The sequence below is a fragment of the Myodes glareolus genome, chromosome 3 (assembly GCF_982192425.1).
Source record: "Myodes glareolus chromosome 3, mMyoGla1.1, whole genome shotgun sequence".
In the NCBI taxonomy this organism is placed as follows: Eukaryota; Metazoa; Chordata; class Mammalia; order Rodentia; family Cricetidae; genus Myodes; species Myodes glareolus.
In genome coordinates this window covers 84118300-84338150 of record NC_142028.1, presented here as the reverse complement: position 1 = coordinate 84338150, position 219851 = coordinate 84118300, and the positions used below count along the sequence as shown (strand labels likewise).

General features: G+C 51.3%; 1 protein-coding gene across 1 annotated transcript; it reads left to right on the top strand.

Moving 5' to 3' along the window:
* The first annotated feature begins 4196 nt into the window (after positions 1–4196).
* On the top strand, positions 4197–192952 carry Glis1 (GLIS family zinc finger 1). Its single transcript, XM_085686366.2, has 10 exons — positions 4197–4473; positions 119748–119916; positions 124363–125251; positions 174206–174367; positions 178529–178639; positions 181789–181918; positions 185842–185998; positions 189939–190117; positions 190490–190657; positions 192480–192952. Exons 1-10 carry the CDS (start codon positions 4218–4220, stop codon positions 192635–192637), a joined length of 2379 nt encoding a protein of 792 aa, XP_085542492.1. The 5' UTR covers positions 4197–4217; the 3' UTR covers positions 192638–192952.
* Positions 192953–219851: the final 26899 nt, after the last annotated feature.

The window sequence follows — 219851 nt, the reverse complement described above, 5'->3', positions numbered from 1 at the left end:
TGCCAGCTGCGAAGCCTGATGGCTTCCACATGGTGGAGAGAGAACTGAATCCCACAGGTTGTCCTCTGACCTCCACATGTTTTAAATACGATTTTTATGGATATGGAGATGACTTAGTGGATACTTGCATGCCAGGCTGACATCTGTCCCGAGTTCAGTCCCACAAGGTGGCAGAGGAGGGACTCCCAAGAGTTGCCTTCTGACCTCTGTACATATGCCATAGAACATGTGCACCTGTGTGCACACAAAGTCACACATGTGCATGTGTGTGCACACACACACAGAGGCATGCACACACTAATTATTTTAAGTCTTGATTTTGGGGTTGAAAAGATACCTCAGTGGTTAAGAGCACTGGCTGTTCTTGAAAAGGATCTGGGTTCAGTTCCCAGTACCCACATGATGGCTCACGACTATTTTTAACTCCAGTTCTAGGAGATTTGAGACCCTTTTTAAACCTGGGGTACCAGGCATGCGTGCGGTACACAGATACATACATGCAGGCAAAGCACTCAGGCACATACAGTGAATAAATCAATTTTTAAAAACCCTTGATTTTATTTTTAAGACCATTGGAAGTTGTTGGTGAAGTTGAAACTGAGAAAGCTCCATGGCCAGATCTGCATCTCGGATGGATGGGGAAACCACTGTGGAGGACGACTTCTCAGGAGGAGGAGAATGGAGCACCGAGAAGAAGAGGAAGAAATATAGCTAGGATGGGGAGGAGGGGAGTTTTCCGGGCATTGATCATACCTGAGGGGCCTGGGATGATGCTCAGATTTGTTTGGGGACTTGACAAGGGTCATTCACCTGGAGGGGGGGCATCATAGTAAACAGCAAGATAAGAGAAGGAAAATGGCATTTGCTTTGGAGGACGAAGCCAGATGGGGGTATGCAGTGGGCAGATTGTGTATGGCCTGGCATTGAAACATGATTAGTGTGAGAAGTTCATGAACCTGCAGTTGTGTAAGTCTTTCTCAGGCGAGGTGGGGTCCCAAGTAGGGAGTTTAGAGAAGCCCTGGTCTAGCTTGCTGCCGGGAGTAGTAGGTTTTGGTTTGCTTTTGTGGGCTCTTTCTGATTCAAATATTAATGAGTGTTAATGCCAAACATCCACCCCATAACCAGTTATACCCCTGGAAAGGTAAAGAGATAGTGTACCTTGTTAGAAAATACTAGTATTTAGAGAAGTCTAAAAATGAAAAGTGCAGGCTTCCTGTGGCTTTCGACCCTTAATCACGGGCAACAGGTCCCTTTAATCCCTTCTAGAAAAGTGTGCAGAAGCCTATCCGACCTGCACATCCACACGTACTGTTTGAGAGGTCCTCAGAACCGAGAGCTCAGTCAGCCCACTGCTTCGCCTGCCTACCTGCTGTGGCAGATCTGTGAGCCCTTACAAGGTTCCTTGCTTCAAATCCAAGAGCGAGTCCAAGGTGGGGGAGCAGAAAAGAGTAAGAAATGAGCAGTTGCTGTGTTGGGAAATTCGGAGAGCTTTCGCCTGCTTGTCCAGTTAGCTAAGTGACTCATCTGGCAAATGTTTTCAGTATGAACTAAATGTACAGTGCTCTCTCTCTCTCTCTCTCTCTCTCTCTCTCTCTCTCTCTCTCTCTGTGTGTGTGTGTGTGTGTGTGTGTGCTGGGAGTATGTGTGTGTAGTGTGTGTGTTGCAGGTATGTGTGTGTAGTGGGGTGGTGTATGTGAGGGAGCAGAGAACTCACCTCCTGGCCTCACGGTGGGGCAGAATAGGCAAAGCCAAAACTTCCAGCTTTCTTGCTCTCTGAGGGATAAAGTAAGTGGCACCATTTGTCTAAAGCCACGTGCCTGTTGGTCAGAGCCATGACCCACGCTTCACAAGTGGGGGGTGGCTCGAGTACTGGGTGTCCAGCTGCTGAGCTATTCTTCCTTTCTACTCTCCTTCCATCCTGTCTTACAAGCGACAAATTCCCAGGAAGAGGCAAGACCTCTGAGGTGCCTGTGCATCCCTGGGCCTGCGCATTACCTGCATAGCCGGCTGACTCCTGCCCTTGGTAATGTAAGTGGTAAAAGACATTGGTGTGGGAGTCGGGAAGCCTGCTCTGCCACACCCTACCCTGTTGCGGTTGGCCATGAGTGTGGGGGTGGGCTTAAGTAAAACATCACATTGCTTCCCATTACCCATGCTGTTTGTAAGTCTTTACATAAAGTATCAGAAATTAAATGTTAACATTTTGTGGCTGGAAAATCTTGTTTTTACCAAGATTCTGGAAATGCTGCTTGGGTTATCTTCCTGTGTAGAATCCCAGTCTGAACCTGGACCGTTGCAGGAGCTTCACACTTTTTCCAGTTTAAGACTAAGGCCAGAGACCATTCTCAAACCGTTTAAGTAAGCCAGGCAAGACCCTCTGGACTGGTGGTTGTCATCAGTACATGGGATGTGTTGACAGTATGTAGAAACATTTTGAGGCTCCCCTGGATCCTCAGTAAGCCCCAGAAGATAGATCAGACCTGAATGAACTCCCCAATTTGCAAGGCTTAGAGATGAGAGCTGAGCTACTGTGTCCAATAACTATGGAGCCTCATAAGGGCTCTTCCTACACATTGAGCAGGGTCCCTTGAGACCCTGATGAGGGAGAGAGGACGAAGCAAGGAACGGGTAAAAGGGAACTTTGAGATCCACCCTCACCGCCCCCCCCCACCCCGCCTCGTTTCTTTCTACAAAACATCACAGAAGTAAAATCTTGAGAACGTGGTTTGAGGCCTGGGTTCGGATCCCAGCTTTCCTATTGACTTGCCGTGAAATCTGTGCGACTTCTTCGAGTGAGCTGGTTAGAGTCTTCAAAAACAAAACAAAATAACTTGTCAAGCACTTTTGCAACAGTTACCTCCGTTTTAGCAGGTACTGTCATTCCCATTTACCGGGGAGAAGCAGTACCCCGCCTAGGAGGGGACGAAGCCAGGTTGCCCTGGCTCTGCCTTCGGGTCCCTGCCCTCTTCCTCCCGGCGCCGCAAGGTCCAGCAGAGTCCCGGCAGCCAGCGTGCCGGGCTCCGACCGCTGTCAAAACCTCAGCCCAGGCGCACGCCGCCCCGCCCAGGCCCCCAGGCGAGCGGCACGCCCTCGCGCCGCCATTGGCCTGGTCCAGCAGCCCCCGAGAGTCGCGGCCCGAGCGGTTGTGGGCAGCGGCGGGCCGCCCCGCCCCCGGGGTGTCGCCCCGTAGGACGCGGCGGCCGTGGCGGTGGCGGCGGTTGCGGGGGCTGCGGCGCCAGAGGAGGCGCGCCGTGCTGTGCGCCCCGCGAGCCGCTGCGCCCGCGGCGAGGTGAGAAGGGGCGCGGTTCGCACCCGGGACCCAGCGGCGTCCAAATTCGCGAGCTCTGGGGTGGCGCGGGGCGCGCCGAGGGGCGAGGCGAGTTTGGGGGCCCCCGAGGCCTCGCTCTCGCGGGAATGATGCTGGAGATGATGCCGTGGCTCCGGCGTGAGACTCGGCGCTGCGGAGTGTGAGCCGGTGAATGGGAGTGTGTGGCATGGCTGGTCCCGGAGTGCGTATAGATCCGGCGCGAGTGTGCGTGGGAGCCGGCGTGCGTGGGCGACGCTGGTTGTGCGTGCTCCCGCGCGCCGGGTTTCAGGGATGTGTGTCTATGGGGTGTGCTTTGTGGGCTCGCGCAGTGGGTGTGAGCGCTCATCTGCAGCTGGCCTCTGGCGAGTGACGGGGCTCGCGGGAGATCTGCGTTTGCAACCCGCGGCCGTGCGTGTGCAGTGCGCCGGCTCTGCTCAGCCTGCCCTGGAGCACCTGGAGGTGCGCGGCTAGGGACTCATCTGAACCCACTCCGGCTCTCCCCGAACCCTGCTCAGTCCCAGCTGCTGCCCTTCTCCCTGTCCCTTTAGGGAACTCCGGACAGGCGCTCCCATCCCACCCCAGGCCTTGGCTTTGCCGTTCGTCCGAAGAGGGCTGACCCTTGGGTGGAAGCAGATTAAGGTGGTAGGGCGCGGGGGCTTCTCCGGGACGTGCGGGGCCAGGGCGATGGCAGGGAGAGGATGACGACCACAGTGCGCGGGGTCAGGTGGCTCAGGGATGGGGTTGATGTGTGACGTTGACAAATTTTAGAGATCAGGACTAAGTAGAACATGACTGCCCAAACTGTGGTCCCGGGACGGAGGACTCAGCTTCCCGCATTCTAAAGCCCGGTGCTTTCTCTCCTCCGCAGGAGCCTGGCGCGACCCCCAGCTGTGCGCCCCGCCCCGGCGCCATGCATTGCGAGGTGGCCGAGGCACTTTCGGACAAGAGGCCAAAGGAGGCCCCTGGTGCGCCCGGCCCGGGCCGCGGGCCCGCCGGCCTGGGAGCGCACATGGCCTTCAGGATTGCCGTGAGTGGCGGCGGCTGCGGGGACGGGAACCCGCGAGACCTACTGCCTCGGCTGCCCGTGCCACCACCACGCGCCCACGACCTTCTCCGACCCCGGAGCCCTCCAGACTATGGCGTGTCTAAGGCCGGCGGCAGCAAGGGTGAGTCCGACAACACCAATGCGCTGACCGCGGGCATGCAGAAGTCCATTCTGGCTGCTGTGCCTGCGCTGCTGCCACTGGCTCTTTAAGGATTGATTGTCTGGAGAACTTCGTGGAACTTTTTCTTAAGAGTTCTCAGTATTTCTGCAGTTGATTGGGACTCGCCTGTCAGTCTGAGCCGATGCCTGGAAGCTTCCAATTTTAACCAAATAGGCGCGTTTTGGGAGGAAATGTGTATATAGGAAGCTTACATTACATAATTTTGCTTTTGTATGTCATGTGAAACGTCAAAATTTTATTGTACGTCAGTGTATCAACTTTTGTGTCTAGTAACTGTTTCCAAACAGCTGAAGGCATGTTTTGAACTGTCCCAATAGCTCTTAAAAAGAAAGGAAGAAAGAAAACAGAGGACTTCAGTAGGATCTCTCCCGTAGGAACCTCAGTTTCCCCATCTGTCAAGTTAGAAATTTATTATGATTTTGTGACTCCTGACAGACGTTTTTCTGAGTCTGTAATCCAGTCTGGGCCAGGTGTTGACTCAGAAATGGCTTTTTTGTGCTTGCTTGATGAAGCCAAGCAAGGCAAGCCCAGAACCCGCTATGGGCAAATTCAGGGACAGGTGCTGGTATTCGCCTGGACATATTCACCCAATCATAGTTAATTATTACTGGCCTGTTATGTATAGGTTTCGTGTTAACAGATAATTAACCAGACATTAGAGAGACTGTTAAGGGATGCACCGTTCTGCTCTTTGATTCCCCATTGGCCGATCCAGCAGCTTTGGGGTTTGATTATGTCAACCCCAGGACCTCTTGATTCTCTTCCCAGGTGGTTTGCAAGGAAGTCAAAGTCAGTGTTTTTAGTCGTAGGACCCTCTTAGCATCAGCTCAGCACCCGGTCCCAGCCTGGCTGGAAGAAGAAATGTGCCGAGGGTTCTCTTTGACTTAGTAGGGGAGAGGCCCTTCTTGTCTTCAGTCTCTTCTCCAAAGAGGAATCATTTTTAAGAGGAGAATGGATACGGGAAAAATGCTTATAGAATATTTTTGCTAGGATGCATATTTGAGGACTCTTAAACAGAAAAAATGTGTGTGTGTGTGTGTGTGTGTGTGTGTGTGTGTGTGTGTGAGTAATGCTTGCTACAGAGAACTTTCTGACTTGCTGGGTTCCATTAAAGGTCCTTTCTTGCACTGGTGCCCGTCATCTGCAAATCAAGTCCCGCACAGCCCCTGCTGATTGCTGTAGCTCACACAACCCGTGTTTCATTGTTGACTGGAAGCATTGCACGTGATGCTCTGCCTATTGCCTCCATCCTTCCCAACCTCCATCGTGTTTTACCCACAACGCCTTGCCCCTGTATAAAAGGTCTTAGTTAAAGTCAGGGCTCCATTTGGAAAGGACAGGGAAGGTAAAAACGATGGGAGAAACAAACCCTTTCTTGGTACCTTAACCTGGTCTTTTTGGTTAAAATATCTCAGTGGCTTCTAAATTGTTTTCCTTCACAGCTGTGGGGCTGTTGGGGTAGAGTAGACGGCACCCATTTGAAAGGTGAGAACACTGAGGCCTACAGGTGGGGTAGCATCTACAGCTCTGGGAACTGGCGCTCTGGCGTAACTCCGGTTAGAGAGAGGAAACTCTGTCTGCAGGTTCTTCAGAGTCAGGCCAGGCAGTCTGAGAGAAGAGCAGCTTCCACCCAAGTCTCCTTAGGATGTCCTCCTAGGAGCATCACTGAGGAACCGACACCTTCTTCCGAGGCCTCCTCCTGCCAAAACATCCCCCGCCCCACTCCAACCCTTTGAATGTGTGGCGCCCAGCCCCATCCACTCAGGCTTATTAGAAACAGACTGGCAGAGATACCAATGGAAGCGTATTTATTGGCTGTGTTAGAAATGCTAAGACACCAGCCGCCATGGGTGGGATGACGGGGAAGTTAGCTCACCGCTCTGAGCCTCCACTTTCCTCCTTGAGACTGACTTAGCACAAGAGCATTTTAGGATGGAGACAGTAATGTGTTGGATGCTCTCGGCCTCTGGATTTTTATTTGCATGGGAGAGTTAATGTCCATCGCAGGGTCAGTAAAACAGGTGGTAAAGATGCTGTAGAAATGGAAAAAGTCGCAGGGCACCATGCTAGGGACAGTGATACTGGAGGTAAAGGCTGCAGATTGAGGAGGGAAAAAGCTTTGAGTTTTTAGTGTTAAATGTGAAGGGCACTAATTCTGGTGCACTGCCCAGGAGAGGCCAAGAGGTGCTGTGTCTTGGGTCTTCCTTGGCCCCTGCTACCCAGTGAAGCGAGAGAAGACTGCAATGCTTGGTGTGGGGTCAGGGTTCAAATGGCATGCGTATTGCCTTGGACAGACCTTAAGCACGTGAAGGGATTGAGCTAATGAATATTTCCAGGTCTGGACCGGGAGGGACTAGGCATGGGGTGACATCATGGACTAACGTTGTCATCGTTTGTGATAAGAATCATTGTCTGTTTATGACCAAGTCCCACTTACCCAGATTCCAAACAGTTGAGAAGGCCAAATTGCCAAACCCTGCATTTTTAAAATTATTATTAAACACTTGACACTTTTTTGTAAGACCTGAAAAGAAGGAAAACAGCTGGACTTGCCCCGGAGGCCATGGCCGGTGATGCCTACTCTGCACGGGCCTTCACAGTGTTCAGAATGTAGCCTTGCACTCTCCTTCGTCTGGCTTTGCCTGCCTCGTGGACTCTTCTGACGGAACAGATCTCTGGAGTGCTTGTATTGGATGGGGCACACACTGACTCTCGGGAGACTGACTCCTTTTTTATAGATTAGTGCATGCAGGTTCCGGGTTCTGCTCAGAGCTACGGACGGTGAATGGCAGCTCCTGAGGCCTCCAACTCCAGGACTTTATAGTTCTGAAATGTGTCCCGTCTCCATGTGCACACTTGAGTTTAGAGCTGGCATTTGTGAGTAGGGCCTTCCAAACAGCCCCAGAGGACTTAACTGCATTTGTTTTTTGTATGTCTCCTGTCTTAAATGTCTGGGACTTGGTAATCGTCACCACGCCATGTCTAGAAGACTTTGTAGTTTACCAGATGATTCCATCTGCCCCAACCGGGTAATGATGGTACTGTTTAATTCATAGCAACTCAGTGGGCCTAGGCCCTTTTTTACCGTGTCCCGTACACAGCAAGCAAAAGGGGAGATTGACGATCACCACAAATGTGAACTCTGCCGTTAATACAAACAGTCCCCATATCGTGGTTGTACATGTCTAAAAGCGGTCAGTCCAGTAGTTTGAAAAGCAAAACAAAAAACCCCAAACAAACAAAACAACAACAACAACAAAGCCATTACAGGCCAAGTTCGGACGTCAGGCTGCTGATGTGCAGTGGGGCGTGATGGTTTCAGTGTGCTATCTGGCTGAGTTTTTTTTTTTTTCCAGCATGTTCCAAGGAGGTCAGGAAAGGCCAGCACATCTGTAATAGGAAGGTGTAAGTTATTTTTAAAGCATTTTCCCCCTCTGGCTCTGGTGGGCAATTTGCTTTGCATTTCATCCATTTTAAAGTGCTGGTCCTGGGATCCGGAAATAATCAGATCCAAATTTTTTCAGTGCTTGAGGTTTCAAATAAGGGGGAAGAAAACCTGCTGGCCAAATGTCAGGCTCACTGAGACAAAGAGAAACAAGTGTGTGTGTGGGTATACAAGAGAGAGGCTAGATAGGAACATGTTGCGTCTACAGTCACAAGAGTTATGCGCCCGACAAATCTTTTATAGACGTGTAGCGGAAATGTAATTCCCGAAGATTCCCTTCAAATTCCGTGCAGCTAGAAGTTCTCTCCCTTTTCTGCCTTCCAGCCTCTCTAGAAGCTGTTAAGACTTGGCTGGCAAAATGAAGAGGGTGCCACCGCCTAAGATCGTGCCTTAGCTGGGGCCTTGCTTCTGCAGGACCCTCGTGGCTGTGTGATCTGATAGGGTGTGTTGCTCTGTCGTTGTGACTTTTTCTATGCTGTGGTTTTTCTCCACACGTTTGAAAAGGAAATCACCCCGACTCAGTGACTCATCTCCCGCATTTCATTTGCGTGAGAAGCGAAGTGGACCAGCACGCTTATTTTTAAAGTGTGTTAAAATCCCATTACGGGCCTAAGTGCATGAACCATTTAAAAGCCATACTCTTATGTTCTTTGCTCTGGAGTTTGCATAATTATCATTTTCTTCAGTTTTATTTCATGGAGTTTGGCCAGCATCCTAGAGGAGAGGAGAAACTTAAGTTTGGAATAGGGGTTTCTGTCCTTTTTTGGATAGGATTAGAAAGAAAAAACAACAAACAAACAAACTTTATTTAGAAGTTGACCATCACTAACTATGCATGGCTTTTGCTTAAAGAAGAGAATTTTCTTGGGAATTTTGATGTTGATACAGGGGTACAAAGCATGCGCATGCACACACATACACAAATCAAAGTTAAAGGATCCACCCGTGGTTTGCTAATATTTTTTCCCCCAGACTAGATTTTAGTGGCAATTAGTTTGGGCCGAAAGAATCATGCTGTGTCTTTGGGTAAGGACTAGTTTATTCTTGTGTGTAAAAAGCACAAAATGTTCGATTCAAGGGAGAAAAGAAATCAAACAAACTGCGGTGGACTTTGAAAAGTTTGACTGAATAATACAAACGCAGCCTGTGATTCTAGGCCAAGAAAAAAACAAAAACAACCCCCCAGATTTGTGAAGTATCTGTTCCGTCATATTCCCGGTGCTCCTGATTCTGGCCATTGAAAATGGATTGCTTGTTTGTCAACTGCCGCTGCCCAAATTAATAGTTTACAATCAAAAAAAAAAAGTCTTCAGCGTTGGAAGCAAAGTCCGGGCCCTGACAGCTGAGTTACTGAGTAAGGAAGGCAGAAGAGGAGGGGGCTGTTTGGTGGCTGCTCGGGTCTCCCAAAGCCTTATTTATAAGAAACCGAAAGAAAACAGGCTTCTGCGCTGGTGGGGGTGGAGAGAGCGCAGCCCTAACCGGGGTCTTACAGTTTCCAGTCACTGGACGCATCTGTTTTCTCCTTTCCTGTCTTCCCCCTTAAACTCTAAAGCGTTGTTCCTTCAGAAGGTTCCGGCAGAGCGGGAGGACTGTGTTAGCATTATGAGCTGTGTTTTGAGTCAGATGCATGGAGAGGAGCCTTCAGCCTGTGAACTGAAGGATGCATTTCCTGTAGGGCCTGAATTTATTTGGTGATTAAGGTTGAGCTGCCTGGAGCCATAGTAGAACTTTGATGCACAGGGACTAGGCCTTTTGCTTTCTGCCTTGGTTTCCCCTCTGTGAAAGGGGAACAGTTCCATTGGATGATCCCTGTCCCATTTGTGCTCTAAATCCCCAGGACCCCACATTACCTCAGCGAGAGATTTGGGAGGATCCTGGGCTTTGAAATAGTCTCTATTTATCTTTAGGCCAGACTAGGGCTTTTGGCTGGGCCTTCTAAGTCCTGAGCGCAGAAGGTGAATGTAGAAGGAAAAGGGATACACACTACACCTTTATGGAGCGCCTACTGTGTGCAGGGCCAGACGTGGCACAGCTGTGAGTGCATTTAATCATGTCTGGCATCCCTATGTGAAAAGCAAAGAGGCGTTCTTTAAATTCTGCAGATGGAGGAACCAGCTAAGGAAAGTGCCTGTCTAATGTAGCAAGCCTTGCATTTGAACCATATTGTCTGAAAGCAAGGCCAGTATTTCCCCCTAAAGCACATACTGTCGGGACAGCTTTTATAAAACTTGGGGTCCCCCTTACTGAGTTCTCAGCTAGCAGGCCAACGTGAGGTTTTAGGGACCTGTGCTTGGTTATGCATTGCTCTCTACCCCTTCCCCCCACTGCGACATTGGGAGGAGATGGGTTCCCAGTGTGATTGTGTCCTCAGGAAGCTGGGGTCTTGTGAGGACTCTCAGGCTGGCCATGGAGGCTCACTTCTCTGAAGCAGGGGCAGGACCCCGCCCTCCCACCCCACCCAGGGGTTATTGCAGGTTATAGCCCCCAGCGGAGGCCATCTCGTGGTGTGGAGGAATTCTCTGCAGAGGCCAGTGGCTCAGGGATCTGGGGAGCAGTCCTTTTGTTTTTAGCACTTGGTAAGATAAAGATGGGCTTCCCAGGGTGGGCACACCGGGGACCTAACTGATCGTGAGAATTTGCTTTAGAAATGGATCCTTTGTGTCAAGTGATGAGCTGGGCAGATGAAGCGCAGAGGTCTCCTTCCAGGCCGAGTGTGGCCTTGTACCATATGTTCAGGAGAGGGTCGCCCCACTTACTCGGGGTTGGAACTGCAAGAGCCTTCCCCGTTCCCTGTTGACACTGGTTCTGAAAGGGAGCGTGCGTGCGAAGCGGCATCAGGGGTGTGGCTCCTGCTTTTCCTATTTGTGTCTTTTTAGCCGCCCACCACCTTACGTTTTTAGACGCAGTTGCTTTTGTTTTTAAATTGCTGGAAAATAGAGCTCTAGAAAGAAACCGAGAAGGACCCTGAGCCCGACTTGAGAAAGACAGATCCCATTTGCTGTCTTAAGCTCTCGGGAGGGCTGGGGATAGGGTTTACTTTGGAACGCTGTTGGACCGTCTGAATTACTTCTCTGAGTGCTGGGTATTTAATACCTAGTAGAAGTTTGTATAAGAGCTGATGATGTATTTTGCCGACTTTCCAACCCTGTAAATAAATTACACGTGCCGGCAGAGGCTGCCAGGATCCACTGTGTCAACTGAAGCTTAATTTTTATCCCAAACCACTTAATACTTTTGTCCAAGCGAGCACAGCAAAGTGGGCGAGCGTCAGCCCGTCCCCAGATGAAGGGCGCCAGCGCTGGGCCGGGCCTCCGTGGAGTTGAGATTTTGCCGTAGCTTTTGTGATTAGGTGGTGCTGTCCCTGCTCTCCTCAGGGCAGATAATGATAATATGATTTTAAGTGTATTATAAAATGAAACTGGACGGCTTCCACTCCCCGGTGAGCCTGGCTCACCTCCCTCCTCTAGAGGAAAAGGCTGAAAATGTGTCTTTTTATCTTAATACCGCTGTGCATTTTATCCCATTTGAGTGCAAAGCCCAGGTAATATCATTGGCATTTCCAGTGCGAAACAAAATAGGGGTTCTAATTTGGACACACTATTAAATATTTCATGCTTCAACCAAACTCAATTCTTTTTTTTTCCTATAATAAGTTTAAATATTAATTCTCTGGAATGTCAGATGCCTAAAGCAAGGCATTTAGTGATCCGCAGTTTCAAGTGTCTCGAGGAAGGGTTATGAAACAGGATATTTCTCTGGGAGGGGTGAGCAGCGTGTTTGAGAGATATCTGAGTTCAAGGCAGCGTCTTCTGATTTACTTTTTAAAGGGAAAAGGTCATAAAAGAAGTCGCTTTATGTGCTGAAGGATTAAGTGGCTTAGGCTGAAACAACAGCAGGGACTTTACTGGTTTCCCCCGTTATATTTTAACAATGCTTTTTGGGGGAGGGGGCGGGTCATTTTCCCGCCTGCTTGTCTCCCTTCTCTCTGGCCCCCCCTCAGCCAGATGGCTTTAATTCCAACCAAATCCCACGCTGAGGCCAAATGATTGATCAAACAGTCATTTGTACTTACGTAGCGCTTTGTGAGACCATGTCCGCAGTGTAGCTTCTCATGGGGCCCGCAGAGGGGATGCTTTCAGGCAGCCTGCAGCACTAGGAGGGGTGGGGGCCCAGGGATGGATGGAGAGCCCACATCCTGGACTGTGACTCCTCGGAACTTCTTGTTTAAGACCTTTCTGATATTGCCGGGCCTAGGCGGCAAGGGTATTCAGGCTTCTTAGACATGAGTGTACCCGTAGTTAGACAGCTAGTGCCCGCCGATGGAGCTGCTGCCTAATGGGGTCTAGGTGTAGCCTAATCTTACATGCTCTTTTAACATCGCCTAGTGTTTTCCGAGCAGAACAACACAGACATCTATCTGGGCAGACAGATTTGTCCTGCAGACTGTCCTCACGGACGCTTTAACAATCTTGACCTTCCAGTCAGTGGGAAGAAAGGGCCCTTGCTGGCTGGCTCCAACATCATCTCTGGCTAGTTCCGTGGCACTGCAGACTTTCTCTTTGCGTATCCCTAAGTGGAGTTTTTCTCTGCCCTTCTTTCCTTCTAAACCACAAAGTTCTTTTATTCGTTGTTGTGTACCCTTAAATTGTCTTGGGGTACAAGGGAGGAATTAGAGAGTGCTCAGATGCTCACTGTTGTATGCGTGTGCCCAGCGCTAGGTCTGACCTGAAGTGCTCGTGGAGTGTCTGAGTTATTGGTTGAGGAGCATGATATGGAACAGGCTACCAGGTTCAGATCGTGACTTGGTGATCTCAACACGCCTGTCCATAAATTGGGGGATAATGACAGTTACAGTTTTAGCAGGCTGTGATGAGGGGTGATGGGTCATCACAAGTATAAGTGTATAAAGCAGACGGACTCCTAATGAATGCTCACTAATAATTACAGCTTCTGTCCCCATGGCTCCTGCTGTAAATGACATGGGGACCTCTGGGAGCGGCTTTGCCTCCTTCCTTTCTACCATGCTGACCCTACTTAATCTTTCCTGCCAGCTTAGGAGCCACCTCATCACGGAAGCCTCTTTCTCCCAGCCCTCTTTCTGCCTAGACCTGTTCACACTCTGTGGCGGTTATGACTTAGGTGAATTTGAGGACAGGGATGGAGTCTCATTGTCCCTGTGTCCCAGATGCTAAACACAGACCCAACTCAGGATGGGTGATCAAGAAACTGGAAAATGGTGACCCAGTTGCTGCTCTCAAGGAGTCTTGAACTGTGAACAAGAGTGCTCAGTGTTCCTGTTTTCTTTCTCTAAGGACGGACATACAAAGGTCCTCTGTGAGAAAGAGTGATTTTATTATTGATTGATGTGTATGTGCATGTCAGTGTAGTACTTGAGGAGGCCAGAAGAGGGTGCCAGATCCCTTGGATCTGGAGTTAGAGGAGGTTCGTGAGCTATTATGTGGGTGCTGGGAACTGAACTCTGGTCTTCTGGAAGAGCAGCCAGTGCTCCTAACCATGGAGTCATCTCTCCAGTCCCCAGCAAATGCTCTCTGCATGTTGGTGATCCAGTGAGGTGCTGAGTGATCCTCTTAGGCAGACAGTCTTATTCTCTTCTAGTGTCGTCTTAAGATCTTCACAGTGAGCTCTGTCTTGATCTGTTGGGTGACCTTGGCGAGTCTTCCTGCTCTTCTGGGCTGCCCCTTTCCCTTACTTTTTGGGACCCACAGACTTCAGGGGTGGTGGACTTTATGGTTGCAAGTCTCTGAAGTGGCCAGGCTACAGGCCAGGTAGAGGACTCCATTCTGTGCCAGGAACTCATTGGTCAGCTAATCTTGTTGAGTCAGTGAGAGACCCTGTCTCAAAAGAAAAAGTGGAGAACAATAGAGGAAGATCCTAACATGACTGTCCGGCCTCTATGTGTGAGCATATGCACCCCCACTCACATAAACATGTATGTGCACATGAGCAGAGAATTGGTGGTTAGTACACATGTGACCCTGATTTCCCTAAGATGAACAATTTCAGATTAGGATTTGAACCGAGACCTGTAATCAATGATAGCGGCTCTCAGACGCTGCCAGCGTGGATGATGATTGATGTCTCCACATGAAACTTAGGTCCAGTGCAGGCAGGAATTAGGTAGCGCCCCTGAGACAGCACTCCTGGGATGGTGATGGCTTTCTGACCCCTCTCTGTGTGCTACTGTGAACTTTATAGCCACATAAGTTTAAGAGGGGTCATGTTACTTGGAGAAAGGTAGCCATGGGACTTTGGAGTCAGAACTACACATTATACAGGTTCATTGGACTCCGTGCCTCCGTCTCCCTCCTCTGTTAAGTGGAGACCATTTCTGTTTAGAGAGTTGACTTGGAGTGAGATGAGAAGACCTACGGAGTGGGACTAGCATGTTGCAGGTGCGTCCGTTGCTGAGCAGGTGTGGATCTGGGTCTCTCTGAGGGGCAGATCTAGGTCTAGTTCCTAGGCTGACCGATTGCTGCTGTCTCCTCCACACTGCGATGGTCTACCTTTACTCTGCCGTCTTTCTTGGTGCAATTAGGAGTCTGGTTAGGGTTGGCTTTCCAACTGTGGAGGACACAGGTTTGGTTGGCTGGTATCTAGGTTTTACATTGGGGTGGAGAATGGTCAGGGATAGCAATCCTTCATTTATGTAGGTGTGGGTGGCATCAGCTCAACTTGACAACAGGTACTGGCCTCGGGTCAGCCCAAGACGCACATGCAGCGGGTAGTGACTGATGTCTCCTAGGAAGGGAGGGGCTTGGTTATGGGGTGGGTTCCAGAGGTGTAGATACCCCCCCGCCCGCCCTGCCCCTGCCTCAGTTTAGTGAGCTGGGAATTGCTGTCTGGCTTCAGCATCCTGCTGAACTTTCTTGATTCTTCCTTTCGTGTTTAAGGTGCTCCCAGGGCTCTCTGTTCCTCACAGGCCTGTGCGGCCTGCCTCTGTGCTATTGACAGGATGGCATTTGTCAATCCCTGCGGGGAGTAAGTCTTCTCTGTAGCCATTCCATTCTCTTCATTTGCCTCTCCTGAGGCTGAGGTGAGTGTCATCCCCCTCGTTTTACAGATAGAAGAATGGGCCAAAGGGGCCAAGTGCCCCAAAGCAGTGGAGTGGGGGCTGCAGGTTGACCTGTCTTTCTTCCCCCTTGACTGCCTCCTGGGGGTGTCTCTTATTTAGTCTCATTCCTCATCCTCAAGAAACTTGCCCCTTTAACTGGGGGGAAACTTGACCTCCCTCCTCTCCTGGCCATGCTTTGGTGTTTCTCCCAGGAAGAGGCAGTCTTGTTGAGCTCCAGGTTTTCTTTCCCAGGGTGCTCCTGAGGGAGAGGGCCTGGGGTGAGTGTGTCTCCGTGTCTCCGCCTCACTGGTGGAGCTGGTTCAGGATGGAATCCTACAGGATGCTGGCAGGGTGATCGTTTCTTCTCCGTGAAGGGGGTGCTTCCTGAGCAGGTTCAAGGCTTTACTCTCCTTGAATACCTGTTGTTCAGGTATCAGGTCTAACCGTGGACACTGGTGGACTAACAGAGCTCATAGCCTGGAGGGCAGGTGCATAGGGAGTGAGTATTGCCGATTCCTCGGCACATAGGGTCCCAGCTCTGTGTGCGCTCTCTTCTCAGTTTCTTTCCTAAGAAGACTTCCGTCCGCTCACTGCTGTCAGACGATGACCTCAGCCTTGGTCTGCTCAGCATGAAATGGACATATTTGCTGGCTCCCCTGACAGAGCGTGGGGGAAGGTCAGTGGGGGTCAGGGTGGGAGGGATCAGTAGGCGAGGGAGGCTTGAGCTCAGAGAGGGCCTTCTGAGGACAAGTGGGAACTTGGGTCTGCAGAACGGTCCTTTGCTGGAGGCTGGAGGTGGAACACACCCAGGACAGCCTGTCCTGGATTGGGGGCTACCTCCACCAGCGCCCCCTCCTTCTAACCCCTACTAGTTCTTGCTATTTAAGCTGCTTTGGGTGCTGTACACCGGGGATATAGAAGAGCTGCTTGCCGATGTTTGATATTGGCCAGGCAGGCACAGACCCTCCTCACCGTACCTGGCGTTTTCAGTATTCTAGTGCTGTCATTTACTGGGCGTTGCCAGCCACTCCAGCGCCCTTTTTAAAAAACGGATCCTCATGCCAGGCGGTGGTGGCTCACGCCTTTAATCCCAGCACTCCGGAGGCAGAGGCAGGCAAATCTCAATGGGTTTGAGGCCAGCCTGATCTACAGTGAGTTCCAGGATAGCAGGACTGTTTCACAGAGAAACCCTGTCTCTGAGAACCAAAATAAATAGATGATAGATAGATAGATAGATAGATAGATAGATAGATAGATAGATAAAATAACAAATAAAAAGGATCTTCTTGATGAATATCATCAGTACCCTGTGATATACATTTATTTCTCCTTAAGAATAGTTACAGCCATTTGAATTGATAACATAGAGTTAACGATGCAGTCTTTAAATTGTTTTAACTACATTCCAGTGCTCAGTAGGCACCAGGCTGGAGGCTGCACGATGGACAGTGCCATTTGGTAATGCTTTCCTGTTTGCAGACAGTTCTGCCGGGCTGGACAGTTCTGCCGGGCCGCACTGGACAGTTCTGCCGGGCCGCGCTGGACAGTTCTGCCTACCACGCTAGACGGTTCTGCCGGACCACTCAGGAAAGTTCTGCTGGACCGTGCTAGACGGCTCTGCTGGGCTGGCTAGACAGTCAGACTACACTAGACAGCTCTGCCGGATGACACTAGGCAGTCCTGCCGGACCTCGCTGGGCGGTTCTGCCGGACCTCGCTGGGCGGTTCTGCCGGGCTGCACTAGGCTTTCGTCTTGAAATTTTCTCTCTTTATTGTCTACTTCCTGATGCTCTCTCATAATTGAAGCTCTGTGTGCTTGGGCTCTGCTTGAGGAACATCTCGCTAAGGTGGGCAGGGGGACATACCAGCTTTGCTCCTGTTGGGGACACAGATGTGAGTCCTAGGTTCTGTGTGCTCTGCTCCCAGAGTTCATGGAACTATAGTGATGAGAGACCGGGCCAGGCTTCCTAGAGAGGCTCTGGTGGGAGGGAAGCGGCCCGAAGGGTGTGGTGGTCTCTGTACCCTGCCCCCAAGATGAGAATGACCGGCACTTACAGTGGTGGGGTCTGGTTTTATCCTCGTTTCCGACTTCTAGTGAATTGCTTGGCCTTATTCCTAATCCTTATTTGGGAGGTGACTGACCTTTTAAAGATAATTTAATTTTTTAATCCTTATTTTTCCGCTCATTTAAGTAATACAGAAAATTTGGAAGCTGTAGAAAGATGTCAAACAATTCTTGGCTTAGCCTCCCACTCCTTACAGTGACTATTGCTTACAGTTTTGTATATTTCTTTTCAGTTTTGTTCATGTCTAATTATTAAATTAGTATATCTATCCTGAATATAGCCTTAAACACTTACTTGTAAAGTTAACATTCTAACATGCTAATTTTCTTGTTATTAAAACTCTTGGTAAACATCCAGAAATGTGTTAAATTTTATTGATTAGCTTATTTTGAATGGGTGACACATTAAAGAATCTCCGAAAGAGTCCTCAGGGAGCCTCTCTCTCTTTGTATTTTCACCTGTGTCTGACACCCCATCCCCAAACTAGCGATATCTTAAGTTTGTGGCCTCTCAGAGCTACCTTCTGTGCATGAAAACAAACATATGTATGTGAATTACATACGCATGGTTGTTACAGTTGCCTGCTAGCATAGAGAGCCAGAGCCGGAGGGCACGTCTTCCTGCAGCAGTCCTTTCTGCAGGGGAGCTACGGGGGCTGCTGGGTAGTAGCTCCTAGGAGAGGGGACCCTTTACAGGCGAGTCAGTTTTCACAGCTGCAGATAATGCGTTCTCAGAGAACATGCCGCCTGCATCCTCACCTGGGCTTCAGAACTCCTTTCCTCATTTGAAGGTGGGAATGACATCTGGTTGTCATTTCATTTGACTTGGGTCTGATTTCGAGTATGGCGGAGCCGGAGCCGACATCGAGTCTGTTTTCACAGCTCCTATCTCTCTTGCTGAATATTTTGCTTTCTAGTAGCTCGGTGGCAGGGTGCTTGCCTTACATATGTGGGGTTCCGGGTTCGAGCCCCAGTACCACCCAAATAATAAATAAATAAATAAATAAATAAGCCTTCTTCCATCGTGAAGAGCAAGCCTGTTCTTGACGTTTTGTCCACATTTTTATGAGTCTGCTGCTTCAGCGAGTTCTTTGTGATGTTTTGAAACACATCAAAAATTCTTTTTATAGCTAAATTGCCCGGACTTTCCTTAGCCGGTGTCTCCGTTGCTTTCTGTTTTGTCACTCACCAGGTCCCATTGTTTGTTGTTATTGCTATTTGCAGTAACTTGTTTTATTAATGTTTTAAAATAAAAAATTTATTTTTAGCAAAGTCATGCCAAACACAGCTTTAGAAGCAAGCCAGCGCGATGACACAGCCCCCCCCCCCTCGGAGAGGCAGCCTTCAGCTGGGGCGGCAGTGAGGGCTACCTCCAGGGGGCACCAGCATATGCGAGCTCGTGTGGCATGGTGGCTCGGCCTTGGATTCATTTAGTTATTTTCTAGCATTTTCCCCCATACATATCAGCTCGGGTCATGAAACTGTTAACAGGGACCCCTCCCATAGTGAGTCAGCGGATCCCACACACCATTCCTCTGCTTCCTCCAGCAGTCCGTGGTGTACCTGTCATTATCTCTAATCTGCAGGTGAAGGAACAGACGAGAGGGAGAGCCGCTCCTCCAGGGTTACAGGGCTGGCGAGTGGGCCAGGGTTAGGTCTCTTTAAAACAGACTTGGCTGCGATGTGGTCCTCACTGCTCAAGTTCCGCCGCAGCTGAGGAAGATTTAGTTCTGAAGATTTAATTCTCTCAAGCCCCAGTCTTCCACCTGCTGGCCCTTGCCTCCTCCCTGGCTTAGGGCTTTGAGTGTATTTAGTTGGGGCTGTGTGTGATGAGAGCTTGTCTCTTTGAGTCTGGTAGATCCCTAGGACAGCAGGCATGATGCTGCTGCTGGCTGCGTTATTCTGAAGTGGGACTCAACTCTGGTTTGAGAGAATTGCCCAGTATGCACTGGGGGAGGAAGGATAGAGATGAAAGAGTCCAAGGAGAGGGTTTTCTATGGAGGGCTGCATGTGGCAGGGATGTGTCTTTCTACTCATGCCAAGTGGCAGAAGGGTTACTTCTTCATGAAGCTTAAGGGACTGGCTGTATGAGGACCACACAGGGAACATGGCATGGCCAGCATGCCAGAGGGACAGAGGGACAGGTGGGTGGATCCATGTGTGGCAGTAGTGAGAGAGACTGTGGTTGGGGCCACTCTAGCAGAGTGAGCAGAGGTCATTGTCAAGCCCACCTTGCTCCAGAGGGCTTCTTGCCGAGCAGAAGAGGCCGGAAGAGGTGGTCGCAGCTGTCTGCTGACCCAGGAACTCACAGAAGTACCCTAGTGGCACAGTGTGTGTCCTCCAATCTGGAGGACAACTCTGCCTGCTGCTCAGTGGACAGTCAGACCTGGAACAGCCCGTTCTCTGCCTGGCTTCAAGATCTTAGCGGAAAGTGGTTTGGAGTTGAGATTATTAATCTGTGCGGGACATCTTAATTACTAAACCGAGGCCATTCTTAGGACGGAAAGTCCTTGGGACTAAAGATGTTCTGAGAGCTGAGAGTGACCCAGAGCATCTAGGGAACTCCCAGACTCTCATAGGTACAGGGGTGGGAAGAGGATGAGGCAAAGGGGGACCGGGAAGGGGTGGGCAGGGCAGTGACAGTGCATCTGAGCCTGTTCTCATTGGGACCTGTCAATCAAGTGATCAGGTCGTGCACCTTGGGAGCCTGTCATTTCTGGTAGGACCTTTCATATTCAAGTTTGTTGGTTTTCCTTCTTGTCTGCGTGGTCTTGCATTTCCCCCTAATTACTCCATCACCCTGTCAGATGTCCTGTCTCTCTCTCTTGTATCCCCATCTGGTCTCAAGGATTTCTCTAAGGGTTTTTTATTCCCCCCCCCCCCCCAGTCTTCCCTGAGCAGGATCTTTGGATATTGGTTCCTTATCTGTCACGTAGCCTGGGTGATAGAAACAGAAAAGAGACTTTTGTATAAGAATTCTGAGTGGGTCTCAGAATTTCCTGCAAAGGTTAAAGAAGCAGGCTTGGCACCTCCAGCGCAATGCAGGCTGTCCAGTGGTGCACACTGCTGTGTGTGAGTATGTGTGTGTGTGAGTGTGTAAGTGTGTGTGTGGAGGGGCGTGCCACAGAGTGTGTGTGAAGATCAGAACACGTTGTGGGGAGCTAGCTTTCTTCTTCCATCATGCCGGTTCCTGGGATCAATCTCAGGCCTTCAGGCTTGGTGGCTGGCACCTTGACTCACTGAACCATATCACCGACTCCTAATCGGAGTGTTCTAATCAGCATTATGTCGGTGCTGTGGAAGGTGGGAAAGCCAAGGTTGTTTGTTGTTTTCTATTTTTTTTTTTTTTTTTTTTTTTTTTAGTTTTAGACACAGTTTCACTGTGTAGTTCAGGCCAGCTTTGAAATGGCAATCCTGTGCCTCCGAATGCTATGATTATAGATATGCCTGTTATCATTTCTGACCAAATATTTTTAATTTTTTTTAACTTAACAAATTTTCCCTGAGCACCTGCTGTGAGGTACACATACTTCTAGTTCCCGGGAACCAGGATGGCCATGGGCATGGCTCCAGGGTTTACAATCTACAGGGGAAAGTGCAGCCATCGAATGACCAGATTAAATAGAAAGTTTCCCAAATGGTGGTCCACAGTAAAGAAAGAGCAGGGCAGGAAAGGGGCTCATGAACTCTTCTGCCGTGTGCTCAGTGTAGGGAAGTGTAGCTACATTGCTAGTGTCTGGGTTTTCTGCTTGTAGAAGTGGACATGTGTGTGCATGCACATGTTGCTTGGTGTGGACTGGGGTGGGGGGTTCACCGTGTAAGGTGATTTCCCCAGTTCCCCAGTAGAAGATATAAGAGACACATAAACACACACACACACACACACACACACACACACACCTATTTACACCGTGTTTTCCATTTCTCTTGGTTTAGCGCCACAGTTTGCTATGGCATGTTTTCCTCATTTGTCTTTGAAAAGGCCTCAGTTTTGACAGTGTTAGTAAGAGCTAACACACTGTTTTGGTGACTTTGTCTGAATTAATTCATTCTCACGACCTGTAGAAGGAGGTAGGTACAGGCAGTTATGATGCCTATTTGACAGATGAAGAAACCGAGACCCAGTAATGTTAAGTAACAGCGTGGCTGTGAAACCAGGGAGGTTTGGCTGAGGAGCCGATCCTGTGAATTTGGAAGATGGTATCCGGCATATTCCAGTGACCCAGCTCTGTGCGGACTCCTGACTCTGTACAGATTCTCTATGCCCTTCCTTCAGCCCTCCAGCCCACCCCGTCTGTTTTTTAGGTTTCTAAGTACTCTGTGTGTTTGGTGTTTTGGAATTTCCCAATGATGTGCTTTGGTGTGGGCTTTTCTTTGACTGGGCTGGGTGCTCAATGGGCCCTTTATTTCCGGATAGTCATGTCTTTCGGGTTTTGTTTGTTTGTTTGTTTTAACTTTCCCAATTCCTTTACTCTTTCATATTCTGGAACTCTCACTAATTGTACATTTTGCTTCTTATATTACTCTTTTAATTGTCCTATCTTTCCCCTAGTACATCTTTGTCTTTTTAATCTGTTTTCTGAAAATTTCCTGAACTCTGTCTCCCATTTTAATTTTTCACTTGAGTTATTTCAATTTGCAAAATCACCCTGTTGGTCTCATGTGGCTCCTTTTTACATTCCATCTGCTGATGTATATAATATATTGGGGTTTTATTAAACCACACTTCCTCTATTCTCTGCCTTCATGTTTCCATTTATACAATTCTTTTTTCCTTCTTTCTTTTCTTTCATTTCTTACCTCCCTCCCTCCCTCCTTCACTCTCTCCCTCCTTTCTTTTTTTTTAAATTATTTATTTATATTTTATGCACATTGGTGTTTTGCCATGAGTGTTGGGTCTCCTGGAACTAGAATTACAGACAGTTGTGAGCTACCATGTGGGTGCTGGGAATTGAACCCGGGTCCTCTGGAAGAACAGTCAGTGCTCTTAACCACTGAGCCATCTCTCCAGCCCCTCTCCCTCCTTTCTTCTTTCTTTATAGTCAGGGTTTTTGTGTGTGTGTGTGTGTGTGTGTGTGTGTGTGTGTGTGTGTGTATGTGTGTGCGTGTAGCCCTGGCTGTCCTGGAACTCACTCTGTAGACCAGGCTGGCCTCAAACACCTCCCAAGTGCTGGGATTAAAGGCATGCACCACCATGTCCGGTTACCATTTGTATAATCCTGGTCTCCTTCTTCCAAGCTGAGGCCTTCCTCACCTGCTCATGCCGCCGTCTGCCTGTATGAAAGTGCCCGCCGTCCTGACCCATCACCTTCCTGGAGTCTGTGTCTCCTCCTTTCTCAGCCTAGTCCCTGTCACTGTAATCCTGCTTCTCAGCCACCGTCAGTCTGAGTACTCTGTCATAGTCATGGCCAGGTCTCTGTGCCACCCTGGTTAGAACCAACTGAGTTTGTCACACAGTGACGGTGACGAGGAAATCACCCCGAATGACCCAGTCTGAATGCGTGAGCTCAGGACTTCAAGTACCATCCAGGCAGAGCCTCCCTGCCGCGGCCACTCCTTTATTCACAGCCCCAGCATCCTGTCCTCAGGGCCATCCCTGTTCCATCATAGGCTCTATGCCTACCACTGAGTTTTCCCTCAGCACGCAGACATGTTAGGAATTGGCCATTCCTGGTTATGCTCTACTTGCCGCCTTTCTCCCTGTTTCCTTCCCCGCCCTGGCCGGTTGTGCTGCTGAACCCGGCTGCTGCCGCCTTTCTCCCTGTTTCCTTCCCTGCCCTGGCCTGTCCGTGCTGCTGAACCTGGCTGCTGCAGCCTTAATCTCCTGTGACCTCATGTCCGTTGTTGCCCCCTCGGGGTCACCTGGCTGTCTCTCAGCTCCACACCAGCAGCTCTGATTTCTGAGTTCAGTTCTGACTCTGGTCACAGGTCTGTGTCTCTACCACCACCTTCTGGCTTGTGCAGCCCCCACACCTCCGTTCTGGTGCTGGCAGGGGCTCCCTGCTGTTGCTTGGGCTTCTGTGTCCTCCATTCTGTGTCTAGCTGCCGGTGTAAGTTGTAAGTTGTTCTTGCGTGGAGATACTGCAGCATCTCCCTGTCTAGATTTCCTGTCTTCTGCTCTGACCAGCAAGGCCGGCCTGAAGCCCATCTCTGTCCTCACTCACTCTGCCTCTTTCACTGCCTGTGTGCTGCGATGGCCCCACAGTTCTGAGTCAGCCAGTGAGCTTGTCCCCTTGGCAGGACCTTTACCCAGCCTCCTCTCTGAGCTCCGCTTGCCCTAGCTGACTCAGGTTTGCTTGCGTGTCACTCACTGGTGAGGCCCGCCTCCTACCCAGGCCTTTCCTCCCCGTCGGCCCCTGTCATTACTCATTATTGGTCATCCTTTACTCTCCACTGTGAGAAGCAGCTAGCCCTAGCAGGGCAACCTAGGGCAGTGTCTGTGGCAGTTGCCTTGATGACCAGGTGGGTGGAGCCCTCTGACAGCTCCCTGTTCCTCTCGGCTGTGGTGGTCCATACTGCATGTCTACCTCTCTAGGGACCCAGGACGACTCCTCCTCCGTCTCTGTGCTGTCGGAGGCCAGGACCTAGCACAGCATGAGGCCTAACCTCTGTTGATAGGAATAGACACACATTCTATTTCTGGTTAATCTTGTGTGGGTCTTAGTCAGCATGGGGTAGGATAAGGTTGGGGGGTGGGACAGAGGGAGCAGAACCGGACCTTCACGGCCGATTTTTCACTGTTTTGCTGTGTAAGTACTCGTGACATTTGTCATGTGTACACTGGACTGCTAATCTGTGTCTGGACTCCTATGAGGCCCGGGTCAGATACTGGAGAGGGGAGGCCTTTTTAAAACACAGCTGTGATAGTGTGTTATGGTAACCATGCTGCCCTTTGTGTACAGTGCCCCTGGTGGAGATCCTGGGTACCACACCCATCTTGCTGCTGAAGAAACTGCCTTGCTGAGGATGAATGACTGGCTGGCCATGCTTGGGCCTGCTCTGCCTCTGTTTTCTTAGACTCAGCTCTGTCTTCTGCCAGTTTCGGACTCCTTTGTCTTCAGAATGACAACAATAAAAATCCCAATTGCTGTTTCCAGTTATGTTTTCTCACTTAGTGGGTTTGTGTGTGTGTGTGTTTCCCCCACTGAGAGTTTCATACAGAGTATTTTGACCGTACTGTCTTCGTTCTCCCAACTTCTACACATCCAACTTTGTGTCCTTTTGAGAAACATCAAGTCTCATATACTCTTGGGCATCTGGTCTTCCACTAGAGGGAAGCTGGTCTGCCGGAAGACACGCCTCCCAGAGCCCATCAGTGGTCAGTAGCTCCTTGGCCTGGGGCGGGCTCCACGCTCGTCTCCCCTCTTCAGGCTGGGGTCGTGTCTGGATTGTACAAGTCCTGTGCATGCTGTCACATGCTGTCACAGCTGCTCTGAGCTCATATGTACAACCGTCCTGCTGTGTCTGGAGGACCCAGCAGTTATCCACCGACTTTGGTTTTCCAGTCTTTCTACCTCCTATCCTGCAATGATCCCCGAGCCTGTGAAGGAGAGGTGTGACATAGACGTCCTGTTAAAGTCTGGGCATTCCACAGTCTCATTTTCTCTGCACCTAAGTGGGTTCTGGGTCTCTGTATTAACCGCCATCTGCGGAAGAGAGACACTTCTCTGATGAGGACTGAAAGAAGCACTAATCTGTGGGTATAATGATAAGTCACTGGGGTCCCTCTGACACTCCGGCATTTGGCATAATAATAATAGTAGCGTCTTCCCTGGGACCTAGGACCTATGTAGCTGCAGGCTTTTGGTCCCAGTAATGTTGCTTGATATGGGTTGCTTCTTGTGTTTGTTCAGAAAGTGGTTACTTCCTCCCGTGGCACCCCTGCCACTTTTGCACCCGTGGGCATGTTTGGCTTGACTGCTCCTCTTTGCCGCTGTTAGATTTCACGGCTGGGTAAGGTTGATGATGACTCTCCGCTAGCAGCCAGTAGGGCTGACATTCCCGGGTGAGTACTGGCTTGATTTTGCCATGTTCTGTGACTCAAGCATGTAGTATCTTCAGGAATCGGGGTTATCACGTAGTGTTTTTACCTTGTCTAGATCTTCTTAAACTGGGGGTCCTGTAGCCGAATGTGGGGGTTATGAGAAATGGCAATAGTAAGAGTTTTCTGAATATACAGTGATCAGAAATTAATTCGGAATCCAATATGTAGGACTCTGAGGTGTTTTGGGTGTGCACACTTTGGTTCTAAATACACAACACGTGTGTTTACACTGCTGTGCCGTCACACCACGCAACACCAGCAAATGCTGCCCAAGACACCTCAGTTCAGATTCAAGACGGTTGTATGTTATAAAAATGCAGAGTTTTAATGTGTGTACAGTTTTTTGCTTTTACAGAAGCAGAGTGGTTTAATTATAGAAAGCAAATGCTTTAATATTTCCCTACTGTCATTTCCTAGCACGTACCAAAGCTATGTGTCTTTGGAGTATACTGTGTTAGAATGATGTTAAAAATTGCTGCGTAAGTTGCTGACTTGTTTCATTTTTTTAAAAAACGAGAGAGCGTTTGCACTCTCTCCTATTAAAAAAATATTAGATGAATTTTGATGGCATTAGGACAAAATTTCCAACCATTTCTGAAATGACCCTTAAACATACTTTTGCCATTTTGTACTATCTGGTTATGCAAAGTGGCAGTTTTAGCGAGGGATGTGATAAAGTCAAAACACGCTGAAGATGTTTATATAGGAACTCCTTATATAAAGATAAACACATCCACCTCACTAGTATGTAAACACACTTTCATCTTTAATAAATGGTAAGTTTATATGTAAACCAAAGAATTGTTTTTAAATGAAGTTTTTTATGATTTATTATTAACATTAAATGTTTGATTTGTTTTTAATTTATTTTTTCCTTTATTTTTATTATATGTGCGCGTATGTATGTCTGTGCACCACGTGTGTGCAGTGCCCGTGGAAGCATCAGCTCCCCTGGGACTGGAGTTATCAATGATTGCAAGCCGCCCCTCTAGCCCGTTTATCAGTCAATGTTTGATTTGCGTCGCTCTTTTGCATCTCTTTGTGCCTGGAATTATGTAATAATTTCTCAGGCAGACGAAGTGGCAAGTAGATAAAGTCTGAGAAGCCCTGGCACAGGCAGTGAATAGGGGAGGTTGGGGAGGTGGAGGGAGGGAGGTCTTAGTTCCTCCTGGTCTTGTACCCTAAGGCTCTGGTGGCTCAGGTGTCAGGCATGTCATGAAGAGGCTGCTGGGTCCCTGACCTCGTGGGAAGCCTTCCTTCTGTTCACTGACTAGGCAAGGGCTTCCTTACCCCTCAAAACCTGGCTCGGGCCAGCCCACTGCTGAGACCCCTGATGTAGGAGGACTCATTAAGACCCTGTATCTTTAGGCTTCATCACTGGCAGTCACCTGCCTCAGTGTTGGTCACAGTGAGCAGGTTCTAAGTCCACGTCCTAACCAAGAGCCAAAGGACAGGGCCCAGCACATAGGGCGTAGGTACAGTGAGCACCCGCAAATGAATAAATCGCTGGGGTGCTTCAGACCTATCCGCAAGACCAGGTAGTCAGATACAGGTCTGCCTTCCCCCTGCCCAGGGCTTAGAACCTTCTGCATTGGGAGCAAGTAGCTTTGTGCCTTGCCGGGAATCCAGCATTGTGACGGAGCTTCAGGAAGCACCGCCCAAGGGAAGGATAGATTCATGGCCTGGGCGTGTGGGCTTCTGTGCTAGACACTGGCAAAAGTTAGGTGTTGCCAGAGCAGAAGTATGACCGAACACGCCTTGGATGAATCTGGGAAGAACGATTGGCCTTAGCGTGTGCTTGGCCTTGAATGTTCCACAGAGGATGACAGAATTAGACCAGGTTCTCGGGCCGTGTCAGTGAAGGTAGGCCCAAATGTCCCATTCAGTGAGGAATCTACTGAAACAAAGAGACCCCAAGGAACTAGCTTAAGGCCACACAGTAAACCAGAGGGGAGCGTGGACTGAGAAACCATGCTACGTGTCAGGTCTGGAGCCATGTGATTCCCTTAGGCCAGCGAAGTGGTTCATTTCCCTATGGCCTCTCTATTAGCTAGCAAACAAAGGCTCTGGGAGGTACAGACCCTTGACTAAGAACCAGGAAGAACAGAACTGGGCCATGCCCTTCGGTGTGACTGGCCACAAGACCTGAACTCAGCTGTGCTCTGCACCTGGCGGATAGGCAGGGCAGGGTGAGCTTGTACCTGGAGGTGGAAGGTGCTCCCAGAGGAGGGAGAGCTGGAGAATGGCATGGTTCGGCTAGGCTTCAGGAAGATTCCACTGGTGCTGTGGTCACTAAGTTCTTACATGAACCTGGACCGGAAGCACTTCATTCTTCCCCTGTCGGGTTCTAGTAGATGGTCTGGAAGGTCCGTGCCGAGTCTGACTTGTATGTGTCATGCTGGATTACAGAGGTGCTGGTGGGTGGTTCAACCCCGAAACCACAAGTGTTTTCCCTTTGGCCTGTCTGTAATCGGGTGTGGGTAGTTTCCATGCTGGGGAGGGTGCAGACAGAGAAACTTGGTGTCAGGAGGCAGAGGGTGGCAGTTGTGTTGGGGCGGGGACTGAGCAGCCTCTCCGGCTTGGCCACCACGGCTGGCTCCACCCCACATGTGATTCTGATTAGGGGCCTGTGTAAAAGTTACCTAAACACCACTCTAATTACTCTGTTTAGGAACATTCACATGTGTGGGAGGGTGCCTGGCACCGGCTTCCCACAAGTGCTGGGGGTCCGCAGGAGGCACCGCGTTTGCACGAGCGTGACAGGCACCGGCGGGGGAGCCTGGGGGACAAGTCAGGGAGTCCTTCCTGGGTTCCAGGGTCCTGGCTGACCCTGGTAGGCTTGGCTGTTCTGGGCATCGCTTCTTGTGGCATTGAAGAACTCGTTGCCCTGCGCAGAAGTGAATGTTCTCGGGATTGAGTCGGGAGACGTCCCTCACCTTTCAGAGCCGTTCCTCATGTGTGCCCGCCAGCCTGTCTTCTGCAGGCTCAGTGAGGGCGAGCGAGCAAGGCGAAGCTCACGAGAGGACGCGAGCGGCTCTCAGGGCTGCACAGCGCGGCACATACTGAACGCAGAGCAGAGGCTATGGGCTGTCACTTGTGATGGCTAAGGCATATGCCTGTCTGTCCCTGCCGGAAGAGAGATGGCATCTGGGAAAGTGACAGCAAAGTGCCCTCTGCCAGCTGAATTGCAGCTTCGGGGTGTGAGCCCTCTGACCCAGTCTATAGTGACCCGTGGACCCGCCTCCTGCTTTTCTTTTGTTCAAGGACTCATCCTCTCTCATTCTGACACGCATGCGCCCCGTGTTCCTTCGTGACCGCCACCAGCCCCTGCACCAGCAAGCCTGTCACCCACCCAACTGCCTACTCGGCTTTTACCCTTCTACCCCACACATCTGTTTTCTCACGCTTGGCACCTCCTTGTATTTTACCCAGCTACCTAGTCATTCATCCACAGACTCTTCCCTCCCCCCCAAGTTTTGTTTTTTTAGATTTGTATATTTTATTGCAAGTTAGATTGTTTTGCTTGCATGAATGTCTGTGTACCATGTCCGTGCCTGGGACTTGAACTGTGCACAGCTGTGAGCCTGCGGGTGCTGGGAATCAAAGCTGGATCCTCTGCAAGAACAAGTGCTCTCAGCCCCTGAGCCATTCCTCTCGCTCCTGAGGCACAGACACATGTCAGCCTGTCGCAGACTCTGCTCCGGTTCTGCCTTAGGGCACACATCAGTGGGCAGGAAGTGCTCCCGTGTTGGGGCTCAGAGGGGAATCTTTCTGCATTTGATGTGAAGGAGGACCGAGAGGTGCCCTGACTTTCTTTAGTGATGAGTTGGGAGCGCAGTTCAAATGACTCATTCATCTGTACACTCAACCAATCTGTTATTCGTGCGCTCAGTTATCTGTGCACCGGCTCTCTAGCCCACCTGCTCATGTAGTTAAGTACCAGTCTTGCCACCTGGCTGCCAGAACTACTTATTTAGCCCCCAGCTCCCCACCAGCTCATCCCCCCCTCACCCCATCAGCGGGATCTGACACGTGGGAGGCTGTATTTTAGGTGTGGGACACGCCTGGGTTCTTGAACTTGATCTCAAAGATCCCTCCATTCTCTTACTATGCAGCAGCAGAAGGCAGGACTCCCGTTCTCATTCAGCAAATCCATTCTGCTCCACGGTCACTGAGTGCCACTGTGGACTGGTGACCCTTTTCAGCGTGGACTTTATATCCTGGTGGAGACAGAATAAACAAGTAAATGATTGTTGATACAGAAAGTGCCCCTGTGTGCTGGGTGTAGGCCAGACTGCCCCAGGAGAGATCCAGCTAGATGTGGGCAGAAGCAGTCTGTCTAGACGCTGCTGGGTTCTAGGCCAGAATGCCCCTCGACAGCAGGGACGCCAGAGGGACAGAAGGGAAGCCAGCACTTGCCTCAGAGATTGGGCCGGGAAGAGTGACAGGCCATAGTACCGGGGTCCTGCTGAAGCATGCATACTGCCTTTGGTCCCTTACTACATTCTGAGGGTTGGGCACTGAGTATCGGCGCAACTTGCAACCTGCTGGACGTTGCCTGTGCTGAGCCCCACCCCCAGCACCACGTCAGAAACGGTTGTGTTACAACGACAGGACTTCTCCTGGACTGTGACTCTGAGGCCCATGAGTTTAATAAAAAGGAGACATACCTATAGGATGCTTTATGGTAGTATTCTAGAATATACCAAGTGATTACTGATTCCTGTGACAATACTGTGTTCAAGGATTGCTCTTCGTCTATCTGAAGACCTCTTATCTGCTGCACCACACTGCCTCCAGTCCTTGCTATCCACCCAAAGACACCTTCCTGCTGCCTCACACACCCCTACCCTTACTCTCCACCCAATGACACCTTCCTGTATGCACCACTCCTCTTCCAGCCTTTACCCTCCACCCAGAGCTGAAGGAATTACTTTCCTAGAGTGGGTGGATTTGAGCACTGAATAGGACCAGCCCAGTTCATACTGGGGTGCATGTGGTCCTGAATGTCAGAGCTGGGTCTTGGATCTTAGGTTCTTGACTCCCTAGACTTCCCCTGCTTTTCCTTGTCTGCACTTCAGTACTTTTGGAGTGCGGCAGAGGGAGGGGATGGGGAGGAAAGCCCAAGGCTGTTACTCCACCATCCTCCCCTGTGTCCTGCATGTGAGGAAATGGTGGAAGGCCCCCCTTCTTCAGAAAGATGCCCACAGAGCACTCTTGACCTTCTGCTCTAGGGCAGCTGGGTACTGGTCGAGTTAGGTGTGCTGCGGCTTGGCAGGTGCTGCAGGTATGGTGCCCTTTGTTGAACGACTCTGCACTGGCACTGTGCAAACAGACCAGTCCCGCCTCCCTATTAATTATGAAGTCTTAGAATGTTCCCAACTATCCCCCGGATTCCTGCTCATGAAACTGCGCAGGTCAGAGGCCACACATGTTTTGCTTTTCCTATTTGAGGTATTATGTGTTCAAGGTAGATTTATGCTACAACCTTTGTTTATTGACTTGTACTTTTCCCTGTGAACCTGATGGAACATGACAGACGATATTTACAAGGCACGTGTTTCCGATTAAATCATGTGAGACATTAAAGCCCGATAAATGAAAGCCGCTTTGAAAGGCCAAGTTCAGAGGAGGAGGCAATCCCTGGCGGGGCCTTGAAGGTGGAATCGTCCCTTCAGCTGGCTGCAGAAAGTGCTGTAGATGGCAGGCAGACCCTTTGCCTGGCTGGGGCCATTTGTCACCGTTTCCCAGCCAGGGACCAAGGCTGCTTAAAACTCTGAAAAAAGGGACCCGAAGAGCCTGTCCTCCCTCTGCTTAGGCAGGAAGGACAGATGCTTCTTGAGTACCTGCTATGTACTGGGCTCTGTTACCTGAGAGAGGGCTTTCCTGCCTCACTTTTATTTTCCTGCAGGATAGCCTAACAACTCTGAGTCTGTTGCCATCTAGGGGATGATCAGACATGCCCACCATTCATAGGATCCTCTGCTTTCACTATCTGTGACCCTGGGCAAGTTTCTTAACCTCACCATCTTGGTTTCTTCACCTGCGAAATGGGAACAGCAACATTGTCTCTTTAGGTATGCTCCCTGGGACACAGGCTCATGCTGTGTTCATTATTAAGAATATGCTTTCTGAGGGCTGGAGGAATAACTCAGTGATTAAGAGCACTGACTGCTCTTCCAGAGGACCTGGGTTCAAATCCTAACACCCACATGGCAGCTCACACCTGTCTGTAACTCCAAGATCTGACACCCTCACCTAGACATACCTGCAGGCAAAATGCCAATGCACATAAAATAAATAATTTTTTTTTAAAAAAAGCTATGCTTTCTATGGCCACTACAGGCAGATAGTTGTAGCCATGATCCAGGCCTTCTGGCCACAAAGCTTTTTCCAGTGCTAGCCAGGTGTTTCTGTTAGGTGATGTAGGGTAGCCAGTGGCCACCAAGTGTGGCCGGCTGCCTGTTGCAGCAGGCTGTGAGGCTTCCCTCGGCTTCCATCAGGCGTCCCTGGAGTGTTGTTGGGACGTCTTGGTAGGCAGGCTTGCCTACTGGAGTCTTTCTGTGGAGGTCAATTATGGGATTTGAGCAAATCTGAAAAGTGGAAACAGCTTGGGGTGGAGGCCGCACTTCCCTCTTCCCTTGCTCCCCTCTGTCTTCCTGTCTGTCTGCTGTCCTCTCAGGAGAAGTCCTAGGGTACCACTGACCCCAGGGCTGTTACAGCCGCAGGCCTCACCTTGGTCTCTCCTGGACAGCTGGTGGCAGGAGCCCTGTGAGCTTATGGGGTAGTTTCATGCTTACAGGTTTCTGTTTAGGATTTTGGACAGCTTGGAGGCTGCTCTGTGCGGGCAGAGAGTCCTCCCTCCTCCGTCTCCCAGAGGAAGAAGACTTTGCTTTCGAAACTCTCTGCGGAAGGGCCTTCATCTTCTCTCAGCAGCCATTTTCTTGGAACTTGGGCATCAGGTTTCTTTGGTGATACAGAGTTATCTGTGAGATACAGACAGTGACTGTAGAGGTCTTCTTCTTTGCCCAGGTAGCACAGTGCCTCCTTCTGGTCCCCATGTGCCGAGTCCTCTTTTGGGCAGATGTGAGTTTGAATTCCAGGTGGTCATTTCCTTTCCATGGTCTCCCTTACTTCATCTGCAAAGCTGGCAAAGAAGCTCTCTTCTGCCTCTCACAGGTTGTCATGGGAGGAAGCCCTGGGAAACTGCAGATGGCAGGTTGCCGTGATGGGCATGCTCGTCATGGGAGGTCTCATCAGGTCACACTCACACTTGACTCCTTAACCTCACTGCCACATTCGTGATGTGACATGGGTCTCTCCCCCTCCCAGGCACTCCCTGCTTGCAGGGAGACGCTTGTCTCTGTTCAGGGTTCAGTGCTTTTGGCTTCCACAGAGCCAGGGCCTCACCCTTGGAGAGACTGTGACTCCTGGAAATCGGATACTCATGAAGGCCCCTCAAGTTCCCTCTGTCCTAAAGTCAGCTCGCTCTCCCCCTCCTCCTTCAGCACCATCCACTGTGCTCTGGAGGTAGCAGGGTGTGGCTGTGTGGGAGAAGATTGAAGATTGGGGAGTCCCCTGAGCAAAGGTAAGAGATAGCTTAGTATTAAATGGTCAAGTACACAGCTTTGAAACTAACTCTCCTGGTCACGTTTCCTCTCTTCTCTGTGCCGTGGTGTCTGCAGCCAGATTGGTAACCCCTGCGCTACTCCTGCTCCCCATTCGCCATAGGAGGCTAAGAGCGGTGTCTCCTAAGAGATGGCAAGAGCCAGTTATAAGTGCTATTGGGCAAGGTTCTGTGGTGAGCATGGTGGGCCTGGGGGATCGCAGTGGCCTGCAGTGAGCGGACAGTTCCCCCAGGAGAGGAGAGGATTCGCGAAGGCCATGTGTGCTGTCTTCAGTGCCCCGTGGGACCGAGGACCGAGCGAGAAAATGTTTCTGTAGAAGGTGGGGCTGATGCTCGGAACAAGCTAAACAAATCCCCCTCATTGAAGAATGTCGCTCAGGGCTGGGCTTGATTAAAATTGGAAAATCTAAGTACCTTAACTGTGCGGTTTTGGTCATGGAGGAGTCTGAGACCACAGAGGGTCCGCGACGGTGATGGGCCATTCAGCACCCCTGTTTGTTAGGAGGGGTAGGGCTGGAAAACCCCTCTTGCTCAGCTCTCTGGTGGCTTTGGGTTGGGAAGTTGTGTTGGGGTTCTGTAAGAGCTTGCTCTGTGGACTCTGTTTTTCTGAGGGTCCCCCAGTGCTGCCCCAGTTTGCTCAGGGGAGGGAGCACAGGGCTTTTGGGCATCTCTGTTGCCTTCCGCTGCTCAGTGCTATCTCCGCTCCTGTCAGATGGGGTGCAGCCTGTGCCCGGGTTAGTATAGAGTGCATAGGATAGAACTGGGTACAGACAGCAGTGTGGCATTCCTGAAGGCTCCACAAGAAGGGATGGCATTGCTGTCTGCATCCAGCTGGCAGGGGTGCAGAGGGGCGGTGCCCGGGGGCACTAGCTCATGCATCCAGGGTCCAGCTGACTTTGAAGCCCAGATCGGCTCTGCACCCACTGGAGTGACAAGTTGTGGTGGCTTCTAGTGCCTTCACCCCCTCATGGCATCAGAGGGAGGGAAACACCACACTGGTCAAGTCTCATTTGGCCATTTATGGCCACTCAGGATATTTGTGGATACCCGGGCTCTGTGATTCAGGGCAGTGGGAAGAGATGACTGGCCCTTGGCTAGGAGGATCAAGTCAACTATGGCTCTCTTCTGGTCCTACCCGTAGGTGAAGACTGCTGTATACTTGCTAGACCCAGCTTTGTTCCTGACCTTGGCTCAAGGGGAGTAGATGGAAGGGGAGGGAAGGGGAGGGGAAGGGAGAGGGAAGAAGAGGGAGGAGAAGGGGAGAAGGGAAAGGAAGGGAAGGGATTGTTCTTATCCCTATTTTTCAGATGAGTACTGAGGCTCAGTGACCCCTGGATAGCTGGCCTGTGAGAGACTAGTGTTTCTTAGAGTACATGTTATAAGTCTGGTCTCAGGTCAACCCTTCTGGATGGACGGGGGTGGTGGGGTGGTGAGGGACTTGAGGGGCAACCACTCACGGGCAGACACAGGGAGACAGAGCGCGCCTGGGCTTCCTGTCTGCTCTCCATAAACACTAAATGTTGACTGTGTGGCTGGCATAGGTGATGGCAAGGCAGACTGTGGAGGAAACTGGTCTCTCGGATGGCAGTGACAGCACACGGGGAACACCCATTTAAAACCAGCTGTGTTTGCTGTAGCATCTCCCTGTCTGATGGCTCACGACAGCGCTCTGGAGCTGGACTGCAGGGTTTGAGCTCTGCTTCTGCCGCTGCCGTCGTAGCCACTTTGATCTGTCTCCGTTTGTGCATCCCTACCCTGAGGGCAATTATAAGACTTAGAACAGACCCACCCCAACACCAGAACTCAGTGAGATTGACAGGTGGGGAGGACTTCGGGTAGAGAGGAACCGAGGGGAGCAGGCTCTGGGAGACTCTGGCCCGAGGGAGAGATGACAGTTCCAGATCAGGAATTCTGATCTCTCCCATGTGAGCTCCCACTTCACACCATCCGCATGGCTGTAATCAATGGAAGGTAAGGATTGCTGATGAGGGTGTGGAGGACCTGGACCACTCTGCCCCTGCACTGTCGGATGTAAAAAGTGCCATTCCTCCAAAGGGCGGCCACCTTTTGAGCCAGCATCTACAGCCCTAGGTCTGTACCCAAGAGGATAGAAGATGTGTGTCTACACAAACTTGGTCACAAGTACCAACGGTTGTAGTGCTTATCACAGCCAGTCGGTGGAAACAGCCGAAATGTCCTGTGGCTGACCATGGGGTGCCATGATGGAATATCACTCTAGCCATAGCGGCCATGAGGTGCTGTGACAGATTCCTGCGGCAGCATGAATATACAGATGAATGAACATCCCGCTGTGGGAAAGAGGCCAGATGAATATGGGCGGCGTATAGCATGTAACTCCATTTACACAAAATGGTCTGAATGGACATATGTACCAGGACTGGGAGGGCGGCCGTGGGGTGACTGCCCAGGGGGAAGGTTTCTTGGGGGCGCTGATGATGTTCTGGAGCAGACGGTGATGACGGGTGTCGCTCTGACTATAGGAAAACCGCCGGAGTGCACCTTCAGAGAGAGTTGTGAGATGCACATCGCAGTGCAATTTCAAACAAGGGTGCTGGGTCTATGGTGCAGGCCTTAAATCTCCATATGCAGGGGCTGAAGCGGGAGGACTGCTAGGTCCGGGTCAGCCTGGGCTGCATAATGTATGCACGCACCTATGCCAAACAGACAGACAACCAAACACCGAAAGGACAGAGCCCTCTCTGAAGCTGTCACTCCGTTCACCCCATAGCACAGCTGGCTGCTCTCTCTAGCTCTGCTCCAGGGTGGGACAAGGCCTATGGCTTGCTTGCTTTTCTTCCCCTCTTTTCCCTTAGGGGTCTTGCTGTGCCCCTGCTGGCCAAGGAACTTGGGGTCCTCCCGCCTCAGCCTCTCAGTGCTGAAAGTAACCCTACCCACTTGTTGGCTTCCTTCTTAGCACGTTGCCTGCACCAAGAAACACCACACAGAGGCAGCAATGGAAGAAAGTGAGAATGGGGGCTGTGATTGGCGGCTGTGAGGGGAGAACGCACAGAGAAATGTGGGGGAATAAGGGAGGCAGGAGGGGGTAGGAGGTGAGGGCTGTTGGGAAGTATAGGTAGGGTTGAGACCTACCTGAACAACAGGGTTCCCCAGGCTGAGTGCCTGTATCCTGTAGTGATCCCGGTGACTGGGATATGGCGGACAGTCATGGGGCTGTGACCCTGGCCGAGTGCGTCTCTGGACTTAGAACTCCGCATTGGGGCACCCCAGCTTGGAGTCCTAGCTTTTGGTGGCGAAGGCTTGGATTTGAGTCTAACTCTCTTTCTGTCTAGAGGCCTTTACTCATCAGGCAGCCTCTGTGTGTGAGTGTCCTCTTTAGGCAGTGCGGGCTGTGGCAGGCGCGCGCTGGACTGCATTGTTAGCTCATGTGTCTCGAAGGCCTAATCCCCAGCATGATGGTATTTGGAGATGGATCTTTTAGGAGGTAATTGGGTTTGATGAGGTCACAAGGGCAGGTTACAGGGATTACTGTCTCTAGAAGGAGAGACACTGGGCAGCCTGCTTCCTGGGTCCCTGCTGCATGAGCTCAGAGCAAGGAGGCAGCATTTGCGGTCTAGGAAAGGGCCTCGTCTGACACCTACCATGCTACACCTTGATCTTCAACTTCTCAACATCCAGAACCTAGAAATAACGGTTTGCTGGCTAAGCCTCTGTCTGTGGTATTTTCTGACTCAGACTGCTCTGAGCAAGCTAAGGACTGAGAGTAGCAGTGGAGGCAGCTGGGGCAGCATGGCACTTAGCATGAGACCGGCATGCCTGCTGTTACCTGGGACTGGTGTGTGTGTGTGTGTGTGTGTGTGTGTGTGTGTGTCTTCATGTGTCTGTGGTATGTCTGTTTACAGTCAGATAGAGGATCCAGGACAGCATGGCACTTAGCATGAGATCGGCTTGTTTGCTGTTACCTGGGACTGGTGTGTGCACGTGTGTCTCTGTGTGTGTCTGTGTGGGTCTATGTATCTTCGTGTCTTCGCGTGTCTGTGGTATGCCTGTTGACAGTCTCAGATAGAGGATCCAGGGCAGCATGGCACTTAGCATGAGGCCAGCATACCTGCTGTTACCTGGGATTGTTTGTGTGTGTGTGTACATGTGTGTATGTATGTAGGTGAGTGTGTGCACGTCTATGTGTCTGTGGCCAGTCGCAGATGAGAGGATCCAGGCTGAGGGGCTTGGAACCCATAAACTGGCATATCTGTGAAGGGGTGAAGCTTTTATGGGGTAGAAATACTGACAGACTTGGCAGAGAGCAGCATGGGCCAAAGTGTGGGAAACTTGGTGAGGGTGCTGGGCAAGCATAGCAGGCCAGGGTGCCCTGGTTGAAATGCTCTCTGTGTGGCCCACTAGGAAGGAGCAGTTTGGGCTGCAGGCCCCTAGTACCTCTGTCTGGATGGCAGCTGCTGAACAGCATTTCCAGTTTAGGTCCTGAGTTCAGATGTGGACAGTGTGGTGACCCGGTAGTGCTGGGAGGGCAGGGCTCCCACCCGTGGCTGGAGCGGTGACTGGCTTTGCCTCTGAAGACCCTGGGTCGCAGAGAAGGCCTCTTTTGCTCCTGCACAGGCCCAGCACCCAGGATTCTCCAGACAGGAGACTCCCGGCCTGGAACACGTGTGTCATCTTCTGGACGGGAGGATGCTGCTGTGGTGTTGTTCAGAGTCTGAGGTGGTGGGCCCCTCAGACACCTCCCCAGTACCAGTGTGTGGGAGAGCGTGTTTGGGGAGGATGCATGAGGTTTGCCCTGTGTCCTGTTTGTTTGCTGTCTGGTCTGGATGTGGGCAGGGCAGTGAGTCCTCGGAATGTTGGCCTGGGCAGCACAGTGGCTTCGCCGGGCCAGAGAAGGGTAGACGTCAGAATGCCTATAAAGCCTAGAGCCAGGAGCCTTCCAGACGTCAGAGGTTTGCTCACTAGAACAGCTCAGTCCTGGCCCCGCCCTATCACCCTGCGCTTGACAGAAGGTGTAGGCCCTGGTGATTAGAGCCACCAGCAGAGCCCAGTTCGGCAATATCTGTCCTCTGCTCTCGTCTGTGAGCTGTAGCGGCAGTATCTGAGGCTGTTGTTGGGATGAAATGAGGTGGAGCATGCACCTGTGGTGGCTGCAGCGCCCAGTTGAGTCGGTGCTCGGTACACCTTTGCTGGACAGCTGTTTGGTGTGGAGGAGAGCCAGGCCTGCCAGGAAGTTGCTGCTTCCTCGATGTTGTACCGTCCAGGGTGGCTCTCCTGGTGTGTCCTCTGCTGGGGGTAGAGTAGATCCTGAACTTGTCTCAGAATTTTCAAACCAGGCTTGGGGCTCAGGAACAGACAGTAGCTTCTCAGAGGAAGGCCTGCTAGGCATTGTGCTGTGAGAGTTGAATTTTGGGGTGACTTAGAGAGGCCCTTGAATGCTGAGCTCAGGAGCTCTCAAATCACCCCCAAGATCTTGGGTTAGTGACCTCTCGCTGGCATTGCTGTCTCCCCTGCACCTTGCATAGCAGGTATCTCATTACATCATCCTCAGGGTTCTGCTCTGACTCTTTGCTGCTTGGGTAACATGCAAAGGCTCATGTCCTGCCTCTTCTGGCTCCCTTGCATGTCTGGAGAGGTGGTAACCGCTAGGTCACCAGTTCACCTGTAAACTCAGCCTGCAAATGGAGAGGTACCTCTTGGAGATGCTGAGCACTGTAAGGTGAAGTGGAGGGGTACAGAGTAGAGCCATGGATGGGACAGGGTGCTCTGGTCCCGGCCTGTGGCTATTTCCAGAGGCTGGTTCCAAAGGACAGGGGAAGAACTTGGGTGCAGGCTATTGGAGGGAGTGGGTCTTGGAACATAGGTCGGATGCCAGGGGTGGGACCAGCATGGGCAAAGGTACTAAGGTGGGAAACAGGCAGCTGATGTGAGGAGCACCTAAGGGTGCCAGGGAGAGAGAAGAACGAGATTGGAGAGCTTGAGTACCCAAGTGTTGGTGGAACAAGGAGGTTTGGGGCAGCACTCTGTAAGATTGGTGTCTGCTCTGGTGCTTCTGAGAAGGAATGGGAGGGGCATTCATCAGCATCCAGGAGTGGGATGGCCGCAGGTCCTGTGTTTGCAGAAGGATAAATTGCTACATGACACCATTCTAGAAATCCTCCAGAGAGTCCCGCCTTTATGCAGGAGGCAATAGTTCTCCCATAGATGTGCTAAAACTTGGGTTTCAAGTGGGAAACAGGGATGTGTAATTCATTTCTCCTGGTGCTTGATCTGCGATCCTGAGGGAGAGAACAGGAAGGAATTAGTGAGCTCTAGATTGCAACTTAATTGCTTGAAGGAAAAATATTATTCTTTATTGTTAGCCATTAGCTGCTTCCAGTTTTGTTAAACTCTACCCTGCAAGGAGCTCAGCTTTAGCCTCATGGAGTTGGCTGGCTCCTGAGGGCCAGGAAACCCTCAGCACTGGCCCACCTCATAAACAGAGCTTGAGAATTTTTATGTCTCAGGCATCTGTACTTGGGTGCAGCGTCCTGGCCATGGATTCTGCCCCAGTGGTCCCAGGAAAGGCTCCTGCCCTGGGGCCAGGCAGCTGGATCCGCTCCTCAGGTGGAGGGTGCTGGTTCATATTTTATAATGTGATGGAGGGGGGCAGGGTACTCACCAGTGATAACTCAATACCCTGGTATTTAACCACACTCTCCTCTAGGCCAATTCCTCTCTTGGTTTCCACGCCAGACTCTAAGTTCTTGTGTTCTGGAGTGATGCTTGTCCTGCCCTGCTCCATCCTGCCTTGCTCCATCCTGTCCTGCCACCTTCCTGCCCTGCCACCTTCCTTGGATAGGCAGGCTCTGGGCCTCTCAGGGTACAGGGCATAGGGTAGGGACTAAATACACCCCTTTTCCTCTGTTGATTGTCCTTCCCTGATGGGTCTGCATCCCCTGTCTCAGGGAAGGCTCAGCCAGGTCTATGAAGAAGGCATGTCTGTCTGTGAATGCAGTGTAGTGGCTGCCATGTGCATCTTGGTCTGCCTGGGATGTTGGAATGGTAATACCTGTCTGTGATGACCCATGCCTCCCAATGTCCAGGTCTGAGCCCAAGGTGTCACAGACAGAAGAGGCAGAGCTGGCCTGTTGGAATCACCTGTCTGGCCTGGGCTTTGTTGCTGAGGGTGTGCGTCTGCCCCTCCCGAGTGCACAGCACAGCACAGTTAGAGACTAGTCCCTCTAGAACTCATGTGGTTAGGCCAGCAGAACTCTACCGATCTGGCTGTGAGAAGCAAGAAGGCAGAGGAGACCAGGCGGAACCAGTGGCTTACAGACAGGAAGTGTGGCGTTCTGAGCCTGAGAGGACCCGGCTCTGGTCACCAACTGTGTGTAGTATCTTTTGTTTTTGTCTTCATTCTTGTTACCTCCTCTGCTCCATCTTGGCAACACTTATTCTGGAGCACCAGGCCTGTCTCCGCACATGCCTATGCCATTCACTGCCTAGAGTGCCCACTATTCTTCACTTGGGTAACTCCTGACGCCCATTTTAAAGCCACCAGAATGCCCTGACCCTCAGTCTGGGCCAGAGCCCCTTTCTGTGATCCCCAGTTCATCTCCACAGTGGTAGTCACCTGAGCAGTGATTTCCTATGTCCCGTCAGGGCAATTGTCTATGGAGTCTGAGATGATATCATTCCTGCATGGGACCCCAGGCTCCAGGCTGGGCTAGGGCACCGATAGCTAATGGTGCCTCCTCGTGTTTGAATCCCACCGTGCTCCTCAAAGCTGCTCCATGCTCATCCCACTGAGCAGCCCAGCTATCTGTAGGCCAGGTAACAATAAGGTGAGGCTCAAGGAGATGCCCACTGCGCTGAAACCTCGTTGCTAGCCTGCAGCCAGGACTGTGTAATCAGTTGCCGTCTTCCTGTGAGACCCAGCTGCCTGGGATTGAAAGGTGTGTCTGAGGTGGGGTGAGAGGCTGCTGTAGTTCTGACTGGGACATGGGTCCAGGAAGGGGTTGGGAGACTGGAGGATCATGCTAGATCTGATCTGGCTTAGCTGTTCTGGCCTCACAGACTGCTGGGAACCATCCCAGTGGTTGACAAGAGCTGGCCATGCACATCTTTGAGTCTTAGAGGCTGTGTGTGCACAGCCTGTGCGTGTGTGTGTATGTGTGTGTGAATGTGTATGAAAGTGTGTGTGTAGTGTAGGAGCAGCCTGTAGGGTTGTGAAATTGGGATACTTATTAGAGTAGCAAGATGCCAGTGGACCAGTTTGGTCATTTGAGACTAGGTTGGCCATGGTGGTAGCTCCCAAGACTGAATGTCCTTGGAAGATGACTCCAGTCCTGCCTGGTGAGACTGGGGCTGTGATAAACCATTACTGCTCTTTGCCTCAGTTTCTTTACCTGTTTCAACGAGTAATAGTAGCCGTGGAGGGGCTTTTTGGGAGGTGAAGTTACCTAGAACATTCTGGGTACCACAGTGTCCCTCCTCCCCACCACAGGGGAACTGGCCTCCATCTTGCTTATCTCCTTGGATAAGGGCCAAGGAAAGCTCCACAGGGCCAAGCAGACAGGCAGTTTGACCAGTCAGGACAGCTGAGCAGTGGGGATGTCATGAAGAGCTGTGACATGTTCTCAGGTGACAGACCCTCTCTGAGGCCCAGGCATTAACATGTTTACCAAATGGTGGCAGCACCCTGGGCAGCTCTGGAGCCCAGAAATGCCCACCTGGAAGGCCCATGCTGGGTGGTTCTGATGCCCCAGCTTCTCTTCTCAGCCCTGTTCCTCAGTGTGACTTTGAACACCAGATCAGCGAGAGCACCACAGGCAGGCTGGCTTTATGTTTAGTGGGTTTACATTACAATGGTGCTGCTTGGTGTCTGAGACTTTTTTTCTCCTGCTTGCTGTGCTGTGTAGATGAATTCTCCAGGCAGTAGGAAGCCAAGAAGATTTTAAGCAGGGCCCAAAACGACAGAACTGGGCTCCAGGTTGACTGGCGTAGCAATGTGTTGGAGCCTCATTCTGTGATGTGGTCATCTCAGAGTTTGTCTCTTGCCGTTAGAATACAGCTTTTTCCAAAACCTTTCTTCTTAGCTGGAGGGATAGAGAGATTAGCTAAGAAGGAAAGCAAAGCTTATGTTAAGTGAGGTCAGGTAGTTGGGGGTGTCAGGTATTTAATGGGAAGAATGGTGGGCTGTACACAGGCCAGGGCTTGTTGCCCTCATCCCAGGTCATGTGTGGTCGCACCCCATCCCCAACCCTGCTACATGACCTTTCTTTGGGAATCTCTGTTTACCTTAGCTAGAGAAGACAAAGACAGGGAATGAGTGGATCCCACCCAAGTCTAGCTTGGTGAACCAGTGCATCCATGGCGTTACCTCTAGGAGCTTTATCACCAAATAGCTCATCCTGGGACGAGCAATGACTTGCGAGAGCTGCATGGCTGGAATCCCCTGCTCAGTATGCAGGCAGCTCCACGGAAGAGTCCGCCTTCCCACAGCACTTCACCTTTACATAGCCTGGTGGAGGGACTTAGAGGGTCTTACAAGTTCCTTACGGGAGAGCTGCTCCCTCCCTCCAGGAGGGGATACCTAGTCTGGAGGTAACAGCTATAGCTACACAGAGCTGCATACGCTACACATAACTGCATATGCTACACACAGCTGCCTAAGGCTAGCCTGGAGAGTGCTGCTGTGGTACCCGGGCAACCCCTGTGCCTCCAGAGATGCAGACCTGTGCAGTGGGGTCGAGGTGGGGATAACAGAGGGTTAGAACTGACTGAGAAGGGAGAACAGGAGCCATTTAGAGAACTCAGAAGTTAGTAAGAGGAGCCTGTGCAGAAACCAAGAGCTGACTTTAGCAGATTTGGGCTTCAGCCAGTATTTGATTTGGTGCTAGCCAACGGGCTCCAGTGGAAAGTTCTGGAAGCTGGAATGGACAGGGAGCAGAGGGCCAAAAGAAGGGGATTGGGATAGAAGGGAACTGAGGAGGAGGGGTGGGACAGACCCCAAGTCTGTGGGTTGTAAGTTGTACATGTTTAGAGATGCTGGCCCTGGCCACCAGACAGTCCTGTGCAGCTGATGTTGGAACAAGGAGGTAGGTTCTGTCCCGCGAGGAGGTATAGGACGACCCAGGACTGGATGGTGCACATTTGTGGCTTGTTTTGTAGCGGGTTGAGTGACAGGAAACCGCATGCAGGGACCCTCCCACTAGATGAGTCAGAGTATAAGTCAGAGTCACAGAAGCGAGAGGGCGAAGTATTACCAGAGCATTCCCGAGAGTAGTGTGGATGGAGACGGTGCTGTGGGGCAGCCGGGGTGGGGAGGCAGCCAAACCTGAACACCCTGAATTGCTGCCACAGTGGGTCCCCAAACCCTTGGAAGCTCCCTGTGAATCTGAGCTGCCTTATCACCTTGATGTTACTCTCTGATACCATGACCTGCCCCTTAGCTGTGAGTTCCTGAGGCCTGAGCTGCCTTTTCTCTGGGTTCTTGGCATGCAGTGCTGGCTGGAAGGGAAGAACAGATTGTCAGTCCCCAGCAGGTTTGGCCAGAAGACACCAGACGAGGAAGCATTGTCAGGACCAGGCATGGAGGACCACCAGCCTGGAGAAGGTGGCACCAGGCTGGAGAAGGGCCGCTGAAGGGTCCTGCTGTGGCATCTAAGACATGGTGGACGGGGGTCTCTTCCAGAACTGGCCCCCAGGTGGTGTCTGTGGTAACAGACCCCAAATCCAGAGAGAAGGATGGTGCTTGAACACAGTAGATATCTCTAGCCTCAACTTCTGGGGATTGAGATGAACAGGATAGGCGTAGTAAAAGATGCTTTGCCAGGGACAGTCAGGTCTGCTGTGACACTAAGACAATAATCCGTCAGAAGTGGTGCATTTGAACTCCTGAGCAAGATGGTGGAAGGGGACCTGCCCTGATGGGACAGACGTTGGGAACAGCATATGTATTGCCCAGAGCCACTAGAAGGAAGACTGAACCAATAACCGCTTCTGTCTCTTGTAGGTGCTATGTCCTTGTGATAGCTTCTTAACACACACACAATTGTTTTCCCCCCGTTCGGGTGGGACAACTGAAACACTGCGATTAGGACTCTTTCCTGAGGCTGCCAAGGAGCAGGGCTGGTACAGACCCAGGCCCCAACGTCCACTCCCTTCCTCACCTTGGGCCTGGTACCTTACAGCCTACTTTCCAGCACCCGTGCAGGCAGGGCCTGGCCTCTGACTGCTGGGCGAGCTAAGCGCATGCCTTTGAGTAGCCACTGCTTGTCCGGAAAGATTCTATGTATCTCTCAAAACCCAGTTCAGACTGTCCTACTTTGAATCTGACGCCTAAAAGAGGGAGAAACGTGAGTCAAATAATCCCAAACTGACTCCGAAAAGAATATTCTAAGATTTTTCTTCATTAAAGGGAAAAATCTCCCAGTCTGTTTGGATGCTCACCTTCCTGGACCTGGAGTGAGGGGGGAGGAACTTGGACTTCCCACAGGGCAGGAGACCCTGACTTCCCTAGGGGACAAAGAGGGAGGAGGAGAGGGAGGGGGGGAGTGGGAGGGCGTTGGGAGGAGGGGCGTAAATGGAAACTTTTTATAATTTAATAAAATTACAAAAAAAAAAAAAAAGGGAAAAATCTCACGGAACAGGAATGGGGTGGGGGCGTCCAACCTCAAGGTGTGGAGTGCGGGAAGAAAAGGCTGAGCTGGGCAGGGTGGCGACTTTTCTGGGTACCCAGAAGTCACGCCCCAACCTAGTCCAGCCTCCCAGAGGCCATTGGCTGAAGGAGGTTCCCATCACCACTTTGCATACTTCCTTGGTTCTCTCCTTCTTTCCCAATATATAATCCAGCCTAGTCTAGAACCCACAGCCCTTGTGCTTACCGAATGCCGGCCTTTGTCTTTTGTTTACTGTTACACCAAGCTTTCTTCCATGTCTTTGATGATGCAGTCTGTTTGTTACCCTGACCGGGGTCAATATACTGTTATTCTGGATTGCTCCCGCCGAAACTGAGCTTCCCAAGGAGAGGCCTGAGCAGTTCACCTCTGCCTCCAGTGCCCAGCTCAACCTTGTGCACAGACCAGCGAGGCCCCTTGGCTGGACTCAGAAGCGTTTTTCCTCTTCCGCTTGCTCTTCCCTTAAGAACAAAGCTGCTAGCCTTCTCCCCGGAAGAGGCTTGGAAGCTGGAGCTGGTGGGAGGTGAGATGAGCTAGGAGAAAAGAAAGGGCATGACTTGAATTGGCAGCACGGGCTTGCATGAGACTCACACTCAAATCTTCACCTGTGTGAACCGAAGTGGTCGGGCCCCACCCACAGGACCTACATGGGATGGTAGGAGCTAAGCAGGGTCAGCTGGGGGCATGCATGATAGTGAGCCGGAGACACGTGAATAGAGCAGATGCAAAGGCCGTCGGAGATGTGGTGTATCTATAGAAGTTGAAGGAGGGGGCTGGAGAAAGGTCTCAGCGGTTAAGAGCACTGACTGCTTTTCCAGAGGACCCGGGTTCAATTCCCAGCCCCCACATGACAGCTCACAACTGTCTGAAAATTCAGTTCCATGGGATCTGACACCTCCACACTAATGTACGTAAAATAAAAGATAAAAAAATCATAAAAATTAAAAAAAAGAAGTTGAGGAGTCATAGCTCTTGGGCCAGCAGTAGCACTGACGACACCTCGCTGTGTGTAGACAATGGATGGGGACAAAACAGGGCTCCCAGCAATGGTAACTTATGGATAGGGTATGACCTGGTCCTTTTGGAGCCTGCATGTGATGGGTGATGAACACATGGAGGTAGAGGTGAAGGCGAGGGAGCTGGCTTGTCAGGCAGGAGGCCATAACAACCCTCTCAGGAAGGACTCCCCGGAAGAGCAGGGAGTGGGCTCTGTGGGCCCTCTCCAGGGGTAATTTTGGCTTGGGTGGGATAGTCACTGATCAGATCGTAAGTCAGGTATGGCATTGCAGAGAGTGCAACAGATCAAAGCTGGGGCGATTGGGCGCTGATTAGACCCTATGAGGAGGCCAGACTCATCACCGAGGAATGCACACAGGCCGGCCCACTGACGGAGATAATAACAGATCATGCTGGCCGCAGACACCGCGGCGCTCAGGACCCAGTCCTCTGTGGCAGGGCAGCCACAAGGAATGGTATGTTTGCAGGCTTCCATGGCAGTGGGGCTCAAAGGTGGGTGGCAGCACAGAGGGTCAGCTGCATGGCCAGTCCCCTTGGTGGTCTCTGCTGGCCCCTTTGCAGCTTGTGAGTGGGAGCTGCTCTGTCAGCTACGCCTTGGCAGGGGTTGGCTGGTAGCCCCTCATCCCTTGTCACTTCTATGTGCTTACCTGCTCAGGGCCTTCCCTTACGGTACTCCTGACATGTTCTCTCCCGGGACTCTGCTCATCTCCTCTAGGAAGATTCCCCTGACCGCCCAGTCCCTATTTCTCCTCCGGGTCCTATGGCCCCATCCTTCCAACTATGACTCCTTTGGAGGCAGTAGGCATCTCCTGCATCCTCAGTGTCTACCCAGGGCACAGGGCAGATATCCAGCTGGGTTCACCCCTTTGGGCAGAGCCAAGTTCCTGGAGCCACTGTGCTGTTGAAGAACAAAGATGAGCCCAGACTGGCTTCCTGCCCTGGGAAAAATCCCGGGACCTCTGTGCAGAGAGGCTGCTCGGGTGCTTAAAGACAGGTGACTCTGCCCTTGCTAGTTGGTGCTTCTGGTTGGCAAGGGAGGAACGGTACTTGTGAACTGTCTGCTCCCTTGTGAGGTGACCTGTACCAACTGTGTCTAGCAATGCAATGTGAGGTGCCCTCACAGTGGTCCCCATCTGGGTCCCAATGACTGCCCATGATTGCCAGCCTTTTCAGCTCGGAAGTTAGGGAGAGCATGATGCCCCCTAGAACCATGACTCTCCATAGGTTGGACTAGCCCGAAATCTAGCCAAACCTTTGGCTCACACATTCTGCAAACTCACAGATCTCCTTTATGTGCTGGCCCTTCGCTGGGCCTTGGACGCTGCTGTTCAGCTCAGCAACTCAGCCTCCTTGGAATAAGGCAAAGTGAGCTAGGCTGTGAGGTCTGGGAGTGACCGCTTGGCCCAGGGATGTTCTGTACACAGGTAGTTGCTTCTGTCATAGGGCCCTCACTTAAGGTCTGCCCCACCCTTCTTCAGATCTGCACTTCCAGCCCTACTTGGCCCCTCATTCCACCTCCTTACCCTCATCACAGTCTTGCCCTGTCAGAGGGGACAATGAGAATAATAAGGCTTACCAAGCCTTTTCTGGTACTCGTTGGCAGCCTCTCCCCTACAAAGTGCCTCTGAGGAGCGCGTATGTAGAGTGGAGAAAATCTTGGGAGACAGAAGAGCACGGAGCAGGGAAAATTTTGGGAGATAGAGGAGCAGGGCATACTTCTGAAGGAGTGGAGAGAGGTGTGGACACACCTCATCCTGGGCAGGACCTCTTGGAGTTGAGAAGGAAGGAACACAACAGCCCTTACCCTCCCACCTGCTGTGTGCATTCTTCCTCTGTCTTGCTCTTTGGTTCTCCTCCAGGCCCAGGAATGACCAGTGTGGGGAAGGAGCTCTACTCCAAGCTCCAGCAGAATAACACGGTTTAGAAAATACTTCTTGATACATTCCATCATGATCCACAGGCTAGCAAGTCAGCACTGGATGGCAGACTTGGATGGGATGTACAAATTCCCATCCTGATCTAGGTCCTGCCTGTGCCCAGTTCCCTCTGTAGCATCCTTGGTAGTTTGTCACTCTCTGTGAGCAGGAGAGGCTTTGGGGACTGATGCTAGCTAGCCTCTTTCCCTGGGCACCAGACCTACCTTCCTGTCCTGTACCAGGTTCCTATTGAGGCTGGAGAAGACAGGAATTGGGGACAATCCTCGGTATACTGGATCTGGCTGACTTACAGGTATAATCCCTTTTCCTGATAAGAGACTCCGCAGTAGGCATCTCCCTCTCCTCCAGAGAGGAAGATGCAGAGGTAGTGCGGCAGAGAAGCGGGGCTGGGGACTACTGGCCTGATGGGAGGGCATCCTTGGGTTCCCAGTGAGTGGAGATGAGTGGCCATGGGTGAGCACCAGGAGGGGTTAGCGGTCTGGATGGGGTATGAAGTAGTCATCCCCCAGCAGGGAGACCTTCGGCTGCACATGGCAGTACTGAGCTTCACTACTGTCCTTCCTGTCTTGCTAGAGTGCTGTTCCCTTCTGCCTCGGTGCCTTAGCACCTCACCTGGAATGTTCTCCCCTCCCCTGACTCCAGCAGCCTTTGCTAGCGTGCGCACGTTCTTCCTGTGCACGCTCTTCACACCTCTCATGGCCTTCAGCGTGCCTGTCGGATTCTCTGGTTACCCTCTGTGATGACTCAGGTCTGAAATGCCCCCACGGCTCATGCATCATGCACTGGTTTCCCGCTTGGTAGCACTATTTTGGGAGGCTGTGGAACCTTTAAGAAGTGGGGCTAGCTGGAAGGAGGCCATTGGGAGTGGCCGGCCCCTCATTCTTCATGTGCCTCCCTAATCCACTGTGATGTGCACCGCTACTGCCACAGGCTCCTGTCACCAAGAACTGCAGTATCTACTTTCCCCTCCTGGCCACGATGGACGGAGACGGTGAGCCAAGAAAACTCTTTGCCATCTTCTGCTGTTTCTGTCGAGCATTGTGGTCACAGCAGTGTAAGAGTAACCATTAATAGTCTGACTCCTCATGGATGCTAAGCTCAAGGGCTGTTGGTCCACCATGGAAGGGGCGCCCCTTTCCCAGCCTCAGTTTCCCCGTCTGTAAAATGGCAGGTTTGTGGGGGGATCCTTTCTTTATCGCTGTGGCATCCTTCAGCCAGCTTTAATTATGGCCTATGAGAGATACTCACTGATGGTGCTTTCCTGTCCCTTCCTCCTCGCCTGGCCTCTGGATCTGCCCTCATTCATCAGGAACCAGGTCAGAGGGCAATGGTATATTCCAGTGAGTGAGTCAGGGTACCCTGTGTCTGTGGGAACCAGCACTTAGGTCACTTCCAGGGCCTTTGCCATCTCCTGCCAGCATTGTCCCCTTTGAGGACTTGTCTGGTAAAGGCAGCCCACAAGTCAATCAAGGGCGTGCAGTTTGTTTGGGTCTTGTATCGGAAAGGAGGGGCCTAGCAGAACCATTCCCCCCAGACTGTGAGCTCCTCCCATGGGGCAGAGGAACAGGCATTGACTTTTTTCCCAACACCATCTGGCCTAGGGGCTATCTCTGCTGGTGCTGCTGACTGGTGGGAGAATGGATAAGAATTGGGGTGATGAAGGGCTGCAGAGAGGACAGGAGCTTCCCACCTTCATAGCAGGAAGTGTTCACACCAGCCTGGGGTGTCCTGCTGTCTACGCCAGTTTATTGCACGTGGCACAGCAGTTTCGAGTGATCTTTATTCTCACAATGCTGATGAATCTGATGAAAGATTAAGTAGCTAAGTCAGTGCGCATAAACTCAACACAAGGTGGGAACAAAGGTTGACGTATATTTGGGTGCTACTGGCTAGGAAGGAGACAAGAAACTGTATCCGTGTGCGACTTTGACCTCCATGGGGGAGGTGAGAGACATCTTAAGTTCCCTTTACTCTTTTTAGTGTGCATGTCTCTGTGTGTGGGGGTAGGTACACATGTGTGCAGGTCTATGCATGTGCTTGCAGAGGCCAGAGAACAGCTTCAGCTGCTGTCTCCCACCACTGCCCCTGCCACCACCCTTGCCACCACCCTTGCCACCTCCTCCCCCTCCTTCTTCTAAGTAGTGTCTTTCAGTGTGCTAGAGCTCACCAGGTAATGCAAGGGTGGCAGAGCCTGGCTATTTCTGAAGTCAGCCCCTCGGGTCACTGAAGGATGTGCCCGCCCTTCCCCAGTGACCTGTGCCGGGTGGGACACAGCTTGTCCAGCTTACGTCCATTTACATGAATTCTCCCAAGCCGCTGCCACAGGTCCAGACCCTCCTCCTGGTTCCTGCTGGTGTATTCCACCAGACTGGCACCATCCTTGCGCAGCCAGCGGTGAGGGTGTTGGAATAGTCCAGACGAGAAGTGACGAGGACTTGGCATGGCTTCTGTGCCCAGGGCGCTGCCCAGTCTTGGCTTGTCATGGCTGCCCTCCTGGTTCTGAGGTTCCAGGGATACCTTGTAATTTCACAATCTTAGCTTTGTGGAGCTGGGACTGGGAGTCAAGTCCTGCACATCACCTCCTGCCCAGGTATCAGTGTGGTTGAGCCCCCGCTTCGGCAAGCACAACATACAGAATCCTGGGTACAGATGATCTGACCAGTGTCTGACACGGGCGGGTGTGGCAGAGGATGTGTGTGCCACTTTTGCTCGCCAAGGGCAAAGCAAAGGAAAAGCTCTTGCCACAGGGAATCCACACCCTCAAATGGTTCTCCTCCAGCTTATTCCAACAGCAAGGGGTGATGGTTCCACCCCGCTGCTCAGCTGCTGGGGGCGTCGGTCTTCAGAGACATTCCAGGACCCGAATATCATGTGCTCATCCATGTCGAGCGTGTGCTAGAGTCGTCTCACACTCAGGCTGTACTGGCCTCGAGGTAGGATTTGCTTGCTCACCTCGTGCGTTTCAGAGCCTTGTACTAACTGGGTAATGTTTCTGCTACTCCATGTGGTTTATAGTTCATGGGATGTTTTTTTCTGTATTATTAAGGTGGGGGAAGTTTTGTTACTGCTCTTGGCATAGGCAGAATTCACTTCTTGCCAAAGAGCCTATATTTTTGGACAGGGAGGTAGGGTTTTTTTTTTGTGTGTGTGTGTGTGTGTGTGTGTTCTTAGCTATGACATTAGTGTAATGGTCTTTGCTTACAAGGACATTTGGGGCAAAGGCTGTTTGATAAGAAAATTGTTCGTATGTTTTTAGAAATTAGCATCAAAGATACTTTAGACAATCTCTGAATGAGGTGGAACCCTCCCTCCCTCCCACCTTCCCTTCCTCCCTGTTTCTCTTTGGCAAGCTTGCCTTATGCCTCACTGGCTGGGCACTGAGAACCTGGAGAAATCAATGTCTTCCTGCTTTTAGCACTTTCATACCTGGGCACTGTAAGTACACGCTGCTGTCCCTCCCCAACCCGGTAGGGCTGCTTGTGGCAGGAGTGAAGGATGAAGGTCCTCAGTGCTGGGGGTCCTCTCTAAAAAAGACCAAAGACTAGCGGCCAGCAGAGCTGTGGAAGGCAGTACCGGCATCCCTCTGCTGAGCAGCATGTCCAGCAGTGGTCAGGCATGTCAGCCGTCCTTCTGTGCCCTGTTCGACAGCGAAGGTATACTCAGGATCACTGGGAGGCAGCTGATCAGTGTACTGTGGCCTGGCCTGTGTCTCTGTGCTTCTGAAACCCAGGCTCTTTCTGAGGTGCCATGCCTTGCCTCGCTTGGTATGAATGGGTTTGTGGCTTCTGGTCCCTACACAGGAGAGTTGGGCCATCTGTGATTCAGGGTGCAGGGGGTCTGGGTCTTGGGGTCTTCATGGGGTGTTCCAAGTGTTCCCCATCCCCAGCTTGTTCCAGATGCTGCAGGTCAGGCATTTAGCCTCACATCTGCTTTCTCTCCGCCTTTCATCTGAAACCCAACCAGACTGTCTCAGTAAACAAACAGTAAATTCAACAATACAATCTTTCTGAAATGCCTTGTAGTTATTTTAAGACTATTTTGGGGATTTATTTTAAAATAAATAATCGTGGGCCTGGCTTCCATAGTCATCCAGCTGCTGGGGGCACCTGTGGCTGCTGCCTCTTGTCCATCCTAGTGAACTCTGTGCCTTCCAACAGTGTCCTGCTGGCCTGCAGAGGAGGCAAGGAGAGACGGATGATCACTTGACCCATGTCCAGGCTCATGCTCCATCTGCGTCTCAAGAGTAGAGACTGCAATGGCCAGAAAACCTGCACCCTGAGGGGAAGGCGGACTGGGAGGTAGAGTGGTTTCTAGTTTTCTTTCTGTTGCTGTGATAAAGCACTGTGACCCAAAACAAAGTTGGGAGAGGAAAGGATTTGTTTGGCTTACACTTGGATGTCACAGTCCGCCATTGAGGGAAGTCAGGGCAGGAAGAAGACACCATGGCGTAACCCTGCTTGCTGGTTCACTTCCAGACTTGAAAGCTTAGTTAGCTTTCTTAGATAACCAGAGGTCATCTGCCCATGGCCTGGTGCCACCCCCAGTGAGTGTGCCCTCCTGTATCAAGTGATAATCAAGATAGCCCCTCCCAGACATGCTCACAGGCCACCCTGGTCTGGGCCACTCCTCTTCTCATTGACTCTACGTTGTGCCAAGTTCATAGTTAAAGCCAATGGGATACTCCTTCTTTTCTCAACTCTATGTGTGAACACATCCCTTTAAACTGTAGCCTTTCTGTTCCTTATCCCCAAGACCTTATGTAATATAATACACACAGGTAAACAAAACTTGAAAAGTTCCAGACTCTTCATCATTTCAACACTTTGGATGTGAGGGTGATTTGGCTTGTGACAGCGGTCACCCTGTTGATCACCAGGGTTAACTTGACTGATCTGATGGGTCCCCCTTCCTTCTTCACAGCTCCATATGTATCCCTCCTAAGGTTGCCCACTCTGTGGAAGGACAGCCTTCCTTGAATAGAAGACTGTCAAGGGTATACAAATAGCTGTGGTTCCTGCAAGAACTTCCAAACAAGCTCTCAAGAATTTCCATACTTTTAGAGCCCTTGGTTGTGGTGGTGTTCACCTTTAATCCCAGCACTCAGGAGGCAGAGGCCAGCAAATCTCTCTGAGCTCACGCTAGCCTCTATAGTGAGTTCCATGCCAGTTTCTTGGTGAGATCCTATCTCGAAAAACAAAACAAAAAAATAACTCCAAACAATCCACTAAGGTATCTTTAAAAATTCAAAGTCTCTTTAACTGTGGATGCCTATGAAATGAAAAATAGGCCATGTACTTACTTATTCTACAAGGGAGGATCTGGGGTGTATGATCAACCAGTCTAAAGAAAATCCAAAATCCAGGAGTGAAAATCTACATTCTGTACCTCGGTGTCTAGCATCTGGGACTCACCATCTTCTGGGCTCTAAAGGGCTTGGGCAATCACACTGTTTTAAACTCTTCTGTCCCTAGCACACACAGTTTGTCTCAGGCACAAGCTGGCTTTACACTTATTTGGCAAGTGTCCCACCGTCCTGGCATCTCCAGTATCCTGGGGTCTCCACTACAGTTGAGGCTGTATCTTCATCAGTGGCGTCTCTTAAGGGATTCTGATCCTTTCACACAGTGCCAAGCCTCAGCTTCTCTTCTTGACCCTGTCAGTCCTGCAGTTTGTATGTTTTATGTGAATGACTCTTACACATTGCCAAGTTCAGCTGCCAGCTTGTAGTGCAGCCTCCCCCACACCCTCCACCGACAGGTGCTGTGTGCTGACTGCTTCTCTGTTGTCCTGATGGAGCACATATTTCACTGCAATGATGGTGATCTCTTATTAACCACACCTAATTCTTTATCCCTAGCTGATCAGCACATATAGCTTCTTAGCCCAAAAATGTCACACAGATGGCCCCTGTCCCAGTTCTGGTAAGAGCCCTTGCTTCCCTCTGAAACCTCCCACACCGGGTTCCCATCATCTGAATTCTCTCAACATCTCCCTCTTCCAAGCTTCCATAAGAGTGACCCATTAAGCTCTGCATGGCTTTCCTGGCCCAAAGTCCTAACTATTTCATAAAAATTTTATGCCCAAGGCATAAGATCCAGATAGGTTCATCATAACCACGCCCCGTTTCACGGTGCTATTTTCTGCTCTAGTTCCTTTCCATTGCTGTGATCAAACCCTGTGACCAAAGGCACCTTCGGAGAGAAATCAAACTTCCAGGTCACAGTTCATCATTGAGAAAAGTCAGGGCAGGAACTCAAGAAGGAACCTTGTGCTTCTGCCTGCTGGAATGACACTATGGTGCTGGCTCCCTGGCAGGCTCATACTTGGCTTTCTTCTATCCTGTCTGGCCAATGGGATAGTACCAGCTACAGGGAGCTGGACCCTTCTGCATTGGTCAATAGTCAAGACAGTCTCCTACAGATGTGCCCACGGGCCCATGCGATTTGGATGATTGGGTTGGGGCTGTCTTCTCAGGTGACTGTAGCCTGTATCCATTTGACAGTTAAAACTAACCAGGACAGATGAGAGCTTCCTGGCTGCAGAGGGTTGGAGAAGAAACAACAGGGCTTGTTTTAGATTTGCTCCCAGGAGCAGGGCCATAGACCCACCCCACTGACAGAAATAATCAGAAAGTGGGTTCCAAAGAGGCCAGATGGAGTCTTCTAACTGGGAGGGGTTTCTGGAGACTGACCCATCCACAGTTTTCTCTTCACACTCCCTCTCCAGCCATCCTAGACCAAGGGGCCTCCTTCTCTCTTTTGCTTCTGATTGACCTGCACCCACTTGGTAAGGTCTCCACTGACCTCAGTGGCCCTGGAACTCCGGGTTTCTAAGCCTCCGGAGAACTGCACCTAGGAAGATCCAGGATTTTGGTCCTGGCCCTTAGGACGAGTGACAGATTCTCTTCACAAGCGTGAACTAGAAACTACCCGAGGGCTGAGACTTGACTTTCTTCCCAAAGCTAGGCAAGCTATTGGAACTTTCTGGGCCCTGGTTTCCTCCTGTGGTGGGATGAACAGCAACGGCCCATTTCCAGGTTTTGCTTCCAGGTTTTGAGAACCAAGAGCTGCTGTCCCTATCTGAAGACCCCTGGTCAAAGACTCTTGACCACTGATAGGACCTTCCAGGACTGTGCTGTGCTGTGGTGGTGCCTGTGGCTCTCCACCTCTGTGCACAGGCAGAACAGGGCTCAGCTGCCCTTAGGCTGTCCATTCCATGTCTTTCCCAAGGCCCTGGGGCCAGGGAACAGTTAAGGAATCCCACATTATGGGGATGCTTTCTCAGCGCCAGGCCCTTCCGAGATGTTTATTCTCCCCACGACTCTGGCAGGAGGACACCGTTGTTCCCATTTCATACATGAGAAGCCTAAGGCTAACTTGGAAGGGATGTGAAAGGCAGCTCCTCCCTTGAGAGGGAAGAAGACTGAGAGCCGCGAGAAGGCTAGTTCTTAGCCGGGAGAATTGCAGGGGGATGCAGGGATGGCGTGAGAGCAAGCGAGAGGCGAGGGTGCTCCTGGCGGGTGCTTAGGCCTGGATCCAAACAGAGTGAGGCCCAGGCCTTGGGAGACGTCTGGTCTGGGTCCTTCTATTTATTTGCACATCACCAGATGTAAACTAATTTGTTTAGCAAGAAAAAACACATTTTTATTGCCTTTAAACTGGGCTGTTTTCCTCTGGCTGTCCATCCTGCCCTGGTAGACTGGCCAGGAAGCAGAACTTTTGGGAACAGGCTGAGGTGAGGCCGAGGCTGGGCTGTTTTGTGCAGGGTGTTTATCCACCGTGGCTCCCTAGCAGCCCTTACTCTGCTGCAGCAGCCCATGCATTTCTAGCAAGCTGTAGGCTGTGCTGTGCCCTCATTTTCTCTTTTGGAGGGTCAGGCTTGAAGTCCCAAGAGGAAGCCTATTTGGTTCCCCCCAGCTCTGCTTGTTTTGACAAGTGATGGTAGCCAGTGTTAACTATCTCCCCCGCCCCCCCCCCCCCAATACCTCACTGACAAACCACAGTCTTAGTCTGAGTGTCCTCCCCCTGTCTGGGCCCCTGTCTGCTGCAGTAGAAAGTGAAAGGCACCCTAAGAATAGGAGGGAAGAGAATTCAGGTCTCATAGGTGCTAACTGCATGCCTCCTGCTGTTAGGTCTTTGCATGGATCATGTCACTTCATCTTCAGGACTCTACAAAATAGGTATTACCATCCCAGCTTTGTAGACAGTGCTCTGAGAGGCCAAGAATCGGTTGCGAAGGCTTGTTTATGTAGCCGCAAGTGCTGAGAATAAGTACCTGCACTTGGAGGGATTCTCAAAGCTCTGGGTGGAGGAGCTGGAGGGAGGAAGATGCCTTGTCTGGGCCCTAGAGGGTGCTAGAGGGTGTACTGTGAGCTTAGGATGGGGCTTGGGGGAGGGAGAGGGTTGCTTCTGGCCCCTGAACCCCCAGGCTGGCAAACTGGAAGGGCAGCTCTGTGACCAGAGAGGGACTAGATTCCTGCTTGATCAACCCAGTTTCCCCTAAGGGACTGTTCTGTGACCAGGATAGTGCTGGGTGATTTCGGCCTGTGCTTCTGCTCTTCTGGACACGGGAACCTCTCTTAGTAAGCATCCTGAGCAGTACAGGGTGTGTGGGTAACTGTGGGATTGACTTGGGGCTTCTGGGGATGCTGTTGAGTCTCTCAGGCATATATTTCCCCACTGAAGTACAGTACTAGGGTGTAGGAAGGGTGGTTGTAGTGGGGGGTAGGCTCAGGAGGGAGCTACGAGGGTAAGAAGGCTGTGAGAGGCGCTCAGCTCACACGGAGGGGACGGAACTGGCTGTCCACTCAGGCCTGGGCTGCGACTTGCAGTGCCAGAGGGTATCCAGGAGTCTGGCCCCACTCAAGGGTCTTTCCCTACCCTTGTCCCTCAAGTGGAACCACAAAGCCTGTTCATGTCAGGCTTGTGGTACGGGGTGTCCCAGATTACTGCTTCCCATAGATTTGATCTAAACCTCAAACCCCAAACCAGAGCAAATGGTGCTAATTTGCTGAATCCCAAACTGAACCCAAGAATTAATTTTTTGTACCTGAACCAAGTCCCATGATTTCTTACTGAAATAATAAAAAAAGAAGGTTCTCTTTAATTTAAAGTCTGAACCGTGCCTTTTCTCCTCCTCTGTTATCCCCCGGAGCTGCTTGGACAAGGTCAGTTTGGCTGCTGACTCTGGGCTTGCAGGTAGAGGGGGAGATGCAGTCCCGTTGAGTGTTATTGGGGGCAGCTTTGGTGGAAAAGATGGTAGAAGTGTCAACCCTGACAGAAGCAGTCGGAGGGCTGGATGGAGGCTGGGTTTTTCTACTCCTGCCTGTGTAAGTTCTGCTGAGATGAGGGAGCTGGCCTGTAGCCTGGAGTCAGGGAAGCAACCCTCTGGAGGTCTGTGTATGAGGTCAGCCACACAGGCTGATCTGAGTGATGCTGTTCACTGGAACAGCTGATCTGAGTGATGCTGTTCACTGGTACAGCTGATCTGAGTGATGCTGTTCACTGGAACAGCTGATCTGAGTGATGCTGTTCACTGGTACAGCTGATCTGAGTGATGCTGTTCACTGGTACAGCTGATCTGAGTGATGCTGTTCACTGGTACAGTTGATGTGAGTGACGTTGCTCACTGGCACAGCTGATATAAGTGACGCCGCTCACTGTTACAGCTGATCTGAGTGATGCTGTCACTGGCACAGCTGATCTGGGTGATGCCACTCACTGGTACAGTTGATTTAAGTGACACCGCTCACTGGTACAGCTGATCTGGGTGACGCCGCTCACTGGTACAGCTGATCTGGGTGATGCTGTCACTGTTACAGCTGATCTGGGTGACGCCGCTCACTGGTACAGCTGATCTGAGTGATGCTGTCACTGTTACAGCTGATCTGGGTGACGCCGCTCACTGGTACAGCTGATCTGGGTGATGCTGTCACTGTTACAGCTGATCTGGGTGACGCCGCTCACTGTTACAGCTGATCTGAGTGATGCTGTCACTGGTACAGCTGATCTGGGTGACGCCGCTCACTGGTACAGCTGATCTGGGTGACGCCGCTCACTGGTACAGCTGATCTGGGTGACGCCGCTCACTGGTACAGCTGATCTGGGTGACGCCGCTCACTGGTACAGCTGATCTGGGTGACGCTGTCACTGGTACAGCTTCAGCTCTTGTTATCATCTTAGGTTTCCCTACAGACCAAAGACAGGTTGGGGTTTCCCATCAGCTGTGGGGCATCTTGGTCCCCTTATTTGAGGATAAACCAGGTCTAAACCCAAGCTTCTGAATCGGGGAAGCAGAGAGGGTATGGGCAGGACACCGACTTCCTGTTTCTCTGTGTACCGCCGGCAGGTCACTAGGCTCCTCGGAGGCTCATCTTAGGGGCTGAAAGGACAGCTGAGTGATTAAGAGTGTTCCGTCTTCTTCCAGAGGACCCAGGTTCGGTTCCCAGCACCCATGTCGAATAATTCCAGGTCTAGGAAATCTGACACTTGGCACTTATGGGCACCTGCACACATGTGGGGCCCATACACTCACGTTGGCACACACATACAAATACACAAACAGAACAAATGAGTCTTTTTTTTTAATAGTGAGATAAGATCCTGAGGTTAATGACCATCTTATCCTAGTTGGGATTAAGGCCAGCATGGAGTGGCATACAGAAGATACTCTGAGACCTCTGAGACTAATGGTTTGATTTTAGGAGTCAAGCCCAGGGAAGAGGCTGTGTGGGGGTATTCGAGGTTGCTGAAGTTGTACAGACCCCACATCTAGTCTCGCAAAACTGAGGGTGCCAGAGAACCTGCTGTTACCAGGGTGACATGCTATGTTCCCCAGCCTGACCTTCAGTCTAGGGAGGCTCCTGGCTGACACTAATGAGCAGTACTGAGTTAGCAGTACTGGGTTATTAGTACCGAGTCAGTCAATAGTACTACATGTTATCCCTGTTGCCATGACCACGGTGAGGGAGGGGTCTTCCAGTCTTTCTGCTTGAACTCTTTCTGACCCCCGGAAGCTTGACTTGCCACATTCTGCAGGGATGACCTGGAACCTCAGTCTTTTCTTCTATAAAATAGAGTTGTCAGGTCCCTTCCGGTGCTGTGGGGTTCTGAGCCTGGTGTCCTGTCGAGGGCACAGCACGAACGCAGTCTTGAGGTGCTGTGCTAGGGTTTGCTCATCAGCCACCACCGGCCACGCACTGGTGATGAGCACTTCCTTGCACATCTCTTAGAGGCCATGGGCCTCTGTCCTGGGCTCAGGCTGGGTCTGTTGTGGTGTCCCCCTCCGTGTTTCACAGGGCGCAGGGTCACAGGGCCAGGTCAGACAGGTACCGGCATTGGCAAGAGCAGTTCTGCGTGCCTTGGAGACACAGTTGCCTGGGTCCTGTCTGCAGAGGTGGAACCCGAGGCACCAGGAACTGCGGTGACCGAGGGCTGCAGTTGATGCCAAGGCTTCTCTCCCGGGGCTGCAGGCTTGCTCACCCAGTCCCTGAGCTTTGTTTCCAGAGAGCCCCTCGGTCGAGCTGGGAGGGCTCAGAGGCCAGTGTGGAACCCCGTGTCCAGCACAGATCCAGGGCTGGATCTGATGGGGGCAGGGAGGGAATGAAGAAAAGACAAACACACACATACACACGGATGGAAAAAATGGGACTGGGTGAACTGTGTGCGTTTTCTGATGGAAAAGCTGCAGCACCCTGACTACTCATCACATTTAATATATACAGTTGAATAGGGATATAATTTAATATATATTAATAAGATACAGTTGAATATATATATATACATATATATATATGTATACACACACACACACACACACATACAGTTGAATAGGGATGTGGGGTTATTGCATGCACCTGAGTGAGATGAGGTTACTACATACATATAAACAAGGAGGCATGGCTTAGCTAACCTCATATGGAAGAATCTGCAGGGGAGCAATCTTTAGGCCTTCAGCATCTAGGGAGAAAGCTATGGTGGACATTTTCGGCACACACTATCAATATCTGCACATGACTGCCCCCCCCCGAAGACTTTCCATCCCTCTGAGCCTCACCCAGGGAGAAGGCTTTGTCACTCCCATAGGGCTGAGACACTAAAGCACATGGGGTGTCTGTACCCATGTGGGAGCACACCGTCACTCAGGATTTCATTCGCTCTCCTTTGCTCCCCACAGTGGGGAATTTGGACAGCACCATGGGGCATGACATTTTTTCCTACCCGATTTAATTTAGCTGGTGTCCTGGGGTGAGCTGAAAATTCCTTCCTTTAGAAAGTGAGGATACAGGTTATAAACTTTCCCTAAGTACCAACTGTTTGTTGAAGTCTGGATCTCAGGAAGTGATGAGGGAGACCCTCCCTGGCTTTGAGTCAGCACCAGCTCTCCTGTTGAGACAGTGTGCACGTCTGAGCTGATACATCAAGAGGTTACAGGGCTTAGGAAGGCGAGCATCGGATCTGGGGTTGTGTTTTACCCTGAGACGGGTGGTCCAGAAGGCCTCTATCTCCTCTACAAGCTGCTATCTCCCTGGGTGCTCTGACCCCTCATGGAAGAGGTAAGTGCAGATTGGGAATCATTAGGTGCCTGTCAGCTGAACTTTAAAAAAAGTTACTTATTATTTTGTATGTAAGTTTGTGTGCATGTGTCTGCATGCGTGTATGTACACCACATGTGTGCAGTGAATCTTTCTTGGTCAGGACCGGTTTATCTTGAATCTGAAGTTCTGGTCCAGAAATGGGATTCCTGCCTGGCTGATTGGCCACTTCTGTCTTAGGTTTGAGTCATTCAGTTAACAAATCAGACCAATAATCTCACATCTTGTCATGGAGCTCATGCAACATCAAGTGTCTGCCACAAATCAGAGCAGATATTGTCAGCCGGCCTCCTGGGCCACAAACCGCCTGGTCAGTGGGTTCTTGGCGGATAAGCAGCTTCCTTCCACAATCCATGTACGCAAAGGCTGCTCTACTCACCTGGCAGAGAGCCCGCTTGGGGCTAGGCTGGGGCTAGACCGGGACTAGTTGCTGGCTGGGATGTGTCCAGCTTGCTTTTCTGATGGCTCAGGACTCACATACTGCCTGGGACAGAGGAGAAACCAGGTGGTGTTTGTGAACTGAGTGACAATGAGAGACCTGGCCCAGCCTGGACATAGGGTTGGCAGAGTCAGGATTTCACCCAGCCTTACCTGGTGGGAAAGACCCTCTGTTCTGCCCACCTGCTCCTTGCTGAGCCCCTGCTGGAGTCCTGATCCCATGCTGTAATCCCATGGGTTCCAAGAGTAGGCTCAGGTGACCACAGGGGGGCCATGGGGCATTGTTTACACTGAGCCTCCTTGGGAGTGCTCTGTCTGTGCAGGATACTTGGGCACACTTCTCCATGGTCATGTCTGTGCTTCTAAGAGACTAGTTGAGGACTCTGGTGAGCATAGCTAGGCCTGGATGAAGGACCTCTGCTGACTGAGGGGGATGGACTAATTTAGCTAAAGACCATCTGAGGGGACATCCAGGCCCAGACCAGGGTCTTTTTAGATTGCTCTGTGACCTTCAGCACCGTGCCTCCCTGGTGGATGCCTCAGTGTCTCTGTTTATAATATGGACATTAGGTAGATCAAAGACTGTCCTTGTGGGAGATTTGGGGGGGGTATACCCTTTTCAAACCCAATAAGAAAATCCTCCACAGGCCAGTTTTGTGGGAGCATTTTCTTGCTTGAAGTTCCTTCTCTTCCAGAGGACTCTAGCTTGTATCGAGTTGACATAAAATTAGCTTCCACACCAACAAATGAGTGAGTGTGTCGGGGTGAGTCACACAGGTCATACTTCCTAGATATGCAACAGACTGAGAAGCCCAGGATTGTCTTGGCTGAAGGTTGGTGTCTAGCTTTCAGGAGCATCTGCTGAGGATAGAGGACAAGGATACAATTAGAAGCGCTGGGAGGAAACAGTCTAATCACTGGCCCTGACGCTCCCTGCATGGCTGAAGATTAACCTACAGACGGGAAGGGTTTGGGATGGTACTGCTGAGGGATTCGGGTATACAGAATTAATACCTGACCCAGGGCTTCCCTGGGCTTAGGCCCTCTTTGATGGATTTTAGAAGGTTTGGAGGAAAGATTCCAGGCTGGATCCAGGATGGCCAGAGTGGTGGGTTGCATAGGAGACAGACTGGACCCCAAAGGGACCTGAGCTCCTCCTGGTACCTATGGTGTCAGCCGGGAGGACCTGGGGTCTATAAATCAGGGTGGGTGTTGTTGAGACAGAAATACAGCCTTCACTTCAAAAGGGATAGTAGATTGTTCTGGAGTCAAAAATAAGTGACCGTGGCCCCCAGACACAGATTCAGGTCTTCCCAAATCTGTGTTCTGATATGGTAACTGAGTGATATGGTTTTGTGGTAAGAGAACAAGGAAAGTCTTAATTCAAGGCACTTTAAAAATACATTGGGGGGGGGGGCTATTAGGCAGGTCAGGCCAAGTGGGGAAATCTCTGCTATAGGCTTCAGATGCTATCAGTTGGCTCCCTTGGTGTAGACCAACGTTTCTGTCTCACCCAGTTCTACAGCCATTCAGTCCCAAGGAAACACACAGAGGCTTATACTAATTATAAATTGCTTGGCCTATTAGCTCAGGCTTATTATTAACTAGCTCTTACAACTTAACCCATAATTCTTGTCTATATTTAGCTATGTGAATTGGTTCCTTTTTTCAGTGAGGCATTCTCATCTTGCTTCCTCAGCATCTGGTTGATGACTCTGTCTCTCTCCTATCCTCTTTCTAGAATTCTCTTAGTCTGGTTGCCCTGCCTATACTTCCTACCTGCCTACTGGCCAATCATCATTTTATTAAACTAATACGAGTAATAAATCTTTACAGTGTACAAGAGCATTACCCCAAAGTATCACAGCACATTGGGTTGTTAATGCATTCTGAAAGGTTTTATGTGTGAGTCACAAGGATGCTAGGTCAGACACAGAAGGAATGACAGTCTAGGGGGCTGAAGATGGCCTGAGATAGATTGTAATTAGGCTGTAGACCTTCAGTATTTCAGTGTCTCCACAATCATTGACATTATAATTAGCCTTGAAAAAGGTTCAGTGTAAAGTGGAATTATTTTTGTTCACACTGACCTGACCCTGTATGAGCAAGTGTCCAGTTCAGTAGACTCAGTACTATTCTGACACTTGTCTGCTCAGGACACACGTGTCTAAGGCTTCAGACACTGAGCCCATGTGAAAGGCATTCGGAGTCTCGTGTGCTGGTTGGGGAAAGAACAGGAGGGCATTAGAGGCTGGGCAGAGCTGCTGCCAGAGTGGTGTGTGAAGCGTTGGTGCCCAGTGAGTACCAGCTGCTTCTGGAGGGATGCTCACCGAGAGCAGAATTGAGACTGGTGGCCCTGAAGCTGACCTGCGAGGCCTCAGAGCTCAGCTTCACACTCTTGCTGTGTAACTCCAGGCATACCGTGCCTGTTTTCCGGGAAACACATAGCTGAAATCGTTATTGAGGGGTGTGGGAAGGGCTGATTGGCAACCCTTTTCTTTCCTTGGGTCTGTTCCACCAGGTTCCCATCCCAAGCATGCCAGCAGAACGACGGCCTCTCACTCTCCTTGTCACAAATTGGGTTTGTGGTCAGGACACACACTGTTGCCCCCTCTGTTCTGACCACCCTTCAGCTCCTTTTCCACAGGTCATGGGCCGCAAGGCTGCAGTGCCTGTCTATGAGGCCTCCCCACCAAGGACCTTGGCTATACACTCATCTTTATTTATCAACTACTTAATCCCATATTTCTCTCTCCTGCTTTGGCTTCTGAACTATGACTTCTGTGCCTTTTAATCCATATCTAGCAGATATCTCAAGCCTATCTCATGCCTAACAAGTCCCCAGCATCCTAGCCTAGTCTCTCTGTTCCTGCTCTTTCCCCATGACCCTGTCTCTTTTCTACCACACCACACGTCTGACCCACCCTTCGATCTTGTTGGCTCTACCTTGACAGAGCAGAGTCTGACTATTTTTTGGTCAAAAAGCAGAGTCTTTTGTGTGTGTGTGTGGGGGGGGGTAGTCATTTTTCTGTCATTGTCCTGGCCAGGCCAGCATCATGCTCGGTTGAATAAATTCCCTGTAATTGCCTCCTTGGTTGTCCTGTCTCCATCTTGGCTCCTCTGGGGCTGTTCTTATCCACACACAAACTCATGCGGTGTAAGCCACAGTCTTTGTAGTGGTGACAGCACCCACGCCTTCTGTTGTACACTCTGACCTCATCTTGTAGCACACACCCTGTCCTCCTGTCACCCAAGCCTTCTTCCTTGTCCTCACATATGGTGCTTAGCTAGGTAATAAAGTGCTCGGTGGGTGTCTCAGTTACTTTTCTATTGCTGTGGCAAGGTATCATGGCCAAGGCAGCTTATAAAAGAAAGCATTATATCTGGGGACTCATGTTTCCAGAGGATTAGAGGCTGTGACCATCATGGCAGGGAGCATGGCAGCAGATGGGCATGGCACCACAGCAAAGCTTAAATATTGAGACATCGACCATGAGGCAAAGAGAGCTAGCTGGGAATGGCTTTTGAAACCTCAAGGCCCACTCCTCTTACAAGCCACGCCTCCTAATCCTTCCCAAACAGTCCCCTAACTGCTGAGCAAGCATTCAAGTATATGAGTCTGTGAGGGCTATTCTTATTCAAGGCACCACAGTGGGTGGTGTGAGCCACTGCATGCCCAGATCAGGACTTCTGCTTGCTGCTTCTCTGCAACCCTGCAGTGCCTCGGCCTCCCAGATGGGTGGTGTTCACTGGGGGTCACTGTCAGCAATTGTTAATGGCCTGCCTGCCTGGGGCTCGGCTGTGGGCTAGGTCTTAGAAACTGAAGAAAGAACAAGATAGGTCAAGTAGACCAGTGAGTAGCCAGTGGCCACCCAAGCTGATTTGGCTCTGTTGTGGCCTAACTTTGCTTGGTGGCAGTGGTCACAGAGGAGAGGGAGAGGCAGAGCCCATGTTTGCACTGAAGATGGAATCTTCTGTCTGTGCTGTTGACCAGCTGTCACTGTGACCTTGACCTAAAGGTTATTTAACTTTTCTGTGCCTTAACATGGCAGGGTTCGCATAGAGCACTGGGGAGAGAGCGAGCTGCTGTAGAGTAAGAGTGATGCATGCATGTAGCACAGCTCAGTAAACTGGGGTTGTTGTCATGGTGACTTACTGGGCAGAGAATGGACCAGAGGAGGTTCTAGGATGATGCCCTGAGTATCTGCAGATGGGCTGGGCCAATTTCAGATGGGCATGGGGGGGGACCAGCTTTCTCTGTTGATTTTGGGGAACCTGTAGTGCATCTGATAGGACTACAGAAGCTCCTTATCCCCCCCCACCACCACTGTGTAGGTGGAGGCTGCTTGTTCATTTCCCAGCCGCCCAGACCCGAAATAATCACACAGAAACTATATTAATTGCAACACTGGTTGACCTATTAGCTTAGGATTCTTATTAAATAACTCTTACATCTTAAATTAATCCATTTTTATTAATCTGTGAATCACTACGAGGCTGTGGCCTACAGGTAAGGTTCTGGCTGGCAGCTGGCATCTTTCTCCTTCAGCAGCTACATGGCATCTCCTTGACTCCACCTACTTAGCTATATTCTGCCCTGCTATAGGCCAAAGCAGCTTCTTTATTAACCAGTGGTAATAAAACATATTCATAGCATACAGAGGGGAATCCCACGTCACTACTGCCTTTCTGGTCAGGAGTCAGGTGGCTCCACACACGATGAGCATGGGGAACCACCAATTGATTTCAGTGCATTTTGTTCCCCTCTCCCTCTGGAGTCAGGAGAGGGATGCAGCGGTGGTCATCAGTGCCGTCATCATTGTGATAATGGCAATGATAAGGACTCCCATTTGTGCCAAGATCTACATCTCACACAGAGCGTCCTCTTGTCCATGACCTCATGGGAACACATGGTTCCAATAGTGGTGGAGGGCACATTTCTCTTGGGCCCTAGGAGGCCGCTCTTCTCGAAGTCTGTTTTAAATAATAACTTGGTCGTGCGCTTTCACAGTGCTTTGTACTTTGCAGAGCATCTTCTCGTCCTTGCTCTTTGTTGGCCCTCACACTCCTTTTGTAACTCATGGTCCAAGAAAAAGCTTTGCAGCCAACAAATGTAAATTGGGGGACCTGAGGATTCTAGCCATTTCCAGACTCAAGAGTCCAGTTGTCATTTTCAGTTCGTCTTTGTGATAGGAAACCTTCTGCTGAGCAGCAAGGCAGCCACTTGGTGACATATCTTCAAGGACAAGGAAGTTCAGTATCTGTGATCCGCAGAGGCTGCCATCCCAACAAAAGACTCCTTCTCTGTCCCCAGGCTGGGCCAAACTCTTTGCTGGGTCCTCAACACTTCCTTCTCAGTGTGCAGCCCTGGCTGGCTGCTCTCATGTGCTGCTGATGCCCCCGTGAGATCCTAGGCTGGCTTCAGCACCTTCCTAGGTGTCATCCAGGCAGTCTTTGTGTCTTCCCATCTCTCCAGACCTCCTTGAGGTGCTTCCTGCCAGGTGGGCTGGTATTGAGTGGTTTGGGGAGATGAGATATTTGGAAGCATTTCACTGTTGGGAGGTTGTTTCTAATGAACACTAGTTGGACATTTAGGAGAATTCTGTTTCAGGGTGAAGCTCAAGTAGCATAGCAGGTGAATGAGCCGTTGAGATAGGCTGCCTTTGCCGCTCTGCACTGCGGCCACCTCAGCCTGCCCCACCGCTTCCAGGAAGCCTTCCCAGCTGTCTTCACTTGGGGAGAGGCTTTTATGGGCTCCCACTGTCCAGGTCCTCCTGGTTCACCACCCACTTATCCACCTTCATCTTAGCAGCCCCACCGTATCCTGAAGAGCGTTAGCAGTCTCACCTTGTCTCTTTTCCAGTCTGTGTGCAGTGAGCCAGCTACACAGCCAAGACTCACATGTGTGTACAAGTGGATGGTACTTTTCTCACTCTTGCAACCCTGTGGGGGACATTGCCCAAGGCCGTGTGGCGGGGGACAAGCTATAGATGAGCTCACTCAGATCCGCCTCCTGCGGATCTTCCATGAGTGCTGACTGTAACCACCATGCCCAATGGCAGAGCCAGCCTAGCTGCAATTGCACTTAGGTTGGCAGTGTACCCCCAGTCTCCTGGGAATCTGTGCTCCCTTAAAGTTTTGGGGGACACATTGCCATCAAACTGAACACCACAGAGGTCCCCAGATCCCTGCTCAGCTAAATGATAGGATCACTGTGGCTTGGGCTCGATTGAGCTCAAGGAAGGTCTGAGGCTGCATGTGGCTACTTCTCCCTGCCCTATTCAACCAACACAGGGCTCTTTGCCTCCCATTGGGTTTGCAGTCAGGCCAGGTGATTGATTGGAGCTCCTCCTTCCTCTGTCCTGACACAGTTTGGAGTCTGACACTACTGTGACCAGTGGCTAGTAATGTCCTGTCTCTGAGGTTGCTTCCTTGGGTACACATGCTGTACGCAATCTACAACCTCGGAATTGCTATGGCAATTAGAAGAGGTCTCATAGGTAGGCAGTAGCTAATGTCTGAAGGGTGGGTTGCAGGAGAAGATGTATTGGGAGGTTGGTGACATGTTCAGAAGGTCCACATAAGTCAGGCAGATGGAAGAGACAATGGGTCCCTAGCCTCCCTGTAGTGAAGTTCTGATATCTTTCAGATACTCCTGCTTGAGGGTTTGGAGAAGTGAGTTCCTCTTTCGAGGCGCTGATGAGATGTCTCTCCAAAGAAGGCTTGGAAAAGCTGAAGTAGATGTCGGGTGTGAGCAGCCAGGACCTGTGTGATCTCTTGGGCAAATTGTCTGCTGTAGAGAGGGGCCAGAAGTGACAGAGGCTTTCTCTCAGTGTCTCTCAGTCACTTAGCCAGAGCAGATCTGGGTCCTTCCATTTTAGGTGCCTCTGAGACACCTGACTACTACGCCTTCATCAAGGGCCGCTGCTGAGTCCTTGTCTTCGGCTCTGCATCCTCACACACACTCCTTGAGGCAGGACCGACGACTTGCATTTTGTAGAGGAGAGAACTGAGTGCCCGTCTCTGGGTGGTGAGATGGGAGTGTGGGCACTACAGAACAATGGGGTTGGGGCTCGGTGCCCATGGCAAGTGGGCAGTGGGTCTTCTTGGGCCCTGGGCAGCAAGGGGCCTGTGTGGAATGGTTTCATGCCTGGGAGGTGGGACCCAGGGTCAAGTCTTGCTGTGTGACCACTTACCATGGGACCTGACCCAAGCACATTGGCACTTCTGGCTTTTGCTTCCCCGCGATTAAGGCAAAGAAGACTGAGAGGCCCTGTAGGCTCACGTCCTCTACTCTGAGAGGCCGCCAGCTACTGGATCCTGTGATAATAGTCATCCTCATCTCGCCACCAGCCTGCCCTTGCACCGGGCAGCTCCCCTCAGTGGGCCTTCTGAGTGCTCCTGGGTTCCTCTTCCCTCCCTACGTCACCCTTCTCTTGGGCTGCACTCTGGAAGGCTTTCCTCTGTTTCTTGGGACTTCCCCTTCTTAAGACCATCTCCAGCGTTAGAAAACACACGCCTTTGCGGCTGGGTTTGTCTCTGCTTTCTCCCTGACTAGGGCAGGCCAGGTGTCAGTCCATACCCCTCTGCCACTTACAAGTCACATTCCTCCTGTCACAGTCCTTGTTCATAGGAGAGGCAACTGCAGGGTTGCACAGCCAAGACTGCAGGAGAGTCCAGGCCCTCATGGCTGCATGGTGCATTACTCTTTGGTCCCTCAGACCTGCCATGTGGTCTTTCTGCTAAGGGGCCTCATTATGTGTAAAGCTTGGAGCTGTCCCTGTGCAGGTGTGACACTGTGGTAGAAGGAGAGGTCAGCGTGACCCCAGGCACTATTGCCTAGCACTGTGGACATAGGAGACGTGTCTAGTGGGGAGTGTGTCACGGGGTGAGTCAGAGGAGAATGGGTCAGCCCCACCTCAGAGGACCCGTGCTCTGAAGAGGACTGACACAGCCTCTGGCATGACCATTCCAAGAAGTCCTTTCTGTCTCCTCCTTCTTGGGTCTTGAGCTCATGGTGGCCACTGTGGGAATTCTCTGCTAGAACCCAGCTTTTCATATTGTCCTTCTTAAAGACCACTTCGGGCTACTACCTATGTTAGTAGTATATTAACATTATGCATTTGTTATTGTACTAACTTAGTGAGACACAGTGCATCCTGTGTCAGATACCATGTTAGCACAAGGCAGATAAACCCCAGGAGCCTCTGTTCCCTCCTCAAGCAACTTCCCGTTGGATGATGGTAGCACAGGGTGATGAAGGCTGAGGAGGGCAGGAGGGGACAGCACATGGCCTGGACTTGAGATGGGCACCGAAGGGTGAGTCAGAGCTTGTGAAGCAGGTGCCAAAGACTGTGTCACTAACAGAGGACACAGCATGGACCACAGCGGAGTCTTTGAGAGCACCAAGTAAGAAATGGTCAGCTCAGGGCACATGTGAGCAAGGAGGCTAGAAGGGGTCAAGGCCACACAGGGCTTTGGTTCCCAGTAAGGAGGTGTGGCTATGACCAGAGCCTCAGCTTAGCAAGGTCCTGGAAGGCCGACGGACCAGTCAGGCAGCTGGGAACGCAGACTGGATGGGTCCTCCAGAGGAAGAGCTTAGGCCAGGAGGAAGCCTAAAGAACAGGGACAGGAGTAAAGATGGAAGCCTGCATAACAAGTTCCTCCTCCTCCCCACCCTGAAAAACCCTGAGAGGCCCAAATTGCTAAAAATTTCATTATGTTCCACGTTTTCTAGGTCGGGGATTTAGGGCCCAACTCCTCGGGTGATCCATGAGTTTCGTGTGAGGGTCAGCTAGCAGGTGGTCTAGCTGGAGGTACCACATGCTGGGGGCAGCTTCCGAAGGAGCAGGCGCGTGCACCTCCGCTACCCACTAGGCCTGTCCTTCTTTGTAGGCCATCTCATGTGATATCCAACAGGGAGGTCAGACTTCGAGGAGGCTGGGGAGTTGACAGCCCCCATAAAGTCAGGCCCATGGCCAACGCACACTCGGTTTGTTAGAGCAGCCACAGATCCTTGGAGGAAGAATGCCTCGTGGATGGCTATTTTTACCACCCCTCCCCCCCGCCCCTGACCTTTCTTGGAGAGACTTGTGCCCCTCCAAGGACAGGAGTGAGATGGTGTGAGTCAGGGGCATGGTACAGGGACTGGGGTCCAGCTGTATGAGGAAGACACTTTACCTCTGCATAGTATGTAACATCCAATCTCCCACCACTGACTTCAACTACAGCTCTCCCACACACACCTGGGCCGCTGTCTGCTCGGCGGACATCAGGGTCCTACAGGATTAAAGCACACTTGTTGATGCCAGAGTGTGAGACTGGTATTCCAGCTACCACCACACGGCACAGGGTTCTGCAGTCAGCCAAGAGCAGCACACCACACGCTCCAGACCTGGCTTGTGCTCCCTGCTAGTGCTGTCTGCAGTTAAACAGAGAAGGATCCAGAGCTCAGCAATCAGAGACGGTGTGATCAGCTTTGTTAAGGTGTGGGGACGGAACACATTGCTGTCTTTGTCCGTGGGTTCTCAGACCTCATGGTGTCTCTCAGGCCATGGCCATGGTTTGGGCCAGTTTGTAGGCCCAGTCTCCCCCAGAGCAGCAACGGAGGTGCACACACCTGCCCCTTTGGAAACCTGCCTGTGTAGCCTTCCCCTTCCCACTGACACAGAGCTGGGCCTCTGACACGACACGTTTGGGTATCAGTCACCTGGACTGCCATACCCAACCCCGAAGCAACCAGCCGTACCTGAGCTGGGCCAACGCAGGCTCTGGAGTGCTGACACCAGCCCTTATCAGACTCATACCGCATGCCGTCACCCTCTCCCACTCGCCCCTCCGACCCCATTCTTCACCACGGAAGGTTTAATTGTTGCAAATGGAATCCGTGTTCTACAGAAGTCCAATAAATCTGCAGTCTGTCTTCCTGGTAATCCATCACAGATTGCAGATCGCACGAGGAGAAGTCTATAAGATATGTTCTTCATGTCTAGCATGTTGGGTTATTTTCATGTCTTGTGGTTTGCATTTGGCCACTGTCATTTTAGAGGAATTTCCTGCCATCTGCGTTCAATTGAATTTTCTCACAGATTTGTGCTTGCTTGTAAATACCCAGGGCTGGCAGAAAAGGGAGCTTTGTTCTTGGTGACGTTTCAAAAAACTGTTCAGGCAGCCTCACCGGCAGATCTGCAGCTCGGTCAGGAGAGCAGGGTGAGAAGGTGCCTCAGGGCCATGGGATGAGATTGCTCCCCCGCAGGGCGGGCAGCCAGGCAAGCTCTCTGCCCCTCCTGCACCCAGCTGCTTCCCTCAGCGCTGCGGCCAGTTGTGCTGGGTGTGTGCATTCCTTGGCCCCGTGCCCTTCCTCTGCAGGAAGACAGTTGGGCCGAGACAGTTATGGACCCTAGTGTCCGGATCCAGGCTATTCTAGTTCAGCCCCTGGTAATGGAGAAGGCAGGCCTAGCTCTGTATGACTAGAGAAGCCACTTTGCTCCCCCGTGCCTCAGTGCCTCTCATGGGCCTTGGTTGGTTGTGAGTCTTGAATGGCCTGCAGCGTGAAGCTAGGCCTCTCTTGCTGGCAGTTCTTCCCTCTAGCTGATGCTGATTGCCTGTCTGCAGTGTGCCTGACCTTTTGCTTGGGCACAGGAAATAAAAGAATGCATAAGAAGAGTGGGTCTTGTCCGCGAGGGCCAGCGGTAGCTAAGTTGTGTCACGACCATCCGTTTCAGGGCAGGAAACCTCTCACTGTGTTCTAATAATGATGCTAGTGACAAGCCCGTCACCAGGCGCTGTTGAGTGCCCCGTGGGATTCTAATTTATTTGCTCTTCCACCAACCACCACAGACAGGTGTATGGATGAGGATGCTGAGGTTCAGAGAGCTCACCCAAGGCTGTCTACCTACTCGTAGGGGTAAATTGGAGTAGGTCCATGTGAGACATGGAGGCACTGGGGACCAGTGTGACCTGTCTAAGGTCACACAGAGCTGGGCCTTCTCTCATCACCAGGGGATGGACTAGTAGGTGAGAGTAGCTAAATCTCTAAGGAAGTACGTTTTCTCCTGAGGGCCAAAAGATGAGAAAAGTATGGGTACTGCTGTCCATAGTGATGACTGTCACTCTTGTGTATGACATAGGAAACATCACAAGACGGGGTTAGGGAGTAGACCCTTGTTCTTCTTCCCATGCATAGAGGGAGTTAAAACCGAGCCAGGCAAGGAAGGGAATGATGTGTAGTTAAGCCAACTTGGTCTAAGTTTACTCAGTAGGAGAATGAGGATACGTCCCCACCCAGCCAGCCTCTAGGTATGATGTCCTATCGGGCCTGTGCATAGGACCCCCTCATGTGCTAGAGGACAGAGTTCCTGTATCACCATTAGCATCATCCCTGTCCCCGCAGAAGTAGACTAGTTCCTACCACAGTGAAAGTCCCTCCCCTCACCAGAGCCACTCTGTCCTGTCCTCCCCTTTTAAGCAGACTGTTTTGGGAGACCAGTGGGTGCTTTTCCTTTGTTTCGCTTCCCCGCTTTCTTCCGAGCCCACTCTTGGCCTTCAAGTCCTCAGCTGTGACTCCACTGCTCTAGAAGCCAACAGAAGCTGCCATGTCACCATGGCCCACAGCATCAGCGTTTGGTCTTCATGGCCTTTGTGCATTCTTCCCTCCTCGTGGTTGTCGTGGTTCGTAGATACTGCATTCCTCTCCAGCCCCCATCTGGGTTCTGCCGCATCTCAGTGGCTGTTGGTGCTCTCCTGGTTCTGGGAGGCTTGGGCTTACTTAAGGCCTTCCCTGTGTCTTTCCAAGAAGGAAGAGACAGCATTCCCACACTTAATGGGAATGAGAATGTCCTGGTCACAGCTCTGCCCTCCTCAGCCTACTAACTGAAGGTTGTGCCCACGCCACATGAGCAGAGGCTCTGTCCGTTTTGTCCACGGTTCTGTCTCTAGTACTTGGAGGGGTGCCAGGCACAGATAAGCATTTGGTACTAATGGGTGGATAGATAACTAGGTAAGTGAGGACCTAGGATGTGAAGTGCTGTGCTCACCTAGGTAGGAAAGCAACATTGTTTTCTTTCTGATGCATCCTGATCTCCTTGTCAAGTCAGATGGGCCTTAAACTGCCCCTCACTGAACCACCTGTGTCTGCCTTATAACGTGGTGGACAGAAACGCTTTGGCTTGGAGCCCTTTAGTAGAAACTAAGATTGGTGGTCTCAAGACCTCTGTGTCTGAGGACCTGACTCAGGTAGGAACTTCTAACATGGGATCCCTCTGTCCTCCTCACCCCTGTCAGCAGCCAGGATGAGCCCGGATGACATGCGACAGCTAACACAGAGGTTGGCCAGTGGAGAATGGCACTAGAAGGCCGCCCTCCCTGCACCATCCATGACCCAGTCACAGCTGGCCTCAGGCCCCACCTCCCTATCATCGAGGATGTCCGTCTCACCCCGATGCTCTCCCTGGCTCCTGCAGAATCTCCCTGGATAGAACATCTGCAGACGCACCTGTGCTGGCGGAAGCGAGGCAGTCACAAAGGAAGCTGTCCGTCAGGGGGAGTAGGTGCAGGGAGGGAGGAGGAGGAGAGTTGGAGATGGAGAAGAATGACGGTGTCGAGAATGGAATGAGAGCGTGAGAGTCAGAAGCCTGTGGAGTGGCACCAAAAGAACGCAGGGGGGACAGAGACCAGGGTAGAGGTCTTCCAGCTAGCATGCTCTTTCCTTTGCCGATGCTGGTCGCAGGAAAGATGGGTGCAGGAGTGAGTCTGTCGGAGCCTGAGGACAGCGAGGAGGAAGAGCCAAAGCCTTGAGATTTGAATGTTTTCTCATCCATTGTCTGTATGTCAAACGCGTCTGCTCTTTGTCAGTCTAGCATCTGCTGTACTCCCACTCACGGCCAGGCAGAGTTCTCAGTCTCCTTTGCTCCCCGCCTGCCGTGGCCAGCCCAGGTGATGCTCCAGGCCAGCCTCCAGCCTGCCTTGTCTCCATGGCTCCGGGGTGTTGGCCATCAGTCTGTGTGGAGAGACACAGCCATGGAGGGGTGATCTGCCACAGGTTGCCCGTCCTCTCTTCTGCTCTCAGCGGTCCTCTAGGCGTCTGGGAGTGGGAGCTGCTATTTTCTGCCCACTGGACACTCAGTGAAGTTACTCAGTGGCCTGTATGTAGCTATGTGGCCAGGATAGAGTGGTTTTGGATGGTCCTTTTGGTGGCCTTAGGTGGTCTTTGTACCATTGCTAGACAGAGTCCCTCTGTGTAACTATGGACCTCAACTTTAAGAGTGGTTACCCAGGAGACTTGTGCTGGGACCAAGGATCCCCAGGACACGGGCATCAGTACAGACTTCGTCAGCTTATTGACTGAGTGTGATCTGTCCTAGTTTGGCTGGGCACTGAGGACTCAGATGAGTTAGACCTTGTCACTGTATTTAGGTGGATTTGTGGTCACAGGGCCTGGGGACTGAGGACATACCCCATCCAGCCTAGGATGGCCTGGCTTTCTTAGCTATCTGAGTCCCCCTCTCTTTAGACATCCCTGGTTGGGGTGGCCGGTGGCTGAGGACATGCTTTCAGGCAAGGCATAGGGGAACTCACCCTCAGCCTGCTTCAGATTCAAACCCACACGGTGCCCAGCTCTCATCTGACATCCCCAGTGTGGAGCTGGCACAGACGGGGCACTTGCCAGCTTCCTGGTGTGCCAGGCTCTGACGGACTTAACAGAATGGTTCCGCGTCACAGACACCGAGATACTCACTGTGCTTTTGCCTCATTCCCCTTAAGTCCCGCCCAGGCCTCAGGACTCAGGTGGAGCCCGAGACCTGCTGTTCCCACTTGGCAGCTGATTACTGAACAGATCGGGTGACAGCACCCAGTTTTCCGGTACACAAGAGCCAGCCTGTCCCACGCAGGGGTTTGGGACTTGAGTTCCGTTGGGTCTGCACAGTCCTCCTAGTTACTTTATTGAAGAGTACTCAAAAATTTTTCTTGGAAATTATGTGGTTAATTTTGTGTTTTTGTTTAGGCAGGGCTGGGAGTGGGAACCCTTATTAGTATCAGTTTGGGAAAAAAATACTGAGGCGTTCACGGCCAGCTGCTTAATAGTGTTCATTGAATTAATTTTAAAATGAGAACCTTGTTTTCCTTATTTAATAGTAGAAAACGACTTCCACATTCTGCCCAGTAACAACCTCAGTTATGGGCTCTCCACAAACAGTGCACACATTAAAGGCATTGCGCTGCCCATGTGTGGAGTGAAGGATTTTGTGCAAACTACTTGTTATAAGCACACGATGCACTTAACTCTTTTTTTTTTAATTTTTATTTTTTACTGTCGTGGTGACAGATCCAGCCCAGAACTGAGCTGTTAAATGGCACAGACTCTGGCTTTTTCAGTCTATGAAAAAAAAATGGAGTAACATTTTAGAAATGCCACAGGGCTAGGAAGAAATTGTTAATTCATTTGACTCAACATCCAGGGTTCCCTGGGCCAATGCTCACTGCCTAGGAGAGGTGGCTAGGAGGATCTCATGGAGGCTTGGTAGCCAAGCCCATGCTAGCCCAAATAAGCATAAGTCTTGGGGAAAGGGAATGCCAGCAGTGGACAGGGCTCTAACGTCAGCCACCTCACTCTAATCCACCTGTCCCTTCCTCTACTGGGCCATCAGGACAGTAATATTTATTGTAGTATTGATGAAAGATTATATTGATTGATTGTCTTAGGATTCTGTTAGGTGGATAATGCTATTTTGATTGATCTCTTCTGGGTGTGTGGGCATTTATATGTTTATGTTTTCTTTTAAACATTTATTTTTACGTTATGTATATGAGTGTTTTGTCTGCATGTATGTATGGATACCATGTGCATGCCTCATGCCCTCTGAGTCCAGAAGAGGTCTCAGATCCCCTGGGACTGGAGTTCCAGATGATTGCGAGCCATCATGTGGGTGCTTGGAACCTAACCTAGGTTCTGTGGAAGAGCAGCCACTTAGACACTGAGCCACCTCTACAGCCTTTGTGGTTATATTTTCAATATAAAATGCATAGAATTTGATCACCAGCCTCCGCCATGGTTTTCTTTGGTCCATTCATGTCTCCGCCCCTCCCTTCCCATCACAATGTAATGAGCTACCCCAAACCATAACGTCAGACACTAACAAGTTGCACCTGCTTATGGGCTCACCCCTATCTGGTCTCCCTGCCTCTGTTTGGAGGTAATCTGTTTTCTAAATTCTGTTCGCATTTCTCTGTTTAGGTTATACTTCTTGTTGAAATAAATCATGCATTTAGAGGTGTGCACACAAATTCACACTTTTGATGACTGTTACAGTGTGGTTGAAACCATGGAGCCAGTCCTTAGATTAAAAAAATGAACTATTATAGTTACCCCAATCAGCCCCATTCATGTTGCCCACTTCTCTGAGCTCCACAAGCCTGAGTGGATTCATTCTAGAGCTACAGATTAGTTCTTCTTTTGAACTCTGTGGCTAGGGTCATGCGGTGTTTACTCGGTCTGGCTTCTTTTGCTCAGTACTGTCTCTGACATCTGTTTGTGTCGCCCAATGGCCCCAGCTTGTACCTTCTCCAGTATTACTGTTTATCTTTTCCCATCGCCAGCGAACTTTGGTTTGTCTCCAGTCATTGACTGTTGTGGGCAGCCTGACTGTGAAGATAGCTGTGTGTGTCTTTATGGTGAGCGTGTACCCATACTTCTCCCATCCAGTACTGACCAGGCCTGGCCCTACTTAGCTTCCAAGGTGAGACAAGATGGGACACATTCAAGGTGGTGTGGCCGTAGACATACCCGTGGGCTTCTGTTGGGTGGAAAAGTAGGAATGAAATTCCTGAGCCAGGGGTAAGGGTGGGTTTACTTTTAGTTTTCCAAAGTGGTACCATTTTGTCTCCTGATAGCAGGGCAGAGTGGCATTGTAAGCAAGGATTACAGAGCAAGGGGTACTCACAGCATTATGCTACTGGACATTGCAGGCGACTCTAATCACTCATTTCCACTGCAGTGTGACAGCCCTGGCTGTCTTCCATGCTAGCTGCTGGATACTTGGGTTGTTCCCGACTCCTCATGATGTCTTATGGTGCTGCTGTGCTAGGGCACTGGGGCTTGAACATTGTCTGAGGACCTTTTTATGCTGTGGATAGTTCTTGAGGATTTTCAGAGACCTTCTGCTTCCATGGGTGTATCCACTGGGGTGTTGGTAAAGATCTAGAAACTGTCTCTATATGGGGGGAGGCTGCCATCGTAGGGTCTTCTGACTGTCTATGGGGGTGTGTCATTGTAGGGTCTTCTGACTGTATGGGGGGTGTCATCGTAGGGTCTTCCAACTGTCTATGGGGATTGCCATGGTAGGGTCTTCTGACTGTCTATAGGGGGTGTCATTGTAGGGTCTTCCAACTGTCTATGGGGGATGTCATTGTAGAGTCTTCTGATTGTCTATGGGGGTGTCATCGTAGGGTCTTCTGACTGACTATGGGGGGGTGTCATCATAGGACCTTACAACTGTCTATGGGGATGTCATTGTAGGGTCTTTCAACTGTCTGTGGTGGGTGTCGTTGTAGGGTCCTCTGACTGACTATGGGGGTGTCATCGTAGGGTCTTCCAGTTTCTCTAGTCTTCCAGACTTCTTTCCTAACCCGCTGTTAGCTGTGAGTGAAGCATTGACTCCTCCTTTGGGCCACGCTGTCCATCATCCTGGGCACCAGCTGGGATGCTCTTGCCCTCAAATGTCTCCCACATGTGGCACTATCAAACACATCCATTTTCATCAGCACCTGAACTGCCATACAACATTGATGAGGTTTTTCTCAGTGAACGAGCATCCTTGAGAACCTAGCTCTGGGATGTTTGGGAGATAACACTTGAGCAGAAATCCCTTTTAGAATGCTGTTCCAGGAGAGGAGAGAAATCACCAGCCGTAACCAGGGCCAGAGAATAAAACAGATGTGATGTCAGAATGCAAAAACCTCTGTGGGAAAGAATGGAGCAGAGTAAAATAGATGAAGAACAGCCACACACAGTGTTCTTTACCTCTGCTTCTTCAGGTTTCCAAAGTGGATTGGGAAGTGCCAGGGGATCTCCCACACCCTCACCCTATGAGTCTGAGCTGGAAATTTCACCCCAAGTCCCGTGCACATGCTAGTCTCTCTACAATGCTCCCCCTGGCCTCCCCTTTGGTCCCATTCATTCATGCTTTGATTGAACAAGACTTAGAAGGAGCCAAGAAGACTCAGGATAAATCCCAGCTCAGTTACCCCCTTGTTGAGGTTACTTGATTTCTCTGAGCCCAGATTCCTCCCCTGAGGATGGCGGAGATGACAACAATGCTCCTTTGGGCTCCTGGGAAACAACATGATACAGCCCAGCGCGGATGGTGCAGGCCTTCCATTCCAGCATGGAACTTGGTACTGTGATTTGCAGGGCTCTGGATATTGGATCACTGCCTCATCAGACCCAGTTGTCCTGTGGGCAGAGACAGAAAGGTGGACAAATATGGTCTGTGCCACTTGGTCACAAGTGCAGTAGAAAGAGAACAGGGAAGGGAGATAGGCAATGCTTAAAAGGGTGCTGGGCATTTAGTCCTCGTGCCTGGAAACTCTTGGGTGTTTGTGCTGTTTATAAGACACGGGCGCAGAAAGAGGCAACTGTGGCTGGGAATTTTGATGCTCAGTCAGTTGTGGACATCTACTGAGCTTTTGTTTGTGTCCAGCCCATTTCCATGCCCCGAGGAAGTCTCAGTAATCAACTCAAACCAGGTGTTATTACTTCACTATTACACTCCTGTGTGAGAGACAAAATGTGGCCCAATAAGCAAGTTAGGCAGCCTCTGTTACCCAGCACTCAGTGATCCTTTATATAGGTCTAATGTGCTGTTTCTTTGCTGTTAATACTTGCTATTGTGAAATGCCCCTGTGTCCCTTGGAGTGGGAGCCTGTGTCTTCAGTGACCTGCGTGTGACCCTGAGGAACCAGCATATGCCGCCGCCTCCTCCTCCTCCTCCTCCTCCTCCTCCTCCTTCTCCTCCTCCTCACCTGTTTTACTATTGATTATTAGTGGCTTCTCTCTTCTCCTCCTAGGATGTCCTAGGAGAGCAGAGATTTCTGTCTGTTCAATCCAGTGTCACCTCCCAGACATCGACGGCAGCTTCTGGTGTGTAACACATGCTTAAGAACGCTCGTTTACTGAATTTTCACCAAGCTTGTGCCAGCTAGTATGGTTAGTGGTGCTGAGGCAGGGATCTTTGGGTGTGGTGACACACACTTGTGATTCTAACACTGAGGTGGGAAGGTCAAGCCATGTTTGAGGCCCGCCTGGCCTGCACAGTGATTTTAAGTTCAGCCTGGGCTACAGAGTGAGACCTTGTCTCAAAGCAGGCGGACAGAAAGCATAGAGAAGGTAGGAGGCCTGTGACGGTGGCTGAGAGCGCAGTTGCACTGGGCGGCCATGGGCTCCCTGGGCCGAGCGTCTCGGCAGGGGCTGAGTGTGTGTGGGGTACTCTGGGAACCGCCGATTGGGGTGGCAGCAGGGAAAACAGAGGTCAGCAAGCCAACCTCAGAGCTGTCATCTTGGTGAGTGCAAAGCCAGCACAATCAGGACATGAAAGAGTGGAGAGACATTTGTCACCAGCAGCAGAGAGAAGAGCGGAACTGTTTCCAAAGCGGCGTCTCCCTGTGAAGAGAGCATGCGGATTTCAGTCATAGTACCTATGCATATTTATATGAGAAAGCACTTTATGGGGTAGGGGTGTGTCTGAGGGTGCTTCTGAGCATGCTCAATGTGATGTCTTAGGTCAAGAAGGAAATAGAGTTACACATTTCTGGGCATGGTCTGCTAAATGTAATAGAACGTATGCTTAAAAGGGGAAGATGACTGATAGGAATGCTCTGGGCATGTTCAATTTAATATTGTAATGTGCTAAATTTTCTCAGGGTTGCCTGAGAGTATGAGTCAGAGTGGCTAGGTATACTTTGGCTGCAGGCTCACAGGTTTTTCTAGAGTCTTAGCTGATAGGAAAGAAAGAAAGGAAGAAGAGAAGAGAAGAGAAGAGAAGAGAAGAGAAGAGAAGAGAAGAGAAGAGAAGAGAAGAGAAGAGAAGGACAACCTAGCACATGTGATGCTGGGATCTACTTCCATGTACCTGCCGCATTTAGCAGCTGACCGTATCTGGTAACGACACTTGCCAGTATTTGTCAGTTAACCCTAAGAACATTCTTGGCCTTCTCCCTCCACTTTGTCCTTTCTTTTCAAAACAAGTTGGCTTGGGACGGTTTCTATCTTGTAAGAACACCTAGCCGGCATCTGGATGCCAAGGCTGGGCTCACAGATCACTGGGTCAGACACAGGTGAGACCCGCTCCTGACCTCACTCACAATCTTCATACTTGATGTGAGGTTGGATAGCTCTGCAGTCCTGCTAGGGTGTGTTGTGTGTGTGTGTGGTATGTGTGCGCGCATGTGTGTGTGTGTATGGTATGTGTGCACGCGTGTCTGCGTGTGTGCGTGCATGTGCGCATGTGTGTGTGTGTGGTGTGTGTGTGTGCGCACATGTGTTTGTGCATATGTGTGCGTGTGTGTGTGTGAGCACGCGCGCATGTGTGGTGTGTTTCTCACTTGTCAGCATCTAGCAGCCGAGGGTGAGAGACCCAGGAGCGGACAGAGTGGCTCACCACATGCCACCCATCCCCTCAGCAGTCACCATAGACTCAGGAAGGAACTTGTCAAGCCCACACTACCTCTGTGTGATAGGGTCTGAACCAGTGCCCTGTTCCAGCTGGTGCCCCCTGCAGCCTTCACTCCAGATAGAGCTCAGATAACCCTACCAGGGTTATGGGGGCATTTAGGACAACCTCCTACCCTAGTTATAATGTGCTGTTTCCTGTTGTTCTGAAGGGTTGCCCCAAGACTTGCTGGGGTAAAGCTGAAACTTCACAGAACTTCTGGGAAGAAGCGACCCGAGTGTAAATCAGGTTTATGGCCGGGATAATGAAGTCTCAGTTCCTCGGACGTCTTGATTCCTTCCATATGAAGCCCTCTGCATTTGGTCACAGTCGAATGCAGTGGTTTCATGTGTCCAGTCCCTGGAGGCAGGCAGGCCATTCTGATGCGTCGATGGGCGCTCATCAGTACCCCTGTGGCGGTTTGAGGATAGTGTTCTTTACACCTTCTCTGCCTGCCTGTGCCCAGCACAGGTAACAGAGTGCTTCCAGGGTGGGAGAGGTCACAGGTATGCCAGCTAACTGACTGTACGATGCAGGGCTGGCTTCAGGACGGTCGGGGAGGGCTTCCCTGGGGGAGCTGTGGAGGTAAAGCTGCAGAATGGTGTGTCAGGCAGAGGAACAGGCATGTGCACACTGAGGGAGGATAGAGCTGGAGGGACAAGTCCCGAATATGGAGGGAGGGAGGAGAGCTTTCCTGCATGGCACACTGGGTCTTCCCGAATGAGGTGTCACTTTAGCAGAGGGTTAAAAGGGCAGATGGGAGTTTTTCAGCTCCCACAGTTGGCAAAGGCCTGGGTAAGGAATTGGGGAGGCCAGTGTCCAGCAGGGTGACGGGGTTGCAGCTGGGGAGGCAGTGTTGGTGGTGACAGTCTGCATGTTGTGCTCCATCCAGCTCTCCTTGCCAGGTACTGGAGAGGTATGCAGGGGACTGATGCTGGCATGTGCAGCTGTCCATCTTTGCCCCTTGCCCTCCATCCAAGCATTACGACTTAGCTCTGGGCAGCTGTGTTGCTGGTGTTTGTAATTACAGTGGCAATGAGACTGCACTCGTGAGACTGCCCTAGGCTGATTGAGCCGGGGAACACTGGTCCTAGTTATGGGGAACAGAGGCAGGACATCGTATTTCCTGGAGACCCTTACGGTGAGGTGTCCTGACCCTGACTGAGCTGTCTTTTCTGCCCGGACCCGGCAGTGCCTGATTGTTAGGGGTGGGAGTGCACTTAGGCAGGGAGAGCACTTTGGATCCACCAAAGTAGGTAGCATGGAAGGCAGTGGTCTTGGGATGGTGCTGCCTTGAGGGAAGATGCAGGCCATGTACCTCACACCTTGGGCACCTCCCTCAAGCCTGGGGTTATGGGAGGTACAGGCTGTGGTTCCCAATCCAAGGCCCTTGCATCATTCCAAGACCAACTCTTCCTTCCCTGAAGCTCAAGAAATGGCACCGTGTCAGAAAGATGTGCCAAGGATGCCACTACTCCTTTGCCACCAAGGCCCTGCCTCTCTAGGCCTTATTATCACTCCAACTCTCATCCTAATGAATCACTGAGACAATGCCACCCAAGGGAAATTGTGCGCCCATGTCTTTTCAGATGAGGAGCCCCAGGACCAGAGAGGGACCACCCAGTTGGGCATCCAGGCCTCCTCTTGTAGTTTCCTCTGCCCTGCCTGCTTCCTTGGCACTTCCTGGACACTGCAGGACCTCAGAGCTCTTACAGCAAGATGCACTGGGAAAACCATCCCCTCCCCGAAGCAGCTCATGCCTAGGAGCCATTGTCCAGAGTGTAGAAGAGAGACCAGGAGAGGGGAGAGCATGCTGGAGGGAACAGTAGCGCCAGCCTCCTGGAGCAGGCATGGATTCCGAAAAGAGAAGGATTTGCCATTCAGGGGCAGCCGTGCAGAGTGGGGAGCCAGCTTTTGCCAAGAGCAGTAGCACTGCTTGTGGAAGGACAGTTAGAATTTCCCAGGACTGCTCCTTAAGTATGGCAGGTAGGCGGGGCCTGGGAAGAGACATTCACAGGTAGGGCTGGGGACAAACTGGGAACTCTTAAAGCAATTGGCTTTGCCTCCTTACTCAGCTCCCGGACCAGTGGTTGGGAATTGTCTAGAGTTGTTGTGAACATGAGCCTTAGTGTCTGAGCTGCCCATGCAAAGCCCTTGGATTTCCCCAGCACTGAGTTGCTGGGGAGCTGAGGGCCTTTGGATTTAGGCTTCTCTATGTGCAGAGTGGGAACGGGGATATTTGTTTTTTGAGCTGCTCCAAAGAAAAGCTGTTACAAAATGGTGCAAGCTGGCTGAGGAAAGATTAGCAGGGCCCGAGCTGGGGGTATTTTTGACTTGGCAGGGAGGAGAGGTGGAGGGGATGCAGCCAGCGTACTGACTACAGAGGGGGATGGGAGCCCAGGGCACCTGTCCCCGTAAGCTGCTCACGGGGAATCTACTCTACAGTCTTGTGTTGAATCTGCCATGGCACACTACTGTCCTAGAAAGCCACAGCACCCGAGGGACCAGCAGCCAAGGGCAGAGCAAGCCTTGGGGGCAGACAGCCTAGTTGGCCGTCCCATGACGTTCCAAGTGTGCCTTCTGAGAGTCCTCCATCCCTGCCTGTCGCTCCATCTGTCCAACGGCCTGTGTCACCCGGTACTCACATCGCAAGGGCGACCCTCTGGAGCCAGGCTGCTGCTGGCTGTGGAGGCCCAGCTGGGCTGTTGATTGTTCTGAAGAGCTCAGAGCTCTTTCAAGGGAAACTGCAGTCAATTAGTGGAGAGTGGAATTTGAAAGGCCCAAATCCCTTTTTACCCCAAACTTCAAATCTGGTTTTCGTCAATGGCTTTGAAAACAAATACCAAAAGAACCCTTTTTTTTTTTTAAATTATTTTTTCCTTCTCCTCTTTTCCCATCCCTCCCTTGCATTCTCTTGTTTCCTGGGCTTTTATCTCTTTGAAGAGGCAGCTCTGGTAGCCTGGCCTGGCTCTGCTATAATGGCTGAGCAGGTGGCTATGAGGCTGGCACAGACCCCGCCCTTCCAGCGCATGCCTGAGCCTTGCCTCCTCTTGCGCTGACTCACTGGTGGGGAACCCATGTGGATGCTTTCTGTACACTGGCTTCCTCTGCTGCCCTTCTCTGTCCCGGGACGTCAGCCCCGCATGGGTGTTAAAGCAGGTGGCCTGCAATGGGAAAGGGATTTGGAGAGGAAAGGGGCCCAACTGTTGGCAGACACAGAGCTTGGCCTTCAGAGAGGTGCCTGTCACTCTTGCCTGTGTCCTCCATTGTTGAGCCGTTTCCTCATTCACGCTGTGAATGTCCACTGCCCAAGGCAGACTGTCCTAGCTCGGCCCTGAGTAGCCTGGATTCTCGTGGCGAGAGGGCAGCAGCTGTGGGAAAGGCCAGGTGGCGAGAACCAGGTGTGGTAAGAACGGAGCAGGCACTAGCTGCTGCTGACGGCTGCTGGACTGACTCCTGATGGACAAGGGAGATTTGCCGAGGAAAAAGGAGGGGCAGGGCGTTCTGGCAGGAGGGATGAAAGAGCAGAGGCCAGCATCAGCAAAGACTCCCCCTGCTCTGTGGGAGGTTGGTGTGGCTATGCCCAGAGCAAGCTGAGGTGCAAGGTGGTTGGTTGGTCAAAGGCTAGCCCAAGATGCATGCTGTTTGCAGCTCACCACGACACTTTGTGTCACACTGTCCCATGAGCTCCCAGGGCAAGCACTGTGTCATCCAGACAGCTCTGGGTGGGGGTCCATGCTGCATGTCACAGATGAACAGACAGGCTCACACAGAGAGAGAACCTTTCCCAAGGGCCACAGGTGCTCAACTGGGGGATGGACATTTTGGGTGGAGGACATAAAGCCAAGAAGCATTGGCTCCCTAGAGGCTACCAGCGGACAACTAGCATCTGGGATTCCTCTAAGAACAAAGAGGTGGCTTTGTACTTAGAGGTGTCAGCTGATACTCAACAGAAATATCGGATTTAGGATTTGAATCCTGGTCAAAGGCAACAAAACCACAGCTTTTGTAGCCACATTCTCTTTGAGTAGACTGGCCATGGCCCATGAGCCCACCCTTGAAACCTTCTGGGCTCATCCTCAGCTTTGCTTTTTCTTCTTCCTGTCACAGTCTTGGTGCCTTTAAGCAGTGGTCTTTGGGAACTGTCTGAGGACAGGCAGGAGCAGGTGTGTGGTGTGCATGTACGTGTGTGTGATGGGGAGGGGCAGCTGAGTAGCATGTGATGTGCATGTATGTGTGTGTGATGGGGAGTAGCATGTGATGTGCATGTATGTGTATGTGATGAGGATGGGCAGCAGAGTAGTAACATGTGATGTGCATGTATGTGTGTGTGATGGGGAGTAGCATGTGATGTGCTTGTATGTGTGTGTGATGGGGAGGGGCAGCTGAGTAGCATGTAATGTGTGTGTACGTGTATGTGATGGGGAGGGGCAGCCAAGTAGCATGTGATGTGCGTGTACATGTATGTGATGGGGAGGGGCAGCCGAGTAGCATGTGATGTGCGTGTACGTGTATGTGGTAGGGAGGGGCAGCCGAGTAACATGTGATGTGCATGTATGTGTGTGTGATAGGAAGGGGCAGCCGAGTAGCATTTACCTGGTTTCAGATCCTGGTTGTCCCGTGCTGACAACCTTGTTACTTAATGGTTCCTCTTATGCGTAATGGAACCGTAACTGGGCTCCTTCCCCCTGGGACTGTGCTGAGGAGTAAGGAGATGGGCTAGGTTAGATGCTCCGTGTTGTTTATACACAGCACGTGTTCAGTGAGTGGCTGCGTCACTGGAGATCTCCGGGCACTCATGTGGCAGCAGGTTCAGACTCAGTCCAGCAGAGAGCTGGGGACCCCAGAAAGCCTGGTACCCAACCCCAGGTATGTGATGATAGCAGAGACCTAAGCTGGCTGTGGTGGGATTTGCCTGTAAACCAGCACTGGGGAGGTGAACTAGGACTGTCGCGTGTTTGAAGCCATCCTGAGCTACAGGGAAAGATCCTGTCTCAGAAACCTGAAGGAGGGAAGAAGGGCTGAAAGGAAAAAACCTGAGACCGAGGGAAGGACAGGACCACCCACCAGTAAACCAGGCTCCCAGGCTTACCCTCTTCGTTAGCACTAGCAAAAGGTGTCCGTCAGTGCCCTGTCATGCCCCCTGCTTGGATATCCTCATCCTCACTGGACATTCTTCAGGAAGGGCTGGAGTCTCTGCCCATCTGCATGCCTGAGGACTTAGTCCCAGGCCTCCGTTCTGATGAGTGTCACTTCTTGCTTCTCAAGACATCTAACCCACTGTTGATGGACATTGATTGGGCTAGCTGTGTCCCTTCTCTTAGTAGTCACAACAGTACATTGTTATCAGCAACTTACTAGATGATTAAAATGTACTGAGTCTTAAATATCTCATATGCACCAATTTAAGTCTTACATTAGGGTTTCTTGGTTGTTTGTTTGTTTGCTTGCTTTCTAGTTTTGCAAAAATATCAATTGAGGTTTGGCAAAGTATAAGGCTTGGGGTTTGAACCCAGAGTCAAAGGTAGCAAAGTCACAGCTTTCAGGCATATTTATATTCTCCTGCCTCTTCCATGATCTGACTGTCAGGCCAGTGGGGTTCTGGGGAGAGTGCTGTGTGCCGTAGAGCCCTCCCCCCCCCCGCCCACTCTGAAGTCCTTGTTATTAGCTTCCTAATCCTAGGGTCTATAAATATTCACTGAGTAAACCTGCATTTGCATTGGCCCCATATAGAGGGCTGGAAAAATTCCCGCCCTGTCTCCAAGGTAAGACAGGAAAGAAAATATTATCGTCACCCTCTGGTGGAACCAGCTCCAGGCCTCTGTCCCACTGAATCACCTGAGAGTCGGGTCTCACCATAGCCACAGAAAGGAGCTGGGTTTCCAACCAAAACAACATGTGTGCATCTGCCTGGAATTTAGTGACTGATTTATGGGGTGCCTCCTGCCAGCGCTGAGGAGATGGACAGGCCTTCTCCAAGCGTGCCTGAGCCCAGCCTCCCAGGGAAGAGGGAAGCCCTTGGGGACTGAGGCACAGATGAATGCGAGCACCCATGACCTAGCATGCTGCAGTCGGACTCAGACCGAGAGAGGTCATACCAGGCTTTTAAGGGGTTGGCATTCCATGGCCGCCCCGGACACTCTCTCCGGCCCTCCCCGGGCTCCATCAACGGGAACTGGGAAGTGTGACTATTGACCGGTGCCTTCCCTGTGTTCTCTGGGGTAGGCACTAGGAGCCCTGTGGTACAAGGAACCCAGGGTTCAGAGGGAGTAGGGATCTGGTCAGCTGTTCGGTTCCCAGCTGTAGATCCCACTCTCAGTCATTGCTTTGACCTCTACTGTCAACACCTCTGCAGAGCTGGACGGTCTTAGGAGCCCCACCTCCCTCTGCCTTCACTCCCTGTCCTGGTGTGGTGAAGCCAGGCCTCACAGCAGCTGAGAGTTCTGAGTGAGTTGTGTCCCAGCAGCATCCTTTCTCATGCATCTTGTCACTCTGCTCATACCTCTCCCTGTGGCCTTGCTGATCACTCCCACCGGGGCTCACTCCCTGGTCCTTGTCCACAGACTCCCTCTACAATGGTTTTGGACCCTAGAGGATTCCGGGATTGGAAAGGCGCTCTTTGTGAAGTGAGCTAGTCAGGGCCCCATTGCGGTATATAACTGGGACACAGACACGAGACTGCCGGCTTCAGGTTCCCTGCTCCTTATTGCTCCATAGTGTCCCAGTGGCTCTGCTGGGGCTGGGTGCCAGGAAGGGCAGGAAGAGAAAGAGGACATATCAGCTCATATCTAGCTAGTCACTCTGCTCTCTTGACTCTGCGGTGGCTCCTGATTAACCCTGACTGCAGAGGGAGTCTTGGCTGTCTACCGTAGTGGACTGAACCCACCTAGAGGAATCCAGTCCCTTTGAACAGGGGTCTGTTTTGCTCATCCTCTCCCTCCTGCAGCTGCCCCATCATTCAGCCCTAGTATCCTTTATGCAAAGTGCAAATGTTTCCGAGTTCTCAGGCTTGAAACACCTGCATAGGCAAATCCGCTTGAGCGTCTCTAATCCCAAATCCAGAATGTTCCGGAATTTAAAATGTTTTTATCAACACTCAAGAAATGTTCCGGGATTTAAAATGTTTTATCAGCACTCAAGAAATGCTGGGTTATAGTGCACAGATTATAGTGCACTTGCGTGTTTGTGTGTGTGTGTGTGTGTGTGTGTGCACGCATGTGCATGCCTGTGGACACATCCAGAAGAGGGATGTTACAGGTGTTTGTGAAGCTCCTGATGTGGGTGCTGGAACCAAACTTGAGTCCTCTGGAAGAGCAGGTCTCACTCTTTACTCAGCCATCCCTCCAACCTCAAGGCTTCTTTCTGGTTTGGGGACTAGAGATATTAGGCCTATAGTTGCTGAAAAAATAGTGATCCACGAGACTCTCTTGTCCCTTTGTTTTACCAACCAGGCAGGCCGTGGTTATTACCCATCAGAATGTGAGGAGAATTCCCTTGTTCCAGGGAGAGACTGTCCCTGCTTCCCCCCTCCACACACTGTCCCAAGCACTATCCTCAGGTTCAGATCCATATTCTCACCTGGTGGATGGATCCTCCTCCCTCCCACAAGCTCCAGGTACTGGCTCCCAGGGTTCGGTGTCCAGCATTGGATATTCTAGGCCTGGAAACTCCACTAGCTCCTTTTGTGTCCCTGTCCCCTGTACATGTGAATCTTTTCTGTGAGTATTCTTCCTCGTCCTGCGTGATTGGCTCTTGTCTGCCAGTCACTGACAGTGAATCTCTTGGTAACTGTGGAGTGCTTGCATAGGGATAGTAATCCTCCTTCCAAAGATAGGGTTACTTGGTGTCAGCTGTTGGGTGTGCCGTGTCTAGTGACTACAGCTACAGCCTATGGGAACCTCATGGATCACATACACAGCATCTGTCCCGTCCAGAAGATTAGCTTGAATTCTGACTGAGGTCCAGGGAAGGCCGGACAGTAAATGAGTCTCCTCGTGACCTTGAAGTCTGCTTCTGCCATCTTCAGGATATAGTCTGGGCTCTCATACTTGGGGTCTAAGCTTCGTCCCGCTTGACTGGGGAGACCCACACTTTCATAGCTCCAGAAACTGTTCTCTGGTCCCACCCTGTTCTGATTCGCATGGATTCTCAGCCAGAGACCCCCTAGAAGTCTCCTGGCCTGGGCTGTAGCACAGTTTCACTGTCATGGCACCAACCCTGATGTCCACGCAGCATTATTCAGAGCCCTGCCCTCCCTTCTAGGGTGAGGCATCTTGCTCGGGGGATGAGGAGAATCCATCCAGCAGAGAGCCACTAGGTCTTAGTGGCCACCAGCAAGGGTCAGCAGAAAGTAACTGCACATAGCACGCTGGGGCAGTGGGAAGCCTGTTATGCGGCTGCACTCACAGTCTGTTCAACCCTCCACTCATTTAACATGTGCCCCCTGGGACCTGCTGTGCTGAGAGGCCAGGACCAGAGGGGAATCTAACTTAGTCCTACCCACAGGGCCCTGAGAGAGCCAAACGGGGGATGCCGCACACTCAAATGCTCCTCGTTAGGAAGGGGCGTTAGGTAGACACACATCACAAGGGGAAGGCGGCGAGAGGGAAAAGATGCCAGGACAGTGAGTGGACTCCCGGAAGGCCCTGCAGTTAACTACTGAGTGGCTGAGTGAGGGTGTATACTCTGTTACATATGGGGCGTTGGAGACAGGTGGGTGTGAGTGAGCAGTCGGAGTCTCCGTGTGCCGAAGTCAGAAAAGCCTGAACGTGGAATCAGCTTGTTTTGCTTGGGCTTCTGTTGCTGTGACGGCATGCCCAAGGTGGGATAGCTTAAAAAGAAAAGTATTTTGACTCAAGCTTCTGGAAAACAGAAAGTCTAAGACTAAGCATCCATACCTGATGAGATTCTTGCGCTGCTGCAGCTCAGGATAGGGGTTAGAGCACCTAACCCAGCTCAGTTGGTTGACTGTGTTTGCCCAGGGTGTACAGGCCCTGGATTTGAGAGCTCAGTTGGTCGACTGTGTTTGCCCAGGGTGTACAGGCCCTGGATTTGAGAGCTCAGTTGGTCGACTGTGTTTGCCCAGGGTGTACAGGCCCTGAGTTAGATCACGTAGCTCAGCTGGTCGACTGTGTTTGCCCAGGGTGTACAGGCCCTGGATTTGAGAGCTCAGTTGGTCGACTACTTGCCCAGGGTGTACAGGCCCTGGGTTAGATCCCCAGTACTATGTAAAACGACGGAACTCCAGCATTCCCAGAGTTGGGGGCTGGATGATCAGGAGTTTAATGTCATTCTCAGTTGCATAATGAATTTGAGGGCAGTCTAGGCCATAGGAGATCCTGCCTAATATAAAGGAAGAGAGGGCGAGACACAGGTAGATGGAACTCCTAACATAGATGACCCGTCTCCTGGAGAAAGGCATGACTGTTTTGGGCATTTCGTGCCTCTGGGACCTCCCCACACGAACACCATCAAGCTGAGAAATTAAGGTTTTAATGCATGTACCTTGGCTGTTTCCTTTTAAGATTGGATGAATTTTGAATTTTTTCATGTTTTTTCTGTGATTATTGAAGAGATTTTTTTTATGAATTGGCTAACATGAATGGTGTTAAGCAAGTTAAGTAATGTCAACTCTGCTTTGACATTTCCAGATATATTTTGTCTTGCCATATTGTCCTTTTCCTAGTTACGTGATACTGATTCAATCTGTTAATATCTTTGTTTGAAACAGGGTCTCCCTGTGTAGCTCTGGCTGGCCTGGAACTCACTCTGTAGACCAGGTTGGCTTCAAATATGGCGATCTCCCTCCCTCTGCCTCCCAAGCTGGGATTAAAGGTGTGTGGGAGAAGACCTAGCTTACTTTCTCATTTAGAATTGATTTGTCTGTGTTTGTGAATGGAAGTAGCTGTGGCTTCCCTTCCTCATACTGTCCTTGAGGTTCAGTGCCAGGGTCCCCCGACATCGTGCAGTGAATCAGGACAGAGCCTTTTTCTCTCATCTCTGGAGCACAGTGTAAGAGTAAAATTATTGTTTTGAATATTAGGCAGTAATTACTAGAAAGACCACCTGGACTTAGAGTTTTCTTAGGGGGAATATTTTAAACATTATTTCAATCTGACCCTTTCCTGCGGGCTTGTTCGGGTTTCCTATTTTTCCTTTATTCGGTTTTGATAACCTTTATTCAGTTTTGATAGCTTATGTTTTCCTAGAGATTGGTTCATTCTGATAACCCAGTCATTGGCATGGTGATAGTCACACTGTTCTCTGGATAGCTCTTTGTCTGTAGCCTTGTCTCTGTTTTCATTGCTTATCTGATTATTTGTGTCTCCTCTCTCTCTTTACTCTGGAACTCTTGGTCAGTTGCTTGTAGTTTGTCTTTCCAGAGAGCTGATCGGAGATTCATTTGCTAGCTTTCTCGGTTGTGCTGCGTGTGGAGAGATTGGCTACTGATTTCTGCCTGTACATTATTTTTCTGTACATTATTTTGGTTTCCTTACCATTGGTGGAGTAGAGATTTGTCTTCCTTGTGTTGCGGTTCTGTTCTGTTCATTTCAGTTCTCTGACGTTAAGGAAGCTGTGTGACACGGCCCAGTGCCTGGTCAGCTTTGTATGTGCCGTGAGGGGCCTTCTTTCACTTGTGCGGGAGCGGCTCCACTCCAGTGATTCCTGTCTTTTTCACATCGGTTTCCACCTCCTTCCCAGATCGTCCCATCCACGTATGACCCTGTTACTATTTCTGATGTGCTAAGAAAACCAAAACCAGAGCCCACCCCTGTGGCTCTTCCTCCCATTCTGCTCTTTCTAAGGCAAGCCTGGCTGCTCTGACAGCAGGTACTCTCCTGTTCTGGGACTCTTGTCCTTGCAGAGAGATCGCAGGAGCAGGAATGAGAGGTGAGACAAGGCAGCAGGCCCTTATCCCCTCTGTCTAGGGGCTCCTGGATTAGCCTCCATCACTGTAGGGTTGGGCCTGGCAACTGACATTGTCTTTTTACTTGTCTTGTTTGTCCAAGGTGCTGCTTGGCAGCCCTGCCCAGAGCCCGGTCCCATGGAGGGGGCCTGCAGCAGGCTGCTGTGGCTAGACTCAGAGGATGGGAGATGATGTCACAGGAACACAAAGGACCGAGAATAGCTTCGTGCAATGGAAAGGGTCTCTCTTCCCACCAGCTCCCCCATGAATGAACTCCTTTCAGGCCTTCCCATCATCTTGCTGTCTCAGTCCTGGCTTTGGTTACTCCATGAGCAATGGTGACACTGGGGACAAGATCATTCTCTGATCTTCCCGAAGTTGCTGGATACCTGACTCCACTTCTGCCTTGAGTACTTCTCCCCAACCCCAAGCTCTGAACATCATGTGCTCAAGGGCTGAGTCCTTGAGTTTTCTGTCACCTTCCCTTCCTGGTGGTCACGTCCCACGTCACTGCATTCCACACATCTGCTGTGGATCCAGAGGTTTGTTTTCAGCCCTGATCTGCCTTTCAGCTACCAATATTTCTCCTCTGTGAATTACAGTAGCTTTTCTTTTCTTTTGACATTGCAAGGCTCTTACTGTATAACCCAGGCTGGCCTCACATCCATATAGGCCCTTGTATTCCTCCTGCTTGAGCCTTCCAAGTGCTGGGACCTCAAGGGGATGCCACCGTGTCCAGGTTTACAGTGACCACGAAACTTGCCCTTGCCCCATTGGCACAAGCCCCTGCCACATATTCTTAAGTTGATTAAAAGTTGGAGGTGGTTTTATCCTGTGGTGTGTTACGGTACCTGCTCACTGTTGAGGGTGTTGCTAACCATCTTGCAATGCATGAGACAGCTCTCTAGAACAAAGAATTCTCCACCCCAAGTGTCAGCAGTGCTGAGCTTGACAACCTGTACGGAGATAGAAGCAGGGCTATTCTTCTTCTAAAAAATGATTTTTAGATGTATGCATGCTTTTTTTGCATGTATATTTTGTACCATGTTATTTGCCTGGTACCTGAGGAGGCCAGAAGAGGCTGTCAGATCCCTAGAACCAGAGTTATAGATGATTGTAACTGCCAGGTGGGTGCTGGGAACTCGGGTCCCTGGACGAGCAGCAAGGGCCCTTAGCCTCTGGGCCAGCTCTCCTGCCCACAATGTTGATCTTCCTCAGTTCACTGCAGCTCTGCATTTCAGCCTGATGTGGAGGGAAAGCAAAATCTGTACAAAGCCTTTGGTGCCCTGCGTGTCCATCTGTCTGTCTGTCTCTCTCTCTCGTGCTCACGCACGCACACACACACACACACACACACACACACCAGCTATTCCTTCCCTTTCCTGTTCTCTTCCTTCTTTATTTTCCCATGGTCTCTTTCATGCTCTCTGACTTAACCCCTCCAGCCGTGTTGGCTTCTAGCTGATTTTGGAACATTGGTTTGATCTCCCGCTGCCTCAGGGCCTTTGCAGTGGCTGGCTGCCTCTGCTTGACCTGTCCCCACACCCACCTAGACATCCACACAATCCAGTCTTTCCCATGTTTCAGATGACGACCTAACTGGGCCAAACACCTGTGTAAAGGTGCGCCTCCCCTCCAGATTCTTCCTCCTCACGCCCTTGCTGTTTGGTGCTTCTCATACCGCTACCATTCTGCACTTTGCATACCTGTGATGCTGAAGATCCTGCTGCGCAAACGCGCTCCGTCTTCAGACTGTAATTTACCTATTTTGCTGATTTCATGTCTCCCTAGAGCATGGACTCTGTGGGAGCAGACATGATTGCCCATTTCATTCGCAGCCCCGTTTCCAGCTCTGAGCGTGAGCCCTGGCCCACAGCAGGTGCTCAGGCAAGAGCGTGATGAGCAGATGATGGATGCACGGCGCTCTGCAGAGCCTAGGCACGTACATGTGATGCGTGTGATCATCGGTATTACTCTACACGCTGCCCAGAGGGATGCGGAAACCCTGCCGTAAGGACCTGGGAGAACATAACACAGATGGGGACAATTGGTTAACTATTTGGAGGGAAAAACCCCATAAAGTTCAATTCTCACCGACATTATCTCACAAAATCCATTCCAGATGGATTAAGGAGTTAAGTGTGAAAAATGAAGACACACTAAAAATTAGAAAGGATTATAGGGAAATACTTATCTGACATGTAGTTGGAAGAGAAATAGGTTTACATAATGGCCGAGGAAGGGATTGTAACTAAGACTGCTGGAGTGCTTCAAGTTGTAAACATTTTTATATGTAAAACGTTGTCTTTGCTTTGTGTGTTGTCCCAGGCCCATAATCTCAGCATTCAGAGCCCGAGACAGGAGGATCAAAAGTGTGAGGCTAGCTGGGGCACAGAATGAGACCTCACTTCAAAAATAATAGATAAACAGGCAATAAAAATAAGGGTATTTGCTTCAAAGACCAAAGGTTATATTGTCAATACACAACATGGTTTATAAACTGAAAAGATCCCGAGACTAAAAGCCAGGGGGAGGCAAATGGCAGGAGAGATATAGAGAGTCAACCAGTCAGAATGCTCGGATACTTATCCCCAGTCATGAAATCCAGGGAGAGGAAGTTATGCCACCTACGGTCACCATATACCTTGCGGCCAATGGGCTCATGGCCTCCAGTGGGGCTAAAACAACGATGCTCTTTGGATGGCAACTTGACAAGGATGTTCCAGGAGCCTGGAGGACATCCATCCCCTTTGGCCCAAGCATCCCTCTCCTTGGAAGTGATCCTGGGGAAGCATTTGGAACTGTGGACAGTGATTTATGTGCAGGGGTTGCTCATCCAGGTGTTATTTAATAAGAGCCAAAAATCGAAAGTATCTTAAGTACCTGATAACGGGGAAGTGCTGAGTGAGCGGTGCCGAGGTCCCTACCTGAGCAGACTGCATGCTGCACAGTAGAGGACTTGGGGAGAATCCCGAGAAGTAAAGGGTTTTGTTGCTTTGCAATGAATGTGACTCTGAATTGAGATCCGAAGTATCAGTGTGCACATGTGTGCGTCCATAATCGCATACCTGGTCATATAATGAAAATGGATGTATTAAAATTTTAATCCGTCTGAGATGATTCTTTTTAAAAATGTCTCCCCCAAGTTCATTAGAAACGAGCATGTGTAACCGCCAGCTGCATGTGACTCAGGGAATGCCTAAAGTCGTGTATTGAATGGTCTCAAGGCTTACATATGTGTGTCGGAATGCTCTGAAAGGCTCTAGGCTTCGCAGAGTACCCCGAGTTTGCAACTGTGTATTAGCCCAGTTCTCCACAGAGTCTGTGTTCAAGGACTCAGAGCACTCGTGAGCAAGTGTCATAACAGTGTATGTGACACTGAGACATGGGTGACAGAGAGACGGGGCCCCTCACGGGACGTGGGTCCCAGGGACAAGAGGGCAGATGGGGCACCTAGCACACAGGTGCTGTCTCAGCTGTGGGAGGAGGCTGGTGTGGTCATAGCGGAAGGAGTGACCAAGGATGTGCCTCACGCCCCCTTTGGAACCAAGCCTGCTTATACCGAAGCCCAGCTTACATTTCACGTATTCCTCAGGTACCACTGTCTGCAGGTACTAGGCCAGGCAGCAAGGATTAAAGGATGGCTAAAAGGTGGCTGAGGCCACCATAAGACATGGGGTGTGGGTGGGGTTGCACAGTCAGAGTAGGGTAGGAGAATAGCACACACCTCGAGCTGTCAGACTGGAGTGTGCGCACCCGTGCGATGGGATGGAGACAGGTTGTAGACAGCCCGACATGGGCCTGTCTGACCAGTTGAGACTTTTCTGAAACACGGTGGACAAAATGCAAGGGGGGGCTGGTGCCGAGGAGACTCCTAGGGCATCCCAGAGTTTCTAAGATTGTGTGTGCCCTCTGGGGCAGAACCTGGGAATGTGTCTCAGAAACCGCCTAGACGATTCTGATGTGTTAGAGCTGAGATCCCTCTGCAGGGTGGGAGTCACAGAGAAGAGAAGCTAGGGAGAGCCAGGATTCTGTCCTCGGAGCCGTCCCAAATGACTGCCCCTTCTGTCACTGGGTGCTGTCTTAAGCCTTCATCATTAAGTCTATCCTGTCTCCATCCTGTGTTTTGGATCATGTCTTGAGTGTAATGTTCAGCGTACAGCAGACTGAACTGGCCTTGGACCTGCCAGGTGACAAGCGTGGAGTAGGAAGCCTTGATAATAAAGGTGGTAGGTAGGCTGACTGCAAAGCCACTTGGTCCAGGCTGAGTTAGTTCACCCACTGACCCTTGAGTTCCTGGTCTGTTGGGGCTGGCTGGGTAATGAGGTAATGGCCCATTCCCTAGAGCTAATCGTTATTTTGGTGGATGGGTGCCTGGTTCTTTCACTTCTGTCTTCAGAATCACCACAGAATGGGCGCTGAGACATGTGGGCTGCGTCAGTGAGGTGCTTGGTGAATATGAACTTTCAACCCTAGCGTCTCTTTCCTGCCCCAGCTTATTTGAAGTAGGGTCCTGGGGATGAATAAGGCAAATTATTCATCCCCAAAATGAGGCAAATGAAATGCTGTCTTCTTGGGCAAAGACTCAGGTAAGCATAAACATCGGAAGTGTGGCCATGGATGGTGCCCTGGAAACGGAACCCACAAGGCCAAAGGCCTAGCAGTGGAAGAGCCCCAGTTTCTTGGGGGACTGGTCCTGCCACAAACTGAGGCGCTTGCTCTTGCTGACTCTCTAGCTCTCCCAGGTCACTTGTGGTCCCTTTTTACTACACACTATTAAAGGTCTTTGGAGTGAGATGTTCAAGGAGGAGTGAGATGGCCCATTTTGAAGTCCTCATCCATAAAATGGGCACAATACTGCCTTCGCATGCTTAGTACGGGTCTGTACAAAACAAGGCATGTTGAGGTCATCAGGTTGTGAGTGCTCACTCTGTGTCCCTGCTCCTTCCCTGGTCCACCTCTGTTCTAGTGGCTGCTGGCTTTGGGAAACCCCCAGAGGGTCCCCGGCCAGGCCCCATTGGCCCTACGTTCTGCTATCTCTTCGAGATAATAAATAGGAACAAAACCTAAATCCATTATTAGCTTCTTCTAGACTACATGATTTATGGCTTCAAAGTGTCTCTAGTTAATCTGTCGAAAGGGATTTTAAATTTCATCCGTCTTCCCCGCTGGCAGCCCCTTCTACCTTGAATTCAGCTGTTTGACATGTCTAGTACCGGGGTCCCATTTTAAAGACATTTACAGTGGGTTGGCGGAAAAAAAAAAAAAAAAAGCGAAGCCGAGCGGCAAGCATGAGGCTCAATTTGGCACATCTGCTTTGAATTGCGCGCATCTCCACAAGTGCAAATAACTTGAAAGTTCGCCCTGGGAAGAGGTCTGCCGTGCCCACGAGGGCTGCCTTAGGTGACTTTAAAGGAGAGAGGGATAATTACTGAAAATGAATTGTCACTGAAATGGAAACCTCCCGATCGGCCTGCTGACCATCTGCTGCTCACATGTGCAGCCACCCTCACCTCCCCCTTCCTGCTCCAGGCAGCTCTGCGCGCTGGCTTTTAAATCTCCGCTTCCCAGGGCACCCAGGTGATGTTCTGGTCAAGACTGATGCAAACCGGGGTAGACCTGCAAATTTCCAGCCTTGGCTGTGGGACCCAGAACCTGGGTCGAGGAGGTTGAAATCGCCGAGGATTTGGCCCTGCAGATATATGGGGAAGGCTCTGACACATAGGCTCTAGGGGCGTGGGGGTGGGGTGAGGGCGAGCAAACACACATAAGAACGCACTTACATAGGATATGGTGTGTGTGTGTGTGTGTGTGTGTGTATGCGTGTGCACAGTCTGTCTGTCTGTCTGTCTGTGCACAGGCATCCTCATGTACGTAGAGGACTTTAGATGTTTTCCTCAACATAGGATATGGCGTGTGTGTGTGTGTGTATGCGTGTGCACAGTCTGTCTGTCTGTCTGTGCACAGGCATCCTCATGTACGTAGAGGACTTTAGATGTTTTCCTCAGCTGCTTTTCACCTTATTTTTTGAGACAGGTTCTTAGCCCTAGTAATCCTTTTGTCCCTGCCTCCCCGGCATTAGGATTTCAGGTGTGTGCTGCCAAACCCAGCTGTCAGTGGGTCCTGGGGTCCAAACCCAGCTGTCAGTGGGTCCTGGGGTCCAAACTCAGATCATTGCACTCGCACAGCAAGAACCTTATCAATCGCGCCATCTTCCCAGACCCCAATTTATCAACTTTCTAAGTACATTCTGTTTTGTTTTGTTATTTCTGTTCTAAGCAAACTTTGTATGTCCCAAGTGTGAAAGTATGGGAATCAGATGGGTCTGTGTGTGTGTGTGTGGGGGGTGGGGTTGAGTTATTTCTCGGCGAAGTGGCTCATGTGCTCGTTTATAAAAGAGAAAACTTGAAGATTAAATAAGATTAAATAAAAGTTATCATATAACAGTAGACCCGTCTCCAGGCACACAGTAGGTGCCTGGTGTGTGGTCACTGGCTGGGAATAGGGGATGCTGGGTGGGGAGATACAATTGTGTACGTGCGAGCATTGTTTATTGAGTGAATGTCCAAACAAACAGAGAATGAAAAGATGAATGGGTGAACAGATGAATGAATGAGTGAGCGAGTGAATGATTTGTTTATAAGATTTGCTCCAGTGAGGGTCAGGAGATGAACTCTGACCCCACCATTGCAGAGACTGAAATGTAAGATTATTGATGTAGCCTCCAGGCCCCGCCCACACTAGCAGCCACTCCTCAACTGTGCTTCCTGGACTCCTGAGATACTTAAGAGACCCCAGTATATCTCTGATGAGGAGTGGCCCTTGGGGGACTGTTCTTCTTCTTTCTTATCTTTTGGCAAACAGTCTTTCCAGATTTAGCTTGAGTCATCTTCTGGAGGGAATTGTCTCCGACCTCCTTCTGCTCCTAAGCAAGAAAAGGCAGCAGTCAGTGTAGCCATGGATTGCCAACCAGGCCTGGCGCTGTCAGCAGCTGCGCTTGGGTTTTGTTTCCTCTCTGAATGGAGTGCCTTGTGGTGGGACCCTCCTCAGCCCTTGTGGGCATCGGCCGTGAGCCTTCAGTCAAGCTGGGCCTGCCGTTGCTCTTGCTCTCCCTGACAACTAAGCACAAAATGCCTTCATACTTCCTTAGGCATGTTTTGCCACATGCATAGGATTCCCTTTGGTAAAGTGATTGTTCAGGCATTGGTTTATTTAAAATTTTTGTTTGTCCTTTAATTCTTGTAAGAGCTCCTTGTATATCCTTTACACAGATCTGATGGGTTGGATGTGTGTATTGGGGATGTCTCCTGTTCTCTGCTGTACCTTTACACAGATCTGATGGGTTGGATGTGTGTATTGGGGATGTCTCCCATCCTCTGCCATACCCTTTTGCTTTTCAGAGAACAGAGGTTTTACAGTTTGAAAGTTTTTACATTCTTCCTGCTTTCCGTGCTCTAAGAAGTCTTTGCCGGTCCCTAGGTACGTACTCGTCTATTATGCTTTTGGCTTCAGGGTTAGGTCAGTTATACAGTGTGAATTAAGTTCTGTGTATGGTATGAGGTGGAGTCAAGTTCATCTTTTCCATAAGGCTGTCAGGTTTTCTAGCACCATTTGTTGAAAAACACTCTTTCCCTCATTGGTTTACCTTGGCACCTTACAAGAAACTGTATAAAAAGGGCTGGGGGTCTGCCTCCGTCGGTAAAATGCCTGCAACACAAGCATGGGGATCTGAATTCAGATTCCCCAAAACCCATATAAAAGCGAGATAGAGCTACCTGTGTCTGTAACCTCAGCACTGGGCGGGGTGTGAGCTCAGAGGCAGGCAGATCCCTGGAGCTCACCTACTGGCCTGCATAGCTGAATCAGTGAGTTCTCGGTTTGGTAAGAGACCCTGATTAAGAGTGGTTAAGAGCACTCACTGGCTGCTCTTCAGAGGATCTAGGTTTGAATCCTAGTACCCACTGGTAGCTCACAACTGTCCATAACTCTGGTTCCCAGGGATCTGATGCCCTCTTCTAGCCTCCATGGGCACCAGACACACCCGTGGTAAGCAGGCATATATGCAGGCAAAACACCATACACATAAAAATAAATAAAGATATATATATCTATATATATATCTCTCTCTATATAAATATAGATATAGATATATATATAAAACATATGGAGAGCAATTGAGTCTCTGCCCTTCATATACATGTTCACATGTCTACATGCAGCCTCATACATGCTTGCAGACATCCTCATGTAGGCATACATACCACATACCCACCCAAAATAGGGGAGTGAGAACAATTTGTGTTGACCATATGTGTGCAGATTTATTTGTAGACTTCTCTTTTTTATTGTTGATGATTTGTGTGCCAGTTCTTATGTCAATACCATATTGTCTTAATCCCTATAGTTTTACAGAAAATCTTGAAGCCAGATTATGTGAGTGTATCATCATTTCCAATGTTATTTTGGTCATCTAGGCCCTAATGTTATCATAAATATGTTTGAAACAACCTGTTATAGTCTTACCAAAAAGTTGGTCACTACCATTAAATTTCTAGGCCAGTTTAGATAAATTTGGCATTTAAAAAAGAGGCTATTTTTAGTCACATGTATGTGTGGGTGTGGATATGTGCACATGAGTGTGGATGCCCACAGGGAGTAGAAGTGTCCGAGCCCTCAGAGCATGTGGCTTCTGGGACTCAGTCTTGGTCCTCTGGAAGGACAGCACATGCTCTTATCCACTGGGCCATGTCTCCAGCATCTAGGTATGACATTTGAACCCTATTGACTCCTGTGCCTAAGCAGAAGTCTTTCTCTCCATTCATGAGGTCTTCCTTACTTTCAGGAGCATTTATTATTTTTCAGTGTAGCAAAAGGTCACATGACATACAGCATTGGTTCATTTTACTCACAAGCATTTTATGTTTTTATGCTGATATAGATAGTATTTCTTTAAATTCATTTTTAAAAGATCATTTCCCCCATAGAATAAAACGGCAGTTACTTTTGTACATGTCGTCATTACATCCTGTGACACGGTCACGCTAATGTCCTCTGTCTTTGGGTTGTTTGGGGCACGTGTTCGCTCTGTCTTGTAACTGCCATGCCATCTCAGGTTGATCATTCCCGTCTTCATGCTTCATGCCTTCCTTTTCTCTTGCTCAGTTGCATCAGCTGTGATCACTAACAGAACGTTAAGCTGACAGGGTAAGTGTGGCCCTGTCCAACTCTATTTGTCACAGTAGAGGACAAAGCAGCTGGTCCCCCACTGTTGAGCTTGAGGCTTGCTACAGTTTGTCATTGACTTGCTTTGTAGATTGAGTACATTCTGCTGTGTTTGTAGTATGCTGAGAATTTCCAGCATCCTGGATACTAGATAGAAGGTAGGTGTGCTATCTCTGCGTGTCCTCAGCTGATCACGACTCCTCTCCCTTTTCCATCTGGCTTTGTGAATTATCTGTATTGGCATAAATTTTGTCTCTCTTGAGTTGATCTTACTAGATCATGGTGTATTTGTCTGTATTACTGAATTTATCTTTTTAACATTTCAAAAGAGCAGTCAGCAGATTTTGTGTATGTGTGTGTTTGTGTGCGTGTGTGCTATTCAGTCAGGCGTGGTGGTGTACACCTTTAATCCCAGCACTCAGTAGACAGAGGCAGGCAGATCTCTGTTCAAAGCCAGCCTGGTCTACATGAGTGAGTTCCAGGACGCCAGGACTGTTACATAGAGAAATCTTGTCTCAAAAAACAAAAACTAACAGACAAGATTCCCATGGTGTAAGGGCTGGAGGGATGGTTCAGCCTTGAAGAGCACTTGCTGCTGTTGCAGAAGACACAGGTTCAATTCCCAATCGATTGCCCCTAATCCCAGCACCAGGGAATCTGACACCCTCTTTGGGACTCCCATGGGCACCTGCATTAAGGTGCAAACATACACACACATACACACACACACACACACACACACACATACACACACACACACATGTTCCCAGGTCCTGAGATGGTATGATGTGAATATCTCTTCAGGGACCTCCATTCAGCCTAGTGCACAGTGATGCTTTCAGATTTTCTATGTGACACATTGCTGCTTGATTCCCGAATCTAATGAGGTAAGCCGTATAGTAAGTACTAAGAAGACTAACTTAGTAATCCAGAATCTTTGATTTTGACCAACTTAGTATTTCTTTTTCAGTACTGCTTGAACACGAAGTGAAAACTTATTAACTGAAGCTAAACCATCCCCAGTAACATAAATTGTTGTCAGCTTTTATAAATGGTTAAAATAAACAAGTTTGTCTAACTGTTTATTTGAAAAATTCGGGAATGAAGCCACTTGGCAAGGTAATTTGTGGCTAATTGACTTTTGATGAATTGGTCATTTGACACATTGATTTTCGGCCAACTGGCACTTGGAGTATCAATGTTCAGCCTGGGGCTTGGTGCCTGGGGCTGGTATGAGGCCCATGGGGCGCCAGGCAGGCTAGGCCTACAATCTAAACACCACCTTCAGAAGGTGATCCCGGAAGACCTAACCATCCTCCAGACCTGAAGAAGGTCTGCTTCCAGCTGGGTGATATGAGCCTTCGGGGACTCAACTAATACCAATCCTTAGTTGGATATTGTGCGAGACCCTGAGCTAAGGGCCTTGCAATTGCAATGACCTCGTTTGATTGCTGCTACGAGCCTGCACAGCAAGCGTGATCTGAGCTTTACAGGTAAAGGATGGGCACACACAGAGGGTAGCCTGCCTGGCTAAGTAGCGGAGTTCACATTCCAGGCCAGGTTGTCTCTCTCTCTAAAGGCCACGTTCTTAATCTTGGGACCCAAATGGACTTGCTGTAGGCCCTTCATTGACTTAGTTGACTTTTGTAAATGTTTGCTATGGGCTCTATTATAGCCTAATAGTGGCGCCTGCTCCTGCTCCTCCACTTGAGGAAACTGAGGCTGGATTAGATGTGAGACTCGGTCAAGTTCTAGCATCCCAGCAGAACAGAAGGGAGGCTGCTCCTGATGCTTCACAGGCCTTCCACCTCCAGCCTGAGCTAGGGACTTGTGCTTGTGTTCTTGTCTCTGGCCGTGGGACTACCCACAGGCCCTGCCTTCCACCCCCAGCCCTTCCTTGTTTATATCCCCGTTAATGGGCCCTTGCAGACCAGCCCAGCTGCCGTGGGAGAGCCAGTGAGCCACCTGGAGCTGTGTCTGCTGCAGAATGTTTACGGTGCACGGAGCCAAAACGAAACAACATCCATCTTGCTGACTGGTCACAAACACTGCGCCCATTCATGACCAGGCAGTGGATGGCCCTGTGCTTGGCAGTGAGCTGACACAGCTCAGCAGCTTGCAGGACAGCAAGAGGGTGAAGAGAAGGCAGGTGGGCTTGGATGAAATCACACCCCGGCCCAGGCGGCCCTCATTCCATTACTGCTCACCTATTCCTCTCACCAGATGTCGTAACGTGGCGCCCTAGGATGCTAGGGTTGTCTGGAGAGAGGTTCTTAGTCCCCGAGGTAGCTTTCCAAGCGTAGGTCAGTCCTAGCCCTGGGTCTCAGCAAGGCCTGAATGAGGTCACCTGTTCATGTGAGGTGCCACGGCATGTGACAGCTGCCTGGCAGCCTGCAGGGGTTCTGCCTCTAATAGACCTCGCAGTTATTACACTAGAGAGCCGGTTTACACCTTTGCCCTAGGAATTTCCATCCTGGTATGACGCTATTATCGCATTGCCTCCTCTTTAAGGGTCCCGTGGCTCACACACAGGGCCCTGAGGGCAGAAGCCGTGTCAGACACACCCGCGTGTTCTGAATGCTCACAGAGTTCAGAGACAGGTGCATGAAAGCTATCTTTGGCCCAGATCAGGGAAAGAGGGCAGGCCCCCAAGCCAGAACAGGAAGCCTGTTAATAGCGAAGGTCCCCAGCATTAGGGCTAGAAACAGGAAGAGGAAGCACGGCCAGGTCCTAACAAGCCCTTCCTCAGGGTCACTAAGCCTTTTGGTGTGTCACAAGGCTGGGATCAGAGGAGATCAACACTTGGAAGTACCTGCAGTCTCTTCCCTGTGGTTCATAGAAAAGTGAATGAAGGCCCAAAGCTGGGGGGTTCGCAGGTTGGGAAGACCTAAAATGCTCACCCTTGCTTTCTGCCCAGGGTTTCCCTGGACTCTGCCTTATGTTAGAGGCAGGGTACCACATACAGTTATGGGAACAAAGCAGAGAGCACAGCACCCTTCCTGTGGAGGCCACAGCAGAGCCACCCCAGAGGTCAAGCTTTCTCCCCAAATGGCCACTCTTCAGCAGCCAGTTGCTTTCCTGGAGCCCGCAGAGCAAGGGCAGGGTCTTCTCGACAGCACCTGGAGTGTAGCTTGGGCCTTCCACTCCCAGAGCCCACTTCTGCTTGCAGTGAAAATGTGCTCTGCTCAGGGATGCTCTTGTTTCCATCTTGTCTCTCAAGGGGTTTCAGTGGCTCTCAGCTGGTAGAGCCGTGTTGTTGCCCTGTGCCATGCGCATGTTAGATCAGAAACAGATGAATGCATGTGTGTCTTTCCACAATGCCAGAAATGATTGACTAACAATAAATTCATAAGGTGCAGTGGTTTTAATAACAGCGGTTTGTCAGGTGATCCCGTATACCCTTAGTACTCTGGCCAAGGCAAATGTGGGTCCTTTTATCCAATCTTAATTAGTCACACAGGTAAATATATCTATATCTAACATGTGAGTTAAAGAATAAATAAAAGTTAAAGGGTGTAGGCAGAGACTGCTCTTTCGTTCCTGGCTGCTCAGGACCGATTAATCACACAGAAACTATATTAATTACAACATTGCTTGGCCAATAGCTCGGGCTTAACTAACTCTTATATCGTAAATTAACCCATTTCTATTAATCTGTGTATCGCCACGAGGCTATGACTTACCGTGTAAGGTTCTGTTCTGGCATCTTTCTCCTTTGGCAGCTACATGGCACCTCCATGATTCTGCTACTCTCTCTCTCTATCCCTTCCAGCCTGGCTATATTCTGCCCTGCTATAGGCCAAGCCGTGTCTTTATTAACCAGTGGTAATAAAATATATTCATAGCATACAGAGGGAAATCCCAAATCAAAAGAGACTACTGGAGGATTCCAGAGGTTTCAGAAGCGGGCTGACAGAAATACCTATAGAGTCTGTATTGATAAGCTATCAGACCCTAGGCAACCACAGGGAGAAGCTGCTGCTGTGGAGATCCAGCCATGGGAGAGTTGGGATTGAGAGCGAAGATATAGTCAGTTGTAGAGACAAATGGGCAGAACAGGATCCAAAGCAGAATCAACAGGACCAAGTTCAGGCAGGCAAGGCAAGCAAGTGGTCAGCCCAGTAGGCCTTGTCAACAGCAGGAGAGCAAACTGGGCTGAAGCCCCAAGCTAGCCAGGGCTCCCCTTCCTGCCCATCCTGAAACACAGTCGGTGTCGCTGATGGGTTGGTGGGGTTGTGCCGTCACAATGATAGGCACTTCACAGGGTCCATATGAGGGAGCTCTGTTCTTTTCTCAGTCTAGCACATCCAGTGAGTTCTTGGGTCTGGCTTCACTGGTATGAGTTCAATATGCCCATGTACTCTTAAAGTCTCAATGCATCCCAAACAATTTATGAGACAACATCTTTTCTACTCTCAGAAATAAGTCTAATAAGTCAGTCTGTACTGCATGGATAGTGCCAGACAGATGGGGGTGTTTGTGGGTCTCCCCAGGCATCATCAAACAGCCTCAAAATAAAGTCAAAAGCTGCTTATAAAATGGAGCCTCTCGGGATAAGGGCCTGTTTTGCACAAGACAGAGTAACTTGATAGTAGAGATCATGGCTTCAGTGGAGCCTACACCTCCCAGCCTGAAGGGCTTCTGGGCTGTCTTGTCTTCATAAATGGGTCTTCTCTAGTCTCCGAGGCTCCGTCTCCCTTGACATTGCTCAGTTCAGCATTGATTCTTTTAGTCAGTAGTTCTCCCAACTGACATTTGGTCTTCTTACCTTCCCAGTGCAAAGGGAACTCAGAGAGGACGGGGACACTTAGTCCAGGCAGAGCAAGCGGAATCAGAACAGGGCAGCTTTGGGGAAGCTGTGAGCAGCCAGGCACCATGAACTGCCGTACCATGGCGGGAACTACGGGGCTGGGCTTCTGCATGGAAACCAAACTGAAGATTGGTCTTTCTTGATTGGCTCAGCAGTCATGTCCGAGGCAGTGGGGGCACAGAGGATTGGGATCAGGGGCAGACATGGCCACATCTGGGTCAGATTTTTGTTATTTAGAAAGATTGTCCTGGCTGTGGTAGGGTGTTTTAGGGAGGAGAGGAGATTGGTCCAGATGAAAGATACTGGCTCCAAGTGAGACAGGATTGGTAAGGATGAGAGAAACAGGGGAGGCTGAGGAAAGGGAAAAGCTGAATTGGGGCATTGGCCTGGGCCAGGGCATGGCACTGAGTCCATCTCCGGGCTTCAGTCAGTACTTAGTGCCTGTGCCAAGGCCCTGTGTAGGTACCTGAGGATAGACTGGCACACCTCTCCTCATGCCCCAGCACAGATGTGGACTGCCAGCTTTCCTTGCTGGGCAGCTTGTGTGGAGCCATGTGTCTGCCCCCCTTGTAGGCGTCTCCAAGTTCAGAACCTTGTCACAGAATAGACCTTGGGGTTCAGGGAAGCCAGACTCAGTCTTTCTCTCAGGGTGCCTCTGTGGAGTGGAGTGAGACACCCTTGGGCCAAAGCCTGACCTGCCATGCTTGCTTTTGTGGCATAGGGACGATCTGGCTTTCAGAGTAGGCCTGGGTCAGAGGTTGCCTTCAGGGCATCTTCCTCCTCACAGGGTCCTTCTGTATGGCCTCCTTTCACTTCTGAGGACTCCATCTATAACATTTCTTGCCTGCACTGATGGCTAGACAAACTCCATATAATGCTGTCATTGCGACCCAAAGACGGAATGAAAGGGAGGTAGGCCTTTACATCCTGTCTTTCCTTGTGAGTGTGCTCAGACACCACTGGCCCGGTGAAGTTGTCAGTTGTCACACCTGTGTGCATCGTCACCCTGCTTGGTGGCTGCAGACGCACAAAGTCACAGGCAGAGTGGCTGAGGTGACGTGATTCTCTGAAATGGTGAACAACCCTTGGGCAGCTTCCAAACAAAACACGGTACCGTCTTTCCCTAATTTACATGCAGTTCCAGGGCTGGAAATTTTAGTGGATATTACAACCATGAAAAAGCATTTTGTTTTCTGTGTGAAATGGACCTATGTTCTGGCTTTCATAACTGGACTGCTTGTTTACAGATGTTTTGAATATCTGGCATGATACTGAACAGTTAGCTTAGGACTGACCCACCCCTTGGCAGGAAGTCGGTCCTACCCCACTGAATGACAGTGGCCGCCAGTCACTGTGACCACCAGAAATCCTCCAGTGCCTTCCACTCTGCTCCCCAGAGTGGCCCTCTCCCAACCCCCATTGCAGTGATGTCTGGACTGAGGGTGTAGACTGAAGAGCTGGGGGAGAGAGTGGGCGAGCAGCCCCCCCATCAGGGCCTCCTGGGGGAGGACCCTCAGAGCTGGGTGGATTCAGATCTGGGGTGGAGCTAGTGGGGTTTCTCAGATGCCAAAACTTGCCTTGCCCTGAAGGCTTTCCCAGCCTTTGGACCAATCTGCAGGACAAGTAATCTTTTCCACAGTCTACAGAATCCTGAGCCTCTCTGAAGGCCAAGGAGCCATTCCCACTTCTTCCTCCCAGGCCACATCTTTACAGGGCGCTGTTTCCTGGAGGTGGGGATGCCCTCCTTTATGGGGTGGTGGTAGGGGCACTTCTCTCCTTGGCTAAACCCCACTGTAAGGGGAAAACACAGTATGCATTTACTATTCCCAGCCTATCGAGTGGGAGGGAGGGGTGGCTTGTTGCCACCGGCCATCACCAAGAGAGCATCCTCTATCAAAGTTCAAGAGTGGTTTCTGCCAAATCTGTGCCGCTCTCCCTCCTGCCTGCCATCATAATGCCAAAATCCTACCAGGGACTGACTGTATTCTCTCATAGTTACTGATCCTTGTTGCAGACGGGAGGCATGGACACTACCATCTCCATCCCTACTGTTGAACTGTCTGGAGCTGGCACCCTGAATGGATACCCTGTTGCTGGCCCATCATCTTTCTTGGGTTTTACATGTTTTTCAGACGTTTTAAGGAACAGTATAGCAGTCTTAAGAAGAACAACATGGACATAGGAATTAACTAATTAGCTTGTTTAAAAGAAGGGTTGTAAATGCACACCTCTGTTAACACTCATGGTTCTAGACTTGCTGTCCATCCTCAAGTTTTATAGAAACCAACAGCCATTTCCTCTGGATTTCTTACCACCCCATTACTGCCCTTGCTTTCCGAGCTTGGATAAAAAACAAGTGACTTTTGGTGATCATTATTGTCCTCCCTGGCTATCTTGAGCCAGACAGAACTCCTGTGGGGCTCCAAGTGTCCGAGAATATGCAGGGTAGGATCAGAGAGCATGGAGCGTGGTATCATTGCCTCCTAGGCCCATCTTAATGGAGATGCTGAGCTTTGTGGATCTGTAGCATCACGGGTGAGAGAAAGATGAGCGCTAGGTTCACAGATGCATTGAGAGCTCAGTTTTGAATTTTGGGACCATGGTCTTTCCATGATTAAACATACCTGAGAGCTTTTAAGAAGGGTCTGTATTTATTTACTAGGTTGCCCTTCTCCATCCTTAGGAGGGTCTCAGATTTGCTGAGGGCGTGTTTTCTTTCCTTGGGTCCCTGGTTGGTCCCCGATACCCCAGGCTCTCCATTGACACAAAGACGCATTTAATATTTTTTCTGCCTGACTTGGTCAGGGTCCCTATAACAAGAACTGAGACGTTCCCTGAGAAAGAGGATCCTGGGCCTTGAGAAGCCCTGGCAGTGTATGTATTCCAGTAGTCAAACATTTCAGGCTCCTTTTAGGAAGTGTCCAGATATCCTTCTATTGGTTGCTTGTTGTGGGGGCGGGGGGGGGGGGGCGCAGGGGACCAGGGGGAACTTGCGAACTGAGCAGCCTGGAGGACAGTCACTGACAAGCCAGGCAGCAGGAATCTAATTCAAGCCTTTGATGTGGCCTCAGGATTGTTTATTCATTTCAAAAACAGTATGAAATATTTTGATATGTGTAGTAGAGAGATTTAAAGCCCATTTTAAACTATATACCCTAGAAATTTACCTATGTTTCTGGAAAGATGGGGCAGTGCCTAGAGTCACGTTACCTATTTCCTCTGTCCTAAAAGGGAGCTGAGAAAGTTAGAAACCCTTAGTCCTGAAGCCACACCTCTGGGTGGCTGCCCTTCCTTCTTGAAGCCTTCTCTGCAAAGCCAGACTGGAGCCCATGACCTGTCATATCTGCCGCTCCCTGCTCGGGACCAGTGGCTTCCTGCCAGGACAAACTAAAGCCAGCACTATTGTCACCACAGAGAGTCCTGCAGGACAGTTCCTGCTTCTCCTGTGGCCTCACTGCTTCTCTGCTGCTTACTGGGTTCTTCTGTTCATGCCTTCTGTGTCCCTTCTCTGGGACACTGATCTTAGGGCCTTTGCTCGCTATCCCCCCCTCCACCTAGAATGCACATCCGTATGTGGCCATGCGGCTTCTGCCTCCCCTCCCCTCGACCCTGCGCAGACAGACCTTCCCTACACTGAGTGCCCTGCTTCTCTTCACTGCCTAGCTTCTTCCCTTTATTTTCACGCATAGCGTGTACTGTCTACCTGGTATGATAGGGTTAGTTTATTTCTTTGAAATGGTCATCTCTCCTACCAGAAGGCAAGTGCCACGCGAGTCAAGGTTTTTATTTCTTGCTCAGCACGTTTATGGTGCCCAGAGCAGAGGGAAGCTGGATTTCTGCTGCCTCTTCCTGGCACACAGTTAGGTATTCAGTGTGTGCGTGTTCATTGTTAACATTTGATATATCAATTCCTTTTCCATTTTTTTTGTATGGATGTTGAGATCCCGCACTTTCCTGGTGTTTGTTTTTGTGGCACTGGGGACTAAGCTCGGCACCCTGAGTGTTCTAAGTGTGTGCTCTGCCACTGAACTCTATCCCCAGTCGCCTTTTCGTTGAATGGAACTCTTAAAAATGTTTTCTCTCGTGAGGAAAATTTTTCATAAGTCCAGGAAAAGCTATGGTACAGTGCCTTGTGGTGAGGCAGATTCTTCTACTCCACGTTTGCCAGTGGCAGCTGCTCGGTCCGGGGTCCAGCTCCTTCAAGCGGGTGTTGAGGTTCCCCTCCTTCACAGAGGCCGGGCTGGCAGAGGGCATGCTTGGTAAATGATTCCCTCATAACTGTGAGACAGTCTCAGTTCCTCGTCTGATACACACTTTGTGGGTAATAGGCCGTTCAGTAAGAAACACATGGAGCTGGAGGAGAAACTACCCAAACGCCGTTCACAAACTGCATGTTTAAGCAGCTGAAGGTTTTGAATCGGACTTTCTGCATTGTGGTGGCGTCTCACTGTATCATGTCTAATGCCTATCAAGTTTCTGTTTATTTTCTGTAGTTGGCTCAGCCTTTCTTTTGGTGGGCATAGAAAAGGTCTCCTGTTCTTTTCTATTACTAGTGGTTCTTAACTGTTAAACTAATGGATTTTTGTTTCCACATGGGATGGGATGGGGCAGGAGGGAGTGGGGAGCATAGGCATGCACATGGGGAGGGGTGGGGAGGGGTGGGCAGGGAGGGAGAGAGGGGGAATACAGGCACACGTGGGGAGGGGTGGGGAGGGGTGAGAAGGGAGGGAGGGGGAGTACAGGCACACATGGGGAGGGGTGAGGAGGGAGGAGAGTATAGACATGCACATGGGGAGGGGTGGGGACGGAGGGGAGCATAGGCATGTACATGGGGAGGGGTGGGGAAGGAGGGAGGGGAAGTACAGGCACACATGGGGAGGGGTGGGTAGGGAGGGGAGTATAGACATACACATGGGGAGGGGTGGGGAGGGAGGGGGAGTACAGGCACACATGGGGAGGGGAGAATAGACATGCACATGGGGAGAGGTGGGGAGGGAGGGAGAGAGGGGGAATACAGGCACACATGAAGAGGGGTGGGGAGGGGTGAGAAGGGAGGGAGGGGGAGTACAGGCACACATGGGGAGAGGTTGGGAGGGAGGGAGAGAGGGGGAATACAGGCACACATGAAGAGGGGTGGGGAGGGAGGGGAGTATAGGCATGCACATGGGGAGGGATGAGGAGGGAGGGAGGGAGGGAGGGAGGAGCACAGGCACACATGGGATGCTGCACGTGCATGGATGTCGTAGGGGAGTTGTCAAGAGTGTATGCTCTTCTTCTGCGGGTTAGGGATCAAGTGCAGCTGCCAGGCTTGCACAGCAAGCACCTCACCCACAAGCCATCTCTCCGGCTGACTGCTGACTCTCAGCGGGAATAGCCAGGTCATGCTCGAGGAAGCAGGAGTGCCGCTGATAGCATACAGGGGTAGTGCCCTTTGGATAGTAAGTAAGGCTGTGCTTAAAACTGTACATATCTTTGGACTCAGCAACTGTACATATCCAGAAAGTTGTCCTAAGGCTATAAAATATGAATAGATGTAAGATAGGTGATCACAACATGACTGTTTTTCTCTTTTCTAAACAATTTTTAACTATAACTATAAGGAATAACATATGGACAGCCATGAAATAGAAACTACGTGATCATGACAATTATTTATTGGAAGAGTATTTTCGTACCTGGCCTGTAACAAAATGACTTGTATCAGACTACGCTTCTGCCTTGGTCTGTCCAGTGTTGTTGCTGTCCAGAACCTGAGCAGAGGTCACTTACACTGAACAGATTTATGACTCATGGTTCTGGAGGCTGTAACATGTGAAATTCAAGTTTGCTTGCTGCTTCATGTAGTGGCAGAAGGCTGTGCGTAGCTGGGGCATTAAATAGAGGGCAAGAGAGAGCAAGAGGGTGCCAGTCCACTCCGTGTGATGCTGACCAGACTCCCACTACAAGGAACCCACTCCCCAGAAAAAGGCATTATCCACGCATCTGAGCAGAGCCCCTGTGAAATAAACACCTGCTATAGGGTCAGCACTTAATACCACACAGTAGGAATTAAAGTTCAACGTGGTGGGCTTTAGCGGGTAGGGTGCATTTAGTCCTTAAAGACATTAAAGAGCCACTGAGCAGCCAGGATCTGAAAGATCAGCGTATGGGAGAGAAGAGCAGTGTACTGAGGTGACAGTGACACTGGGTGCCACACCTTCCTGTCAGGCATTCACCATTTGCAAGGCATGCAGAACACTCAAGGAGCCTTTGCAGCCTTACTGTGCGTGTAGCCTCTCTGTCGGAGTTTAGGGCCACCAGGACAGGCAGAGCCTGAAAGAGACAGAGACACTGAAATCTGTCATCCTGCATTGCTTTTCCTGTTCCTCATATTTGCTGATGCAGAAGAGGCGTAGGCAAAGGGTGAGAATGTGGACAGAGCCCGACAGTTAGAGGCTGAGAAGCTAGGCAAGCTTTCAATGGCTTCAAGTTCTAGGAAGACAGATACTGAAGTTCAGAGTCCAGAACGAGGAGCCTGACATCCCATGCCTCTGATTGGAGCTCCTGAAGGGGAGCACCCTACAAGAAAGGATGAGCTAGATGCACAGCAACAGAAAGCCAAGGCTACACAGAGATTGATAGGACCAAAAGTGGGGAAGCACAGCACAGGTTCAGAGTGCTCCAGATGCTGGAGATAGGACCAAAAGTGGGGAAACACAACACAGGTTCAGAAGTGGTCCAGATGCTAGTGTGGACAGGGTAGTATAGAATAATAGAATTAAAATAAGGGGGAATGAATATCAACGAGAATGTGTTGTGTATAGGGGTGGTGGATGGAGTTGAGTCTTGTGTTTTTGCCCTGCCAATGCAGGAAAAACACTCACCTCTTAGACAGTAATATGTCAAGGTAACTGTGAGAAGTAGAGTAAGGCATATCTGATGAGATAACAGAGGCAGAAAACAGAGTAATAAAAGCCGCTTAATATGAAAGAAGTTGAGGATGAAGAAGAAAAAAAAATACAGAATAGGTAGAACAAATAAGTTAATAGTAAAATTGTAGATTTAATTCAGAACATATGGTAATTACATTGAATATAAGTGGTGTAAATGGACTAAATATTCACTTTAGAAAGATTGCCAGAGTGCATAAAGATTGCTTCATAGGATATTGTATCAACAAGGTCTTTTTGGCTGTAAAAGGTGTTAAACACTGTAAGAGTTAACCTGTTCTCAAGTTCTGAGAACTGCTCCCCTGTTCTACTTGAGGTTCCTGGGTTTCTGATGTTGTCCTCACCCCAATTCTCTTTGCGACATAATAGCTCCTCCTTGAACAAGATGGCCTCCCCTAGTTCCCAGTGCTGCCCATGTCCGCATGCAAGAGAACCGGGGATGCTTTCTCCTGATTGTGAAGTAGAAGCTCCAGACTTCCGACCTAAACCAACTTATGCTCGATGTCTGTGCTAGTCCCTAGCTGAGAGGACTAGTCCACGCTGATTGACACGGGGGTAAGGAGAACAGTGAGGGCAGACGCAGTGCACAGTGCCTGCGTGTGTCAGGATCTGCACTGGGTACCTCGTGTAGTGTGGCAATGGTTTCAGCTTCACGTGCTGTGCCACAGAGAAGAGGAAGCCTGTGCTCTTCACAAGGTCACGGAGCTAGTCAATGACTCCACTGCATCTGCCAGCAGACCCTCCTTTCACGTTTTCAAGCTCCGTAAATAGGGTTCATCTTCTTTCCTGTCTCTGTCATCAAGGGGAAGGGACGGATTGGATACTGGGGTTGTGGCCTAAGTGTGTTCTCTTCCTCCAGGTTCATGTGTTGCAATCCTAGCCCCCAGTGTGACTGCATTTGCAGTAGGGAAGTGATAAGGGTAGGTGGGCTTATAAGCATAGGGTCCTGATGAGCAGAACTAGTGTGCTAATAAAAAGACACCGGAATGCTTGCCACTCTCTTTCTGTGAGCATGCAGGCCAGGCCATGCGAGCCCATGGTGAGAAAGTAGTGTCTGTGAGCCATGAAAAATAGCCTTCACCAGAACCCAAACTGCCTGGGACTTCAATCTAAGCCTTCTAGCTTCTACACTTTTGAAAAACATAAAATTCAATTGTCCAACCACTTTGGCTGTGTGCTTCTTATTACAGTCACTGGAGACTCACACACAGGGAGAGTGATGGGCTCTGTGCTTGTTGTAACAGCTGCTGGAGACTCACACACCAGGAGAGTGATGGGCTGCGTGCTTGTTGTAACAGCCACGTGCGACTCACACAGCAGGAGAGTGATGGGCCACATCTTCTCTCCATGGTCTTGATAAGGAGCAGCCTTCCTGGTATGGTGGAGCTTGCCTTGTATGCTGACAGCTGTTTATTGTGGTGTGACCATAGACACATCCCATACTCTGCCTGTGTCATGGACAGAGCCAAGGACTACACAGGACAGATAACAGGAATGTCATTAACTTTGGTATTTATTCATCATTACATGGAAAAGACAGAACAAGAAAATATGCTGATCGTTTTATCGTCCTGATTTTTACAAGTAAAAGCAGTATGCAGATACATAGGAAGGAACTGCCGAGCTTTTTCTTTTCTTTTTTGACTGTTTTCTCCACGTTCAGTGTGGCTCTCTGGCTAGTACACTGACGTTTTCATTATTGCCTATCTTCATTTTTATTTTTTTTTATTTTTACAATTAGTACATAAGAATGTGAGAAAAGAATTGGCCCTTCCGTGTGTCTGTATGCCAGCATGTTTATGTTATGTGTGTAACCATCTTAGGCTGTCCGTGGCCTGTTTGGCCTGGGATAGAGCTGCGGCTTTGCTCAGTTTCTGTGGCCGTGCCATCTTGAGGTGAGCTGGCTCAGGTTTTATTGGCCTGAGTCCCTATAAATCTAGCTTAGCTTTAAAGGGGGAATTTATGGGGTTCTTGTGGTCTGGGATAAGAGACGATGGGCGGCTTTAAGCCTGGAGCAAGATTTCAGCCATCAGGAGCTGCTGCTGTGGAGGCCCTGTCCAGGTTACAGGCCCCCTGGTAGCCATGAATACCCCAACACTCCAGCAAGTGAGTGGGCCTCGGCTTCCTATCTTGCTTGAATGCAGAGAAACCTGGCCTTCTGTGCCTCGCTGCTTCTCCACCAGTTGACCCAGCTGCACGCCAGGGTTCCACGTGTTAAGAAAAGAGGCTCTTCTGTGCCTCTCCTCTACCCCTTAGGTGAGCTCCTCACTGGGACTGGAATAGGAGCCCCGAGTCCTCTGCACTCTGTGATGCCCCTGCTGACCGCTCACGTTCTTCCTGCTCAGAGGGGAAAGCTGAGGTTCAGCATAGCCTGTGCTCGCTCACTCTCCTGGGGAAGGGCTGCTGGCAAGGCACGCCTGGCCTGAGACTGCCCTTCTGTGTTCACTGGCGCTCACTGCTCAGGAGAGCAGGCTTTATCCCCATGCCTGTCAAGAGACCAAAACACAGGGGCCTTTTTCAGAATGCCAGCTGCACCAGAAGCCACGCCAGGAGTCCTGTGTGCATTGTCTCCTCCAGTGTGCTCAGCCACCCCTCAGCTGAGATTCTGAACCCCATTTTGCATAGGAAGAATCAGATTTAGAGGGGAAAACCACTCACCCCAAGTCAGCCATCCAGAAAGGCAATCAATGGTGGAGTTGGACTTTACGTTAGGTGTGTGCCGAGGTTGTTCATCCCCTAAATTACACTGTCCGACAGAGGAGGCACCAGAGCGAACTTGACAGTTCACAGACTCACTCTCTCAGCATTTCCAGCTACCTGCTGGGAACCAAACTGCGAGCTGGAATGAGGGATACGTCCCCAGCGGGGGTCAGAGAGCCTCCCTGCTAGATAAGATGAACAAGCCCCTTTCTCCTCTGCAGGGCCCCTGTTTTCTGTATGGAGAAGGTTGGGCCAGTTGACAGCTGGAGCAGGCCTGCTAACAAAAGTTCTGAGACCAAGATCTTTGTCCTGGGGCTATGGCAGCCTTTTGCCGGAGGTGGAGCTTTAACTGTTCCTACAAGCCAGTGTGGCAGCACAGCCAGTGTGTGTGTGTGGGGGGGGGGGGGTAGGGGATATACTCCAGCTCTGGGGATAGAGGTGAAAGGTGAAGTGTGGGGCCTGGGCCATGTGCACAGGCAGTGGCAGCTACTCACAGGGCTGCTAAGAGCTGGGTGATAGGGGAGCTCAAAGAGGGCTGAGACCAGAGGACGTCCTGGAGGAGAGGGACTTCCAGGGGTCTCTGGGTTGGTAAGGACATGCCCTAGCAAAATATTGTGAGAATGAGTGATAACGTCCAGATGGATGGGTGAGCCCAGGCTGTGGGGCCCTAGGGCCAGTCTGGAGCCCCATCCATCAGTGTGCCCACCAGGGATAGCCTTGTGCTGAGTGGTTGACTTTCCGTTGTCAGTGCTTCCCTTAAATGTTTCCCCCACTTTGTAGATGTAGAAAAGGATAGCAGTTCCGGGTTGAATCCTTGGCTCCTTCGGTGGTCATCAGACTAACGGCCATGGTTGTCTTTCTTATTGTGTGATAAGAAATACCTGCCCAAACTTAAGGAAGTTTAAAGTTTCAGCTTACAGTTCCAGCCCCTGACTGACAAGGCAACATGGAGGCAGGAGAATGAGGCAGCTATTCATGTCATGGCAGCAGAGAGCTTGGGCCAGAAGCCAGGCCTCACAGTAACCCTCAAAAGCCTGTCCCGAATGTTTCACAACCTCCTAAAACTGTCCCACTGGCTGGGGATCAAGTTTTCAAATATATGGGCCTGTGAGGGACATTTCATACTCAAACCATAACATCCCAGGAGCCAAGGATCTGTCTTCCCGATAAAGTCCTGTTGGGAGCAGCCCCTCTCCTTCCTGTGTTGTTTGGGTTCTGCCATGGCAGGGTAAAGTAGCCGTGGCTCCCCAGTCAGCCGCTGGTTGTCTACTGGTTTGCAGAAATACTTGGCTGACTAGGTGGCTAAGTCACCAGCCACTTCTGAGCTCTGCACTTGCTGTGTGGACTTGGGCAGCTTACTTGCTACTCTGAGCCTGCCTACCAGCTCCTGAGGGTCTGCAGTGAGTCTCACAGTAGAGTGTGAAGATTTGGTAGCTGGTTGGTTCTGGAAACAACACAAATCAGTTATCATGTAGGCTTATCTCATCCCTGCAGATGGCTGCAGGTTACTATACAAGGCGCCCCTGGGCCTTGGATGCTGAGGGTGGCAGGTTTCAGCACAGTGGAATGTTCTCGTGGGAGTCACTTTGGGTGCGGTTCTACTTTATATTCAGGGTATTATAATAACGTGCAAAGCTTTTGGGTATACCATGAGAGCCATTTCCTTCAGACTGGTCACTGGGGCTTCATTCAGGCTACTGAACCTTGCGTTTGGTGAACCCTAAGTCTGGGAGTTTGTCCTTCAGAGTCTGGCTTTGGACCCTCTAGGCCTGCCTGGGAATGAACTGCTTCTCAAAGCCCTGCCTGAACTCCAGAAAGCACAGAACAAGCAACTAGCATCATTCTTACTCTTCGAGTGTTCAATATAAGCTAAGACTCCGTCATCCATGTGTCTCCCTGTCACCACAACCCTGTGAAGTAGGTGTCAGACAAGAAAACCGAGGCCAGGCCAGGAAAGCAGACCTGTTTCTTACCTAGGTTCAGAGGTGTGAGTCCATGCTCTGCTGATCCTTCTCATTTTGGAGCCTGTTTCTTTGTATACTTACAGCACAGATGGCCAGTTCCAGCCCTGACTCTGAAGGACTTCTCACTGTTTGTCAAGGGGCTTCTTGTGCTTGGAGAAAGCCAGGATGTAGGGTCCATTCTTGGCTTTCATGGCCTAGAAGGAAGCACAGCTACTAGGTGCCCCACTCTATCTGGATACCCCTCCATTAGGGCCGCAGGGCGCTAGATGGACAGCTCCCATCCTCCCACTCGCCATCCTCCCTCCTGGAGACAAACATGAACAGGAGCAGGCCTACTCTGGGTCTCGTGACGCCCTTGGGGATGGAGGAAAAGACTCCACAGAGAGGAGATGGTGCCTACATTTGTTCTGTGGACATATCTCTGTGGAAGAGATGGCAGCCTGAGGTTCAATGTCCAGCCTTTGAGGAAGCGGGAGACCTAGAGCAGTTTGGCATGGACTGGAGCTCCAGCTGTGCCAGTGGTTGCTAGGTGACCTTAGGTGACCAGTGGTCAACTCTGATGCTCAGCTCTGCCGAGTTCAGAGGTCAGATCTTCCCGCTGGGCTAGTGGAGGACAGGAGATGAGGACTTGAGCAGGCTTGCAGCAACAGTCAATGCCGACTTTGGCCTCAGAGCCTCTCCCTTTCTTCCCAGCATCTCTTCTTTGTTTATTGCAGGGAGGGCTCTCCCGGACTCCAGCAGAGAAGCGGCTAAAAGGTCCAACCATTCCTTCATCTACTGTTTGTGCTGATGACTCTAATCAGCTCAGTCTGTCTTTCCTGTGTGATCTTGGCCAAACGGTTAACCCTATTCTGTCTACGTTTACTGTTCGGGAACACTTGTTGGGGGCAGACGAGGAGGGACGGGACAGACAGAACAATACTTGGGCTTCAAAGTCCAAGAGGTCTGGGCTTGGATTGTGTCCCTGAGCCTGGTCAGAGGCCCTCTATTTCTTCAGCAGAGCTGGGAAAACAAAACAACAACAACAACAAAACTGTCTCAAGCCTGCCCTCGGAGGTTTGAAGAGGGAGGACTGAATACATGCAGGCACACCCATCACCAGTCCTCCCTGGGCCTGTCACCACTGCTCCCAGGGGCCCGTCCCACTGCTCCTTAAGTCCACCTTCCTTCTCCTCACTTCGCTTGCAGGAGGAAGTACATGACCCAGAGGACTCTGAAGGTTCTGGAAGGAAGCTTAGAACCACCCTAACCTCCAGGATCTGGGAGAGATCCTGGCAGAACAGCCCCTGTGATGCTCTCTGCTCCAAATGCCATTAATGGTCATAAAATTATCCACAGTTTTTGGAGGCCAGTCCCAGGGTTTGCCTCAGTGGGACAATAAAATCACATGCAGAAACGATCTGGAAAAGGCGAAGACGGCCAAGCAGAGTCAGAGTTAAATGAGCTGCAGCCTGCTCTCATTAACTCAGGCCATTCACATTTGTTACCAGGGATTTCTTTTTAATTAAAAAACAACCAAGTTATTAAAGCATAACCCTAAGAAGGGCTGACTGGGCAGCCGCCGAATCCAGCAGAGCGAGCGGTCCGCGCAGCAGGACAGGCCAGTGCCGCCAGGGAAATGGCATGGAACAGATGTTATTTGGAGCACTCACCCAACCCGGGGCCTTAAAAGTTGTGCCTTCTCATCTGTACACTGTAAAGTGCTGTTCAGAACTGGGGAGAGTTAGTACTGTCTGTCATAGCGACCTGGTCTCAGCCCAGCTAGGACTGGCAGTGCTGTCTTATAAGGCCACTCACTTCTTATCACACAGAAGTTACGGTGTGGGGCTGGGGGCTGGCAGATTCGGGACAGGAATACAGCACAGATTTCTAGTTGTGTGCTCTTGAGTGATCAGTGTAATTCACATGAGCCTCGGTTTCCCCATGTATTGAAATAAGTATACTCACATCCCCTGGGCAGGCAGTGGGGAATCCATGGCTTGTATGTAGTAGGTCATATGTGGCCTCATTGCTGTCCTTGTCCTTAGCTTAGGGGTTTCCTGTTTCTTTGCTCAGGGTTGACAGTACCTAGACTACTTGGACAGTTAGTATAACATTATGTCACGTCTCTAGGGCATTTTAAGATTTCAAAGCGCTGCATAACCTAAGAGTACTCTTCTTTCCTGGGGCTCCTGTGGATGCTAGCACTGTGGTACCCAGAGGAGCAGAGGGTCAGTGCACATCAGGACGGGCCTGAGTTGTAGAAGGGGGTTCTGGGAAGTGAAGAGGATGCCACAATCCTTGGGTTCCAAAGCATCACCCCCAGAAGTGACAGGGCATAAAGCCAAAAGGAATATTTTCCAGATTAACTGCCCTTGCCCATAGGTGAGCATCTGTAGTTGAGGGGCAATGAGAGAGGCTTATAGCAAGCATATCTGACATTTGCGTTCACTTTATGGGGTTCTTAGGGCCATTCTGTGTACAGCCTCAACAGAACCTATACGCAGACAAGAGTGTAGAGAATAGGATAACTGGGCCATCAGAGAACCACAGGACACGGAAATGAATCACCATACTGTCTGCGGTGTGATGGGATTTTGAAGCAGTATAGAGTAGGCTTTGGAACGAAGTGGCCCTAGATGATAAGTTGGGCAGACACCTCCTTCTTGATACATGTACCCAAAACACCTCCAGTTCCAGGGCCCGCTGCTGCAGCATCGCCTCCCAACCTCTAAGGCACACCAAGGATGGCAACTCCCAGCATATTAGAACCCAAGCCCCTGCCTAGCATCTGAGTTCCCACCCTGACGCGGTTGTAGATAACAGTCGATGGACATTGAGGAACTATCTCTTTGGCTCACCAGTGTGTCTCACTCCTAGAACAGTGTCTGACTGACAGAATTCATTGTTTGCTGACAGTCATTCAAGCAATGGAGCTTAGTGTGCATACCTGAGAACTGACCGTTTTTATCACAGATTCTGCCAAGTAATTCTGGGAACCAAATAAGGTGTCCCAGGCCTCAAATGCAGCAGGGCATTCAGATGGCTTCAGGGCTCTGTCCTCTCCCCAAGCTCCCTGGTAGCTGTTTATTCACCTGTCTCCTCTTTCCTGTTGTTTCCGCCTAGTGAACGGGAGCTACGGACACTGCCCAGAGAAGAGCCTGCTAGACCTGGACCTGCCCGAGGGTCCCAGCCCCTCCTGCCACCAGGGTCTGTTTCTTCCTGCAGGGACCCCACCTCCCCGAGAGCATCCCCCTGTCTGCGAGAGGCTGCTTCATTTCCCCCACCCTAACAGGTATGTGTCCATTCCTTCCACCTCACCTAGTCTGCCTGGCTAATGGAACACACTGAGAAACTGAGACGCAAAGGGGCCAGGACCTGTCTGAGTTGGTTGGCACAGAGATGCCTAGTGCAGGCCCTCCTTGTTTTGTCAAGAGATCTTAGGGGACACAAAGATGGCTTCAATGAGGTGCATGTCCCTGTTTCACAGGCTGAGGTGGCTCCATTTGAATGTTTTTGTGGGCGCACACCACTGATACTTGGGGGCAGCGTGCCTGGAGCCTGTTTCACGGGCATGAGGCTCTGGATACTGGCCCAGATCCTAGTTTGTGCTCCATTGCTCCGCCAGCCACGTAGTGCCTGCCCTATGCCCAGTGCTGGGCCAGTGCTGGTGTCCTTCGGGGGAGGGGAAAGGAGCCCCATTCCAGGAGCGTTGAACTTTACTAGATAGGAGGACACTGAGAATTTTGATTTCCTGTGGCCTTCTCTGATATCAGCGAGGCTTCTGTTTTGGAAGAGTTAATTCATGTAGTCAGGCTGTCTTAATAAATGTCATAGATTGGGTGGCTTAAATAAAAGACATTTATTTCTCACAGTTCTGGGGGGCTGGAAGCCCATGCTCAGGGGTTGATAGGTTTGGTTTCCCCTGCTCCGTCCCCTTGGCTGACAGGCAGTCACATGACCAACCCTTTATCTCTGGGGTCCGTGCTTCTATCTTATAAAGGAATCAGACATATTGTAGTTAGGGCCTTCATAACCCCATGTCGTTTAATTTCATGCTTAAGGCCCTGTCTCCAAATGTAAGTACTCTGAAGGTTAGGCTTCCGACATAAATTGGGGGAGACTAGTCCAGCCCAAAACAGGAATAAGTGTCTTTTAGGCTTCAGGTTGCCTGCTAGTTAGTGATAGTCACGTGTTTCTGCTGCCAGGATAGTCCCCCATGATCTGGCAGGACGTGTTCCTGGGGGTGGGGAGGGGAGATGAATTTTATGTTGGACTATGTGGGCTGTTTGTTGCTTTAATTTTGCTTTAAAAAATTAATCAGAAGCATCATGTATCTCTTTAAATATCATTTTGACAGTACCAGGCACAGGAGAGTCTGTATCCAGGATCCTATACTGGCTCAGTGTCGGCTATACAACCCAAGATTGGCTGGATTTGAGCTGACACTTTTAGTTTCCCTCATCTTCTAAAAGAACATGACCCCACTCTAGACCATGCCCAATTCCAGTCCTGCCTCTCTGCAGTGGGCCTCCCTCTGCATTCTGTTGCCCTTCCTGTCTCTAGCCCTTGCTCTTCTGCCTGGCTTGGTCACCTTGCCTGCAGCCTAGCTCCCAGTGAGTCACTGTCTCACTGGGTCCCACAGACCTGGGCCCAGGTCCCCCTGCTGTCAAGTGGCAGTCATGGAATACTTACCATGAGTCATTGGTGGGCTGACCTCCTCAGCCCACGAATGGAAACTGAGGCAGGGAGAATGTGTCACTCATGTCACTAGCCCAGTGACGTCTATCTGTGAGGCAGAGCAGAGGTTTAAGTAACGTTAGCAATATCCCAAATTTTGACATTTCTGTGCCTAATATGGGTGTCCTCCCCACCCCCACTGTGGTCAATGTAATATTTGGATGAGATCCTGTCTCATTTCTATCACTAGGTTCCCAGGGGACCTGAGGAAAGATACATAGCCTCTAGAGCCCCTTTCTTGATCTGCAAAGTACAAAGAGAAGCACGCAGTAAAGAGGCCTCATAGAACCAGGAGGCCTCGGCATCAGGCCCCAGCTTCCTGCCCCTCTGCTACCCCTGTGACCTTCTGGCTCTGTGCTGAGTGGGCCCACATGTTCATAACACAAGGCCTTGGCCTTTTGAAGCCCCTCCCCCTGACTCTCCGTATTGCTGACTGCCAATATTTCTCAGCAGAATCATCACATACCACTGAGTAAAGAGACCTCAGCCAAGGCTATGGGCTTTGAGGACACAGAAACTGAGCCATTAGGTGTGAAGACCCCCCCGCCCACACACCTCTATTGCAAAAGCTGATGGCTCAAGTTGAACACCTTCACAAAGAGCCAAAGGAATGTTATGCCCTTGACTTAGAATGTTGATGCCGTAAAGAAATGATACGGTTCTCCCAGTCAGGATGGCAGTAGGGTGCTGACTTCCAGGAACGGCATTGTGAGCGTGCTGGAATTCTGACTTATAAAAACCCAGGCATCTGCTCTTGCTGCATCACCTTTGTCTTTGCAGTTGCAAACATGTTTAAAACAGGAGATGCATGTCCTTTAAAGCTTTGTTTCTGTACCAGGTAGAACTTAGTACCCATCATTCCACTGTTAAGATAGGAGTCAGCTCGCAGGAGTGGGGGGTACCTGGTGCATCTGCCTCTTAGCCACTGTGCACTCACAGACTCTAGAGAGAATTATAGAGCTCAGTCCCAGAGTGGACAGAACCACCTGCCACCCAGGGGCAGGGAGAAAAAGCCAGACCCTGCCCCACCCTTGAGACCTCAGGCTGGAACCTCACACTCTTCCCACAGAGGACATTCTGATTACTGTCAGTTACATTCCTAACTCAGTCAGATGCTTCAGCCTTTGTCGGTTCATTGACCTGGAGCCATTTGTAAAAGCTCCAGACTAGTGCTTCCCAGTGCCCTGTCTGCCAGCCTTTCTCTGCCAGCGTTGTGCCCTGCTAAAGCGGCAGCTATGGTGTTATTTCTCTGAATTTTGCAAAGTCCCTACTTTCCTATTGACTCTTTCAGTGGAACTTGCTGCTGGCTGTGGCAGGCCCAGTGTCCCCACCCCTGGGGACGGGATGTGCATTTGCTCCTCAGCAGAGATGCCGAGGGAGAAGCACCCAATGGGAAGTTGTTTAGTGTCTAAGAGACAGGTATGTCCCGCGGGCCTCCATTCAAGGAGAGCTTGCAGTCAGTTCTGCACAGGAGATGGAAACTGGGCTCCTGGTCCAGGCCTGGCACTGGCTTGCTCCTGCATGATGGCCCAGGCCCCCAAGCCTCAGGTCCTACTTCCCCCACTGACCCTGAGTGATTTAGGGTGAGAGGCCAAGCTCTGAGTGCCTCCTGCTCTGGCTCTCTCTTCTTCTAATTCCCGTTCTCTCCACCCTTTGTCTAGCGCTCCTGGAGCCAGAGGGGCAGGGACGAGGTCTCAAGGCTGTCTGGGAGAGCTCAGTTCTGCCTGTGGGAGCCATGGGACAGTGGTCTTGTAGAAGCAGTAATAATGGTACCATGGCCTAACCCTCTCCTTCCCAGGGTGCTAACCCTTAAACCCAGCCATCACCCTCTTAGTTCTCTGTATAGTGGTGTGGTTCTTGTCTCACCAATGAGGAAGCAGAGCCAGACAGGGTTCAGGCTCTGAGCATAGGACCAGGCCTCCAGGTCCTATAGCAACTGGTCAGGCACTTCCGCCAGTATCACCCTCCAGGTCTCTCCCATCTTCAGTCTTCTGGTGACAGTCTCACCCTGATGTTTCTGCCTGGATCTTACCTTGTCACCACCCACAGTGGTGGACGGGTCTGTGCAGAAATTCCTTTGCCTTCCTGAACGTGGCCTCCTGTAAAGGGGGGGGGGTGGAAGAACTGTCTTCCACCAGGGAAACTGCGACCCAGTCACATGGTAAAGATGGCCTCTGTGGCTAGCCCACATCCTGCCATTTTCAAGATCAGGAACAGGATTGTTTGGCTATTGCTGAGGATAGAGGCCCCAAACTTGCCCAGAATGAAGCAATTTGCCCGACTTTACCATCTGGAATGGAGCTGACCTCAACCTCAGACTTGGTCTCCTATCTCCCATGTTCCTCCTCAGAACTGCAGCTCCACATACTCACATCTGAGCTCAAAATTCTGGGGCACCCCAAGACTCTTGTCCCCCCACTCTGTGCCTCAGGCTCCCACCCAGTCACACCAACCATGGAAAGACAGGCTAGGTAGGGCTAGATGTCATTAAATGAAGTAAAGATTACAGAAATTAAAATTCCAAGGGGCGTGTAAGTAGAATTTAAACCCTACTGGACCTGAAGAGGCCTCAAAATGCCAACCATAGCCTTTTGCCCACAGTACTCACTTGAAGCTCAGAGGGGGAGGGTCAGGGCTGACCGTAGGGAAGCTGGGAGGTCAGCAAGATGGTGACAGAGTGGTGGATGGGCTGGGTTCTGGCAAAAGGTTCTATCCTTCCTGGTGTCCTCATCCCTCCCCTGGTTAGCCTTCTTGCCTCTCCTGTCTCCAGCATCTCTCTCTAGGCTGCCTCCTCTTCCTCTTGTTTCTCTGCTTCCCCCTTCTTCCCTGCCCTTGGCACAGCCGATTCTGGTCTTTCACACACTCTGTCTCTCAACCTTCACTTCTTCCTGGGCTCCTCCAGGTCCCTGTTCCGTGAGCTTCCGTGTTCTGCTTCCGTGAGCCCTGCGTGACCCCTGGAGAGTGCCTGCCTTCCATAATCGCTCTGGCTCCTGTCTTCCAGGTCACCCAGACCCCAGGCTACATACGTGAATGGCAGCCTCCAGGCAGCTCAGCACATCAAGCAGGAAGCCCTACCTGACTATCAGGCCATGGCCGGTGTCCACACGCCCCTGCCCACCCACTGCCGGGCCCCATCTTCCACAAACCTGCAGCCAGAGCTGGACTTCCCAGGCCGAGGCCTCACTAATCCTGTACCTTCCTGCTACCTTCTGGGCAATGAACCTGTCTCGGGCCTGGGTCCCCAGCCCGAGGCCCACCTCCCCGAGGGCAGCCTGAAACGTTGCTGCCTCCTGGGCCTGCCCCCCACCTCTTCAGCCTCCTCCTCCCCCTGTGCCTCCTCTGACATCAATCCTGCCATCCACTCTTCCCAGACAGCTCTAGTTAGCTGTGTAAATGGACTCCGAAGCCCACCTTTGCCAGGAGAGCTGGGGGGAGGACCCAAGCGATCGCAGCAGGGGCCTGTGCCCGCCTCCAGTGACGGTCACGAGGGCAGCTTGCAGCTTGAAGCGTGCCGGAAGTCAGGCTTCCTGAAGCAGGAGCCCCTGGACGAGTTCTCGGAGCTCTTTGCTCCTCACCAGCAGGGTTTGCCACCCCCCTACCCACTGCCTCAGTTGCCAGCCGGCCCCAGCCTTGGAGGCCTAGGGCTCGGCCTGGCGGGCAGGATGGTGGCCGGGCGGCAGGCATGCCGCTGGGTGGACTGTTGCGCAGCCTACGAGCAGCAGGAGGAGCTGGTGCGGCACATCGAGAAGAGCCACATCGACCAGCGCAAAGGCGAAGACTTCACCTGCTTCTGGGCCGGCTGCGTGCGCCGCTACAAGCCCTTCAACGCCCGCTACAAGCTGCTCATCCACATGAGGGTACACTCGGGCGAGAAGCCCAACAAGTGCATGGTGAGTCCGGGGCTGCCAGGCCCTCTCAGTGCCCCCGCCCCTCAGAGCTGCACCATCCACGGCACTAGAAAGAACCCCTTTGGGAATCAGACTGGGCTCCCACAAAGTCTGGGGCTGGGCCAGTGAATAAGACCGTCTGGGTTCCTGTCGCTGGGAACGTTGGAAGGATTGCCTTGTCCCTGTCGGGTGTCCTAGCCCGCACACTGAAGCATTAGATGGTATTGGTTGTAGTCTAGCATGCCACACGGCCTGGTGCCACGTGACCTCTGAACCTAAAGCAAGTCTGGCCAGGCTTATCTTTTCCATGTCACCCGAGGGTGGCAGATGGTGAGTAAAGCGTGCCCTCCTCCAGCACTGGCCTTTACCTGGTGTACCTCGACAGCTCTGGCTTCTGTAGAGAGGTCCTGGACCTCCAGAACAGGCTTGGAGCTGAGGTCAAGGGCCGGCATCAGGCCCTGCATGGCACCAACAGTGCTCCGGCTGGGGTTGAGACAAAGGTTCTGGGAGAAAGAAGCATGGTGTGCCTAAGCATGCATGCAGATACACTCGAGTTAGAAGCAGGCACCCTGCCTGGCCCTTCTGGCTCTCCATGTCCATGTTCTGTGCTTGCTGTAGTAGAAAGCTTCATCAGAGTCTAGGAGAGGGGCCTTAGGCCCCGTACCCATCCTCTGCCCTCCAGACGCAGCAGCCTGGGATGGAGGGCTGGGGCCCGAGGCTGCTGTACAACACCAATGACACAGAGCACCCAGGCCATGTGCATCTCCCCTTCCTCACTGCCAGACAGTAGTGTTTCCAGCCTGTAGTTTTGTCCTGACGGGCACTGCAGGTATCACTTGCGGTCTTAGAAGGGGCTCCAGGTCCTTGCTCAGAGCACGAGGTGACATTCATGGGGCATCAGGGAAGAGGCATTGGTCACTGTGGTGTAAAGTCATTTTCTTGGGGCCACACTTGTCCCCAGGGCTCACCTGCTTTGTTTCTGAGCTGGATGTAGACTGAGTGAGTGTGCTCTCTAGCCTTGAAGGAGAAGGAGTCTGCTAGTCCATTGATAGGCTACAGGTGGACAGCCCTTGAGGAGAGGAGGAGGGTAGAGCCTGGGCTTGTGAGCTGTTGTGTGGCACAGAAGTGTGGGGGAAGGGCCCCGAGCTGGTGGAGAATTTTACTTGGACGTTTCAGGGCAGAGAGTATGCAGGCAGGAGGGTTGGTGGCTAGGCTTGTCTCTGAAGATGCCACATCCATATGGGGTCTTAAGACACATGGCTTAATGAAAGATGTGCCTTGTCTCCAAGATGGGAAAGATCAACAAGTCCATAGGCCAGGGCTGCTGGCAACAGCCTGTCTCCTCTCAAGATGCTGAGCCACAGTTGTCAATCACAGTTTCCTCCTGTTGGGAACCCAGGAAGTAAACTAAGGTGGCCAGCAGCCTTCTCATACTGGGGCCTTCTGTGCAGAATCCCAGCATCCACGGGTGCCCTGTGAGATAACTTGAGCCCCAGCTGGGGGGCGCTGGGGGCTCAGAACAGCCTTGGAATCTCTCCTGGTCAAGGGCCCCGCCTGATTCCATTCTCTACAAGACATTGGGGACCTAGGTTTGCTTCTGTCACAGTCAGGGATGTGTCCTCAGGCCATCAGGAACCAGGCTGTGACAGCTCTAGATGGAGAGGAGCCCGGACAGCTCCCTGGGGGTGGTGTTGGTGCCTCCTGGGGAATTACATTTAGTCTTTATCAGGTTGCAATGAAACCCAAGCCTTCTACATATGGAAAACAAGGGTCAGGGGTCAGATGGGTCCGGCCAGCTTCCCACACTCTTGACTTTACCCCCTCCAGGTTAGAAGTGCAATGGTGACAGTTGAGGCAAGCAGCTGCTGAATGCCAACTTCGTAGGCGTGTTCTAAGTGGCAGCTCCATGTGATCCTCACCACAGCTCCGTGAAGAGACACTGTACACCTCCATTTTACAGATGAGAAAAATGGAGGCTCAGAGAGGTTGCGGAGTTGGTTCCAGGACACACCACTAGTCAGAGAAAATAGTACAAACACCAAGATAGTAGAGGCTGAGAATCGGAGTAGTAGTGATGATAAAGATAAATTGTCCAAAATTATAACACTAGTAACCACCAGAGGGGTACTGAACCCACGTCCTATCCGTTGCAGTGCCCTTGTTAATATAGCTGCTTCTCTGGGGCCCTGGGTGCAGCCATCTGCAGTGGGAACTTCATTGGAGCCCCACCCACCGTGGCGGCGTCAGTAACCAGGGCAATGGGCAGACCCCCGGCCCCCACCCAGGTGAATAACAGCTCCCATCCCTGTAAAATTATTAATTTCTCATGACAGGCCTGTGCTACTATGTCTGTAATAGACAAAGGAATCTTGGACCTGAGGCCTCTGGAGGACAGGAAATAGATGAGACGTTTTGATTGAGGAGTAAATGGTCCACTAAAATAGCAGTTAATCCTTTTATTATCTTCCCAGCAGCATTTCCACAGCTTTCATGAGGTAAGCTCCCCTTACCCCATCTAACTGCAACACCCCAGTGCTGGCAGCTGGTTTAAATTTAGCCTGTGAAGCCTCTGCTTGATCGGGTACCAGGCAGCCTGGGTGTGGAGAGAGGAGCCTGCTCCTCACTACTGCTCCGTAGTCCTGAACCCTGCTGGCCTCCAGGTAACCCCGCCCTTGCCTGGCCCTGCCCGGCCAGCCCTGCCCTGTTTAGTAAGAAGCCTGAGGAAGCTTCTAGATCTCCCTGCAATATCCTGTTATGGTTCCTGTTGCTCCTGGTGTTTTTCAGTCTTATTAAATCTGGGACTTCATCTGCATTACCATAACAAGCCTACGTCCAACCCAAATACTGATGCGGCGCCTTGAAGACATGGTCTTTGGAAAGATTAGTCCCAGCTTTTTTCGGTTGGTTCCACCAGACAGGCAGAATCCTCGTTGTCTGGTTGCGGAAGCCATGAGGCAGAGAAGGAAACGGTGGCTTCTCAGAGCAGTCCTGCCCTGTTGTGGGCACTGTGACATGACAGCGAGGCCAGAAAGATTCCTTGCTATGGTGAGGAATTTTAACGGTGCTCTTCCCCTGTGTGGAGAGCATGAGCAGAGCCACAGAGCTCACTAGAGTCCTGCGTGCCTGCCCTCCATAACGTTGCCCTTTGCCAGCTCTGTGACCTCAGGCAGGTGCCTTACCCTCTCTCCATTAGTGGAACACTAATTTATAAAACGAGACAATGACAGTATTTAACTTCCAGGGCTGTTGTTAACAGGGTTAAAACAGATGGTTCAGGGAGAGCTCATAGTTACTCCCCTTCCTCTCCATTCTGCTGTCTGCATTGATGTCTCTGGCGGTGGGTACAGTGGTCCTTGCGGGTTAGGACAGAAGCGCTTAGGGCTTCTTGTGGAAGGAAAGAAACCAAGAGTCAAGGGAGCCATCCATGGAACCTGGTCTGGAGGTTGCCGAGCCCTGCAGCCTCCACTGCCAGCGAGGCAGGCAGAGCAGCTTCAGGTGCCTCGTGGGATGGCTCTGTAGTCACCTGTGTTTTCTAGGGAGCCCTGCTGCATCTTTTCTTGGTGCTGCTCTGAACCAGACAGAATCTGCAATGGGTGTCCATTTTTCTGTTTTCTATGCTGGTAAGCAGCTGAGATCTAAACTGTTCCCCATCCTGCCCAGCCCTGGCCAGCAGTAGCCTTCTGCCTTCCACACCTCTTTTGTCTCAGTCTGGTCCAGGTGCCATTGAATGGTGACCTGGGCACATCTCAGCATTACTGACAGCCAGAATGAGCCAAGGAAGGAAAAACTCAGTCCCTGAGGGCTCCCAGGAGGGCCCACCACTCCCCACTGGGACCAGAGTTACACTTAAGCCTAGTCCTAGACTCCTTGCCTCAGCGGTGCCCACCTCCAAACAGAACCCTGGTGCTGGGGGAGGGAAGGTAGAAAAGGGGGTTGCATTCTAAGAGTCTTGTTCTGTTGCAAGGACAGTGTGCGCCTCAGCTTAGAACAAAACTGAGCAAACTACAAGGCCCAGAGGAGCTGGTCAGTTTCTAGGGGTCACGGTCTGTCAAGGGCTGGGACCCACAGAGCTGAGAATAGAGGTGGCTTTTGAAGTCCAGTGTCATGTTAACATGGGAGGTCAAGGGGAACGGGGAACTGGTACCTACAGAGACTGGCTACAGCCAGCTACAAGTCAGCTGCTGTTTAATGAGGAACTGGCTTCTGACGCTCACACCATGCAGCTCTCTCTGCTGCCTAGCCCAGCTGCACCCCACCCATGGCCTTTGCTTAGCCTCTTCCTTCAGCAGCACTGGTCCACTCCTGGCAGACAGTATTCCCAAGCAGCTGCCCTGCTCCTGGCTCTTGAGCCCAGCCCTGCCAGGTTGGGTATATTCGGAGGCTAACACTCCAACTTACCACACCGTCTGAGCCTCATCCCAGGGACTCCTTAGGGCCCAGAATGCCCTGATGGGTAGGTCTGCCAGTCCTGCCCCATGTGTGCAGACAGGTTATAGGGGAGGCAGAACCAGAGAGGGTTGGCAGGAGCCTGGTGTTGCACAGCAAATGCAGCAGTGTCGGGCTGAGAGGCAAACACTGGGCAAAGTTTAGGCTGAGAGAGTGACCCTTAGACAAGGAAAGACACTCCCTGACATATTCACCTCTCTGAGCAGAGGCAATCGAGGAAGATATTCTGATGTCAACCTCTGGCCTCCACTTGTAACCACACAGACAAGTTCACACACATGGCGGGGGTGGGGAGAACCCTATCTTTGGAGCATCCAGAGCAAAGAGATCCCATCCCGCTGTGACGATCAGAAGGGTATTTTAGGACATAGGGATCAGCATCCCCATTGTACAGGTGGGAAGGGCAGTGAGGACAGCAGTGTGGGGCAGGTCCACACTCAGGCTGGGACACCAGGGGTAGGATTGAACGTAGATCTCAGCCTGACTCCAGCCATGTCCTAACTGTAGCTCCAAACCACCTCTCAGGTGGGGAGTCAAGTAAACATCCAGACTTGAAATGTATTCTGCAAGCTTTCAGGGCCTTGCCTGGATCCTGGGTCGCAGAGGGGAATCAGCTCTAGCCTGAACTCAGGAGTCCTCTACCAGATAGGGAGACAGGCCACTAAGTCACCCAGAGAGCCTCTTGGCTGTGATTTGGTGGGTTCTCTGTTCTGTCTGAAAGGACAAAGACGTCACCTGAGGGCAAGCCCCTAGCCAGGTTTGAAGGCTCCATAATGGAGTATGCTTTAACATTTCTGTCCAGGGAACTCTGCAGCAAGAAGTCCGGAGGAGCCACCAGGCTCTGTCGCTCAGGTCACCTGCCCTGCTGTGAAAATAGGGCCTGAGTATCACCTCATTCCAGGGTTGGGAGGTGCCTGGGTAGGGAAACAGCTTTGAGCAAAGACAGCTTCTAAGTTGCCCTCTAGAGGTGCCCAGAGTATCAGCCTCTCTGGATCATGTCAGTTCTTCGTGTACCTCATTAGGAGACAGGGAGAGCCAAAGCCAGAGAGAGGTGTCAGGGCTCATGTCACCCTGAGCGTTCCAGCAGTCTTGCTGTCTGTCGCCTCCCCTCCCTCAAGGTTTTCTCTCTTCCTGGGCTACCACATGTTTGCATTCTTTCCAGTTCCTCCAGTCCTGTTAGCCTTGGCTTCTGGTTTTGGTGTCAGCAATGCCTTTTCTTGGCAGACTCCTGCATGTCCTTCACATCCCAGGGTAGCACTTCCTGCCTGCCTCCTTCCCTCAGCCCCGCCTCCTTCCCTCAGCCCCGCCTCCTTCTCTAAGCCACACCTCCTCCCCTATGTCCCGCCTCCTTTTATAAGCCCCTCCTCCCCAAGCCCTGCCTCCTTCCCTAAGCCCCCGTGTTCTCCCTGGCGTTTCTTATGTGACCAGTTGTCTCAGAGACAGTATCACTTTTCATGGTGCCGTGACAAAACAGCTGACAAAAATCGTCTGAGGAGGGGAGTTTCCAGGTGGAAAATCTCCAGTACATCCTGGCAGGGAAAACGTGGTAGGATTGAGATGCAGCTGTTACTCTGTGTCTGAGGGATGCTGGAACCCACTTTGCTCACACATTTCATTCAGTCTAAGGCCCCAGCCCATGAAATGGTACTGCTCCCATTCAAGGTAGACCTTCCTTCCTCATCAACATCCCTAGAGGTGTGTTTCCATGGTGATTCTAAATCCAATCAGGTTGAAGGTGAAGGTTAATCCCCATAGAGTCTATGGCCTAGCCGTGGTGGCAGAGAAGCAAAGTCTACTTGCTGGGTCATGGGCCTTTCTGCCCCAGGGCTGGGCCAGGTTGTCTAGAATAGCTCCCTGTGAAGTCACGACCCTGGCAAGACCCTAATGTTGTCCCATCTAACCCCTTGGCTGTCACTTGGAGCTTTTCTGCAGGGAAGTCTGTAGCTGGAAGTTGCCATCAGCATGGGACTGGAGCAAGTCTGACTAAACTCCTGAGTCTCCATTGTCTTAGTTGTGACTAGAGGTGACGGGACTGTTGTGTGGCTTTGCACACAGCCCATGCAAAGCTGTGACAGATGGCTCTGCTTGTCTGACTGCCTTGGACAGTTTGTCTTCTGAGTGGGGTGGGTCCCCAGATGAGCAGGAGAGGCTGTTGTACAAAGGATTCTGCCGTGGACTGGCTTGGTTAGGCTCTGTGTGCCACGCTCTGCACCTGCTCCTCCACATGAGCACCCTACACCTGTTTGCCACCAGGTCCAGCCCTTCCTGACACATCTGAGTTCAGAGCTACCCAGAACCCATGTCCAAGGATGAGACCCTCTCGTAATCCCAGCACTCTGGAGGTGGAGACAGATGATCCCAGGGGCAAACTGTCAGCTAGACTAGCTGAATCAGCAGGCTCTGTTTAGTGGGAGACCCTGATTCGGTAAATAAAGTGGGGTGTGATGGAGGAAGACACTGACTTCCAACCCCTCTGGCCTTTGTACACAGATGCACATGTGTTCAAGCACGCGTGCACACACACATGTGCGCGCGCGTGCACACACACACACACACACACACACACACACACACAAACCCTGAACCGGGGCTAGTGAACCATACTGGGCAATGACTAGTGCCCCTGTTACCGCAGGTTCAGATCTGTACTCTGCCCTTTGGTCAGCTGAGAGCTTGCGAGTCACACAGTCTCTCCCAGCCTCGATGAAAGGACCGTGATGATGGGGAAGTGAACTCTGAGTGTGGAGCGGTACTGTGTCCTGTGCTCTGAGGAGCGAGGACACAGGATCCCTGGTACTTTCTCTGAAACCCTCAAACACAGCTGCTCATGTTGACGAGAGTCCCTGGGAGCAGCAGACTCAAGACCAGCCAATTGCTGTGAGCTCAGCACTGCTCTGTGGAATATGAAAAACATTAAGGATTAAAAAAAAAAACAAAAAACACAACTTTCTGAATCGAATTTAAAATAACAAAAGGAAAACAGCTTTTGAATTTAATGTAAACGGAATTGAAATGATTCCCTTGTTGGAATGAAGAGAGTCAGATAAAATCAGCAGCGACTCTGAGAAAGTGTCCAGACTGCCTGTTCCAAGAGGCTGTCATGGAGATGGCAAACTCCACAGTGAAGCATTAAGTGATCCTGTCTCTGGTGTGCGGCAGATGCCTGGCCAAAACTGGCAGTAGCCTCACAGGGACGGTACAGGACAGACGTAACCAGGGCACTGCCCTGCCAGCTAGGAGCTAGGGCCTTGGATTGCCCCAGATACAAGGTACCCCAAAGAAAGGATGGTTCCCCCTGCAAAGACCTTTGGGCTGCTCTGTGCCATCTCCTTCCTTTCCCCAGTCTTTCAACACAGTTTTACTGACACTCTGGACCAGGTTTAACCAGAGCAGTAAGGGGGAAGGGATGGGGTGAGGTGGGATAGGGTGGGTAGGGTAGGATGGGATTCAGGATGGCCTGGGATGATGGGATGGGATGGGATGCAGGATGGGATGAGATGAGATGCAGGATGGGATGGTATTGGGATGATGAGATGCAGGATGGGATGAGATGCAGGATGGGATGGAATGGGCTACAGGATGGGATGATGGGATGGGATGGGATGAGATGCAGGATGGGATGGGATGTAGGATGGTATAAGATACAGGATGGACTGGGATGCAGGATGGGCTGGCAGCAGAGACAGAAGTCTTCCCCAGGGCATCACAATAGCTGGGCTCTGATGAGCTGATAGGAACTTCTCAGGTGCAGACCTAAAGGAAAGGCATTACAGGGAGAGGAACGCTAATCTTCACTGTTGGTGGGTGTGTAGGAGTGCCTCCTTGAGTCTATATGGAGTTACATGCATAATGACTGGGAGCAGAATGGAGATTGTATTTGGACCTCAGTAGTCCTCAGAATCTAGTAAGCAGCTTATATCTACCCCAGAGGCAGTGGAGAGTCCCAGAAAGGTCCTAAGCAGGAGAGTGGTGTAGGCACAAGGGAAGATGTGACAGCAGGCAGACACCAAGGCCTTTGAAGGGGAATGGTCCTAATCCAGAGCCCTTCATCCCAAGATCCTTCAGAGCAGCCTGGCTGAGACTGTGCCCCAGAGGCATGCTTGGCTGTCAGCCAACACTGGGCATCCCTTGGCTGGGCCCAGTTGGCTCAGCATCTGCACGCAATTGGGCACCAGAGCCCAGTCCCCATTAGAGATGATGCCCAGCACATTTACCAGTGGGAAATGGTAGAGACATTTTCTCATCATGTAACCGGGTAAAGTTTGCACAACTTTTCTTTGTTTTCCATTGGCCCCCACAATAAATCTTCCTCCACTGCCAGGACTGGGGCCACAGAGGTCTGTGAGTGATTAGGACATAGCTCCACCCCCTTGCCCTGCATTCCTCCAGCACGGGTAGTGTTGGATGGATCAGAGGCTATGTGGTCTTACATGGGTCTGCTAACTGAGTTGCTGGGAGTCAGCCTCCTCTTGGCCCTCTCTAACCATGGCTGTCTCCGAGATGGACCGGCTGTGTCAGAGCCAAAAGCCCCAAGGAGCAGGGGGCACTGCCAGGGGATGGGACAGCTGGATCGGAGGACTCTAAGGACTGTGCATCCAGGGTGAGACCCGCGTGATGCTATTCAGTGGGAACCCCCTGCCAGCCCTTGCTCTATAGAATCCATAAGGCACCCAAGCCTGAAAGTGACATTTGTACCTTGCCTGGCAGGGTTTTTGTGCTTGGGAAATGGTGCTGGACGCGGGTAGACTCCCTTCACAGTGGGAGCACGGAAATCGACAACGTTATAGCCGTGGCCCAGTTTCAATTCTCCATCTTTTTGCCCTATGTCTTCCCGTGATCCATGGTTGCCTTTACACCAGAACTGACCTTCCCAGCGTCTGCTGAACTTCGTGTTTGAGGATCCATTCGTTCTACAGCACCATTTCTGACTAGGCTTTATTGCCAGAAAAAACAAGTGATTAGAATTCAAGTTTGGCTCTAAGGAGAGAGATGAGTCTTCTGTGTCCCCTGTACTTTCTGATGCTCCACACCTCCATCCTGCCTGCTCCCAACTATCCCCCCTCAGGCATCCAGAATGAGGGGAGGGATTCATCCAGACCACAGGCCCCACTGCCTGGGTTTGTTCCTTTGCTATTTGCAGATTTGGAAACTGAGGCCTGAAGAAAGGATTTGGCTCCCTGAAGGTCACAGAGCCAAGAACCATTGGTCAGTATCCATGCTTCCTGCCCCATCACGCCTACTAGACAGGGCTGTCTTCTGCTGGATGCCTGCTGTGTGCTGGGCTCCATGCTTGTCTAGCATTCCTTCCACTCACCACATTACCCCAGTAGCGGATCTGAGGGTCCAGGACGTCTAGAGATGGCCGGCAGAGCTCAAGGCAGGAAGGCTACCTGTGTTCAATGGAATCATCTTCATCCTGGTAATCTGGTGCTCAGGACACCTCCTGGCTGCTGCCAGGGAGACCTTTTCAGCAGAGGGTTTATGCCTCACCCTACTGATGTACACTGGAGCAGTGCGGTGACTGGTGGCCATGGGTGTCAGGCCAAGGGGAAGCCAGGTGGGTACAGAGCCCCACATGAGCACGCTCAGAAGTGCTCTCTGCTTCCGCTGTGGGCTCTAGCCCTTTCTTCATTAACTCAGAGCTCCCTAACTGGTGGGGCCTCGATGTCTCTGTGTGTGACAAGGAATTTGATTAGATGAAGTTTATAGCTCTTGTGCCTCTGAGCCATCCATCTCGAGACAGCGCAGCACGGGGGAATAGAGACCATTCCCTCCCCACTTCCTCAGACGGACTTCTGTGGCTGGAGTTAGTAACTCTACCCTTTGAGAGCCTCATTTTTCATTTGTAAAGTGGAAGGCATGGACTCCAGCATCCCTACATCTTCTGGAAGTCTCCAGAGGCCCCTAGTTACATCCCCACAGTCCTGGAATAACCAGAGGAATGAAGGAGTCAACAATGAAGAGGGGGGCAGGTGGGGTCCTCCTGGACCCTGACCCTAGTTCTCTTCCAGCCACGCTGGCCTCCTGGCTACTTCTCAAACATGCCAAGCTCATTAGCACCACATGCTCTCTGCGTAGCTGTTCCCTCTACCCAAATGCCCCTACCCTAGTCTGATCTCTGTATTCAAACCCTTGCTCCTAAGTCACCTCCTCCAGGAGGCCTTCCCTGACCTGTTGGCCACCCTGTATCAGATCCTACCATGCAGCCATTAGTTCCATGATGCCTAGACTTTGTTGGATTTTATTTCTTGCTGTCACAAATCCCTGGCCTCACAGTATGTGTCCCATGGGTATTTGCTAAACAGATGTCACCAAATGAAGGGGGAGAGTGGTCCGGAGGGGTTGAGGGGAGATCTCTGCAAGGGTCTGTTAGAAGGCTTATAAGTAGGGTATTTGCACCGTGTGTGTAAGGGACTTAGCAGTGCCAGGGGAGGCCGAGTTGGACCGTCCAGGGAGCCCAACATCTGGAACATGAGCACTTAGTCACCTACTTCCTTCCTTGCTCCATCTGCAGTACTGGTCCTGAATTCCTGCAGCATCAGACACCAAGGTATCATCCCGTTTACCAGCTTAGAAACTCGTCCTGGTTCCCATTATGTTGCCTCAACTCAGAAAGAAATTTGCAGTTAGATCTCTACACAGTGGATGATGTCAGTGCTCAGCCACAGAGTCAGGTCCTACACAGTGGATGATGTCAGTGCTCAGCCAGGGTCAGGTCCTACACAGTGGATGATGTCAGTGCTCAGCCAGGGTCAGGTCCTACACAGTGGATGATGTCAGTGCTCAGCCAGGGTCAGGTCCTACACAGTGGATGATGTCAGTGCTCAGCCACAGAGTCAGGTCCTACACAGTGGATGATGTCAGTGCTCAGCCAGGGTCAGGTCCTACACAGTGGATGATGTCAGTGCTCAGCCACAGAGTCAGGTCCTACACAGTGGATGATGTCAGTGCTCAGCCATAGTCAGGTCCTACACAGTGGATGATGTCAGTGCTCAGTCATGGTTACTGAGCCACACAGAGCCTAGTTTTATGGTCAAGACCACAAATGGGTAAGGGTACAATTTGGCATTAACTGGCAACAAAAAGGTTTGTGTAACCCAGGGATGTAGCAGGGGACAGAGCAGCACTACCCAGAGCAGCCACTGTGAAGAGTGAGTGGGAGGGAAGTCAGCTGCACTGAGTGGGAAAGTGCTGTCTCCCAATACCAGAAGCCCCTGCTGCCTCTCCCGTGGTGAATCCTTTGATCTTGACAGCTGTTCACTTTACGGATGAGGAAACTGAGGCTGCGAGCTGGAACGCTGTCCCTGGCCTCAACACTGCTCTGAATACCTGTGTCAGGAGGTTCTCTGCAGCATGGGAGATGGCAGTACCCTGGCCCTTGTGTTTACCCCAGAGTGCTTGGAGGCAGCACAGTTAATCTTTGCTGTCCCTCAGACAGTCACATGAACAGTGGTGGCTTTGGAGCTGATCCCAGCACTTAACCTGTACCCAAGAGGTTTAGCTGAAGTAAGAACTGGGCTCCCTCCTTTCTTCTTACCTGCAGGAGGGTGGCGCATCTCACAGGAAAGGAAGGGACACAGAGGTTGGGATAGGGTAGCCGGGGGTTGGGGCATCTTTGGACTCTGGCCTGAGGAAAGGTGAGGATCTAGGCTGCGTGCAGGGGCAGGCTGTAGGGAACCCCACCGCTATTGGTAGGAGTTGGCATGGCCTAGAATGCACGTAAGCCCTAGACAAACAGTTCTCAACCTGTGGGTCTTGACCGCTTTGGGGACAGCATATCAGATATTCTGCATGTCAAATACATTATGATTCATAACAGTAGCAAAATTACAGTTATGAAGTAGCAGTGAAATAATTTTATGGATGGGGGTTATCACAACAGAAGGAACTGTATTAAAGGTTCTCTGCATGAGGAAGGCTGAGAACCGCTGATATAGACACTTCACTCCTGAAGCTTGTTCCTTACAGTGGCGCTGACTGACCTACCAAGGAACCTGAGTCTTGTCTCTGGCTCAGTCTACCTGTCTGCATTGTGAAGTGATAAACCTTCCCTCCCTGGCTGGGGCTCTCATCTGCTCCTCAGAGTATTCTCATCTTGAGACCATTGTTCACCTTCCCCCAGAGGACACGCGGGTGAAGTTGCAGGCGTCACACAGCTGTCAGTTGTGGGACCCAGGGCAGGATAGGCTCCTGCCACATGTCTTATGTGTAAAAGGAATAGCGGGCCGCTTCCCTCCGCCCGCCTGGCTAGCTTTACACCCGAAATAATTACACTGAAGCTGTATTCTTTTAAACACTGCTAGACCCATTAGTTCCAGCCTCTTATTGGCTGACTCTCACATCTTGATTAACCCATTTCTAATAATCTGTGTAGCACCACGAAGTGGTGGCTTACCAGGAACGATCTTAACCTGCGTCCATCTTGGAGAGGAGAGCTATAGCGTCTGCCTCACTGCCTTCTTCCCAGCATTCTGTTCTGTCTACTCCATCTGCCTATGTTCTGACCTATCAGGACAAGCAGTTTCTTTATTAACCAATGAGAGGGTTATAGACAGATGACCCTTCTCCATCACTTCTGGGGTCTTTTGATGCTTGTGCTGTGTGCAGAGGTGTGTCCCCAGCCCGCTCTGCCCTCACTGCTGCCCCTCAGTGAAGTGGGCCCTGCTGAGTACTGGGGAAGACAGGTGTGGTCCCCAGAGTAGGGGCTCCCGGTTCCAGTTGATAGGAACAGAGGAGCTGTGGGCTGCCAGCAGTCAACACCTCTGTAGGAAGCCGGCTGCTCACTCCTGGAAAACACCGGCCCTTTAATTGTCTCCACATTGAGAGCCGGGGGTGTCTATCCTGATGACTAGCTGGTGAAATCAACCAGGGACCCCCTCCCACAGCTCCGCGGGGGCGGTGGGTTCAGCCTTCGGAGAGCTGTCTGAGGTGGTTACTGGAGTCCAAATTAGATGCACCTGGAGGGACCCTGGCTTCCTCTGGTAAATTCATGATTCGTGGAGAGAGAAGCGTTAGGAACAAGCTTGGGCCTCAGGGGAACTGGGCAGGTGGGACTTGAAAATATGCATTTCCCATTGGAGAAGTGGGGAAAGTGAGCAGGACCTTGGGTCTTCACAGCCCTCTCAAAATATAAAATAAATAGATAGATAGATAGATAGATAGATAGATAGATAGATAGATAGATAGATAGATAGATAGATAGATAAACAAAACACCCCTCCCATTTTATGATAGCATTAATATAAGGACAATCAGGTTAGTATCATCTTACTGGCTTATAATTTGTGTCTCCCCAAAAGCCAAGCCAGTGAAGGCTGGGAGAGTGGAGAGTACCACCCTCACAGGCCTCCCATGTCTGCCTTCTGCCTCGGTGGAAAAGGCGGGCAGGGGAAACACCGCAGAGTCCACTGTGGCCTTCTGGTCTCTTCTCTAGGCCATTTTCTTTCCTAGGGAGTTCTTTCTCATCTTCATAGCTTTTGCAGGAAAAGATCTACATGCATTTAAGTTGACATCACCCAGAGAATGTATGTGGCAACCCCTCAGCTTGTTTAGTTAACTAGATTGACCCCTACATTTTCTTGAAGGTTTCTGGTAGCCAAAGAGGAGAAGGCAACTTGCTGACTTGCAGAATTCTTTTCATTTAGCAAGGAGGTGGACCAGCCAGCGTATGTGTCAGCGCTGGCTTTGACCCTGGTACTGACCCCTCCCGCGGTCGGGAGCTGCTTGAACCAGTGGCTGGAGGAAGGCTAAGCAAGCCGGATTTCTGATTATCATGCTGCTGATATGATTCCTAAGAAATCCTTCAGCCTTGCGCTCACAAATAACTGCGCTAACGGTCTTTGAGAAAAACAGAGGTGTGTGAATTGTGGAGGTGACGATGCTCGTGTCCTGGTCTGTTTTAGTCGGTCCATACAGCCCATTTTACAGAGGAGAAGGGGCCCTGGAGGAGTGACCTGGTATCAGGCTTCTGCAACCAGCTGCCTCTCTGCAGACTCCAGGGCTCAATCTATTGAGTTGGGGCTGATAGAGTCTCCTTTTCAAGGAGTGTGAAGCCTGGTGCGCCCCCTGGGTCTCGAGTAAGAGAAGACACTATGATTGTCCTGGCTGAGGTCGGCCATGAGAGGAGCACCAAGGAAGAGGTGAGGGCCAACCAGGCAGAGGCAAGTGCATAGGCCAAGTCTGAAGGATAGTCACTGGAGCCCAGTCTGGCAAAGGAGGGAGCCTCTACCCACTGAGAAAAACCACCTATGGCCGCATGAGGCCCATGTACCTATGTGGGGTGCTTTGGCAGCCCTCACATAGAGAGAAACAGTCTACAGGTCCCAGACCCACAAGTAGGAAGCCTCTGTTAGCTCCTTCGGAGTCAGCTATCCCAGGCCCATGAGGAGAGAGTGCCGTTGGGGTCACTCTGGCAGGGCATCCCGTCCCGTCTGAGGTTCCTCTGATCCAGGCCCTGGAGGAGGGCTAGGTGGTCTCCTGTTCACGCTTTATCCCTTACTCCAAGCAGTTTTTGTGTTTTTGTCGTCAGATATGGGCCACACTCGCCTTCCAAGGATCTGAGAGGGGGTAGGGAGAGACCGTGGGAAGAGGCGGTGAAGCTGTGTCGTGGAGGACCAAGAGGGGCTGGGTGCATGCCTGAGTTCCTTGGGCAGGTGAATGGCTGCCCTGGCAGCGACCAGGTGGCTTGGGTGGAAGGAGGTGGGCACTGGCTGAAGCCCTCATCCCAGTGCTGGCCCAGGCCGTGTTCAGTGTGTGGTCCTGTGTGAGCATGTACACATATGTGTAGTTGGCCCCTTGCCCTCAGCAGCGAGCGTCTACTCAAGCAGAGTTATGCAGGGATTTGCTCAGAGAGAAAAGACTGCAATGGGCAAGCAGCTGAGGAGAGCTGGAAGACAGACCATGTGGCTCATCTAGCTGGGCAAGGAATGAAGAGAAGGCCAGAGGGGCCAGTGAATGGGGAGGGGCCAGTTTATAAAGACTTTCTCAGGGCCCTGTGCTCAGAGCAGTCAGTGTGGAAACTGCCAGAACATGGGACCTGAGTCTTCTAACTGAAAAGCTGCAAACAGTTCTCTTTTTGTGAACGAGAACTGCAGAGGCGCAGAGAAGTCAGGTCACTTACCCAGGAACACACAGCTGGTGCGGGAGCTCAGGTCTGACCCAGGAAAGTGTGGGAATCTGGGAGGGGCTGGGTGAGGGAAGCGCAATGGAGATGGATTAGGGAAAGAAGCCTTAGAGGTTAGCCAGGCGGCTGGGCCTAGGTGGTGGTGGGGGGACTGGGTAGATAACCTAGATAACTGGCCTTTGCTGAGGGTAGCATGTGAGGTGGGGGCAGGGCACGTCAGGCTCTCCTGTGAGAGCTTCTGGAGTCCTGGGTGCGGGGAGGGCAACGTGAAGCTCCTGTTCTGTGCAGGGTGGGTGGCGGCTCTTCCCCACGAGGCCTCCATCCAGCAGGTCAGAGGTGGCTGCAGGGCCTACTCAAGCTTTGAATCCATCTTGTCCACAAAGATCTGCAGGGGGGATAGGGTGCAGTTGGCCACAGTGTTGCCCGACATACCTGCTCTTGGGACAAGCAGGCCACAGGAACCTAGGGACAGGGAGGAAAGGGGAGCTAGTGTCTAGGAGGGAGTATGGATCTAATGGAGGGGGTTGTCCCAGGCCCTGCCCTGCCACCAGTTATGGGAGTCATATGCACAGTAACGCGAAATAGCGCGTCTGACTCCCCACCATGCAATGTTAGGGGTAGCTCCCAAGCCAGATATGGGAGGGGTCACTGTTTGAGTTTTTAGGACACTCAGGAAAGGAAGACAGACTCGACAGGCTCACACTCTAGGAAGTAAAGATGCCAGAACTTGAAGGCGTGCTGGTCAGCCTCAGAGACCTTACTCATGTTAATTTCTTATTGTATCTTGTTTGATAGTCAAAAGAACATCCATGAAGTCCTGAAGCCACACTCCATCTTCTGTTTAGCATTCTTCGTTTTAAAAAGAAAAAAGCAAAAGGCGTGGTTTCTACCCACATTCATATGCTTAAAAAACCAAATTGTTTAGTCTTGCTTAATTTAAAGCTTCATAAAAGCAATGCACCGCCTGTGAGCGCCACAAGTTTTTTTTTTTACTGAATATTACGTTTAAGATTCTGTGCATATGATCATCGAGCTGTAGCTTAGATTGTCCAGTTCAGCCTTTTGGGATGTTTCCATTTACTGTCGGTACACACTAGGCTGTTATGAAGGGTCTTGTTTCTGCATGTATCTGTTTTAATCCATGGGAATCTCCTTAGAACGCCGTGTCTCAAAATGAAATTGCTTTTTTGGGAACGGAAGAGAGTTCCAGGTTGTTTTTAGAGGTGGTTTTGAGAGGTTTTGCACCCACCTGTAGGACGTAGAAGCCCTTTGCTCTGTGGTCCAGCAGGTGTGAGGTGGCACCTCACAGTCTTCATTTTGGTGGTTACTGATGAGTTGAGCACCTTGCCTCAGTTTATAGACAGTTCACACTTCATCTTCTGTGAAACTGCTCCCAGCAGCTGTTGGTCATCGTCTTTCTGGTTACAGGGATTTGGGGTGTCTTCTACCAGTTGTGAGTTACAGTTGGACTTTCAGCCCTTGTCTTCTGTAGAAGCCCTTCACTTTAATGAAGTATCAGCCCACCCTTTCTTACTTTTTTTGTGACTGTTGCAAGAACTCTTTCTCTACCCTGATGCCATAAACAGATGGTCTCATATCATAAGGGTTTATTTTCTAATTTTGCTCTCACTTTTGAGCCTCAAACTCATTGGAACTAGAGTTCATGGTGTGAGGTAGGGATCCAGCTTCTATCTGGACATTCAGTCATTTGGGGTTTTGCTCATTGAATCATCCACCCCTCCCCACCACATCCTGTGATTCTCAGCTTCATCCTGGCATGTATTGGGTTATTCTGTACTTGTGGGTTTGTCTCTAAGGATCCTGTTGAAGTAGTCGTGTTTCCTATCCTTCACCACCACCACCACATCTCCTTAGCTACTATTGCTTATGCTCCACTTTGAGGCCTTCTTGACATGAGTCCTTTACGAGAGGGCTCAGTCTGAAGCTCGCCTTTCTCTCTTACACTGACTTCTGCAGGGAAGTCAATCTTAATTTCAATGAATTCCACCTTGTGGTAATACTTCCCGTATATCACCAAACCTAAAGCCTGAAGATTTTCTTCGCTGCTGTCTTCTAGGAGTTGTGTGGTTCTGTGCTTTACATTTTGGCCTCTGATCCATTTCTAGTTTCTCAAGTTAATTTTGTGGCAGATGTAAGGTTTGTGTCTAGATTCTTTTTGTTTATTTTGTATATGAGCATCCAATTGTTTTAGCACCATTTGTTGAAATGTCTGTCTTTTCTCTGTTTTACTGCCTTTGTTCCTTTGTGTGAATTTATTTGTATGAATTTATTTCTGGACTCTTTATTCTGTTCCACTGATCTGTTTGTTATTTTCCCAGTACCAAACTGCTTGGCTTAATGTAGCCTTATAATAGCATAATAAGTGTGGAAGTGCGGTGATGTCGGTCCTCTGGGGTTGTTGCCTTCCTTCAGGGTTGTGCTGGCAACTCTGTCTTTACCTCTCCAGATAAACCATAGAGTATAGGCTCATCAACATTCACAGAAGAGGACCAGAGAAGTAGCTCAGTGGTAGAGCACCTACCAAGCCTGCATATGAGGCCTGATGTGGTCTCCATCGTGTGTGTGTGTGTGTGTGTGTGTGTGTGTGTGTGTGTGTGTGTGTGCACATATGTCCATCTGTGTGTGGTGTGTATGTCCATGAGTGTGTTCATGTGTGTATGCATATGTCCGTCCCTGTATGTGTGTGTCTGTGGGAGGCACTTAGACTAGAACTCCATTGAACCTGTAGTTTAAATTGGAAAGAGCTACCATCTTGACAGTAGTGTTCTTATCCATGAGCACGGATGTTTCTCCCTTTCCACCTCTTTGATTGCTTTTATCAGAATTTTGCCTTTTTCCTCCTTGAGATCTTATACACAGAGCTGCTCCTTAGTTTAAGGATGGTGTCTCATGCTAATAAACTCATGTTAAAGTTGAGAAATTGTAAACTGAACGTTCCTAATTTGAACCCTTGTGCTAGAATTACACCCAGCTACTCCATTTTTAAGGAGTGCTGCTGTGTTGTATTGCTCTCTCCTAGGACATAGGGATATGTAACTTTTGTACATTAGCTTTAGGTCTTACACATTACCGTGATTTGTTTGTTCTAGCAGTTTGGCATGTTTTCCCCTCATCTTTACGTATGCCGTCACATCGCCTGTGGACGGCCTTAACTCGTCCCCAGTCTGCGTACCTTTGCTTCCTTTTCTTGTTGCGGTGTCCACGACTTCCAGGATGATAGTAAAAAGGGATGGTCGGGGGCCTCAATGGGGCATTTCTTTTTATTCCTTATTTTTCTAAGAATATTAGAATCTGTGTGCATTGAAACTGATCAACTCTTCTCTCTAGACTGAGTAGGTTAGCAGAGATGCAGCATATTTACATATATAGTCTATATGTATAGTTAACTTTCATTTTCAAATGTGGACATTAAATTTACAGATTTTGCTCTTAACCCTAAGAGCAAAGCAACTCAGTTGGTAATGAGTTGTCCTTCCTGTCGTCACTGGAGTCAGGATCCGTGCATCGTCACACGTGAGCGAGCGATGTCTGCCTCACTCTCTTTTCTCACACGCTGCCCCTCTGTTTTGATGGCAGGGTTTTGCCGGTCTCACAGAATTGAGCTGAGGGGTATTTCTTTTCTATTCCTTGAAGTATTTGTGCAAGATTGGAATGATATATTCTTTGGACATTTGGTAAAGCTTGCCTATAAAACTGTCTGGATTTGATGTTATCTTTGTGATATTTTAAACTACTGTTCCAATTACGTTAATTGGCACGGAACCATTAAGATCTCTATTTCTTTTGAAGTCATTCCCCGCCTCCAGGAATTTGTGTGTTTTCAAATTCATGTCTTTGAGTTAGTCACCAGTTTGCTTTTTTTGTTTGTTTTTGTTTTTGTCTCATGGTTCTGGGTACTTCTGAACAAGCAGTCTCCCATTGAGCAATAGCCCCAGCCCCTTTCTTATTTTCTATTTTGAAGCAAGTTCTCACTTTGTTGCCCAAACTGCCTCTACTTAGCATCCTCCTGACTCAGCCTCTTGAGTAGCTAGGAGTATAAGGCATTGCCCGGCCTCCATCAGTGTTTTCTTATTTATTTGTTTTTAATGTGTATGAGTGTTTTTCCGGCATGGATGTCTGTGTACCATGTGCTCACTTGGCTCATGCCCAGAAGAGAATTGGATCCCCCAGAGCTGGAGTTACAGATGGTTTTGTGAGCCACCATGTGGGTACTGGGAATAGAACTCTGGTCCTCTGGGGGAGCAGCCAGTGATCTTAACTGCTGAGCTATCTCCCTAGCTCCTGCTCTTACTGTTTAAATCTCTGCTGGATCTGTAATTATGTTGCCTTTTTTTCTAACAGTGTCCTTGTGTGTGCTGTCTCCCTGTTTTCCTTGTTCATTTCGCAGAGGTTTGTCACATTTGCTAGTCTTTTCAAGAACGAATTCCTGATTTATTAGTCTCTAGTGTATCTGTTTATACTGCTCCAACTTCCCCTTTTATCTTCATTATCTCTTTCCTTTAATTTTTAGTTAATTTTTCAGGCCCTCTTCTAACTTCTAACATGAGTCTTCTATAAATCAATTTCCAGCTTCTTTTTTTTCCCTGTAGAATAATCCTGCACAAAGCGACCCTCCCTCTAGTACTTCCATCCCTGTCTCGCGGGACTGCTGGGGTGCCGCTCTGGCAGCATGGCTCAGCTCCCAATGAATATTACTGTACTCATTATGATGCTTTGAATGCTACAGGAAGTCTTTCATTTTCCAAACATAGGGACATTTCCCCCTTTTTATTGCCTTCTAATTAGATTCCACTGTAATTGAAGAGTGCTATTTGCATGATACAACCCCTAGACCTAATATATGGCAGGTTTTTGTAAATATTCCTCGTGTGCTTGAGAAGAATGTGCACACTCGGTTTCCATTCAGGAGAAAGTCCAATTGGCAGCGTACTCTCTTCATTCTGCTTAACCAATTAGAAACGTAGAGAAGAGTGTTCTCGTCCTCCAAGGTGGCGACCTGCGTTTCTGCCTGTGTCACTGGGCTTCATGGCAACTCCGTTTGACCTTTAGAAGTGTAAAACTTTTTATTCTTGGAAAAATGGATCTAACTCCAGGAAAGTTTTTGCATACGCTCTGTGCTATCAGATACTGCTGTGGCTACCCAGACTTGTGGATGGTATGTGCTTGGCATCTCTTTGCCTGCTGTTAAACTTTACCCCCTTTTCCATTCTTGGGTGTTTAGGTGTGATCAGTAAAATGGCGGTGGAAATTATTTCGTGTTGTTGTTCTGTAGTCGATTCCCTTTTCAGGTCTGTGATTACCGCGGCATTTGGACATGTTTCTCTTTCATTGGTGGTTGTGGTTGGTGTTTAAGAAGGGACCTTAAGGCAGGAAGTCCCCAGTCCTCCTGCCTCAGCTCCGCCAGTGCAGAGTTCACAGGAGTGTGTCACTGTGCCTGGGTCTGTGTTTCTGATAGCTTACATTTTGCTTTTCACTTCTGCTGTTTCTGTGACCCTCATTTTTCCCCCTGGTTTTCTGTTTGATTGGTTTATATTTCTGATTAAGAACAATTTTTTTCCTTACTACTCCCCCACCCCCAAGCCTCCTGCCTGGTGACTTGGAAGTTATATAATCGAATTCTTTTGTCAGTGAGTAGCTTCGAATTTTCATCAGACAGTCTTGACCTAAGGGAACAGAAGGTGAGTGAGCACCCTAGCCCCATCTGTAGCTACACAAGAACCCGGGGCACTGCTTGGCCGCACAGTCCCTGCATTTGCTGGGGTTGAAGTGCCCTGAGTCTGGCCTTTGCTCCTTCTACATTTGGAGTGCCATTATTTCATAGCAGAGGCCCTGGGCTCTGCCTCCAGGGTGCAGGTTCAGCTGCACACCCCACCTCTCTAACACCTCTGCACCTTCCTTCTGCGATCGTTTTTTTCCGCGCCCCCCCCCCCCCCCCCGAGTTCTCCCTTGGGAGTTCCTTGACAGAGATGCTTCCTTCCATGCTCATTTGGGAAGCGAACATTAGAGGTTGCCCTCTTCTAAAACGCCAGCTCTTTTTCTCAGTACTCTGGCTGTGTTATTGTCTTATACCTGGCTTCTGACCTGGTGGTGGGCGTGGACTGCAAGTCACACGATGCACCTTTGTCTTCCCTGGCCCTGGCTCTTAAGAGCTTCGGCCTTTTAGTCCTCTCAATTTCCTCGAAGCTCTGGAAGACTCTCTGCTGCTGATCTCAGCTTTCCCTCTGGACTCTGAGGCTTTGTAGACGGGTGCCTTAGCCTGGCTTCCAGCCCTCTGGTTGGAATTCTGCTAAATGTCTTCAGCTCCTCCTTCTGGGTCAGTGGTGTCTAAGCTGCTGTTTGCCTAATTTAAGTCATGATGGTATTTTTTAATTATTTTCTTATTATATATATACGGGTATTTTGCCAGCACAGATATTCATACCACTTGCATGCCTGATAGGATGAATCCCTTGGAACTGGAGTTACCGACTGTTGTGAGCTGCCATGTCAGTGCCAGGAATTGAACCCCAGTCTTCTAGAGGAGCAGCCAGTGTTCTTACCCACTGAGCCATCTCTACAGCCCCATGAAGATTTTTTTAACTGACAGTTTTATTTCTAATTTCTAAAATTTCTACTTAGTCCTTTTCCAATACCACTAGTTAGTTTTGATAGCCCCTTGGTATATGGTTGTGTTTCAACTTCTACTCGTGGTGGTGGGAAGCACATGCATTCATGCTTATGAAAGTCAGATGTTGAACGGTGTGTCTTCCTCAATCACTTCCAACTACCATCACCCCCTCTCTGATACAGGGTCTCTCAGTGAACCTGTGGCTCACTGATTCAGCAGCCTGCCTGGTCAGCAAGCCTCAGAGGTCCTCTTGTCTCTGCCTCCCCAGCACTACGCTTGTGGTGTGGTCACTGTACCCACTTTTTTCTGTGTGAGTGCTGAAGATTGCTTTTGTGGCAAGCACTTTGCTGGCTGAACCTTCTCCCCAGCCTCCTCCTCATGTTGTGTGGTTCGGCCCTCTAAACAGTTCCACACACTGAACTCCGTGGTAGGGGGTGTCCGACCTGAAGACTCATTTTCCACCCCGGTTCTCCCATCTGCCGGCCTTCTTGTGTTTATAATCTTTGATCATGGGACGGGATAGCATGCTTTTGTCTTGTAGAGGGGCACAGTTGTCCTTCCTTATCCACACGGTGTTTGTTCCAGGACCTCCCACAGATAACCAGATCTGCAGATGCTCGAGTCCCTTCTGTGGAATGCTGCAGGGTTTGCTTGTAATGTATGCGCGCCCTCCAGACACTTTGAATCATCCTCACATTCCGCCTCGCATCTCACTGACATCACACTCTAACTGCTGTGTAAATGACTGTTCTGCTGTCTGCATGGAGAATAATGACAAGAGGAAGACCGAACATGTTCCGTACAGATGGAGTTTGGGGGACACTTTTGATCCTTGGCTGGTTGAGTGTGCACAGGCAGCATTTGAGGGTAGAAGAGGCCAACCGTGGTGTTAGGTGTTTCTGAGAAACACTAAGAACTGACGGTAGGCCTCTTTGGAGCCTGGCTATACCTCTAGTGCAGGCCGAAGTCAAGGTGGAGCTGAGCGAGCCCTCTGACCACCTGCAACCTGCCCCCAACTCCTGTCAGCAGACAGTCACAGCCTGGCTTTAGGCTGCAGCTTTCTGATTGGTTTCTCTTCAGTCTCTCAGAACTTCTGTGTCCAAAGCAGTAGACCAGAACACGCAGATCTGCACCGTCTGGCAGTGTTGCAGCAGAATGACCCAGAACCCCAGCCCTGGTACAGAGCGGTCAGTAACAATGCAGCTACCCCAGAAGCTGCCAAACAGATCTCAGAAATTAGTCAGAGGCAGAGCATGAAGAAGTGCTATTCGAGAAATGACTGCCATCTGCTGCTGTTTTGAGGTGCCGAGTGCTTCCCAAGCATTATCACCCTGAAGCCTCCCGCGGATCTGGGGCTGTCATCACCTGCGGTTCACAGTGAGAACCTTAGGGTTTCCGCGGTGTAGGCTCACCTTCCTCGCAGCGTACAGCGTGTTGCCACAGTTGTCTGCAGCCGCACCGTGCCAGGGAGCAAGGCTGCACACTGCTGAGGGACAGTGCGGTGTGGCGTGGAGTGGGGCCGGGATAGATCGGCAAGGGGTGAGGCTCTCACGGGTCTTTGCAGGGTGATCCTGAGTCAACAGCGCTTGTGGCTTGGGCTTTTGGCTGCAAGGACCTCATCCCTCTTTGGAACAAGTGAGAAGTCCAGGGGTTCAGGGGATTTTCTACATGTAGCAAGTCCCCATAGAGGTGTGCCCCCTCCCGCCATTGTTTCGCACGTGTGGCTGCCCTTCTCTGGTGTCCCCTTGTCCCTCTGTGCCCTGTATTTATGCATACTCCGTATGCCTGCTTCCTGTTGCCTCTAAAGACAGACCCTGACCTCTCTCTTTGGTTCTCTGTCACCCAGCCGGGTTTGTGGGTCAGCAAGTGCTCATCAGGTCAACCGTTTTGGTCAGCAGCAGCACAGCCTGTGGCACTTCTGTGCCAGGGGACTATCCAGCCTCTGCCTGTTTCTCTCCAGGAAGCGCTGTGCTCCCTGAGGACTCCCTTCCTTCTGTACCATTGGCCACTCACATGCTATCTTGTTGCTTGGATCACCTTTCCTCATGGTGGATTTTGATCTCTATAACTCTGTCTGCTTCCAGCTCTCATATTTACATGTGACGGGGAAGGGGCCTTGAAACAAGGCTGCCCTGGGTTCAAACTCTGGCCTCACCACTTGCTGACTGTGTGGACAATTGACATGACTTTTGTGAGCCTCAGTCATTCCACCACTGCAGTAGGAAGAGGCGGGTCAGCCCCCTGGGGCTGGAGAGAGAATTGCCTGGTGTGGGGATACCCTCCAGCTTTCCCCCCCTCCCACTAGCCGGCACTCTCCCCCCAACCCAGAGAGCCTGGCTCTCCAGGCTTAGGCTGCTCTGGTGTCACACCTTATGATGGCTCTCTGTGGGGACCGCTGAGTGCTCTGACTCCTTTAGGCTCAGCCAGACCTGGCATGTCCTGAGGCTTCCCCCAGTGTGCCCCTCGCCAGGCCCATTGCTGTGGTGTTTGCCTGATGAGGAGGCGGCTGCCAGCCCACTGTTTACCTTGGGTGCGGGGGCTCCTCTCTGGCAGTGTTTCCAGCCACAGAGCGAGGGCAGATTTATGGACTGGGTTACACAGAAATTATTTAAGGCCCTGGTCGGCCAACAATAATGTAAAGACACACAGTGCCTGTTTGAAGAAAGATTGCCGTGTCGGTGCCCACACTGCGGTCTGATTTACAGCATAGGCTGACGATCCAATTAGCAGGCCCAGCAGGCTTTGAGCTGCGACCAACGCCTTCCAGGATTATGTAGACTTTCCAGGTCCCAACTATGATGAAATTGTAACTGGAGGCTTGTAAAGCCACGCACCGCTTACAAATGCAGCGTAGTCTCAACTGCCCCGCCGCTCAGTTTACCTGAAAGGCCCAGGAACCCCCTTAGGTCTGGCTGGCTGTTCACAAATCCTGGGAGATTATTGCGGAGAGACCTGGCTCCCTCGGACTTACTGTGTGACCTTGTATAAGTGCCTAGCTTCCCTGGGCCTAATTTTCTCACCTGTGACTTGGCTAGTGGGGCCGAGTGGGACTTAGGAAGAGTGGTAGAAACTGCCTTGTGGAACCAAAGAGACCCGATGAAGATGGTAGGGAACTCAGCAGAGTTCCTAGCATGTAGTAGGTGCTCTATAGTGGAGTATGTGTTAAAGATCCTGCAAAGAACAGACATCCCATGGCCTCTTCTCTGGTTCTCTGCCTAGAGGCAGGATGGAGGAACATGGCATGGTCAGGATGGGGGTAGTGAAGGCTAAATACTCTAAATATTGCCCACAGTCCTTCAGATAGCAGGGCCTAGGGTCCTGTGGGTCCTCACAGCTCCCTGTCAACCCAAGGACTCACCACCCACCTTGGGCTACTTCTGAGGAGCCCACTAAGCAGGTACAATCGGGGTCTTCCTAAAGTACCTGCTGTATGTGTGACCCCATGCCTAGAACAGTACCGAACAGGGTCTGCAGATAACGTACAGAATCCCTGGTAGAGCGCATGCTGCTGTGCCCTAAGATGAGCCAAGTGTCGACCTTACCAGCAGCGCCACCCAGCATCTCCTTCCCGTGACCCTGGGAGGGAGACAGATGTCCACTGAATGTGTGTACGGGGTTTTCTCGGTCAAAGCTGCCTGCAGAGGAGTCATATATTTGTAAACTGGAATTGGGTTCATACCTGAAGTCCTCAGCCTAGGAAAACCTGACAACTTCGTTCCTTCTCCTTCCTTAGTGCTGGGACCCAAGGGACATGTCAGTCCCCAACCAGACTGTAGACACACCTGGCTTTTCCTTGTTTGGCTTTGTTGGGTACTGCAAGCTCCTAGCTCTTTCCTGAGTTCTTCTTGAGTCTGCATCATGGGGGTGGTCCCTGCCAAGAACAAAGCCCAGTAGAGGTTCTGCAGTGCTGGGTCCAAGCTGAGCTGCCTGGACTGTTACTAGACGAATCCAGAAGGGCTCTGGCTCTGCCTGAGCAGTCAGGGAAGTCTTCCCAGGGGAGGAAGTACTTGGGGTGCACCTTGAAGAATGAGGAATTATTGCCTAAAGGAGAAGGAAGTACTTTCCAGGGGAGGAACCATTGTGACCAAAGAGGTAAGCGTAGACATGTGTGCAAGCATGCCGGTGTATTGCAGATGTACATATATGTCCCAGTGAATATGTGAATGTGTATGAGTGTATGTAGATGAGCATGTCAGTACATGTGTGTGCAGTTATGTCTGAAGTGGCTTGGCTGGAGCAAGGTAGAGCCAGCAGGGGGCAGATGCTCAGAAGGATGGAACCAAGACCAAGGGATTAACTAACAGTTGAGAGAGGAATTAGAGCCCTTCTAACTCAGAGGGAAAAACCTCTGGACGGACTGAACAAATGCCAGGGAAGGATTGTGGCCTGAGGACTTTTGGACTGACAGTTCTCTCTCAGTGTGTGACAAGCAAGCAGTTCCCAGTGCTTATCCATTCTGTGTTGGGTCAGCCTCTAAGGAGGGCTGGACACAGCCAAGAAAGGCATGGATGGTCCCAGCCCTCAGAGAGTCAGAGTCCAAACAGACGGGATCTATATAAAGTGTCAGAGGCCAGCAAAACCTCCTACAATCTAAATTATTGTTTCTGAGAAGCCCCGGGGTTCTATGGAACATTCCAGGCCTTTCTAGCTCTGGTCTGATTCTTAACTTCTGCTAATTCTTGCCCTTGTTACTTGGGATTCATATCTTTCTTTATTTCAGTTTCTAGGACAGTACAGCCAGGCCTGGGGCTGCTGTCTGATGTCCAGATGTCTTTACCTTCTGGCTGTAGGGCATTGTGAACCCCCAGAACTGGCTGAAGCCTGGACTCAAGTGTTAGCTTAATAGGCACTGGCCACATGTTGGAAGGGTATACATATCCCAGGACAGAGAAGCAAGTAAGCAGAGTCTGAGGGTGCCTTCCCCCGACACACACACACAGAAGAAGACAGGAATTGAGAGGGACAAATGGCTCAACATGCAGGGAGATGGGCATCCATTCCTTCATTCTCACACCCTTGCTGCTCGCCCCTTTGAACCAGGCTCTTGTGGGCTCTATGACACAAGTGGAATGTTCTCTTGATCTTTCTTGTACAGTGGGAAAGCCAGACAGGAGAGCAAGGCACATGGGCAAGTGAGTTGTCGTTTGGGAAACAAGTTGTGATTTGTTAGATGTGGGAACGGTATGGTCCAGGAGTATCGTCTTCAGAAGTGGCTGGAAATCTGCTAATGCCAGAGTATTAGGCAAGGATGAGACTGGAAAGGCCAGCAGGGTCCAGCCAGGCTACATTAATACACATGGAAGACCCAGTGTTTAGTATGGAGACCATAACGTGGTACAAATAGAGGCCTCCCCAGGCTAAGATCACTTTACTGTAACAGACAGAACTGGGGACCAGACTCCACAGGACGATAATCGGCCTGACCTGGAGGGTCAGTGAGTTACCATCCCAGATCAGGACCTTTGAGTGTCTCCCCTACTCAGCCAGTGCATTTGCTGTAATTTATTCAGTCCCTTTCTCGTGCTCCAAACACATCTGTCAGTGAGCCCTCCAAGCCCATCAGACAGTGCCTGCCACAGCCCCTGCCAGCTCATCCCTCATCCTCCAGGGCCTGATTCCTGAGCTCCTGAGGGACTCTGCTGACGATATTTGATTGACAGTACCTGGAGTCAGCCGTCAGCTCAGGTGGAGGTTATTTATGTGTGCTCGCTTCCAGTAACAGTGACTTCGGAGGGGCTTATGGAATGGATAAGGGGCCATGTAGAAGGCGGACCTTTTCAAGATGCTAGAACTGGACAAAAACCAGTTAGGTATTTTAACCTGCTTCATTTATAAAAAAGACATATTCACCTGGTCTGTCTGATTTTACAGGAAGTGAGTTCTGAAAGGTATTCAGAAAAGTATTTGGAGTGACAAAATATCCCATGGTGGCTGTTTCATGTATCAAGTATCGTGTGACTATTTCAAGACCTGCCTAATGGGTCCAGAGAGCCAGATCCATACTTCCTAAGCTGCCCTGAACTCCACTCTGTGCCCTAGAACTCTGGAGGCTTCTATGCTTTATCGTCTCTCTAGCCTGTAACGGTGCTGAGATCCAGCCTCCTGCCCCTCTGTGGAGTCAGTGTTAGAGCCCATTTATATCGTCATGCTCCGTGCCTCAGTTTCTCCATCTGTAAAGTAAGGCTCATGATAAGAGTGCTCCAATCCTAGGGACGTGATGATATAACGTCCATGGTGTCTGAGACCTTCAAGACGATAGGAGCTGAGTAGACACACTTTGTTCCCAGCCCTGGTCCATAGGATCACTCTGGGGATGGTTGGGGAGGCGAGAGGTTTAAGAGGGCTGTCCTGGTGCCGTTCATGTGCCACATATACCCCTGGCCAAGCATCAGGCTGCCTGCGGAAGGTTGAAACACTGAGAGGAGGCTTACTTAACTGCCCATCCAGCCAGACAGCCATGCACCCGCACACATTAACTATATTCTTGTTAAGGTACAAGGTACATGGCTTTCCTCCAGCTGAAGGAGGCAGCGTGGGAAACGACATACACGTGGCCTCTGTCCTCTGCGGGTCACACACGAGTGAGGCTCACACAGACACCAATGTGGCAAGCAGACAAGGTCAGGCGGGGTAACAGTAACGTGATCAGGAAAACACTTGGCCTCGTGACGTGATCACCCCAAGGAGATCCGGAGGGTCCATGAGAGGAGGTTGCACATGGTCTATGCTCAACCTCTTATGGACCTAGAGGGAAACATCTTTCTGCTAAATGCCATTTCTGCGCGCTGGTTTCCCACTGATGGCCCTCAGCACATTCTACAGAGACTGTTTCCGGGCCTCTCCAGAGGCCCAAGGACAGGACCCCAGTCCAGGAGTGTGGGCAAGGCTCACACGTGCAGGAGTGAGCCTTTGGTTCATAGGTGTTCCCTACTTTGCCTCCATGCCCTGCGGCCATTCTAAAACTCTGCCCAAGGGGACAACAGCCTTGTGGCAGAACCACAACCTGGTTAGAGATTACAGAAGCAGAGAAAGCCTTCAGCCAGCACCTTGTTCTGTAAGGAGGGAGAGAGACATGGCCACTAGACCAGAGGTGGCCAGTCCTTAGATATGGATATCCATGTAAATCTTTCTGGAACATTCCAGCCTCAGGATCCCTGAGCCTAGAAAGGCAGGTAAGGTCACCCAAGTCTGTCCAGAGATGGCTCTAGACATCCGGAGAGTACCTAGGCCATCTCAGATACCCATGCCCCTCCCTGCTGTGTGGGCTTCTTTGCGCTGTACCTAGAGAACATCTCCTCCATGTCTTTGAAGCCCTGGTGGCATCCTGGAAGGTAGTGTGTTGTCTTTCAGAGGTGGCATCTGCAAGTCCAGAGGGCATGTTAGCAGCAAGCTGGTGGGCTTGCGTTGCTGCCTCTCTAATATGACCCCAAGCCATCCCTACCCACACTCTCCTAGTGTCCCTGATACTCACAGACTCAAACCAGGATCTGCATTGGTACTGACAAATTACCTAATTAGCGCTGTAGAGACAGATTTGCATCCAATCCAGGTTCTTCCTCAGAGTTCTAGAACTCTAGAGAGCAGCATGGGTGGCCTCTTCTCCATAGAGACCTTGCTTAGCCTCCTCCCAGGCAAAGGTCACCTTACTTAGTCATGTCATGAGGCCAAGTGTTTTCCTGATCACGTTACTGTTACCCCGCCTGACCTTGTCTGCTTGCCACATTGGTGTCTGTGTGGGCCTCACTCGTGTGTGACCCGCAGAGGGCAGAGGCCACGTGTATGCCGTTTCCCACGCTGCCGCCTTCAGCTAGAGGAAAGCCATGTACCTTGTACCTTAAGACTCTTAACAAGAATATAGTTAATGTGTGCGGGTACATGGCTGTCTGGATGGATGGACAGTTAGGTAAGGCTGCCTCAGACAGGGCACAGCATCCGAGAGCTGTGTACACTGAAGCTGGATGGGTTCCAAGGAACCTGGGACGGACTCCCGTCTTCTGGGAAATCTGAGGGAAGTGACCCACGCCCAGACTGTACTGTCTGAGCACACCTGTTTCAGTCCAGGTGCACAGTGGAACTTCCCTGCTCTTCCGCAGTGGCCATCCCGAACTGTGGGACAGGGTTTGGGGTTTGAAGAGAGACCAAGAATGCTGGCAGTCCCACGGTTAGCTAGAGATTGGTTGCTGCGTAGACCTCCAGAGGCCCAGGTTGTTCTGTATTTAAAGGAGCCGTGTAAAAGACATCTGTGCTGAGTAGCTTCTCCCTGCCCAGCTCCCATCCAAGGCTGATGACAAAAATAGAAAGCCTCACAAGAGGCTGCCTCCTATGTGATTGTGGCTGGGTAGAGGGGCCTCGACGAGAAGGATGGGGGTGGGAGGCTCTTAGGCCATGGGAATGTTTGCTTTGCTTCCCCAAGAGCTGACTGTGGCCATGTAAATCACCCCGAGGAGATCCGGAGGGTCCCGAATGCATCTGCTGGTTTTTATAAAGAGAGAAAGACAAAGACAACAATCTTTGTGGTCGGCATAAAGTATTTTAATCATTAATGAACAAGGGAAGAGTAAACCCCCGGAGCAGGCAGGAATTTGAGGGGAGGCTGGTGAGGGCTGCCCCTCCCCCTGCCACCTGGGCCTTGCTGTGCAGAGCTGGTCCAGGCACAGAAGCAGCAGGGATGGAGGAGGGGCCCTGCTCAAGGATTTGAAGGGAACTGCCTGGTTCTACCCACTCTGGCACACTGTCTATCCATAGCAGCATACACCTGGGCATATGTGAGGCATGGGGATGCTGCAGGGGAGAGTCCAGGATTCAGGGCTTTGTGCTCAGTGACAGTGTGCATGTGAAGCTTTCAGCTTATTAGGAGACATGTCGTTTGTCCACATGATTGCATGTCTGCTAATTGTGTGCCTGCATGACTGTAGGTCTACATGGTCTGAATGAGTGTGGGGCATTTGAAGTGTGTTGGGCGGGTATGTTTGCAGAAGATATGTTTAGATTGTGTGGTTGGGAAGGCTCTTAGCTGTAGGATTGTGGGAATGTAAGTGTGGGTTTTGGTATAGAGTGGAAGGGTTTATATAGTTATGTATGTGCGTATTGGGGTGGAAATAGAAATACTGTATGTTCACAAGCACCATTTTGCATCTACATCCATGGTATCCACATCCCATACACATTCTGCACCCAGTCCATGCCCCATAACACACATACTACAGGACGTATTGTGTGTGCTTAAGTGTATGTTTCGGGAAGTTGGTCTGGTTATGGCGTGTGCTTATGTTTAGGGAGCGCATGTACCTACTAGATATGCATGTGTAGTTAGACGTGTGTGTTGGAGGAAGCTGGAGAGGATGTTTTCAGTGTTGCATGTGTAGTGAGTGGGGAAAAACAAGTAGGGTTAACTTGGGGTGCAGTGTCAGGGTGGTAAGATAGTTAGCTTTGCCTTGAGCAATATGGTACAATATGTGTGTTAGGTCTAAAGGGTTGGTGCGTGTGTGCTGGATGTGCACTCTGTGTTTAAGGCATGTGCATGTATTGATATAAGGGATTGTTAGATGTGTGTATGTGCATGTATATTGGGGGTAAGGAGTTAGTGTGTACTAGGTGTGCTTTGTGCATCTTTGGGGTATAAAAAGTTGGTGTGTGTTTCTTGTGTGTATGCCAGTGGTAGAGTTGGTATGTGCATGCTGGGTGCTTATAGTGTGTATGTTAGGTATGGGAAGATATTGTGTGTGTGTTAGGCATTCATTGTATATCTGTTGGGTGTAGGAAGCTGATCTCTTAGATGTTCCGTGTGCATTGTTTGTGTGGTGTGTGGTGGGGGGGGGGGACACACGTGCGTGCATGTGTGTGTTTTGGGTGGGTGGGAGGATTGGTGTAGGGCTCCAGTTCCTGCAAGAGAAGCCACATTCCGTGGCTGGTTTAGCTGGATTCTCATGCCCCACGCCATTCTCAAACCGAGAGCCACATGGGTGCTGCAGCTGGCATGCAGGGATAGTTCTTGGGGACATGGACAGGCTCAGAGAATGGAGAGAGCTCTGATGTCAGGGTTTAGGTGTGGTCACCGCAAAGGTCTGAGGGGATTGTGGGCGTCCAGAAAATCAGGCTTAACTTGGGAAAAACAGAAGAGAACTGGTCTGTGGAGGTCAAGGAGGCCCTGACAGGGTGGAGGACGCTGCCAGAAGTGCTCTCTGAGCCCTCAACAGGTTCTGTTCATGCAGCTGTCTCTTGAGGCCCTTTGGCTCTGGGACACCGTCAGTAATGACTGACCTGGAATCTTTCCAGCAGCCCAGGGAGGGTCAGGGCAGATGCAGTCACCCCATTGAGCATGAGACTGGAGGGAACATCCCTTCTATGAACTTGAGGTCCAGTGGATCTAACAGAGGCTGAGGAACACCCCTCACCCCAGCCTGCTTCTTCAGCAAGAGGCATAGGTCTGGGCATAGGTCGTATGGTATGGATGGGCCACCGTAGGTCCCAAGAAGGTGGCTCCTTACTTTCCTGGGGGCTCAGTAACTGCAAGAAGCAGATGATTCCATTTCTTTGCATAAGTGACACAATCATGAAGGATTTCGGAGAGCAGGGAAGAGCAGAGCCCCCCCCCCCCGGCCATGTCACGGAGGCTGTCATTTGGGCCTTTCCTGCCATACCAGAGGGAGTGCTGAGCGCAGCGTCTGGACTGAGTCTGGACTCAGCAAAGGGTAATTTGACAGGCTGCTGGCAGGGTGTGCCACTAAGAAGGGCTCAAGTCCCAGTTTGCCCTCATCTTGGCTGAGGTTCTTCACTTCCCTGTTTCTCACGCTTCCAGTGGGGTTGTAGAAAAGATTATAAACGATTAGCACGGTTAAGTGTGGTGTTGCGAACCTAGAATCTCCCATGCACACGTTTTTCACAGCAGTATTATAGTCCCTTAAGTGAGCTAACTGTTGGACTGGTCTGCTATTTGTATTTTTACAACAAGAACATTCAGTAACTATCTTCTTGCATAAAGCGTTAGGTCTCCAGTGTTAGCGGGCCCACAATGGAGAAGGACTGAGGACAGTTTGGACCTGTCCCCCTGAGTCTGTGTTCCTCCATGCCCAGTCTGGAGTCAGAGTTCCCCTGACTGCTGCACAGCCAGTCCCAGGACCCTCACGGCTGAGCCCCCTCTGATGTCATCATCCATGATTTGCAGTGGTGGATCCTGAACCACAGCCTGTGCTCCCTGTGGGAGAATATTCCTTTTCCACCCATCGGGGCATGCATGCTTGTAAGGAAACAAACTCCTTCCCAGATGAAATCAAATCCAGATCCCTCTGGGTTGGCAGGGGAGAGAGGAAACCTCAGAGTTGGGCTCAATCTAGTGGCCCTAACACCTGTTGGGGGAGCCACACCTCTTTACAGGGTCTCCTGCTGCTTGAGGCCAGCCCCATGGGGTTCCCCTTCCCTGCCGGGGTTTTGGCAGGCTGGGCTATGATTGTTTCTCCTGCCCCACGCTCCCTTCTGCCCCTTCTAGATGGATGCACTGAGCAGGTTACAGCTCTGTGGCTGGCTGCTTGTCTGCAGTGTGGGAATGACGACAGCATGGACCTGTGGGAAGAAAATGATTCTGGCTCTCCTGGTTTCGATATGGCCCCACATGCGGCGAGAATTGCATGTGTGGCTCTCGTTCAGCGCAAAAGCAATCACCTTTGCAGTCATAGAGCTGGGAAGGGATTCATACCCGGGTTATGTTAACGATCTCACAGCTCAGTGAAATGAAAGGCAAACAGCTGGGTTTTCGCACGGGCAAAGGCTTGAACGATGTGTCTCTGGGCCATTATACAGATGGTCAGGTGCCCGGAACACGATGCCCGACGCTAACCAGAAAAATGGAAATGACAGACGAGAAGCGGTGTGGCGCTGCTTGGTTTCATGGCAGGAGCTAAAAACAGGGCTTTGATGGGAGGGTTGTGGGGTGTGGAGACCCTGGAAGCCTCACACATTGATAGTGCCCCGGCTTTTGAAAACAGTCCGAAGATCAAGCTGATATCATGCTGCCATCTATGTGAACTTGTCACTCCACTCTGAATTACATACCAACGAGAGGACCACACCCAAGCCTACACGTGAAGATTCATGGCCTCTCTAATCAGAGCCCAAAATGTAGAGAACAGCCTAAGTGTCCGCCAGTGGACAGACAGATAGGTCTGTCACCTCCACAGAGCAGAACACGTCTAAATACTTATTATCTTTATTTTATTTATTTATTATATTTGTGTGTGATGTTGTGGCAGGTCATGCTTGCCACAGCGCATGTGTGGATGTCAGAGGATAGCTTTTGGCAGCTGGTCCTCTCCTTCCACTTAAACGTGGGTTCCTGGAATTGAACTCAAGTTTCAAGGCTTGCACAACCGTCGACTTTACCCACTGACCCACTTCACTGGCCCCAACAGAACATTACTAAGTCCTAAAAGTGACTGAGGTACTGTGTACCCTGCAGCACAGCACAGAGGAATCTTAGAAACACGGTGCTAAGCCAATCTATAGGAGTAGAAAGTCTGCAGTTCCTGGGGATTCGGGAGAGGGAGACGTGAGGAGCGAGTGACTGCCAAGTGGCAGTGTTTCTTTGGGTGAAAATGTTCTACAAACCGCTGTGGTGATGGTTGCCCAGGCGTGAATATGCTGACAGCCACTGAATTATATGCTTTACATGGTGGGTTTTATGGTCGTGTGTGTTCTTTCTCTGCCGAGCGATTGAAGAGCTTTATTGAATCCTCTGGATGACCACAGGGAAACACACCCAGCACATCTGGCCCCATGCTTGACCTTCCTCTCGGCTCAGCTTCACAGGGCAGGGGCCAGGACCAGCTCAGTAGCCTCTGAGCTATTGCAAGGCCAGGCCCAGAGCTGTGGCACAGCACGAGAGAGAATGGCAGAATGGCAGAAGCTTGAGTTCTGAAGAATGAATAGCTTGTTATGGTTTTATATGGGGCTCACAGTGCAGTGTGGATGGAGAGCGCAGTCCTCCCTCTGCTCCTCACAGGAGACCCTTCCCCAGTGACGTGAGCTCTTTCGGGAAGTGAGGAGCCCTGTTTCTAATGAGAAATGGCTGCCACCTGCCCTGGTGATCCTGACAACTGTTTCGAGCAGAGACGCACATGAAACACTTAAGCCCCAGCCTACACCTCAGAGTCACCAAGTTGGTGTTTCACGATGTGGTGTTTCCCGCAACAGGGAAAGCTACTGTGTCAGGTCCCGAGTCCTGGCCCTCAGAGTTCCGTGGGTCTCTGCCGAGTGCTCCGCTGCCGTCGAAGTGCTGGGTGTGTGACAGGAGCAGGTGTCTCACAGACATGGCTAGCTACTGCTGTCCCTCCACAAGAGCCCATGCCATAAAGGAGTGGAGTTCAAGGCCAGGGTGCCATCCAGCACTGTGAACGTGATGGGAAGGACAGCCCTGGCAGCACCCACTGCTGCCTCTGCTGCCTGTCACCCTTGCCCAGTGGAATCTGTTGCTGGAAGAGTGGTAGCCCGAGGCCAGCAGAGAGCACAGGGCTGGGAGATTGGAGGTGTGGCTTCCTCTGTTGGGCTACCACCAGTCTGAGGCTTAGTTTTGAGCCCATATCTGTAGCATCCCTCTGCCTCAGATGCTCCATGAGTTTAAAAGCAGAGAGCCTTTCTCTTTATCCCGCAGTGGGATGGGACAAGAAGGCTGCCATTGATGGAGCAGTTTGCTGCCATCAGCAGGACCCTCCTGGAGCTTCTGCTGTACATCCAGTCGGTTGCCAGGTCAGGACCAGGACTGTCTTGTGTCTGACTCCTCCCTGCAGCAGTAGGAACAGGCACAGAGTCTGGGAGTTACTGTGCTGAGCATGAGGCTGTGACGGAGGGAACATGGCTGGGGACCCCAGGGAAGCTTAGGGAGGCTATGAGCTGGAGCTTGCTGGGTGACATGCATTCTGAGTGGATGACGGTAGGAGAAGGAGCACATGGGTACTGGCTCTGTGTGGTAAACGAACGTTTCACTGACCCTACCACCCCAATCATGTCTTTGTCCTTACAGTAAGTCTACTGGAAGGAGGGTCCCATCTGCTCCAGGACAGGGACCAGGTGACATGCCTAAGACCTGAGCAAGGGAATTGAACTTGTTGGAGGAGGGCCCACTTGTTTGTCCTGGCCGCCCTGCTGGTTTAGCCCCGAAATAATCACACAGAAACTATATTAATTTAAATCACTGCTTGGCCCATTAGCTCTAACTTCTTATTGGCTAACTCTTACATCTTAGTTTAACCCATTTCTAGTAATCTGTATATCACCACGAGGTCGTGGCCTACCAGCAAAGTTTCAGCACATCTGTCTCCAGCAGCGTAGCCATGGCGTCCCTTTGACTCCTCCTTCCTTTCTCCCTGCATTTAGTTCTGTCTTCCCTGCCTACCTAAGTTCTGCCCTATCAATAGGCCGAGGCAGTTTCTTTATTCATTAATGGTAATCACAGCACACAGAGGGGACTCCCACATCATGGACTTATCTCCTGATCCATAGCTCAGGCCCCACACAAGTGACTGAGGAATGTGCTCCAATGTTTGAGGCTGTGGCAATGGGTGTTGAAGGTGCACTGTCCCTCCCCAGGGCTCTTCAGCTTAGTGTTGTTCTGGGGGTGCAGTGTAGCCATTGCCCTCCCTGTCTGTTCCCACCTTTAACTAAACCTGCCACTCTATTGCCCTGCTGCCTCAGTCATCCCTGGCTACCATGTGTGAACCAGGAGCTCAGTGAGCTCATCCTTGTAAGCAGGCATCCATGACCTTCATCCAGGGAGTGATGAAAGAGTCCCCAATACAGGCATGCAGTGGTCAGCACTGTGGGCTTCATTCCAAGCCATTTGCAAAGTTGGTCATCACCCATCACTCGCCTAGTCCTCAGAGCCTCTCTGGAAGTCATCACACTGTCCCCTTGTTTTTATACAAAAACATGAGTGAAAGACCTTGTTACATAGGACCGGAGTAAATGACCCTTCCAGACCTGACTTGAATCTTCTACCATCTCATGGAGGGTAGGTACATCCTGTAGCCCAAAGTTATACGGTGAACCAAGAGAAGTCTAGAATTGTAACCTAGACCCATCCTTCAAGGATTGCACTGCCCATTAACTTTGTTATAACACTCCATAGTATAAAATATGGGAGAGTAAGAATAAATATGAAGATAGTAAAGTGTAGCAAAGAACATTACCCCTGCTGGCACCACTCAGAACTAACCACTGTTATTTTGGACATTTTTCCAGGTCTTAACCTACCACATGATAAATATACTTTACTAAAGGGAGCCATCCTGTTCTTGTTTTTTTTTTCAGTGTATTTTGGACATCTAACCATGCACAGTTAGCTGAGTGTGAGGGACGTGAATGAGTGAGTGAATTCTAGCAGGTTCTACTATGTCACCAGCCAGACAGGCTTGGGAGCTGTATGGACTGCCTTCTCGTATACCCGGGTACCCACCTCCCTCCAAATCCCTGTCCCCCACAGCCTTGAATCCTCAGTTCCTAGGTGTGTGTTAAGGACTATAGGTGGCAGTACTTCAGCAGTGTCTGGCACTGTCTCTTTGCAGCCCACTGAGGTGTCTCATCCTTACCACTCTCGTGACGGAGCAGGCATGCTAAAGCCTGGAGTTAGATGGTTTGTACCAATCAGAGCCTTACAGGGGTGCTAGAATCCGAATCCAGACCCAGGTAACTGCAAGATACTCTGTCCACCAAGATAAACATGGGAGCAGGAGGGTCCTGCCTGGGACTGCAAGGATACACACACTGTCAGATGTAGGGGGTCAGAGGAAGCTTGGTAAGTCCTTTGACAGCTCGGGGTCTCTACTTGTCCCATGAGGGCCTTTGGAGGCCCAGTTAGGCCTGATAGGTTCTCTGGTCAGTCCTTAGGAGACCCAGGACTCTCCCTAAAGAATCCCTGCTGTGAAGAAAGCCAGCCTACAAACCACAATCCCAGAGAACTTAGACAACAATGCGGACACTAAGAGAGCCTTACATAGATACAATCTACATAGGAAGTAGAAAGTAGAAAAAGACAAGATCTCTTGAGTGAATTGGGAGTATGGGGACCTTGGGGGAGGATTGAAGCGGGGAGAGAAGAGGCAGGGAAGGGAGCAGAGAAAAAATGTAGAGCTCAATAAATAGCAATAATAAATAAATAAATAAAATAATCCCTGCTGTGATACTCCCAACCCTGACATTTCCAGGGACTCTAGGACAAGGGAACAATAATGTAAAAGCCAAGTTATGCAATCCCTGTGTGCGAAGGAGTGAGCTAGCGAGTCCGCAGGGGGATGGCAGGCTGTGCTTTTATTCTAAGCTCAGAATGGGTTTTGAGCCATAACAGCAGCAGGCTGGCAGTCTGAGAATGCCTGACCACGGGGCAAATGATTGATATGAAGGGTGGTGAACAGAATTCACCAGGTTCCAGATTAGCCCCAGAGAAGCCAGCAGGAGGGATGGGCAGGGTATATGGAGGATAGAAAGCCTCTTCTAGTTTGGATCCTGGGCTATACTCAGCCTGCTTCCTCCTGGACCACACTGCAGATGCCGTTTTCTATTTTCTCCCTGCTGACAGTCTCAGGGTCCTGCCTGGGTCCAAGTGCCAAGCAACAATTTCTTTTCTGGGAATTACCGGTGCCCACGTCACCACCGAGCAGCTCAGTGCGATGGCATACCTCTCTTTTTGTGCTTCTCTATGTTCGAAGCCAAAGCTAAATGTTTTAATTTCACATTATTCCTGACATAATGCTAATGAGTTCCAGCCGTCCCCTGAGTTGGGGTGGTGAGGCTCCGCTGAGCCAGGCATCTGGGCAGCTGATTTTCCCAGAAAGCGCCTCATGTCCCCAGAGCTCAGAGGAGCATGGTACAGTGAACACTTCCCCTCAGGGACTTGCTTATCGCATAGACATAGCTCTTTGGTTTTTGTAACTGGTTCTTCAGTATGGTAACAGCAGTGTGTTTCTCTCTGGCACCCCTGGGGAAGCTGAAAGCCTGGGCCTTTGCAGAGCCCAGTCCAGGCTGGGCTGGACTGCTGGAGATCACCAGTTTGTAATGGTCTGTCCTGTCCCTTTAAGACACAAGCCATGCCCACTCTCTCCCTCGTTCTACCAAGGCAAGCTGATCTTCAGCTTCCAGCCTGAGTCCCTCCCTTTCTCTATCTCCCCCCACTCTCTGCTCTTCCCCTTTTCTCCCCTTCCCTTTTATAATCCACTAAATACATATCCAACTCACTCTGCATGGCATGCCTATCCATCTTGGTCTCTCACCTGCCACGGGGCTTCCTGCCTCTGGGACTTGGCTACCTTCGTGGCCTTTGGGACCCACTGCCTACCGTCGCTCGGGGACCTGTGGCATGGTCTCATGGCCCACTGCCCACTGTTGACCCTCAGGGACCTGCAGCATTTTACTTAAACCATTACATTGGTGCCTTGACTCGTATGCTCAATGTGGTGGCTGTGATTGCTAAGATTGTTTTCTGATGACTTAGTAACCATTTGTTCTTTCTCTAGTCTCTTTTGTGGCCCAGTGTTTCTTAATCCCTGTAACACTTTGCTTTTGATCCAGTATATTGTAAGAACCCTGGTGTTGGGCATCCCTGGAAGCCTCATCTAAGAAAAGGGGTAGTGTAGCCCCTCTAACTAGGGGAGTCTGAAAGTCAGCCAAGCAGGGCCTAGATAAGGCTGCTGAAGCTGACTGAGGTGTGCCATTGATACCAGCTATGGCCTTCCTTGTCCGTGTTTCCCATAGGGGACACTGGGTGTTGTCCATGTTCCTTATATCAGACTCAATCTGAAGTCCATGAATGTGGGGAAAGTAGATTTAGCTTTTAAGTTTACCACAGCTCAGGCCTCTGTGCCAGGGAGCCCACCTCCAGAAGCCCACCCAGCAGTACGCAGAATTTGCTAGCATTCTCTCTGTTCTGGGACATGCAGGCTTATGTAAAACTGAAGAACCTTCAGTTGTTTCTAAGACTAACACCTGCTAAGCCGCTCTGCCCCATTTCTGGCCAGAGTCCACTTGTCCCCCATCCATCTGATCAAGTCTTAGTTGGCTCCAGAAAATCTAAATCTTCCACATTTGGGTGAGACAGACCTCCTTGAGACACACAGAAACCACCAAAAGGGCAGCCAGGCCAGACAGAGTGCTGCCGGTGCCCCCAAGGCTTGGCCCCAGGGATGGGACTGCACAGTGTGAAGCCACCTTACTTTGGGGATCCCTACCTTGTCCATGCTCTTGTCTCCCCTCTCTGTCCTGGCCAGAGCACTCTTTGGAAGATGGGAATTCAGGAGGCTTTGCTTTTTTCTCCCCCAAGCTCACTCCTGGACCACACGAACCTGGGTGACCACTGCTGGACAGCAAGCTGCTGCCCCATTCTGCCCTGGAATCTGGCTCTAGATAAGGAAGAGAGAAGGGATTTCTCTGGGTCATGCTTTTTCCTTGTTTTTAGGCCACACTTGATAGAGCCCTATGATTGACTTCCCTTGTCCCCCTTCCTGTGACCTTAGGGCAGCTGGTAAGGCCTGGGCCTGTAGATTGTTGTAGCTTTGTCTGTCAGGAAGACTCAGCTGATTTTGGGGGGGGCATTAAAAACTTTGAAGGCCATTTTCACCAATTCCCATATAGGAGTTTGGGGACCATCCTCAACTTTTTTTTTTTTAACTCTTTCCTAATATCTGGTACTGGCTGAGGAAGCAGAATGATTAGTAGAAAAGGAAGTTAGCCACCTTTTACCTGAGATTTGGAAGAGAAAAGGGAGCAGGGGAGGGACTAGCCCAGTGCGCAGAGGGGGGTCCAGAGTAGAGCGGTGAGGTAGGAGGGGGAGGGGAAGGTGGAAGTTGACCTTGAACCTCTGAATTGGGAAAGGGAGGAAAAAGAATGTTGCTCCACCAGGAGGGGTTGGGAGTGTGGGCTTGAGGGAGTGGGGGAGGGGCCAGTGCCTCTGGCAGCTTGGTGCTGTGAGAAACTGGCTAAGGGGAAAGGGGTGAGAGCACAGAGACCAAAAACCATGGACAAAAACCCATATATATGTAAGTTTTGTTCATTTGTATCAGGCAGTCTCAATTTAAAAGATTTCTGTAAGAGGCTTATAGGGGCAACAACAGACATGGCTTTGAACTGGAAGTGCCCATTTTAGAGTCTATGTCCACCTATGTGACCTAAGTCCACCTTAGTGCGTCCACCAAGATGGCACTTAGGTCCAGAGGGGCCGTGGAGATTGGATGCCTGGTGTCCCAAAACACAGATCTCCGCCTCAGCCAATCCTGATCCCACGGGATTGACCGCAACCTGATTTGAATTCCCAACGTGAGCTCACGACTTCATTGGAAATCTGAAAAACAACAAAAATAAGTACGAATGGGTCCCCTAAAACCCTATAGCATAGACAAGAAAAGGGACTCACCAAGACGCAGCCGCTGTAGCCCAGAAGCCAGTTTTAAGCATGGCGTCGAGAGCCCAAACTGTAGACTAGGGGCCTTTCAATACGTGGCCTGCCACGTGTGGAAAGGACCTTCCCTATCTCGGTGGGACCTCCAAATGTTAGGACTATTTCTTAATGTTAGCTCTCTGACAACGCAAAAATTCCCAATCAAGCCAAATCAAAACAAGTCAAATTAAGAAATATCCAGGTTTAATGGGAGATCTGTGCTCTCGGGTGGCCCCGAGGGGGAAACCGGGAAGCCGCAGAAATGCAACCCTGGGAGGAAGAAAGGGAGACCATGTGTTCTTCTTTTGGGGGATCACTTAAGTACCCCAGGGAGGGGGTCCTGACCCTACCCCCAGGGAGGGATCAGGACCTGGCCTGCTGGGATTTGAAGTCCAGACCAGGCCTGGGGGCTGGGATAGATGCGAGGGGCTGGGACCTACGTTCCCAACCTAACAGTCTCCACTTCCTGGTCCTCTACTTTCTGCTGAGTCGTCTCCACATCCTGATCCTCTACTTTCTGCTGAGTCATCTCCACGTTCTGGTCCTCTACTTTCTGCTGAGTCATCTCCACATTCTGGTCCTCTACTTTCTGCTGAGTCATCTCCACATCCTGGTCCTCTTCTTTCTGCTCAGTCATCTCCACATCCTGGGCCTCTACTTTCTGCTGAGTCATCTCCGCGTTCTGGTCCTCTACTTTCTGCTGAGTCATCTCCACTCCCTGGCCCTAAAGTAGAGGCACAGTTCTTTCTCTTCCACACACACACACTCTACAGATGAAAACTGAGTGAGGCCTAGTGAGGGTACCTGGCCTAGTGAAGGCTTCTGTGTTGCTAGGTAACCGCATATCACTGTGAACACTGCAGGGTGGGCCATAAGCAGAACTATTGACAGCAGGCCTCTCTCCACTGTTGAGTGTGAGCCATAGAACAAAGGCCTCTGACTGGCATGTGGGCCTCTCCCCTCCTCAGCTCACAGGCCACAGGAGGAGCTGTGAGGTGTGGATCTCTATTACTGGATACCTGCTCCACCTACTGAGGCTCAGCCCTTAGGTCATTTCCTTGCCATTCAGTGCCTCTGTTTACCCATCTCAAAGACAGAAACCTAGTCTTGCCTCCCCCAGGGTTGTTGTGATCCTGATGGGACCAGGAAAGAAAGGCGCTCAGCACACTGGGGCCCTGGCCACCAGGATGGTTCTCCTTAGCGTTCCTTCCCTCTCTGGCTGAACATAAATGTAATGCTGCCGCTATTGTCACCGTCCTTCACTAGTTTGAGGGCACATACAGGGCTGAGGCCTGGGACCTAGGTTGTCACTGTGGTACTGGCTTCTGTCTGTGTTGCAAGTGTGATGTGAGGCCCCAGGGTCTCAAGCAAGGCCCCAAGAAATGTGCAGTGCATGAACAGGGAAAAGCCCACTTCAGTGCCCATGGGAGCTCATGGCAGGTCAGCAGGAAGGAGGTTTAGGAAGGGCCTCAGTACGAGCCACACCTGAAAGAACCAGAATGGCTGGACAGCAAATCAGGGGATTTCTGAGAAGGGGGCCATAGGGTTGTAGGCTGAGGGCAGGGCAGTATGGACTGAGCTGGAGCAGGGTGGGAGCTGGGCATGGTTTAGGGAGGCCAGGAGGAAGGCCACTGTCTTAGGGTTTTCATGGGCGCTCTGCCTGATCTATACCCAGCCTAATCTGGTTCCCTTGGGAATATCAGGAGCCAGTGGGCCTAGCTTCTTCTCCCTGCAGCTTCTGTGCCACCTCCTAAAGCTCTCTGGAGGCCAAGACAGGGTACAAAAGAACAACAGTCTTGGAGCCTGACCATATAGTAGGTGTCTGGATGCTGAGGTGTCCTCGTGGAAGACTTTGTCTCCAGGTGGCAAGCCTTTCTTCTAGTACACATGCACTGGCTACCCTGAGGCTACCCGTTACTCCACGTGTGTGTCAGTTTCTGCACGTGTTGTGTTGTACACAGGCCATGTATTAGTGTTTCTGTAGAGTTGGCATCTTTGTGTGTATGTGGTGGTATCTGGGGCTTGTGTGTTTAGGGTATATGTACAAGAATGTGTGTATGTGCGCTTGTGTGTCATGAATGGTGGGGTGTCTGGTGGGGAACATGTAGAGTATATGTGCAGGGCATGTGTACAAGAGAATATTTAGATCTTGGTATGTGTGGTTTGAATCTGTGTTTGTGTACTGTTGTCCTAACTCCATCTTTGACATATTGATTACTAGGACGAGAGGAAAAGTGTCAATTGTAAGATATACGTGTGTCTGTGATTCTGGGTCTCTATGGTGACCTGGTGTGATGCATGGGAGAGAGAGATAGTTTGCTCTGCCTCCCCTCCTGGGACTCCGACCCATAAGCCAAATCTCTCCATATACCCCTGGAAGAGAGGCCATCTGGGTCCTTGCTGACTGACCACCAAATCTCTAGGTCTCTCTCAACTACCAGGAATGGAAATCTGTTTCTTTTGTGGACAAGCGTTTGTGTTCAAGGTGAGCCTGGTAAGGAAAGGTCCAGGCTCCACCGCCTCAGAACTCCCTTCCCAGGACAGGCAGGACTCTGTTATCCCCCTTTCCCTTGCCTTGCTCTGTGTCCCACTCTGTCATAGCTTGCTGGCTTCTCTGGGTGGTTTCAAAGGCCCCTGGAAGCTGGGTAAGCGAGAGGAGATTGCCCCACTGGCCTGCCTGGGATGAGAATGCCTCTCAAGCTACAGAGCTAGGCACTGGGGCGAGTCCAGACTCTGTCCTTGATGAGCTCAAGGACTCTTGCATGCAGCCTAAAATCTCTGGCGCTTCGTCTCTACCTCTGATGAAGTAAATCACTCTGCCTACATAATGGGATTGGGGAGATGGTGTTGAGGGGAGTCTGCTCTGGTCCCAGGAATAGAGCAAATGTGAAGCTGCTGCAGGGCAGAGCCCTCTCGTGCACGCAGCTGCCTGGTCATTCTCTGTGCCCCGCGTTAGACTAGCCCCTCCCCGAGAGGCCTCACAGTTTAGGCCAGTGTCCTTCGGCCCCAAATCCTCAAACCTTCCATGTTAGTCTCTTCCCTTCACACTTTGACTGTCCCCAGAGGCCTGGCACAGCCCACGGCTCTGAAGAACCCTGTGAAAGTCACAAGGGGATCCTAGGATGGTACACCCAGGGCCAGCCTGAGTCTCCCCCAGGGTGGGCGGCTGAGGAGTGGCCCTCAGTCCCCGGATGGCTGGCCTTTAAAGCTGGCCAAGCACCGCGTTGTTTGACATCTTGGAAAAGAATCTGGCACTGCACATTTCTCCCATCTAAATCATTGTAAAGTAACTTAAAAGTTTGTACAAAAATGAGAAGTTGATCTCTGAATGGCCTGCCAGGCTATTGTAACCCAATATATTTTACCCTTAAACCAGAAATGTGTTTGTTTAGAAGCAAGTCACTGGCAAATGCCAAATCTGGAGGCATTTCCTCCCCTGCCCTGCCTGACGCCCCGTTCCCTCCAACCTCTTCTTTATTCTCCGCATCCAGATTCCTCATCAGGGCATGAGAAACTGGGCCTTCCTTCCTTTTGGGCCATGTCAGCCCCAGGGAAGAAACTTGACGTTCATTAGGCACCAACTGTGTGCCAGGTCCTACTCTGGGTACAGTGATGTATTTATTCCTCAGAGCTGTTTGTGGTGGCCCCATTTAGAGAGGAGAAAAAGGAAGACAGAGATGTGACTAGCCCAAGTTCTGTGTGAGTTTCTCCATGGTACCATCATACACCTTATGTGTGAAACAGAGCCCTTGCTTCTTTCCCAGGGGCCAGAGGGAAAGACATCATCACCAGAGCCAACTGTGTCCGCCACCCAGAAGGTTCTCCTGCAGGATCTCAGCCCTTATTCATGAGCGAACAGCTCAGAAGGCAACTTGCTGAGAGCCTAACCGGTCCTGCAGATTCTGAGCCTAACGCAGGGCCTGAAATGTCCTGGTCTTTGACTAGCCCCCACCCAGGCAGAACTGGAAGGGTCCTTGGGCTGGGCCTGGAGGGGAAGATGCTGCCTCCTTGGCTCCAGCCATGGCTCCCCTCTGTCTTTCATCTCCTGCCCTCCGTACTGTGAGCTGCACGCAGCAGTAATGGATTGCAGTGGACTTTTTTCAATTAGGCTGATTTCTCCTCTGCCTGTTACTATAAAACTCCAGATGGTCTGGGGCTTCACGGTTCCCGGGGTATTTTCCCCCATTATTTTAATCTTCTTTCGTAACACGCCCCACATGTGGGAACGGGGCCTTTCAAGGCGCTGCGCTCTGTGGATCAGCCATGCTTTTCTCTTCGCTGTGTTGCCCGGGTTTTCCTTTCTGTGTGGCAGCACCACAGAGAGCAGCTCCCACCGGCAGCCTGGGCCTCAGTTTGCTGCGGCTCAGAACCCATGTTGGGCCCAGTTTGAAATCCCGGTGTAGCTCCTAAAGCCTGGTCGCGGTGCCCTCTGAGCACCCTGAAGAACTGAGCAAAGAGCGTAGGGGTGTACAGCCATGTCAGTCACACTTCAGGCCAGACCTAAGCTCTAGTCAGCTGTGTGATATGGTGACATCACCTTTCTGAGCCTCACTGTATTCATCTGCAGGGTGGGGCTGGGAAGTTACTCCACTGGCAGGGTGCATTGTCTTGATTCAGTGAAACACAAAACGCTAGATAGTGGTAGGTGTCTAAGACGTATTGCCAGATACCTGGTATTTTGAGCTTATTTTGCTCTCTCTTAGGATGTATTTCAATGTTGATATTTCAGGTGAATGAGGAAAAAAAAACCCTAGCCACCCATCCTGACATGCTTTGAGACTATTAGACACCATCTTCTCTAAGTATTCTTTCCCCAGAGTCACCCATTACCATACGTGAGAGCCTTTGCTTCAAGCTAGATGAACCTGGAGTTTATCTGGTTAGTTAAACAGCATGTTTAAATTTACCCAGAACAAGATGTGTCTGTAGAAATGTCTGAAGGCCACTGGTGGCATCAAGACCAAGAGCCAAAGGATGCTATATATGTGCTTTCGTTTGCAAATATTGCCCTCCTCATGAGCCCACGAGATGTCTGGGCACTGGACAGGTGAGATGAACTCACCTGAGATCATCCCCTCAGAGTGTCGTGGTTAGATTGGTACCACGCTGCACAAGATTCTGGAGCACAGTGGGATGAGAGCTGATGACACTGTCAGGCATCACCAGGGCCAGATCATACTAGCCAGAATGCTGGGACAATATCAATACACACACACACACACACACACACACACACACACACACACACACAGGTACAAAAGAGTCAAGAGCAGACATTATCCGATGGCTAAGTTTTCATATGGCAGTGGCCTGGGAGGAGGCAGGTAGATTCCCAGGTGAGTCATGCAGTGATCGGTGGAGAGGCTGCCGACCAAGGGCTGCTGATCAATTGGTTGCTGGGGTCAAGGAGAAGGAAACAGGTTCCTAGCTTTGGCATTGGGATAGAAGGTGGTCATAGCAGCAGAAGCCATGCTGGAGCAACCCAGGTGAACAGCCCAGCATCATATTGTCTGCTGGGCCATGGAAGTAATGGCACAGGAGTGTTCTGTAAGGATCAGAAATGCCAGAACTCACCTGCTCTGCCATGTATGTAATTAAAGGCAGCCCTAAGCTCCCATTTCTGCTTCCTCGCTGCTTCCCCAGATACTGGCTCAGCATTTGTCTCTAGAACCCTGGTGCCCCTGCAGCTCCACCTGCCTGTGCTTGGGCCTGCTGTCTCCCTGAAATGAGTTTCTTGGCACCTCATTTGCCAAAGCCCAGGCTTCAGGGCTCAGCCCCTCAGGCAGGCTTTGGTAATCCCCAGCTCAGCAACTGCAAGGCTCCCACATTCGGCCCCTTCTCAGATCTCTGAGTATCCTCTGCTCTGTGTGGGATTTTAAGGAATTTTGTGCCTTTGCTGATGGAAGGTAGAGTATGGTGAGTGGGTTCGCCAGGTAGTGGGCAGCAAGGGGTGCAGCGCAAGAAGAGGAAAGAGGATCATGGGAAGCGGGGGGACATGTGCACACACACACAGCTCTACTAGAAGTGCAACAGGCCAGAGACTACCCCAGGCAGACTGCCACTTAACCTGCTCTGAGGCCTTAAATGACAGCTACAGTGACATGATCAGAACTTGATGTATGTGGTTTAATTTAGGGCTCACACCACTCTCTAAGGTTAGCGTTCACCCAGTTTGCAGATGAGGAAACTGAGACTCACAGAATGACTTGCCTGGGCTTCTTCAGTGAGCGAGCAGAGCCATCTGTGGCAAGGGCCGTATCTGTAGTCACTGTGCCTGCTGCACATCAGCTCCTCATCGGACGGGCAGAGTTACCAACACCCAGAAGGCCACCGGGAAAAGGCAGCAAGCTGTGGAAGCAGCAGGCCCATTGGAGCCAGGCAGAAGCGTTGACCTGATGGTCCCCTCAGCCTCCTGGCTCTCAGCTCATCTTTGCAGCTGTTGAATAGAGATAATAGAAAAAGCTCACTGGGCTCGCAAGGGCTAAGCAGATCTAGATCCTGGTCCTGAGCGTGGATCTGCCGGAATCTCTGTGGCATCTTTATCTCAGATAAGAATAAGGCAGCACCCCTTCTCTACCTGTCAGGATGGAGATTCCTGGCGAGTTCAGAGTCATCTCTCCACAGCTGATGTATGGGATATATGGGGTAGGAGAGGCACTTGTGGCATCCTGGAAGACATTAATACAGATCCCGAGCTTCTAAAAAATGTATACATTAAATTGTCAGTGTAGGAAGGGAAGGCTTCCCAGGAGGGGTGCAGTCTGAACAAAGGCAGGGGTGTGAGGAAGCAGGTGTTCGGAAGCCCAGACAAAGATCCATAGATTCCTGGTGGGAAAGAGGTAAACTGATCCCCAGAGTCTGACAGGCTCTCCCAAAGTCAGAGAAATCACGCAGCCAAGAGTTATTGGTCTCCTCCAACAGCCTTTCCCCCCAAACCAGTCAGTAAGAACAAAGGGCCAAGGAGGATGTTGATTGGAAACCCTGCTCCTGCCAAGGTTGCAGAACACCCCAAAGCCTCTTGGGGATAGAGAGCCCTTCCAGTCCAGGCTGAACTCCTTCCTTCTGGGGTTCCATGCCCAGACATGGCCTGCCTTGGAATTGCTGACCCCAGGGGTCACAGCTGGCACATGTATGAGTTGTTATTCCCTAAGTCAGAAGCAGAAAGGTCATCTTTGGCCCCAGTTGCCCATTTCTGAGTCTTAGCCCTGGACACTTTGCTGGGGCAGTGCTCCCAGATGCATAGGGGGAAGGCAGCAGGTGGTTTGGGCCGGAAAAGGCAGGCTTGGGGTGCTGTTTCCAGGCGGGTGGGCCCACAGGGCCGAGGACACCCCTCATCAGCCTCTCCTGCAGTTCGAAGGCTGCAGTAAAGCCTTCTCCCGCCTGGAGAATCTGAAGATCCACCTGCGGAGCCACACAGGCGAGAAGCCATACCTGTGCCAGCACCCAGGTTGCCAGAAGGCCTTCAGCAACTCCAGCGACCGTGCCAAGCACCAACGCACCCACCTCGACACGGTAGGTAGGCCTGAGTGTGGAGGCCCTGGGGTGGAATAGGGCTGCACATAGACCCTACTCTCTAGGTGGAGTCTCAGCCTGTGCTCAGGCTGTGTAACAGGGGGCAGGTAATGATCTGGCGGGAGTGGATGGGGGCGTGTTCTTTCTATTACAGGATAATTAGTAGGCTTCCTGGCTTTCTACTAAGATAGTTTTCCCCCATCATCCTTCAGTGTGACAAACACAAATGACTTGGGTATGGCCATATGTCCTCTGCGGATGTGGATGGGTGGACTAGATTTAACAAAGGCCTCCAGTTGAGATTACCCTACGTGGCCCATGAACCAGCCTAGGCCTTATGGGAAAGCGGGTGCTCTCACATCCACAGTCTCTTTTTGATGGGCCAACTATGTCTGCATCCTGAGCATGCCCCTCCCTGCTCTTCCCACTCCTTACTTGGGGACAACACATAGGCTCTTTAGGGCTATCATTGCCCCTTAAAGAGCTGTAGTTGGTGACACGTAAGATCCAGCATCTTGCCACAGCAGCCTGACCATCCCGTATTGTCTATTTCTACTTCCCTGCCAAGCAGTGAGAGCCACAGCTCTGTCCCCATTGCCCCCACGTGTCCCCTGAGCAGATAAGGACATCGGACATCATCAGTTAACACAGCATCTTCAGAGTGCCGTCCCTATACTGACCCTATTCCCAAGGTCCCTGAGCCATCTGACACAGGAGGAAGGTGGGCTTAGGGGTTCTCATGGCTGGCCTCTGGTGAGGGCGACAGACTCAGTCTTCATGCCAGTCTCACAGGTGCTGGAGAAAGTGGCGTGTCCCTTGGGAGGATCCCAACCCTGTGTGCAACACAAGGCTGGAGTCTGCTAGAAAACACCACCTCTGGACCTCCACGCAGTTCTCAGCTCTGCTCAGAGGTGCGGGGAGCGGGGATGGGGCTAGGCACCAGTCGATACACCTACCCTGTCCAATACGCAGATGAGGAAACAGACTCCCAAGAGGGTAACTGAGCTGTTAGTGCGAGTTGGAAGTCATAAAGCAGAGGTCAAACCTGAGAAGACACAGAGTCCTCCAGTCCTAGCCCTTTATCTCACAGCTGAGAAACCAGGTTCAGAAATGTGGAGCCAGGCCAGGCCCTGGGCTGTACCTTCTTTATCCCTGCCAGCCCCATAGTGTCACACACCTGCCCCAGTTCAAGCAAAGCTGAGACCCAAGTCAGATTGTGTCTGTGTCAATGACAGACAAGTGACAGAGCCAAATGCACACTTGGATAACTCCAAGCACAGGGCTCTTGACTAGAAAAGTTTGAAGGGTTGAGTCTGAGCAGAGGGGACAGAATGGCAAGGGATAGTCCTTATCCCCGACTCCAAACCAACTCCCCTCCCCTTACAGCTGATTGAGACCTGAAGCTAGCTGTGGTACTCCCAAGTTCCCTTCCCCTTGGTCACCTTTTCAGCCTGGGGGCCCTTGGCACTCTGCCCTTGTCCCTGAGTGAGGCAGTGAATATTGCAGAGGGCACAAGGCATCCAACAGTGGGCCTCTGCCTCACCCCCACCTTCCAGGTCTCGGGCATGTCCCCATGGCCTCTCTAGTTTCCTGTTAGTTCCTTACTCCTGTCCTTACTGTATTTAGACCCAGCCTGTGGAACAGAGCTCCTGAGGGCTAGGCCAGGTCAGGTCCACACAAGCCCACGGGGTTACCCCAGGCCTTCATCTATCTAGGAAGTTTCTGGCAGGTCTAGGGGCCCCATGCACAACCAGCTCTGTGCCTAAGTAGCATGGGCAGCTCCTTCCTTGCTGCTAGACCATGTTCCAGCCTGCAGCCTTCGGGTCAGCAGTAAGGCTCACACGTAGCACCTTAGCTTTCATAGGAGACCCAGCCATAGCCCCAGCTACCCTGACTTCAGAGAACACGGGGCCCACGGCAGGAAGGAGGTTGGTTCTCTGGACAAAGTGGAGAAAGCAAGCTTCAGCTCTGAATTTGGCTCTGCCTCTTGAGAATAGAGGGGGGTATAGCCGCGAACACGGCAGCCCTTTCTTTCCTAGTCTGTCACTTAGGGACTTAATGTCAACCAGATCCTGCCATACCCCAGGCAGCCACCATTCCCAGTGTGGGCCTCGGTTTCCCCATCAGCAGGATGGGGCCTGTTCAGAGGCACTGAGAGAAGAAAGCTCACTCACAGAGAGTCACACACACCTCCTGAGTGATGTCTGCTCAGCTGGAGCGGTTCTGATGGGCAGGTGTGGGAACCATGGGTGGCCAGTGCTTAGCAGTACTGTACCTGGAGAACCCTTAGAGATAGAGCTCTGTACAGACAAGGAAGTGTAGCCTTGTTGACAGGAATAACACAGCCCCAGTCTTGGAGCTTGTATGGGGATTCCGGGCCTAGGGTTTGGCTGGTGGCTTGGGACAGCCGCAGGGTTTCCTGGGGGCTCAAGGGAGCTGGGCCTGAGGAATGTTCTGTACACGTCAAGGCCTGGAAAAACAAACACAAAGATGGGTCTTGCTGCCCTGTTTCCAAGCGAGTGTGCCTGCCACACAGAGCTGTTTGCTTTTTGACCAAAGCGTGTGGATTTGTATCAGCATTCCCAGAGGACCAGGCCTGGGGCCAGTCAGCTCAGGGGCAGGGCAGGGCTCATGGGAGAGTGTTCTGGGCTTGCGTGTTAGGGTGGAGGGGCTGTGTAAGCGTGTGGGACTCGCATGCTGAAGCAGGTGGTGGGCAGTCCAAGGCAGGTCTCCCTCTCCTGCCCCTGCCTTCCTGTTGGCCTAGTCACCTTCTTACCGCCTGTCTCTCTCTTTTTGTTGTTCTCCATTCTTTAACCTGGCAATCTCCGTGGCAGCTCCAAGGTATGGTTCTGGTCATCTCTTTCTGCTTTTCCCCACAAGGCCCCAGACAGTAGGCGCCTCTCCCAGCATCCCTACCTCTGGCAGGGACAGAATTGCCTTAAGGCTTTGTGGGCAGTTCCACTTGATGTGTCTGCTGACTGGGCATGGCAGTCCCTGGGGCTTACTCTTGAGAGGTGCCATTTCCTACACACACACATACATACACACACACACACACACACACACACACACACACACACGTTCCAGGAGGCGGTCCTAAGGGCTCTGAAGAACTCAGTGTGTTTTTAAAAGGAAGCCTTGTGAACTTCATGCCCCAGTAGTAGCTGGGGACCCCAAGTTGGTCCTCATGAAAGCCCCTGAACTGGGAGGTGCAGATAGGGCCATGAGTTGCCCTTCCCTGGTCTTCTGGAACATGGCCAGGATTAGATGGCTCCCTCACCAGTAATGCAGAGGGACAGTGGAAACTACCCGACGGCAGAAGGTGGGCAGTGCGGCCTGTGGGAATCGCAGGCCAATTAGAAAACAGGATCTGAGCAAGGCTAAAGAGGAGGTGATGGGAGGAACACTGTGGGGTGTGCATGGGGACAGTGGTCGGAGGAGGACCCCAGTCAGTGCCCGGAAATGACCTAACTTCTGATTATCTGAGGGTCCGAGGGCCGTGGCGGGGTGTGTGGAGGGAGGACCATGGCCGTCTATGACAAAAGCTGTGGGAGGCTACATAGGAAGATTAGGGGAGACCCTGAAGGAGGAGCCCAAGCAAGAGTGGAGGTTGACTCGGGGGGGGGTCCCCTGTGTGCCTTCCAGGGCAGTGGGGTGGTCACAGGGAGGGGGTTTGACCACGTAGACAGCACAGCCTTCAGGTTCCTAGCTTGTGCTCTTTGAGGTCAGCTCCCTCTGGTCTCCCAGTCATTGGGAGGAGGACCTTAGTTGCTGTGGTCCATAGTGCCCCTTGGACCTGCCAGAGCAATCATCCAGGCTGGCCCTGGGATGTCCCCTCTTCCTCTCTTCATTCTCCTGCCCGGGACCAGCTCCTGTGTAGCCCTGCTCCACACACTGCTTTTGTGAAGCTAAGCTGTGCGGGTGCCTCTGCCACAGCTAGAGTGAGTCAGGAAGACCTGCAAACCTCAGTCAGTCCCGTCTTGCAGATAGGAGACCACTCACCGGCACTCCCACCACGGTGGCAGAGTGGGGACACAGAGCCCCTCCTTCTCCCAGGCCAGGTTTCTTACCCACTCATCCTTCCCGCGGCAGGTCATATAGGGGACCTTCGCCTTGAGCAGTGGCCTCTTACCTGCCTCTCGTGCCTCTCTGATGTTACAGAAGCCATATGCTTGTCAGATCCCTGGATGCTCCAAGCGCTACACGGACCCCAGCTCCCTCCGCAAGCACGTGAAGGCGCACTCAGCCAAGGAGCAGCAGGTCCGTAAGAAGGTAGGTGGCCACAAAGCCAAGACCCATCTCTGCAGACACCTCTAATCCAAGCCGCTTATCCGCATCAAACCAAGTGCCTCGCGCCCGTGTGCACACCACTCTCTACACACTTGTAAATGCTGTTGTTCTACCATCTGCATGTATCTGCCTCCCACCCGGTATACCAGTCCACAACCCTGCCCTTATCACCTCAACCGATTAGACATTCACCCACCAAAAAGCTGGTACCCTATCATGACAATACTCATGCCCAGCTCTGGGCTAGGCATTGAAGATGGAAGAGAGAAGGCATAGATAGTACCCATTTGCAGTGACCTGAGGCACACACCAAGAGGATGCTCCTTGCCATATGATACTGATCACAGCAGGGAGGAAAAATCACATAGACAGCAAGATAAAGGGCCTTGGCCCATATGCAAAGGAATAGAAAGGTCCCAGGAAGAAGCACCAGGAACCATAAAGGATAATGGCCTAGGGGTGTGAGCTCTGGTCCCACCTGCAGGGCCTGCCACTGCTAGCTTGGTGGCCCTTCTGCCCCTATGCTTCCTGCCTCAGTTGCTGACTGAGTGACAGACTATATATATGTCCAGGACTGAGCCTGTAATTGGCACAGATTCCCAACACAGAAGGAAAGGGTGGGCACTGCCATTCTCTTGCAGTGCAGGCAGGCGAGTTCGGGTCAGAAGTGTGTGCCTGGAATGAGCCACGGCACCTTGTGGGACCAGTGTATTCATATCTGTACATAGCTGGGCACTCACATGCTGGAAACCCTGCCTAGTATTTGAACTGTCCTGAGGACATTCAGTGCCCTCAAGTGGCCTTGAGAGATTCTTCTGGGGCCATGTGGAGCATGGGGATGGCAGAGTGAAATGTACATTCAGCGGTAAGAACAAAGAAGATAGTGGGGGTGATCTGAGATGCAATGATGGAGACCTGGGCTGACCCAGGCAGCGTCAGGACCCCAGGGAAGCCTCCGTGGTGGTGTCCTTCACCAGGACTGAAAACCTGAGGAGGAGAAAGGTTTGCATGAGAAAGTCAGCTGGAAGCTGTGGGGGGTGGGGGACAGGTCATGCAGTAAGGAACGGACAGCGACCTTGGGCAGAGCACCCTGGCCCGGGCACTCAATCCCCAGGGCCGTGGGAGTGAGGGTACAGGGACAGGCAGGAGCCATCTCAGCAGCTCTAGCAAAGTAGGAAGGCACAGGGAAAGCCACTAACTCCCTTAATCAATATTAGAAGTGAGCACTGTGATCCACACCCCATGACCTTGGATGCTGCTGTGAATAAAACAGCAAAACCCTACAGCCGGGGAAAATAGTTTCCATTCCATGGGATGGACAGAGAGAGACAGGGTACCAGGAGAAAGCCTACCTCATGATGGAGATGGCATGCAGCTCATCTTGGAGGCACTGGGAACCATTTGAAGGGTAGAGCAGAGGAAGGTAGAGTCAGGATATGCAGCAAGCCTGTCGGTGCAAACACCACCACATCCTTAACTCACTGAGAAGTGGGACAAGCCACTAACCCGGTGGCTCCTCAGCTAGACATTGTACCTGCTGCTTTGTTGACCGTAGCTGGCACCCTGTGAGTGGGCTCTAGCTTGTGTCCATCTCACATACATTAACAAAGTAGCCCAGTCACACAGCCCAGGAGAGATAGCCAGGATACCAGCTCCTGACGCTGCCTCAGGGCAGCAAGGGATAGCTCAGGCTTCCGTAGGCTGGAGCTAGGTGCCAAGGAGGCTGCTGTCCCCAGTGGACTGGTGCCCAAGGACCAGAATCCTGCCCTGGTTTTCCCAGGCCCATGCTTGACTCACATTGAGCCCCCAGGGACTTGGGCTGCAGATCTGCAAACTTCCCAACAATAAGCATCCATTAGAGCCATCGGGGATGATGGATCTTTCTGGGTAAGGCGACCCTTGTATTATGACAAGTCCTTGGCAGCCCTTCTACATTTTGGAGAGAATTAGAAATGCTTTTCTTCCTTAATTCTCCTCTCCTGCTGTTCCTAATCCAATCGACATTGCGGTCTGCAAGAACATGCCTTGGCCCTCTTTTGCCAAAAACTTCATTTACATGGAAAACAGCTGCCGGGTCAGGCGCTGAGAGCCCAGTGCGAGACTGGCATGCCTTCCCTGCCTGGTCAGCCCTCCCTCTGCCTGGGAAGGTGGAAAACCCCTTGCGGCTGACTCTCAGCAGCCTGAAAACACAGGCAAGGCCCTGGCCTTCTCGGCACCTGTTTTGACCTGGTAAAGTGAATGTTTGGACAGAGCCTTGGCTCTTGACTGTTTGGGGATTTCCCTGGAAAAGGGTCATCACCCATGCAGGTACCTGCCCCTTGTCACCCAGTGTCTTCAGAGCCCCATCCTGGTTGTTTTTGTTCCATCTGGAGACGTAAAGATGTTCCAAGGTATCCCAAGTGGTGTTGGTCAGATTATCCCAGCCAGGTTCTACTGCTAGCCAAACAGCTCGAGTCCACACAGTAACTCACTGGGCCACTTCTGTGGCCCTTTGGAGTCGGGCAGCTGGAGCCGAGCCAGCCCCACACACGGTACTTCACAGATCACTTCTGTGAATGGCAGAAGCAATGACAGCTCCAGAATACAGGCAAGGTGGGTGAGATCCAGAGAACTCAGTTATCCACTGACGCACAGGGAGAAGTGCTGTGGGACTGGGCCCGACCCTGGATTCTTTTCGATGTCCTTCATAGGGACAGGGAAGAGGGAGAAAGGCACTCTTGCCAAGCGACGTCACTCCTGCTGCCACAGGTGGCCCTGACGGGAGCTGCAAAACCCCAATAGTTACCCTTGACCTCCCGTCCCAGTATGTGCTGGAGCCACACCTCTAAACCTGATCCCTCCCAAGAAATCCCTCCCAAGAGACACAGGACCCTGACTCCAACCTGAGTGGTTCCCCTCCCTCCTTCCCTGGCTCAGTGGGCTGAACGTATGCCCAGCCTTTCTGGCATACTTCCTCGTAGGAACATCTTCTAGAAAAATCCTTGCATGTCAAATCCTGTCCTGCATCTCTTCTCAGAAGTCCTTACAATGTCCACTAGCAACTTTCCCAGTGAGGAAACCAGCACAGCACAGACGGGGTGCCCGTGGGCAGGTGGCCGGACACTCACACCTCCCCACTGCTTGCTCCCCAGCTGCACACAGGTGCTGATCCAGAGGCTGTCCTGTCCGAGTGCCTGGCAATGCAGCAACTCCAAGCATCCACACCTTTGCCTGCCAGCAGGGGGAAGGGTGGCCAAACCCTGAGCCAGGAGCTACTCCCAGGTATGTGTGCAGGAGACAGTGCCAGGGCACAGCCAGTCACTGCCAGCCCAAGGGCCCACGGGTAAGACTCGCTGCAGAGTGCTTTGCCCCCTCGGACTTTGGACTTCGCTGCTTCTGTCCCCTTCCCTTCAAGATGGCTTCTCTAAGTAGGTAGATGTTCATGAACACTCCTGCTGCCATAAGAGGGCGCCCACTCCCCCTTAGTCTGGCCTCAGGCCTCCTGAATACAGCTACGGGAATGTCTGACAAGTCCCTTCCCAGTCCTTCACCACAGTTGCTCTTAGCCTGCTCTCAGAACCTGTCTCCTTGTCCCTGCCTCTAGGAAGTCTTCCTCAGGACTGTCAGCGTTTTTCTCCTGTCTCCCCATCAGCCTGTGACTGGGAACTCCTCTGGGGAAGGCCTGAGTCTGCCTCATTCCAGAGTCACCAGCACCCATGTGGGGCACATGCAGAATCAGGCTGGGGGACATGTGGCCCTGCCTGGAATGCTGAATAGAGTCCACATCCCTGAGTGTAAGCCAGATTCTAATCCACAGTGAGGCATGCCGAGATGCACCCAACCAGTTCAGTCTGGACTTGAAGTCCTGTTCCGTGTCCAGCATGACTCCTTCAGAAGAGAAAAACCAAGACTTGGAAAGGATGGGCAGTGTGGTCGGAACCACAGCCTACTCACTGCTGAGTTCTGCGACCCACTGTAGGGCTCTCTGGGCCAGACTCTGCAGGCCCGTTGGACAACACTCAGAGCCACTGGCCCCGCAAAAGCAGCAGCAGCTGGCTGCAGGGCACACTCGGGCCATGGCAGGAATCCTGACTTTGTGGCTTGGGAACACTGCCCAGCTGCGGGCAGCATGGCCTTTAGATTGAGCCGATGGTTCTTGTGCTGTGCCTTCTCCCCTTGCTCTCCGAGGAAACCACAGCCACAGAGCAGAGAGCTCGGCTGCCCTCTGGGATTTCTTGAATTACTCTAACCGTTTAAAGCATTTTCCTTTTATTTTCTAATTTTACTCTTCGCCCCCATCATTGACGTAGTAGCAGCAGACTCTAAAACATGTCAGGGCCCTTACCAGACAGCCTCGAAAGAGCAGCTTTTCGCCCATCTGCAAGGCCTATTGTGTGAAGATGCCTCCGGGGTGTATACAAGGGGTGCATGCAAGGAGGACCACACACATACACCTCAGCTATGTACCCCAAAACTGCTGCACTGGGACAGGAAAGGGCTTAATCCTATTGCTGGGACCCCAAGCTAAGGACTCCTGCTGATGAGGTCACAGCTGCCTGGGGCCCTGGGGCCTGCAGCCCCTATGTGCCTACCTGGAGAGGACCAATTCATCCAGATCAGCGCAGGTCAGCCTAGGAGCCTCTTTGCCGTCATCGAGAGGCAGGGACAGCAGCAATCATTGTCTCTCTTAACAGATACTGTCTTGAAAGCCTCATTAGTGAGAAACATGTCCACCAGGGCATGGTCAAAGGAGGAAGGCCCTCCTGTTAACAGCATGCCTGTCTACCCTGCTGCCTAGTCTGAGGAGGTGGTCTTTCTCTGTGTTCCTCCTATGCCTGCCGTGAGGAAAAGGTGAAAGAAAATCCATCCCAGGAGCTATTCAGTGGGAAGCGGTCAGCTGCCCACTGCTCACTTCCCTGGGGAGGTGCCTGACTGAACCCAGGCTGTGCCCCTGAGGCCTTGCTCTTCATTGAATGTCTCCACCCTACATAATTCTTCATACCTACTGTGTGCCTGCTGTGGACTGGGTCCTTCACTCCAGCAAGAGCTGGGAAGGATGGCCTGCCAGGCACTCCCTGGGGCTAGTCTGCACACAGACGCCTGAGGCACAGTGGGAAACAGATGTTAGGGCCAGAGGCTAAGTGCTCATGGCTGATGATTGATGTTGCTGCTTTACAGCCCAAAGTGGTGTGGAATGGGGAGGCTACAGGCCCAGTCCCCACTCCCACGGCCCTTCAGGGTCTGGTGATCCTTTCATCCCACGCACTGCCCACGGACATGCTCCATCGCGGCTATACAGATGGGCACGGGCCAAGACAGCAGTAAAGGCAGGGGATAGATTCTAGGAGGCTGGGTCAGAAGAGTCCAAAACAGAGAGGGTGAGGGAGCGATGACGTGAGCTTGTCACTATCCGATCTGGAAGAGCACACTTATCTGGCAGGCATGTCTTCAGCTCTACGGGGTGCCATGAGAGGTAGTGGGGTGTGAGAAGAGTGACATCAGCGCTCCAGCCTTCCAGTTGATTAAGGAGTGTACAAAGTGATGCAGGCTGAGCTGCTTCCAGAGCCACACCCTCCTCCTTGCTACCTGACCAAGGCAGGGAGGGCAACACTAGAGAGTACAGCTTCAGGGTGCCTGGGGGCTGCCCAAAGTTTGGGTGTCATCGTCGGCGAGCTGCAGTGCCTGTAGCAGAGCTCAGATCCTCCTTGTATACTTCAGACCCCAGCTCAGTTGGAGGCTCTGCCTCAAATAGGCACCCTCTCCATTTGGTTCATGATGTTCAGGGAGTCTGTTTCTAATTTGTCAAGCTAGGTGTGTGGAGAAAACTGGGCACATAAAAGCCATAGTTCCAACCATGAGGACTGAATAATGGGACTTCTTCTGGTATCACCTAGCCACAGTCACCATCCGGAGTTGCAGGTCATCTGACCTTCAAAGCCAAGTGCTGCTCCAGTAATCAGCTTAAAGACGCTTGGGACCACGTTACCATGGCTCCCTGACTCTGCCTCAGCCCTGTAGCCCAGCCCCATTCAGTTCCTTGAAATAGCCCCTATAGGTTCTAATCAGAATGGCCAGTCTAGGATGAGCTAGCCTTAGAATGCTAAGCAGCTGAGACCATCCTGGAAGAAACCTGGATGTTCCCCCAAATTAGTCCTTCCAGGGTCATGAAAAGCTACTGCCCCTCTCCCCACAACTAGGACAAAATTCAAGAAGTAACAACCAGCAGGGGAGGGACCAGCCAACTGGTGGCCACTGCCCTGGTGTCAGTGAGAGTATAATCCTGGGGAGAGTCCTCCCGGGATGTCACCTTGATGCACCAATTTCAAGAAAAGTGGCATGTCCATTCAAATAAGCACGCTAGGTTAACAAAAGGCAAAATTGATTTTTCTTTTCAGGCAAAGTAGGAGCATCCAAAACGGTCCACCCTTGAGCTGATGGTGTAACTCAGCAATAGTGGTCTTCCCAGCATGCATGAGGACCCAGATGCTGCCCCCAGCCCCACAAAGCAAACAGCAGGCCTTGTTGTGCCCCTAGGCCCCATCCCAGAGGAGGGGTCATCCTCTCCTGACAGGCTACTTTGCAATGCTGCTGCCCTCGGTGGTCCCCAAACCCTCCGCTGGGCCTCTGGACCAACATGTGATTCAGACCTAGTGTTCCCATTGGTCTGTTAGTGCAGCTGTGTTGACAAGGGATAGAAGTGCTCAAAGGTGACTCCAGTCCTTGGGTGGGACCCTAGAGTAGGGTGCAGCCTGGATCACTACCCATAGTAGGCCTTGCAAGGAGCCTCTGCAGCTAGTCACCGGATACCCAGGCTCTGCCTGTGTCTGAGGAGGCAGAGTTTAGCTCCTGCAAAGGGAGCTCCACTATGAAAAGTAGTTCTACCAAGACCCCAGATTCGTTCTGCTTCTTTCCATTCCAAGGTCCCCATCTGCTTTTGGGGATAGAGCCATGCCCTGCTTTTCCAGAGCAGCCCAATGATGATTTGAAACAGCCTGCTCCATACAAGTTCCCAGCCCCATGTGTCTTGACAGTCCCCTCCTCATCTCCATCCCTCACGCTCTGACCCAGACAGAATGGTGCCGGCACCTCTGTGACCCTCCTCCTTAGTGTCATTCTCTCTTCATCAGCAGACAGTCACAGCTCCGGAGAGGTTCACACCCTAGCGAGTGGCCAGAGCCCAGTGACATCTGTTTGGTTCCTTGCAGGTGTGTATCCTGGCCCTGTCACCCCACAAAATGGGCTGGCTTCGGGCATCCTGTCCCCCTCCCATGACGTCCCTTCCAGGCACCACCCGCTGGAGGTCACCACTGGTTCCCACCACCACCTCTCCCCTCTGCCCACCGCCGAGAGCACCAGGGATGGGTATGTATGGCAAGGGGTCATGCCTGAGCACTGTGTCAGAGGTGAGCAAGGCAGAGCATGGCAGGTGACCTGCACACAGGCTGCCATTACAGATGACAGCAGCCTACATTTACGTGTCACTGACTGGGTCCTGTGCTCTGTGTCACCTTCTGGGTACCATATGATCAATGTCTCCCAGGAACACTCCACCACCAGGGGCACATGCCGTTGATCCCCAGGATTCCAGCTGCTCACCTCCTCCTTTCAGAGGCCCCTGGGGAAATTCTGCTGTAGCCAGGCCCCTCAGGAGTACCCCTCCGCCATCTCCCTGGATCTCTGGGCATTTGATACCAGACTTCCCGTAGAAGGGCTTGCCTGGGTCACTGTGTTCAGTGTGCTCCTTGCCCTCTTGGCTGGATCTGCTGAACATGCTGTGATCCTCCTTCATGATCAGAGGGAGTCCCAACCCCTACCCATTTGGCTTATCACTAACAGAAACTTACTCAGATTTGTTGCTATAGGCCTGGCCCCAGCACCTTCCTCCTTGCTTGCTCTCCCCCTCCCCAAGGCTGCATAGTCTGGGCCACTGTACACCTAGGATCAGTCTGGCTTTGCCACCGAATCTGCGGCCTGCTGTTCCTACCTGGGTCTTCTTCCCGTTCATTCATCTGTTCCTTCCCGATTCCTATAGGCAGGTCCCCGGCCCAGTGCCAGGCCACCACTGGCTTTATGTGAAGAGATGTTGGACAGGCTGCAGTTTGGCCATCTGGGGAAGGAGCAGAAAGGGCTGTGGAGGCCCAGAAAGGAAGCCAGCAGGCCAGATGGGCTGCCTGCAGGAGGTGGTGCTAAGCCAGGCTCCAGAGACAGGTGGAGGAGTGGGAAATTCCAGCAGGCATGGTGAGAGCTGGGGTATGCTGGGAGAGGAACCACTGTGTGAAATGCCGAGCTGGAGAGATGATGCCCCAGAAGCCAGACACAAGGCCAGTGATAGAGGTACCCTGAAGGTTGGGCCGGGCCAACAGCACGGGTTAGGAACAGTAAAGAGCATGGGATATGAGGGGGCAACCTGAGCTAAGGCTGGGCAGATGGGGAGGGAACCCAGACAACAATCCTGGCACAAGCTTGACCCTGGCTAGGTGAGAGGAACTCATAGTCTTGGGCCCTCCCTCAGCCTCCTCCATAAAAGGCATTGAAAGGCCTCCTCCAGGCAGGTGGTAAGGATCACCTCCCCAAGCCTGGAGTTGCTGGTGTCACCGAGACATGTCCCATCCACAGTAGCCCCTGCCCTTTCTGCCCCAGCCCAGGCCACCTGTTTTACCAGTGACCAGCCTCAGTATCTCCAGCTATAAGACATTAAACCACAGAGGCCCTTGCAGGGCATGGGCTTGTTACTTGGCCTCATTCATCACCCGCCTGCCGCCGGCATAAGTACCCATCAGGAATGCCTGCAGCGAGAGGCAGAGCGATGACAAGACCAGACCCCAGCCCACCCGCCCAACGCTGGCTTGCAGTGTGGCGAGAGTTATCCCCAGCCGCCAGGCGCCGGGTTCCGGATGCCTGCTGGAGAGAAGGGCCCCATGGCTGACGCGGCCTGAGGCTCGCCTGAATGGGTTTCTTTTTCAGCCCCAGAGGAGAGATGGGCGGGAAGGCCTTCAGCTTCCCCTGCTTGCCAAAGTCAACAGGGACTGGCCACTTGAGGCTCCCCAGCGGTTTGCTGGGACATTTAAATAGCCTGACAGAATTATCTGATTCACTCAAAAATATGCTAAGAGGGCCTGACTTCATGACCAAATGTATTTACCCTGGCTCAGCGGAGACACCAAATTTGGTGGGTTTCGTTCCCAGCCCTGTGGAGGAAAGACATGGATCCCTGGGGCTGCCAGCCAGGTCCAGGGTAACTTACATAGGCTTCAACCAAAGCCCCAGCATGTGCTATGGGAAGCACTTCCCTGCCTCCTGAGAGGACTCCAGATGACCTGCTTGCCATTGGAGCGACACAGATCAGCCTGTGTGTCAGCTATGCGTATTCTATTCAGTTTCACTGGCTGTGAATTTAGTGACAAAGGAGAATTTATGGTGGGTCTGAACAGAGAACCCCAAGATCTGCACTTGCTTCTTCTGTGCACTGAATCCATAGGCTTTGGGGATGAGTGGTTCAGAAGCCTCCTTGTGGCAGGGCATCTTGGTGTACACCTGAAATATAAGCACTCGCGACACTGAGGCAGGAGGATGGCGAGTTTCAGGGCAGCCTGGACTCAACAGTGAGATCCTGTCTCAAAAAGAGCCTGTATGTGGATATTGGCCACTGTTTGCCACATGCCAGGCTCCTCCCTGGGCCTTCCCTGCAAGGTAAGAAGGGGACACGGAAGGTCCTGCACAGTCCTGAAGGAAAGGGATCTTCCACCAGGAGGATGGACAGTGCGGTCATCTGGTCTGTGGCCTGGCCTTCACAGTTGGCATCACACAAAGGGAGACCCTGTCCCCCATGGTCTGTAAACAGTAATGACTGGAGAGGTCAAGTCCAGAGAGTCTCTGAGAGCTTCGCTCTTGAACTTCAGACGGTGACATTCTAAGTGTGTGGAGATGGTGCGGTATTGGCAAGGCTGTGGGGACGGGCTGCAGGGAGCAGAAGGTACCTCCAGTGTGTCCCTGAATTCCTGGCCCCGCCAGAGTCCTGTTTCCTTCAGAGTAGGCACTGACTCGCCCTCAGGTCCCACTGCTCGGAGGAGGAGAATGCACCTCCCTTGACAGGGTTACCTTGAGCCAAGGTCCTCGATTTGCTGTCAGCTCTTCACATTGTGGTGACCCCCCCAACCATAAAATTATTTTGCTGCTACTTCACAGCTAATTTTGCTACTGTTATTTATCATGATGTAAATATCTGGTATGCAGGATATCTGATATATGAGCCCCAAAGGGGTTGAGACCCACAGGTTGAGAACCACTGATAGAGCTGGTCCAGCAAACCCACATGTCAAACCAAAGCCTTGGAGACTTTGCTTCTGCTCTTGCTCCCTCCGTGGGCAAAAATGCACTGTTATATATAGATGGGTTCAGAGTTCCTGTGAGCCGAACTCAAAGGTTCGGAAGGAAACCTGAGGCCTGGAGAGTCTGCAACTAACCTGGGTGCCCTAAATACCCTCAAGACACCTGCATCTCTCTCAAGCCCCATGGCCTCAGCTCACAAGAGCTTCCAAAGGACACAGAGTTGGGCCTGGGTTTCTGGAGTTATGCATGAATGGAGTTAGTGAGCTTCCCATCACAGAAGCTCTGCAAGTAGAAGACAGATGCCCAGGGATGGAGATAGGAGAATTCCCTTAAACACACTGCACAGCAGAGTAAAATGCCAGCTTGCATGTCAGGTGCACTGGCTCTTCCTTATTGAGGACATATATGCACATTGTACTGGGTCATTTGTTTACATGGTTTTGATTTTACCCGCACCAAGACTGGTGAGGCCAGTGCTATGTGGCTACATGGACAGAAAGCACTGTGCAGCTTCTCCAAACTTTGGCTTCCTGGTCTACAAAAGGGCCCTCTAGTGAACCAATCAGATGATCGGTTCACCCCACATCCAGAGTCACCCACAACTGGAGGGCTGGTCACCAACAGAGATGGGTGGCATTTAACCCATAATAGTGACAGCTGCAACGTGTCCGGAGGTCAACATAGCACCCTGCAGGGAAACCAAGGCTCCCAACATTCCAAGGTCTGTGTCTGGTGGAAGTTGCTAGGAGTTTGAACTCTGGTCTGTGGATTTCCAAGGTCATGGGCATCCCTGTCCCTTATCTACTGGTAGTCCTGAAAACTGAGATCACAACTAAAATATAACTCCCGTTAGAACACTCATGACCAAGCAAGAGGCTCATGGATATAATCACAGCATTGTAGATTAGAGAAGGTGGCAAAGCCCTGGGTCATGCCTCACCATGATGAAATCATGCTCTTCTGTCCTCTCCAGCCTAGGACCTGGTCTTCTCTCACCCATGGTCAGCCCACTGAAGGGGCTCGGTCCCCCACCGCTGCCACCATCCTCCCAGAGTCAGTCTCCAGGAGGACAGCCATTCTCCACGCTCCCTAGCAAGCCGACCTACCCACCCTTCCAAAGCCCACCAGCACCACCTCTACCCAGCCCCCAAGGTAAGCTGCATCCAACCCCTTGTGACCAAGAGGACTGACATGGGGCCTGGGGGAGGCAGGTGGGTCCTCAGAACAACAGGCTGGGTTCTGAGGGCCACAGTGGGCTTCTGGCCGTAATGACAGGAAGGAGAGTCCTACTGCTGGGAGGAAGACTGGGTGGGTATAGTAGATCCGGGAGGTGGAGGGCCAACCATCCCATCAGCTGTTGACTGCAGCCAGCCGCATAGGACCACCATTCTATCCCTCGTTCTTTCCCTGTGTGCTCTTCTCCTTCACACCCTCGATGCCTGGAGCAGATAACACGGGGCTGACCCCCCCCCCCCATGACCACGGCTCTTCCTCCATCACCACAGTCCCTGCCTCCTCTTGCAGGGTATCAAGGCAGTTTCCATGCCATCCAGAACTGCTTCCCGTATAGTGACTGCTACCGGACCACCGAGCCAGCAGCCTCCAGGGACGGGCTGGTGGGCGATGCCCATGGCTTCAACCCTCTAAGGCCCAACACCTACTCCAGCCTCAGCGCACCTTTACCTGTCCCTGGTAAGCTGCCCCAAACCTCTCTTCCCCAAGCACTACCAAGGCTAGCGCTGGTGGGGCTTGTGTACTGTCTCCTGTCTATTTATCAACCCCCCACGTCAAGACAGCCACCAGAATGACTGCGTTCCTGCCATGCTCAGCCATATCTAGGTCCTCTGAGTCCCTAGGCTCTCTGAATTAGACCAGAGCTTATGGTCCAATGGTGTTTCACACTGAGTGTTTATCAGGCACCTGCTGAGGTCGGGACTGAGATCGATGCTGACCCTTGCTTCACAGGAAGGAACATGCCTATTTGCCTGCAGGGCCAGGGCTCTGAGAGTGGGCGGGCTGGGGGGGTCTGCTGCCCTAGCCCTGATTGGGTAGAGAAGTGCAGTGGACAGGGAAGGCTGCATGTTGTCCAGAGTTGGAATCTAATCTGTCCAGCAGGCAGATTAGAGCTCGGGGCAGCACATTGGTGGTAGAACCTCCTTCTGAATTACCTAAGCTGAGCCCCAGCCAGATCAGCTTCAGGGTCCAGATCTGGTAGCCATAATGCCCTACAGGGGGGCTCTTGAGCAGCACAGTGGGGACTGAGGGACATGGACATTGGACACAGGGCCAGGCAGAGAGGACACCGGTAAGCACAGACCTGTGGCTTCATCATCACTGGGGGTCTGGCTGTGTGCACGTTCCCACACCTGCTCTATGTCTGTGTTCTCCCTTCCTGTGTTGTAGAGTGCATCTGTGTGCATGTAGGGCTGGCACATGCACACAGAGCCCCCATGGTTACCCACCCCGAGACTCACAGCTGACTCCATAGACAGGTGTAGCTGCTTCAGGTTGCTGTGCTTGTCTGTGCAGTCCTGTGCTTCCATACAGTAAACACTTACTTGTCTGTGGGTAGATACGGGCCACATTTAATACATGACAGGTCTGTGTGCAGGCCCCCTGTGGGATCAGGTACCCACTCTGTGTCCATACTGTTGTCTGCCACCATCCTGTGCTGCTGGACCCACCCCAGGGCAGCTTTATTGATTTAGCAGTCTGACACCCGGATAGGAGGCTTCTTTGGGTCTGTCCCCAGCATCTATTTCAACTGTATTCAGCTGCCTCACTGCCAGCCACCTCCCATCAAGATGACAGTAGGCTGAACCAACACGTGCACAGGCCAAAGGCCCCAGTTCACCCCGTTCCCATTGAACTCACTTCCAAAGCCACATACATCGTGACAGCAGCACAGGGACAGGACATTGGATAGGATGGTCCTTCAGGTCTCTGCCTCAAGTCAAGGATCCCTAAGCAGTGACCTCACTCTGGAAACAGCATGTCCACCAGAAAAGCCAGGCGTCCAAGTTCTAGCGCTCCCCTCCACCTACCCACCCCCACACACTTACTAGCGGTATGGCCTTAGACAAGACACCTGCCCTCTCCGAGCCCATCCTTTCACCCTAAAGATAGTGGATCCCGCTTCACAGAACTGCTGTAGAGTAGGCTGGGCTTAATGATCACTTACTAAGATGCTGGCTCCCCGCTTGTAGCATCTTGAGTCTGGGGTCGGAGGTGGGGACCTGGAAGAATAAGGACCTGAGTTCCTTCTGCCAAGAGGGGTCAACCTCTAAAGGTCGAAGCTGGGATGCTCCCACCCCGCCCCCTCCCTCCCTCCAACACAGTCAAGCACTGGAGGGGGCTGAGCTGAGACTGTCTTCCCAGCTACCCTGGGCTCTTTGGAGTGCAAGACCCTGTGACTCCTCTCCACCTGGGTCACCAGCTCCCCGAAAGGAACTTTAGAGGAGAGATCCAGCCTCTGCCATCCTCCCGCTCTGACCCCTCTGCTGTCTGCCCACAGGCTACGAGGCCCTGGCAGAGACCCCATGTCCCACAGCACTGCAGCCTCAGCCGTCGGAAGACCTGGTGTCCAGTGGTCCCGAGGACTGTGGCTTCTTCCCCAATGGGGCCTTTGACCACTGCCTGAGCCACATCCCCTCCATCTACACCGACACCTGAAGGAGTCCTGCTTTCCCTGCCCGCCCAGCTCCCGACACCACTTCACCTGCTTGCCATCCGTCCTGGTGCTTCCCACAGGGGCAGCCAGGCTGCATCCAAAGGCCACTTCCCTGCCTGGAGAACTGTCTGGTCTCAGAGCTGCCTGCCAGGAACTGTGGCCCTGTGGCAGCCCCTTGACTGTATCTTCCTCTCTCGCCCTAAGGTTCTCAAATCACAGACCTCGTGTATATACAATGTACAAGACCTCTTTTCCACCTCCCTAGGAGTTTTATATTTTTGGTTTTACAAGAAAAACATTAAAAACTGGAAACTAGATATGAGGGCCTGGTTCTACTGTGGGATTCAGCCTAAGGCCTGAGGCCAGAAGCTCGGAGGGGCGTGCATGAAGAGCCCAGGGCCTCCTGGCCCTGGGCTATAGCTTTGGAAACCCTCTTCCTCCATCCTATACAGTGGTCCTTACAGATCCCAGGTGGAGATAGCCCCAGGACTGGGGAGCAGATGGGGACTGAGAGGTGCTCAAAGACAGTTCACACACAAACACACACACACACACACACACACACACACACACACACACACACAGAGGCAAAAGTCGGTTCCTCACAGACCAGCTGGGGTGTAGGGAGCACTGTGCTCAGAAGAGCCCACACCCACACATGGCCCCAGCCTATGGAGGGCGCCAATCCTGAGCACCAAGGCCTGCTTAGCTCTCCTTCCACTTTGCCTGGCTCCAGTGTCCATTCCAGACAGCAGACCCACGTCTAGTCTGTACACATGGCCTAGAAGGGGCTCATGTCAGTCACCTGAGGAAAAGAGGAAGGAAAGCCCCCCTCATCTGTGGGTGGGAGGCCCCGGGGGGCTAAGTTCCCTGCTCATCTCCTCTGCGCCAGCCCTCCCTGGTCCGGAAATGCCCTTGGGAGGGTCTTCTCCCCTGCTAAGCAGCAGCCACTGGGATACAGCCACAGCCCATTCCACTTGGCTGACGTGAATAGAGGGAGGGAAAGGGTCCAGGTGAGCCTCTTCTTAGAAAGGAATCTGAGGCTCCTGGGTCACCCAGCCAAGCTGGGCTGCATGCTTGGTCCCCCTGTCATCTAGCGACCCCTCAATCACCCCAGTTATGGGAGTCCTTCCCAAAGCCTCGAAAAGATCACTGTTCTATGTTCTGGGGGTCATGGTGTGCAGGGTCACACCTGTGCCCCACAGTAGTCCTGCAGTATTAAGCAGTCCACAGCCCAGGCTTGATGGCAGCTCTTGGTCGTCCTTCAAACAGCAGCACAGCCCTGATGGCCACCCTCCCCCTAGACAGCAGCAACCTTTCCATATCCGTTGTCTGTGTCTCAGAGAGCCATTTGTCCCATTGCATAGATGGAGAAAATGAGGCATGGTGAAGTAACCTGCCTGTGTGATCCAGTGGCCCTGTGCCTTTGACTCTCAGACTCAGGGTTCCCTGCCTCCTGGTGTGGGCCCAGTTCAGGACCCCAAAGAGGACAGGCCAACCTAAGTTGCAGCACAAAGGGTCCCCGACTCCCACCCAGGATGCCCTACCTACTCCACCCCTCCTCTACTTTTTATGGAACTAATTAGGCTGTGGCAAATTTCCTTTAGCAGGGATGTTCAGGAGTCAATGTTGCATGTCATTGTAGGCTCTTAATCCACTCCAGATAAGCAGAATTAAACTGTACAATGAGGACATATTTCTATTAATAATGAAAAGGGCTGAGCCTCGAGCACACGGGGAACACACAGGGTGCTGGCAGTTGGATTCCATTTAGTTTCAGAGCCGAGAGAGGGAGAAGAGGAGACAAAGGCCACTAGAAACTGAGACCTAGAAGAGAGGCAAGCGAGCTCAGCGGGGTAACAAAGGCTTGGACTGCCATGGTTGCTGGGATTCCTCCTCCCCATCCCCACTCATTCCCAGCATCCTTAGGGGCTCAGCAGTGTCTCTAACTTGAGCCCAACACAGGAGGGTCTCCATATCTCCCTTCCTGGCCACTCCTCAACTCTGTCCCTTAGATCAGAGAACCTGGGAACATGCCTGCTACCACTCCCAGGGACATCACATCCCTAAATGATATAGAAACAGGACTGTCCCTATCACTCAGAGTAAACTGGAGTTAGGTACAGTAGGCTGGTATTTCTCATTGGGCCAGGAGAGTCATGGGAGAAGGGGCATGCTCGGGCCACAGCTTAGAGGCTCTCTGGGGTCTTTAGAACATGCAGGAGAGTCTGTCCAGGGGTGCTAGAACAGTGCCCAGGCCCGACCTTCCAGGTGACCAACTGAGGTTGTCCCCCACCTCACAACAGCACCCTAGATTCCCTAGGAGCCCTGTACCCTCCTCCTCTCCTCTCCCTCCTCCACTCTGCTCCTCCCTGCAGGGCCCCTGGTCTCCTGCTCCTCTGCTCTGTCTATGCTTCTCCCCTTCTAACTGCCTTGAGCCCACCCCTTCCGGTTCCTCTCTATCGTCTCACTCCTCTCCTCCAGTTTTTCTTTGACCTGTCACAACCAGCCTGTGAAGTCCTCTTTATGTGACTAGGGCGTATGCCCAGAGGAGTTGGGGGAGGGGCACTTGGGGGGCGGCAGGGCTTTATCCAGCAACCCCTCAGCTGGAATATTATACACTTTGACCTCCTCTTCTGGTTCTGTGGCCAGGTCCACGGATCCCCTAAACTGGCACCCATCCTCCAAGGATTCCCCTGTTCTGATGGCCTTGAGTACCTAAGGGACCCATGAGTACCTTAGGACCCAGGCCACCAGGTAGAAGGGCCCACCACAGGAAATCCAAGTGGAGGACAGTTCCTGAGACCCCCTCCACTGGCCTCTCTCCACATCCCCTGGTCTAGACATCCCTCTGAAGAGTAGCAAATGAAGAAGGGCTTCTTGGCAGTGACAGGCAGGCCTACAGCTCAGGCACTCCCTCTGCTGGATAGGGCAGGGCAGGACAGGGCAGGGCAGGACAGGGCAGGGCCTGACCCAGTGCCATTCTGCTAGAGGACAAACCCCAAGAAGACAACCCTGATCTGCCCTCCTCCCTCCCAGGCACAAGCTCCAGAATACCCGCGCAGAGCGTTATTGCATACCTGCCTAACGACCCCACCAGTGACAATGACTGACCCAATTGAAGTTCATGGACCGTAGGACTTAAAGAGTACCTGTGACCTCTCCCAAGCAGAGCCACAGGCATGGTGGGGCATGGCTTGTAGAAAGGGGCTGGGCGGGTCTGAGGTCCTGGTTAGCCGTGGAGAGCCTGCCCTACCTCACCCCATGCCACCATACCTGCCAACTCTCAACTCTAGTTGCACATGCAACTCTAGTCCATCTGGCATGCTAAATGTGTGACCCACGCTGCAGAGAGAAGGACTGAGGCCATGTGGGCAGAATTCAATGGACGTCTCCAGCAGCCCTCTCCCCTTCCCCTGCCTTGCCTGTCTACATGACAGCTTGGGGTTTGAGCCCCTGGCCCTGCCTGAGGACTTCTGGCACACGCGCCTCTCTCTCCCCTGTCCAGAGGGGACCATTAGGCTTTTACAAGTCCCAATTTATATGCTCGCCTGGGCCATGGGCCCTGCCAGGCATTTATAGGTTTCTAAGTGGTCCTGTCTCTGGGGGAAATGCAAACAGAACAGGGACTAGAAAGGCGCTGCCAACCCTCATCTGCCAAAGCCTTCCATTCATTCCCTGAGGCCCCAAGCCTGGGGTGACTCGATCCAGCTTCAGAACAAGCATAGAGCTAAACTTGGGGCAATGGGGGCTGTTTTAGAGGCACAGCAAAACAACAAACAGCTCCAGGTTCAAGACGCCTAGCTAGATTCTCATAGCACAGGCTCGGGCCTTGCTGAGGAAGGGTCCGGGACTAAGTTCAACCTTGCTCTGTGACTGTCCTGACACTGCTCGCATTGGTCGCAGTTAGCCTTGTACACAGCTGGGCTTTAATACATGCTTGTACACAGCTGGGCTTTAATACCTGGTTGTACACAGCTGGGCTTTAATACCTGCTTGTACACAGCTGGACTTTAATACCTGCTTGTACACAGCTGGGCTTTAATACCTGCTTGTACACAGCTGGGCTTTAATACATGCTTGTACACAGCTGGGCTTTAATACATGCTTGTACACAGTTGGGCTTTAATACATGCTTCTCTGACTTAATCTGCCAATGACAGATAAAGAGCCTACGTAGAACCAGAACCAGAATGGGGAGAGGCCTGCTAGCTTCACAGAGGCCAGCCGGGAGACACAGGAGACTCGGGTCCCTAACCAGCCCCAAGCTCTGTGAGGTATCACAGAGAGGAAGAAGCCTGTGCTGGGAGACCCTTGGGTAGGCTGGAACCCCAGAAGGTGAGGCTGGGACAAATCTCATATTTTCAAAGAACAGAGTCCTCTGAAGTAAAATGGACTACCGCGCTGACCCAGAACTAGAGCCCCAGGTCAGGGGCTAGGCCAGCCTCCATGGTCCGGGAGGCAGCTGGCCCGGGGACAGCCCACATGCCCTTACACCCCTGGCACGGGCTGAGCACCCACCTTCCCTGCCCACCTTGGCACCATTGCCCATGGGAGCCGATCTCCTGAGGCAGGTAATAGAGGAGGCGGAGCAGGAATCCAGCAGCAGTAAGCCCCTGAAAGGGTTGTCTTCTCCACGGCTACCCACTACCATACCAGCTATGACAGCCCCACCCTGAGTGGACCATCGGCAAAAGTTCCCTAAAGGCCCTGAGCCAACACAATGTAGAAACCCTACCACCAGGGGGCTCCACTACCATTTCCCACCCAGTGTAGGTTGGCCTGTGGAGAAAGGCCCTAGATACCCCCATCTCACAGGTAAGGAAACTGAGGACAGGATGGAGTAAACTACCCTGATTGCCTATGGCTGAGCCAGGAACTGAGCTACTGTCTCCCTAGCTGCACTGGCCCTGTAGACCCTTAGTCGGTTTCTGAACCCTGGCCCTGGATATCTGTAGACCCCAGGTAGGGAGTCAGCCCCAGACCACACCAACCTCCTCCACTCACCTGAGGAGAAATGCCTCACACTCCAGACAGCGGCTCCTCATCCGAAGACAGAGCCCCAGCCCTCCCTCCGGGCTGCCAGAGAAACAGAGTCGTAGGAGGTCGACGAGGCAGAAGAGCCACTGTGTGAATCAGGAGGGGCAGTCAGTGCCCAGGCAAGCTGGGATCTTTACAATTTATCCTTTGTCCTCTCCCCAACCAGCCTGAGCCCCCAAAGAGGAGTGAGGTATCTCCTACCAGAAAGGCTGGGAGTTACAGGACAGCCCCAGGGTGAAGTCATGAAGTCTGATGCAGGACAGACTGCCAGGGCTCAGGCTCCATGGGGCCTGAACCCTCCTTCACCAAGCAAGAAACAGCTAGGGTGAGCCACCTCCCCTGAGCCTGTTTCCAGATGCCTCTATGGCTGAGGGAAGACATGCACTGACTCTGCTCTGCTTTGCATAGTGGAGAAACTGAGGCCCTGGAAACTCCAAAGATCGTGAGGTCCTGAGGGTTGAGAGCAGGATCCCACAGTCCCCGCACTGGCCTAGTCACCTCATTGAGTCTGAGGTTCTACTGCCGGAACTGGGGTGAGGGCCGCTCCCTTGGTGGGCAGATTCAGTGGCATCCCAGAGGGCCTTACAGAATAGTTAGGTTACTTTAAAAAATGTAACTGTTGGTCACTCTGCTTACACAAAGGCCCCAAGCATTCTCCCTATAACTGTAAGCCAAACTCACTTACAAATGGGCAATCAAGATGGGAATGACCCATCCCCATTGCCGGAAGAAGTATGGAAGATTCGTGGTAAGTCTGGTCTTGAGATTCGCAGGGCAGAGCTCATGTTAGCTTCTATGGACTTGAGCGGTGGCCTCGCTGGTCACAACACCTCAGTCTGTCTGCCCAAAGCCTGGGACCTCAGTTCACAGATTCTGACTGTGGTTCTCTGGGCTTCTGCCTTCAAACAAAAAATAGGAAACTTGATTAGGCCATGCTGGGGGATTTGTGAGAAACCAGGTGTAGTGGCCTCAGGTGGAGTCGAGGAGAGGCTAACTTCATCTAGCGATCTGGTAACCTGTCGCTCCTCTACGTCCCACTTGGTCTATAGAACAAGAAGCTGTCCTGTCCTTCTCATCCATCTAGTGAGCTGGGCCCCTAGCAGTGAGCTTTGGTGCTCAGCACCAGACATGTCCCCACACAACCCCCCTTCCCCATAGCTTACAAACCTCTGTCGTCTCTCCTAATTTCTCTCCGTGTACTTGGTGTGCTCTTGAAATAGATTCTCCTCCACGGAGCCCTCTTAACGACCGCTGGACACAGGCCCAGACATGGGTACTCCTTTTAGCATTTCCAAGCAGAGGTCAGTAAGTGTTATGTGGGGGTAGAAACGCTTGCCAGATACGGACAGCTGGGGATGCTGCCAGCTCCCAGGCCCAGGACACTCGAAGGCAAAGCCACCACGCCCAGTTCAAGGCTCCTCTCTAGTCATGCTGCCTTACTGATGTCCATAGCCAAGGGCACACCTCGGCCTCTAACTTTCAGACCTTGCTCCTAACAACATGACTCTTTGGAGCCCCCTGTAAGCAAGCCACTTAGCAACCATTTCAAAACCCCAAGTTGAGGCTGGGAAGTGGTGGTGCACGCCTTTAATCCCAGCACTCGGGAGGCAGAGGCAGGTGGGTGAATCTCTGTGAGTTCAAGGCTAGCCTGGTCTACAGAGTGAGTTCCAGGATAGCCAGGACTGTTTCACAGAGAAACCCTGCCTTGAGAAAAAAATAAAACCCAGGTGAGAGAGAGAGTAGGGAGTAGGGGGCATGGTTCTAGGCTCAGAGCACTAGGCCAGGTCTTCTGGTCCTGAGATCCCATTTCTCCAGGAACAAGCTCTCCTGCTAACACCCAGAAATGAAAGGACTTCCTCAGCTTACAAGACTACACACTAACATGCTACATGCTACTTATGGTGAGAGCTGACATGCTTTCCTCTGCCTAAGCCCAAGAACAAGACAAGCATGCCCACTCCTCACACTGTATTCTACAGCCATCCAGAAGGAGCCTACCAGGGGAGCTAGGCAAGAAAATAAAAGATAACTCATTTTTTGTTGTTGTTTTTAAAAAAGTAAAGCTCTGATTTCTTTTCTTTTTCGAGACAGGGTTTTTCTGTGCAACTTTGGAGCCTGTCCTAGCACTTGCTCTATAGACCACGTTGGCCTTGAACTCTGCCTCCCAAGTGCTGGATTAAAAGCACGCACCACCACCACCTGGCCTATGATACATTCTTGTATGTAGAAGATCTTAAAGAGCATATACATGTGTGCACATATATATACAGACACACATGCCTATTAGAGCTAATAAATTGGCTGACCAAAATTGCAGATTACAAGATCAATACACAATAATTTAACTGTATTTATATTTAAAACAAGCAATCCAAAAATGAAATTAAGGCTAAACTTCATGTAAAGAGCATCAAAAAGAATAACATTGCTGGATGTAGTGGTCACGCCTCTAATCTGCACTTGGTTGACAGAGGCAGGTGTGTCTCTAAGTTTGAGGCCGGCTTGGTTTACATAGCGAACCCTAGGACAGCCAGAGCTACATAGAGAGACCTTGCTTCTGACCTGCCTCACAAAATAGTAACAATTTAATAATAATTTAATAGTAATAATTTAATAGATTGTATTCTGAAAACTGCAGTTATTGCTAAGTAATTGGAAAGCTATCCCACATTGACTGGTCAAAAGACCAACTCTTTTTTTGCTGTTGTTTTTGTTTGCTTTTTGAGACAGGGTTTCTCTGTGTAACAGCTCTGGCTGTCTTGGAACTCACTCTATAGACCAGGCTGGCCTCAAACTCAGATCTGCTTGCCTCTGCCTCTGCCTCCTAAGTGCTGGAATTAAAGGCGTGCGCCACTGCTGCCAGTTTAGAAGACCAATTATTTTTTTAAAATTGTTTTTATTGAGCTATATATTTTCTCCATTCCCCTCCCTTCCTCTCCCCTCCCCTTCTACCCTCTCCCATGGTCCCCATGCTCCCAATTTACTCAGGAGATATTGTCTTTTTCTACTTCCCAAGTAGATTAGATCCATGTATGTCTCTCTTAGGGTCCTTTTTGTTGTCTAGGTTCTCTGGGATTGTGAATTGTAGACTGGTTTTTCTTTGCTTTATGTCTAAAAGACACTTACGAGTAAGTACATAAGCTATTTGTCTTTCTGGGTCTGAGTTACCTCATTCAATATGATGTTTTCTAGATCCATCCATTTGCTTGCAAATTTCAAGCTGTCATTTTTTCTGCTGTGTAGTACTCCATTGTGTAAATGTACCACATTTTCCTTAGCCATTCTAAAGACCAATTCTTAACACATTGCTATTCCCCTAAACTGATCTACAGTCAGAACAATCAGTCCCTCTCTGAACCCCAGCTAGATTCTTCACAAAAACTGCCCATCTGACTATGAATTTCCTATGCAAATTCCTATAGGCCATAGCATAACCCAAGCAATCCTGAAAAAGAAGACTAAATTGGGGGCTGGAGAGATGGCTCAGTGGTTAAGAGCATTGCCTGTTCTTCCAGAGGACCTGAGTTCAATTCCCAGCAACCACATGGTGGCTCACAACCATCTGTAATGAGATCTGGCGCCCTCTTCTGGCCTGCAGGCATACATGGAGGCAAAATGTTGTATACATAATAAAATAGAAGGGAGGAGGGAGAAGAGAAGGAGGAGGATGAAAGGAAGAAGAAGGAGGAAAAAGAAGAAAGAAGGAAGAGGAGGAGAAGGAGGAGAAAGAGGAGGAGGAGGAGGAGGAGGAGGAGGAGAAATTGGAGGGCTGAGGGCTTCCGCATCAGTTTCCACACAAGACAAAGCTGAGTGACCAAGGCAGTGTTAAAGGAGCATAAAGAAAACTCAGCAGTGGAGGGCAAACCTCCACAGCCGTGATCTAGTGGCTTAGACAAATGTCAAACAATAGGGTAAGGGAAGAATGCTCTGTGTGTGAACAGGGACAACTAAATACCCATGTGTAAAAGAATGAAGTTGGATATTTGGTCAAAATAAACCAAAGACCAATTAAAAGTGTTTAAACCATAAAACTCTTGGGAAAACAAGAGAAAATGAGATTAGAGGAAATCTTGGTGACCACAACTATGATTTCTTAAACCTGACATTAGGGAAACTGCCCTCAACAATGACAAGTTGGACATCGCTAAAATGATAACTGTGTAACCAAGGACACCATCAGGAAAACAAAGAGAGGCAGAGCAAGAGGGATGGTTTTAAATCGTGTATCTTAAGGAAATTATGCCCAGAATATATTAATAATGTTTATAACTCAGTATTTTTAGATAGGTTTTAAATGAGTAAATAACTCGAATTGATGGTGCTCTGAAGAATATTTACAAATGAAAAGTATCTTCAGCCAGGCAGTGGTGGTGCACACCTTTAATCCCAGCACTCGGGAGGCAGAGGCAGGCAGATCTCTGTGAGTTCGAGGTCAGCCTGGTCTACAAGAGCTAGTTCCATGACAGGCACCAAAGCTACAGAGAAACCCTGTCTTGAAAAAACCAAAAAAAGGAAAAAGAAAAGTGGCCCTATCCCCTTAGCCACCAGGGAAATGCTCATTGGTGTCCCACAGGGACTCGGCTGTGCACTCAGTGTGGCTCCCACCTGGAACCACCACACACGCTGGCAAACAATGGAGAACTGGGCCTTCAGGTGCTGCTTGTGGAAGTGTCACACGGGGCACTGAAAACTCCTTAAACACTTACACGTTACAGCCTGTCTATCCGACCTAGCCATCTGACTCTGAACTGGAACAAAAACTCCGGAGAAATTACAACACACACTCACAGAAAATCTTGTGCACAGATGTCCATGGTAGCATTATTCATAGCAGCCCTCAAACGGAAGCAACCAGAACATCCCTCAGCAGCGAACGGGTACACAGATGTGGCACAGCCACACGATGGAATATTATTCAGCCATAAAAAGGAATGACGTACAGGCACGTGTGAGAACATGGGGGAAGTTCGAAGGCGAGAGACTAAGTCGGAGAGGGCAAGCATGAACACCCACGTTGCTACGTGATCGTGTTACCAGGGCATGCCGGGATGAGCAGAGCCATAGAGGACAGCAAGGGTGGGGGTATGCGGTGAGTAGCTGCCAGCAGGCACAGGGGTTCCCTTTGGGGTGATGTCTGTGCCCTAAAACTGACTGTGATGGGGCTGAATAACTCTGAACATTGGGACCACTGACTGGACACAGGAAATGGAAATTACATCTCGATAAAGCCTCTATTTTTTTTTTAAAAAGTCTGTGCTGAATTTATTTTTTGTGAACCTCTTAGCAGCAGCGGAGGCATGCAGTCGGGTTTACAGCCATCTGGCCGCAGCCCCGAGTGACTAAGCTGTTGATTTTTCCTCTGGTGCTGCATTTTTTTCTCTCGCTTGGTCACCTCGGAGACAGAAAATGAACAGGTTAGACACTAATTAAGAGAAAAAAGAGCCTTCGCTAGTGGAAAGAGATGACCAGCAGGGGGTGCATCCCTGCACGGATAAAGCCCAATTTTTTCCACAAACCGAAGTCACTCAAGAGAAGAGGCTTGTCTCTAGAGGCCAAAAGAAAACACCATGGAAGGCTGCCTTGCAGGCACAGGACTGCAAGGAGGAGAGTCGGGAGCTTTTGCCGTCCACCTCTGTCCTGGGGCCTCACAGGGTAGGCCAGTATTCACTAAGCTATAGCCCCAGCCCATTTATTTTTTACTGTCTGAGTCAGGGTCTCATTAAGTTGCCTGGGCAAGACTGAAATTTGTGATCTTCGTGGCTTCACTCTTCAATAGCTGAACTTACAGACCTGTGCCACCAGGCCCAGAGCCCCCAGTATCTCGTCCCTTTTCAGGAAAACAACCTGTGTGAAGGCGTGAGAGAGAATGAGAACACGAGGCACGCTGGACACAGAGAGGCTGGCCTGGGAACCATCAGGCAGGGTAGGGTGGGACATCAAGGGACTGCGCCCCTCCCTCCAGAGCTGGTCACAGAGTCTGGATGGTCTCACTGGGCCCTTCTAAGTCAGCTCCATAGCAGGCTCCCTAAGAATCCCATGAGATACATTGTCACACACTTAATGGAGCACTGGCAACAGCGCCAGAGCTGCGTAAATCTTAGCTGCTCTGATGATGACGACGTGTCCTTGGCTTCCCCAGACAGCCTGACGTGAGGGAAGTGTAGCTGAAATGGCCGAGAGCTGGGGAGGCCACGGCTGAGGGACAACACTGCTGGGGATGTCCCCGGAGGCACTGGCATTCGGGCACCCAGTGCTGGGGTCAATGGAGAGAGGTGGGGTAGAAGCAGAGGGTGGTGGAAAGGCAGGGGAATCGCTTTCAGCACCCCTGGTGCCCCTGAACAGCAAAAGCCAGGCTTCCCCCTCCCACGCCTTCCTCTCAAGACCAGCAGACAAGGGCATCTTGATCCAGACATACGAAGCAGCTGAAGAATCTTTCTCAGAGCTACTGCCGCTAGAAAGGGGTCCTTAGTCCACCCCAAAAAGCTGGCTTCCTGACTTCCAAGTGAAGCCCACAGTCCACAAGTCAGACGCTCTACAGAGTCACCCATGGGTTCCTTAGCACCTTGCCTGGGCTTTTTAGTACCTTGCTCCTGATAGGCATCACCTGCCGGGGATCACCAGACCCCGATAAGGAAAACCTGGAGAAAATGAAACCCCACAGCAGCAGACAGAAGCCAACACAAACAAGGAATAGCACCTGGGAGACAAAGCCTGGTTGTAGCCACAACACCTTGCGTGTAGCCACAACAGGCAGGTGGCTTCAGGAGCTGGCAGGGGACACAAATGCAAAGTAGGAAAAAAAATAAAGGAGACTGAATATCAATACAGGAAGTTCTAAAAACAGTGAAAATTAGCAAAAGTTCTCCCAAAAGAGCAAAGTCAAGAAACAAAATAAAGCTGGGCGGTGGTGGCGCACACCGCCTTTAATCCCAGCACTCGGGAGGCAGAGGCGGGCAGATCTCTGTGAGTCTGAGGCCAGCCTAGTCTACAGAGTGAGTTCCAGGACAGGCTCCAAAGCTACAGAGAAACCCTGTCTTGAAATAGCAAAAACAAACAAAATAAAATTCTGAACAAAACCAGTTTTCAAACACAAATTCCATGTTAATTCATACTAAGCACCCATCAGAGGTGGGTGTATAACAAAGTAGTCTCAGGCAACTAGAAAAAAAATTTTTCAAAAAGTTAGGCAAGTCTGAAATCCAGCGAAGGGGGACTAAAGCAAGCATTGTCCAGAAGTGAACTGTGCTGCAGGGCAGGGGACAGATGGCTGAGCTGGGGGAACAGAGTCAAGCGATGGGTGGGTGACCAGGGCAACATGGGCAGTGAGAACAGAGTCAAGCGATGGGCGGGTGACCAGGGCAACATGGGCAGTGACGGGAAGAAGTGGGACACGTGCCTGTAAAATGAGATTGGGAAGAAGTAGCGATGGGGACAGAGGACAGTAAGACTGAAAGTAAGGCTTTTACTAATTGGGAAACAGGCCAAAGTGTGAGAAAGAAAAATCAGAATTCGTTACTGAACTGGTTAAGTGTTTACCGACTCATGGTAACATATCTGGAATATGGATTCAACAGACATGTGCGCGTTAGAGCTCCCAGGAGGCGGGGGAGGGGTCCCGAGAAGAAAGGCAGTCTTCCCTGCCCTCCTGGGAGCAGCCCAGGATCAACACCGCTAGCCAACCTGGGACCATGAATGCAATTACCCTGGCAAAGGAAATGAGGGGTTGGGACCCATGAGATAATCTGGGTGCTGACTAGTATAGAAGTATTTTTGGAAACACCGTTCTTTGTGTGACTTTAAGAAAACTGAAAATCCGTGTTGCATGGGTGTAATCAATCACTCCTAGCAAGGCAGACATTGAAGGAGACTCAGCCAACCCAAATGGCTGAGTGTGGGCAAGTCAGGACAAGAACCGCGGCAAGCCATGCTCAGTGGGATGCTCTCAGTTAGAGTGTGAGGATGGACCATTCGCACATCCAGACTCCAGAGTGAGTTGGCTCCACCCTCCAATGCTGGAAAGAGTTTAAAACCGTTCAATCCTGCTCACTTCTGTGAGGCGAGCAGAGTGCAGGGAGACACAGATGACCGTGATTTGTGTGTGTTTGATCCAAAGGCTTTACTTTCAAAGAAAGGAAAAAATATGAGGACCGGAGGAAATTCCTCTCATTGACCGTGAATTCTTAGGCCACGGAGCAGCGGAGACAATTTCCAGAATGTTCCACCTTAGTCTGCACACGCTTCCCAGCAGCCTTTGATGCTGCGGGGTGAAGGGGTGTCCGAGCGCCATCCCACCCCCACACTTGCCCTGTAGCCTCCGCTCCCATGCCTCCCTCCACCATCCCTTTCTCAGTCTGCATCCCTCAGGGCAGGTTGGGAAGATATTTGGGGCTGTGGATTTCGGAGGGACCAGGGTCCCTGCTGGGAGTGAACTCGCAGAGTTCACCAGCTTTGGCCCCCCCTAAGCTGGTAGGAATTATCCCTGTTGAGGGATATAAAGTTCAAAGGCCTGAGTGAAGCCTTGGGTCCCCACATCAGAGTCCTGTCCCACCTCCCTCCTGGACCATTGCTCAAGGGAGCCACTGGGTCACCACCCTGGTCACACCCTCATCCACTGTAGGTTAGCATCTTTCCCTCTGGTCAGACCCTGGAGCTCTGGGTGGCTCAGCTGGGACAGAGGCTGGTTGATTCATGAATAAAGAATAAGAGAATGGTTGATATCCCACCTTCCCGCTGGGTGTGCTGCCTGCCCCTCACAGTGGCTTATCAAACATGGTGGCCACATACCGCTTGCTTCAGGGCCTCTTAGGATGACTGCTATACCTCCAAATTTCTCATCCATCAAAGGTGCATAAAGCCCCTGCCCCAGGCTCACTGCCTTCCTTCAGAGGGCAGAGGGTCGTGTGTTGTCCTCTCCTAACCTTTATACAACAAAGTAGTTTCTACCTGAATATTGGCAGCAAATAGGGAGAAGCAGTTCACCCAACCCCAGGACCAGCACTCAGCTTCCCCTGCAGTGGGGTGTTCAGGACGATGAACCTGAAAGCACTGGGTGCTTTTCCCTCTCTAATATAATCAGGTTTCCCTCTAAGTTCCTGAGTGGAGTGAAATCTGAGCCAGGGTGAAAGAGCAAACTCCAGAGCGCCCAGGACTAGGAGGCACCTCACAGCCCAGAGGGCAGAGTGAACACTGACAGCTGCAGGGTTAGAGAAGGTGGCACAGGCTCTCCCAGCCTACCTGCCTCCTCTCAGCGGCTGGAGAGGCCCAGCTCCGTGGTGGACTTTTCCAGCTCCGAAAGGCTGAAGCTCTAAGTGGTGGGCTGTGCTCAGGCGAGCCTTGGGTTGGGTCCTAGCGGCCCCTAGTGGCCATTCCTCTGTCTTTCTCCACTGGCCCGTGATGCTGCCGAGAGAATGCTGGGTCCTTTACAGGACACCCAGGACTGGCCTGTGTGGGAAACTTGGCCAGGGGGCTGCAGCCCCTTGAGTTCACTGTGTGTCTTGAGACAAGCCTCCGAGCAAGGCCAAACCAATTTTCACAGACGCTTGGAACAGAAGGACCTCAAAGAACATGGCCCCCTCCACACATTGATTATACAGGAGGAAACTGAACCACAGATCCTGACAGGTTGTGAGTACAGTACCTCGGTTGTGAGTACAGAGTTGGGGGAGTCATTGTGTGCTGGAGAAGGGGGCTTCCAGAGCCAGAGGAACCTGCCCCCAGATGCTCACTCCCACCTGGCCCCTTCACCCCCTCTTTCACTGTCTCAACTGGTCTGCCTCTCCAGAGCCCACCTGGATGCCCCTGCTCACCAGTCAGGTTGGGAACTAGAGTTTGTGTCCCAGTCTTGGGGAATCCCCTGAAGTCCCTCTCCATGATTAACATTCCTCCACCCAGGCCACACTGAGGACCCCTTTGCTGGGACTTTCCTGAACTGACCCTGCTTGAGTTCTCGACCACCACGGTCCTTACCATCACGGTCCTTCCCGTTTCCTTTGCACAGAGCTTTGTCTCCTTCTCCCCAAGATTCCTCATCTGAGGGACCACGGTGACAACGGGTACCACACACATACGCACAAACACACATATGTGAGGATGTACACACACATACAGACACACACATATATACACATACAGATACTCATATACACAAGCACAGACATGTGCAGATACACATGCACATGTACACACACACAGTGACACACACACTAGATTTCTTTATCACCTATTCTATTTACTCAGTTCTAGCTAAAAAAATCTTTTTTTTTTTTTTTAATTGAGACAGTGTCTTACTAATCAGCTCTGGCTGTCCTGGAACTCTATTTAGAACAGGCTAAATTAGGTATGGTGGTTCAGGCCTTTAATCCCAGCACTCAGGAGGCAGAGACAGGCAGATCTCTGAGTTCAAGGCCAGCCTGGTCTACCAATTGAGTTCCAGGACAACCAGGGCTGTTACACAGAGAACCCTGTCTCAGGAAAAAAAGAAACTTAACTACCTCTGCCTCCCGAGTGCTGAAATTAAAAGCATGCTCCACCATGCCTGGCTTCGAGCTCAGTTTTTAGATGAATTTATACTCACCTGTGGCTCCTTCCTGCCACAAGGAAGGAGCTCTACATTGTCCTTATTACCAAATCTAGTGGGCATCACCCAGTCCCATCTTAGCAGCTGGCCAGCTACGTCCTGAAAGCACTGCCCTACTTCTGCTTGACTACATTCTTCCCAGGATGCACTGTCCCTGCCTGTAGACAGCCCTCTCCCGGCCTGTGCTGGCAGGGTGTCTCTTCACACTGCAGAACCCTCTCCTAGGCTCAGCCCCAGGATTCGGGCCCACGTTATCCTGACAGAGAGCTCTTCAAAAGCCACATCTAAGACCTTTTCCCTGACTCTAGTCTCAGGAGTCAGAGTCAAGGCCTTGTCATGGTTCCTGCTGAGTCACCCTCACGAATGGCCCTGGACCCTGAATGACACATGGGACACCAGAGCCACACCACAGATGGCACCAGATGGCTGCCCCTCATGCTGGGTTGACAGTGTCTCCTGGAGCTGGGATAGGAGAAGACTGAACTCTGAGTCCCCCTGGTTGGCAATAGGGAGGGAAGTCTGCTCAGATCACAACCGATCAGGACACACCAACCCCAAACAATGAGCATCATTCCCCTTGAGAAGTCTTTCCAGTTTCCCCGTCTGGTCTAGCTCATCCTGTGGGTCCAGGCTCTACTCCCTTCCTTTACAGCCTTGGATATAAAAGCCTCTTATCCACCCCAGTGCCTCTTTTCCTCCTAGAACCTTTTTGGGCCCCCATTTCTATTCCAGAGCCCTCTCTGCCTCTTCTAGCTGGCTAGAGGCCTCCAGCCCTCTGAGCCTAGACTTCCATTCCCAGACTGCCCTGCTGGCTGATCCAGCCTGCACCCACACCTGTCTCGTAGAGGAGCTGACAGCTATGCCTCCCTACACTTGCTCTAGCATAGGATTTGAGTGCATCCAGCCTGCTGGGCATATAATCAATCGATTATTATCCCGGTCTTACACATGGAAGCAAGGCTCTGTGCCCCAGTCTGTGCTGGGAAGGGCTTTCCCAGACCAGAGTTCCACAGGAACAGCCGTTCCAAATGTGGTTTAATGGAAACCAGCCTGGGAGCTGCTCCTCACCCCAGCCAGCTCTGGATGGAGGCTGTGCATCCCCTTTCATGCTGTTTATTCTTTTGAACAAATTGTGAGTTTTACAAGACATTCAAAGTCGGTGGTGGCAAACACATGTTCCCATAGTGAGTATCATTTGGCCCAGCGAAGCAAGGGCTGTGAGTGCAATGGGCGGCCACACAGTTCCCCTCAGTGGCCCCAGGCTCTGTCCTTCCCTGTGAAGCTCGCATCTTGCTGCACCAAAGGCCACCTCAGGACGAAGTTGTCTCCACCTCAGTGTCCCCTTCACAGCCCTGGACCCCACCCTCACAGCTCTGCAGAAGCCAGAACCTTTCCCGCATCTGAGGGAACGGGGTGGTGGGACCGCGTAGGAGAGAAGGAAACAGGTGTGCAGGGAGAGGTGTCCGAAGGCCATGCTGCCGGGAACTTGAGCTCTGGTCTCAACTCCAAAGCTAGGGTCCTTCACGTTCATCATCTGAGCTTTTCAGGTCAAAGCTGCAGCCCCTGGGCCTGGCCCACTGTCCTGAATGAGCCCGGGTCTCCTGGAAGCCAGAGTGCTCCATTCCCAGCTTGACCCTGAGCCTTGGGAATTTACTCATCTCCCAGGCCTCAGTTTCCCCGCTGGAGAGCAAGGGAATGGGCCCTGAAATTCAAAGCCCTCATGTTTCTAAGCAAAGAGCACACTCCAGGCACCCCAAGTCGTCAGGTCACCCCATTCTGAAGGGATGGGAACCCTGGAGGCTCTCCTCCGCCTGTCTCACGAGTGCCTTCAGATATACTCAGGGCAGCTCAGGTGGTTTAGTCCAAGCCAAGCGCATTCCCCAGTCAGACCTCAGTTTCAGGCTGAGGAAACAAGAGTCTCATTACACACAGTAAAACCTCCAATATCTCGTAGCCCCTGTGCTCTGAGGGATAGGGGAACCATTCATCTTATAGTAAACCCCCTGTGGAAGCACCATCTCCTCAGCATCCTCCAGTGTGCTAGAGACCTCTTTGGCACACCCGCCTCAGACTCTTAGCAGGGCATTCCCACGGACGCCCTAAAGTATCATCACTCCCCCCCCCCCCGAGCTCTTCACACCCCTTCCTGAGACCAGACCTGAAGTTTGGGGCTCACTAGGCCTGCTCCTAGAAGCTGCAGGACCATGTAGGGTAGAAAAGGTGTCTGAGAAGATGACACTGTGCTGAATTAGGGTGATAAGAAGGGGGGGGCAGGAAAGAGCAGACACAAAGGTTCTGTCAGGGGAGGGGCTGGGAAGGTGCAGAAAAGGCCTCAGTGGCCTGTACAGTGGAGGCGAGGGGAAGAAGAGGGAGGGGTAGGATGACAGGGATAGTATACACACACACACACACACACACACACACACACAGCCAAGCCTGCACACTGTAGGAGTGCTGGTGAGAGAGTGTCAGAACCCTGGGGTGCTCAACAGGAAGTGGATTGCCACCCACACAGCGTGTGAGCAGCATCCCCTTCCAAGGAAGTGTTGACTCCAAAGACTAGAGCCTCAAACAACTTTTAAAAGACCCTTTAGGAATATGAGCAGATGTGCAGAAATCCACAAAAGCAAGCGAATGCTTGAGACTCCCAGAGTCAGGGTGCTGGACGTCCTGGATCGGGCAGTGAGAGCCGGACGGAGAGCCACGGGGAGGTCACTGCCAAGGACCGGGAGCTTTTGCTTGATGTGCTCACCATGTGGTAAAGAGCAGGAGAAGTGAGCCATGTTCGGATCAATGACAAGAGTGTCTGCGCACCAACCTGGCAGTTCAGAAGGCTCAGAACCCCAGAGAGCAGGCTGGGGCTGGGGGCGATATGGAAGACAGCTGGAGCCATGGCGGGTATTTGATCCATTTAAGGCCACCCTGACTATATGGAGAATGAGGTAGGAATAAGAGCTCTGTCTTGCCATGCTGACTTGGGGGGCTGCTGACCCTACCTTTGCATCACCCACACACAAAGCCATTCGCCACAGTGTCCTTTGCCTCTGATCCCCAGAGACATCATGACCTTCTCTCGCTGGCGTTCGTTAGAAGACACGAGGCCAGTTTGGATTGTCCCCTCTAAGGCAGATCCATGGCTGTACCGATACCAACTGCCACTAAGTAAGGGGCACGAGTGGATGCTAAGGGGCCTCTTTGGATCTTAGATATTGCATACACCAAGCCTAGTACAAGCCTGGGTCATCCCAGATGACTGATCAAGCCACTAGTTTTAAGTGAGCTCACATGTTAGGTCCAGACTAGGGTGCCAGATGCCTTGTTCTGAGCTTTATAAAGGATCCGATCCAGTGGAAAGCATCTGAGGAGAAGATTAAAGTGGGACCTGGGGCATTTCCCTCAGAGTGGAGGCATGGATCTCTGAGGCTTTGGAGCCCAGCCTGGGCTCTTCTGCCTGGAAAAACTACCCAGCTGGCCACATGGCTGTGTCACAGACTGATACCTCTCTAGAGAACCTAAATGGCCGTGTGACCCAGGTGGCTGGCTCCATGAGTTCCTGTTGCCTACCTACCCTGCTGTAGTCTATCGTCCTAAGCCCCATGACCGTGTCCAGGGACTCCTTAGGCCCTGGGATGGGAGGCTCAGCATGCAGAGCCATTGCTAGAGACTGGAGGTGGCAGGGACAGCATCTCTTCCTCCAACCCCTTTCCTGCGGGATTCCCCTTGCTGCAAGGTCACTGCCTCATAGCTACCTCTGTGTAACTGGCCTGCAGGGGCTCTGGACACTGTGCTCTTCTTGTGAGTTTCCTACTCCCTGCTAGGTCTTTTTATTGGTTCTCTTACTAACCTCCACAACACAAGTGGCTTAATTTGACTATATTCCACAGTTACTGCTGGGATCCAGCAGGATGTAAACAGAACCAAAGTGGTTCTCAGTACATGGCCCCAGTGTGCTCCTCACTTTTAAGCCTTGAATCCCAGGGTGATGGAACACCCACTTCAATGATTTTGTCAGACTGTCATGGCAGACTAGTGAGAGATCATCTGGATGGCTGGCTTTGAAGGCACAGCTGCTGTGATGAGGCCACCAGGCCAGGACCAGACAGTAGCCTCTAGGAGTTGGGAATGACTCCCAGCTGGCTGCCAGCGGGAAATCAATCGGGACTTCCTGCTGGGCTATGAGGATTAGCCATCAACTTGAATGGACTTGGAAAAGGATGCCTGTCCTTACTGAGACAGATGCTTAGCTGACATCTTGGTTTGGGCTAAGTTAAGACCCAGGACAATGAATCCAGGCAGACTTTCACCCAGTTTCTGATAATAATAAAAAGAGACTGAGCTAATACAGCATTGGTTTAAGTCACCATGCTGGTAGTCATTTGTTAAGCAGCAACAGTGGCTAATACACTGGGTTTTATCTGCTCCCCCAAATCTCAGCATCCACCCTGCCTACTGCTGTCGGTACCCTATCTACTACCAAGTCAGGACGCCAGCTACTACCCAATCAGGACACCATCTACTACCCAATTGTCAGGATGTCAGCTACTACCAATCAGGACGCCAGCTACTACCCAATCAGGACACCATCTACTACCCAATTGTCAGGACGCCATCTCCAGCATTTAAAATGAGACCAAAAGGCACAGGCCAACTGTGAGGCTGCTTGGCCTGGACTTCCCTGGAGTTGCTTTCCAGTCTCTTCCAAGGAGTTCCCTTCAGCCAGTTAACAGAAGAAAAGCCACTGTAAGACTGGCTACGATGGATCTAGATGCAATGCCAGAACTTGCCAAGAGGACTCCCCTCAGGGCCTCAGGGTCAGAAAGACGAAGAAGAGCACAGCTTCCTCTCTGAGCAGAGTTTCACCTGATAGTCCACTTCAGTGGGAGGAGCAAATTCATGGTAAGGGCTTCTGGGTGGCCAGGAACTTGGGAAAGATGAGATTGAAAAGCTGGTGGCAGATGGTAGGCTATGGGTTGACCTCCCCATGGGGGCACAGTTCAAGAGGATCCTACATCTCAAGTCCCCTTGTAGAGGAAACTATTGGAAACTAATTGGTAATTAAGAACAACAATTCTGCTGGACGTCAGTCCACCCCTCCCTGTTAGTCCTTCCACTTCTGGACTCATGGATACCCTTGACAGCAAGTGAGGGGGCTCCCTCTTCATAGGTTGCTGTAACAAAATGCTACACGCTGGATGATGTAACGTGTCAGCCTCACTCAAAGGTCTCTTGTTCCTCAGTGGCCTCTGTCTTACTGTGAATTCTCATGACATCTTTGTTTTTGGTTTTTATTTTGTGAGACAGGGTCTCACTATGTAGCCCTGACTGGCCTGGAACTCACTGTGTAGATCAGGCTGGCCTTGAACTCAGAGATCCACCTGCCTCTGTTTCCTAAGTGCTGGGATTAAAGGAGCGTTCCACCATGCCTGGTTCTCATGACCCCTTTGTGCATAATGGAGGGGGACACAAAGAAAGGGGCCACAGGAGAGGAAATGAGGAGGAAGAATAGTGAAAGGAGAAAGGTCCCTTCTGGTGTCTTGTTTTATAAAGGCATTGATTCTGCTAGATTCGGGCCTGCTGTTAGGACCTCATATACCTGTAGGCACTTCCTTAGCTTCCACCTGACCCCATCTCCAAGTATGTTCACTGGGGATCAGAGCTTTGACACACAATCTTAGGGGACACAAGCATTTGTTCTGAATTTCCGAGACTGAGACTTCCCACAGACTCAATGACATAGACTTGCTCTCACCAAAAGCTGATTTGCCTACTGCTGCCGATGCCCTTGTACCAATCACACAGGTCAATGCTGCGGAAGGCTCTCGGGAAACCATAGTGACAGCCAGTTGATTACACCCTGAGCTTCACATCACAAGGGGGCAGCAATTAGCTCTCTTGGACTCTGGATAGAGATTCTCCTGGGCCTGAGACTTCTGCCAATGTGGCCATCTGGAGCCCTACAGGATATCTTGTCTATCATTCAACTGTAAGGCCTCCAACCCAGAACTCAATTAATAGTGAGCAAAGTGGGGTTGCACCTGGCGATGAGCCAAGGATAGCGGCATGCCTGTTGAAAGTGACTCCGGCCACTAGCTCGGCGACAGCTCCCTGTGCCACAGGGGACTTGCCAGTGAGACAGGCAGGTGATCAAAACAAAAGTCCAGTGCCGTGTGGCCCACTATTTTCTCACAACCCCAACCACTAACTCACCTCATACATACAATCTCTACGTAATCCCGTGGCTCTTGGTGCAGTCACACAGTTGGGTAGCCGTCACCACTGCCCAGCCTTCCATTTTCTAGTATCTATGTATGGATTCTGTTTCCCCACTCTGCAGCATGGCGGGTTTCGCTGGAACCCTGCCCAGATATCCCACAGTGCCGTCTTTGGAGCGCTCCTGCATTTTGTGTTTTTGCTTCCCGCAGTCCCATCTGAACACGCTTCAGATCGTGTCCCTTGGACTTCCAGAGCCTGCTGGGCCATGGGCTCAGCAGGTGCAGAATTTCCTCCGCTCATGAGTGACACAGACACCTTCAAGTGGGCTTCCCCTCGGGGCTGCTTTGACTCAGGCAGAGATCAAGACCTCCTTGTCTTCTTGCCCTCCCCCCACCCTGCATCCCCAGCTCCCTTCCCTGCTCCTGCCACAACCATATCCTCAACATATCACTCGTACATGAGACCTCACCTTGGGGTTGCTTTTGAGGGCCAACCGAAGGCAATAACCTTGGGTTCGGTAGGTGTGGTTTGAAGGAAAACAGTCCCCACAGAGGGTGGCACTATTGGAAGGTGTGGCCTTGCTGGAGGCGGCATATCACCGTAGGGATGGGCTTTGAGGTCTCCTATGCTCTGGCTACACCCAGTGTCTCAGAGTTTCTTCTGCTGCCTGTGGATCCAGATGCAGAACTCTCAGCTCCTTCTCCAGCACCATGTCTGCTTGCATGCCACCATGATGAAAATGGACTAAATCTCTGAACTGTAAGCCAGCTCCAATTAAGTGTTTCCCTTTGTAAGACTTGCTGTGGCCATGGTGTTTCTTCACAGCAATAGAAACCCTCACTGGGCAAGACAGGAGGTTTGGAGGTCTTGGTCCTAAAAGGCTCGCACGGAAGAACAGCTGCGTTTCCGCTGAATTAGGAGTGAGGGCTACATTCCACCTGTGGTCAGCTCCTCAGGCTACTTACCTGGTGGACAAGGAGTAGCCCCAGGGGCTAGGTGAATGATCTTGGTAAACACTAAGGAAAGAAGACCTCTTTGTGACGCTGGGCCCCATGGGGTCAGGGAGAGGGGTTCTTACACCAGATAATAGTACTCAGTGAAGACCGTAGCGAGCAGCAAAGCTGGGCTGCTCTCGGGCCTGGCACCTGTGAGCGCAGAACTACCCCAGCTGAGGGGCTTGGAGACTTCCAGAAGACGAAAGTGGTGGTAACTGACTCCTTCCTGTCCATTAGCTACAGTCATGGTGGCCATATGTAGCCAATATGCCTGTTCCCAAGTGAATCCGTCTCTCCCCAGCCCCTGCCAGCTGACTCAGGCTCTAGACGAGGCTCTGAGCAGGGAAGGTGACTGAAGAGATATTGCCCTGAAATGACACCATGCGCATGGGCTTTGTGGCCCGATATCTGAACATTCGGGAGATGCCCGGATGTCTTTCAGTTAGAGAGGCTGAGCTGACGAAAGCAACACAGGGTTCAGTCCCGGCTCGTCCCCCTGTGCTAGGTGTGGATGGGTCTGGTTTCCTTTCTATTGCTGTGATTAAACACTCTGGCCATAGGCAGCCTGGGGAGGAAAGGGCCTGTCTGGCTTAACATTTCCAGGTCAGAACCCATTGCTGAGGGAAGTCAGGGCCGAAACTTAGGCAAGAACTGAAGCAGACACCATGGAGGATACAGCTCACTGGCTCGCTCACAGTTTGTGCTCAGTTAGATTTCTTAAAAAACCCAGACCCACCGGGACTGTCCACGGTATCGGGAAAACACCCTACAGACAGATATGCCCAAAGGCCCATCTGATAGAGGCAACTCTTCAGCAGAGGTTCCTCGTCCCACCGACTCTAGATTGTGTTGATTGACAGCTGACGCTGTCTTATCACTGCTGTGATGAAACACCGTGATCAAAAGCAAGCTGGGGAGGAAAGGGTTTGTTTGACTCACACTTCCACATCATAGCCCATCATTGAAGGAAGTCAGGCCGGGAACTCAAGCAGGGCTGGAACCTGGCGGCAGGAGCGATGCGATGTGGAGGCCACGGAGGAGCGCAGCACACAGACTTGCTCAGCCTGCTTTGGATCACCTGCTCAGGGATGGTACCACCCACCGCGGGCTGCGCCCAGCCCTCCCTCATCAATCACTCATTAAGAAAATGCCCTACAGCTAGATCTTAGAAAGGCATTTTCCCGATTGAGAATCCCTCTGATCCGGTGACTCTAGCTTTATATCAAGTTGACATAAAACTAGCCAGGGCACTAAGACAAGAAGTAAGGGCATGGATCTGAATGAGCTGCCCAGAGAATGAACATCAACTAGAACCCAATGTGATGCCCACACCCAAGGGAAGGCAGAGCAGGCCCAAGGCAGAAATCACTGAGAACCGTGTCAGCTGGAGGCCTAGACCAGTGCTTCTCGACCTTCCTACGCTGCAACCCTTTCATACACTGCCTCATGTTGTGACCCCCAAACATTAACTTATTTTTGTTGCTACTTCATAACTGTAGTTTTGCTACTGTTATGAGTCATATCGTAAATATCTGTATTTTCCGATAGTCTTAGGTGACCCCTGTGAAAGAGTCGTTCCACCTTCCCCCCCAAGCAGGGTTGTGATCCACAGACTAAGAACCGCTGGCGTAGATAAATGTATACAAACGAGGAAACACAGGACGCAGAATGACATTGCCGGTAACCATAGAGTGCACAGGTGAGATGTAACCCTTACCTGCCTGGAGCCCAAGGGGAGGCACAAACAATGGCATCTTGGGGAGAGACATTCAAGGTACACCTGACAGCAGGAGAGCCATGCTGGCTCCTGAGAAGAGGCCGAGGGGAGGGTCGTGGGTCTAAGATGCTGCAAGAGATGCCTAGCGGCATCTCAGGAAGTGCTAGTACAACAGGCCAAGTGGCAGAGGACACCTGGAGTGGTCAGCTGGACAGGCTAAGAGCTTTGCAGGCCAGCATGGGAGTAGAGAAAGGGAAAATGTTTTACATGGGGGATAGCTCAGCCCTAGGTAACAGGAAGTTGGCGTGGGTGAGAAGCATCCATCTTGTCTTGAGAGCCCAGCACAAGGCTTGACACATTGTAGACTCCCAATAAATGTACTGACGTTGTAGATGGAACAGAGGCCCTGTCTGATGTTGCAGATGGTGGCTGACTTCACTCCATGACTGATGTGAATATGCCACGGTAGTAAAAACTTCACTCCGAATTGGTGGGAAGAAAAATGTCTAAGAGCCAGATGCAGAAAAACACTGACTTAATTAGTGGCTGGCAACTGGAGTGGCAAGTTCCAAAGACAGGTACACTTCACACATCAGAACGAGGTGCCATGATCTCTCTTCCTTGAGGGCAGCTGATGCAGGAAGTGCTGGACAGCACTGGAAGACAGGTCAGCACTTGCCGGGTGACCACACTGTGCCTGAAAATGATGGTCCGTGAATGTGGGAAAAGCAGCCAGGTTTGCACTGAGCGTCCCGTCGATGCATCTGCTACCAAGGCGAAATAAAGAGAAAGAAAAGACAGAAAGAGATAGAAGTGAGGGATAAATGAATGGAGGGATGGAGAAGGAGGAGAGAAAGGAGGAGGAAAAGAGAGAACCAGCAAATGGATTTTCTGATTCTCATTTTTAAAAGAAAAAGATGAAGAAAAGCACCACCCGGCAGTTAATTGTTCACAGGCAGTGCCTGCGCTAGCTCAAATGCAAAAGCTGACATGATAAAATGTTAGCATCCTGTGATCTGCTGTTAATAAAGTGTAACACAAAGACACAGAGGAGTTGGCCATCTGCTAGCAGGATGCTGCACAGCTTGGGGAAGCCTCTGCAGGCCACCTACCCCAGAGCTGGCTCCACAGTGCAGCAGTGGAACCCAGGGCTGGGCCTGGCCAGGCTGTGGGAAGGGAGTGGGAGGTCCCAAGAAGGAAAGCTGGGCCTGGGGCTTGCCAGATTCCCTCTGTGGACCAGACTGGCTGGCTACCCACCACCGGCCAGGGGTTACTGGCGGCGAAGGGGTCAGCGTAGTGGCTCTTCCAGGAGAAACCTTTAGGAAATTAAGTTATCAGAAAAAAACAAAAGATTAGAAACAAGTAGGAGACTGGTTGTACACACTAAGAAACTTCCGTTCTATAAAACACTACACAGATGATAAGAACGCGGAAACTATGCAGCTCCCTGTGCTCTGATACAGACGGTAACGGCTGGGGATCCAGGAGAGAAGCGTGTCTTGGCTGCCACTAACTTCTACCCGCAATCCGCTGCTTCCCTCAATGATGCAAGGAGGTCATAAGTGCAAGATGAAGTAAGTGTGACCTGGTCACGGACAGAAGTCAAAGACAGTCTCAGATTACCTTACATTGAAGTATCTGAAGAGATCAGTTGCAGCCGAATACTTTTAAGCCATTAACAGCGAGCCATGGCTAAGTCTTGCTACTAGGTGTATAATTCAGAAGTGCATGTAGGTTTGTCTCTGTTGTGACCGGTGTATGAAACATCATTGGTTTCCTCTGTAACCACATAGGTGATTTTTTTTCCCCACAAGGGATGCTGCGAGAGGGGCTTTGTCGATGGTTTCGCCAACTGACAGAGGTTCATGACATAGAAACACAGCATCAGGCAAGATCAGTGTTAATCATTCGCTGCTGTGCACGATTAAGAAGCAGATCCCAGCTGGGCGTGGTGGGTATCCGCTTGCAACCCCAGAACTAGGAGATGGAGGCAGGAGGACCAGGAGCCCAGCGTCATCTTTGGATAGAGACTTTGAGATCAACTTAGGCTACGTGAGGTCCTGTCTCAAAAGTGAGAGAGAAAGAGAGGAGAGGGGAGTCAGAGGACGATTACGGATAAATATGCCTGGGACAGAACACAGGACCCCAAACAGGCTCTCGGAAAACGACCGCAAAGGTATAAAATGCCATGGAAGAAACGAGAGCAATTAGACATCCATGTACCCCGAACTGAACCTTTCTCTCCAGCTAAATGAGCTGGAACATGAAGTGTGACGCTGTCCATGAGCACACTGGCCCGTGCACACCGGTGTCGGTGTGGTATTGCTCCACAACACTGCAGAAGATCCCGGTATTTTCTCTCACAATTATCTTCATGCTAAAGTTTACAGAAAAAGCTTGCGAACGTTCGAGCCATGCCTGGAACGAGACAGGAAGGAGGTCCGCGAGGGGGAAGAAATAATGCGAGTAACACAGGTGGAAATGGACTTCATTCCCGCTTTCAACTTTTATCACAAATTATGTAGTTTGGGGTGTTACCTAAATTTATAATTAATTGTTTTTAAAGTAGGCCGGAGAGGGCTGGCAAGACCTCTTAGTGGGCAAAGGCATTTACCACACAAACCTGAGTGAGATTTGTGGAGCTCCCACACAGGAGAGAAGAGACGCTTAGGAGT

Coding starts and splice junctions, on each gene's coding strand:
- Glis1 (XM_085686366.2), top strand. CDS start 4,218: ATGCATTGCGAGGTGGCCGAGGCACTTTCGGACAAGAGGCCAAAGGAG. Junction 4,474..119,747: donor TAAGGCCGGCGGCAGCAAGG/GTGAGTCCGACA, acceptor GTTTCCGCCTAG/TGAACGGGAGCTACGGACAC. Junction 185,999..189,938: donor GCCGAGAGCACCAGGGATGG/GTATGTATGGCA, acceptor TGTCCTCTCCAG/CCTAGGACCTGGTCTTCTCT.